General features: G+C 40.3%; 3 protein-coding genes across 15 annotated transcripts; 1 reads left to right on the top strand and 2 right to left on the bottom strand.

The window, feature by feature from the left end:
- Positions 1-54,999: 54,999 nt before the first annotated feature.
- On the top strand, positions 55,000-119,073 carry PHYHIPL (phytanoyl-CoA 2-hydroxylase interacting protein like). 4 transcript variants are annotated; one of them, XM_071811711.1, is made up of 5 exons: positions 55,000-55,150; positions 108,084-108,280; positions 113,221-113,395; positions 114,419-114,536; positions 117,822-119,073. In XM_071811711.1, exons 2-5 carry the CDS (start codon positions 108,116-108,118, stop codon positions 118,354-118,356), a joined length of 993 nt encoding a protein of 330 aa, XP_071667812.1. In that variant the 5' UTR covers positions 55,000-55,150; positions 108,084-108,115; the 3' UTR covers positions 118,357-119,073. The 4 variants fall into 4 exon arrangements, with proteins under 4 accessions (XP_071667812.1, XP_071667813.1, XP_065699640.1 ...); XM_071811712.1 differs by lacking the exon at positions 55,000-55,150 and adding an exon at positions 79,035-79,279 and having other exon boundaries at positions 117,781-118,267; XM_065843568.2 differs by lacking the exon at positions 55,000-55,150 and adding an exon at positions 79,038-79,279.
- FAM13C (family with sequence similarity 13 member C) lies at positions 118,865-246,250 on the bottom strand. 3 transcript variants are annotated; one of them, XM_071811708.1, is made up of 20 exons: positions 246,088-246,250; positions 244,192-244,375; positions 237,367-237,502; positions 213,731-213,777; positions 172,013-172,051; positions 167,121-167,177; positions 165,159-165,357; positions 156,963-157,084; positions 149,065-149,128; positions 142,284-142,434; positions 141,848-141,913; positions 136,427-136,637; positions 135,344-135,482; positions 133,875-133,956; positions 131,765-131,976; positions 126,770-126,853; positions 124,589-124,684; positions 123,174-123,373; positions 121,575-121,676; positions 118,865-120,873 (listed from the first exon to the last, which is right to left on the bottom strand). In XM_071811708.1, the coding sequence occupies exons 1-20, from the start codon at positions 246,164-246,166 to the stop codon at positions 120,750-120,752; spliced, it is 2,394 nt and encodes a 797-aa protein (XP_071667809.1). In that variant the 5' UTR covers positions 246,167-246,250; the 3' UTR covers positions 118,865-120,749. The 3 variants fall into 3 exon arrangements, with proteins under 3 accessions (XP_071667809.1, XP_071667810.1, XP_065699639.1); XM_071811709.1 differs by having other exon boundaries at positions 123,174-123,370; XM_065843567.2 differs by lacking the exons at positions 141,848-141,913; positions 213,731-213,777; positions 237,367-237,502; positions 244,192-244,375; positions 246,088-246,250 and having other exon boundaries at positions 123,174-123,370; positions 172,013-172,100.
- Positions 246,251-255,740: 9,490 nt separating this feature from the next.
- Positions 255,741-275,539, bottom strand: SLC16A9 (solute carrier family 16 member 9). Of its 8 annotated transcripts, none has more exons than XM_071811716.1 (8): positions 275,446-275,539; positions 270,561-270,620; positions 269,489-269,563; positions 268,687-268,915; positions 260,453-260,596; positions 259,494-259,589; positions 256,985-257,893; positions 255,741-256,647 (listed from the first exon to the last, which is right to left on the bottom strand). In XM_071811716.1, exons 4-8 carry the CDS (start codon positions 268,880-268,882, stop codon positions 256,469-256,471), a joined length of 1,524 nt encoding a protein of 507 aa, XP_071667817.1. In that variant the 5' UTR covers positions 268,883-268,915; positions 269,489-269,563; positions 270,561-270,620; positions 275,446-275,539; the 3' UTR covers positions 255,741-256,468. The 8 variants fall into 8 exon arrangements, with proteins under 8 accessions (XP_071667817.1, XP_065700055.1, XP_065700053.1 ...); XM_065843983.2 differs by lacking the exon at positions 275,446-275,539 and adding an exon at positions 274,845-274,989; XM_065843981.2 differs by lacking the exon at positions 275,446-275,539 and adding an exon at positions 274,597-274,730.
- Between the last annotated feature and the right edge of the window lie 12,819 nt (positions 275,540-288,358).

The raw sequence follows: 288,358 nt of genomic DNA, 5'->3' as shown, positions 1-288,358 counted from the left end.
AGCTGCTGCCTTCTTAGGAAAGAGTTGGTAAGGTCATTCTGGAAACTTGACTGAAAATGTTCACTCAGGGACACTAATGAACATATCTAATGAAGTTTTCCTCCCTGATGACAAACAAGTACAGTCTCTTTTTTTCAAATGAATAATCCTCCTCTTGCAATCATGTTAAGTAAATGAAGTTCATTATCTACCCCTTTCACTTCCCAATTTAATCCTCCGATATTGAAAGTGTGTGTGTGTGCATTCCTATTTTAAAACATGCTATCTTGTTCAGGTCCAGTCTAGTTTCCAGTGTAAAGTTTTTGCTCTGAATTATCTCAAAAGCTTTTGGTGTGTATTTTCTACTGTTCAGTTTGTTGTATCTTCTATTATTCTGTTTCTTAGTGTTAGAAACCTTCACTTCCTCTGCATCAGGGTTTTCTTAATTCAGTGGAGATCTAGCACCCGTTAGGATTTTTCTTTTTGCAGTTGAGGTGATTTGTAGTTTGCAAACCTGGTGATATTGTAGAATTTCTTGAAAGAATTTTTCTTTTTGTTTTATAGACATTAACTGTCTATAGTAGCCATTCACAGCTTCTTCCATTTGCTCAGTTTTCTCTTGGTATTTGTAAGTTTGGATGCAGTTTGAGACTTACACTGGAAACAGTTTTAAATAAGAACAGTAAACTGGTTTCATAAAAGTTTAATTTCTGAAGGATTAGGTCTTTATGAGCTTTCATTCAGAGGTTGACTGCATAGTGTTTAAAACAATCTTCTCTTAAATAATCAGAAAAGATCCTTCTGGTATGAAAGCCTCTCAATCTCCCTTGTGACTTTCACTGTTTATTTAATTTTTAAAAAATTAGTTTTTCAGCATTATAACATGAATGTGAATACTTAAATTATGTTTGAATTGCTGAGCAGAGCAGAAACTATTGCAAAAGAGTCTCTTACATTCACTGACTTGAGGATTTTACAGGAAACAAAGTAAAATATGGTAGATCTCCATCTTCCTTTTTTTCTGGATAATTACACACAGATCAAAATTCACTACCCCCACATTCAGGCTCACTTTTGCGAACCCAAACTGCTGGGTGGGTGAAATTTAATTCCTCAAGGAACTGCTTTTGGGATTTGTGCCCAAGAGCAACCGACCAGGTGCCTGAGAAGTCGGGCCCACCACAGTGCAGAGAGCACGAGGGGGAGTAGCTTGTTTGGTTTATGAAACTTAAGCAGTAAAATGAACTGTAAAACCATTTTTCATGATTGAAGGAAGGGTCTATCTACGTATAGAAGTAGTCACGTTCAAATTTATTTCATACAGAAACATTATACAACGTACAAACTTTTTATTCTTACTGCTGAGATACTCATTCAGCAGGTTTGTTTCCTGCAAACTTGTTCACTCTGAGCACATTGATGCATTTGCTGTGCTGTACTGAGCTGATCCACATTAAAAAACCCTCAGAGGGTTTTTCACTGGAGTTGCTTTTCATTAATATGTTGCTTATAATATATCCAGGAATATGGAAATAAATAAGTCATTATTTCATTTGAAGAAATTGCTTAGGATTAATAAGATTATTTTTTTTTTTCATGGAAAGTGTAATAGCTGACCTTTAAAAGAATAGGTTTATTGTTCTGATGAGATACTGAAGTCCATTTTTAATTAAAATACTTTTTATAAACTTCAGATTCTTAAATGAGGAAAAGCAAATTATTTCTTTGCTCATGGTTATTTATGCCACAGCATGGAAATCATAAAAAGGAATTAAATCAGGAGAAAGATTGGTGGCTGCTTCTCTGTTCCTCTCTTCTTCCCCAAATCTTCTCCAATTCTAGTACAACTAGGAATACAAGTTGTAAATAAGACATTCTAGAAATGAGTGTTGCTCGGTTGCATTTGAGATCAACCAAAGTTTTGAATCTAGAACACAAATACAGAATTAGCATTACGTGTTAGTTGCTAATTACTTGGACCCAAGCTGAAAAACAGTGGCAACTATCACAAATATTTTCTTTAATTTTTTTTAAATGAAATCTTTTAGAATGTATAAATACTACTGAGAATCACATTGGTTCAGCGGAATTACAGACAACTCCTCAGAAAGATAAGCTCTGTACCCTGCATCAATATGTTTTCCTTTAATTAAGTAACGTATTTCCCTATTTTATCATCCTCTGAAAATGTCTCAGGACTGTCCTCCATTAGGTGAGAGCTAATCTGAGCGGATACCCACTTTCTCTTTGCTCATCACCTAGATGGGATGATTAATGTAACACATTGCTTTCAAGTAGGAATCAATTCATAGGGTCTAAATTCTCCTGCTTGATCCTTATTTAAGACTTTCATGTAATCCAGTGCGCCTTCCTCCATCTGGAGTATGACCAAATATTGCCCCTTTTGCCTGCTGGGCCCAGAAAATGCAGCAAGGAAAGAAAACGCCTTTCCCTGCAAGTTTGTTGCACAAGCATCAGAGGTTTTTGTAGGTGGTGGGCCTGTAACCCTCTTGTGAAGATCCTTGTTTTCTCAAGCCCAGGGGAGGGACTTGCTTCCTCACCTTGGCTTGTGTTTCTCACCTTATTCTTGTCTGTGCTGGGTGCTGCCAGCTCCTGAATTGCAGTTCTTTAAAAGGAAGGAACATCAGTTTCTGCAAGGAGATGATGATTTACAATAAAGTTGTTCCTTGGAAAAAGCAGCAGGACATGACTGGAAATGGCTCCAGCATCAGAGGAAGCATCCTCCCAAAGCCTAAGATAAAGGAGAACAAATGCCTTAGATGAAATATAAAATTGTGTATAACAAATGCCACCCTCCTCACGCTCATGGAGGCCGTGATAGCCCTGTTTACCTCCCAGCTCTCTTTCTCCCTTCATGGCTTCAAGTTCTTGCAAAGAAGTTTTGAGTCTCACTGCAGCAGAGCTGCGGAGATCCCTAGAGACTGAAAGCTCCCCTTTCTCCTCCATTTTGCCCTACCCAAACTTTGGTGACTTCGTAGGAGCTATTTCTTATGTCCATTGGGGTAAATAAAGGGCTCAGCAACAAAAATGTTCACGTTAGCCTTCCAAATAATAGTTTATAATGAACTACTATGTACTTTTTCCTCTGGACTCAATTGATCTCCAGGAAGAGCAAAGATGAGCCTGGGGGTGGGTGGAGAAGCATCACAGAAACTATTTCCTGAATGCTCCGTCCCCCTGGTATTGATATAACATTGATCCTCCGCTATCCCTGTGGTCTGTGACTTCTGACTCCATGTTCTAAGCACACAGAAATCTTGCAAAGTAGGCACGTGGTGTCTCTGTGCCTGGGAAGTAACTAATGCCTCTGAGGCAGCAGGCTATCAAGTAAGAGTTTATCTGTCTGGAGACCCGCACAGCCTGTCTCAGTTCAGGCTCCTACTTAACCGATCCTTTTGTTTGTTTTACCTACTCGGAGAGGAGACCAACCCCACCATTTCTCTGGCACCACCCTTTCGAGTTGGCCGAACTGTGTATATTTTTTACTTATGTGTGTATATAAGTATGTATTAGTTTTGGGTAAGCTAATGCAATTGTGAGAACTTTTTTTTTATTGCCATTGGCAGAGTTTGAAACCATTTGAAATGCAGCCACATTGGCTTGTGCTCTGTAAGAAACAGGAGGAAGGAATCGGCGTCTGCCAAATGGAAAAGGATAAAACTGGTGTAATGATATGTTGCAATCGCACTGCAAAACCTACCACAGTAAATTACTGCTGTAACAACCTCCTTCCTGTTGCGAAAGGCTCCAGACCAGGCCTTCTTGTGTCTGTCTGCTTGACATTTCAGTTCTTGGGAGAAAGTTGCCTCTGCGACCCTTATCACTGAGTGACTGCTAAGATTCTTGGAGGACCAATTGACCAGCAAGGAAGGGGGGGGCAGGTGCCTGATTTTGGGCTGGGTGATGCTGCTGGAGGTGAGGACCATCAGGCTGTGGCGGCTGACCCACGGCATTGTGGGCAAAGCTTCTTCTGGCATGTTGGTCCTGCTGCGTCAAGTCTTTTTTCCCTTATTTACTTGCTGGTGGTTGGTATTGGTAGGTCACCTGAAGTTTTCACGGCATTGCCTGAACAACCCAACTACTGGATGCTCCAGCTGCCCTTTGGCTGGGCTGGGTGGTCCAGGGCGAGCATTGCCCTCTGAGGTGGCCTGTGGGAAATGAGCTCCAGCTCCTGCTTTTGTCCATCCCACATGCATCTCCTCTCCACAGATGTTGCACTGTGTTTGGCACACAGTCATGTTTTGTTAACACTGAATGAAGGAACAAAAAGGGAGAGAGCCAGAAAACTGAATTACTGTCTTGGTTTCAGAGTGATCCTCCTAAAGGGAGGGGAGAAGGTGACAACCTCAGCGTGGGAAAGTTTTCAGGCTGCTCTCAAAGTTGTTTACATTATGTGGAGAGAGTGGTTTGGGTCTCCTGAATCTGACTGCATGTTTGAGAAAGAATTATTCATCTGTTTAGGGGAAGGAGGAAGGAAAACCTCCTCTTCAAGGGGAAAGCAATGAGATCTTGGTGGTTTTAGAGGCGTAAGGTGGTGGCCTTTTGACAGCCCTTTCCAGAAAACCATGATGCAAAACTTCATCTGATAGTTAGCATTAAACCAGGAAAACACTTGGGAGGAGCTCAGAGCTGCCTTGTTCTTAAAATGTGCAAACCCCACCCAGTGTGATCCAGGACCCAGACTGTCCAACCAGTGACCAGGGAGGCGTCTCTTCCCAGGGGTTTCACCTCCTGCTGGTGAGAAGGACGATGAGTATTGAGGATGCCAGGAATTACACATAAGCAAAATCTGTGAGACCCTGAAAGCTGAGTGGAATGGAAACTCCCTTTTCTTAACGCGCTTTTCAGACGGGTGGACGATGGGGCTCCCAGTGCCCTGTGCCTGTGTGTGTGCTCAGCTGGGGGCTGCTTCAGCTGGTCCTGGGCTGCTGGGCTGTTTTCCCTGGATGTCGATGAACTCCCTCTAATTTCTCTTCTGTGGTGTTTATACAATTAAATTTACTTTTTCTTTTTTTTTTTTTTCCCCTTCTTCCTGTGCTTGAAGTTCACCACCACATCCTTGCGCTCCCCGAGTCCCCAGCCTCTGCTGCTTCCAATAATAATAATAAAACCTGAAAAGTCTTGTTTTGTCCTCTTTACAGCTATAACAAAATGTATGTAGATTTAGCTGTGCTTTTACCCTCAGATATCTGGCAGCATTCCCTTCTTCTCTCTCCAGGTCCTCCCTGTGAGGAATGAGCACAGCTGATCACAGGGATAAGGATCAGCTCAGGGGAGCATGTGCTGGCCAGGGAAATTTTTTCCCTTTGATGCCCATCGCTCCCCACCTCCGATGTCTCATGCGCGTTTCACATTCTCCAAACCTAGAGTCATCTGAAGTCACAGGCCAGAAGCAGCTTCTCCTCCCTGGCTGCACAGACCAGATCACCCCAAGGGGATTTTCTGTTGTTAAAGTCGCCAGCAAAATATTTTGCATGGCTTAAGTTGAGGTATCAAACTATTTCCCAGCTATGGCCGGTTTGAACCAAACGCTGTTATGAAGAAATGCTGTCTGTTACATCAATGTGAGTGGTCAAGAAAAGCCCCAAATAAAAACTCTGAATAGACAGAATCCAGTTGGCCAATTTCTTTTGTGCATTTAACTAGACTTTCTCTCTTAAAATGAAGTCTGATATTTATAGGAATATCTCATTCCCTATAAAGCTATGATTTTTTTTTTTTTTTTTTTTTTTTTTTGTGAACAGACCAAATGCTACATGTAAACTGCATGGAACAGATAAGTTGCAATATGTTTAAAAGAAGTGGATTTTTTTTTTAATATATATGACAGAAATGGGTGTACCTCATTCTTTCATGCACTCAATGCTCTCTATGGAAAAATCCATAAAACAAAACAGGAAATAAGAAACGATTTCTCTGCTGGTGATGTAAAACGACAAAGAGAAAGTTTCTAAATTGCAATGGATCAAGCACAAATTTACCTCCCTGACTACTCTTTCCAAAAGAAATCTGAAAAAGTCAGAAATCCTACATACCAATGGGATCTGTTTGGGCTGCTTGGTTCAGTTTTGCATCAAGGGAGTTTGGCTGTGTCACTTGTGATACTAAATACTCTTGGCCAAAACTTCCTTTAATCATGAACACCACAGAGTGCCCATTTCAAACCATGTCTGAGTAATTGCTCATAGTGGCAAACGAAGGGAACAGAGTGTGTTTTGGTGTTAGGGTGGTAAGGCAGGGCTTATCTCTGGCATGGGGTTTAGTTTCAGTGCTGTGAGGACCAGGCATCAAGGAAAGGAGAGCAGCAGGGGGCAAGCAGGAGCCTGAGCTGGGGTCTTGCTGCTCAGGGCTCTGCCATGAGGGGAGTATTTCTGCTTGTGCAGTAGTGCCAAAGTCAGCTTCTCACCTTTGTTGCCGCAAAGAGAATGTGTTGGGAAGCACAATGAGGGTGGCCACAACCACCTCACATCTTCATGGTGGTTAGAAAGCAAGGGAGGTGCCCGGGCACTGCTCCCCCCACACCACCTTGGATGGGGGCTGGTTTTGCTCCTGCTCTATCCTTCGCTCCTCGAAACCTCTGAGAAGTTCAGCTGGCACTGGAGGAGGAGAGAAAGGCCCAACACTGCTGTCCCATCACCCTGCACTGCTTTAATCCCATTGCAGAGAGGAGAATCATGGCAATGAATGGCCCATGGAATGTAATTCGCAGCAGCCGAAAGCTGCCTCACCAAAGGGATTTAGTTTATTATTTCTGTGTATTGCTCCAGTGACGCTGTCAGTCCTGTACTCAGTCAATGGGGATTTGAGCTCTGGGAAGCCGTTTTGTTGCTGTCACAGTTAATGGCTAGTGTTTCCAAGGTAATTCTGATATTTCAGGAAACCAATTTCTTTGTTATTTCAAAAGACACTGGGCTTAGCCCTGCATCAGCGTAACGAATAAACGTCTTTATACACTCTCTTCTTTGGAGCATGCAAAGCAACCTCGCCTGTTTAGTTGTCTGCTTTTCTAAAAGATTTGAGTATGTCTGCAACCTGCTATAGGGGTCATCTCTGTTCTTCCCCTGCTTGCTGCCCACTGCTGAGGTGGGCAGAGCTGTGGATGGATGAACACTCAGCTGGGAGATGTTCCTGTCAGATGTGACTCCCTCATCAGCTGCAGGAGAAAAAGCGGCATTTTTGCTTTCCTGGACCACTAGATGGGGAAATTGTACTTACACTTTTGGGTTGCAAAATGGATCCTGGCAGCTGGGCTGGAGCTCTTGAGAGTAATGAAGCATATCAAGCCTGTTATCTGCAAGAGATATGTGGTGATGACTCAGACTTTGTCCCCCTCTTTGCCAGCGACACTGCAGCTCCTCTGCAAGGAGGCTTTGCTGAGCCCTGCTGGGGCCCAACGTGTTTTTGGGGAGATACTCTGAAAAATTGGCTTTTACTACTGTCCCCTCCTTTGAGAGTTTTCTGTGGTATGGGGCAGCACAGGGATTTCTCTGTGGGGCCAGTGGGTGCTCACCCCACTGCCAGCCCCTGCACGCACCCCGCAGCTTCACATGGGAGATGGGAACAGGACATCAATATATCAAGAAATTTCTGAACCTCTGAGCTCCCATGACCAGCAATGGCTCTCTGGGCATGAGAGCTCACATCGGGCTCAAGGCAGAAACAAAAGGCAATGTGCGATCAGGGCCTTCTCTTGCTTTTCGTGTTTTGTTACTGCCAAGCCATTGGCTTTTTAATGATTAAAGTATTTCTGCACAGAGTGGCAGAAATAACAGCTGTATGGTGACACTAGGTCTGATGGGCCTGCAGATAGGAGACCAGTGGTTATGGGGCAGGGTAATTCATAGGACGACCCTGAGAAGATTTGGTAGGTACAAGGGTATTTCAAAGTTGAAGATCTTTGCCCCAACGTGGCGAGTATCGATTCCCAAACATTAGATCATTTTGATTTAAAGCAAACATTCTGGGAAACAGTGAACACTTTTTTCTTGCAAGAGAACAGTAAGACTGGTTGTAGTCCGTTTTGGATTACACAAAGCTGTAAGTCCACAAGGTGACCAGTGAATTGGCAACACTACCTAAAGATGTAGGGGTTGGTTGGTTGGTTTGTTTTAAAAAAAAGGCAGAGCACAGGTCATGGGGATTATTTTCTTTACTGCTGTGTGAGAAAGATGGGACTGCAGCCTGATGCAGTGTTTTTGATTCAATGTTTAATAACAACTTTCTCTATGTAGTGCTACTTACAGAGCAGATGTGGCTTCTGCTAAGATATGCAAAGTTTTTCAGACTTTATGCAGTAATGTAACTTTGTAAAAAAGATTTATTTCTCTAAAGGTATCACTCTAGTATTTTGGGGAGGGTATTTAAAGTGGTGCAACCATCACGACGTGATAGCAGCTATAAAACTGCACACCTCTACCTGTGGAGGCAGGGAAATGAGTCGTGCCATGAAAAGTTACCTTCATGGTACTGTGAGTGAGTTCATTCAGCTCTCTGTTCCCGGCTCTCCCTGCGTGGGGTGCAGGTTTTACACGAGGCCTGGGCTGCCCCTCACTGCGTCCCTGCTGCAGTCGTGATGGGTCTTGCCACAGGTGGTGGATGATATTGTGAAAACTCAGTTTCCCAAAATCAGTGTCAGCTCAGAAAGAAGCCACAAGATTGTGTTTAAATAAGCATATCTGCACCTTTGTGGCACTTGGAGCTATTGTAAATAACTTCACCAAAAATATGGGTGAATGTTTGTGTCCTTTCAGATATCACCACCAAGCAAGTAGAAAGCCAAAATGTTTTTGCAGCAGTTTTGTGTTTCTTCTGCATATGCTTCATTAGAGAAATAATGCCCTTACGTTGGAGTCCGGAAGCCAGTAACAAAAGAAGATACCTGTGAACAACAGTTACAATTGTCCTTTGGGGATTTCAATTAGCCATTAACGAAGACATCTTGCATTCAACCAGACTTGCCACTAGGACTTTACATGTGATTAACTGAGGAAATCATACAGGGTCCTTTACTTCTGTGCTTTTGGCTAGGAAAAGTCTCTGTTGTGTACCACAGTGTGCTTCGTGATAGATGATTTGTAGAAGTTTTCCCCTTTTGGTTTATAGAAATGCTTCCATAAGGGAAACTTTAAGCTGAAGCTCCTCAGGAATTGAGAAAGTCCTGGTACAGAGGCAGCAAATGTGGAGTGTGCTCAGGGGAGCTGAGGTACCTAGGTAGCTGCAAATCTTTCTTGTGCCATGGAAGAGGTAATCTTTCTATTTCATTAAGTCATCTGCTTTTGCATTTTTATCCACAGATCTTAAAATGATTCATACATCTTAAATATGGGGAAACAGAGAGTGCGTGTGCAAGTAGACTAGAACAGAGCCTCTCCCTCCCCATCCCAACCTGAAAGTCAACTTCAAATGGGATAGATGAATATTCCCAGGACACTTAAGTGAGAGGAGGAAAGATGTGTCTTTTCCAGGGTATCTGCCCTGATTTTACGATCAAAAAATCTTCCAGAATGCATTGTCTTCATCTCCTGACGTGGGATATTGTGGCATGGCAGATTGCACCTTTAAAACAAGTGGTGCTTTGACTGAAAGCTAGATGAAAGATTAATATCCCATGCTGTGACCTCTTAGTTTTTGGGTTTCCTCTATCATGCTGGCAGGGCAACTGTGGTGTGAGTGGAGGTTCTGGTGGTGGTGCAGGCAGCAGCGTGGGAGGGGGCTGCAGGGCTGGATCTCACAGGCTTTTACAGCAGACTGCAGAACTGGGGGCTGCTCTGTCACCCAGTGAGCCAGGCTGAGTTTCCAGTCACACCACAGTGATGGCACTGAAAAACATTTCCTTGCCTTCAAACTGACTTTCACACTGGGTGATGTGCATAAGGTGCTTTCTGCACTCTTGTTTTTCCAGATAAGCTAAGGTTACTCTGTGTTCTAAACCATAAAGAGGCCTTTTATGCACAGTTAGATGATGTCTGTCAGCTCCCCACCATGTCTGATGGAGCTGAGGTTCAAAGATACCACATCAAAGTTACATTTTTAAAATTCATCCATGAGCCAGCATAGGGAAATCTAGAAGTTGAGATGTAATCACAGTCCAGCTTTCCCTGGGCATTGAAATGTAATAGAAATGTCCTTGTTACAGTCTTAGCTTGTATTTCATGCCCTTAGTTGAGAACCTGTTTGTCTGCTATCTTGATGTATTTATGGTCACACTTTGGCCAATGCAGGAGCTACCACTGAGCTTTGCTGCTGCTTCTCACCATCCTTTTGCAACCGTTGGTTAAAGAAAGAAGCTACAGACCACACACTCTGTGTAAAGGAGCAGTACCTTGGCAGGATAGAGGTAGGGTGGGATTGCTTATCATTCTTGTTTGTGTATGGCTCACACGGGCTGGCTTTATAGATTGAATTCTGAAGAGAGGCGTAAATGCATGACTGACAGTTTCTTCAGTCCCTCAAGGGATTCCCAGAGCTTTCCATCTGAGATCTCATTTTTAATGGAAGACCATCTGCTGCAAACACGCAGGGCTGTTAGCAAATGCCTACCTAATGCTGTTCCAGGCAATACCCAAGGTAGATGAAACAAATTAAGAATATATACCACCTGCTTTTCTATTTGTTTAGTTCATTGCATTTCACAACACATTGTGTATAGTCAGTTTTACTGTTCCCCTGCATGGTCTGTCAGAATTTGATTTTGTGGGTTTTTTACACGTGTGTCATGAGAGATAACGGAGGAAACTATAAGGGTTATAAAATCTCAAAACAAATAGCTGGAATGCAGAAGTGCAGTGCCTGAAGCTGTCAGCAAACCAAAAATGGCTAGATGTATAGTAAAGAACAACATACCTTCAAAGCCCAAGTTATCTTCAGTCTGCAAGTGAAAATTTGGAGTTTCGTGCCATCTCCCTGTTGACTAGGCTGCAATTCCCAATGCAGTTAGGAGTGCTCCCCCTGTTGCTTTTGAGAGCCCTCTAATGACAACTAAAGTATAGATGTATCTCTTTTGATTTCTGGAATGACTTACCAAACTCACATCTTTGCTTTCAAACTTCTTGATGTCTAGACAGTTCATACAATTTGCATATTCAATTAAAAATTATTTGCTTCTTTGACCTTTGATACACAATGTAAGCTTCAGTTGGCTGCCTGCTCTTTCTAGCCAATGTTATTAGCAAAAGCTTTTTAATTACTGAGATGTGGTTGAATTCCTGTGAGCACCAAAATATTGTGATGCTGCACGTGACCATTCCTAAACTCTGAGACTCCACTACTCTCAAAATCTTTGTATACACAGGGCAAAAAACATGTGTTTTCATCTTGCCAAGCTCTGTCTTGTCAGTGTAACTACCAATGAAAGGTCAATATTTAGGCTGTGGGAATTGCTTGGGGTGCATCACTACCTGGCATTATGGATCTGACACCAAGCAGTCCTACAGAATAATTGTCCCCAAAATTAAGAGCAAGGGACCAAAGTGTAAATAGTCAGGTTCAGATGACTTAATTTCACCGTTAATTTTGGATGCAGGGTTTGTGATTATGACCCTTAGTGAGAAGCAAGAGAAAGAGATGCCCCTGCCCACCTGGGGCAGCCACCCAGGCAGGGAAAGAGGACAGAGGTAGGCAGGGGTGTCCCTGTCCCTTCCCTCCCACCAAGAGCAGAGAGCTGCGCCGCTTGGCCTTGGACAGCTTTGTACCAGCAGAGGTAACACCTGCAGTTTCCTTTTCAGAAATAGGCAGTTAGGGCTCTTTCCCTCCTCAATTTAGGAAAAATTACAGTTCAGCTAAAGAAGAGCAGCTCAAAGTCATGTACTTAATGGTACCCGCTGTCTGATGAAGGAATCCTGTTTTGCTCTCTCTCCCTAATTGAGTGGGCTGTCTCCGTGCAAAGCTGGTACAGCAAATGTCTAAGTGAGGATCCAGAAATCCCAACTGGGGGTTTGCATAAGCCTTTTGCTTTCTCTAGGCCCATAGCTTGGATAAATAATAAATGCATCTCTGCTGGTGTGTATTTGCAGACCTACCCCAGACAAATACCCGCTTGTTCTGATATAAAATGTCCCAAGTGTCATAGGCCAAAACTAAAATGTGTTGTTTTCTTTAACTCTTCCCCACCCCCCCCCCCGCCCCCTTTCTGGCTTGGCTTTCAATTACTTCAGTAATACACACAGCTGCAGGCTGAACAGGGATGCTCTATAATCTGGCTGATGTGACAGTGGTATTGCGTGGCACAACTCAGAGAAGCAGTCAGATTTTCATGTCTTCCAAAATCTGCTGCCACCTCATGACTTTCCACCTGCCAAGAGCCAGAGGGTGTGGAGTGATGCTCTTGGGAGGGAATGTGGCCTCCCCACTCTGAGTATCCCACAGGGACTCTTTACTTCCAATTTTTTTCCCTGCCCACATGCTGGACATCATGGATAACCTAAACTCTTGCAGATTGGCTCCTTTCAGGGTTTTCTGGCAAGTATTTTCTGTGTACTGTGATTTCTTTCCTTTTGTGATGAAAACACATACCCTTTGTGTACCTGGTTCCCCCACTGCACACCACATGTTGGTGGGTGTCAGCACAGGGCAGCTTGTGCAGGCAGCTGAGTCTACTGTGCTGTGTCTTAACCCTATTAAACTCAGAAAATTTCTTGGGTATTCAGTGTAAGGTGGTTTCAAACGAGAACTTGCTCCACTTGATTCTTGCAGTGGGAATACAAAGCTTTGGCAGTTTCTCTGCACGAAGGAGTGTATTAATTATCTCTACCAAGCATTACAGCATCATTAAAGTACTTGCACTGCTCAATTAATTTGTGCTGCATCCTCTGTGTAACTTTACTGAGCTGTGCTTGGAAAGAGCTGAAATTGCTCCAGGTGTACCAGGCTGAGCCCAGCATTTCCTAGACCACATTTCCACAATGCTGCAGCCACAGGCTGTGTGTCCTGCAACTGAGTTTGTGCTGTTTGGCTAAGCTTGGGCTCAAGTTAACTGTGCAGCCTCCAGCTACATGAGAAATGCCTGCTGTGCACACTTCGGGAAACAGAAAGGCTCAGAAAATGTGAGATGGGCAGCAGGAGGGAGCAAGGGCTGGGGCTGCTCACCAGGCATGCATGTGGGATGCAGCCTCCAAGAACATGAGCTCCTGATAAAGTGTGAGAGTCCAAGAGAAGCAGAACAGATCATAGGAGCTCATCACAAAATTGCAGGTAGTAACTGAACTGCCTATTTTTTTTAATGATGTGGTCTTTCTCCCTGTACTGTCTTTAAAGACCGTTTTGTAAAACCAATTGTAAAGAGCCTGTATGATTTACTGCCTAGTTGTCTACAAAAAACACACAATCCATTAAAAGAATTAAGGGATAATGTCATACTAAAAAGTGTACAGTCTGCAATGTAAAACAAATAGCTTGTAGGGATGGTTAAATGTCAGTACATCATGGGAACATTTAATAACCACAAAAACCACTTATTCCAGATATAAAAGACAACGTGAAGGAAAATCTTTTACTTTGGCTTGCGAGAATGTGAGAGGTCTGCACCACCAGCACTGATCTCTTAGGTTGTCTTTCAACATAGGCTGGAGGAACAGGGTGAGGAGGTGGCTGGCTGAGAGAAGGTCCAGGGAAGTTAGTAATTAATCTTGGCCTTCATTTATGGGGAAAAGGGCAGGTCAGTGTAAGCTGACGGGCTCAGGAAGCTGTGGCACTCCATGTCCTGTCTTCTGTTTATCTGGCTTATTTAGCACTGAGGGGAGCACAGCAGGAAATAGTGACTGCTCTGATGCATCATTTGAGATTATACCTTGTATGAAAAAGAAATGGAACAGGTAGGGAAGGAAAATGGGATTTTGGAGGGTAGAAGTCTCATGATATTTTAGGTAATGCCAGTGCTCCCAGGGAGTCAGTCTTGCGGCTTTTTAAAAATGCAGTGTCACACAGCAGCCAGATTCAGGGAACAGCAAATTCCCACAGATGCAGACACCCACCCATTTGGTTTTGTAGTCTGCTGCTGCTCTTTCCAATCTTCTGGTTTGTTTTCTTCTTCTTTTTTTTTTTTTTTTTCCCCTGTCTGTGCTTGAGCAGGGAGCCTTTCCTCTCCTCCCAGCTCACATGCAGCCCCAGCAGCTGCTGCCAGGAAGGACTGAGCAGTCCTTTGTCACCAAGTAATGCTATTGTTGATGTCACTAGCCATGCCCTGGCTCTGGATACATCACAATCACGGTTTCCATGGTATGTGTCAGTGTGGAGAGGAAGCAACTGAAGTGTTTCCCTCTGGGACAGGAAGGAGCTGGGACCGAGATGCTGCCACATCCCCACCCTGTGCCCCCCACAGCCAACAAATTCTAAGGTATGTTTCCTTTTAAGAGAGGGCAGCAAACCACAGGGACATCCTCAGGAGAAAACTCCATGTTCAGGGTGTGAAATTTCTCACATTCTCTAGCTGCCAGTGACACTTATTAACTGCAGCACTGATGTTATTAACCTGGCCTTGGCTCCTTCAAGGTAGAGCAGTCTGCTGCAAAGCAGTCCCTCTCCTTGGGGTCTGAGGAAAACAGATTCCCAGTCTGAAAGGAAAATATGAGCTGTTGGTTTGCAGTTCAGTCTTGTTTTCCAGTGAGTGTTGCACAGCTTCAGGACAGTGTGATGCAGAGCAGAAGCAAACATGAACAACTCTGGACATGATGGTGGCAACTGTACAAGGGTCACTAGGAAGTCACCATGGGGACAGCAATGGACGGGGAATACACATACTGCATACATATTCTTCAGGCTCCCTACCTCTTACACACGGGAAGGTGCAGCTCTGGCTGTGGGCCAGGATGGATCAAGAATATACTGAAAACTCAGTGCAGCTACATCAAGGATGTTCAGGCTCAACCTGCATATGCCTTCATCAGGAACAGATTCAAAACAGCAATTGAAATCCCTGCCAATACCTGCTGGCAGCAGCTTGGGCAGAAATACAAATGAAGAGTCTTGTGGTAAAAAGCAGCTTCTCTGCCCCGCCGATTAGGGACAGCAGGGCTGGTTCCCATTTGCAGAACTGTAAGGTGCTGGATGTGCTGCTCTGCTGCTGTCAACTAGCAGCTTTAGAATCTCCTCCCAGGGTCTCAAGAGCAAACCTCCCAGTTCCACTATTGCACAGAGTCATGAACCCAAAGGGACTCAAGAAATGGAGAATTTGGAAAACTCCTGAAATTTTCACCACTGAAGACAGGAGCATGTTCCCCTCAGTTATGTGGTCATTCAGTAATGGATTACATGACTGCATGCTGACAAGCCCACGGTTACTCCTTTAATCTATCATTAACATATGAAACATTTTAAAACCAAAACCAAACCCCTTCAGGACAAAGAAGCCTTTGCTGCTCCATGGGGCAGCGTGCAGTGACTGGTTGCGTTACCTAGAGGCTAGAAGTTTCTTGTGTCTCAGTCTGGGTTTTTCTGTCCGTAGATGGAAATAAATGTGAGGAGATACTAGAGAGGATAAAGCATTGGGAATAGACTGAATGGTTCAAGATGAAGATAGTACTAACTGCTCTACAGTACTGTACAAAACAAGGCATCTTTGTTTTCTGTAAATGAAGTGTGTTCAACTGCTCTCTCCATCTCTCATCTCTTCCTTTCCTTAGTAAGACTGGTATTTCTGTTATTATGATTAGCCTGCAGACAGTATCGAAATGAAAATGTAACCTTTCTTGGAAATGGCTCATTTAATCAAAGAGCTTTACACAGAAGTACTGGGATAAATATGCACCTTCTGAACTGAACACCAAAGAGACATAGATTTGAAATAAATCTGTGTATGCTCTCGAGTAAGTGATTCTAATTTTGGTGAGAAAATAGTGCTTAGCAGAAATCCTGCCTGCTACTAGGAAGCATAAACCATGCTCCATTTAAAAACACGCACACTCTCCCCCTAGCAGCAATATAGTTTATTGTTAATAACCACAAACTGGAAGTGAGTGTTAGTTGAGTTAAGCACAGATCCCCCTTTTTCTGTGTTTCACAGATCTTGCCAAATCGCACCCCATAGCATAGGAACGCAGACCATGGTAAATCCCAGTCAAGGAGAACCGTAGCTTCTAATTGTTTATTTAAAATTAAAAACAAACAAACAAACAAAAAACCCCAACCAACCAAAAAAAACCACAAAAAACAAACAAACAAACAAAAACAAACAAAAAAACCCCAGAAATCCTGGTGGTTTATAGGTGTTGATGGCAGAGACATGGCACCCATCAACGTCCTTGGGCACAGCTGAGTGTACTGGGATGGCCACAGTGTGTGTGCTCTGGGTCCTCTTTGGGTATGGGGGCAGCTCCTCAGGCCTCTCTGCAGCCCTATCAGTCCCAGGCCAGGGGACAGTCAGATTCAGTTCTTTGGTTTCCCTCTGTCGCTCTTGTGTCTGTGCTGTCTGTACCACAGACATCTTGTGCAATGGATTTGAAAGCAGTTTTCTGCATTCTTTCATGTGGATAAACCCAGGTTTGTGAGGCTGGCTTTGAAGATTTGTAAAGCTGCATCAATGGCAGCAACTGCAGCTCCTGGCTTAGGAGAAGGCTGTAGGGGGAGAAAGTTTGGGACACAGTGTGATGGCGTTGGAATGAAACAGTACTAATAACACCTTTCCTATCTATCTGGGAGGGTTTGTTGCCAGAAACACACAAATAAGAGCCTTTTCATGCAGAATTAATTTTGCTTTTCACAGCCTAGTGGGCACATCTTTTTAATGGAGTCAGAGACACACCTACACTGTTTACCTCTGTGTGTCTATATATGTTTTTTTAAAGCACTCTGCACTGAAGCAATGTTAACCACTGTAAGAAAGAATCAAAAAATGCCTTAAGTCTCCAGCTGAACTATATTTAGAAACCAGAAGGGGACTGCCATGATGGTGTTGGTTGTTTCTGCTGCCAGTGCAGGGCTTAGAGAACATCCTGTGCTAAGGTGCAGCTAAGGTTGTAAAGATTCCTTTGGTGCCCGGACTTGAAAGCATGGTGCACTCAAACTGTAATACCAGAAGTACCTCAGCCAGCTGAACTAGGATTAAATTTATGAAAATGAACAGCTTCTGATTTTTCAAAACCCAGATCTGACTTACCTTCAGCTCTAGGCTTTGCAAACTTATTCAGCTTTGTTCACTTGATGGAGGAAATATTCTGTGTAGTTTCTATTGATCTGATTGTTTTTACTGTATCCCTTCAACGTGTTTTTAGGATTTTATTTTGTCACCTGTGGCTATGGTATCTCCTATAATTCAGGTCACTCACAGCCTGTCCTCGCCTCTGTTTTTCCTGACCTTTGGAATACTCTGTTTCATTGCCTGCTCCCTGGGAGTTCACAAAATGTCCCCAGAGATCATAAATAATCTTTCTTAAGGCAGTACTTTATACAAGTGATGAATTATTGAAGAGATATGCATCTGGGATAAGCAACATGACATTTGCTTCCCTGAGATGGCCTGTGCTTCCCAACCAGGCAGTGTTTTGCTCCAGACAGTGACAAGGTTTGAAGCGAGTTGTTCCATGTGCGTGTGAGGCACTTTCTATCATGGGATGTTGTGTGATGTTTGAAATCCAGCCTAACCTAAGCACTCAGTCCTTCATGTCAAAACCCTGTGAGCACCTGACCTGCGGCAGAGGCTGTAGTGAGAGACTTTGATGTCACTAGGAATTTCTAAAAGTACAAGGAGGCTCCTCGGTGAGGGTGATGTGTGAGGCACCCGGAGAGCTGCCCTGGCAGAGGGGACATCTCTGTCCCCCAAATCCCTTTCACAGGGGGGTGCAGGGTAGAATGCCATACTTAGTACCTGGGTGTATTTCAACATAGCACTGGAGGTTTTATAAGCAATTACCATATCATGATATGTAGAAGAATACCAATATGCTAAATATACTTACTGTATGCATGGAATCGCCTGTTTTATATAAACACTTTTTGTGTCATCAGATTACAGGTACTTTAAATTGTGTGAAAGTTGCTGTGCTCAAGCTGAAATGAGCTACCTTTATAAGCCTGTACAAGACAAAAATGAAGACTAAATGATCTATTTGAAAAGCTAGGGGAATTTCAATTACTTATAAATCCATCCAGAACACTGTATATTGCTCTAGTTGCCCCTGCAGAAAATGCTAGAGGAGTTTTCTTGCTCATCAGTAGCTGGTGCTGGTGCTGTGCAAGTGCATCATGGTGAATCGTGGGCTCTGACTCAGCAATGCAGCGAGATGGTGAAGAGCCCCTGCCTCCACTCTGTGCAACAGCAGTGCATCCATCCTGATGCCATGGCCTTAGTTTTCCTGTGATACGTGTCTGTGATATGAGGTGTGATATTGCCAAATATTTTATGCAAAAAAAAAAAAATCAAGTTTCTTCCCCCGCTTCCATCCCATTTAGGTTCTTATCCCAACTTAATCAGCCTGAAATACAAGTGCCTCATGCTCTAAATGGCACAGCACTTATCTGTCACCCACGATGGTCCTCCCTTGCCTCAGGGAGGGAGAGTGCATGGGTTTTTTGTGAGAACAGATGTTCTGTGCCCAGGCAGGTGAGGAGGAACATGCCTGCAGGTGGGGAGGAATGGTTAGATCTGAGGTGGCTCTGGCTCTGCGGGTCTTAGAGGCCATTGCGTGCTTGACCAGGGGCAATGCTACCACTGTCTGCATCCAGGAGTTTGTGATGGTAACGGGATGTCACTGCCTAAATATTGACTCCGTTCAATGTTCTGCCAGTATCTGAGAATAATACAGTGTACTATTTTTACCTGATTCAATATATACAAAATATCATTGATGCGTATGTCTAAACTCTGAGTTCCTGGTTCATCCTATCAGCCATGAAGCATCCCAAAGCGGCTGTAAGAGTCCACGCGTGGCTTTGAGGATGAGCATTAGCCCGACCTGCGCGGTGCAGCTGCTGTCCAGCCTTGTGAGGGGCAAAATGCAGAGTGCCAGGAAAAAAACAAAACAATCTCCAACTACACAGTGCTGAAGAGCTGGGGTTAGGGAGCACGTCTCCAGTGCCTACTCTCTATTTTCACTAAAACAGATGAATTTTAGAGGAGGTGCTGACCTATATAATGTGGGAAGCCTTGTCTGCAACTGTTCCTGGGAGATTAGCTGGGTGTGGGTAATAGCACTTTTTACTTTATTTTTTTTCTTTTTAGTAGCTATTTAGAGTCCAGCCTCATTAAATCAATGCATTCCAATTCAGTGGCCTTTGAATGAATGGCTTAATTCAGTGTTATTTTATCGCTTTTCTCCTGCACCCTGCAGCTGTGCAGTCTAAAGTTATCTTGTTTTCTCATTTATAAGTGTTGTAAAGGAAGCTCCCTGGAGATGATGCAGTGTGCTGAACACAAAAGCCTCTGCTGAGCTCGATTGCTGCGAACAATCATAACAGTTCCACAAAGCTGCAGCCTGGACCACACTTCATGGGGGATGTATTAACTGTACATTTCTCCTTTTTGCTGTTTCACCTAGGGATCTTTGCAAAACACCTAGAAAGGTGCAGAGCATCAAGAGAGCAGTATTGATTTGTGAGGTTTGGGCTCATTTGTTTTGGTCTGGGATGACCGTGAATTACACCTTTCAGCAGACAGAATCAAAGCAGCTGCAGGTCCAGAAAAATGGTATGAAGTATTAGAATTTGTGCTCTTCATTGATTTTTATATTGGAAATGCTGGATTTTGGGTTCTCTGTAAACAGAATTCTCTCATGCTGAGCACAGCAGGCTTCAGAAAAAATATCTAGAATATCTCAGGTCACTGAATAGTGGCACTAGGAGTGCTGTGGTAATGTGCACTGCATTTCAACAAAAACCTCCCATCTACTTTGGCATAGAATTTGAAAAGTCTTTCTGGATTTCATATTTCCTGGTAGATAAAGAAAGTTTGATTTGATTTTTGGGATGGATAGTTGTTTAGACTGGAATCTGGCAATGCTGCCTGCCTTCAGCATGTCTATGAAGCATCCTTGACTTCTCTGGAGAGCAGACTAGGATGTAATAAATCTCACCCTTCAAAATGAGCCAGGGCTGTTCCTAGGGTGCAATCTTTTCTAGATACAAATTGTGCTGTAGGATCTTTTACCTCCCCAAGCTTTTTTTCTCCTGCAGGCATCATCTGCCACATCTCAGATTTTCTCTGTTTGTGTTTCAGATGAAGGGGGAGCACCCCAGGGCATCATAATGGGACAGGTTCCACCCAGTGCTGCATTTGCCCTTTGCAGGGCAAATGCAGGAGACAGAGGCTTTCCCCTGGCAACTGGGTGTTGGGTGCAGGTTAAGAAGATGAAATCTGCTTTGTGGTGTAGGCAGGGTGGCCATCAGTCGGAGAAAAGCTGCACTGAAGCCATTTTAGGATTTCAGAAGCTGAGCAGTAAATGCAACAGAAGCAGCGGAGCCCGTTCTGCCCAGTCACTGCACACTGCAAGCTCTGACCTCCTACAAGCTGATTACACCTTTTGCTTTATCCAGAAGTTTCCTTTTATTTTAGTTCAAACCTCTCCTCTGAAAAATCTGGGATAAGAACCCTCCCACTCAGCTTTTTTCTTCATGTAGTGTTTTAATATGAACGATTTCCTAGTTGGAGATTTAAAAACCTCTGTGCAAGATCCTCCATGAAACAAGTAGCCTGTCCACAGGCTGCAGAAACAGGGCAGCCAACTTGAGTAGAGAAATCCCTGTGGTTTGTTTCAAGGACACTGGAGGCAGGAGGCATCTTAGAGGTGATCGAGAGGGCTTGTTTTGGCTCTTGTCCAAGGGACCTTGGGGATACCTTGTCTCCTCTGAGAAGCGCACTGCAGGGTCACAGAGAGGCTGAGCTCTCTGCAGCCTCACTGCTGAGAAATGGGAACACTGTTGGTATTGTCAGCAGAGTGAGGATGAGCTGCCTTTCCTCCAAACCAACCCAGACTCCATCCTCTGCTGCCCAGTTGCTGGGCACGATGTGTATTTTTTTTAGGCTGGGTGTTCACATGTCCTCATTCATATTGCCTTGTAGGATTCAGTCCTCTGTCCTATGGCTGATATACCACTTTGCTCCCAAGAGGAAATCTGTTGTGCTCCTGTCTCAATCCAGATGTGTTTTTCTCCATTCTGTGTGTTTAATTTTCTGTTTGAAGTTGATGTTACATCAGGCAAAAGCTGACAGGTAAGGTAGTTAAAGAGTTCCCAAAGGCAAGGTACTTAGGCTGTAAAATTTCTTAGACTACTCTCTCCCTCTGCAGGTAATTAGTAAACTGCTCACTGAGATTATTTCCTATTAACAAATTTGAATAACTGTGTAGTCCTTATGCTGCTTGCAGTTTGGTACCTGATAGCCAGAATCCCACACGTAGGTAAATGTGGAAAATAAATTACTCACCAGTGCTCGTGGGCTCCAGGTCTGACTGTGTGTAGGCTGACTTAATGCCACTTTGAAGGTGAGCTGGATGATAGATCTGCGGGAGGGAATTTAACTTGATTTGTCCTATACCTGTCAATTGAATCAGGCTGAGGTGCTTGCAGGGAAGGTGTGTTCAGACAACATCAGGGCTTGGCTTGCACCTGTCCTGCCCTGGCTGAAAGCTGGAGCTGCATCTGTAAAAACCCAAAGGCAAGCGATGAATCATCATCATCCTTTGCAGCCGCTCCAGGGTGGGTGTCTGAGCAGCAGAGCTGCTCTTAGCCCGGTCCCCGCTCCGCTCTGCAGCCCCAGCACAGGGCCAGCCAAGGTGGCTGGGGCTCTCCCAGGACCCAGAAAAGCTGGCGGTGGGTCCCGCTTGCATGATGCTGTGTGTTCCCCAGGACACAGAGCTGTCAGCCCCTGTTTCTGGCTGTGCTGGCAGACTTGCTGTGTGCTAGTGCACTAACTCATGCAGAAGTCTTTCTTTCTCAGTGTGGAGAGAGCATCCATTCCTGCCAAAAGCATTCCTTCACAATTAGCTCCGAAGTGAAGGGCCCTTCATGCAGAGATGAAACACCAGTGGGATGAGCAAGATGTTTGCTCTTTTCCTCTGGAAGTCTTTTGTTTTCAAGAGGATGTGGCTGTCATTTCATAATTAAGTTCTGGAAAATTATCTGCATCTTTAGATGGAGGCTATAGTAAGGAGACAGGTTTTTGATCTTCAAATCTAAGAACATTTAAGCATGTTTGGGCCCTTTAGAAATTATTGTAGAACACAGATCTTTGGAAATAGGCTTAATGCAGCAATCACTAATACTAGTATTAGGTCAATGCACAAAAATCCATTCCTGTAGCAGTAGCTTTCCAGTTCAATTTTGGTGTTCTCTCTTACAATTATTTTTGTTTTATTTTTAACAAAAAGCACTAACCTCGATATTCACAGATGTCAGTAGTGTTACGTAGGACTGGGAGGGACCTCTGGATAGTGTCCAGTCTAACTCTGCTTCACCCTGAGAAATATTTGTGTAACCTCTTCTTAAAGCCTTCCACAAAGATTCCCCCAACCTCCAAGGAAAAAAATGGAGTGTCAGGCCCCAGACTGTACTCATTATTCTTACCAACACTGAAGGGAAAGGAATAATTGTCTGCCTTATTAGTGCAGCCCATTAAATCTGCCTCCTCTTCATCAGCATTGCTTTGCAAACTCCTGTTCAGTTCAAGATGACTCCTGACGCTTTTCTACATATTGCTGCCTGACTAGTTATCACAGACATTGTATTGTGTATTTGATTTTGCCTTCCTCAGTGTAGGCATTTGCATGTGATAAAACATTTTGAATCATGTCAGACAGGATAGATCTGTATCAGAAGCAAATGCAGCTTTGAAAGTCAATGTAGTTTCTGATGTACACTCAGTTATTCTGTGGTAACTGTTCCAATAACAGTGGAGAAATTTCATTTCCATTTGGTACGTGTTATGTATTTTGTTTCTAAGAAATATTAATAATGCCAGTAGATACTCATTTTCAGTTAACCAGGAAGATACTGATTTCCTCTTGTCCCCACTACACATCTGAAGCTGAATATATTTATATTCCAGACTATAGGAAATTTTGTACATTTATTGATATGGTAATTCTTGTGGCATATAGGAAAAGTCTGAGACAGGATATATGCTGATTAGCAGTGTCTTCTCATTGACTACAATAAGGTAGTTTTCTGTACCTGTTCTGACATAATCTTCCCTTAATAAAAAAACTTGAGCACGATGATAGGTACAGCTTTGTGATACCAACCTGGGGAAAGAAATTGCTCTCAGCATGTAGTACTATTTTAAACGTGGTTAAAAGAAATTTTCAATACTTGAAGAAGCTGTGTGAGATAGCTTAGGACTTGCTTGAATTTCTTGCATGGAGCTTTTGTTCTGTTTATGGGTGTAAAATCACCCTGGCTATGTGCAGATGGGGATGTTAACTTCAGCTTCAGACAGCTGCAGTGATTCTAAATAGGAATAACATGGCTCACAATCATTTGTCAACAGACTTGTTTTCAGTCTCCTGTTCCAGGCTGAAGAACCCCTTTGTGCAACAGTATAATAACCAGTGGGCAGATGACTTTGAGACTCTCACTCTGAGGGGCACGTGAATAAGACCTAATGAAAATTACAGGGAGACAGAGTCACAGCTACTTCATGCTACTAACACTCCATATCTGTAACAGTCCACATCTACAACACACTGAACAGGGCCAATAACTGTAAACAACATTATCAGAAGACAATGTGGGCTGTATGCATGTTTATTCCAGATAAATTAACACAGGCCTGTTCTTCACTGAAGCAGAGAAAATAAAGCAATTCTTTGTCACTCTGCAAAAATCTGATTTAAAAAGAGCAGTTTTAACCGAGAACATTTGGAAGGATAATGTTAGCGGTGATGAGAGACTGATCTTCCACTGTCTTATCTTTCATTGTCATCCTTGTCACCTAGAAAGAGGGACACTATCTAAATATGCTGCTCATGAGAAATGCAAAGGAATGTAGAGATATGTATGCCCAGTTCAAATTTTTAGTTATGGATGTCATCATTGCTTCTAACAGAGATGTTTAATTCCCTGAAAAGACCTTTGCTCTTTTGCTCAAAAAAATATTATCTTTTATTAGTGCTGAAAACCTGCACCCAACAGTAAGACAAATAGACTGAGCAAATCCCTGCCTCTACCAATATAAAACATCTTTAAAATGCCGTGTTTGGTTTCAGCAAAACTTCAGGCGAATGCACCAAAATAAATGGGATGTTTGCCTGATAAGTCTTGCTAGCTGCTAGTAGGACTGGACAGAAAACATCCAGTATAAATTAGAAAATGTAGGTACAAAAATAGTTCAGTTTTACAAAATAGAGCTGTGAGAGATGTGCAGTGCTATAGTAGCCTATGCAACATTAGCCTTAAAATCTTTACTGTATCATCATGAAAATAAATTCCCCACTTCCACAAGTCTTGTTTTTACTTTGCCTGTAGTTTTATCCCTGCACTTCCCAAACAAACAACGACATATAATTAGGAGACATATTGGGAAAAGATAAGTCTGGAGAAGGTAATGTTGAAGTTTGATGCTTTTACACCCCCTCCCAGCCTTGACCATCATGGTTGGGTACATTCCTCACAGCCACCACGTGATTCGCTTTAAAGTAAATCCTGAGACCTGCAGCTTTTGCTCCCGTGCACACCTACTCCCACCCACCCCACAGGTGGAAACAGTGAAAAGCATTACTTAAGGCATTTGGAAAGGTATGGCCCTAACAGTGTCCTTATCCAAATAACTTCAAAGAGTTATCCTGGAAGAATATGATACCCTCCTTGCTCATGTGCACAAGAGGATGTGAAACTGGATCAGGTGTGGAGGCTTGGAGACTATCATATGCGATAAGACCAGAAAAACTTCATTTAGTCAACCTAGTAAAGGGCAAGGAGATCTGTGATCACTCTCAATTAGATGAATCAGGGAAAGAAACTCTATGGAAAAGCTGTTTCAGTTTGAATAAAAAGCTGTGATGATGAAAAATAGGTATATCAGTCACAAATCTAAAATGGAAAAAATGAAGGGGGCTTGGCAAATAATGAGTTTTAAATGAAGTGTTTACCAGCTGTGGAACAAAGGGCATGATGGGATAAAACTCAATAGCTATTTTTCATTTAGGAAAACTTGATTTATTTTTTTTTTTTTCTTTTGAAGAATGGTAGGTACAGCAGTTCTTGTGTGATTTGAAAAGCATTCATTGCTTATAGAAAAACCTTTTATGCTCAAGGCACCAATCTACTTAATGTTAATAGATCTGTGGTGGTACAGCCTTCGGTTGTGTCGTGGTTCACCCTGCCATTCTTCGAAGTACACGGGAAAACTTCCACTGCCTCTACTTACAGTGGCCCTTTTCTGTGAATTAAGCAATAGAGCATCCATTCCTGTCGATTTTGCAGCCCCAGCTGCATTTCACAAAGCACTCAGAGCAGGCAAAGACCAAGGATTGCTACAACTCTGCCCACAACCTAGTGAACAATTCATAGTAAACAATTCAATAGGCTTTTTTTTTTCTGTGTTTATTATGAATTATCTGTGAACAGATGGTTATAATGAATTAGTTCAGCCTTTGGAATTACTTCATAAATGCTTTTAGAGCAAAAAATTCCTGTCTGAAGCATCTGCTTTGACTTTGTCTTGACTGTTCATCCCAATGAAATGAGCCCCCTCTGTGCCTCATGGTTAGGAATGCCAGAGGACTAGGAAGTGATGCTGCAATGGATAGCCCAAAGGTAGAAGAACTCAATGTCAAAAACATCATGGTCCCGATTTCCAGCTTCTTGGGAAAGAGAGTCCTATAGTAAGTTGGACTGAAGCATTGCCAAAGCCTCAGTGTAAAGCCCAGTTATGCATCAATTGAAAAGCAGTAATAGTTATGCTAAAATCAGGTGAAAAAATCAGCTTCACAAGCAAACTATGCTATAGTTATCATTTGATGTTGTTTTTAACACCACTGTAAGTTTTAACTTCATTTCATTCAATCAGTATATATTACTGTTGTTTCTAGCAAATGTTTCAAAACTGAACCTCATTTAATTTAATTTTAAGTTTGATTTTATTACTCTTACTTCAAGTTACATTTTAGTTGGAGTGTCTTTCCATAACAAAGAAAGGAAAACTATTTGGCTTGCTATCTTCTAGTCATCCCCTAGAAATTAAACAAGTGTGTTCTGAATGGATACTCTGGAAGCAAGTATTCAAAGTAAACCTCTCAAATACTTATTGTCAGGCTGCCAGGGACCATGCTGCTAATTACTTTTGGTTTGCTATCAAAGCTGTATCTGAAAATTGAGCAATGCATTTACAGATGGGTATTTCCCCCCCACTCTGTAACTAAAGGAAAATACGCCATAATTTGTGAAAGACTATTAGTGTGCAGGGAATCACCTTTCCCTGTGTTAGTACAGTGCTCAGAACAATTATGCACCTGAGCATTACTATAGCAGACATGAGGAGCAATGGTGTGATAAGTAGCCTATTAAAATGACAGTCGATGCTGTATGAATAATTTCCTTCTAATTTGTCACCGATCACTGCAGGATTGGAGGTGCAGGAACTTCTTTGTAAAGGCAGCTCCTCCAGCAAGCTCAAATGGGTGCAGGGCTCGGAGACCAGGTTTGGGCTGTGGCAAGCAGTCAGTGGTGGCTGCCCAGCAGCCCCAGCACCGCGGTGCAGCCAGACTCCTCTTGGGTGTTTTGGTGACACCAGAGCCTGTACCTGGGTAGTAATCTGAGTGGGATCTTGGGTCAGCCTGCTTCTGCCTCCACTTCCATGTTTGTCTGCTTGGCTTGCTGTGGGCATGCTCCTAAAAGCTGGGCTGGCGAAATGGCAATTACAACTCTGCATACAGTAAGATCTTCTGCTCATTTTGCTGTGTGAGTTGGGTCGTGCTTCTCACCAACATGGTTAGGTGGGCAAAGGTAGGGATGGGAGCAGGAACTTTCGAAGTGATGGGATTAAGAGATAGTCCCTCTGTGCTTGGCACAACAGTTGACTTGCATCTTATAACAGCCAGTGCAGTGTTAGGGGAGACCTACAAGCAAAAAAATGTGTTGTTGCACTGTTATGTTCCTGATTTGTACGAAAACTTCTGAGAGATAAGAGCCAGGCTTTAACGAGTGCCTGTCTCTCCCCAGGGGTTAGGTGAGTCTCAGAAGAAGTGGGAGACCTTGCTTCAGCTGCTGCTGGATATTTTAGCTTAGCAGGACATCTTGACATGCAGGGCTTAGCAGGAGCATGGCTGAACCTGCCCAGCCCCACACGCTGCCTCTGCTGAATAATGGGGCGTACTCTGCACTCACCCCAAAATACCAGAGCATGCACAGCAGGGGAGAGAGACTGAGGCCACGCACCCTGGGAAGCTTCTGGATTGCAGTTTAAATGAAATAGATAAATTTTAGTTCAGGGAACCGGCACTTATCTGTTGATTACAGCTCGCAAGCATGTATTTCCTTTGCCATAATGAAGCTACGGACGCATGCTGTTTGATTTAAAGTATGAGAAAAAGCAATTGGCTCTGAGACCTAAACCCATATTTCCTCAGAAATGAAGCACCTTTCCTGCCAGAGTTCTTCAAAAGGGCCTGATGGTATCATTTCCCCAGAGTTACACAACATTAACTTTGTGTGTTTTTTCCAGAAATGAGGGGAAATTATGCAAACATCTAATGCAATTAATTGATATAAATATGCCTTGTGGCAATAAAGAAAACCAAATAATGTTCTTCTTTAATGTAATGAATCAGTTAAGAAATTGTAAAGCGATAAATGTATCAGACTTTAACGGCACACACTGAAAAAAAAATGATGCTGTTAAAGCCACTGTTCTAGAAATGATGTATTTCTCTGAGATAGCAAAAGAGAAAACTATAAATAGAATAAACTGAATATCAATGTGTTTCATGCCTGATAATTAAGAAATCAATAACAATACTATATGAGATGCCAGGCTCAGGTGCTTTTGACATTTCTAGAACCTGAACCTCCAGACTTTTATGTGAACAGAGGATTTTATTCATATGAGCATTATCGTTGTTGTCAGGGAGACAGTCACTCCTCTACCATTGCTACACAGAGCATTTTAATCATCCCCTCTCCAGTCAGAATTCCTGCTTTTAAAGTCACAGACAAAGGTTCCTTTTCTCACTTGCTTTGCATCCAGATACAGCAGTTAGACAAGTCCTGCATCAGGTCATGTGCGATGAAGGGAAAAAGTCATTCTCAGAGAGAAAAGAGGTACCTATTATTAGTGCTCCCAAGACACACTGTTGTAAGACAAAAATATTGATTTTTTTTTTTTTCATTCTTAATGTGTTCTGTGCCAATACCTGCTATTTTTGCTGTTAGTTTTTCACACCTGCTTGACTGTTTTATTTGTTACTGTTCTGTTAAGGCAACAACCATCTCACACTAAAAATAAAAATAAAAAAAAAAAAAAAAATTTGTCTGTTAGGAAGACATTTTTAATCTCTTGTTGTTGAGCTCAAAAGAAACTGTCAAAGACCTTAATGCCACAGAATTGTGGGAAGCCTGACTGCTGCACATGTGTTTTTAGTATTACTGAATAATTTATATTTTGAGGGAAAGTGTGCAGGTTTTGTCACCTTTTATTTCTGTCTTCTCTATAAATTTAAGTATCTCAATGAGACAGTGTGGAAGTGCCATAAGCACAATAGGGATTGTGCAATGATTTCAACGCCTGTAATTTATAATTTGTGTCTGTCAATGCAGAATAATTGCTTCTCCACAGATTGCCATGATTCGCCTGCAAGATCAGCCTCTTAACCTGGTTGCTGGCTCCCAAAGGCACCTGGGCTGTGATGCAGGCTTTGTGTAATTTGGGGCTAAAATAAACAAACAAGAAAATATTCCAAAGTGGCTGGATTTGTGCATTAATGCTACGACCATGGTATATCATAAAACTGCACTGAGCCCTCAGGTGACATCTCACCCAGGTGTCTGTGCCTGGGGTGGACTGGCTGTGTCAGGGGCTGAGTGGGGATGTGACTGCCCTGCACGGGTCAGGATGAGGATGTCCCAGTGAGAAATGTGTCACCAAGAGACAGGCAGGAGATGGTCTCTGTGTATTGATTGTCCTACCTGGACTCCTGCTAACCCAGGAAAGAGACACAGATATTTTTGTAAGTCTAAATAAATAACTAATGGACTCCTAGTGAATGGCAAATTCAGAGTTTACGTTGATTTTTGCACCTTGTTTTCCTAGTGGCCCCTGGCAAGTCAGATAGATCCTGTCTCCTACCTCTGTCTGTAGAGATCATTTGTTTCTTATCTTGTGGGAATATTACAAGAGTTGTTTAGCCTAATACTTGTGAAATGCTTTGAATGGGAAATATGTTGGAGAAGAGATTATTTCTTTCTAAAATCTGCTTTCTGAGGTAATGATAAGCTGGTATTTGAGTGATTTGTTTCAGTTATTATACAATATGCAGGTAGTTTGTGAAGCAGCATTTTACTATGTGAGGATTTTTTTTTTTCTTTTCTGTCCCAAGTTATTTGAAGAATTTCTCCAGGGAGAGGGCAAAGCAGGGAGAATTGGGAGGCTCACAGGGAAATCTTAGCAAAACATTAAGAACACTGGGCTGAACCTCAGTTTAAATGTCAATTTTTGTTTTTACCATTGCATTGGAAAGGAGGAATTCCAGAAACAAACTATTAATCTGTGAGAAAATGGTTTACTGTCAGCAAAAACTGTGAATTGTATGATCTAAATTCATACATAAAGTTGCTCTGTGGACCAGAGACAGACTTGGCTGAAATATCAAGCTGGATGTTGGGGATTTTCTGGCTGCACTGTGGATTTTGCCCTCTGCAATGGGCAAGTTTGTGGAGATTAGTTCCCCGTATAAAAGAATCCCTTTTCCTTGTGTCTATTGTTTTTATCAGACTGTAAGATTTTTGTGATGGAGAATCTCGTTTTGCCTATTTGTGTTTTAACAAAATAAACCTCCTGCCCAATAGTCATGGCTTATCCCTGCTCGCCTACCTATGATGTGACGAACTGGTGCTACAACTAACACCTGGTCATCATTATAATCTGCAAAACTATATTTAAGTATTCATAGCAGATGAAACTATTTTTTTTTCCTAGACAGTAGATTTCCCTTAAAATTAGTGTCATTAAAAAAAAAAAGAACAAAAAAAAGTATAGCCAAGGCTGTGTCCATGTTTAGTCTGGATTTGATGAGCAGATTCTTTGGGAAAACATATGTAAATAGGGGTAGGGATTGAGACTATACAAATAAAATGAATTTTTATCAATTTGTTAGGGAAGCTCTTAAATGAAAGACAAGGACAGATCTGATAAGGAACGAAAAGTTAATGTTCCATTTCAAGTGGAACAAAACATTTCAAATTACCTGAGCAGGAATATATCAAAGCTGAAAGAGAAATTTTCACTCTGCTCTACTTCAGGTTCTTCCATGTCAGCTGCTTCTAGAAGTAAAATTTTCTTCCTGTGGCACTCTGGCATAACTTTTGCACAATATCCATTTTGATTAGCACCTCTGGGCAAATTCGTACCCAGGTTTCAGGAGTAATTTATTGTTTAAGTAACAAGAGAAACCCTGCACAGCTTTAGTTATCCTAAGTGTAATTCATCTTGTTGTAAGGCAAAACTTTCATGATACAGTTCTGAAACTAGTAATATATTTCAAAAAATGTATTCCCAAGTGCATGCAGTGGCATACGTCTTTGTATATTGAATATAAACTGCATCTACTTTCAGTAAAAAGCCACCAGAATTTTCCAAGCCAGTGGGGATGTGTGTATTGTGTAAAAGCATAGAAAGTCAATAAAACGTACTTGGTAGGACCATTAATTTCAACTCTAGTATAAAATCCAGTTTTGCTGATTATACGGGTCAGTAGGAATTCTAAAGTCTTCAAACAATTGTTTTGTTGTGGTGGTGGGGTTTTGGTTTTTTTGTTTGTTTTTGGTGTGTTTGTGGGTTTTTTTTGGGGGGAGGGGAGTGGGTGTGTTTGTTTTTAGTGGGTTTGTTTGGTTTTTGGGGGGTTTTTTGGCTGTTTGTTTAGAGTTGGTAACACTGGCAGACTAGGAGAGCAATGCTACCTGTAGCTCACGATGTAACCATATTTTACAGTGCAGCCTAAGCACTACATCTTAAAGTCAGGTTGTATCTTATCAGGCTAGATTCTCCTTCTAGTTACACTGGCATAAACAGTTGTAGCTTAATTCAATTCCATTGAACTCAATAATAGCTGTGAGAAGAAAGCATTTCTCGTTGAATTCACAGTGCAAATTAATGTTTTAAAAACAAACTGGGTACATTCAGAAGCTGTGCAAAGTGCTGAATGCTGTGAGCTTCTGTAGAAGTTCAAGAAAGTCACATTGCATTGGTGACAAATCCTCATTTGGTGCACATCAATAACCTTCTAATTCAACTGTGTGTTTTTGTGTGAAGTTTCATAAGCAATAGAAATCTATAGAGTTTAGAAATCAAATGAATTTGTTCATTTAGCAACAGAACCAAGCCCACTTAGTCCTTCTGAGAAGCACATTAGCCTGTGCACTGCTGCAAGGGCTTCTCTCAGGAGTGCTTAAGGCACAAAGCGCACAGCTGGGACCTGATCCTCCTTGTGAGCCAGCTTTCGGTTTGGACGAGTCCATTGCTTCAGGGAGACTTGGAGTAAAATACTTCTTAATGGAAGCCAACACAGCATGGTGACAGACACACAGCAAAAATGGTGCTCAAAAATTACATGGAAAAGGAGCAGCAGGCAAATCTGTCAGCTGCAGCTATAAACTTTCATTCAAAGTGCTTTAAAAATGCTAGTTCAGACTCAGCCTCCCTGAGGAGTGAAGAAATATGATCACGTCAGAAACAGTTGCTGCTTTTCCTGCTTTTTTAGGACCATACACTTAGTGGCACATTGGGAAAGCTAAAGATCTGGAAGGCCCAAGAACCTGAAGGTCTTGAGGATATTTCTCATAGAATAGCAGTTAGTCCTTATGAGTATTTGATTCTTGGTTATTATGAGAAATTTTGTCTTCCAGTTCAGTTTCTTAACTCGAGGAGTCATGTTAAAATAGAAATACTACAAAGAATTATTATGTGTGAAAATTATTAAGGGGGGGGAAGATTCCTTAACTGATATTTTACTAATCTGAAACAAAAAATCCAACACCATAGAGACATCTGAACGACTTTTTATTGTTCCCTTGAGGAGTCTTGAGGTGACTTTGAAAGGTGAATATGGCCTGACCAAGCTTTACCCTTAGTGAAGACTAATTAGTCCCTGCCTAATGGACTCATCTGAAACGCTAAGAAGTGCCACTGATGCTGGCTGGTGTGCTATCACAGCACACAGCTATTTCTGGATGCTCCCCTAACAAAAGCTTATCAATAGACAGTGTGTTCGCTTCTCAGCTGTTCTGCAGCGGCAGCAATGACCGGGACTCCTATCACGTGACCGTTGCAAATCCGTTCTTGGGCTATACATACTGTGCATGTAATCAACTGCCATTCAAGTTCACTCATGTGATGTTCCCTGTGGAAATAAACAGATAAATTATTTACTGTGCGGGCAGTATGATGCTGAATACTATGCCAGCTAAATATTGTAGTTACACTAAGTTCCCGTGAACAGAACATAACTTATTCATAGTCAAGAAATGCAAGAACTCTTTCACAAGCTAGATTTTTGTCAGTCATGATGATTTTCTATGTGTTCTGTACAACGGGAAGCCCTCTTTGAGAAGAGGACAGTAAATTATTTACCATGCAGGGAGGACGACACTAAATGGTACAGCAGATAAAACATGCAGTATATACAGGGTATTCGCATGAGCATGATGTGATATTCACAAACCATTTATTTAGCCTGGCTTCCATGCTAAGCTGGCGATCTCTGGCAGCCCACGTATGCTTTCCAGCTGTAAAACAGAGCTGTCATCTGGAGAGCAGGCACAGGTCAGCCCTTTGAAACCTGCAGCACCTTCACATCTGTCCAAGAAACAGATTATTCTTGCTGTAAATCTACAGGAGGTATCTCAGCCATTATGGTGACTCTGGGTAGTGCTCTGCCTTTTGAAATTGTTGTCATCTGGGGCCAGACCCTGCCTCTGGTGGGCAGAGACTTAATCATCTCTCTGCAAGGTGATATATGTGCTGCTGAGTGATGGCCGGAGGACTTGGTGCTCTCAAGGGTTGTTTTGAGGTGGAATTGCACCCTGCAGCTCATGTACAGCACACTGTGTACACGGTACAGTCTGCTGTAGACACTGATATAGTGTGACATATAGTTAGCCAGAATTCCTCTTTGAAAAGGGGGAGAGAAGAGAAAAATAGCAGCAAATAAAGCAGATGGCACCTTGAACACTGAAGTATGTGGACTCAAGTGCTCATCCACTGTAATGGCTGGATATTCATATTGAGGAGGGCTGGAAGGGCTTGTTGTCATCAAAAAAAAAAAAAAAAGATTCTCCTTGGTTTTATAGAGAAGCATTTTGAGGTGTCTGTGATGATTATTGTGGTTCCTGGTACCGGGAGCCCGGTTCAGGAAGGAATCCTTCCCTGCCACAGCTCCCAAGCCTGTGCTTTTGTCACTTAGTGGGGGAAGAGTAGGAAATATCCGTGGTCACAAAATTTTTAAGGAATGAAACAAGGAGGAAAATTCACTTTCTGCTTCCTCATGCCTATCCTTAGAGTTCCTCAGATGCTCTTATCTGTCATAAGGACTTTTGCATCTCCTGCCTCCAATGTGCAGAACAGATGTTGTACTGTTCTCTGGAGGGTGGGAGCTCTGGTCTCATGCACAGATGCAAGTGGTGACACAGTGAAGCTGAGTGACTTGCCTGTGACCATCTCTGGTGACTGGACAAAGCTCCACTCCTTCTGCAGTGCTGCTGAGGAAAAGGAGTTGCCATGCTCTTTATAATTTAACATAGATATAGCGGCACAAGAACTAGTGTGAATGCAAATTGGAGAACGTTTACCTGCAGAGAGTTAAAATCTGCTTGTCCCTTCCAATCCCTAACATTCTCTGATTCTGTGATTCATGTAAGCCTATATATAAATGTGTTTATTGAAGATAAATTAGCTGTCATAGCTAATTTATTCTGCATACTTTTTATTAGCTATGTTAATTCGCTTAACTCACCCACCACATTTCTCCTTTTTGCCTCAATTCTGTTTTGATCCTCTCAGTGCTGGTTTGAGTAAGTTTCACATCATTACTACTGTGTTAAAATACTTTCCAGAAACAGCCATATGCTTTCACTTGCTTGAGTAATGTTTCTCTCTTACAGCATCGAGGGGTTTTTCTGTTTGTTTGTTTGGTGGTGGTGGTTTTTGTTTCTTTGCTTCTTTGTTTACTGTGCAAATGCAGTGGGTTCTGGTTTTGCCTAATTGCACCTGATTTCTAGAAGCAGATGTATTTGCCCAGTCCTGTGTCCTTTCTGGGATGAAGACAGAAGACCTGTGTCTTGCTGAATACTTACAAGGGATGGTGCTATTTCAAGTAGAATAGAAGACTATGTAAAACAATGTTTGAAGTCATATAGTAAGAAGTGCTAGGAAAACACCCCACACCACACAGTACACTTGTGAAAATACTTTTCCTTTTCCTGCTTTGGAAGTCATACACTGATTTTGAAAATGCATTTGTTGCTCAGTTTCTGAATGAATGCCTTGTGCAAGGAGAGTTTCCCAGCGGATTTCTGAAGAACTATATGCTGCTCATTCACCTTTACATGCTTCTGAATCGCGGCTGTGGGATGCCACCCCAGGTTGAGTCCATGTGTGGTTTATTCAGTGACTCTGAACCTGACAGCTCTGTCTGCCTTCCCGTGGGACTGAAAACTCCATTTTGACTGTGAGGCTGCTCCTTGCCTCCTGTTTGTCAGGGAGCTCACGGAAGACTTGCAGTATGGAGTTGTTGGCTAAGTGCTATACTGTCAAAATCTAATTACTGTAACCAGTGAGAGCTAAACTGTGTCTCTCCTAGCAGACAACAGGCTGCTGGGGAGGAGGTCACCCAGGCAACATCACTTGCAGGTACTTGCTCCTGCTGAGGATGGCTGATGAGAGCTCATCAGGCAGCTCTTTCAGAGTAGCAATGGGTTTTTGCAAAAGCCACTGTGGTTTTTGCTCTCTCAAGCTATTTCCAGCAGCTCAGTGAGAAACCCAGAGAGTCAACAGAAATCCTACTTTCCTTAAGACTGTCAGACCCTTAGAGACTAGGAAAGGAGAATTAGTGATAAACCGTGCTTTTCCAAAGAGTGTTGCTTCTGTGATGACCTGTCACTTTATTCCTTCAGTAAAAGCTGTGGCATATTCAAAATGCCATGGAAAGTATTTTAGTTCATATTTATTACAAAATTTCTGCAGATTTAGCTGGAAACCAAACCCATCCTCCAGTGGGAAGAGGGTGTAAAAGGCCACTGGGAGTCCCAGCTGGGACAGAGCTGCTCCGGGACGCAGCAACCCAGCACCTCACAGCAGTCTGGGGAGTGGCCAACATGAAATACACAGGCAGTGACACCATAGCAGCATGTGCAAGTCCCCTGGGCTTTCTGTTCAATACCTGGACAGTCTGACCTTTCTGAACTGTAGTTCAGAATTTTTGTTTTGCTTTTCTTATTTTTTTTATAGCCATGTAGGTGTTTTTCTCGCATTTTTTCACAAGCAGAACATGAGATTTCTGATGTCCTCTGCGTGGGGAAAGAGAACTATTTCATAGTCATGAACCATGCAACAAACTGTTTCCCATTCAGGTAACTTTTTTCCTTTTGGTCAAAGTTTGAACTTACTGTAGTGCAAAGCTGCTAAACATGATCATGCCCTCAAGGGCATTAGACAGTCTTTCAGCAGGATGATCGCTGAGCTATTTCTCTAGAAACAGAGCCAAACCAGCTCAGACCCTCAGCATCAGGATGGGGTATCTGCAGAGCTGCTATTTCAAAAGCACCTTCAGCTTCAGAGCAGAGACCACAGATGGCCCTGTGGGACGCTCCAAGGAAAATCCTCGCTCCGGAGAGGAGCGCTTCTCCTCTTTCTGTATCAGGAATCTGCCACTCCTTCAAGTCTGATCTTAACATAAGACTGCAATTCGAAAAACCTGGTCAGGGTGTCAATTCATACTGGCAAAATATCCCCATTAAAAAAAAACTATCTGAAAAAAATGGTCATTCCTTTGCCTGTCAGGTGCATGTTCCATCTGTTGCCCAAGTGAGCAGGTCAGGTGAGGAGAACACAGGGCTGGGGGTAGATTTTTGCAGGTACAGTGTTGCCTGTGCTTAGCTGGCAGATGTAGGTGGGCATCTCTTGCTGTTTGCTCATTTTGAAAATGTCCCTCTGAGATCTAAAATCTCTCGCTGTGTTTAATTTACAAAACTCTCTGTTAATATTATCCCCAAAATGCTTCTAATGGAATGACTTAAGCTTCAGTTTCTCAGGTTGTTATGTCTTTAGAAATGCAGCTTGAGAGATAATTTTCCAACACTTGAGACAAAACCTACTGGCTTGATTCTAACGTACTTCAGAGCAAAATGAGTGGTACTAACTGTTCTGATACATTTAGTCCTTCATTTAAACACCCTCAGACATGAACTTGATACATAGATTATGAATGACAAGTGTCATACTTTAATGAGTTTGCAAGGTAGAAATAAGGAATGTTTGGGTACACTGGAAGTTATTGCATGCAAAAGAAAAAGCAAGATCAGATGAATCAAAAAGGATTTTTTTTTTTAATAAAATCAAAACCAATAGATGTCAGAGTCTTTCTGACTTGACTGAAGAAATACATTTTCATCAATTAGTGATTTGCCACAACTCTTCATAAAAGGCTAGGCTTTCATTTTGATCAGACCTGCAGGAGCAAAATGTTTGCCTCTGCACAGGAACATACTATTGATGATACCTTCATAGTTATTCCTCAGAAATTTTACAATAGTATGGCTTTCAGTAGTTGAATATTTATCTAGACAAGGGAGTGCAGAGAGCCCAGCAGAATAAGTACCTTCTGTCATTATAAAAAAGAAAATAAATCTGATATGTACTTTGATTCATGGGCAGAGTGGGAAAGTTCCAAAGCAGGCACAAAGAACTGCAAAAATTTAAATTGAGAGCATTGCTTGGCAGGCTCCAGTTTTCACAAACAACACAAGCTAGTGAGCTAGAGCAATTAGTAACTATGTGAGGATGTCCTCATCTTTAATGAATCTCTGACAACTCCTGCTTCTCCACTAGGCCTCATTAAAGCCTTGCAGATTTGGAGCTAGGAAGAGATTAGCTTTTTGGATTGGAATCTTTGTGAGTGCTTGCCAAATGACCAGCACTAAAACAAGTTGTCATTCGCAGACAGAACTAACAAAATAGAACTGGAGGGACCACCAAGATGCTGCAGAGAACTGCTAAAAGTGAGCATAAGAGGACAGAACAGTGATGTTTGGGCAGAAGACATTTACCAAAACGTTGCCAAGAGATGTACAAAAAGCATTTTCTTTCCCCTGTGGGTGCAGTAAAAATTTATCACTAGCAGAGTTTTGGGGTGGTTTTTTTTGTTTGTTTGGGGTTTTCATTTGTTTCTTTTGTTTGGTTGTTTTTTTGTTGTTGGGTTTTTTTTTGTGTGTTGGTTGGTTGCCTGGTTCTTTTTCACTCTAGTGTAACAAGAGGCCTTTGCAGAAAGTCCTTTTCTGCTGTCCATCAGGAATTAGCCTGCGAGCAGGAGTTTGTTCACGTTCCTTGCAATCACTGCTGGCTTGTCATGCCTCCAGCTCGTGAAAGGAAATCAGCCTTTTCTGGTCGTGGTAATTCTTCAGACAGCGTGAGGGCTGGAGGAGGTGGGGATTCGAGACACCCTGACTAAAGTTTGTCATGTCAGTTGAAAGTGTCCGGTTCAATTTGAAAAACCAAGGCTGAAAAATTTCTGCAGCAGCCAAAAATAACAACGGGCCTTGAAAATAACCCATGTAGCTTGTTGTTTCAGAGAGTGACTGTAGGCCATTGGGAAGAGAGATATTTCAACTAGTCACCAACTTCAAAAAGGAAATATACTTTGAGTAGAGCCAAACACAGCACAGAAATTTAATCTCAGCTTTTGATCAGAGCATACATTAAAAGAAAAAAAAATAACACATGTATTTCACCTTACATCTTTTCTCTGGCTAATGTCTGTCTGCTCCAGCACATGCATTTTGCTGAGCCTTTATTTCTCAGACCTTCCAATTTGTTACTTTGGCACGAGTGCTTCACATTTTTGTTCTACCTTTCTGTTCTGAATTGTGGTTTCCCAGCTAAACTACAGATAGCACAGCAGGGTGACAAATACACAAGAACCTCTTTGCTGCAGCTTTCTGTGATGTACACAAGTAGGAACCTTGATTTACTTGGCCAGGAATGCGGTTGTTTGTCGATGTCCTTTCCTTCTGATTCCTGGTGTCAGGCGAAGTGCTGATACAGTGTTTTCTGACCTAATGTCTAGCATGTTTCCTACAGTATTCCCATGGATTCGTTCTTGACCAATATACTTTGCTTATACATGTTTTAAATAATATAATTGTATTTCTTGCTTTCTTTGGCGGTGCTTGCTTCAAATCTTCTGCAGGCAGCATCATAAATCTTGCATAAGGTGCCTATACCTTTCTTGTCATGGCTTTTAATGAGTTCAGCAAGTCTGCAGTCACAGTCACTGGTCTTCTTGTGTTCGCTCACAGCTTTTTCTGCTTCAGTGCAGATGCTGGTTCCTGTTCATTGCTAGCTACAATAAAATTTCTTTATCTGTCTGCTATAATATTTTTGTTACATGCGTTCCACCCTTTCTTTGTCTTTTTTTTCCCATTTTATGCTTTCAATTTAATCACTGGTGATGATCCCATGGCTTGGCTTAATGTCTGCAAGCCTGATAGGAGCTCTCTGATCATATCAGATGTTCTGAAATAATTTCCCAGTTGATGCAATCTAGGGAAAAACAAGCACTGCATCGTGCAGTTTGCATGTGCCCCTTCTACCTGTCTCACTTGAAAAGGAGGTCATTTTCAGTGCGTATTTTTTCCTCTTACACATGAAGCTGAATTCAAACAGAGATGCACCCCCAATGCTTCACTTTACTCATCAGGCAGCAGTGTATTGAAGCACACACTGATTTTTCACTGAACAACTTTTGTCTCTCATGTTCAGTTCATTCCTGAGTTACTGGGCTAGGGTGCATTTGCAGGAAAGCTGGACTTTCGACAATAATTAACTAGCCATTTTATGCTGGCAACTGATAGGGTAACGAAGCTGAGAGTGCAGTACATTTAAATGCAAACCTGCTTTCTCCAGGATGTGAAATGATTTCCATTCTCCAGTGCTGACCTTGGGATTGCAGGCTGTTCCACTGGCCTCTTGCTGAAGCAGGGGAGGAGCTGGGTCCCGAAGTAGAGTTATGGAGTTGCGATCACAGTTCTCCTCCTGCATATGAATGGTGAGGCCCTGGCAACTGCCAGAGTGGTATCAGGAAAAGAATCAGAAAGCTGATTTTGGCAATCGCCTGGAATTGCCAAGGCTATTGTTTTTCATAGGGCTGTTACGTTTGCCAGGGCCTTGGCACTTAGGTAAATCTTGTATTCCCTCCCCTTCCCTCATGTTTATCAGATGTTTCCATACGCTTCGTGTCACTTGGTACTGAGAGTGAAAGAAGGGAATTTCAGGCAAAAATTACATACCTAGTCGATAGTAAAGCATATTGTCTCCTGATCTTGCCTTCAGGCAATAATCTAAGCTCTTCCTCGCTCTCTTCTTCCTCACTCTCCTCTTCTCCTCTATCACTGTATTATTCCTTGAGTCACCAGATTGATCTTGAAAACTCAGTTTTCTTGTGATGTACATAAAACTGTAGCAACACATTTATACAGTCTATCTGTTGAAACAAGGAATAAAAATAGAAATAGTCACGCGATGTATTAGTCATTGATAAAACAAACTATGCAGCTTTGCACCTAGGGATGGCGTAGTAAGAGAAGAACTCCCTGGACTGTGGAGGGTTCTGGCTCAGCATTTCTCTGGTTGCTCATCCCTTGTGAAAAAAGCGGTGAGCACAGGCGGGTGGGAGAGCTGCAGCAGCACAGGGGACGGGGCTGTGCTGGGGGATGTGGCAGCTGCCCTCCCAACTTCAGCTTGTGCAGTGAATTTTGTCTTTACCCCAACTGCATAAATAACCAGGAGACCTAATTCTAGGTGCTACAAATGACATACATGTGGATTTCCTCCAGAAGAAAAACAGTTAAGTTCTACTGTAATCTAATATGACTTTCAAACTCTCGTAAGCACCTTATTCTTTTTCTTCCATGACAGTGCTTCTAAGTCATATGGATTTTACAGATAGGAATTTAAGCTGCAAAGAAGGGAGCTGTCTGTACTAACGTAACTGGAATCATTTAATTTGCCAAGTTTATCAGAAGTCTTTAATCTGCACAGAATTCAGATAATATTTAGGCAAAATCAGGAATTTGGAAGCACATGGATTAGAATTAGTGATCGGACAGTGCATGTGTCTGTTAACTGGAATATTATAGAGACCTTTGCTGGAATTAATTAAATTGCTGAATCAGATTAGTTCTGATTCAAATGCATTATTGCTGTAAAGCCCGTCAGAAAATAGTGGTGGGGAACCTTTTGTGAGTCTCAAATAAAATGGGAGAACACAACACACAATTTCCTAAGTCCCTCTCTAAAATGTGGTGGAAAAATATCGGGGCTTATGGGAGGTCAGTTTGAGTCTTAAACTCACATGTTGAAGTTCTTAGGGACTCAAAGTGGATCATTATTAAAGTCCTTAATTGTAAAGCCAAATTTTCTATTTCAAAATTTCTTTCTCTTTATACAGAGTAGCTGCATTTTGAGCCCAATTTGTAAGGAGGAAGGGAGTTAGTTGATTGGCCAGAAATCAGTGTTTACACAGAAGCTGGTGATCATGGCCTGATTAATTCAACAATGGATAGAAAGAGGACTAGTCCGAACTGCTGTTGTCCATGGCAGCTGATTCCCAAGGTCTGCTTTGTCAGAGTTGCACAAAAATGACAAATGTGACATGTTTGTGTGCATATGTGCACACACACAGAAGAACAGTAAAGGTCTCTAAGATTTTTCTAGATTGCCAAAAATCCAGTATTGCCTAGCAATGTGAAAATACTGTTTTGGTTAAAATCATATCTTGCCTTAGGAGAAAACAAAGTAAGGAATTAGAAATAAAGAATGTAAAAAGTGGTGGGAAGTCAAACAACTTGCATTAGAAGTTTTGAAAAGCAAAAGAAGAGTAGAAAAGTTCAATAATATCACCATCGCTCTGCAATAGCAGGGAATTTTCTTAGTGACATTTCCAAAAATGGACTAGCTCTCATTTTGTAGAGCAGGGTAAGAAAAATCTTAGGAAAAAAATTCTGACAGAGAGAACTGAAGAATAAAAGTGTAATTAACATGGTCAGGAGAACCTGATTCCAGCCTCTGAAGTAAATTTACTTTTTGACTGAGATGTATGTTTTTATCATTTAGCGTTGCAACATCGAATCCATAAAGTGCACTTCAGTGAATGATGAACTGGCTAAATGGCCAGCGCAGCTTCTCAATAATCTGACGGCAAGCATTAAAAATGGGATAACACAGTGACTGGTAGAATATTAAATAACAGGATGAGCAGCATAGCAGAGACATCCAAGCCACTTGCTAAACTGATTAACTGATTCATTGGAAGAATACACCTTCAAGAACAAAGATTGCCAGCTACATGCAGCTGCTGTCCCTGCTGCTGAATATAGCTGGTAAGAAAGACAATATTCCATGTGCAACTCCCGATATGTATTCCGTATTGGGAAGAAAAACCAAACAAACAACAAAACAAACCACAGGTTGCTAAAAGAGGCATAATAAATAGGAAAAAATTGATGATACTGTTTTGAACACCTTTGGTGAAGTGCTAATATTATTTATAAAAAGCAGCAGCTAGGAAACAGCAGAGTGTGGCAAGGATTCCCAAACTGATTTAAAGGCTAGAGATAATTCCTTCCATGGAGTTTATCAGGAAGGGGCTTGAGGGGCAACTTGTCTACAACATGTAAATACTTTAATGGATTCTGAGGGGCTCTTGAGTCTCGTGGAGAAAGGCATGAGGAGGACCGTCAGCTGGAAGCTGCAGCCAGATCGGTGCAAGTAATGAGTAAGAAAGGAATGTTTAACAGTGACAGTGATTTACAATTGGAACAAAATATCAAAGAGAGGTATATTCTGCTGAAGTATCCAGTTCCTTGCTGACTGCCTTTCAGCATAATCTGTTTTAGTCTGACAAAAAGTCGTTGGATTCAGCTCTGGAGCCTTTAATAAGCAGGTCTGGCTACGAGATCCGCTTGTTTCTCTTTTGAATGTCTGTCTTTCTACAACAGATACATTTGTATATTGAGTAAAGAACACAGAAACTTCAGTTTTGGGGTATAATGATGAATTCCAGCACATTCTGTTACTGTGTAATAAGTGTAACTGGCTGAAATATTATTTTATTTTCTGGAAAAAAAAAAAATTTCTTTAGAAAAATTTCCAAAGCTTCCTTTAAATTTGCTTTTGATAGATTCCATCTTCCAGTCCTCAAAGTTCTGGTAAACATGGGGTGTCTTCTGACCATGTATGCGTAGATTTTTTTAAAAGTATTTAAAAGTAAGTACACTGAAGAGGATTTTGAGTGATGCATTGAAGAATCTCCAATAACTCCTGATACACACAGGCCATATGTCAAATGATATTTGTGGTGTATCAGTTTTCACATTTCAATTTTGGGATTTGTGTCTTCTGAAAGACCCTGCGCTTTCAAACGCAAAGCCAGGTTACCAAAGTCATGTGTGCTTTTGTAGAGAATCTGTACTGAATTAACAATATTATAGTTTTTCCAGTGTTTCAGTCCTGACCACAATTGCACTGAGACAATTTTTATAGCTCCAGAGCCATTCACTGACTACTGCAGAAACTGGCAAGGCAAGCAATATTTCATTATAATTGTGATAAATTTCTGTGTCACTATTTTAAAATAAGCAGTCTCCAACAATGTGCTGCATCTCACCCAAGCCACCCGTGGTGCATGTGGATGGGGAGCTCCACCTTGCTGCAGGCTGGGTGCTCGTTCCTGGTGCTTGCTGTCCCTCCCTTTTGTAAAGCAGATACGTATTAATTTTCCAACTGTTCGTCTCATCCAAATCTGAAAGCAAAATCTGTCCCCAGGTGTGAATATGCAAAGACTGTTACTGGATACATTGGTGTCAGAGATGCATGTGCTTAAAGGCTGGAATGTATTTTCTCTGAACAGTCTTGGGGTGGGCTCCTAACACTTGTTAGAATTTCATTGTGAGGTTCACTTTGATAGACGGGAGTTATCCTGTTTGTGAAGCATAGTGCTGAATTTACCAAGATTAACCAGGGTATTTAAATAAATGAGAATGAGAATACAACTTTATGGAGTTTGAACATCCCACAGAATCTTTCTGCTAATAAAATTAATTGAGAATCATTAGCATGTCCATGAAAATATAAGTTAGAGTAATTATAGGACAGTAAAGTAAATGTTTATAGAGGCTGCAGGAAAAATCTGACAATAATATCTTGCCCTGCAGAACTGAGATTCATGGCAAAACTGTGTAGCAAAGTGATCTATTTAATCTGGTTTATGAATACTTTCAATCAAACAAACTCTATGAATATGATTAGAATAAAAACAAATGCTAAAAGGGCAAATATTTATATGGGATTCAAGTCAGAATTTATGCTGTGATGAAGCCAAAATGAACACAATCCAAGAGCCAGAAGTCTCTGATTGTATTTAGAACAACAGTTTTAAATAAAATAATCTCATCAATTTACTGTATAAAAACCCACAGGGTATAGCAGTGCCAACATTTTATGCCGCAAGAGACAGCATACTTTCAAAGTACTAAATAATAGGGAGTTTTTAAAAAACATCCTAATAATAAATACGAAGACACAGAACTGTCGCTTTGCTGGCAGAGGCAGGAACTCTGCAGTATTTATGATGAATCGACCGCAGCTGAACCCGAGAAACAGAGCAGCTCCAGCTGTGTCTGTGAGTGCAGAAAACAGCTGCCTGTGTGCGCTGGGCACCTCTTGGATGCTATCAAGCCTCTGGATGGAAGATTTGGAGGATGAGGTGGAGTTCTTTGGTTCTTCCCATGCACAACCTTTGTTTTCATTGGACCACAACAGATGGCATGCTATGCAGACGAGTGACTGAGGTACAACTGCAGAAGCACAAATACTCAGAAGAAGAAAGCAGGAAAATCAATTTTGTGAGCAAAGCAAAGCAGCTAAATATTGCTTTGAACTTGATTGAACCTACAAAGCTTTTTGAACACCCCAGCGCTCATGCCGAGCAGTTATTCTTCTCCTTTTAATCTCCCTTAGGTTTTTATTGCTATAATGAGCAAAATACATCTTGGTAGAGCTAAGCTTTCAGGTTGGGCTGGTTAGAGTCCATCAGTTCTGGGACATCCCCCTAGGACATGAGCCAAAGCTCCTTCCTTGGTGAAGACTTGAAGTTTTGGGCTCTTTCACCTTCAAGTGCTGCCCTGACAGCGCATACAGCCTCCCCTGTCTCCCCAGCTGCAAATTAGCAGCTCTGGCCGAGCTCTGGCAGCTTTAAATACGTTTCTGATGTGTGTTTCTTTAAGCTTCTCTTTAAACACTGCAGCGTATCTTTCCCAGGTAATTTCTCAAGGGTTTTGCTATTTTTACTGTTGGAAACTTTTTTCTTTTTTATTCGTAAAGTGGTGGGGGAGAAAGCTGAAAGTGAGGGAAGTGGCTAAAGGCAGCTTCGGACATCATTTTCCTCTTAGTGTGTTTGCAGTTTATTTGGTATAAGAACACAGAGTAACATCCCAGGACTTGAGGGTCATCCTCAACAATCTCAGGTCAGCAACAAAGGCAGGTTTAGAGCAGAAATAAAGTCTGTCCTTGGCTCAGGTTTCCTGTTCTGTGTCTTGAACCATTACAAATTATAGTTCACATGCTCCTGATGCAAAAACACATCATAAACCACAAATAGCAACATGGAGGAGTTTTGTTACGGTTGGGGAAAAAAAAAATTCCACAGTGCCCTCCGTGGTTTCCAACTCTTTTCTTAGTTCTGCCTCATGATAAAGGCTTTGTACATTAAAACTGGCATGTACTCTGAGATAACTTTTCATCCACAGTTCTCTTCTTGTATACTATGGCAGTATTTTCAGGCTGAGAAGTGACTTCTTGCCAGAAAAGCAGCCAAAGGTAGGTTTAGGCTTTCAAGGCTTGTCTGATCCTATTTTCCACCAGTTTCTTGAGACTGAAATAAAACTACTGACCACACAACTTGAATATTTCTAGGACTTTTGTTCCTTTAAACAAACAACACTAAGAATGTTTTATGTAAACCAAAAAGTTTAGTAATTGGCTTTTTTTTTTTAACCACAATATATAAAACATTTTGACCTCAGAATGTATTCTACCAGCATCTGGTTTGATCATTCAAATTATCTCATATTATGTTGGGGGGAAAAAAAAAATCTTGAACAGACATTTTAAGCTCAGGGCTCAAAAGGCTGCAAATGCCCTACAGATCATTTCAGCTTCAAATAATTTCTTAGGGTCTGCACAAGCTCAGCAGGTTGTGCAGCCACTTCAGTAGCTTGCGCACAGTGTGGTGCTCCAGGATGCAGTTTCATGCAGTTCCTCTATAAACCATGTGCAGGGAGAAGCTCTTTAGAAAAGTCTGATGATCAGCTGGGTTTCAGTGTACCTTCGAGTGGGCAGATGCATCATATAACACCAAGGACATCATTGCCTGCTGGGTGATGTGGATTTGTGTGGTGCCCTCATCTTCTCCCCTCCTGGGTGCCTCCAGGAGCTGCAGAGCAGCGGAGCTGACATATGCCACACACGTGCTTTTTCCCCCAAGCAGTGAGGTGTGTGCAGGAGAAAGTGTCAAGGGTTTCTGTGTAAAATATCCTGGCAAATAAAATGCAAGGTGTTGAGGTTGCTTGGGTGCTCTCGGAGAAGCCAAGGCAAGCGCTGGGGGCAGAGCTGGGCTGTGTGTGCTGGGAGGACTCACTGTGAGGCTCTTTGCCTGCTGGAGCCATGTGCCTGCAGCTGTGGGCCAACCTGTCCCACCACAGAGGCTTTTGCAGGCAGAGGGGGTGAGTGTTGATGTGGTATGATAGAGAGGTTTGTATATACTGGTAGTTGAACGGTCCTGTTAACACCGCAGAGCATGGTAAATATCATTCAAAACCTTCAGAACTAGAGACGCCATAAAAATGTATTGGACTGGTGCATAAAAATTCTTATCTGTGCTTACTGTATGGGTTTAATTCTTCTCCCTCAGTGCCAGTGAGGTCTCTGACTCCAGCAGGAGCGGGGCAGGACACTTTATTTTTGAGGACGGTATTTGTGACCTATAGCACTTGTGGAACAACACTGCTTTGACCTGCACTTCTGTGAAAAAAGAATAATGCATTTTACCTTTATTCATTTGCTCTGAAAATAATCTTGGTTGGCCTTAGCAAGGCATGATAATCGAAATCTCCCAAGTACTCCTTTGTACTAATTTTTGCCCTGGACTTGGGTGTGGGTGACTTCCTTTGGACTCGCACACTGTGACTGTCCTCACACAGCAGCTGAGACTCTTTCAGCTATCAGCTTTTCTTTCCCCTCTCTGAGCTATGGGGTTTGTTTATCCTTTTGTCTCTATCCTGTCACAACAACAACACAGAGCTGAGGTCAGATTTTACATCTGAATGTGTTCCTCAAACAACTGGGTACTGTTTTCCCTCCTGATTCCACAAGTTTGGTACAAAAGATTTTATCAAGCACTATATAATGATTCCCTTTTAAATAGCAAAATGTTTTTTCTGGCTCCTGTTTGTGTTACTCCTGGTGACTGAAAGGTCTGTAAAGTCACTCCCCTGCATGGCTCGTTCTCGGTGGGGTGCTCCAGCAGCCCGCGGTTTGGATGCATGTGAACAGACATGTGCTGTTTTCCAAGGCAAGCACCCAGTTGTTAGTGTGAGCCACTCGCGCTCTCCTCTCCGCAGGAGCTTTTCCCTGTTGAACTTTTGAACCACTGAAGCAAATGGAATCGTGTAGATCTACAAAATGGAAACCGGCATTTGGGCTGCGTGAAGGGAGCGTTCCAGCTTCAGCTCAGTTCCCAGGGAAGCAAAGCCAACAGAGGAACACATTGTCCTGGATGACTAAAGAATAAGGGCCTGTTAAACGAGTTTTGTCTCTCAAGTTCGTACTATCTTATGTCATCTCTTAGGCATGATTGCATATGTAGGATGATAAACTTTTGCAAGACTTTTCCTGTTTGACTGTGATTGCTGAAATCCATGGAGTACCTGCTAATATGATTTCCAGGACTGGTGAGAGTGGGTAACGGTGCCAGAACTAAAAGCCCTACATTTATGAAGGCCGTATGTACCTTCAGTGTTATGACAAGGGAACACACCAGTTGTTACAACTGGGACTCCTTTAGACCTCTTGAGTGCTGCTGTGCTGGGCAAGGAGCTCCTCTGGATGCATCAGGCCGTGTAGAGGCACAGCCAGTAGCCACAGAGAGGAGAAGAGGGGCATCTCACAGCCAAAGGCTCAGTGTGCAGGGCATCTCTGGGCTCCCGGGATAGCTTCTCTCCTCTTCCAGGGGTGCAAGCAGCAGATGTGGCTGAGGAGAGGAGGACAGGAGCGGTGGCAGCGCACCCAGCCACCACAAGTCCAGCAGCAATGCTGGGCAGAGGTGGTGAGAGAGGATTCACATGAGTGTGCTTCAGCCCTGGCAGGTCGAGTTCAGTGAAAAATGGAAGAAGATGGAAAAAAAAAAAAAAAACAAAACAACAAAACCACTTTTCTTTAAGCCTGCAAATAATAATTGAAGAAACTGATTGAACTGTTATTATTGAAACAACTTCTTAAAAATATTGCCATGAAACTAACTGCCCTTTGGTGTACATTTCAGACCTACCACTTCCCTAAAATGAGTTTAGAATTACCACACCTGCACTGAGGAATGCTGCATAACTGGAGTCAAAGTTCAAAAAGAAATCCTGAGCAGAGGCAATTCCACAGCCAAGCTGAATTGTGTATGAGGGTAGAGAATATTTCCTAGCTGATCTTTGATGGATTTATTTTCTAGTAACATTTCAGCTCAAATCTTGTTGCATTTCAAGTCTGCCTTCCCCAGAACAGTGTCCTCAGGCTTGAGAGGACAGCACTGGTTCAAGTGGGCTCATCTAAAATGCCTTCATCTTTCATGCAAAGATGCTCTCAAACTTACACAACAGCAGTGAGTCATTCACATAGGACCATGGTTTTATTCACACAGCAGAAGTAAAGCTGGTATTCTCTGCCTCCAACTCCAGCAATGCTAAATGCAGGACACGTACAATGGATATGCCGTGGAAAAAAAAGTTACTAGCTGATGATGACACCTCCATAGTGGACAATGATACTGCCATTCATAAGTTTTAACTTATTTTTCATGTTCCTTTTGCTTGTTTCCAAGATAAATAAATTTGAGTGATGTTTCTGCTTTTCAACTGGGAGTAGGAAAGGTCAAAGGTGTTAAAAGCCCCTTTCGTTTGTTAGAGGCACTACAGCTGTAGGTTTGCTCTTTTTCCTTAATACTGTGTTAATTAATTCTGCTAAGGATGGCGTATGATTTATACAAGCTTTAACAAGTGAACATCCGTCCATCTTTTTGACTGAGGGCATGATTCAGCAAGTCCCTTCTGCGTTTGCCTGACCATAAGAATGAGCTAATCTCACGGAAATAAGCTGTAATGCATCACTGAAGCAAGGTATTAGGGCTGGGTCAGACCTGTGAAATTAAGCAAAGTTGATTTTAAGCAAAATCAACAGCTTTCACTGCAACTTGGATTCCTGTCCTCTACATTGGGCTTTATAAATGTCAAGTATGTAGCCAAGGTCAGCCATCCAGGTGGAGCTGGTCACTGGAGAGGATCCCAAGACAAGGATGGGGTAGAGCAAGGTGTTTGTCCTGCTGCATTGACCCCAGGGGGAGTCCAGAGAGTTGTTAAACTAGATCTCTAATGCACTAATGTCTATACATGGCCAATGTGCTAAATACTACCTAACTCCTGACTCTAGTGATCAGCTCATGTCAGGTGTATGACTGATAACATTGTTTAAAAGAAAAAAGAAAAAGAAAGGATATATGGCAGCACAGTATGTGGCCTTTGTTTTTTAACCAGCTCTTTGTTGGTTTCAACTAATTATCCACACCACAAGTTAAATTAGCTTTTAATTTGAAATTATTTTTAAATATCTAGAAATGGCACATCACATCTAAGTCTAGTAAGCAACCACATTGTAAAACCATTGAAAGCAAGGATATTCAGATTTAATGATTTTTGCAGGGCACTAAATTATTTCACTGTGTTCGAGTAGAAATCTGTACATACTACAAACTTGAACATAACATAAAATAAATGTGTCTTATGCCAATATGGTTTCTTAATCATCTTCCTGGAATTACTCTGGTTTTTGTTTTGTTGTGGTTTTTTCTGAATAACATTGGATGTACAGATCCACTGTGCATTATAGCAGATTGACTGCAGACAAAAGAGAAAATACATGTGCTAAAATTTGATATACAGATCAATAAATCATGTGTCCCTTTAAACACGATGAAAGTAAAGGCTCATATTGATCTACATCAACTCTGATTAGAGTTGCATGGTATTCTCTTTTGATAAAAGGCAGAATAGCTGCTGCTGAGTGAAATGCAGGTGTCAGATATTACATAGCTAGCTCCCACTGCAGTCAGAGGAGCCAAAACAGGTAGGGAGCCGTAGGACTATAACAACTTCTATAAAATGATGTCTGTTTTGAAGCTGGGGGTTTACAGTGTATTTTCTATAGCTCAAGCATTCATTGCACCTTCCATCAGTAAGAAAAAGAAAAAACTATAGAAAGGAAGCCCGTCTGTGAGCTGAAGAAATGTTGGCACACTTTGCAGTTTATTTCAGCTTTGTATTTTAGGGAAACTTGCTAAGCACACAATAACAGGGCCTGTGCTGCCAGCGTATTCTGAGGAGAGATAAAACTCTTCTCAAGATAAGATCCATCTTCACTTTCCTGTGACACTCAGTTTTTAAAATAAGGTATCTAAATGCTTTGCACACTTGCATGCTCTAACTTGCTGAAACGTGCTGCTGTGTTTGCCTGTGGATTCTGGCTGTGCCTGCCCTCTGCTTCCTTCAGCCTCCCCTGTGCAGCACAGACAGTGCAGGTGAGGCAGCTCAACAGAAATGTAGAAAGTTCAAAATCCTCCTTGGCCTCCTTTGCAGCTTGTTAATTCTAAGTTCATTTTAATTTGTGACTTTGGCTTGAACATGATATATATCCAGGTTGTCTGGATTAGGAACACTTCATCATCAAAACTTCTATTGGCATCGTGTTATTTTGCTCTTGACTGCAGGTTTCTATTTGCTTGTCTTCCCACGGCTTGTGCCAGTTGGTGTTTTCCAGACTGATGTTACAAAGAGGACTGTGGGACAGAGACAAGCCAATTGTCAGACCTGTAGGGCATGTAACATATCCCCTGTGTGAGAAGGGTCTCTGGAGCTGGGGATGCAGGGCACAGTGCAAACCCTCTCCATGGGCACAGTGCATACTTGCTAGGGAAATTCTGCAGTTTGCTGCATCCCAAAGAGTTTGCAAATGCCTCTGTGCATTTTCTCCTCAAAATGGCTATCTTGTATTTACAATAAGGATAGGAACTGCTTTCAAAGAATAAACAAAACCTGGTGAGAAAAATGGGGAAGACAATGGTTGAGTAACATTTTTCTTCCTCTTTATTTGCTCTTTTCTGTAAATAACAAACCTTGGGTATGGAAGTGAGTGCTGCTCTGTGCTTTATAAATATGCTGAGGTAGCAAGGTACAGCACGACATGCAGGACCATGACATAGATTCCAGGGGCATTGCCCCGGCTGTTTTACCATTGCCTGTTCATGTGATTACTAGCATTCCTCAAAAATGGAAGACTGTCTCTTCTTCTCCAAATTTTGTTTAAGACCTTATGCAAAGATTATGGAACAATTCTGTAAGACTGTGAGTAGAAATCAGGTGAATGGCTAAAAGTTCAGAAATGCCCACACTCTTTCCTTGGGGGAAAAAAAAAAAATGCTACCAGAACCAAGCGTCTTTCTTGAGCATATTACCTGACCCTGAAGAAGATTAAGTGTTGCTTTACCCTAGCACTGGATAATGGAAGTGGCTACGATAAACTTAGCCTCTCCCTACTTCACTTGCATGTTTTTCCTCAGGACTTTATCTCACCCTTTCTCTTGCTGTAAATTTAGAGAGACAGACAAATTACAGTCACATGTAGTAGCCTGACTGCTCAGCTGTGCCAAGGGCCTTGGACTCTCTCTTTGCCCTGGTCTGTCAGATAAATTCTTCCTGTGTTAATCATTAGGCAGCACCACAGCTCAGTGCAAAGCAGGTGCTGCTTTGGCTTATCTGTGGTGCCACTAGCGCATCTTATTCTTGTTGATTCCAGTGGAAGCTTTAATGTCATGTTACTTATTATCAAAGGATATCAGGTCATGCTTTACACACAAGCTTTTCACAAGTTAAATCTGTACATTCTTCAAAACAGGAGCAAAGGGCTCATTTCCATGCTCTGCCCCAGGAAAACTGCTTTCCTGACACGGTGCAGGACTACAGATAAGCATATATAAGGATGGAAATATACATTGCTGTGTTTTATTGGGTTATTTGGAGGTTGAAATGGAGGATCATGCATGAAAGTGGGACACCAGTGGTTAATTCTCTTGAGTGATATTTATACAGAAAAACACTTTGGGATTTACTTCAGGAACAGAGTGTGTGGGTAGGTCTCCTCTCTGTCCCTGAGAGTAGCTGAGGAATGCCATGCTGTTCATTCACCACATCTTCAGATTTTTTCTCATAATCCTCTAAAAATATGGGCAAACCAATTAATATAAGTTGCACTTTGGAAACAGAATATCTTGTTTCCTTTATCAGAGGGAATTCAGTGTGCCATACCTCCAAACATACTAGAAAATCCATGCTTTTTTAAGGTCACCTATTATTTGTGTTTGTTATTGAATTATTTTTTTATACTGATTAAGTAGTACTGGCTGCCCACAAAAGATTAAGAATCCACACAGATCACTTATCCAAGCTTAGATCTTGTATACAATTAAAATCCTCCTGCAATTTTAGCCACGCTTTGAAATTCAACTGTATTAAGATAAAAGCTCCTTAAGGAGATTGCAACTAGTTAGATGTTTTATTGTATGTAAATTCTACATACATGCTTACAGGCAGATATGCATAATGTGATAGTGTAGTTCGCTTTATCAGTGTCATAGGTGGATTTAGGAAAGTCCCCAGTTCCAAACTAGCAAAAAGTTACACAGGATCACTCCACGCACTGTAGATATGATCTGCATTTTGGCTTTGTTCTCGAAAAATCCCAGATACTCAGTGTTAATTTAAACTTATGTATGGCAGTTGTTTCATGTCTAATAGCCTTCAGAGCAGCACGTTGGAGTTAAGCAGTGAAATGCTGCTGAAATTCAACAGGAACTGAGCAGCTAGATCTTTCAGACCCTTTGGAAACTCTCTGTCTAAACACAGAGGAGTAAGACAGCTGCAAAACAGATTAAAAACTTACTTGGAATAACTTTTATGAACATCTGAATGTGAAGGATTTTTAAGGCTCTTGCTGTCCCAACTCTCCCCTTTCATTCAGAGCTAAATGCCTCCTCAGCTCTGTGGAACAAGATGCTGTGCTTTAGAAGCCATCATATTTTAATGTATTGAAAACCTTTTTTTTTTCTTGGCCCAGGCTTGAAACTAACTTCTCTTGGGCTTCGAGAAAGAATTAGTTTTCAAGAAAAGGTCTATATTTTAATGTAGACAGCAGACTGGAAATGCCAGCTGTCTGAGCCTGTTCAATGGTATAAAACTTCAGAATAAGTCCTGAGACAGAAAGGTTACTGGCCAGAGAGTAGAAAAGGTAATTAAAGGTGCATTTATCAAATAGCTCTGTGGTTTATCACATAGTTCTACAGTTTATCACAGGAATATCACTTCCAGGGATTCCTGGCTGTATATAAAATATGCAAGCTAGCCCTGGCTTTTTTCTGCTCAAATACAATGTTTCGTGGGAACTGCAAAATCTGTAGCAGTCGGAGATCAAAACTGAATGTTATTTCCAAAATACCAATAATACACAAAATGCTGTCATGGAAACCTTCCTTACAGAGCCCTTAGCACAATCAGCAGTCATCCCACATTATGCTACAGAAATATTCATCTGTCACCTCATCAGACTGTGTAGTCTATAAGTTGTAGTCACAATAAAAATACAGATTTTTGTCACACGATACTGCTTTTCATGGACAAATGGTGCAGCCTGCTTCTCATGCCTGAATATCTGTCTACACATTGCATAGCTATGTGGGATCAGAGGGACTTTGTTACTTTAATAAAACTGACATTTTCTCTTTCTTTTGAAACCCATGTTAATATCAAAAGCTACTATAGTTTCATGAACGCTTTTTAGATTGCTTCTGACTTGGGGTACAACTCCTGCTTAATCGTGTCCCATCAAAATCAGCATTTCATTGCTACTCACTAGTGGGTTGGTTCATCCTTCACAAAATCCTAGTGGGTCTTAGTTATGTTGCTTGAAGTCATTTTCCTTTTTTCCAGACCATAAACAGATACAGTGTACCAAATTTCCAGACAGTAAGTCAAGCAACAATTTCTTGTCTTTATCAAGTGCCAAGTGTAGGCAGATTAACTTGTAACATGACAGTGATATTTAGACTGTGAGAGCAGAAGTAGTAGAGTTTTTATATTTATATGAAAGATGAGATGAAGTTTGGCAATTACTTAACAAAAGGGTTTATATTGTGTCAGATTCATTTCCCAGCCACATGCCTCAGAGAAAATCAAAATTATTGAATATGAGACCACAAAGCTATTCAGATGAATAAGCTACAAGACTGCAAGTATCAGCTTCCTTTGGACTGGGTATATTTAGGTGAAGGGGACAAGATGGTCAGGCGTGTGTCACAGTATGGTTTTAGTTGCATCTTCAATTTCAAGTGGAATAAAAAGGCTGAATCGGGAAGGCTGAATCAGGACATTTGGAATTTATTACGGGGAGGAAAGAGGGAAATCATTGATCTTTTCTTGATTTGGCTTTAGATTGTTCCCAGTAGCTGGTTCTTACAGTACATAAGTGAAATTTTTTCTATGCCTTTCAGTGCAGGTGGTTCAGTGCCTAAAGGGCATCAATGAATATTTAAACAGATTGCACTAACCAGAATGTATGTTAAAAAACCAAAACAAAAACAGCAAAAAACCCCAAACAAACAAAAAACACAAACCCACGAAATGAACCAACCAACCCACAACAAACAAACAAACAAAACCACAAAACCAAACAACGAAGAACCTCACAATTTGCATGGTGGAAATATAGTGATTCATAAGCCTTAGTTATCATAAACATGATAAAAATAGAAAGTTACACTGTTCTGTATGCCCCTATTGGCGCTGATGTTAATCTCTGTTCCCTTTATAGGAATCCTGTCTTCTGAAACAGTCCCAGGAAATGCTAAAAGTCATTTTAACCTAAAACCTTAGTAAGATTGTCACTTTGTGTAGATCTATCCCTAAATAAAAAGCCAAGAGGATGCTCAATATTTCCTTTCTCATGCTACATGTTTGCAACCAAGTTTTAGAGATTAAGTCATATAAATTATACAGTTTGGTGTAGAAATCTCCTAGGTGTACTGCACAGTAAATAAAATTACAAGAAAATAATCAGATAGGCTACACAAAAATGACAGTCATATAAGATTACCAGCACAAATAAGGAGCTGCCAGAAATTAGTTTTCTGTGAGTGGAGGTCCAAAGAACAAAGAGCCAAGAGTAGGAGATGATAGGCTTGGACAATCTCACAGAAGTTAATGGTGCTTGTAGTCCTGTGTGGGATCAACTTTGCTCTGTGGCCTCTTAGAAAAGATTGTCACAATGCCACAGGAGGGAGAAGAATGGAGATGTGCATTGTGCAGTAGTGGAGAACACAACAAAGTCTACTTTTCACTTTGGTTTCTGGTCTGACAAAACATTTGTGACTCTGCCAGCTCTGTTTTTCAGGTGAGCGAATACTACTGAGTTTTATGTCAAAGATGTTAGGGTTAAGTTTCCCCCGTGTTTCTGTACAAGTTGGACTAAGTAAATCATGAGAAAAAGAAAACTTTTAATTTACTTTCAGGATGTATATTGGGAAAGAAAGTCTCTTTCTCAGATGTTTTTCACCCTAAAAGAGTGATTCCAAATAAGAGTTTCTGAGTTTCTATTTGATATTTAATTTGCTCGGAAGCCCCAGAAATTTTTGGAAGAGGTCTTCTGCCTTCTGCTTTCATTTCCTCCCTCTTAATAGGAAACTCTTTGTTCCTGTGTCCGAAAGTGAAGAAAAGTACACTTCATTAAGCCTGCAATTGTTTAGAACTCAGAAGTGTAGATTGATTAGCAAATAGTCTACAATAGCTCTTATAGTGGAGAGCTTTAAATAAATGGGTTTAAAACTATTCTTACAGCTTCTAGTGCTTTTTATACAGTCTAAACATGCTGTGTACGCTATTCTTTGACTCTGCTGTGTTCCTGGAGGGGAATGAATTGGAATATTCTGAATGCCTTATGTAACGTATTTAGTGAACTTTTTTGTTTGTATCTTTGTTTGAATTTCTTGGACGGAATTAATTAATGGCAAAGTATAAAGGCCAACTTTGAAATCCTAGCTGACTTATACACTAGAGCTCAATTTGTATTCTACATCAAGGAAATGTTTGGATTTGAGAGAAGGACACCATTATCGAAAAGATTTCTGTAGATGGCTCTGTTCTTCAGAGCACCATCTCTTTGCCACAGAAGTACAGTTTTAACATTTGGGTATTTCAAGAGGAGACTGATTTTTTGATCAGAGTATATATTTAATTCTTTATTAAAAATTACATGTAGAACAGGAAATAGTAACTGATTTGGGATAGGAAAGAAATTTTAAAGGTTGGATTTGTTGAAGACAATTTCAGAGGAAAGGTAGAGAGAATAAAGTCTGTAGCCTGTGCTTTTATGGTCCTGTAGAAACTTGATGTTTTTTGGAAAGAGAAATATCCTTTTTCTTTTCATATCCATATTTGCATTGCAATTTTGTACCTATATTCCTTTGTACAGTAGTACACTACTGCAGTAATAAGTAAGGATTAGTTTCTCAGTGGGTATAAATTTGTCTAGCTTCATTGAAGACAGTGGAATAAAGATAATTTACATCAGCTTCTAAAGAGTTTGATCAGCTGATCACTGCAGCAATGGGGAAGTCAGCAGGAGAATCCTGCCTTTTGTCTTCATGGAAAAGGGGCTATTCACAAGATGCCATGTTTTGTTGAACAGACAACTAAAGCACTGTCTTACAGTATGTGAGCATGTGTGCTTCACCCCTCTGCCTGTGGGATGGGCAGAGAAGCTGCTGGTTGTGCTTGCACACCAGTGCTTTCCTGGGTTTCAGGTTCTACATTCAGGAAGGGCTTTCCTTGTAGGCAAAGCACCCCAGCCTAAGTGATAACAGAGAAGAAAAAAAAAAATGTGCCCTAACACACACACCAGTTTCTGTTAAGGCTACTGGAGTTTTCACAGAGCACACTGTAGGAGCAACGTCAGTTCTTGGTCTGTATGTGGTGCCACCCAAGGGAAGTCTGACATCCAGTATTTGTAGAAGATTAGACTGGTACCTGTGTTACAGCAGATGGAGGCAGAAAGCTCAGCAAGGACGACCAGAAGGTTTCAAGTCTATACATTAATTTCAGGAAGTACAGGGGAAATTTTTCCAGTCTGGAGATCTCAAAGCTTGGAGAGGTCCAACCTTGCTGGATTTTTTTTCTGATCTATTTCTTGTGTTCTCATGCCTTGAAGTTTGTGTGGCCACTCAGGTCTGTGCAAAGTCAGCATAATGCTCTGGTATCTCATATATAGTGCCTAGCAGTAGGGTGTTAAGACTTCTAGATAGATGAAAGATCTTGTCTTTGTGCTTTCTGGGATCACCCTCCCTGTCAAAGAGAGATTAGACAGGAGGGAGTAGAGTGTTGATAACATCTTTTATGCTTTTGATATTCGTAGGGTAGAGAAGAAGATTGGTTGAGGTTGTCTTTTCTGGTTTTAAAATAATTTTTCTCCTCACACTAGCAACTCTTTTTTTTTTTTTTTCCTCAAACACTATGTATTTTCTGCCTCATTTATTTACCTCTGTGGCACCATGGCATGGTCCTGAGAAATGCTAAACACTGTCCAGTCTGTGTCTTTAGAAACAATGGAGACAATTTTGCAGCATTAGACTCCAAATGAGAATATTTATTGCAGTCCCACTGCATTCCCTTGTTCTATTTCTCCAATACCAGCTAACTCCCATGCTCTCACGAGAAAGAGGGAATTGGGATACGAGCAGTAGCTGGTGTACAGAAAGCAGCCCAGCCTCCCTGGCCTGTTTGACCCTGGGCAATCATGGATTTCCTCCAGAGCTGTCGAGAGGGCTGTGGACAAGCCCGTGTTTATGCTCCGGCAGTACAGCGTGAGCAGTGGCACAGAAAGGCTGCTGGGCTCCTGCCAGAGGGCCCCACAAAGGCGGCCAGATCATCTCCCTGCAATGCAAATAGGATGACAGAGGCAGCAGGGGGAAGCCTGGTTGTGCAGTCACCTCCTCTCCCCTGCTCACCCTCCCCTTCTGGTACCGGGAGAGCATCCGTATGGAGAGGGAGGTCACCAGGAGAGGTGACTGCGAAGAGATTTGGGGAGGCAGGCTGCCTTCAGAGCTCAACACTCACACCTGCATGACTTTGGAATGGGACTAGTAGCATCCCAGGTCACTTATTGACCCTTCACTTCAGGTGTCTTTGGTGTTTGGCTAGTGGCCAGAGTGGGCAGGACAGTTCCCGGTGTGAGGCCCCAACACAACTTCCAACAAAACCTCCCTTCTCTGTGTGCGAATGAGGGGACTGGCGGGAGCTGGGGGAGGAGCAGCAGGAGGGCGGTGCGGAGCCTTCTGCGAGGGGAAGGGCCCACGGAGAAGTGGGCATCTCCAGCGTGAGCATCTCCCCAAGCAAGGATCCCAGCTGCTCACCCTGTGCGTGAGGTATGACAGTCCTGGGGCAGAGGGAGACTGGGAAGAGAGAGGAAAGGGAACTAGAAAAGAGCCGAGCAACTGAGAGAGGAAGGTGGTGAAGAGGGCAGAGAAACCAGGATGTAGGAGCTTGGAAGAACATGACCACTGCCTGCAGGGAAAATGAGATTCAATGAGATGCTCAGATATGCTGAAAGTAGAGAACAGTGATGCTGTGGGGAGCAGGTGGAGAACTTATTGTAGAATTAATGGCTTCATACAATCCTAACTATGCAGTTACTGAGGAAAGTGAGTAGGAATACCCACGTTGTACAGATAAATTCGATGTGCATTTTTCTTTAAATTTTACTCTGCTGGCATTAACTATTTTTGTCTGGTTGCCACATCTCTCTAGAGTTTAACACCACAAAATTGTATTCTTCTATATTACTGGTCTCCTAAGGCATGAAGTTGGAAAACTGTCTAAAAACAACTTTCAAACCCAGGAGTTTTACTTCCTAAAATCAGCAAATAAGGAATTCACCGCATCTCGGTCCATTTGGTTTCCCATCTGTTCTGAAGGTTATAGCTGCCTCCATTAAATGAATATAATTTTTATTTCTTTCTTCATGGAGGAGGGGAGTACATGTATGTGATTCGCAAAGGAGATATAACAGATGGTGCCCTCTTCTGAATGCATGGTCAGAACTGCTCTTTAGCATGTGACAAAGCTCAGATGAGATTTGTTCTCTTGGACTTGAATGCCTTTGGGTCCCAGATGCTCAAGGATAAAGGTTTTCTTGTTTGTTTGTTTGCTTGTTGCTTGTTTTCTGAGTGGAGTTTTATTTATTTATATATGTGCAGAATGATCTGTTCTACTGGGTGTTACGTCAGATTCTTTATTTTGGCACCTTTATTGTGCATCTGAAGCGTTCTTGCTTCAAGTCCCCTTAGGACTGTAAAACCCATCGGAGTAGTGGTTCACTGCAAAATGAAGAGTGAACAGTGCTTGGCTTTATAAATTTCTTAACACTTTCCACACTCTATGTCAAATTCATGCATTCTGTTTTCATAAATCTCACATGGGTCAGCATGGTTGGCTTTACTGATTTTTTTTTTTCATTTAAGTTCTTATTGGAAGAGTAGTTATACAGGGTATCAACTTCCAGCTGTCCTTGTTTTGATACAAGATTGTTTACTACTTTATTAAAAAAAACTTGTCCAGAATAACACTGTATATGTCATGGCAGAGTACTTGCTATACAAAAGTCTATTTTACAGTATTACCCTACTGACGTTTCTCCTAAGACGTGTTTGGTACTTGGAAGGCATGCTGGAGATAGCTGGCCAGTACAGCTATGGCTTAAGTCTTATCCTGTCATTATCAAATGCACAAATCACACCATCATATACAGGATAGGATCTCTAGCCAAAGAGTAGCTACAAGCCAGACTTAACTCACCAGGTAGTATCTGCTCAAAAAGAGAAATCAGAGCTTGGAACAGCAAATATAGTGATACATCTCAGCCCTCGCTGAGCAATGTGTGTGTCCACATTGACACTGGTGGGGCCCTGCCATGTTCTTGGGACACTGAAAACACCCTGGGAGAGAACAAGTAGTAGATTCATCCCTTAGCTTTGCTGTCCAGTCAGGCTGGTGATGGCTGAATGAGGTTCTTCTTTCACCCCTTTGGTAAATACAAATGAGGCAGCTTACCGTGCAGCCCGGGTCTCCAGCTGGAAGAGGAGTGGTGACTTTGCGGGGCGATTGGGCTCTCCTGGGGCTGTCCCGTCCCCATGAGCTCTTCGCTCCCCATGCTGTGTGCTCACTGCACAATGATAGTAAAAAACTAGACCCACCTCTGCCATGGTCTTTCCTGGCTGCCTGCTGCTAAAATCAGTCTGCTGATATCTCACTTTCCAGAGCAACCTTTCAGGATCTTAATTTTTATTCATTATGTTAAATTCTGTCTTTTTTTTTTTTGGTATGAGGGAATGTTGCAGTTTGATATTTCTCTGCAGATAGAAATTTCAAGCTTTTAGGCTTAAGGGGTAAGATGGAGAAAGTATTTTCTTTTTTTATGCTAATGATGATAGTGGTCAATGTAAATAGCTACATTAATGAAGCTTATTGAAAATATTTGCTAGGGAATGTTCAAGTCGTTAACTTCTCAGCAAGAAGGTATAAATGGCCCTTCTTCTATTTGCATGTGAAAATACAAAAGTCAATTTCCAATGTGTATTAATAGCGTTTTTGTCCATGATAGTAGCAGAAACACTTTATTACGTCATTTTAGTTTGAAATAGTACCGTCATTTTTTCCTCCACCACTTTACATTCCCAAATTCTTTCATAAAAGACAGCATATGATTTTTGTGAATGTAAAAATAAAAACATGGGTGATGTTCTGTGGGTAAAATCCTCACGTGGAAGTTGGTTTGGAGAGTGGATAAGCACCATCACTATTGAATGGAAAATTCTATTTACCTGAGTAGACAGCTAGTTTTAATAGTGATAGGATAGGAGATTTTTTTGCTTTTATTTTAGGATTCCTCATGCTTATTCTGCAGTTCATTTCCATGCTAGCAACAAGATACTAGTGGACAATGAAGAAAGAAATAAAAATGAGGAATTGATTAACTTAGGCTATTTTCTGAGGTCCTAAAAATAAATAATGATTTATATCACCTTACTAAATCTAAAGGCAAGTTGTTATAGTGTGTATTTTGAGTTTGCTCCAGTTCTGAGTTTCTTGCTATTTGTGTCTGGAAATCAACCTTTTTGAAACTTCACAGACAAAATTTCTTGAAAATATCTGTGGTTTGGGGTCTTTAAAATGGTGATGTTTCAGTTGTTGACATCACGATTAATTTTTATTATAGAGAACATTTTTTCTGAGAGAACATACACAGCATAAATTACAGGGCATTGGGCTCTGGCAATTACTGAAAATCAGTAGCTGTGTAGGAATGATGCTCAGAAAAGGTAGCAGAGGTGGACCGAGGCACAGAAAGAAGGTCCTTTGAAGAAGGTGGAGAAAGAACTGTAGGCACACTCCTCACAGAGAGAAATGTCATGGCAATATGAAAACAGAATGACTAGAAGACAGAAACCTAACACCAGATATTTTTTTTTTCCTAATCGTAGAATGTAGTGATTCGTTGTGTAAGGGTTGTAAGAGATCCCCAGGAGGAAACCGCATGGCAAGAAATAGTTGTAGAAACATAACCCACTGAGGCTCTAGTGCCATTTTTATCTACAATATTGTCTTGGTTGTATAACTCCAATAGCTATGAAATGTATAAATTCATGTGAAACAGAAACTATTTCCGTAGTCCTAAAACAATAATTTTAATGTCTTTCCTATTTCTAACAGCAACAACAAAAAAAGTTGCAAATAACTTAAGTGCTTCCTTTTTATGGGTACACATACAGTTCAAAGCTGCACCAGGGGAGGTTTACACTGGACATTAGGAAGGATTTCTTCACTGAGAGGGTGGTCAGGCACTGGAATAGGCTTTCTGCAGAGGTGGTCGATGCCCCAAGCCTGTTAGCATTTGAGAAGTTCAGACAATGCTTAACAATAATCATGATGCTTAATAACATGCTTTAAGTTTTGGTCAGCCCTGAAGTGGTCAGGCAGTTGAACTAGATGATCATTGCAGGTCCCTTCTAACTGAAAATCAGCTATTCTATTCTACTCCATATAGCACATAGAGTCTCGTAGAAACAAAAATTGTCATGTAACAAAAATTGACAACAGCAAGCCTGTGTTTTTCCTTAAGACTTGGGTCAGCTGAAAAAAAAGTGCCATGTTGAGCATAACACTATTTTTCTCTGGATAATTGAATTTGTGAATTATTTCACTATTATTTCACTATTTACGTATACACAAGATTTCAAGAACGCAATTTTATTTATACAGTATTTAAGCATCCACAAAGGCCTGCTGACATTTGCTGGGATTACAAATGAGATCCTGCTGCAGGTGCAGAGAATACTCAGCTTTTTCCTCCAAAAGGCTAGTCGTATCTTCACATATGATGAGATATTTATTGAGTACAATGTTAACAGCTACCATATTGCTGTACTCCCACGTTGATGCAAATGTTGGCAAAAGCTACTGTGCCAGCTGCCCACTTACACACTCTAGCGGCACCTTTGCTGTTCCTCAAATCCACAAATTGCCATTCTCATCCAACTAATGCTCAAATACTGGTGGGTTTTTTCTGCCTCACACATTTAGCAGATTTTTGTCAGAAAATAAGAGCTGGAGAAGGATACACAGGAGCCTGTCAAACCAGACCAAACCCAGCAAAGTTAAGACTTTGGCAACACCAGAAAATACTCCAGAGTTGTCTGTGGAAATATTACGAAAGAGAACCAGGGATTAGTGCAGAGACTGAGGAGATTAGACCTTAATTAAAACGAGCGCTCGTATACAGTACATATGGCAGACAACTATTCTTGTAGCTGTAATGGAGCAGAAGTATTCCTGCAGTTACACAGGTCCTCCTTCTTATCCTACCCAAGGAGTGGGTTTCTGCAGCGGCTGCTGGAGTACATGTTGTTTAGGTCAGTATAGAAACATGCAAGGACAGAATATTCCCTGTGCTTCTCTGTAAAAAGATAGAGTGACTTCCGTAATCAGCATTTGTATCTAAACTGCATGTCTGGTTTTTCCCCTCTTGCTCATAGGCTGTGCTCCTCCATGGTGGTATGATCACTATCAAGCCAAAGCATGGGAGCTGCATTCCCCTCTTGAGTGCACAGAAGTGGAGGTCTTAGGGGACCTCATAAAAGATATTTTATCCTTATACTTTTCCTTACCCTCTATTCCTTACTTGGCAAATACATAGGTGTTACATATAAATAAAAAATTATTTCTATTACATATGCTATGTTACAAAGGCAACCTGGCAAAACAGGGTTGAGAGGAGGAGAAGGAAAATGATGGCTTCAGTGCAGAAGACAAAGCAACAATTTTGCAGAAGCAGAGGAAAACTGTTATTTCAGAATTGTAATAAGCAGTATTAATCACTTTTAAAATCATAATGTCTTCTGGGGCAGGTACAGAGGAGGACTAAGAAAGCCCACCTATCTGGTGAAGGCCAAATGATCCAGTTCTGCAGCCACTGCCTCCAACACAAATAGCTTGGCTATGCTTGAGTATCCTTACTGGAGGCAATCAATCACATATGGAACAGAGCAGTTATAAATAAGGTTTGTCCTTCATATACGTTGTTATTTTTGCAACTAAGCTATATTTGCATCCAAAATAAATATTTGAGTAACTGAATGTCTCCCTCCTAGAAGGAGTGGAAGAAAGAGTGCAAATTGTCAGCACAGGTCAAGACATAGTAGAAGTTCAGAATACAGTGCCTGGATCCATCTCATCTTCAGAACCAAAGCGTTGCAACCCCATAAAACCTTTCGAAAGACATTGACGCCTTAGGCTTAAGTACCTAATGTCACAGTGAATGAAGAGATCCAGACAGCAAACTTACTGCTCCTGATGGAAAACACAGCAAGTGGAAGAAGGAGCAGCACTGCAAGGACATTATAAAAATTGCAGAGAAAGTTTAAAGAAAATTGTTAATAGAAAAGATACATTTGAGCAGAAAGTTAGCTTCCTGAAATTCCCCGTGCCTCTGTTTCTTAGTGTGAAGATAGCAAATTACTTTAAAAACTCCGCCTTGTGGTTTTTTGTATCTGCTCCACAAAGAACACTTGATTTAAGAAATTTCAGTCGAGTATGTATCTGCACACCATGGGTTTCCACGTCTCCAGAACTGTCCAAGGAGTCTGCGTGAAGTATAATGAACTCGGTTGCATATAAAGCACCAGTGAGAGACACAAACAGATTCACTTGCTGGGCACAGGGCAGCACAGCAGAAAACTCCCAGCACTGGTGTGTGCAGCAGCAGGGCCAGAGAGTTCAGCCAGGCTGTAACATCATCAGCCGCTCTGGTAACACCTCTGCTCGCATTTAGTAATTAACTGAATCTAGTCAGATAAGCAATATGTCATTACTGTTTTCCCCCGTCAAACAAGAATAACCAGTACATCTTCCCCTATTTTGTATTTTTTTTTCTCCTTACTTTCCATCTTTTTGGACATTCTGTCTCATACTTCAGAGCTATTTGCAGAGTTTAAGAGAAGACAGGTGTGAGTATCATGTTTGGATTTGTTCTGCCTGTGATATTTCATTGTAAGTGGAGCTAGTGTTAGGAACTTTAACCCTTTTTTCCGTGAGTTTGTCCCTGGTCTTGCTGCAAAGGAAATGCACATCAACTAATGTTTTGCATTTTAAAGAAAAAAATGCAAACAGAAAAAAAAATTGATAAGTTTCTGATAAAATATGTATGTTTAATCTGTGTTTTCCACTTGAGAGGCTGACAAAGTCCAGTATGAAAGGCATTTCAATGTTAACTATTTTCAGAATTACAGCTTTTTGAATAGAGGGGTAAAAAGCCAACAACAAACAAACACAGACATGTGTGGTTTTGTTTATAACTACTGTAGTGACAAGGCAAACGAGAAATTTCCTTAGTTGCTTCTATCTTTAAGAATCCAGTCTTTACCAATGCATTATTCCAAATCCTTCACTGAACAATTTGCATGATGATTTCAGTTTCTGTCAGTCTCATCACCAGCAAATTCATTCATTAGAATGTATATGAAGGACAAACATAGAAAGAACTGAACACAGCTGAGCTAAATTAATAAAAAAGTTTGAGCAAATGCTGGTGGATTTTTTCCAGCATTTCTGAGCTCTCTTAAGAACTGATTTAAATCTCATCTGAAAGTAGTGAAAAATCTCCATCACTTAACTGAGTTTTGCAAATCTGTGACCCTTCTATACCTCATGCTCAGAAGGAAAGACAGGACAGACCTCCTGATTTTGACCTTTTTTCTGTATGTATGGAACTTGCTGAGGTATTCTCACAGTACTACAAACAGCCTCCACCCACGAACATTGTTAATATCTCTGGCATGTTCAGGTCTTGCATGTGTTGGCTTTTTGCCATTTTATCTGAGCACAATGTTCTTAAAGCTTACAGTATGACACATAATATAGCAATGGAAGATAACAAAAGGAACAGAACAGACAGTAATAAATATGAATGAAGAGGGCAAAAGAGTGTCTCCATATTTTCCATCTATTCTGCTACTCTTGCTTTGTTTCATTTATCTTTTATGTTCTCCTCTCCCTGCCATCAAGTTTTTAAACATTTTAAGTCATTCCCTCTGTCTTTCCCTACTACAAGCATGAGTTATGAGGAATGAGCAATAACGAATGAATGCACTCTTCCTTAGGAGCCACAAGCAATACACTTACAGCAGGAGCTGCTGACACAGCATATGGGGAGACTGCGAAGGGAGTAGCACAGCATGATTTTATAAATTGGTGTGAAACAATGTCAGACATCGTGTGTCACCACGTGACAGCTGGTTAGGAAGAACTTGTTTTTCTCCAACCTGAACCTGCCCCAGGAACAACCCATTTGCAATCTGTAAGCTCTAGGTTTTGGAGTTTTTCATTCAGTTTTGGTTTGGTTTTGCTTAGTATTAGAACTTACTTTCTTAGTTACCTCCCATTTCATTCCATGAACATCTTGTTAGCTAAATACCAGGGAGTGGATCACCACACAAGATTCTGTAGTAAGATACAACTCCCATTTAAGTTCCTTGTGTGTATCTAATGGGTGAGTTTTATTTCTTTTGGCTTTTCATTAGCTTTGGATACTCAGAAAAGACTTCAAAGATGGTAATACCTGTGTTGAGATGCAGATCCCCTGCTCATTTGCTGTTCAAATTCTGCTCATTACATGTTTTCTTTCTCAGTCCTTACATAAGGAAATTACATAAGAGAAGACAGTAATCTCCAAAATCATTTACAATATTAAACAGCAAATACCATCAATGGATCTTTATCAGCCGCCTGAAGCAGAAAGGAGACACGTGGCTGTACATTTGGAAACTGGTTGTTTACAGTACTCATCAATGCTTGCTGCCAGTCGTGGGCAGATGTCATCAACAGTCATTATGCAGCTCTGTAAATAGAATCTAACTTGACCTGGACAGGTCCTCAAAGAATTGATAACCTGCCTCTGAATGATGGAAATGTGCGGAGTCCGTTCTCCCTACCAGCCCCCTGCCACTCAGGGATCCTGCAGGCCCAGAGCTCAGGCAGCGTGGGGAGGGGTTGCTCAGGTGTGCTGTACATGTCAGATACTCAGTCAGGATGGACGTGTCATGTGGAAGCCTTTTCACTCCCAGGACTTGTGGTTTCTCTGTGTGTCCCTCATCTGTCCTCTTGGAGAGCAGCATGACCAGCACATGCCTGCTGACAGCTGCAACACTGCTGTGTCATATCGGGAAACGGCAAGTTAAATTTGCCCTTTGTTGTTCTTCCTTTTTCTCTTTTTCCGTGGAAGCCACTGGTAAGCAAGGAGAGTGAGCAGGAGAAATCACTTTGAGGAGAAGGGCAGAGAGGTTTTGAGAGCACCACTGCCCTGTGTGTGCTTCTTTGGCTGTCCCAGCCACTGTGCCCCAGGAAGGGAAGATGCAGCATCAGAGTGCAGATGGGTTCTTGTGCCTCCATCTTGGCCACTTTCCCAAACATGTGAAGTCAACATCAAGGGCTGGTGTTGTGGCTCTGACAGCACTCCTCCAATTGCTGTGTTGTGTGGAAGGGGACAACCTGCCATGGTCTTATGTTCATACGTTTTCCCAAATCTGGCTTCCTCTGCTTATCTCCCATGAGAGGGCGAAGAGTATGGAAAGTGGCTTCCTCTCCCTCTCCTTCCCCCACCCTCACACAAGGCTTGAGAGGAACCTGCCTCCTCCTCTTCTGTGAGAAGTGCTGCCGAGCACAGGCTGTCGCAGACCCTGCAGACGGTGCCTTGGCATCAGGAGTGCTCAGATGTTCTCGTGCTCCTATGTGCTTGTGGCAGAGGACTTGAGAGAGGGAAGCAATGTGATACTTCTGAAATGAGGCACAGCAAGCGTGGTGCGCCCGCAGCTCCAGCCCAGCCTGCTAGTGTTTGTCTGCTCTTTAGTTAGCAGGTAGAATATCACAAGTGCTCTTAGTTGCTTCCCTGCACAAACATCTCTGATCCCCTCAAGCCTGGAAGACATGATTTAAGGCTGTAAGAAATGTGTTGCTTAGCCTTTTTGGAAGCCAATATCTAGCGTTCATGTGGTTATTCTGCCTTTGAAATGTAAGAGTGCTTTTGTAAAGGCTACCGATACTGATAAACAAAATGATAAGAAAAAAAATTAAGATATGCCTCTGTCAGAACAGTATTCTGTTTGCCAGAAATAGCCAACAGTTCTCCCACAATGAAAGAGGGCTGGATGTCTCTTTGCTCTTTGTTTCTCCTCCTCCACAGTCTCTAGAAGGGTACATGCAGAGGGGCTTTTTATCTGCTTGTCTACTTTCCCAAAACAAGGAGGACACCACAGCAATAATCTTTTGGTGACAACAATGTTGGACTGAATCAAAGTTTTCTACGACCTATATAGTAGATTACACTGTTATGCTTTATCTGTGCATGGAGTGATCTCTTTATTTAACAGCAGTTGCAGCAACAGAAATGTTACTGGCTATAGTTTTCAGTTTTATACTTTTCTGAGCATTCTCCTCCTCCCGTTTGGTTGTTCTTGAAGTTGTGACATGAGATCAGGGAAGCTTAAGAGCTTAAGTGACTTCTTAGCGTACCACCATTTCAAGATGAATAAGTGTACATGAAGACAGCCTGCGGGAAGGGAATTGATGTACTAGTTGAATGCCCTGACTTTATAATTCATATAAAACTCTCTCGGCAGGAGTGTGCCCAGTGCTGAAAACTTTGCCTTAGGGTTCAGATGGATCAAGCACTAATAATACCCCATGGCTAGTTGAGGGGGAGTAAGAAGAGAAAACAATTTAAAAGCAGTGAAAGAAGATACCCACGATCATTGTTGTAGCAAAGCTTTTGCTCCCACAGGCTGTGGAGCTACCACATAATAGGCTGGAGAACTGACCCCACTCTCCGTTGCCTGTCTTGCAGCTGCACGAGGGATTGCAACCTCAGTTTGGGAACAACTGGCTGAAGGAGAGGCAGCTGGCTGCTCTGCTCAGTTCTAGTTTGAGATGAACAATTTTCTGTGGAGGTCACTGGGAGCTTGACAGTATAGAGAGTTCAGACCACCATGCCTAGAGAGGGTGGAGAGATCCAAAATGAGAGAATAGGGATAAGACCATACGTTCTCTCTAAAACTGGTTGCATGATCTATTTCAATCTGAATGTATTTGTCCACAATGTGTTTTTCCCAGTAAGATACAGGAAGGAGGTTTTTCTCCAAGATGAATTCACAGTTTGCATAAAGCTTGCATAATATTTCCATTTAGATAGTGCTGTCAGGCAGTCATTTTAACAAGCACTGAAAACCCTAAATCAACTGTAGTGTAATCCCACTGCTTGCTCCTGTGTCTGTATTGACACTCCTGGCATCTCCCAGGCATTTGCCTTCTGCAGCTAAACAGCAACACCTTAGGAGTGAGCACCTTTGTCCAAACTGTCTGCTATTTAATAATGCTTGCTGATAACAACTGTTCTCATAAGTTCTAGATGTTATGGTTTCAAATGCTGAAGCAGCGTGCACCAAAATAAAACCAAGACCCAGACAGCTTGGTTTTCTGCACATTAGCCATCATCTTCACTGCTTGTATTTTTAGTTGATTTTTTGCAAGTTTTCTTTAAGAAGCAAGTTTTCAAATACCTGGTGAGAGTAGTGGGGGAACCAACCTTTGCTTTCACAGCAGGGCTTCCCAACATGTGTCTCATTTGTCAGTAAGCATCAGTTATTGCTCCCAAGCATGGGAAGAAACCCTGAAAACATCTTGGAGCATCTTCCTGTGTTTTCTCCCTGAATTATTTGCTGTCACATTTTTATTAGACATCACCACTCTGTGCTGAAAGCAGGAAGGTTTGCTTGCAATTCAGACAGAGGCCAGTCGTGCATTTTTGGTGTTTGTGATAGCCCTGTTATTAACTCCTGAGGGCATAAGACTTAGTGGTCAGGCTATAGATAGCCTATGGGTCTGATAGCTGCTAATCTCATTAACTCTCAGTCTTAGCTTGATTTATACTTCATTTGCTCCCCCTAGTTTACAGTAACATATTACTCCACTCCAAGAAAGGAAAAAAAAACACAGAGTAGATGATGAAAAAGTGATCATGGAGCATTTTTGCTTTGGCCTCAAACTCTGTGCAGAGAATGGAGGATTTGGATATAATTTAGTGCCACTGGCACTCATTTCTATTGTACTATTAGGCAAATGTGAATAGTCCTTGGTCAGTGCTAAAGAATTTCAGTTTTCAATCTCTCCTCAACTTCACTCTGTGCCATATCTGCCTTTTCTGAATAACTTCACTTGAACAAATTTTATGAATGTAACCACACATGTAGTAATAATTTTCTAGAGTTTTTGCCATAAATGAACATTTGGCTCTCATCTAAAAATACACATGGGTTTCAGTACTTTCTTAATACCAGGGCTAATTCATTCCTGTCAGGAGCTGTTTAGTAGTACACAGAAATTAAGAGAGGTTTGTGCTCAGTTTTTGTATTGCTTTAGCTATATCACAGTAGACGTGGGTATAATTAGGCTGGTGCAACCTCTAAATTAATTTGATGGAGCTACAGCTATAAATTATGTTTAAAAGGCTAGTGACTGTTCTAAAAACGTAAGGAAATAAACTGTAGCAGTGTAGCTATTACCCATGTGGAATAGTAGGACTAATCTAGATGACTAACATTTAAAATACCAAAACTCTGTACAGCTCCACCTTATACCATTACTTTTGTTGCTCTGCTGGATCTACTATTCTGAAACTTTTATGTCACTTATATGCACAAATTCATATTTCCACAGCATGACAAGGAATACGTTATGAGACTGATAAAATCCATGAAGACAGCTTCCTTGTCTAGTCGCAGCTGCTGTAAATAGTAATGCTAAGGACAAGACACCAGAAAATTTAATTTCACTAAATAAAATCAACCACTTCAACATAGAAAGCAATTCTTTTGCTATTCTCTACCTGATTTCCCCTTCCCACCCCAGAAATGGCCAGGTGGATGTCATGTGGTCAAACCTAAAAGAGTACTGTCAGTGGCTAAATTGAATTTATATGGAGATACATCAGTCAGAATCTGGCATTGAGGCAGATGGGAGTGGGTAAGGTTAGACTAAAAATAGAGAAAAATAAGAACTAAGAGAATGAAGAAGAAATATACTGGTAATAAAAGAAAAAAAAAAAAGAGAAATAACTCTAGGAAATTTAATTCTTAAAAAAAGCTCAGGTAAGATATCAAGTTAGCAGTTAGCATGGAAGAAAAAGTGGAAATTGGAGAAAAATAATTTACAGATGATGGGCTTTTGGTGCGAGTTTGGCAGGTCGTAGGTAAGCAGCGATCAGACAAGGCTGAAAATAGACCTGTGTTCCATCACACGGGAGTCACTGTCAGACCCTGGTCATGAGGCACCAGCTGTGCTGGGTAAATGATGGCTTGTTCTGCCTGCCAGCCCTGTCCCTGTGAGCATGTGTAGATTAAACCCTCTGAACTTCGGACAAAGAGGTGAGGGGCTACTGTAAGCCTGGCTAGGAGAGAGACTTGTACTGGATTTGTTTGCTCTTCTCATTTCTCATTTGACAATTTATGTCAGATTATCAGAGACGGCTGTAGCAAAGATATAAGAACAATTCAGGAGGTCTTCACAGAGGATGCTTCTCAGGATGCTTTTCTCCCACAGCTTCCCATAGAATCAAAATAATGCATTTCCTCTGGGGCAGCTCAGAGCGCCTACAATGAGCTCCCATTGAGACTTTCTGCTGAGGATTTCACCACTCCCCACTGGGTGTGGAAAGATTCTAAGGCAAATAAGCTCCTTAGGCTAAAGGTGGCCTTTGCAAGTATCCTCCTGTGCAGCCTGGTTTAAGAACCAGGAGCAGGGAATCGGTCACCAGGAGATTTTGGGGTCAGGGCTGATTTTCAAGGCTCACAGAATGCCACAATCCCCCAATGAATTTAAACACTCCGTGGTACTGCATATGTACAGCAACTGGAAATCTATAAGGATTGCTATAATATCAATAAATAACATACTGCAGGGCTGTCATGTACTCAGAACACAAGTAACGGTGATGTGATATCTTTCAGAGCAGAACATGGTTTAAGTAAAATGCTTGTGGATGTTATTAACAAAACGGTGCTATAAACTAACCATCACTTTATTGTCTGTGTACTCTCTCTAATCTGCCTGTATGTGGGTGCTAAGTGGGCATGCATTCCTACCAAAAACATGTAAAATGCAGCTCTTAATTGCCATTTCTAATGTATTTCCTTGTTCAATTTTAATAGTGGATCACATATTTAAATAATCATAGATCTGAAAGACAGTATAAGAGCTTGTACTAAGTGACTATGAGTCAAGTTAGTGAAATTTAAGACTAGTATCACTACAAATCCAGGCTTTGAGCCAAGACGAGGGAATGTCTGGGTGTTCCTCCTCTCATTCATTTAACATAATTTTCTTTCTGTTTCCTTAGTAGTTAATTAGCTGTGTTCATGGTAGCAGAGGGGGGTAAGATAAGGGAGTCTTTCCTGTCTTGTCATGTCACCTCAGTCAGAGTAGATCTTGATGGTACAAAAGCTGACAGGCAGCAACATTAATCGGGAATGACTATCTTCTGTGCTTATGCAAAAAGCTTAAAGCTCTGTAGTTATAAGAAAACTAGATCATTAGATGACATTGAGGAACTAATCAGACTTTCTTTATTAACTTTACGGTTTACTGAGCTATACCTCTTTCTTGGCTGTCTTTGAAGAGTTCTGACATCATCCAATGAAATTATGTAGTATTATGAGGAAAATGTGATGCACAGAATTAGTTAAGAGAGTTTGTGGAAAGGGGAAGGGCAGTAGGAAAGACTCCAGAAGATACTGTAATGGGAAGCCAACAGAAATGTGTCTTGTTCCAATAAAAATGGGAAACACTGAGGAGAAAATGGGTCACTGTGGGCTACTTAAGCAAGTAAAAGTAAAACATGAACTGCATTGGAAACTGGAGGGCCACCAAAACAGGCTTTTATATTCCAAGTTTAGTGCACGTGAGAAAACAGGGACAGCATGAGGATACACTGAAACAGCTGCCAAGAACTTAAATGTAATATGAAGAGACTATGACTCCTGAAGGCACAGTAACACAAAATGACTTGACCAAGAAAATATTAATTGTAATTAATTTGTAATATGGAGATAAATTTTGAGACCAGTTCTTATTCCCACTAAAACTAATTGGACTTTTGCCATTAAGTTTATTGGGAAAGAGATTAAACTTTGAATAATGCCTTGGTTAAGAAATCGTTGATGTAATTGTGATCTGCAGGGAAAAAGTAACTAAGAAATACATAATGAATATCATCACTTGAACAAATGCATTGGAGGTGTCCCTTTGGGTATTTATGGAACTGATGGAACAATTGGTGGCTGAAAAAACCCATAGAGAATTGATGAAGTATCAGGAGACTAATGAAGTGTCAGCATGTCACAAGTCTTTAAAATTTGAATTAAGAGTAACTATGGAAACTATTGTCTTATGGGCATGGCACCAAATTGAAATAAATAGTATAAATACTAAAGCAGAAGGGGAAAATGTATTCATGCAGAAGCAAATAGAGACCCAGATATGACACAGGTGTATGACAGCAAACTAAGCTAGACAAATTAAAACATTTATCACTCTACTTCTTTTTAAGATGAAGCCAGAAGATTAGTAGAGTACAGAATAGCATCAAAACTTTACAAAGGCATTTGATGCTCTGTCGCATAATAACTTAAGGGACTTACCAAAACAAGTCAGCTTGGGCTAAAATTCACTAAAAGGTACCACAGGCTGGCCAGTGAACTGCAGACAGAAAGCAAATCTGAATAGCAGTCAGCATTGTCAAGGATAAGCAGCCAGCAGTATCCTTTAAAGGTCAAGATATGGTCCAATATCTGGAGGATAGATAAAGCACTAATTAAAGTGAAAATGATACTAAAGTAAGAAGAATGAGTTGTTCTCTGGGGATACTATGGATCTAATAAAGTGAGGCTAAACTTAAAAGAAAAGCAAATTAATACATGATAATGCTAAGTATTAACAGCACTTTGTGCTTATTAGGCAACAAATAAATTTTATGAAGCCACAAGTACATTATTTTTGCATGTGAAAGAATTTGTCTTTCTTAAATGCTTATTCAGGCTTTATAAAGCTGATCAAAAGATTGAAATTTGGAAAGCAGCAGCATAAACAGCATTAATGAAATGATAATTTGCTTGATATATTTCTGTTTATCTGAGAGGAACATTTCTTTTTAATTGTTTGCATTGCTCACAGTAGGTTGGGAGTTGCTCACCCAGATGGTACAGTTGGAGGGCTCCAGCCTCTGAAGCGTTTATGATGAATGAGGACAGCATGGTGGTGGGTGGCAAGGATGAAGGTTACATACCAGGGCATTTCCTTGACTGTGCTGGATCAGACTGAAGACCTGCCAGGCCCAGCATAGTCTCTTTAGCAGTGGCTGAAAATGGGTGTTTGCAGAAGATGAAGAGCAGGACAAGCACATGTAACAGTTCTCAGTAACTCTTCCCCAGGCTCTAGTATTGTTTTCAGATTGGGGACTCTGAATTAGTAGCTCTAGAGGATTTTTTTCGGTGAACTTTTCCAGCCTCTTCTTGAACCAATGCAAACTTTTAGCATTGACACTATCCTTTGGCCTTACAAGTCTAACACTGTTACTAATACTACCTCCTTCTGCTTATTTTGAAGCTGGTTGCTATTAACTGCATTTGACACGCTCTTGTACGAGGAGACTTACCAAACAGTCAGACTTTGGCTACCCTGTTTGTGCTACTCGTGCTTTAGTGAATTTCCATCACATATCCCCTTGATTGCCTTTTTCACAGATTAATTGTCAGTAGCAGCCTGGCTTTTCCCCATACAGAAGCCATTTTCACATCATACTATACAAAAACCTACAGATTCATGAGTAGGTCCCCTGGCATCAGAAGTCACAAGATTACCTCAGAATTGTATCTTTGATGTTTTAAAGTATGCTTTATGGCCAATTATATCTTTGATGTTTTAAAGTATGCTTTACAGCCTTGCAAGAAAAGCTTGAATGCATGAACTAAATGCAATTGCTGAAATGAATTCTTCTTAACAGGGAAGGAGAGACATTTTGAGATGTATGAACTACATACATCTCACCAGACAGTCTCTGAAAATAGTGAGGGCTTCCCAGCATCATGAGCTATGTCAAAGCAGAAAACAGCAGACAGACCCCTTCCCAAGAGAGCTGCGGCCTGGCTGCTGGTCTCAGTGCCAGGGTGCCTGGCTGCAGTTCTTACCTTTGCAGAGAGTGGGAGAAAGAGGGAGAAAGACTCACTCCAGAGGTAAGAGTAAGCACCGCTGCTCTTCCTCGGATGTTCCTGGGAAAAAAGAGGGGACCAGTGCCATCATCCTTCTTGTTTGAGCATTTGAGGAGGCTCTTGCTTTGCTATCTGAAAAACTAACAACATAAAAAAAAACCCACAAACAAGCAAAAAACCACAGAGGTTCCCACAGAGATCCTGTGCCTAGAGCTCTAAATTGTCACACAGCAATCAATCTCCGCATAGAAAACAAAGCTGTGTTGCACTGCACATTAACTGTACACAGTCACAGCCTTCACTTAGGATCCTAAATCTTATTTTTGTCTTTCTCTCACCAGTGTGTGAATTTTACTTCAGTCCTATGGCGTTTCAATAATATCTTGCACACAACCCTTTGCAAGTATGTGCCTTTGCATGCTTGCAGCACTGACATGTCCACTGAAGACAAAGAATGACTGTGAAATTGCAAAGCATTTTTTTCCATGAAACTTCGGGAGTTAGTTGCTAAGCTTAGTCAATGCTCCTTTTAGGACTGATCCAAAATGGTGGATTCTGATTTTGACCCTTTCGTTTATCTGTCCTTTCATATTTTTTTGTTGTCCTCAAAAGTGCCATGTTAGTAGAAAGAAAAAAAAAAAAAGCCATCTTTATTTCCTTGCTTGTTTTTCTTTCCTGAAAACTGTGTCTGTAGCCTTTCTGCCTTCTGCTTGCACAGTCCACTGAGCAATAACACAAGTCTATTTTATTCCCAAGTGGGAAGCAAGAGCTGGAACTTTGAGTCTTGTTTAAGTCTGAGAAAGGAGCTTTCTTTTATAACTTGCAAATAAAAACCTGCTAGTGTGAAATACAAAAGTGTTTTCAAATAGGAAGAATGGGGTTGCCTTACAGCTCTGTGCTGTATTCTGCTGCTGTGGAACAGTTTTCCCAAAATGAAGCACAGCACAGGTGGGGCAGAACTTTGTAATGGTGTGTGAGTTTGTTTGTGGGGAGGAGAGGAGCACCTTTTTCTCTCACTTTTATGGCTCGAATGAGGTTGTGGGTTTTAGGAAAGAAGCCACATGTGTCTCTGTCTGTCTGTGCCTGTTTGCTGTGAAGTGGCAGCCCTGCAGCAAGATCCTGGTGACCTGCCTGGGGGCTGTGAATGTCAGGCTAAGGCACTGTTGAACCTGGCCAGGAAATGACTGTGTGTCACAGCTCATGTCTCCTGGTACATGTATCGTGCTAGACAAACGCTCTTTCTCTCTCCTTCTGTGAGGTTATAATAATAATAGAACCACTCTTGTTGAACTACAGAAATTGGTAATACTCTATTTAACATTGAAAGTGCTAAAGGTTGCGGTTGTGGCAAATTCTTTGCAAGCTTTTGCAGTTCTAAACACATGATGCTGTCTTGTCTCTAATGTTGTGCTGCCATTGGCTGACTTCCCTTTACATAATGTTTACCCCTATTAGTGATATGTGACTTTTTTTGCTAAACACTGTCAGAGATAATCCATCACGGAATAAACTTTCCGAGTATATGCTGATACTCTGTCATCCTTTGGCACAAAAGTAACTTCTGCCTCAGACATGCTATTCCTTGTTAAGATAAGCAGAGTACAGTTCTTTCGGGTAAGAAAAACACCAAGAGGGTATGGTGTGCTTTGAAACTGAAATACCTAGGACTAAATTCACCGCAGAATGATTGCGTGATGGAATCGCATCTGGGAGTAATTTGAGCTTTAAAAAATGTTGAGACTCAGCCCAGGTGATGGGAGTAGCGATTGGCTGAGGGAAGCATGAAGTGTGACTCTGCAAAATGCTGTCTCAGGCAGGTCCAGCTTGTTTCATGCTTCAGAAAAGTAGAGCTATGGAAAAAGGTTTCTCTGCTCTACTCTTTCACTGAAGTCTGCCAGTATTTGTAGAATAACCAGTCTTTTCTTAAAAAAAAAAAAAAAAAGTGTAATGGTGTGGGGAGATAAATAGATAGAGCTCAGCCTGGGGTTATTGCTAAAAGGCAGCTGAGAAATGAGAGGTCTTGGAAGAACTGGAACACCCCCAAAGCTGTCTGCCTTCAAAGAGCTATGCAAAATCCACCTGTTCTATAAAATCTGATTTAGGTTGCATAGAACAAAATGTAGAGAAGAGAAAGGTGTATAAAATAGAGGCAGAAAAAATGGGAATTCTCTCAGCATTCAAGAACAAGGTCTGTTTCAAATGGACTTTATATAATGTTGTAGCAAAGAAGTAGCAAGATTGTGTGAGCTTCTGAGGCATCTGCCGCATTGTGGAAAGGAATGAATGTGGAACATGAGGCTGTGAGACTAAATACACCGGCTTCAGAGACAGACATTTTCCAGTCTTACGTAGGAGGTGACTGTGTGCTACGAACAGTTGCAATACCAAGGAGAAAGGTTTTGCTTCTGTGCAAGAAATGAATGCTTGTCAGAGCCAAAATTAAAACCTGATGAATGCAGTCTCATCCTCTTTCATTTCTTCCCTCTCAGACTCTACATTTGTCCTCATTCTGTCTGCACATTCATTCATATATTCCTCTGCCTTCCCACCTCCCCATTGACTCACACTCTCCCTCCCGGTTTGTTATCACTTCCTTTTAATTTTCTTTTCCTTTAGGTTTCCTTCCCACTCATTCAATTTCTCCTCTGCCTGACCCCTCTGCACACATTTTCCTTTAGTGGTGGAAAAACGACGGAAAGACAAAGAGGGGGGAAAGAGAAGATGAGCAAGGAAGGGAGGAGGTGAAGAGGAGATGATGCAGGAAGGGTTGTCAGCATTGCAGTTTCTCCCCATGCTGCACTACAGATCCTTGAAGGTGCTGTCAGAGTCAAGGCTCCTAAAATCTGTTTGTTTCTCCCAGGCAGCAGCACTTGACAGTGGCTTTGTGAAAGGTAATGCCAGAGCTCAGTTCCTCAGATTAGTGTCCTTAGAAACCATCACAGAGAACAGAATAATCCCAAAATCCAGCAGGCAGCCCATCCCTGAGTGACAAACATCTGGCTATGTGTGGAGCTTGCTGCCGCGCCAGCTCAGTGAGGACGTGGTGGGAAACTGTGTGGCTCTTGGGACTCCAAAATGGGAAATGGGAGCTTTAGGAGCGCTCTGGACTTGCTGCCATATAATACTGGCCAAGAAACACTGCCTCAAGCTTTGTCAGGGATCACTGTGCAATGAACCCGTGTTTCTCAAAGCAGCTAGTGCTGATGTCTCAAAATGGATGGCCAAATGTTGCCAATTTTGGTTTAGTGAACCAACAAAGGTACCATCAACGCTTATTGTGATTTGCGGCAGGAAACGAGCTGACACCACTTTGTCTGTAGCCAAGCATGATGAGCTTGATCCCCATGTCATTCTGTAAAGTGGAGCAAGTGCAGCACTTCCACAGCCCCAAGGCTGCTCCTCCATCAGCCCCCAGAGCTGAGGTGGCAGCTGAGCTGTCGCACCCACCAGCCCTGCAGTGCTGCACAAGTGTTAGGTTATTCTCCTGTTGCTCTTTATTGACATTTTCTGGCCCCGTTCTTGCTCCTGAAACAGTTAACTGAGATGGAATTGTTTCTCTCTGTTTATATATTTTTTTTTTTTAATTTTTTTTTTTTTTCACAGAAGACTGGTAGGAATAGCATTGTTACACTGCAGGTTCTTTCTCATTTCCATGAAAAGAGCAGGAGGGAAGTGTGCAGGGCAGGTAGCCAGGAGCAACTCATTCCTGTGCCCTGTCCTGCCACCCTTAACCTTCTGCCAGCTTTTCTTCTTTTCTGGATTTAACAACAGATAATATTTCTTCAAATTCCTGCGTAATTGAAGGAGCAAAGTTGAATGCACGCAGCCCTTACAGTTCAGTGCGATTTGTGTTTGTGGTGCACTGTGTGCTGGGGAAGATCAACAACCGGTGGGGTATTGGGGTTTTTGTGTTGATGCGGCTCCCCTCAGGTCGCAAGAACACCTCGAAATAAAGCGTGCAGGCCGATTGTTTGCAGGGACGGTTCCCAGCGCCGCCACAGCCGGTGGATTTTAAACCCCCGGGACCTCCGGTGCGCCCGGTGCCGGCCCGGCGGGGCTGTGCGTGCCCGGGAGGTGCCGGTGCTCACCGGGGAGACTCGCACCGGCCGCTACTAACGGTCGCCGCGTCCTCGGGGGCCTGCGGGCTGTGAGGGGTAGGGCCGGGCGAGGCGGCTGGCGGGGCCGGGGAAAAGGGAGGTCAGGCGGCTGGCGAGGCTGCCGGTGGCGGGCAGGAGCCGCTCGTCGCCGCCGCGGTTACATAAGGAGGGGTGGGGGAGGGGAGCCGTCCGAGCCTCCGTTTTGACGCGGCGGCGGCGGCCCCTTTAAACGCGGAGCCTGGGGTGCGATGAGCGCGCGCCTCTCTGCTGCCCCCTCCCCGCCTCACTGCGGTGACAAATCCGCTCCCGCCTCCGCCGAGCCCAGCCGAGCCGAGCCCAGCCGAGCCGGGCGGCGCCGGGAAGCGCTGCCGCGCGGCTCTGCACCGCCCGCCCGCCGCGGAGCCCGGCCAGCCCCAGCCCCAGAGCCCCCGGCGGCGCCACAGCAGGGAGCGGCGAGGGGCGCGATGGAGGCTCCGCGCCTAGCACACACCATGAGCAGCCCCACGAGCCCCTGCGAGGAGGTGATCAAGAACCTGAGCCTGGAGGCGATTCAGCTCTGCGATAGGGACGGTAAGTCCGGGCTCGGCAGGGCTAATCCCTGCAGACGCAAGATGCTGTTGCCCTCATGGATGCTAATGCAAATTAATCCCCGCGGCGTATGGTCCTTTGTTATCCCCCCTGTATTTGTAGGTGCAAGTGTTCCCCACCCCTCCCGCCGCCGCCACATTCCTGCCATTGAGAACAAAAGAAAAAAAAAGAGAAGCTTGCACCTTGCTGGAGGGAAGGGAGGGAAACCCGCCGCTCCCTAAGCCATGCTTTGCGTTGCAGTGCGTTTACCCCTGGGCGAGTCTGCTGCACAACCCTGCTCCTGCCAGGAATGGACGCCGGGGTTGATTCTGGGAGAGGCGATGAGGAGAACTAGAGCAGGCGCCGCAGAGAGTCCGAATCTAGGGACAGAGTAGTGGCCCTGGTGTGTTTTGTTGTTTGGTTTTTTTTTTGTTATCCGTGATCTCCAAACTCCTTTGTATTGTAGGGCAGTTCCTATGCTTAAAATACAGAGACAAATCTGCTGGCTGGCGCGGGCTAACGGCGAAACTTGGTGTCGGTGGTTCATACGAGCGATAAGGCGGGGAGTGGACCGAGCCCGTGGGTCGGGGGGAGGTGGCGGGGCCGGCGGGCCCCGCGGTTCAGCACCGCGGACAGCACCGCCCCGGCGGCGGGCTCGGGCGCGCCGTGGAGGGGGCAGCAGTGACCTCGGGGGGCAGTGACCTGGAGGGGGGCAGCCCTTCCCCGGGAGGGCACAGCCAGAGTCTCCAGCTGCTGGAGTTTGGTGTGGAGATGGAGGATCACCTGGGTGGAAGCAACCAGATAAACGGAAGGTGGTGATGAGGGGCAGCCGAAACAAATTTACGTTCTTAAAACAGCACTGAAAGATGACTGTAGTAGGAGAGGGTGATACCATTTATGCACAGCTATGAGTAACGATACTAAACAGACAAAACTGATAGACAATGAAAAAATATTTTCTGGTGGAGTGGCACGTAATATGTGCTCGTCCACTGGCTTATTCTCATCTTCTCATTTGATATAGTATTATCAAAAATAACTTCTCATTTTTGGATGCAAAATGCGCTTTGGTTGTGGAATGTATTTTACCTGGTAAATATACTGTTGAGGGGAGATATTGTGTTAGTGGATGGTAAAGCTGAATTAATGAAACAATTTCCTTGTTGTGAGTGTATTTTTGGAGCATAACTGTTATAGGTGATGGTCAGTCTGGCTTTATCAGTTTTTTTTACGAATTAGTTGTGACCTGGGCAGACTCGGTGTTTGAAATGCTGGATTTTTGTAAGCACTTTATTTTTCTTAAAATATACAAGAAATTGACAAGACATTGAAAAGTCTTTTCAGTAGTTATTTTTTAACACTTCATTGAAAATGCTTTAATTTTTTTTTTTTAGTTCAAATTAAGATACAATATTCATGTCTGCCCACTCATGTCTAACTCACTGCCTAGAGAACTTGGACTATGTTTGTAGTAGTGAAGGCTAGACTGTTCTTTTGTTATGGCAATTTTCATGCATATTTCTTTTTATTAACAGTAGAGATAAATGAAAATAGATAAGTCATGCAATCCTTCATATTATTCTACTCTGAGTAATTATAGTGAAGTACTCCACGTTAATCATTGCAGACTCTACTTGGCTCAACACACTAGTTAAGGAGTGCTCAGTTTCTGTGGAATAGTGTCATACAGACAAGCAAATGGGAGAATGTAGTATATGGTTCGCTGGAAGACAACAACTTTCTTGTAGATCTGGTTTTACAAACTAATCTCATCAAGTAAGCCACTATCATATAGCGTCATCCCTTCCTACAATAGATGGTTGAATTTCTGAAGGAGGCACCTACATTTGTCATGTACCAATAAGCAACTCAGTGCCTAATTTGGCACAAGACCACACTTGAGCGTACTTCAGTATTTCCTACAGATGGCACTTATGTATCAAAAAGCCTGTTTTTAAGGGGAACAAAAAACCAAGTGAGCAAAGGTTAGGGCATTAATCCTTCTAGGCAGGCATGCCAATGTACATGCAACATGTTTAGATCCCAAATAGCATGCATGGGAATAGTTAGTGCATTTATATTATCAATACTTACAATTTATTTTAGAATATCTTTGTTGTAAAGGATATAGTTGTTAAGGTGATATGTTGGCATTACTGAAGTTAATCAAAGTTTTGTGGTAAATACCAATATATAAGCAATAGTGAATTAAAAATATGTTAGATTTTCACATTTTGGAAGTGTCCTTGATCTCTAAGCTGTTGTAGCTGTAAAGGCAACCGATAGAATTATAACATCATATATCCAACTATGGTAAATTCTGCAGCACACTTCGTTTGGAATTGCAGTCAATGCTGCAGTATAAACATAAGCAATAATAGAATGTTTATACAGATACCAAATAATTTTTCTCATTTTCTAAGAAAAGGGAATTAATATTGATACATTTAGTAGTCAGAAAACTGGGTTATTTCTCCTGTGGAGGTATATGTGGGAGCCAGAAATCCCAAAACTGGAGTGAGCAATTAATAATATAATAACAGTTCATACCTTTTTAGATTTTTTTCTGTGTTTTTAATTTTTCTTTTCAATGTTGTTTTGCAAACATCTTCATCTCTTTTAATGAATCAGGACCATTAAGAAAACTTACAAATATCAAATGAAAACAAATGATACATTTTGGAGATTTTTTTTTCAATAAAAACGTCTGGTAAGATTATTTTAAAATGAATGCAACATTATAGAGCCAATTATCAACTCTTATTTTTAGCCCTCTCTGTTATTTACAAATCTATCTTGCATTATTTTTTCTCATCATTTTGGGTGGGTCTACTAGCACAGCTCAGTATTATTCTGTTGCACAGTCTAAGATGTAGTTCCTTAGAGCTCTGCTGAACTCACTTTGTGTATAGGAAAAAGGGCATATTTCCTTTGCCATATTTCAACATTGTAGCCATTTTACTCTAAACTTAGATCAGGAAAGAATGTTTAATCTGTCCTAAAAATGCTGGTGACCTTTCCATAAAATTTGTGTTAGCCCTACCTAGGGATTAAACCTTTAGCAGATGGATGCCCTTTTTGTCCTGAGCAGGCCAATTCTATTAAAGTATATCTAAGTTCAGAAAATCACAAGCCTTTGAAAAAACTGTACTTTTCACAGACTTGCTGCAACTCTCTTGGATTTTAGCAGCTCTGTTTCCTGGAGCTACACACTGTGGAGGGGCAGCGCTCCCCCTACAGAAGCTGCACTTGTGCTGCTGGGTCCTGCCAGTGTGAGAGCAGTGATGCTGGCATCTGCTTCCCCTGCTCTTGGGGTTGGCATGGACAACTGGGTGGCAGAAGACACCTGTCAAAATGCAGAAAGGAGAAAAGCAGAGCAACAAACCTTCAGTGAGGATATTGGAACTTGAGAGACATGGGCTGGGGAGAGGGGCAAGAAAACTGGCCCAGAAGGCATGTGGGCTTGGTGGTAATAGAGACTGAGGCAGTAGGGAAAGACTTAGAAGCTGGGGATGATTGTGAGGATTAGATTGAATGGGAAGACAGAAGTGGGCAAAATGACCCTGGATAAGAATAGGAGAAAAAGATGGAGGAGCAAGAGACGTAATTCAAGTTCAGGCAGGATGCCTAGGGAAGTAAAACTGTGAAAAAAGATGAGGAGGCGTTCACCCAGATGAGATGAATTGTATGAATGAGGACAGAATAAAGACTGGGAAACTATTAAGAGTAAACCTGGAGGCATGCCTGCAGAGACAGAAAGTACAAGAATGTGCAAGGTGGAACTGGACAGTTTTGACCACAGAGGTTAGGAGTAAAGGAATGGAACTAGGACTTGCTGGGCAAAAAGACTGGGACTGAAAAGACAACCTGAGGAATGAAGAACAGCACTTCTGAAGTGTGACTGGGAAGTAGAAGCAGTGCAGGGCAGAAGTGGCTGTGTTTTGGTGTGGCAGTTGGAGAAAGGTTAGTGAGTATCAGCATGTGGCATCTTTTAAAGCCACACATGAGAACCATGATACCAAATTCTCCTTGTTCATTTGCCAGCAAAGAGGTCTAAAATCCACCGACAAAGTGTGACATCCATTTTCAGTGCTGATTTGTGTGAAGTTTGGCAGTCTGGTACGGCTGATGGTTGGCCTCTTAGCTCAAATGGTAGCACCTGTGCCTCTTGCTATGCACCTACATGTTCCAGCACAGTAGGTTACCCATCTGAGAACTGATATGGAGCCACATGTAGATTATTTTTCTTTTTTTTTAGTTGTCATTTTGTAAAACCCAATGAATTTCAGACATATAATAGGCTGTTAAGATTACGAAGTTAAGCACTCAAAGCTAGGAAACAGTGAAAGTTTGATCCTCTGTGCAGAACCGGCATGGTGTTGGGATGTTTATGTTGTGTGGTGAATACGGGGGAAGTTGAAAGATATATTGTAAGCAAGGTGGGGGAAGAAATAAAGGAGAGATAAATTTAGTTCTATCCTGGAGTCTATTCCAGACTTTCTGTATGGAACTGAGCAAGAGCTACCTGCTTTTCAAAGGGGTTTGTTACTTGTGTTTCTCCTTTTCTGTATTATTGCCTGTTCTCCTAGAGATATTTTCAAAATAAACTAATGAATGTTTGTTAAGCAGCCAGGCACTGTAGTAGCCTTGAAAACCCTTGAGGTACATGGAAAATTCCATGAGGAAATTCATAATTTTGTCTTCAGAGAAGAATATGAATAATGTGTAGCAAATAAGTTCTGGGACTACACACTGAACAATAGCGAATTGCTGTTACAAGAAAAATAGTTCATTATGTACGCACTATTCATTATGTATGCTGAATGAGTCAGAATTTATGTGGAAAAAATAGTATGTAATCATGTAGTTAAAGACTATAACATAATCTGAACAAACAAAGGAGCCAATTTAAGGTTATTCAAGTGTGCTTCATTCTGATGTTTTCTAACTATTGATGACTTAAACTATACAGTCTCACTAAAGTGCTTTTAAAGCTTTTTTTGTGTGTGTGTGTGCTCACTTCATGTATTTGAAGACAGTATTTGGGTATCAGGATCAGAACCAGAATTAGCGTCTTGGCCGGTTTCAGTTGAATGAGTCAATTTCATCACCTTCCAAATGCTTGACACCATCAAAATTGTTTAGTCTAACAAGCTTGTATAAAAGCATTACATCAAACAAGCTAAGGTGTCATTTCTGTCTTATGTAAACAGCTTGAATCTGTGGCTTTCCATGTTATTTGAGCATGTCTCATGTTTTCTTATTTATTTTACAGTTTATTATTATGCTGGATTTGCTGGAGCATTCTGAAAGATATTTCTTGAGTTTATAACTGGGAGTTTTCATGCTTTTATCATGTACACATTTTCCTTTCAAACAGAAGGGATAAAGTGGCATCGTGCAGTCTCTGCATGCATTCTTCAAACCCCTTTTTTGGTATTGTGGAGCAGTATCACTGCTATTTTTGAAATTTTATCCTGCAAGTCTCAGAAATGGGGAAAAATTGAATTTCTAGGTGGAATCCTGCACGAAGGTCAACTGAGAGATCCAATTTTCACAGTAATTCTTACGTGTCCTGAATGGTTGGACTTGCATAGTTGGTTTGGATGTTTGTTTTGGTTTGGTTTAATGTGGGGGTTTTTTGTGGGTTTTTTGGTTGTTGTTGGTAGTGTTTGGTTTTGTTTGTTTTTTTTTTTTTAACAAACAAATGAACGAAACTGAGAGTTCTGAGCATAGGAATAAACAAATCGTATTTTTGTACCCAGCATAACAGAGAGGTGCTTGTAACTGTGATCGAGGCATGTTTATTGTTTTTATTCCTCTCATGTTTATTGTTGTTTTTCTTCCTTTCTCCAACTGCAAGTTTGGAGGTTTAAATTCAGTCTCTTCAAAATGCAAACTTTTCTAGGGCTTGAATGATGGAATGGCCAACTAAGAAATGTATTTCTTCCATAACATTTCATCTAACGTGACTGAACTTAAAAACAGTGATTTTTTTTGTTTGTTTGTTTGGTGATAAGGAATAATGCTGCTTCAGGTAAGAGCTAAAATCTAGTACATGGCTCCAGAAGCTCTCTTGTTGCAAAGAAAAATACTTGCTACTGTTTTAGCTCTATATTCATGCCAGAGACGAAGATTCTCACATGTTATATTCCTTACTGTTAGGACACAGATAAATACTAAATGGAGCCAAGCAACTATTTTGAAGTATTCATAAATGATCTTTAAACTGTGGAAGAGAAGAACACTAGTGATTTGGTTGTCTTTCACTTCAGCTCATGGTTGCAAGTGTTTTATCCTGTCTTGTTTTGTATCTTAAGCAATGACAACACTAATAACTAGGGAGGCTTTGCTAAAAACTGACTCTTCAAAATCCCTGTGTCAAGAAATGTAGTCATCTCCATTCCTCCTTTATATTATTTGATTCTGAGAGTTATTTTCCTTCTTTCTTCATCCCTCCTTGTCTTCTTTAGAGCTTTATGTCTCAAATCTGTTTAATTGTTTATTAACTAATTTAACTGGCAATGACCAAGTTATATATTATTAGTGATTTAAATCTTGCCTGGTATTCTGTTTGTGCCCCTATTGATTCAATTATTCTTCACTGATTCTTCCTGGTGCTATACACTGATATTACTAGGTTGAAACTCAAATATAGAATGTGGGCTTTGTAGTTGATTTCTACTAATTGTTATAATTAAGGCTTTTAAACATTACTGTCTCCCGTGCATGTCCCTTCTTCTTTGTGTTTGTTGCAGGTTATAGTTCCCAGACACATTCTTTTATTTATTCTGTAACAGAATCCATTTTATCATTTTCTGCCTTTGTTTATAAGCCATCTCACGCTTGCAGCTCCTTCTGTTTTAATGTTGTCTGCAATACAGAAATGTGATCTTTCTTTCCAGATCATTCATAAAGATCCTTATTTAGCTTGGAACTAGCCACAGGCTCTATGGTAGCCCAAGAGACACCTGAACTTCTTATGCTGTTTTTCTGTGTAGCAATCTCATTTCTGTCAGCCAGTGTTCAGCCCTGCAGATCAGGAGTTCTTAATAAGTATAATGGCAGGAGGAATCATTTAAGGAAGAGAAATTTTATTCCCTACAGCATTTGAGAGGCAGGAATGCCAAGCCAGCTCCTCACTTAAAATTTCATATATCTTCTGCAAATCTCAAAGACAAACCCTGTTTTTCTTGAGTAAGAGATAAGCCATTAGTATCCTTTCCGTCTGTTTCATCTTCCATCTTGAGATAGATGGAGCAGTTTTCTTCTCAGACTACTAATCTGATGGCTCTAACACCTCTGGTAAACTGTGTTCTGAGTTTGCTTCTCCCAATATGCTATTTGCCCTGCAGTTATGCCTGTATAATCTAATCAGGGTCTGCCCTACAGGCCACTCCAGCTTTTACAGCAGCTCTCCAGTGAGGTCCCTACTCCCAGAGTCGTGTCTTCTAGAACAAGCAGAATATTCCTTCTGTCACACAAGGCTGGGGGAGGAGAGACTATATCACATTCTTATTTAGAGTTCTCTAGTATTCCATCATTCATTTTTGAATGGGTGTTCAATTGTCTCCAAAGACTTGCTGAAGCTAATCTTCCTGACCTTGGATTTTCCTTCTGGGACTTCTCTGCCTCATTAATTTTCCATTTTTTTTCCCTCCAAAATCTAGAAAGATCTCATCCTTTACCAATTCCTTGTAATTTCCTCCACCTTTTATTATTCGTGGTGTCTATATAGCAGGTTTGGAGGCCGTGGCTTTTCTGAATAAGGTAGTTTTCGATTCCCTTTGTGCTGCTAAAGTAGAGCCAGCATATTTAACCACAACTGAGAAGGTAATCTTTAAAAGTCCTTGCAGCCTGGGTTTGTTTTTCTTAGTCCGTTTGGTACAGTAGGTACCTCTGCTGTGCTGCCAGCATGCATGGCCTTTTGTGCTATATGTGACCTAGAAGGCTATATTTAATCCTGGCTGAACACAGCCCAGAATCATCCACTATGTTTTTTCTCTTCTGATAGAAGTTTTAAGCATTTTACTTGCAGACTACTTGCTTCAAAAATTTATAAACCTGTCTGAAAAAGTAGTACTAAAATTGCCAATACGTGATACTGTGGTGGGCTGACCCAGGTGCCCACCAAAGCTGCTCTGTCACTCCCCTCCTCAGCTGGACAGGGGAGAGAAAATATAATGAAAGGCTCATGGGTTGAGGTAAGGACAGAGAGAAATTGTTCACTGATTCCTGTCATGGGCAAAATAGACCCAGCTTGGGAAAATTAGTTTATTATCAATCACATCAGAGTAGTGTAAAATAAAAACTAAATCTTTACACACCTGCTTTACACCCCTTTCTTCTGCCCGGGTTCAACTTTACTCCCAATTTTGTCTACCTCCTTCCTGCAGTCCGTTCATCACACACTGGCTCTGCTGCCCCTTCCTTCTCATAGGAGGACTCCTCACACTCTTCCCCTCTCACAGGAAACAGTGTTCCACAAACTTCTCCAATTGAGTCCTTCCCACGGGCTGCAGTCCTTCAGGAACTGACTGCTCCAGTGTGGGTCCCCCATGGTGTCATAAGTCCTGCCAGCAAACCTGGTCCTGGACTCCTCTCTCCACAGTCCATAAGTCCTGCCAGGAGCCTGCTCCAGTGTGGGTTCTCCATGGGGTCATAGCCCCCTTCAAATATCCACCTGCTCTGGCATGGGGTCCTCCCTGGGCTGCAGGTAGAGATCTTCTTCACCGTGGACCTCTCTATGGGCTGCAGCGGGACATCCAGCCTCACCATGGTCTGCACCACGGGTGCTCAGGTACCTGGAGCATCTCCTCCCCCTCCTTCTTTAATGATCTTGATGTGTACAGAGTTGTTTCTCTCACGTGTTCTCATTCCTACCTCCCCTTCTTAAATATGTTATCCCAAAGGCACTACCACCATTGCTGATGGGGTTGGCCTTGACTAGTGGTGGGTCTGTCTTGAAGTCAGTGGTATTGACTCTGTGAGACATGTGGGAAGCTTCTAGCAGCTTCTCGGAGAAGCCACCCTTGTAGCCCCCCCGCTAGCAAAATCTTGCCATGCAAACCCAATACAGATACATGGATAAAATATGTCACTGTGTTAGGAAAACATGAACAAATGCAAGATTTACAATGTTGCAACTAAAGAAAGCTCTGCTCCAGGATCGTGTCCTGTGGTTTCAACACTAGGTTTTGTTACACGGTAGAGCATCCTTTATTTGACCTTGAAAATGTTGCCTTCAGCACAGAAGGTTTGCTTAGAATTTGTTGTAGTGTTTGTAGTTGGATCAGTTTCCGTAGTAGTGTTTGTAGTTGAATCATTAATCAGTTTTATTTTATTGTTTTCCCAGTGTTCTTGTTTTATTTATGCTTGAATGAACAAGCTGTTTTGCATGACTCTTTTTAAAAACAATTATTACCTATACTGTTTTTGTAACCTAACAATGTTTCTCTGAGCCTTGACAGTTCTAGCTGCTGCCAAAAAGAGGAAACCTTAAAACCAGTTTGGTGTTACTCTTTCATTCCTGCACAATGGCAGAAAGTATTATCAGACTCACACTCTTTCTTAGTTCCAAGTATAGAGTGGCATCTAGAGTTTATTTCTTCAATACTGTTAAGTCAGACACAGCTGGCAGCTCTAGAAGCATAGTTTGGGAAAATCCCATGTTAAGCTTTGTATATCAATGCACTCTCATTAGGAGAATTCTGCAGTTTGCAATTGTCAGACACATCCCATAAATTTATTCCCTGAGCTGTTCTATTGGCTTCAATAAGACTTCGTGTAAAAACAAATTTGCGTTCGCAACATTGCATGATTTAGATCTTACGACAACTGTATTTTCCTGTATCTTATTTCATACAGATAGGCATCTAATTTGGAATTTCTCTCTTTAAGTTGCAATTTGTTTGGATTTTGTCTACCTTTAGTTTTGGGGAAGAAATAACATTTCTAAAGTATTATTCTGTTGGGATTTTTTGCAGTTGGGGTTTTCTGCAGTTCACTTCTATGTGTAGTCATAGTTGAGCACATATGGCCTTAAAAATCAGCAGGATAAAAAGATGTTAAAAGGCTCTTTCAATCTTGACCAGCTATAAGTACTGGTATACAAATATCAGTGGAGTGATTCATGCTGTGTCCTTGGTCATTTTAATCCAACTTAGATAAAGGGAAATTATACATAAGGGATAAAATCAAGAACAGAGTGTGCAGCAGATTGTATTTTAATACCACTAAGGTGCATCTGATGACATAAAGTAAATATTATGTACTTACACTTTTATGATGGAATTATGCTGGTAATTTAATATGAATGTTCAGCAGTAAAAGTGGCTTTCAGAGCACTGATGTTTCTGATGAAGTTCTAGCCTTTACACTTTCAGTGGAATTTCAAGGTATATCTCTAATCACAGGAAGTGAAAATCCTCAAACCTATCTGATCACTGAATTCATTGTATCATGGAGAATACGGGAATTTTAGCCAGCGTTGCCTGTTCTCTGATGACACAGCTACCACCTTACCCTTCATGAAAGGACAGGTTTGAGCAGTAAGACTTCATATGCAATTTATTTGGATTGTCTCACCTCTGCCAATGTGTAGAGGTTGCTTTCTCTTCTCGCCGAGATGGAGGCACCTGAAACTCCAGGTACATTTCTTTGTTTCCTCCGTCAACTGCTCTGTACCATGCTGTCGAACCCTGATCCACGGAATATATTGCTTCTGTACTTCACTTTGTCACTCTGTTTAGGTAGCATGGAGTTCTTAAATCACACTTGATTTACAGTATAGCAGCCTTTCTAGAGCATGAATGTTAAATTTCAAGTTTTGTGACATGTCAGGTAGCCAGGTGCTCCAGCATAACCTGTGTAATAGGAACATGTCTGGTGCTCTGTGCTTTCTCATAACTGTACAAATACAGGGAAGACAGAATCAGCTCCCACATGTGAAAAATAAAATACTGATTCTCCTCCTCCTTTTTTTGTATATTCTGTAATGTTCAGCTGGTTTATGGGTTGTTTCCTTGAGCAAACCATTAGCAAACTACCAAGGCTGTCTGGCGAGGCTATCAGCCCTAATGCAGTTGTGTAGCACTTGAGATGGAAGCCATAGAGTGAAACAAAATTCTTCAGTATATCTTGTTATGCTTGTTATATTTAGCCCTTATAGTAGGGAGTGTGAGTTGGAAAGAGTTACTTGGGATGCTTTTGAATGCTGTAAATCTAAAAGATGAAAAAATGAATCTAAATATGAACTATTTTAAAGTAACATAACTCTATAGGTAATCATTCAGTTTTGTGTTAGCATGATCATGATTGATAACTTGTTATGATCCAATGGCTGTTTGATAGCCTGAAATATAAGACTACAGAAGTCTTTGTAATGGAAAGTATTTAAAGTATTCAATTGAGCTGTTCTTTTTAAAAAAATATTTCTGGAACTATTGAAGACCATGGCATCTCAAACTTCTTCTCAGTAAGGGTAACAGACACTGGACCAGGCTGCCCAGGGGGGTTGTGGAGTCTCCTACTTTGGAGACATTCAAAACGTGCCTGGACACACTCCTGTGTAACCTCATGTAGAGGTTCCTGCTCTGGCAGGGGAATTGAATTAGATGATCTTTCGAGGTCCCTTCCAATCCCTAACATTCTGTGATATATTGATTATCTCCATCCAGAATGAAAATAATGCTTCCCTTCTGAAAGCACCCAGAGGGATGGATGGCATATTGTACTTCTGCAGTTGAAAGCTCTTCTTCAAGCAGAAATAAATCCAGATTCACTGGAGTACATGGATGTGTAAGTCTCTACATCTAGCAAGGTGACTCAATTTCAGCCCTTGTTCCAAGGCTGTTTAATGTATCATCATCACTGCCAATAACCCTCTTCTGTATTGTAGAAGAAAATACAAATGCTGTTCACTTTCTAAATCTGATGGTTCAGAATTGTAATAGGTTTCTTTTAACTTCAGTTTGAGTTTTCTCTTCTTCATTAGACAATCTTCTTTAGAGAATCTACATAAGACACCTGTTACAAATGCCTTCAGGACAAGAAAATGATGACCCCAAATCAAGACTTTTAATAAACCCATACAGTCTATATGCTATCCAATGTCTGAGTGAGGGGTGAATTCTAACATGGCAAAAACTCTGCTTAAAGATTTCTTCTGACTACAGTGTTCATAGCTGTGTCAGTTTTGTACTCTGGTATCTGTGAAAAGCTTGAACTCATGGTAGCCTTCCTCTTGATAGGCAGGATCCTCTCTCATTTCTGCATGCTTGCCTGCTTTAATGGAACTGGCAGCAACCTGAATTATATATGAGCTCTCTACACTTGTCAGAGGTTCAAAAGTTAGTAGCAGTTAACCAGTGGCAGACTCACATCCAAAGACCTTGACTATGTTTCGTTGCCCTAGGAAACCACCTAAAACTGAAGCAAAACAGAACAACTTCAGCTCCTGCCAAAAAAAATCTCTCAAAACCCCTTTATCCTTCATTTGTCAGGGTCTGATAGAAAGTCTGAAACCTGCATAAAAATTAAATAAAAAAAAAAATTAGTACAAGTTACAGAGTAGAATTTCCTAAGCTATTGTAAATTTATAATACATTTCAAATCACAGTTAAGAAGCACAAAGTGGTGTAAAACAGAGCCAAATCCTATTCCTTACCAGAGATCTGTATGAAGAGCACACAGCAATTACCAGTGCGCTGAAGCAGAGAAATGCTCATTCATGCTGCAGACTGGCAGGAGGGTATTCTGTGAATTTCAGAAGCCTATTCATGCTGAGCACCCTACTTTCTCAAGAAAAAAATGCTTAGTAAAAGTGTATACCCCAGCCCTGAGTTCTCCCTGCTGCCCTTCAAGTGATGAGTTTTGCCTTTCTCTCTGGGCTTCCCTTTGCTTGAAAGAAAACTGGGTTTTAAATGAAAATCCTTGTGTGATCAAGGCAGACAAGCTGTTAGGTCAAATAAAAGCTCATGTGAATACAAGGTTGCTGCTCTTTGCTAGATTTGAACTCAGACGACTTAACTTGAAGTAGAGAACACATTTTTGGTTTTCATTAAGACACAGCTATGATAAATGGCACAAGCTGTTGCCAGCCAAATAAGAATGAAGTAAACAAGTATGAGCGTGAGGTTCACAGCAATAAACTGAAAGGACAGTGTTTGTTTGACTCTCTTTTGTTTAGTGACATGTGAAAACACAAATTATGAAAGGCCACTCACTTCTCTGCTATACAGTTAATATAAAAAGCAGTAAAAGATTAAGACCCTCAGTTACACTGTGTTAGATGAAGAGCATTGGAGCAATTAGGCCAGTGACCCAGAGCTGCATAACTTGAATTGGAATCTGGCCCCAAGCAACTTGTCCAGGGTCATACAGTCAGTGCCTTCATCTATGAGGTCTGTTTTCTGTTGTTATTAGTCTTGGAGACATAGGCAGTTCCACCATCTCAGAGGCTGCTGTACTTGTTTATTCATCGGAGGAGCAAAACCTCATGCCATAAGAATCCCCAGATCCCTTCCTGCTCTAAAATCTGCCCCTTTAGTAATCAGCAAGGTGGGAGTCTGCTGAAAAATGTCACTGTTTTCTAGCAAAACAGTACTGAGAGAGCATCCTCCCGAAAATACACTACGAAATGGTTCTGAGTGCAGTGACAAGTATGGTCAGGATTTCATAAGGATGCATAGATACCTGACAATGCAGTCTTCTCGTGCTAAATGAATCAAGTACATGTGACAGATTGATCTGCTTTTATAGTAGTGTTTCTGATGTAGTTACTTGCTTTCAAAAATCTGGAATTCCATATAATTGAAGGTATGCATTATATGCAAATTCTAGTATATGTGTCTGTAAAGTTCATTTTAATTTTTAAATGACATTTAAATTAAGCTAGAAGATGTTTTAGAGCTTTTTACATCCGTTATTACCTTCTTTCCTTTTCAGCAGCTGAGAAATGCTCATTTTAATTAAAATTTGGTTTTGAAATGCATCTTGTAGTCAACACATGCTGAGAAGAACCACTTACCACCCATGTACTGTAAGCTTCCTGTGCTGAACAAAATGGGAGTATTATTTTAATTAGTAGTAAATAATGTGATGGCCTAGTGTTTGCAGTCTACTATAATATCTTGTTTGATTTCAAGACGGTGGAATTGCACCAACACTAGCTCTGACGGTCAGGGGCATGAAAGCCAATGGTGTGCCAACTGTAGCTGATTTTGCCACACTGCAACTCTCATTCTGTAGAGGGTTGTGGAGAAGATTGTTTAGCTTCAATATGACAAGGTATAAGGTATAATTCCATTTTAGTAGTCTGTGTATCAGAAAGTTTAGTTTTTTGGCTGCTCTTGACATTCTGAAAATGTGGTTTAGTTTTGAATGAGTGAAGTACAAATACTAAATACTTTCAACTCACCGGAACACTCAATAATAATTTAATCTCAGTGAAAGAATGAGATCAACCTTGCTATATTAACCATTGCACAAAGTTTTGCTGACCAGATTTTTGGTCATGTTTTGTTTTATACGCTGGGTTTGTGTAACTTGTGTGCCTCCACAATTCACTTTCAGCCATAGCTATGCGTTTTTAAATATTTGCAGTCAAGTTTTCAGAAGCCCTCAAGTAACTCAGCTTAGATCCCATTGATTTCAGTAAGACCTTTCCAAATTATTTAGGTACTTCTGAAGATGTTACCAAATGTTACTTAAATTTTTGCTTCAAGTCAGGATGGGTCAAAAATCAAAAGATTAATTGGTACTGAATTGGAACAATTGGCTGATAACAAAGAGGAGAATTCACAGTTGTATATCTGATAATGATAATTGCAAGAGAGGAAACAATTATTTTGAGAAATTGGTTTAATTATGCAATTGAATGCATTATTTATTTTATTTAAAATTAATTGAATTACAGTTATTAAATAACTTAGCTGTAATTTCAGTTAGCAAGATATAAATTCATTCACTTTCAAGTCTAAATGGTCCTGAGATGTCTGATCCTGTTAATACTTTCCAGAAAAAAATTGTGAGCATAAATGAAAAATTCTGAAGTATGTGACACAGAAATTCAGAGAAATTATTCTTGAAAAGTTTATTCCTTTTAAGATATCACTCCAGAGGATATTTCTGAGTCAGTGTGATGTAGATTTCTTTGCTATGGCACTTTAGAATTGGCTGCAGTGTAATATTTACCTTTTTTTCCCCTATGTTCTTTTTCTTATTTGTCTTTGGCGGGGATCTTGCAAATTATTAGAGGTTGCTTTTGCATCATGAGGATCATGAGACTAGTTGAATGTAATTTAGGAAATAATTACAAAATGTGACTTCAGCTAGCTCTTAACTTCTGTGACCTCCCTCTCTGGTCTCCGGAAAGAATTGGACTCCTCCAGGGCAAAGTTAAATGTGAGAGCTAAATGTAGATACTCAGATTATCCACTTCAGGAAACTGCATTTCTGCACTGAACAGAAGGTGAGCCTGTGGAGACCAACTTCCCAAGGCTGATGTTGGTCTTTTTTAGTATTTTCTTCTTTCTCAGGGTAGTAGTGGTTTCCACAGTAGCACATCGTATCGGTATTGCACGTGAACATTGTTGCAAGTCATATGTATAAAATCTTTTGGACAGTAGCCTTTCTTTTAAATTAGAGGATGCATCTTTTGTATAAAATTTATTTCTGTAACACTGAAGGAGTGCATCTGGCCCAACAAATCTACTCTGGAGAATTTTATATCTCAGCCAAAATTTATATTCCACAGAAACGTTGTAATGGCACTATTTGATTTCTGCTAATTCTGGTAACCTCCTCTGTACAGATACACAACTAAGCAACTAAGCACCTCCCAGCCGCTTGCTAACTCCACCCCTGATGGGGTGGGGGAGAGAATCAGAAGAGTAAAAGTAAGAAAACCCCTGGGTTGAGATAAAGACAATTTATTAAGTAAAACAAAATTGTGCACATGAGCAAAGCAGAACAAGGGTTTCATTCACCACTTTCCATGGGCAGGCAGGTGTTCAACCATCTCCAGGAAAGCCAGGCTCCAGCACATATAACGGTTGCTTGGGAAGAAAAACACCATTACTTCAAACATCCACCCCCACTTCCTCCTTTTTCCTCCAGCTTTTTATAGTGAGCATCATGTCATATGATGTGGAATATCCCTTTGGTCAGTTGGGATCAGCTGCCCAGCTGTGTCCCCTCCCAACTGTTTGTGCAGCCCCAGCCCGCTCACTGAGTGGGGGGCTGTGAAGAGCAAAAAGGCGCTGGCTCTGTGCAAGTGCTGCTCAGCAGTAACTAAAACATCCCTGTGTTATCAACAGTGTTGCCAGCACAAACCCAAAACACAGCCCCATCTAGTTACTATTAAGAAAATTTAACTTTGTCCCAGCTAAAACCAGCACACCTATTTAACCTAATATAGCATTCGGTGTTCACTAGGAGAATGCTTGAGCTGTAAGCCAAATCCCTGAAGTTCTGATGGCATAACAGTATTCCAAACTATACCAGGGTAAGGCTTCATTTGCTGCTACTAGCTGTCAGGTTTGCCAGACTTAATTGTGTATTCCCATTTATGTTAGTGAAAAACATAGACATATGAGGAAATAAAGCCTCTTAAGTCCTATGTGTACAAGACCTCAAAATACGCGATAGTCAAATGCTTTTGCTAAGGGTAAATGAGCATCTCAGTTGAGTTGTATTCAAGGGACGAGCAAAGCATCAATTTGGTGCTGAATGCACTTCTTTCATTATATATTGTCTTTCAGCTGCTGTACTACACCTCCTGTCAGGTAGCAATGAAGTCTCCGAGCCGTCTTTGTGCAACAAGAGGCTGCTTGCAGAACAAGGTTTCAGTCCTGTAGCTGACAGCAGACGGTGAGAAACAAGGCTTGGGAGAGAGCGGGGAACTGCTCAGTGGGAACTAAGAGCCTGGACATTTGCTGCTGCCAGTGGCAGGATTGAGATATTGGTCTGCTGATTTGAATCATGGGACCACTTGTAGAGTAGATTTGTTCTCCGTGTGAGATGGAGGAAGAATTGAGTCTTTTGTAAGAGGCTGAGAGAAATTCTTTAGTACAGAAACTAGATAAACTGGAGATTGCTCGGTGCTTTATGTAGGCACAGTTTTGGGGGACCCTCTCTGTTGAAGAAGACAGCTGTACTAAAGGCACAATTATGCTCTCAAAGTCTAGTTTTGTTCTCTTTGTTTTGCAATGTGGAATATTCCTGCTGAAGTCAATGGTGTAGATTAGGAAGAAACAGATAAATTATACCTTGAGTTAAAACCAAGTAACAACAGAATCTGAATATATATGAACATTGTAAAAACACTCAGTAATTATAGATATACATACTATAGTTTTAAATAATGCTTTATTTTCAAAACTGTTTGTTTTTTGTTGTGGTTTTGTTTGTTTGTTTGATTTTCAAAAGGGTGCACATTATCTTACCAAAACATGCACAACAGTAGCATCAGACATGGGGAGGAAATGACAAGAAGATTCAAAGGGATTTATCCCTCAAACAGGATTTATAGATCCAAGCATTCTCTCTTTAACTAATGTAGGAATTGGTTTTACAAGAATACTGTGAAATAGAATAGACATACATGCCCTAACAAATAACAACCTTGATTTGCTAATTTTGTAAATGTTGTTGTATTTTTATTTCCTCTGAGTGATTTGTCTCTCTTGAGCAAGGTGTTGCAGCAAACATTGAAATTCTTGATATTCAGGTTGATTATTTGCTTGGTAGGGACATATTGTCCTGGTCTGGTAAAACAATTTTACACAGCTAGCAGTTGGATGGGGACCCATTCATTCCAGAGCTCAGGAGAAAAACATCATATTGTGCTTTTTCTTAGTTAAATTTCAAGTACGCAGCTAATATATAATTTCCTGGCACTTTCCTGTCATTTCTGATGGTTATAGAGAAAGAAAAATTCTCCCTCCTATTGAATTTTTGAATAAATAAAATACCTCCATGGTAAGTTGGATAATTCATTCTGACTTATAGTGCTCAAATAATGTCAGTCTATATCAATTTTCTAGAATTACAGACTTAATATTTTACCTGTATAGAGCTGATAAATAACCAATCAACTGAATTATCAAGATAAGAAAAGGTAGAATTCTTTCTCTTTCAGAAGGCATAGGGATGCCACTGTTCATTTTATTGGAGTTACTGTTTCTGAATGAATTATTTTCAGTTGTTAGTATCTAGTAAGAGGATTTCTTATGTCATGATATGTACCTAGTTGTTTTTTATGAAGTCAATCGCCTCTCATTAAACATTTTTTATTTCAAAAGGTCATAGCTAATGTCTCTCATTGTATTGAAAATGTTAACTTGAGAACAAACAGTTCCCCAAGGGATATATTTCAAGATCTGAAAATGTGACAGTTTTTTAAAAAAGTGATTTGAATGGTAAGATTTTGTTTGGGTACTGCTGTGTTTATTACATGTGCTGTTGGTATCTGTGTATAATGTAAATCTGTTCTTTTGAGGTCTCAAAATTTGCTTTACCTTATAGTTTATTACTCTGTGCCTCTCATCCTCATCTATATATCTTTTGATTTTAAGACATCTTCCCAAAATGTATTAAGGATCCAGCATTAACTTTTAATTCTGTGCTATGTGGGTAAAGTCTCAGCCTTGCTTATTTTCTGACTCACAAACCTTAGTCGCATTTCCTCTATCCAATTTCTAGGTTTTCATGTATCTGACACTTCACAGAAGTAACTGCAGACATGAGTATCTTGAGTGTCTTTCTAAAGACAATAGAGTACAGCACTTAGTGCATTATCTTCTGCATGAGAGCAACCCAGATAAACCCCAAACTATGTGAACCACAGCAGTGAAATAACATCAGTGCAGGAAAATATTGTGATGATGTAGAAGTGCCATGACAACTGTTCCACTGGCTTTCCTCCCAGTTGCTGGTTAGGGAATGTCATTGGGGCTTCCTTGTGCTTTTGGCATTCCAAGTTAATTTAGTAAATTCTAGGTGTCTTCCCTGCCACAAAAAAATTGGGCAGTTTGGATGAATGGAACAACTACCACTGAATCTAGGCTTGCTTGCTTTCTTTCAATCTTGGGTGACTGGTCAGTATTGGCTGTGGAGGTATTTCAGTCACTTGCCATGTTACATAAGCTTAGTTTTCTTTATAGTCTGCATAACCCCCTAAAATAGGTGGTTTATATCGCCTATTTTTCCATCATTTTCCATAATTTTTTTCCTCCCCTCAGAAAGGCATTATTCATCGTACAAATGTCAAAAGTTCTCATTTTTGGGAAGTGCCTTGAACTGTTTTCTTCTTTGTTGCTGCTAGAGATAAAGGCAGAGGAGAGCCAGTCTTCAGACAGAATTTGAGTAGGACCTGTTATTTACTTTACCATTTCTCTACAGTTTTAATTGAGCTTTAAATGAGTGTCTTGACTTTAAGAAGTAGTGACATTTCAGTATTTTCAGTTAAATTCTTTGAGAATTATTAGATTCCATGACTTTTAACACTAAGTTTATTTGAAATCTCTCCATATATGCATGTATTTTGGAAAATTAACTGAGGTTTTAAACAGGTGTTGTTTGCAAATCATTGTGAAATCAAAGTTTAAGAAACTGCTGTTCCCAAGTCACCTCCTCAGCTGAGAATGTGGTGACCAGACTAGTGAGCTCTTAGGATGTTTCAGTGTAACTTACAGCCAAAAAAGACAGGACTATAACTGGAAATAGCCATCACTAACAAACTTGTGTTGTGTTGTGTTTTAAATCTAGACCACATTAAATGCAAAGAGCTTCCTCCTCAGATAAAGAGACATTTTAATAGCAACCGTTTCAGATGCAAGGACAAGCATGAGATTTAAAAAGTAAAAATTGACAGGCCAGAATGTCTTAATGCTTTTTTTAATGAATCCTTTTGGAACATATTTTCAAAGATCTATGGCAATGGTGTTGGCAGCTTAGGAGAGGCATAATAGTCATTTTTTAATGTCTACTCCAAAAGCATCAGAAGTCCATGCTTCCCATAACATGACTCTGAGGACACTGAAGATTTATCCCTGAGTACAAAGAAACTTAGATGATTTGGTTTTGTCCATAAAACTGGAGATTTTCCAAGGTGATGCCAAAAGAGGCAAATCTATTTATATAATACATATTGAGGAGGGTTCATAATGGGTTTAAATGAAAATGTAGGTTACACTTCTTCAAGCTGTAATTTGCATCTTGAGGGACAGAAGGACAAAGCCTTAGCAGGAAACACAGTCAACAAGAGATGTCAAAGTCATGCAAGGAAAAGCCATTTTATTGCTTTCTTCTCTTTTCTGTTGGTTGTTCTCCTGACATGTCTGGGCTCTGTGATATAAAGAACATTTACATCACTTCAGGGATGTGTAACTTTCCAGCACTGCTTAGGACAGCTCTGAATTTGTTCAAGTGATGGCTCAAACAGACCCCCTCTCTATTCCAAATTCTGTTGAGATATTAACATTTTTTCCATATATAAAATGAATAAATAATTTTTCCCAAGTATTGGATATCTGAATTGGTTGAATCTAAACCCCATGAAGGGTAAATAGTGATCTGAAAAGCATTCTTATGTTATTTTGATGGTCATTCCTCTAGCATCTAAATCTAAATTGCAGATAAATAGTAGTATTCTATAGTTATATTTTGTCATTCAGTGTTACTGAAAGGATACTCTCACAGCTCCAGCAGGGAAAAGAATTTTACCTGGCCCTACCTTCTTTTAATTTCTCCAGATTTAATAGATGATATTTCAGTTGAATTAATATTTCACAAGTTTACTTCACACTGAGTACAGGCAATCACACTCATTATGACTGTAATACTTTTAGGTTTTTCCTTGTTGATGGATGGCTATTATGTCATTGAATTCAGTTATTTGCAGGTTCTGTTTTCCGTGAATTTGTTTCTTGACTGCTGGATAATTTTTCATGGTTGCATAGTGCAGCAAGCTGCACAGCTAATGCTGTGCGAGGTGGCATATTAGTGTTATAGATGGAGTTATGGGAAAGAGGATGTGATTTGATTGCTTAATACAAATCGCGTGAGTTCTGAATACTTAGGAGTTCTACTGCAGCGTGGCTGGTGTACAGCCTCTGAGCATGAATCTGTCTTTGATGTTTCCAAATGATGGATAACATTCAAACTATGGGAAATACAGATGTATGTGTAGGGATTCTATATGTTTATTAAATGTGTATCATGCTGCTTCAGTTAATTTTTTTCCATTGTTAATGCTTAATAGCAGGAATGTATTTGCCAAGATAAAGTCAGTCAAAACATCTATAAGCAAGGCCATAAGAACCCAGAAATATCTTATTGATCTAGTTTCATAAAACTCAGTTCTGTGAGCTGTAAGTATGCTTAGAGCATGGATTACGAATTAGTCTTTTCAGGGTTTCTTTTATGGATAACACAAACACTTTGTCTGTGAAATGAAAACTCAGTAGGCACATACTCCCTTGCTGTGCTATGAAGTTCTACATTTTTAGAACTAAGGAAAAAGAATCTTCTCCACCATCCTTCCACTGCTGCAGATGTAATGGTTCAGCTTGTTTTGAGTGACAAAGCAAATTCAAAAAAACCCATCCTTTTCCAAATCATTTCAGTGTAGGCTTATCAATTTCTGAGTCCCATAAGTTGTCTCCAGTAGTGACAGATGAAAACCACAAATGTTCAATGGGAATTTTCTGCCTTTTTTTTTTTCATTCAGAGATAATTTACGTAAGTGGAAGATATAACAAGGATACTAAATTAAGTGTGTCTATGTGTATATAAATAAAACTGGTTTGTTACTCATTTGCCAGCATTTTGGCTCAGCTGCAGCAGCAAGTATCATAACCATTTTAAAACTGATTAGACAATTTAACTTGAAATTTAACTCTGGATATGGCAGAGAGAGATAAGCCTATGAATAGGAGCATAAAACATTAATCTTGCAGTTCTCCAGCTGATCTCAGTAAAGCTGGCGTGTTATATTTATTCTTTGGCTTTGAAGAAATTTAAAGTCTTATGCTTCCAGCGTGACCTACGCACACATGAGTGGTCTTTGACTTCTTATTACGCAGGTCAAGAACCACCGGGCCCCTTTGCTTGTTCTAGAAGTGAACTGGGTTTGGTTAAAACAGAGGTGTTTCTGCAGCACGCGGGGTGACAAGCCTGGTTTTTTTTGGCAGAGGAGATTAGGCTTGTTTCACTACTATGAGTTACTGCCCAAAAGAGACTTGAAAGCAGCGCTTCCCTCCAGTCCTGCAGTGGCTTCCGGGGTTGAAGCAACATGAATGTGCAAAATGAAGTAACAATTTTAGTTGGGAGCTGATCTATTTTAATTCAACATTAAGCAGTTCAGAGCAACGTTTCCTATGCTACTTTGATTTTTCAGCTTTTGTCTGTATTGTGATGCTTCAAAGAAAGATCAGCTTAGCTTCAGTGAAGCAGCAAAACAACAAATGTGCAAGCAGCCAGTTCTAAGGCTTTCTCCACCTATTTTCACATCCATAATAGTAGTAACTTTCTTTCAGCTGGAGTTTTGAAGTGCTTTAGGGCAACTATATGCAGGATTTCAGTAAGTTCAGCTGCTATTTCTGCTTTTACTAGACATCATATTTATTGATGCTGATCTGTTCTTTACATTGATTTTGATATAAAGAAGAAGTGGCTTGAAGTGGACTTGCTTTCTAGTATGAAAAGCAATTAAAAATATTCACCAAAGCCTAGGTGAAAGAAAGGCAAGGTACAAGTGTGTTACCTTTTTAGTCAGTTATGTCTGCCAGGTTTTCTTATCTCCATGACACCTGTGTTTCACTTATCACACACATGAAGTCCCTAGTTTTTCCTAGTGGATAGGCTTCTAAGCAGTTTTTTGTAGCAGCCAGCATTTTAAAGTACTTTGGTTGGCAATATTATCAGACCCTTGTTGAACCCCCACTTTAAAAGTAGATAGTATTTTTGTAAACACCTGACTTCTAAGTTTAGTTTGAAGTTACCATTCCGCTATAGAAAATTCTGTCCATTCCTTCTATTTTGTCTTTTAAGTATGTAACTATATATTATGGTAGTTGTAATGCTATTCTAATATTGATAAACTCTAATGGAGATATTCCACATTATGCAGTTATTACATATTACCAGACTGGTTAGGATATTCTAACTGTCCTTCTTCTTCATTTATTTGTAGTTAATTACAGTGCAGTGATGTTCAGCAATGTATCTCACATTTATATGTCACATTCCAGTACGTCTCAGGACAGAATGCTGTTCCTAACACTGAAAAGCACTAGTTTCTGCAGGATCCAGATTCTGAGTTAGAACTCATGTTTTACAAGAGAATGCTGTTTCAAAATTTCTTGTTGGTCTGCATGCTGGGGTGTCTGCTGCGCAGGCAAAGCTGGTCTAATACTTGCATGTCTGGTTCCTTGGATCAGTCAAATCTCAAAAAACAAGAGCACGCTTTTCATGCTCTATCCTTTTTCTCCTCGTTCCCATGCAATGCTACATTTGTTATTCAAAAATCACCATTTACCAATGCTCAGTGAATCAACATCCTCTGTATTAATAATATATATCACTATCAGGTTCCTATTACTGCCTGTCAATGGATTTTGGCATTCAGGACTACACAAATATGTATGAAAATATAAGTACACATTACAAATATCACAGACATTACATATTCTAAATAGAAGGAAAAGTGGAGTATTGCTTGTTCGTGAATATTATGAGGTATTTTACTATCTTATTTCATATTCTGTTCATACTCTGTATTTCAAAATCTGTATTTTTTTTTCCTCTTTCAAAAAGCTTAAAAGATTTTGGAGAAGTGTTTATTTTGGATTATGTTCCATCAGGAGGAAAAGATAGCTTAACACTCAGTAATGCAAATGGTTTCTTTTCCTGACATATTAAAAATGTTGCTAAAAATTACCTGGAGATTTTCTGCTAGACATTTACTTAAACTATTTATTCAGTTCTTAAACAAAGAAAGTAAAAGGATCAGGAGTGCAGACATCTGAAGATGTATGTCAGACATTATTTCCAATAATGGAAACAAGGCATGGTGGTGGAGTTGTTCTTTACGTGAGAGAGCAACTACAATGTATTGAGTATTGTCCAGGCATGGATGAGGGACAAGCTGAGAGTCCATGGGTGAAAATTAAGGGGTGGGCTGGCAGGAGTGATACTGTTGTGGGTGTCTATGATAGGCTACCAGATCAGGCTGAGGAAGTTGATGAGGCCTTCTACAGACAGCTGAGAGCAGCCTCACAGTCACAGGCCTTGGTTGTTGTGGGGGATTCTAACTTCCCTGATGTTTGCTGGAAGGATAACTTGGCCAGCCAACCACAGTCTAGGAGGTTCCTCCAGTCCATTGACAATAACTTTCTGATGCAAAGGGTGGAGGAGCCGACTAGGAGAGGTGCACTGCTGGACCTCATCCACACTAACAAGGAGGGTCTGGTTGAAGCGGTAAAGTTTGAGGGCTGCAGCGACCATGAAATGGTGGAGATCAGGATCTCCTGTAGCAGGAACAGAATTGCTAGCAGAACTGCAACCCTGGACTTCAGTAGGGCAAACTTTGGCCTTTTCAAGCAATTGCTAGGGGAAATCCCATGGGCAAGACTGCTTGAAGGTAAAGGGGCCCAAGATAGTTGGTTAGTGTTCAGGGACCGTTTCTACCAGGCACATGATCGGAGCATCCCAATGCGTAGGAAGTCAAGGAAGGAGCCAGGAGACCTGCGTGGTTAAACAGGGAACTGCTGGGTAAGCTCAAGTGAAAGAGGAGAGTTTATAGATCATGGAAGGGAGGGGCTGGCCACTTGGGGAGAATATAAGGCTGTTGTCAGAGGGTGTAGGGAGGCAACTAGGAAAGCTAAGGCCTCCTTAGAATTAAACCTGGTGAGAGGGGTCAAGGACAACAGGAAGAGCTTTTTCAAATACATGGCAGATAAAACTAACGCCAGAGGCAATGTAGGCCCACTGATGAACGAGGTGAGTGCCCTGGTGACAGAAGATACAGAGAAGGCAGAGCTACTGAATGCCTTCTTTGTCTCTGTCTACTCTGCTGGAGGCTGTCCTGGGGAGCCCCGCACCGCTAAGGCCCCAGAGGAAGTCAGGACAATGGAGGAGTCCACCTCAGTTGATGAGGACTGGGTTAGGGAGCAGTTAGGCAATCTGGACATCCATAAATCCATGGGTCCGGATGGGGTGCACCCGCGGGTGCTGAGGGAGCTGGCTGAGGTCATTGCTGGACCACTTTCCATCATCTTTGCCAAGTCTTGGGAAATGGGAGAGGTGCCTGAGGACTGGAGGAAAGCAAAAAGGGCAGGAAGGAGGACCCAGGTAACTACAGACTGGTCAGCCTCACCTCCATCCCTGGGAAACTGATGGAATGACTTATCCTTGGTACCATCTCAAGGCGTATCAAGGATAAGAGGGTCATTAGGGGCAGTCAACATGGCTTTACCAAGGGGAAGTCGTGCTTGACCAACCGCATAGCCTTTTATGAGGACATAATGAGGTGGATAGATGATGGCAAAGCAGTGGATGTGGTGTACCTTAACTTCAGTAAGACATTTGACACAGTTTCCCACAGCATCCTTGTAGCTGAACTGAGGGAGTGTGGTCTGGATGATCGGGTAGTGAGGTGGACTGCGGACTGGCTGAAGGAGAGAAGCCAGGGAGTTGTAGTCAATGGGGCGGAGTCTAGTTTGAGGCCAGTATCTAGTGCAGTGCCTCAGGGGTCGGTACTGGGACCTGTATTATTCAATATATTCATCAATGACTTGGATGAGGGAATAGAGTGTACTATCAGCAAGTTTGCTGATGAAACAAAGCTGGGAGGAGTGGCTGACACGCCAGAAGGCTGTGCTGCCATCCAGTGAGACCTGGACAGTCTGGAGAGTTGGGCAGGGAATAACCTGATGAAGTTTAACAAGGGAAAGTGTACAGTCTTGCATTTGGGCAGGAACAACCCCAGGTTCTAGTATAAGGTGGGGAATGACCTGTTAGAGAGCAGTGTAGGGGAAAGGGACCTGGGGGTCCTGGTGGACAACAGGATGACCATGAGCCAGCACTGTGCCCTTGTGGCCAGGAAGGCCAATGGCATCCTGGGATGTATTAGAAGGGAGATGGTTAGTAGGTGGAGAGAGGTTCTCCTGCCCCTCTACTCTGCCCTGGTGAGACCCCATCTGGAATATTGCGTCCAGTTCTGGGCCCCTCAGTTCCAGAAGGACAGGGAACTGCTGGGGAGAGTCCAGTGCAGGGCAACAAAGGTGATTGAGGGAGTGGAGCATCTCCCTTATGAGGAAAGGCTGAGAGAGCTGGGTCTATTTATCTTGGAGAAGAAGAGGGGGCGACCTTATTAATGTTTACAAATATATAAAGGGTGAGTGTCAGGAGGATGGAGCCAGACTCTTCTCAGTGACAACCAACAGTAGGACAAGGGGTAATGGGTTCAAACTGGAACACAAGAGGTTCCACTTAAATTTGAGAAGAAACTTCTTCTCAGTGAGGGTAACAGAACACTGGAACAGGCTGCCCAGGGGGGTTGTGGAATCTCTTACTCTGGAGATATTCAAAACCCGCCTGGACGCCTTCCTGTGTAAACTCACCTAAATGTCCCTGCTCCGGCAGGGGGATTGGACTGGATGATCTTTTGAGGTCCCTTCCGATCCCTGACATTCTGTGATTCTGTGAATTACAGAAAACAGTACCCATCTACAGAAGCACTTTTGCCCTTTAACTGTCATCAGTGTACTCCAAAATCTTTTTCCATCTCTGTTACTTTCTGTCAGTGGTCATTACTGCTTTGCCTGTCTCCTGAAGCTTAAATTATTTTGGCTGTTTGTAACACAGCTTGGGCCCATAGTTATGGAGTAGAGAAGCAAAGAAATTGCACATTAATTTATTGTAGATATATATGGTTTGGCTTTCCAGACTGCATGTCTATTCAGGTCTTTATTTAGTTATTCAGTGTGCTAGGATCCAAGTCCATCCTGCTCTCCAGGAGGTCAGAGAACCTCAGCAGCTTCGCTCCATCTTCTGCTTAAACACAGCTCCTTGCTCCTGGAAGAGCAATAACATGTAGCTTTTTCAGTGTCCTTGATAGAGCTTTCAGACATTTTTAAAATAAAATACGCTTACAAAAGAAGGCAAAGCCATTTTCTCCCTGCTGGCTTCTTGAAATCTCCTGTTGGAAAAAGCACTTACCATGTATTTTGTATGAACAGAAAGTTTTCAGTAATGACTGGTATTTCTGGGTCTGTTGCAGCCAGTGCAGCTGTTGAAAATGTCACTGTGGATGGTACAAACATGATACAATTCTGAGCAAGACAATGCAGCATCTCACTTTGATATTGGTTGAAAAGGAAAAAAAGAGCAATAGGATACTTAAAAAACAGACAAGTTGTTGGATGTTCTTGAAGTCATCAATAAATTAATTTATTCAGAATACTAGCTGCATATCTGTGGATTTTGCAGGCTCTGTGACTCAATTTCACATATCCATGAGAATTTTGAGCAAGCAGGCCAGCATTAATATTCCTGCATTGAGTGTTGATATAATTCTTTGACAATGTATGTCAATAGGTGTAAATGTTTGTAATGCTTTCCAAGTCAAACTATTATTATTATTAATGACTAGACTCACGTTCTGCGTTCAGTACTTTAGAAGTTATGATAGAAGTATATAAATGCTATCTTTCTCTGTAATTAGACGTGGCTAAAATGATTCTGACAATGTGTTCCCTGACATCTCTGCATGGGCTTCCAGTCTTCCTCACCTGGACAGAATTTGGGAGTTTTCCTCTCTTTCTTACACAGACACAAGGCTTAATTTTCTCCATAGTTTCTTTCTATTCTTATCTATGTTTGATTTCTTTTTTTAATGCCCTGTTTCTTTCCTTCTTCTCTTGCACCATCTTCTCTATTTTTTCGCTTTTATCCACTCATTTTCTTGTCTTTCTGCTTTTTCTTTTTATTGTTTGTTTGCTTTTGACTTGTGTCTTGTAGTGCAAGATCACCTAACTTTTCTGAGTTTTAGTGTTCACAGAATGCTTTACTACAAGATTGCCTTGGGAACTAAGGGAAGACCTAATCTTAGAACCTGTGATGCTTTTTGGGGTCATGGTGATTTGTTCATCTACCATATGCACTTAGAGAAATTAGAAAAAACTCCCCAGAAAACAGCAGGGTGTCAACTGGGCAAATAGAATAGAGAGAATAAGAACCAGAAAATGAAATTGGCGCGTATATCCCTTTTACTGTGGCTCAACAAATGATCATTGTGAAGGAGAGTGTTTCATATATGTGTATACATTTGTTTTATATACATGCACTATCTATAAACTTTGGAGAGACTGGTTTTACTTTGTGCTTGAAAAACAATTTTAGGTTGAATATGGTTTCTGTTTTTATTTATTTCACTGACAGGTATGCATAGAGCCATTATATGAACTGTGGATGTTGCTGGCATCTTAACTAAAAGCTGTAGCACCAGATAGCTTCAGATATTTCTTTTTCTCAAACTGCAGCTGCACACAGTTGTGATCCTAGCCAGTATGTGCAGCCTGCTGACATGTTAGTGCTGCTTATTCACATGAGGACTTTCAACCCCTTCCAATATTTCCCATCACTGAAATTGAGACTTGCGTAATTGTACCTCATAGCTGCTTCTGAGTGCCACCTATGAGACTTTGTGATAGGTTGTTCAGAGATGTCAGTGTATTGGAGAAGAGAAAACAGATATCTAATAGGTCTTTAAGCAAATGAATCATGTTTATTTTTTATGCAGGGAATAAATCACAAGACAGTGGGATCGCAGAGATGGAGGAACTTCCAGTCCCACACAACATCAAAATAAGTAACATCACATGTGATTCCTTCAAGATTTCTTGGGAGATGGATTCTAAATCCAAGGACCGCATTACTCATTACTTCATTGATCTCAACAAGAAAGAAAACAAGAACTCCAACAAATTTAAACACAAGGTAATTTTCATTTAAAAATCAAGGTAGAAACAGTTGATTTTAAATAGATGAATCTCAGTGTTTTATTAGCCTTTCAAAGTCTGACCATGGGAAACAGGTATTGGACAGCCAGCAGAGATGGGCTTTTGATTAATCTGATTGACAATTTTCTACTTGGAATACCTTCTCCATCTCTAGCCTATGTATGTGTACACACAAATACATTTGTCTAATAGAGAACTGAACATTACCTTTTCTTATTTCATTTGAAACTAAAACAATTCTGGAACCTGTACAATTTATTGCATGACAGGCTTTTTTTTATTCCTGACTGCATCTTAGTAATTATTTAAACAATTTACGTATTCTATGCCTGTCCTTGTTCAGTGACAGACTCATGAAAGCAACACATGTCATTTCAACAGAAGAGTCACAAATTCTAATGCACTTCTAGGAAGGCTTCCAGCAATTTCAGTTTGCAGCATTCAGCACTGTGACCTGAATATTCATCTGGCCTCTTTCCTCAAGCCACTGATGCAGGGACATACTGAATGCATTGCAGAATCTGTAGCTATTAAATCCAGCAAAATTTGCTTTGATCTTAGAATAGCTGAAATACTGGGATGTCTAGAGAAATATGGAATGAGATAAAAGATTTAAAAACACAATCATCTGCAAATTTAAAAAATAATGATGCTGGCAATATCTCTAAAATATAAGGTTTGCCAAGGCACAAATAACTATGCAGGCAAATATAAAAGCTCTAATTCTACCAACACCTAAATTACTCTTGGTTTATAAACCAGTGGGATAACTAGGAAATATTTCCACTGATTTCTCTGAGTCATTTTATTGTGAGAATATTTTTCCTGTGACTGCTGTTAAAGGCATATGTATGATTTTCACCTTTCCTCATTTGACTTTTTTTGCTTTTGATCTGGTTGGAAGCGCTGTATTCATTAAGTGTAAGGAAAAATCACTTACTGCTGCTTTAAATCAAGAATTTTACACATTTGGCCATGACGTTGCAGTTGCTAGGAACCAGCATGCAGAATGCTACTGAATTTAATGCTGTAATAGCCATTTATTATGACACGTTTTTAATTGCTGTAGCAAATAAAATAAGGTATGCGTGTGTTTTTTCTTATTCCTATTACTTTTGGACTGGCAGCCTTTGAATTGCTATTTTATGCCGCAAGAATAAATATACCTTCTAATATAAATGCTTACTTGGATGGACTATTTTTAATTTCTTTCATTTTATTAATCTACTTGTTTGGGTTTTTTTCATTTGTGTGCAAACTGATCTAAAGTTGTAAAATTTGTTTTTGTAAAAGATAGAGCTACCATAGCAGATTGAACACTATATTCACTTCAAAATTTGCATCACAGTGATTATGTGTGTTAAAATGGAGAGGAAAACAAGGATATTGGTAGTGTAATAAAGATAAGGCATTAGATTTATTTTGGTTTTAATTTTGTTTTGTTTTTTTCCTCAGCAATTCTCTAGCTTTTTTACTGTGATGAAGGTTTTAGTCAAAGGAGAGAGGTAATTAGTTTTGTAAGAACAGGAGACTAAAGTCTTTCAATTAAAATGGTGAATAAGTTGGATGTCTTGTCAGAATTAACTTAAAATTTCTTGTGTTAGTGGCTCTAGTAAAGCTTTTTTGGTTTTTGTTTTGTTTTGTTTCCACTTCCCCCAGCCAGAATGATGAAAATCCAGACAGCAGAGTGGGTGAGAGGCAGTTCTGTTCACAATTATCTGTGCCAGAACACGTATGTGTTTGTGTCTTTAGTGCTAAGTAATTCTTAACACACTTTCTAGAATAAGCTTTTGTTGAGAAATTAAAAATTGCTCAAATTCAAAATGTGCCATAACAAGGATCCTTCATCTCTGCAGTATTAATTACAGGAGTTTCATAGCTGAACTCAGCGGTAGACTCACTGGGTAGGGAGCAGATGCAGCACCAGGGACTAAACGCTCCCAGAATCTGGAGGGAACTGAATCAGTCCCCACCCATCCATTGCCTTCATAACAAAGCTACTGTGTGAAGGAAATCACTGCCCCTTCTCCTAGCTGAGCTTTTTCGAAAGAAAAGAGTGAGCCCCACCATTTAGCTAAAAGAGGAGCATTGGCACTTACTCTCAGGAGTCATCCAGCAGTCAGGCTGTGGAAGGAGACGGGCATTTTCAGGGAAAAAGATAATCTTTACTTAGCGTACGGGTAAGGTAAATCACTGTCTGCAAGTGCCCATCTCTCCCATGGGTGATAAGCCCAGATGACCAACCTAAACTGTTTTCTAACTTGTAGAGAGTTAAAGTCTCAGTTTTCTCACATGGCTGTGAGCAAGTGACTGTGGATACAGACGGAGCCTGATAGATGCTGTGCTTCAGGAAAGGGGGTTGTTTCTTGCCTCGCGTACCCAGGAGAGCACATGTGAATGATTCATCCTTTTGATACTTTTTCTATTGTCTAATATATAAAATATATTCAAAATATTTAGGGTACATACAGTTTTATTATTTATGGCTATTGCCATAATATCTGTGAAGAAGGAGTTTTGTATCTGTAGTAGGATGTAAAGACTAGAATTCTAATAAGACTGTCTTTTTCTCAGTGTGATTTGCACACACCTATCTGCTTTTTTAAGATATGGAAGTATGATTTTTCCCATGCAATAGGAAATGAGGCTCAGATATTTAGCAAAACTAGGATGTGCTGAGTTCCCACAGTGCAGACGTGGGAAAGGGAAGGATAAGATGAAATGGGAGAAAGCTGAAAATTGAAAGCTGCTACTTTGTCAGTGAAAAGGTATTGCAAAGTAGGTAGCTCTTCCCAAAACAGAGAGAGGGAGTGTGACCAGTATACCTTGCTGCTTAGTTTTTCAGTGCTTCCAGGTCTTTCTTGGAAATTATGGCCGTCTAGTTACCTTTAGAGTTGCCTGTTGGCTGCCGGTGGTGGGGCAGCCATCTGCCATTGCAGAATCCCGGCTGGCATACAACCTCCTTTGCACTGCTTTGGGGGCTCAGCCAGGAATAAGCTGAGGAGAATAGAGGTGAAAGAAATGTAGAATCCCCAATGAAATTTCTACTTGGATATTTGAACATTTTTTACTGAGGTCAATGCTGCAACCTTAAAAAAAACCCCACAAGTGTTTGCTTAGAAAAGGAACAACAGAGTTATGAAAAGCATCATATCTGCCCCTCCTCCCAAGCTGTGCAGGAGATAAACACCTGTAGTTAATGTGGTTTCAGGTAGTCTGTTACTTTTTGGTACAGTTAGAAGAATTTCCTGATCCACAGCTGGAAGGTAAGGTTTGATGCATGTGGGCAATGAGGCTTTTAGTGATACATAAAACCTGACAACATTAATGAGGGCAAAAACCACCACCGGGTTGTGGGCACAGAGACCTGGCCCGGGTGGAGGCAATTTTTACCACAGCCAAAGAAAAGATGACAGGAAGAGTAATGACTGTAAGTGTAGCAGCTGCTGACTGCTTTAGCACTGGCAGATTCAGTCCACTGGGATGCCTTTGCAATATAGCTCCAGAGTGGCAGCTTTAAATGTCATTTGAGGTTTCTTTTCTTTTTCCTTGTAATTTTTCTCTGTCTTTTATATATTATTTATTTCGGACTGCACAACTGAGCCCCTTACAGGCCCTGTTATTTGGTTTAAATGAGAACTGGCAAAAAAGAAATCATGGCAACAAAATCTTACCCCTGATTATCACTCAGTCACATTTACTGTAATATCACAAGCTGCTAATTTTACAGTTTCTTAATGCAGAAACCGAACAATATTTTTTTGCTGACAGAAAACAATAAGCTATTTTTCCCCAGTAGAAGACAAGCAGAAAAATACAAAAATCTTTCAGTTCTTGCTTACAGATCTTGTACAGAAAATATCTCTTTCTTGTTTCTTTTTTCCTTAAGGGACTACTGTGTTAGTATTTATAGGTCAATGACTATGGATTGGTATTTAGATGTGGACAGCTATGGATGTTATCTTGGATGTTATCTAAAATGCCCACTTTTCAAATGACAGCCATCTTATAGTTCTATAATTACTGATAAATATTCAAGAATAAATACCTCTCTCAGTCTATCACAATTCCTCAAGTATACCATGCAGAGAATAATTCAACTCCACTCTTTCACACACAGTTCTAGCATAAACTGTCCAGTTCTTCATTTTTTTCTTCCCCTTAGTGGTCTCTGCTGCAGTCTTTGGCACTAAAGAAATCTGGTATTTCAACAACAAGAAGCAGCTGTTCTTCTTTGCTGCACTATAGTGCTATATGTGTGAGGAGTAAAACAGAGTATCTGAAATGGTGGTGGGATGGGAAGTTCAAGTTGCAATGACAAACACAAGCCATCTAGCTGTATGCTTGGCTCGTTCTGGCCTTTCCTGTGCATAAGGTTATTATTTTGATATATGTAAAACACTCAAAGTTATTTTTCAATGCATTTTTTTTCTCTTTTGAAGTTTGGTTTGGAAGATACTAACAGCAATATAGGTGGGCTGACTGATGGCAGCAGGAATTTTGTTTGGTTACACTGACTGAAAGACAACAACGGAAATGAGAGCACAAGAAGCTTTTAAATTAAGATATCCTTGTGCTCCTTAGTGTGTGCTTCTCTGCATACTAAAGTGCAGATGGCCCTAGTCTGAAGCATATATTTGAGCTATGTATAATAGTAGCTATCTACAGTCCCTTGGAACCAATAATATGCTCATACATGCAAGTTATCACTGTAGCTATCAGAGCAGCCCTTAGACCATTGCCCTTGGCCACTCTGTTACCTTTGCCGCACCAGTGGACTGTGAAAATTAACTGAGGTTTGCAGAGAAAAGCCAGGGACTGGGGATTACATTGCAAAAACGAGGAAGGAAGGGGTGGTGGATTGGGTTTGGTTGCACTGCTGACTTGTGTGTGGTTTTGTCTTTTTGTTTCCATCAGGATGTACCCACTAAATTGGTGGCCAAAGCTGTTCCTTTGCCTATGACAGTCCGCGGGCACTGGTTCTTGAGCCCAAGAACGGAATACACAGTAGCGGTGCAGACAGCGTCAAAGCAAGTTGATGGCGATTATGTTGTTTCTGAGTGGAGTGAAATCATCGAGTTTTGCACAGCAGGTAATATTGCTGAGGAAACATGCACCATAGGATGCACGCAATTAACGGTAGCTTTGCTGCATGAGTGGGTTTCCCGTCTACCAGTGCCAGCTAGGCTGGTAGGGTTACAGAAGTCACACCTGGAAATGGGAATTCTTACTTTAGGCTTCATATGTGCTCAGGTTTGGTGCATTAACGGGGGCGGGGGAAAGAGAGAGGCGGGCAGGCAGGCAGCTGCAGTGCCCCTGTGTTCCGCGATAGCTTGGCTGCCCCAAAGACCTGCGCCTGGCACCATTGCTTGTCCCAGGCTAGGAAAGGAGACTGGTGAACCAGAGTGGAGCAGGGCCACTTGGGTGCCTGCTGCTGGCTACTAGTACCTGTGGAGAAAAAACAGAATGGCAGCTCCATAGCAGACAGTTTTCATAAGACATTCTGCTGCCCTCCCTTCTCTGCATGCTGCAAAGGCTGAACATCACCAACACCCTGTCCTGGGGATCAGTTTAGCCCGTCACTGATTTATAAATCTCTTCCTTTGGATGTTCTTCACCTGGTGCCAATGTACTCGCCTGTGTGAAAGTTGAGAGCTGAAGCGATCTCTCTATGAATCCTGTGTTGGTTGAGATACCATTTAGGCTGGGTCCTAAGCGAGCTTTTTTAGTTATGTGAATTGCTATTGGCTCACAACCAAGGACATTGTAGCAGACAGTTTATCAAATAACAGAAGTCAGAGAGGGCAGTTCTCAGCTCTTCTGCAGTCCCAAATACAAGGAAACCAGCTCTAACACGTGAAATCCAGAGCTTGCAGAGCATCCGTGGAGAAAGGAGCGAGGAGACTCAAAGGCGCATCTTCCTGCCATTTGTTTTTTGCCACTGTTAGAAACTCGTCCTGGTCTATATAGTTTCCGTATAGCTGCTGCATGATGTCATGTATGTTACTAAAGCTCTGATCCCAATTATAAGTAAGTCAGTCTGCATATCTGTGTAGCTTTTGGACAGTATTGTTTTTCCTGCCCCTCATACTAGCAGATTGTCTTTTCTTTCCAGATTATTCAAAAGTTCACCTAACACAGCTATTGGAAAAAGCTGAAGTGATTGCTGGCCGTATGCTTAAACTGTCTGTTTTTTATCGGAATCAGCACAAAGAATACTTTGATTATATCAGGTAAGAAAGTAAACAGATGCAAAATTTTTGGCAAGTCAAGGGAGTAAGGAAAATAAGGAAATGGAGGCAGCTGTGCTAAAGCTAGAGCAGAATGTCTGTATACTTTATCGCCATTTCAGAAGAAGGGCAAAAAGAAATTATAACTAACTTCTTCCACCTTGTTTAACTTAGCACTTCTGTTCAGTAATAAGTTTGTGTTTTGAAGGAGAAACTGAAGTATTTACAGAATCTCCAGCCTGACTGAAGTTTCTGTTATCAGAACAATGTGTTTAGTAGCCAAATACTTCTATTGTACTAAGAAATTCAAAGTGAGATGTCTAATAGTAGAAGGGCATAACTGCGTGCACAGGAACTGGGGTTCTTCAGTCTGAATATTAATTCGCAGATCACGTGGGGAGGGAGAGGGGGTGATGTTTATATAATTATACAACGCTGTGCTTCAGCTGAAATGAATAAATGAGATAGCTGTAGGTAGGTTCCTTATGCATGTTGGAGACCCAGTGTGCCTTTGCACATGGAACCAGAAGCACCATTACAATAGAAAAGAAGACTTTTCAGTAAGAGTCAGAGCTCATGTACTGAGCAGCAGCAGCCAGCACGCAGAGGTAACCTTCCACATCAGAAGGACATGGATGAGAGGTAAGCAGTGTGTGTACACCTGTTGCAGCACTGTGGCAGAAGGGTGGCAGCACTGACTGTGCTTTTTTTAATATCTGTCGAGCAATGGGGCTGCTGCTGTGCCACATAATTCCAGTTTTGTGCACATGTCACACTAGTACCTATCTAGAACTAAAAGTTTTTTAAAACTGGTGAAGAAAAAAAAAATACTAGAGGGAATCTGACTCCAAAGAGCACACTTCCTCACCCTTGGAAACATTCCCACATTGCAGTCATAAGTATCTGCTTGATTCCAGGCATGTCTTGTATATTCCAAAGCAAGGAGTTTGCTCTTTGTTTTAGAAGAATTTTATTACACCTAGTGACAAAGCTGCAAAAGTGAATGAAGGCAGAGAATTAATTGCAGTTGTTGAGGCTCCTGGAGAACCTCGTAAATCTCTGCTGCCATCCTGGACTGGATACCACAAAAGACTTATGCCTGTGGTGGTTCTGAGTCTCATATTGCTTTGTTTTCAGCTATGTAATCATAGTGCACCTGCCTTTGTGTTCATAGATCTTTGAAAATTGCCACTGTGATGCATTTATAGCTTTGGATTGGGCCTAGTTCTGCCAAAAATGACTCTAATTGACTGCAGCATAACTTTTCACCTCCCTCCTGTTATGTTCTTTCTTGGTTTGATACAAAGACTAGTTTGTTTTCCCTTCTCTTAGTGAGTTACAGAGACAAAAAAGCTGTGTTTTGGCAGGTCAGTATGAAGCTAGAATATCTATAACTGTCTGATGGTTGCTTTTTCTTCTCAGAAATACACTCATAGGGGCTAGTCCTTCCACAGTACACCTTTCTGAACGTTATGTTAAAAACCCTAACCACGTACTTCCTTTCAGGAAAAAATCCTTGTCATGCCATGCCTGCAAATGGCCTCTGTGGTGTCATAACTAGTAAAGAAGCTCAGAAAAGCACATAGGGTAGCTTTGGTAGCACCAGTGAATAAGGAACTGTCACGGTGCTAAAGCAGCAACCCCTAAATGTAAATGGTGTTCATGTCACTCTGCCACTTACCTCGGCTGGGAGAGCCATAAAGCAGGGCAGATCCTTGGGAAGGGTGATGTATAATTAGCCTAATTGGCCACTGGATGTCAGTATCTTGCCACAGAAATTGAACTGCAAGGCATCTGGCTGTTCAGGTTGCAGAGACAGTGGTGATTCAAGCTAATTATTTGTTTCTACCTAGTAATCGCTTCAGTCATAATATAGCAGATGTATCCCCGCACCCCAAGCAATGTCTTGTGAAACAGGGCTTGAGACAATCACTATGTAGCATTTGAATGGCCCAGGAAACCCTTGAAATTTATCTTAGAGTCAGCTTAAGATGTGCTGCTGAGGAGATTAGAAACCATGTAAAGATGACAGAGATATTACTGAGTTGATTAGAGCTGCTTTGTACGTAATACATTGAACTGGTTTGCTTTGACTGTTCCTTCCCTCTCTAACCAAGTAAAACCTTCTCCCAGCCAGCACCATTTTACCTGGAGCTGTTAAAAGTTAAAAACAGAAAGGGAAGAGTTTTCCTAAAGCAAGAGGGGTGGTGTAAGCCTCTCCAGCCCCACAGCCTCATGCATTTTTAATAATCTGTCAATGTGTACAAAGACACTTTCTAAGGGTGCCTAGTAAATCTGGTGTTTTGCAGGACTGACTGACTTACAAAAAGGGATGTTTCCCTTTCTGGTATCCCATGGTTGCAGCTGCAGAGAGAGCCAAAGCTGTCACTACAGCACTTTCAGAGAGATGTGAGGCACAAGTTCTGGAGAAGGTCCTGCTAGACATAAACTCTCACGTGCTGAGGAGGATTAGATGGGTTGTTTTGGACTGTTCTCCTAAATTTAACAAACAGCCTCATGTTGCTGAATGCAGTTTGGGATTTAGGGTTTTAAAAATTCACTTGTTATATTGAATGTTTCTTTTCACTGGAAAAAAGGCTTGTACATTTTTTTCCCTTTAGGACTAGTGACTGCAGAAGCTGGATCCCAACCAAAGTGGAAACTAACCAAATTACTCAGTACTCTCTGCCCAGCTCTGCTATGGTTGAACTCAGCAGTAGACAAATTAGACCTGAAATTATCATTTTGGGGAAAAAAAACCTGGCACACAGTACATTCCTTCCTATAAATTGTCTGAAAAACATTGTTCAGAAATAACTTTCACTGGCAGTTTTCTACATTAAATATACACTGCCTCTGCTAAAAATCCACATTAACAAAGAGTATATTCAGCATATTGAGACTGGTTTGCAATTTTCGAAATGTGATTAAATTAAATTGTGCTTATTGTCAGAATTGTAGTGTAAGGCTGAACAAATCAGCTAATTAAAGATATGGGTGGTTTGGGGGCTTTTGTTTGTTTGTGCTATTCTTTGCCTGCATTTAATACCCAAACAGCTCACAGCTGACAGAGAAGCCAGACTGGAAAAGCAGATTTTCCCCTTGAGCAGGCGAGTTATTCTACCTCTTTCTGACTCTGGCATCACTTGATTTACTTGACACTAACCAGTTTTAACAGTTTTCCTTTGTGTTCCTTCAGTACTGTTACCAAACATCACGATGTCCTAACTTTCCACTTTCTCTTTAGCATGCGTTACAAAATAAACAATACCAGTCATTCATTTGTAGAGAGCACCATGGGAATGCTATGCAGCCCTCTGTTAAGGATAACAGTGGCAGCCATGGCTCTCCGATCAGCGGGAAGCTGGAAGGCATCTTCTTCAGCTGCAACACTGAGTTCAACACCGGGAAGCCACCGCAAGATTCACCTTACGGAAGATACAGGTTTGAGATTGCAGCTGAAAAACTCTTCAACCCAAATACTAACTTGTACTTTGGAGACTTCTACTGCATGTACACAGCCTACCACTATGTCATTCTCGTCATCGCCCCCGTTGGATCACCAGGAGACGAATTCTGTAAGCAGCGCCTTCCTCAGCTAAACATAAAAGATAATAAATTTCTGACCTGCGATGAAGAAGACGGCGTCATGGTTTACCATCATGCCCAGGATGTTATTTTGGAAGTCATTTACACTGATCCTGTGGATCTCTCCCTCGGCACAGTTGCAGAAATTACTGGTCACCAACTAATGAGCTTGTCTACTGCCAATGCAAAGAAAGATCCCAGCTGCAAGACCTGCAATATCAGTGTTGGACGTTAAGACCTCCCCTGTTACTTAGGAGCCTTCAAACCTCTGTTGCCCATTTCCATAGTCAGCCGTTTTTGTCAGAAGCATGCACATGCCGCTCTCACCAAAAGCAAACATGAGTCTTCAAAATCTCCGATAGCGTTTTTAGTATTTCTTCTCTCCCTCCTGTTCCCCCGATGCTTTAAATGATTAGAAGTCCTGGATTTCTTTCTGGCAACCATTTATACCTAGATGCTGCAACAATTGTTTTCTGTTTCTTGCCAAACATAACAAAATCCTATATAAACTGCTTTAGCAAAAAGAACAAATAATGGCTTATAAATGGTGTTTAAATATGCGTTCATTTTAACTACTGAACAAGTACTGGGATAACTCCAAACAGCATGAAGGTTGTAACTGCAGCATGAGTTAAATTTCAAAGCCTAGAAATGTCAGCACTTCCAACGTGTTGTTTGACAGTGTTATTTATGTTATTTATATTAGCTAACTGAAAACAGAAACTGTGTCTCGACATAATAAATATAATAGAAAAATATTTTATTTGTACTGTTGTATAAAATATTATACAATCATATAGAATATATAGATTACATTTTAATATCAATTGTATACATATGTCATGAAATCATTTTCCCTTATCAAAGATGTAGTTTGTAAACTTCAAATAGCTCTGTATCTATCTGTTCCTGTTGCTCTAGATGACTTTAATTAAAACAGATTTACAAAGGACACCATTTCTGATTCATCAAAGTTACAAATTATTAAGTAGTCGGTACACTGAAACAACAAATCTCTGAGAAATAAAAAACTCCTTTTTTAGTGGTCATACTTTTTCCTCCAAACTACTTGAAAATGTGCACATCTTCAAAATCATGCCAAGCCATTACACACAATATAAATACAAATATGTTTGATACATAATAGGCTCTATAAAATGAAATCTTCTTAACAAGATAGAAAACAGGTTGCTTATACTATGTGATCAATACAAAAATGACAGTTAAAGCAAAACACTAACCATGATTCAAGTGCCTTTTTTTTTTAGATTCATTTCTATTACAAAAAAACACTCGTAACCCTTCTGTTAATAGTCCACTTTTCACACAAATGGTCTATCACAAATAGTGAAAAAAATCTTAATATTACAAAGTGTGGTGCTCTGACAGTTAAGAAAGATGCATAATTCCAATGGAAAAATAACTTTTTTTAAATAATCTTTTTTTCTTTTAATAAACAAGAAGTCTAAAGTTCCTCATCAGATAACTGTGACACTCAATTATATATCATGTACTTTATCTATCCAAAATATCTTAGCTTAATGCAATAATCTAGTCTTGTTTTTATATATATGTATGTGGCAATTTATTACACAAGAAATACTTACTTAGACATTTTACAAAGTGCATGCGTCTAAACAAGCTTTGGTAGTTAGAAAAGTAAATGTTATAGCATCAGGCAAAATAAAGTGCAAAGTTTAATACAGAGATAAAAAAACTAGCACGTAATTGATTTACTGAATTTTAAGTACCGCAAGCCAGGTCCTGTGAACCATTGTGAAAAGGACAGCAGCCAGTATGTTTGTTTACTTCTTCTCAGTAAACTGTAATTGTTACATTTTGCCACTTTCTCTTATTTCTTGAAAAAACAAACAAAAAAACCCAAACAAAACCACAAAAAACAACAACAACAAAACCAAAACCAAAAACAAAACAAAACAAACCAAAACAAAAAAAACCAAACCAGCACAATTTCTCAACTTGGCAGTCATGTTCTGCCCTTCTCTTTTGCATAGGCAGCTTCACTTTGCTCTGCCCTTTTACACCAAATCCTGCCACTGGTTCTTTGTATCTTTCTTTGAAGTTATTGGAATTGAATGGCAACTCCATCTTGAAAGACAGAGTATGCTCAGGAGTTTTTCCTTCATTTGCTTTCAGCTCATGTTTCTTTTATTCTCGTGAATCAGCACATTAAGAACCAACATTAATAGTTAATTATAGAAAAAAAATAAGTGGTACCTTGTCATGTACTAAGATGTGCTAAAAACCTGGAGAGCATCTCCTCACACTTTTTAAAACTAAGAGCAGGTCAAACTGAGAATCTACAATACTTCTTCAATGTCCTTTTAATTTCTAACATTCTCACAGTGCACTTCAAGGCTTTTTCAGAAGGAAAATATATATACTATAGTCCACTCACCCATGCTTAATATTCTTGCATATTGCTGTCCTCTCTCATCCCAGCTCGTATAATTGGTAAAGTGCATAAAAAATCTCAGTGTGTCAAACAGTTGTGCAACAGACCAAGACCTGTAAAATTACTTTATCTTTTTTTTTTCATTATCTATTTGTTGGCTTTTTTTTTTTTTTTTTTTTGCTAGAGATCAATACCATGCTACTGCATTCGTTTCAAATAGTTTTGGAAATATCATGCTTACTGATGAGAACCTCCAAGAGCCTGATTTTGGCTTTTGTGTGCTTGTATTCAGAGTATTCCTCAGCCATTGGCACCCGATCTTCTTTTTGAGGACTCCTACGGAAAGCAAATAAAAGTGCCATCACTTTTATGAGAAAGAGGATAAATAGACTTTAAAATTAATTCTGCAACAACTAATGAGGATTGGGTTGGATTATTTTTTCCCTAACTGTAGGTGACTAAAGATAATTTGACAGGACCAAAAAGCTCTAGTAGGCAGAAACTAAATATAATAGTATTTAAAATACTGAGGAGTTTTCATTTCATATTCCAGGTAGCTTTCTTTCTTGTCAGCTATGCAAGCATAACTACACCATTCTAAAATAAGCAGAGAAGTTATTACACAGTGCTTTGAAAACTGTTGCCAGAATACTACATGTCCATATCTTTGGTGGTTTTCACCAAACAAGTTTGCTAAATGGAGGAGGATAAACAAAGAGTGAAAAGTAGCCACCATTTATCTTTGTGGTGAAACAAACAGCGGCTTCTGGTTTTTAAATCTGGTCTTTTAAAAAAGGCCCAACTGCTGAGTGTGATTCCTGTCCATTTACATCCTTGGAAAGACTCTCTAGCAGCCACATCCTGGAGGAACTAAGCAAGGAGACCAGACACCTCTGTGGAATCTTCCAGCCCTCCAGTTGTTGCTTCTTTGTCCTGCTCACCTAAGCGTACCTACCCCACACCACCTGGTATCACACGTCCGCACAGGAGCTTGACAAGGAGGAGGAGAAGGGGTTTTTGTTGAGCTGGTTATTTACCTTCCTGTCTGTTTATAGAATTGTTCCTCAAACTCTCTCAGAGCTTTGCGAAGCCTTTTCTTATCTGCTCTTGTTTCTCTGAGATGTTCAAGCAGAACAGGCCTGTAAAACACAGAGAAGAACAGGAAGCCCCCATGTGCTTAGAAGTGTCGTAAAAGTTGTGGCTTTGGGTGCTAAGCAGCCTGATGCTATGGGCATGGCAGGCAGTGATCTCAGTGCCACGACACAGTCCAGCACACCCCTCCAACTATGCATCTAACTGGCTCTACCATCACACATGCTAAACAGTTGTGCTTCTTCCCTTTTACTTGTGTTCTCACCCTTTAATAAAGGCAGAGCCTCCATGGACAACATGGGAGGAAAAGCTTTCAGGATTGAGTCTTGCTAGTAGTCTTAATTCTGTGCTGAATTCATGGAGCATCTCATAGGAAATGCTCTGCATCTCTGCAACTGAATTAATAAAGTCAACATCCAAGTGCTACTCCCAAAAGCAGTTGTTACCAAGCATTACTGTGATTCAGTGGAAATGCTAGTGGCACCCAGAATCAACATTTGTTTGGAGGGCATGTTCCAGCTGATATTTGGAGAGTAAGGTTTTTAAGCAGATAAAGAATTCTGTTATGACATATGCAGCTGATTTTTTTTTCCCCATTATAACAAAATGCACATAAATATCTTCATAGAATTTGTGAGCAAACTATCACATACATTGTTGACTACATAGAAAGTGAAGACAGTTTTACTTAGTCTCAATTTTGGTAGAGCCCAATCAACTTCATTTATGCATCTACGAGCTTTCAAACAAAGCACAAGGAAAAGATACCATCCCATAAGCTATGAGAACACATATGCTCTTGGAAGGCATATTCTTCAACAGGTTTCAGGACTGAGGGATAAAAGCCCATATGTGTCTTGAGATCTGTTGTCTCATACAACTCTTAACTACAAGTCAGGAGGAGGCCTTTTTTCGGTTTAGAATGGAGCATAGGATGGTGGTGGTAAGTTTTCTGGGCATCCAGACACTAGTAACTGCTTCTATGCAAGGAAGAAACTGATTTTACACACGTGCAGTGGCCTCCCGTGTAACCATGTATAGCACAGCCCTTCACTCAGCTCACCTGTTGCTGTTTGTGTGCCTCATGTCTCTGGCATTTTTACATCACTCATGCAGTCAGTCCCAGTACACACACACAAGAGCAGACTATCCTGCTTGGTCAAACTGTACTTTCTTTTATGGCTGCTATGTAGGAACATAAGTATTAAGATATATAAAAATTCTGCAACCATTATAGGTAGGTCAGCATATCTTTACTAAGCTATTATGTAGTATCTATCACTCTGGAGTTATTTACCTTATCTGCTTTTACTCCTTCACCTTTCTTTTCATGGACGTGGCACCAAGTTGTTTGAATAAATACCTCAAACCACAGGTTTGCTGCCCAAATAAATCCCTTGCTTCTTTTCTCCTTCAAGAAAGCACTGATTCATTTCTTTGTTATAGAATATTCCCATGGAATAAGTATGGATCATTTTTCATTTACAAAGTCTACATAAAACATTTTAAAACGGGGGGGGAAAAAAAAAAAAGACTGAACTTACATCGTTGCCTCATGTAAATTGGACATGGACAAGGCTGTTTGCCTGAAAACTTTCTTTTCATCCAGAGGTGAAACATATGCAGGCTCATTCTCCTCCTGAGAGTAACACAGGTGCTCGTCAACAGGGAGGCAAGATATTGGACCGGATGATAACTCATGGCTGCTTTGAGAATGGTCTTCATCTGAGTCTTCCTCCTCCTGCTTGTAAAGTGTAAAGCATTATTAAATTAGTTGTATACATTCCAATAATAACAATTAATAGGATGACAACATAAAGAATTAGGATCTAACCTCCTGAGTGTATTCATTGAAACAGATTACACATATTGAAAACTGTACCCAGGTCTGCCCGAGATAGTTTGTGAGAGGTCTTGTGGGACTCACTGAGCTGCTGTGTGTTGTCCACCACAACTAAATAGCACAGAAGTTGGCCATGCTTCTGAGTATCTCCAGCCAGTAATTTATTTCTATTTACTCAAAAGCCCTTACAAGTAGCAACAATTTAAAGAACATTCTGTATTTACGTAAGCACTGCAGTCTTGCAGTCTTTTACTCCTCTTAGATACCATCTATTATGTATTATGTCTAGAAATTCTTTCTGTAACATGAGTTAGAGGTAGAGATTCCACAGTTTTATAGCTACAAACGTTAACTACTAAAACAGAGTCGTGTCACTATCTTCCTCACCTTCCTTCATCCTCAGAAGAAATGTTGACCTTTTGAAACTAGGTAGGGCTTAAGCATAAAAACTGTGGAACAAACCTCCTAAGAAGTAACACAAGGGAACTTCAGTTACATTTTTAAAGAACATATCCATGTGCATGTGTACAAGGATTTACATTCTGATTTTTCAAAGAAATTTGAAGCTCTACTGTCATCTAACAAGATAGTTCATAATTTTTAAAATCAACCCAGCCCCAATTACTATTAGATTAGCATTTTTGATAGAGACATGCTAATTAACTTCCAAATAGCCAGATTCCACTGCTGCTGCTTACAGTGAGACTAGTACTGCTACATTACATTGATACATAACTAGTTAAAGTACTACAAATTATATTTATGTGCTATATTATTGATAAAAGCAGTGTCAACAAAATATAGCAGAAATACTAACACTATGGTTCTTCATGGAAAGAGATCGGTGTCATTCTGTGCTGCATATGTTACCCATAATGGAAAACTCATGCCAGCCTTTGCTCTCTTAGCCAGCCATTTGAACTGATTGCCTCAGAAACTGCTGCCCTATGTTACAGCCTCTGGCATGCTTTGAAGCTGAATTTTACAAAGCATTTTCTCTGTTATCAGTATCAAATATCAGTACTTCTACTGCTGCCAAATGGACACACAGGTACAAATCAAACATAGCCGATAGTATGTTTTCTTGACAATGGCTATGAATTCTTTCCAACTTACAATTGTTGTGATCAAAGATGGAGTTGCAAGAAGTTTCTTGATAATTCTGTATCTGTCGTAAAGAGGTTTCATGAGGCTCTTTTCTTGCTTAGCTACCTAAGGAGAAATCATAACAAGATATACTCCTCCAAAATTAGAAATAATAAATAAATACATTTCTCATTTGCTCCTGTAAAGCTGAGAAAGGTATTAGAATTGTATGATCTGATGTGTATTTTGCTTCCATAGATATTTCATGGGAACTGTAGTTTAATCTGTACAATTTCTAAAAAGGAAAATGACCATCTATTTTCTAATGGAAAATACCCAGCACTGCCCAGGCAGAGGGTAAACTATTCTCTGTCCTTTCTGAAGATGCTAATAGAGTTGTAAGAGTTAAGATGGGTTTCTACTGTGCCTTGCATTGAAATCTCACTTACTTAACAGCAATAATGACGGCAGCAGGCCAGCTACAGTGATGTGACAGCCTGCCTGGACCAATAGGCTCAGCAGCCTGGTGGGATGGAGAGCACTGAGAGCATGGCTGTCCAGCCTCGGTGAGCAAGCTGGCTCTGGGCAAATTGCTCACTGGAACTGCCTGCCACAGTCAGGAGCAGCCATCTGGTCACTGAGTTTGTGTTTGCTCTTTCATGAGCTTGAAGAGCACCGATTTGGAGGAGAACAGTATTTTAGATCAGGTGTTGAGAGCCTGATCCAGCCACAAATATTTGCAAATACAAAGATAAAACCTTATGGAAACTAGCTGTGCAGTATAGCGACTGTGTTAAGGAAAAAAAAAGAGTAAATCTCACAGGAAAAAAAAAAAGAAGAAAGGCAAACAAAACAAACGAACCAAAACAAATAAACAAACAAAAACTCAAAACAAAACAACAAAACCACAAGAAAACTAAAAAGTTAAATTAAAAAAAAAAAAACAAACAAACAAACAAAAAACAAACACACCACACACCACTACTGGAAAATCATGCTTCTCAGTGACTGAATGTCAAATTAGAGTAATTTGCAAACTAGTCCACCATCAGCCTCTGCTCCTCACCTTGCCCGCTTACTGCCTACCCACACTCGCTGGGTGCAATTTCACTGTCTCTTGACGCTGCAACTGCGCTGCCGCAGTGAAGCCCAGATACACGCGCTGAAGTCAGAGCTGTTTGGCAGACCCAGGATTCCCTCATGGCTGCTTAGTATTGCTGATTACTTCTTTCCTGATGCAGTTAGCATCCCCTTTCTTAGCTGGTTATAGGGCTGCTTGAACCTTGAGAAGAAACACCCTCCCTGAACCCCACGCTACAAAGCATGCCCTGTTACTCTCTTTTCTATCTTTCAATCTTCAAGTCTATAGATCACTATCTCAATATCGTTTTTGTTCTTAGGAAATAACATTTCTTCATACCCTTCCTGTATCCTCTCTCCATTCCTCAGCTCTAATTCCAAGCCTAAAGAAGACTGACAAAAATTATTTTATCCAAGATGTAGAGAGATTAGATTAAAATCATAGTAATTTTAAGAGCTGGCATATTTTTTGACACATGCTGGTGCCACTCCCCTTGTACTCCACTGCAACATTTATTAGTCAAAAACAGAGACAGTCATAAGAATGCAGACATAGACATCAAACAGGAATTCCCCAGTTTTGTATAGACAAATTTATGCATCATCATCTCAGCAATGGAAGCATTTTCTAGTTTTGTACCTACAGTCTACAGCAAAGTCCTGGAAAGGATTTTAATTAACAGATTTAAGTGCTGCTGTGAAGTAGAGGAAAACACAGATGACAGGTAAGGTTATTTTTGTATTTCATTTCTCAGATGGTGCCCTATAAACTTTTCACAGCTGTTGAGCATTCTAACCTTTCATACGTCCTAACACAGCTACAGTATGCAGGAGCCAAAGTCTGCTGTGGATGTGTAAACCTCCACCTTTAGCATCAAAACCTGCAACTTCCAATCATGAAGAGAGATGCAGGGCCACTAGAAAAGTGCCTTTTTATTTTCTTTTTAAAAGTATAAACCAAATTAATCAGTATCAGGCAATAACATCTATACCTGAAGATTGATTTGAAATAACTAAAATTATGTTAATCATGTAAAATTCATCCAAATCTATTTTATATAGGACTCCAAAAATATCTGTTAGACAAGTTAGATAATTTTTAATTTACCTATCTTTCCATGATATACTTACAGGTCGTCCATGAATACTCTCAAAATATAGTAGACATTTCTGAAGATTGATTTTTTCCAAAGCCATTTGCTTTTTTGTCATATCCTATTTGAAAAAGTTATTTATAAGATTATGAGTCAGGATTTCATGACAAGGGTACAGGTAGGTATCTGTTTAATAATCTAGTCTCCCCAGATAAACATTAATAATGAATTCTGTTTCTGTCCACACTGAGGTCAATGGGGACTTGGCATTGACTGAGCAAGAAGAGTCCACATGTACATGACTGAAGTTTTAAATGAATCAAAGTACACGTCACACTCTCAAGGCCTAATGCAAAGCCGATGAGAGCTAGGAGATACTTCTACTGATTAACATAGGTGTTAGATCTAATACTTGCCTGCCTTGATTTCTTTTGAAATTACTGTTTTTATGAAAGCAATTTAACAAGCTCAGAGTCAGGAAGCAGTATTAGGCTATTGACAGAACACTGCATCCTTCTCTAGAAAGTTTCCAAGGTACAATTACGGTCTTAGTCAATAAGGCAAGAATCTTTGTGTGTTGTTCAATCAGAGCCTGCACCTGAAAAACTTTTCTGGAGTGCTGGTTGACAGAAAGTCTAAACAAGCAGAGGTTTTTGCCTTGAATATCATAGCTAAATTGCATGGACGTGGGGCACACCTCATGGGTTGGGTTTTGGGAAGGTGGGTTCACAAAAGACAACTGCAGCAGCTGACTAGAAGTTTTTGGCATTGAGGTCCCACACATATCAGTGCAGCACTTTCCTAGAATGTTTTGCAATGTTTAGGTAACTGAAAAACTAAATAAATATTTTTCTCAGCCATCCTAGGGAGAAATTAATGAGATCTGCATGTTGCTAACCTCTATTTGCCAGATCAGTTCATAAACCATAGATAGCATTCCTCATTATGTATTAAATATGATTTAGTTGTAACAAATGAGAACAACAAACATTATCGACAAAACACTCAAAAACCTGCAAAAATGCAGAGAGGGCATTCCTCAATTTTTAATTATTCATCAAGAAAAATAGATTTGCCTTGGCTGGTAAGCGATGAAGAACAGAAAGCTTTAGCTATGCAAACACAACACATTTATGGAGTGGAGTGACAGATTCACAATTAAATCCCTAAATGTCCAGTCATTGTGATATCGTGGTTAACACCCCATAAATGCTGAGCACACTTTCTGCAGAAAGTCGATGGCTAGGGTTCTTTTATTGGCAACTTGAGGAAGCTTTTTTAATAATTAGCCTCTACTTTTTAGAAATGTATCAAGCCCTGAAGAAGTAATGCTCTTCTAATACTAACAGAGTGCCTCACTGTTCACTTCAGCAGGAGCAAAACCTTTTTTTTTTTTGCTGTTCAAATGCAAAAAACAGTGCAGAACCACTAATCACATTTTGCCTTAAAGGTCTGCTTTAGTTAATCACTCCAAATTTATCTGTCACTCATGTTAAGAGAAGAGCTGCTAACTAGAATGTAGGAGTATTAAAAAGTAGTTAATTGGTTTACTTATTACTAGTTCTGCAATTAATACAAGGTTAATTCTTTCAAAAAGTATTAAGCCTGAAGCAGCTGAGTGGTTAGGAGGAAACAGAGAGTGATCATTAATATTGATTTTACACATGAGAAACAATCTCAAGAGGGTTCAGCACTTGGGTCTATTTCATTAGCTCATTTTATTAGCAATCTCAAGACAGGTTTGAATTCAGCTAGTTCGAAATGACTGATATAATTTCAAAATCAGAGAAGGCAGGTACACTCAGAAATTACAGAATTGTCTGAGACATCTTAGGACTGTAGGCTGCATAGAGCAACATGAAATTCAATGCTAATTAAATAAAAACATTGCTTCATAGCCAAGGAAAAGATGAACTGAAGCAGGTCAATAATGAGAGGACAGATACATAAAGGTAGCCAGTCTAAAAAAAAAGCCTTGGGGGACAGACTGCAAATCTTAAAACTGAAAACAAGGCAAAAGTTGTTTGTTGCATATAAAGAAAGAAGAAGAAGGCTACATATAAAGCTAAGGTAGTCGTTTGTTTTTTCATAACTTGGAATGAAGGCACACAAGATCCTCACTAGTCGGTTCCCTGAATGCTTCTAGCTTGTAAGCTTGCTGTTGTTTTTCCAGATAGAAGACACAAACTGTGAGGACAGACAGAAGACAGCACAGATGGGGTCTGGCCAAGGCCTTTTGCTCTCAGAGGCAGCGCTTTGTTTCCATGCAGGCAACGACCCTGGGTTCCCAGCACCCGCTAAGTCTGCCCCTTGGGGATGTGCAGTGGCTCACTACAAAGCGGTATTTAACACAAAAAAAGTAAGAAAAACGTTAAAGGCAGGCAACAAGGCACAGGACACATCCACAGAATGGTACCAGTTGACTTCAGCTGAGGGTCAGGTCAAGTCTGACTGCAGCCCCAGCTGAGCAGCACAGGGCTGCTCCTCCTGTGACCAGGGCAGCAATTTCGTCCCCAGCCATTAAACATCCGGATTGGCTTAAAAATTGGGAGTTGTTATTTGAATTTGGGTTTCAGGGATTTGGTGTTTGTTCTGAGTAATTATAAATTATGTTTCTTTGGCTCCTGAATTCCTACATTCATGATCTTAATTTTTTTTTTTTCGTTTTCTTCCTGAAGCCTTGTACCTAAAAAGAGGTAAATTGTTAAATAAGTCACCAGCTCCCAGCACCAGGAGCAAATAAACAAATAGAAACATGTGACCATCCCTATATGGGTTGCTGAATCCCAATTTTCTCTATGTCTTTTTTGCAGGAGGGGTGTTTTGTTCTGAAAACCACATTCTGCTATTTCATATTCAGATCTTGTGGCTTGTCCTCTTTAGACATACTGGGTGGTTCAGGGTTTTACTCTGCACCTCTTAGGGACACTCGGTCTCTCATTGGTATTTCAGCAGGGCCATAGAGGCTTTCCACAGTTTATTTTCAGGGAAGAACTGAGCAGGCTTGTATGGAAAGACTATCCTTGCCCAAAATAACAGCATTGAAAAAAGAAACCTTCAACTGCCACTAGTTTACTAATAATCTAGCTCAGACTCTGGTACAGGATCTAAATATTATATACAAAATAGGATATTGAACATAAAACAAATATCTACAGTAACACCGAAGTTGCATGTAGCTGAGATGAAGCCTTTGATCTTTACTGTAACCAGCAGATATGCTTGATTCATTTTACATCATCAGTGCTATAAACCTTATTCTTCCCCAAAAGTCCAGGATGGCACATAATAAAAAACCAGTCATTTTAATGTTATACTTAAGGATCTCCTAAAATACTTCTTTTTGAAAAAGATCAATTTGACTTCATATTATTCCTTTTCAAGCCTCTGTTCCATGATGTTTTATATAACTATTATCAAACACTTTTGCTAACAAATGAATAGTTCTTTCAACACAGGTTCTCTCTACAAGAATACAAGAAGAAAATAAATAAGATCTTTAAAAAATATCTTTGAAAATACTAACTTGTGCAAATATTTTATTCACACTACAGAATTCTGTATGAGAATATTTCAAGTCAGCACTGGCACTGCACAGATTTAGGGGTCCTCTTTTGGAAAATCAGGAGAAGTCCAATTAATTGAAAAATGCATGGGAGAGAGACCCACACTCAATCTTATAAGAGAGTTTTCTGGGCAAGATTTCCTCACTGACATCTGTTTTGGTGTCATCTGATCTCACTTCTTCCATATATATATATATATATATAAAAGAACTAAAAGTACTATCGTACAGTCTGTACTGTTGGGATTTTAGGACTATATACAGAACAGCATGGTTTTGTTGTCATCTTTTGTTTTCTTGCAAGGGAGTTCTGGTTGTGAAACATGTTTCCATTGCAGATTTTTCAAAATGTTTATAAAAAGAAACAATTAAAAAGTCAGTCATGTATGCAGAGCTCCAGATCTCAGAAGCACAGCATCATCATGCAGAGTTTAAGTTTTTATACACTAACCAGTTGTTGAAGAACCAAGAATAGAAACAAAATAAAAGAAAAAAATAAAAATTATCTCTGCTGGGTACTTTCTGCTACTGAAATCCACCCAGAATAATTTCTTAGTTCTTGTATAATTTAGCATTTGGGTTTTTTTCACACCTTCTTGTCCTCCTCACCCCTTCCCCTTTTTTGTTTATCAGCCAGAGTCTGAATGTTACTGTCAACATTTAGATTTTAGGTACCTTTGAGGACAGGATTTACTGCCTTGCCTGGCTGTATGGCATCACAAATAGGACAGCAAAAATAGCCAAAACAGAAGTACTTTTATGGACAACATGTATCACAGAACAGCAGACTCAGACAGACCCTGTAATGTACCAGTAGTGTCAAAGTACAGCAGAAGTTTAAAATAGGTACTGATTTAAGAACAAAAATAGATTGCCCAGACAAGCAAGCATGTTTCATGGAATATTGGTCCTACATTTAGAACAGTAATTGAAAAAGTGGAAGAGCAGAGGCAGCACAGGAGCAGAAGGGCAAAGCAGATGGTTGTGCTATCCATGTGAGCTTAGTGCAGAGTGACTGAATGAGCAGAGGCTTTCAGCATTTCTCAGGTGAGAGAGGTACCTTCAGTGTCAAAATAACTTTGGAACGGTTTTAGTCACACAGTTTCTGTGGACTCAAGACGGGATTGCTTTTGCTGTCACCACCTTCAACACACTGGACTACTCACTTCCTCAGGTAGGCAGGTTTCAGCAGTGCCTGGCAAACAGTTTTATACGTGCATCTCTGAGCAAAAAGCGTTTAGCGTGATTTGAAAAACCTTCTGCGCCTCTTTTTCTTTGCAACACTTCACAGAAAAGTCGATACAGAAATCGGCACTAGAGCTCCTATCTTGTTAGAGATAGAATGCACTACAGTGCCAGAAGACACAGGATGCACATCCACCAGCGTACCCTGAGACAGCTACACACGAACTAATATCTACATCAAATTATAAAGTTCTGAAAGAAACAGCCATACTTGTTAAATACCTTAATAGTCTCAGGAAGGTTGAAGTGTTGTCTTTTCTCCTTTAGTCGTCTCAATACACTATCCATGGTGTCTTCTACAGAGGGAGATGGTTCCACGATTGTGGTCTCCTGTGTCCCAGCCCCTTTAGCGTTCCCAGTGCTTTCGTGATGATCACATCTTTGGGGTGCTCTCAAGGTACAGTTTTGCTCTTCTGAAATTCTGAGTTTCAACTCTGAAAGGCAAATTACTTGGCAAGTAAATAGATTAGAAATATTTGCAAAGAAGTTTCCTCTGACACTACATAAACAAACACATCCCTACTTAATAATATAATTATTATCATACCACAGTTTCATAGGAAAGTAGCACTGCTGCACTTCAACATGTAATATCTTTTGCTTGGTTAAAGTGAAATCCAATGGTAAAGGGATGAGTTGTATCCAGACCAATGAAACTTATAGCACAGATGTACTTATCTTTTTCCTCCAAGCTCATCTTTGACATAAAAGGTGTTACCATGGGTGAGGACTAGTGAGGCAGTGGGTTAAAGAGTGGGCGCTGGGTAGGAATCCTGAGTTGGTCCTCACAAGGAGAATCAGACACTTTGCTTAAATTACTTCCCTTGGCAGAGGAGCACCTGAGCAACCCCGCAAGAAGACATATAGGTTGTGTCCTAGCTTCCCAGGAAGCAATAAAGTATGTAAGTATATAAGCTTGACATCAAGCCAAAGACCCTGGAGCTCTAGGGACCTGCACAGAGAAACAAGGAAATTGAATTAAGGTCTGATTTAGCTCCTGTAAAACCAGGCTTTGTTCATAGCATATGTTTGGCTGGTGAAGGACCTTGGGCAAGGCTGAGATTGATGGCTCCAAACGTGTTAAATTTATTGAAATCTGTGCAGAAACAGTAACATATATTTTAAGCTGTGACAGTCTGAGGATACAGGCCAGGTTTGTTGAGAAAAATAGTAATTTTTATTAAACTCACAAAGATAGGAATGATCGACAAGCCTTACCAACTTGAAGGAGGACCTACAAGCACCTGCATGTTTTTCCATTTCAGCTGTACCTGTCTCATGAACCTCATGAGTCTTACTTCACTTAAAAGCAGTGTCATTATTCAGGATAATAAAATCAGGGTTGTTTACAGGATCGAGGTGTTTTGGGTGTGCAGGTCAGGCTGATCTATGAAAGCTAGACCCCTGCCCAGCTGAAGCAATGGTTGAGTCAGAGAGATATTTTTCAGAAAGTTAACTTCGCAGTTTGGCCATTTCCTCTCATTTGTCCTCCCTGGATTTGTAACACAAAGTTCAAGAGGAAAAAAAATAATACAGTAATTGTAAAGCCTAGTATCAAAGGGAGAACTTTCCAGAAGATATTTACTGAAAGTTGAGTTTCTAATTCTTTATTTACCACAGTCACGCCTTCTATATCTATATCCTTAACTATACTCAAAACAGAGATGAAACATAATACTACAATTTAATTAGTAGTGAGAATCCATTTATAATGGGGAAAAAAGATTTAGATAAATTATAAATAGCCTTCAAAAAAAAAAAAGAATCAATTAGTCTGGCTACATCTTCCCTGAGGGCAAGCATGTGATACACCCACAGACGTTAATGGAGTGGTATGCAGACAGTCAAGGACAAAGCTAGACCCCCAAGAGTGAATCTGATATCAGGGAAAGAACTATTTTTATGATCAAACAAATAAGAGCTTTAGAGTTGTGTAATCTCATTCCTAAAGCAACATTTTGCACCTACATTTGTACTATTACAAGGACAGTTTAAATTTTGTAGTTCTGTATTTCAGACACATAAAACTATTCAGAGTAACATTGCCTTTTGCATGAATGTTTAAAGTGGTGAGGGAGAGACGATGTCTTTTTCCCTTTCCCCTTTTTAGCTTTGTGATGAGGGGGGAATGGGCTTATTTTAATCCCTGCTTTTAGGAATGAAGACAAGTCATATCACCTAATATCTTTGTTGTCATTGGGAAAATTATCGCCACGCACTAGTGAAAAATGAGTAGAGCACTGAGGTTAAAAAAGGAACACTAAAGTATTCCAGGTATTTTCACACTTCCAAAAGCTTCAACAATAAAGTGGAACTACATGCTATTATGTACCTTTGAGCTGCTTACGACCCTTGGCCAAATCATTCATCCATTTCAGAACTTCAGGATTGGAAGTCTTGTCACCATGTGAAGGCTAAATGTAAAGAAAATGGGAAGAATAAAAAAAGAAGGAAATGATGGTTATACAATCAAACAGATAAAAACTTAACCATGCACAATGTGCTAAAAAATGTCCGGAGTTTCAACTGCACTATATCACAGTGTCATGCGGAGGATTTGGCTTCATCATGGTACTGACCTATCATGCCTTATCTGTCCCCATTGTGTCACAGTGTTACATGAACCTGAATATTTTGGCTCTGATCCTAAAGAAAACATTAAGTCCTTGACTAATTGGAGTAATCTCAGTGACTTCAAAAGGAATGAACAAATACCTAATGGTAGTCAAGTTCTTAAGTGATTTCCAGGATGGCAACCAAAGCATTTTGTCCCTTGCAGGGATGAGCCCTTAACTGCTTTCAGGCAGGGATTCTCTTGGGAAACAGCATTTTAAACATTTCAACTGAACTGGTTAACTAATCAAATGAAAAAATCCTGTCCAACAGAGTGATTTCAAAAGCAACAAACAATAAAAGCTTTGTACATCAGTTCTTTTTTTGCATTTAGAAATTGCCTCCAAATTAAAATCAATTCACACGGGATCTTCAAAAATCAGATATCTAAAATAGTAAAACAGCTTTGTAAAATTAAACCTCTGCGATAATTTCTTTTCTGGTCAGAGCGTGATGACTGTTTAAGTATGAAATATTACTCGTAGGAGAATATGATGACTATAGAGCAGTGCAATGTACAAATGTACACTGAAGTTTGCAGTAATTGACGAGATTACAAGGTAACATCAAATTAGCTGAACTTTCCTTTTGATGTAGTCATAAAATATCACAAACTTCCCTGTTTCACATTGTACACCTCTGTAGCATCACGGATGTTTTGGGATGTTTCTACTGCACAATTCACGTTACACAAACCAGCTCGATATGAGCAATGATCTTGTGCACACAGCACAGAGGACACCATCGGCCTCAAACAACCCCCCAGAAACACACCACAACTTTTATTTCTCCAATTTCTGCCCTTACCTTCTATTGAGCCCTGTGCTTTGGAGGTTTACAGGAGTCTGCCTGTGTGAATGGATCTGCACAGCAGAGCAACTGTTTCCAAGCAAATGACTTCTACAAAGTCAATAAGTAGCTTTCCATCTTCTGAATCAATTTGGTTCCTAAGCCTATCAGCTATGGATATTTTGCAACTAAGGTAATCCTAATAGAATGCAAATCAGAGTCTAAGAACTACTGCATGCACTGAAATCTGATAAAAAGGTATCCCATCACTGATGATTTTCCTATTTCATCTTACCAAAAATACAATTTTTTCATATTGTTTTGCAGAATTTTTAAAACACTGGGATTCGCGATTGCCTCTTGTTGTATTTCCCTTTATCTTTTCAATTGTTATCTTACCAGGTATTTTTTTTCTTGCTCAAACTTTTCTTCATACTTCCTAATCTTTCTCTTGAGACTCTGAAGATGCTTGGTGAGTTGTGCTACTGTTTGTGGTTCTTTGCACTCTTCACAGTTACATCTAGAAGAACTTCTTGGCCTGCAAAAGCCAAAGCATAGTAGCTGCATCAAAGAATTGGCTCTAATGGACCGTGCTGTGTTTCACCTAATGCTTTCCCAGCACTTCAGAATTAGCAGCTGAATTCTTTCACAGAACTAAGATAGTTTAGTTTTACAAAGCAGGCATAGAATAATTGCTTTTGCTTGTACCCCTAGTGTACACTGATGGGTTCACCATCTGTCTTTCACTCTCTCTTTTTTTTTTTTTTAATTAATTGTGGGATTTCTGAATATTTTTCAAAATTTTAATCTAGTAGATCACAACCTGGTTCAGTTTTTGCATTTAACACCCACATCTTACTTCACAAATCTTCCAGCTGTAAAAGGAGATTGTAAGGACATGATTTGTAAAAGTAAGTTCAGGGTGTTCTTTATTACTGCCAATAAATATTGTCATTTTCAAGGTAGTTTAGTTTCTGATTTCTTGCAATTGCAAATCAGTAGATCTGATTCTTATTCATATGCAGTTGACAGCTATGTGTATAAGCTTCAAAGAAAGTTTGGTTTCTGTCTGAAACTCACAGCTTGGTTTCTGGAGATCACATATATGGACTGTTCATATACTCTATGACATTCCCATAATTAGTGAATGACTCAAGCTATAGCTCTATTACAGCTAAAATTTTTTGTATTGTACCTTGATAAGCCTCTCTATCACTCATCAGACTAATTATTAACTAACATTTAAAGCTGTTCTTGCTAACTATAATTAACAAAGACTTTAACTAATACTGCTCTGTGTTATGACTGAATAAATGCTAGATCCTGTTTCTGGTATTGCAAATTAACCACGTGAAAACATGCTACGACATGACAATTTCTTCTTTATGATGTAACAATAACTGAAAAAACAGGAAGAGCCAAAGATTACGGATTATACAAAAACTATTTAAAATATATCAGAATTAAAATACATTGTCTTACATCATGAAAGGCTGAGCACTTGGTGGAGAAGGGGCAGACTCCGTGTCTAGATTAAATCTCTGGCTTTGGCTAAAGATAGAGCAGCGTGGTGACAAAAGGGGATTGTCTCCATCCGTGATGTGATACAGCAGTTGGCTGGTCCCTATGGAGTGATGTTCCTGTGGGCTGCTGTCCATGTCATTCTGCCACTCTCTGTGGGCCGGTACAGGCTCTAGAAAGAAACATGAACAATATGGACTGAGGGTCACTCACAAGATATTTGGCTACCTAGATAAATACAAATCTATACTTAGAGAATTATTCAAAGCATTAACTATTCAAAGTAAACAGCATATAGTTCAGCAAAGTATCACATGCAGATGAAAATAATACTGAGGATGAGAAAAACAGAAAGGACAATTACTGGCTTAACAAAAAGAATTTTTGAGTTCCCCAGGGGAAGGTGGTGAGCATGTTTGTAAACTATGAAGGGTAATATAAAAAAATGGAGAGTTTCCCAGAATAGATGCATTAATTATATTTCCATAGATCTGTTTGCTTTTGAAAGCCATATTCCTACAGAACACAATGAATGTACAAAACAAGTTTCATTTTGTGATATAGCTTTTAGTCCTTCAGTCAAGCGAAAGGCACATCAAAAATATAATATGTCCTGATGCTAAGAAACTCCAGTGTTCCTTGCAGTATCCTGCAGAATTGCGTTAAGGTTTGAAGTAACGTACATGGGTCTGAACAACATAAGATATGAAAATAACAACAACCGGTACCATTAAAGGTAGTGTGCAGTGACTGCTACTTGGAGGAGTCACACTTATGATACCAGGTTAATGTCTTTTACTATAAATGGAAACCTCATCTCCGGTGCCTCGAAAGGTAAAATCTGTGTTATAGAAATGGTCAAGTTACAAGACAGAATGATTTATTCTGGACTGAAAAAGTAGGAATTGGTGAACCTCATCACACTGATTCTGTTAATGGGTAACATGGAAAATAACAGGCACTTTCCAGAGCCTGCCTCCTGGGAATGCCAAGACTTCATTTTCACTTTGTTGTACCTGGGTACATTAACAAGAAGGGACATTGAATCTTCTTCCTTACCTTCCATGGGTGAACTGGGTGAGGATGATCTAAGTCCAGCTGATACTTTTGCTATCAGATAATTGTACTTTATAACAGATTATATTTTTAGGGAGAAGTTCTGTGCTTTCATAAAAGCTCTCCCCAGAAGAAACAGTGTAAATATGTATCGTCTGTCTCAGGTTCCTCTACATCAGTTTCTGTAGTACATAATATTTTACACCAGCTACATTATTTTTTTTTTTCTTCTCTAAAACCATGTATATATAAATAGCCCTTGAATTCATATCATTTATTTTATATTTCCAGACAGCATGCATGTTATTTCTGATCACTATTTTATTTGCAATATAGCATTCATTCTAATACATTTCACAGTTTTTTGGCTTCAATGAAAGTCTAAAACTGCACAGCAAAACAAGTCTACATGAATTTACTCATGGAAGAGCAGGCATGTTTTAAAAGGTCTTTCACCTTCACTTTCTTTCAGTTTTCTCCTTTATACATAGGACAGGACGTTCTCATGGTGGGTGGATATTTCTTTCAGGATTTTAATGGAACCCTTATATTAAATTTCACTTGACCTCTGTCTTAACAGGTACTGAAGCTACAAATCCCTGTTGCTGCACTGGAAGAGTGGGGACAAACCAGCTCTGGCACCCTTCATAGAAAGCACCTACTGATTTCAAAAATAGTAGTTACGGTGGCCTAAAATATCATTTGAAAAGGAACTATGCAACTGGTTTTGCTTTATAGACAATAAAAGATCCCATTTTATATTGTATAATCACAATTTAGTCTGTCATGCAGAAGTTACATGTGACTTCTTTAAGTTAATCTACTCTAACAGTACCATCAACTACAATCACATTAAGCATTTTCACAATGAGGCAATGTAGTTGATTATCAACTCCAACCTAGCATCTTTCCTCTTAAGTATTTCATACTCTGTAGGTCAAATTCAACTCTCCCAGATACCAGAGCAACATCCTAAACTTCTAAATCATGTATGAGATTCAGATCCTCCCATAGGGAGGTTAGACCATTGACCAGTCACAGCAAATTACCTGCACAGACAACATACAGTGATACAGGCTGAGAGAAATGTTGTTCTGCAAACAAAAGTGTCATCTTTTTCTGGCAAGTAATCTTGCCTTACCCTGTAAGACTTGAAAAATTGATGGTTTTGGTTCAGTGGGGTGTTGGTTGGTTCGGGTTTTTTTGTTTGTTTGTTTTCAACTTCTGAGAAACATAATATTGTCAATGAGAGGAAACTGACTTCCTTATATTTCACCATCTTTGAACTTGAAAAACACATAATCACTGTGAAGTACATTCACTAAGAACACTTTCACTATTTCTCATGCTCTGTTCTTAATAGGAGTATATTTTTTAAGTCATAGTAATTAGCACTGTCCTCACTGTGAAAGGAAAATGATGTTATATAAAAAAAACCAGCCAGTCTGTGTGTGATAGGTGAAGGAAAAAAGTTTCCAACAGTCGAGGTCTTGCAGGAGGCAGGCTGTACTGCTGATCAATCATATGGTGAAAGACATCTGCTGATTTTCATATTTATGACCAGGAAGTTTTAAGAGGCTCAACCCAGCCTCAGAACTGGAAGAAAAATACACATCCAAGACTAAACACTCCTGGAACATAAATGCAAAGGATAAGTAATGGCTGCAGCAGCCCCAGTGTAAAACCAAACAAACAGCTGCATAGAGTTCAAGGAGGTTTTCCTATTCAACTAGCACATGAAAGGGAGACAACCTGCATGGCAGGTGAATTTGGAAGCATTTCCTAAATGCCAGAGCTCTTCCATTTCCCTGGCGCCAGGGTTTCCTGCCAGCATTGCTCCACTAAAGCCTGCAAACTGGTGCAACTTTGATATGGCCCTAGGAAAGGCTTTAGTCCCAGCCCTACCACAGATACATTAAATTACTACCTCTTGTCCAGACGTTCTCAGCAAGTCATCCAAACTGATTCATTCCATGGTCTGGTTACTATACTAGAAAAACATATCAGGATGGTGACAAGTTATAACCAAGCCCATATTTAATTACAACTTATGGCCATCATCCTGATTCTAGTTCTGCATAGATCCTAAATGGGACACTAAGCATTATGCTGAGTGTAGCCCATGAACTGACCAAACATCTACCTGTGTTCATGTGTCTGATCTAGCCTCTGTTTTTGCCAAAAATGGGAATTAAAGCCACCACTAGTGAAGGCAGTAAGTTGCCCCTTTGACTGCACCTATTCCATCTCATCTACTCAGTCCAGCTTATCACTGACAAGAGCTCACCACAGCACTTAAAGACAAGATCTGATATCCTATAGCAGGTGGTGTGTTTCATAATGTGTACAAGTCATATGGTACAAGTCTGTATTCTTGCATGAGACATTCCTTACTTTAAGTAAAAAATAATACACTGAAACCTGCGGTATATAAAAAGATTATGGAGATGTAATGTGTTCATCCCTCAAAACATGGTGTCCATGAATGCCAGCATTAAGTTTTCTAATTTTAAAGACATTTAGAATATCTTGCAGTTAAGTTCAGCTGCTCATGCTTCAAGTCATATATTTGGTGCATACTCATATCTAAAAGCTATAAAAATTACACTCCACTTTTCTTTATTTCCCCTTAAGAAAAATGGCTTAATACCCCCTTGCAATTCTTTATGATCTCATTTTGCCAGCTCTAATTCAAGTTTTTTCGTATTCAAGAGTAAACTGGAAGTTGCTGACTTTGCTCAGAGAGAAGAGATACTGTTCACGCCTTACACTTTGCATCCTGAAATACCCTGTCATTTTACTAGACTGTTCTAGCTTCACTCACCATACATATAATGTACTTTTTTCTATTTATTTTTGCCTGGGATGTGAATCAAAATAAATTCAATAGACTACACACTCATGTTTATCTAAAAAAATAATATATTTTTATATTGTTAATATAAAAATTTGTATTGCCAGAGGCACTGAGCAAAAGCTAATAACTAGAGACATAGTATGTATGGCACATCCTCTAAAAACTCTGTTCCTAGCCTGGTACAAATCTCTGAACTTCCATCCAGGTTCCAGCTGAAATTGCCAATAGTCCCATGTGAAAACTGTACCTAAACCGAATGTATCAAAAAATTTCAGTAGTAATTTAAGAGACATAATTAGGACTAGCCCTATCTATGTAAAATGTCAAGTTTTAATAAAATACAAGCCACGAAGCAGATGTTGGTAGGACTAAGCATACATTAAAATCCATTAAATAGGTAAGCTTTAATTAAAGCACAAGTCTGAAGTGCTAGAGTGCCAGAGCATGCTCTGAACTGTGTGAGGGAAATTGCTACATCATCCGGTATTTGCCTGTGTAGTAGGACACAGGCTAATAGGAGCTAGAGAGGGTAGGGGAAGTAGGGGTCACTAACAGTATGAATTAAAACAAAATCTAATCAAACCAGTAAAAATAAGCAAAGGAAACAATTATGAACCATCATAACAATGAATTATGAAACTACCAGAACAAAACAATGCAGTAGACTACTGGAAAAGGAGGAAAAATCGACCCTGACATAAAGGAAGAGACTATGTACAGATTTTGGGTGGGCTTCAAAATGCCTGTGCAGCAGAGAGATGAGATCTGTCCCTGCCTCAGACACTCGCCAAGGGACCAGAACCCGTGCAAGTTCCATACCTGTATCCAGAGTGTTTAACCTATTTGCCTAGCTGAGCTAAAGCATTCATGGGTTTTAGTTAAAATCCAGAATATTTAGTATTTTTTATGTTCCTTTACCTTTATAATAGTTTAGATTCCACATACAATTTTCCTTAATTGTGAAATACAAACCGTAAACTTTAGGATTTCCCAAGTAGAACAATATTATTTGTGGTTTTTCTTCTGTAAATAATTTACTTTTATTTCTTCCCGAAAATTCTGAGCAAACAGCTCTTGAAATAAGTTTTTCTGAACTCAGTCTTCATTCTGCCATAAAACATCAATTGTAATGGGGTTACTGACCTATCTGCCTTAATTTGTACCATACATGGTGAGCAATTTTAGTATTTGTGTATTCATGTCACTTGTCTGTGAGATGTATTAGTCATCTTGCCTTTGACCTATTTTTGAGGAACAGTGATTCCTCTTCTACTGAGCATCACGACTCTGCCAGCCCTGTGACTACACGCTATGAATTGACAAAAATAGTGTCGAGTCTTAGGGCTATTTATTTGCAAGGACTAGTTTCAATATTGAGGAAAGGGGGAGAGATAACACACCACAGTTTTCCCAGATGGGTAATAACAGAGGTTCATGAATGATTAAAATCCACATGCTGTAAAACTCACCTTCGCTATCTCTCTGCTGATGCATTAAATTAAAATCAATAATAGGAGAAATGAAGTGATATTTCTCTGACAAAAAGAACGACAAAAATAGAATTACATGATATGGCAGGTGATCTCACACAATACAGACATAGGAGGCAAAGAGCATAAATTTACTTAAAAAAATATTAAAACTGAAAATAAGAGAGTCAGGATTCTGAAAACCTGTCTGAAAAGCAAGACTCCCTCTCAGAAAAACAAAAGGTTACAGTCATTAATTTCCGTTCTTTTACCAGGTATCACCCCTCTTTACATTACACAGCATTTGCATCAGGAAATTGCACTTCGCATTAGCTCTGCACTGTTTCCCAGAGGACTGCAAATCTGATGTTAAAGTGCGAGTCACAAGGCTTTTTTATAATTGCAAATGAGAACACATCATGACATGGTTGCTTACCTCCACAACTGGCCCCATCAGCTTGCACACTGGTTTGGACTGACGAAGGGGCTGGGTCCCTGGGTGCCGGCAGCTGGGGAGTTTCCTCCTGGGTTGGCAGAAATGCAGAGCACAGATCGGTTTCAAGGGCTTGTAGCTTCAACAAAGAATTCTGCAGACAAAAGCAGAACATTGGGCTAGACAGAGAACAACAGGATTCAGCAATCGCTCTTCAACTCCCTGAGCCCATCAGCAGTGCCTGCAAAGGGGTGTTGTTCCACTGGCAGCTCTGCGACGACGTGCGAGAGAACAAATGTGCACTATTGCACGAGTTTCTTGACTTCTGGTTATTTAAGTCCCAATTTGAATGGATTATTCATGACACGTGGGACAGATGAATTCGTCAGCAAAAGATGCTTTATTCTAGGAAGCCAAATTGAGATGGTGTCCCTTTTCTTGGTCCTGAAGCAATACATTAAGCAAGTATTTCATTCATTGGGCTGACATCACAATCTGATGACATTATGTCCCTCCCCATTTACCATTCATAAAAAAACAAATCTCCCTCTCCAGCCTATTGTGCAGTAGGTAGCAGCAAACAAAGAGTTACTGAGAACATGCTCCCTCATGGAATTCTTGCAAGAGATATTTTTTAATTGGCTGGTTTAGAGATACTTCTTTATGTAGACATAGCTTTTATGTAGGCTGCTACTGCTTCTACAGGGCAACCAGCTCATTTCCTATCTGCTGCAAAGGCAAAATTAACAGATCATTGTCACTGGCTGCAGACAAATCGATGAGGACAAGGCTTGATATCTATAACATCACTTCCAGCTACTGTGTCATGCTTGGTCCATTTCTCATTTGAATCTTTCCTGCTGCATGCAATATTCAGCTGTACAATCTTGCTGTGATGTAAATACTGTGAAAGCCCTAATCACCATCTGACTGAGTAAAATGAGTCACTACCGATACCCTGCACATTCAGTTCCCCTTTCTCAAGGGAAATGCAGCTTGTAATATAAAACAAAATGACACAAAGCCGTCTTAATAATTACACAGCTGGCACACACAGAGTTATACGTCAAGTGTTAAGTTGTACAAATGGTACATATTTGTGAAAAGCAACTTCTGAAATAAAAAAAATCTGACTAAAAACAGGGAAAAAATTCATCAAGTATATACCCTGAAAAGCTCCTTTCCCCACTCTGTCAAAGACACCACACCCAGTTCCATAAAACAAATTATGTTACATTTAAGCACTTGAACTTTGGCCTCAGCATAGTTCAAAAAGGAAACTCAGGAACAGGTTCCTTCTCCTGATCCCAGAGTGAGCAAGAGCTCTGGCCATTCCTGTCAGAAGCAGCTTGATATTAGAGATGAATGAACACAGAAATGGTTTGTGCTAGACATTTATTTAAGAATTAAGTTCCTCTCATCTGTTGTCAAGATACATTTTGACATCTCATTCTATAATAAGAGGAAAGAAGTGACTGCAAGATCAAGCACTGATTCATAATCAAATGCCTAAAGTTAATACTATTATTTAAAAATACGGCATGATAAAGATCTGTTTTCTACGATCCAAGGCACAGGAGAGTGTTCCCAGGTACAGGTTGCATTAACAACCTGCCATCCTCTGGCCCAGCTGCCATTTGTAAGGATAATTTACCCATCTTGACCAACAGCGCCCCATCTTCACACCTCAGTTTCTCCAGACTCTCGAATGACTGGCATCTCCTCCTTGTCACTTACTGACACTGTTTGGTCCAATATTTTACATATATTACTTGAAACTGATCCCATTTTACATGTCAGCCAGCATGCAGTCCCAGAGATACCCTACCTGACTTCCTGCTTTTGATGTATCCTAGATATCTTTTCTACCATTAATTCAAGTATCTTTTATGAGGCACTTAAAAATCTTCTTCAATCCTTTACAGGACTTTCTTGAATTAGAGAAAGAATGATGGTAACCATCTCGCCTTCAACAGCTTTCAAGTGACAGCAATTTTTTCTTGTCAAGGGAAGGGTGCTGATTTGAATCCTACCCATGGCACCGTTTTGGGAAGAGTTTTCATGACATGACTGGCCTCATTTTCCACTGCTTCTCACTCCAGCTAGGCCCAAATGAAGTAGCTATGGAATTATCACAGCAGACAGGCAGTATTTTACAGTCATTAACGTCATCTAGCAAAAGATGTCTACATCAGTTATAGACCAGTGAGGACTCTGATCCCAGTGCTGACCTCATGAGAAATGGCAAGTAAGGAAAGCACAGACAAACACACCAGAACACAACAATGAGGTGAACATAGGCAAATAACTGACAAACATACTTAACCTTCACAGACTATCACTTCGAGCATTTGACCAAAAAATAATCCCATATCAAGAAAATACGTTCATGTTGCATCATTATTTCTTATGATACACTAATATTTATGGTAAGTTCCATGTGAAAACTACACAGACTACATTGTTAAACACTGTATTTTGGCAATGCTGATGCTGCAATTCACCAGCTGGTTTGTATTCAGTTGTTCCTTATGATATTATTCACCCATCTGTGGAAGGTGGGTGGATGGCAAATTTTCAGTCACTGCCAAACACTAAAAAAATTCATACAATAACAGAAATTCCTGATATGATTTCATGAATGTGCCCTTGACAGGGATTTTATGTAGGGTGAAAAGGAGTAAGCAGCTTTGATCATTTTGATGTTATCAGGGAGATGATGAATCTGGGGTATGCCATCAGCCTCATCTTACTCCTAAAACACAGCTGAGTACTATGGTACTGCCACAGCGCACCACACATGAAAAGCCAACACGTATTTTAGGGAATACACATAAGGAGATACAGTTTTAAGCAAAGGTCAAGCACAAAGCTGCCCAGGGTCACCAACTCATGGCCACCAGGAGCATCCCAGTAAATGGTGGGATGACCTTGCTGCCTCCCCTGCTGCATGTCCTGTCCTGCCCTTCTCAGAGGGATGCCTGAAATACCAGCAATGCCAGAGCAGCCAGGCTGGACTCTGCCAGCCTCAGACCTACCAGCTAACCAACTGCTCCCAAAAGGAAGGCAACAAGAGCCTTGTCTTAATCTTCTCAAGCCTCCCAAGTTAATTTGAAATCTTACTGACCACCTCCAACTTCCCTCTAATTCTCCAATACTTTCCAGTACCTGTACAGCCCTGATGCGACTGCAGGCATCCTGCCACAGGGGTGGGGATGGGTGCTCTTCTGCACTGTACACACTCAGCAATATATTTAATCTGGACATGAACCAGCCTGTGCACAGGCTGGTTGAAACTGTCTCATGGTCCAGACCTGCCTCTGGGTCCCGGTTGGGCCACCCCTGCTCTTGGTCATTTAAAAGAAGTTGCAAAACATGTTAGATGTGAAGACAGACAACTAAAATACATATGAGAAGGAAATGCTAGGTTATGGTGGGCACCATCACAAATTTTAGTAAGCTCTTACATGGAAAACCAATACCACTGAAGTAATTTAAAATATGGGATATTATATCAGCTGACGATCTCAGTTCAAATACTTCAGACGTGATGCTAATTCCAGCTTTACTCTCATGCCTTAACATCAGTGTTTCTGAAGCACTAATTCCTGATCCATGATAACACAATTGAAAGGATATTTTAATACTTAAAATTAATCCTTAAGCTTATTTGGAAAAACAACCATATTGTTGCCCCTTAAGAACAGCATTTTGCAACTTTGAAAAAGCAGCAACTATAATTGGACAAAACTTTCTTATATCTTCTTATATTCTCTTAGAGTAACTGACAATTTGAAGAACTTGAGCTATGTCAGTACCATTAGAAGATGAGAAAACATCCTCCATTATCCCAGATCAAAGATAATGGAAAAAATAAAGACATTCACAGGAAGCTAGAGGAAAATAGAATGATAGTGTGATATTTCTCTCCTGTTTGTAGTTTTTACTAATGCTTTGAGAAAACATAGTCACGAAAGTATCATACTCCTGCGTGGTAGAGAAAACACAGCACTAAAGGATTGTAGATGGTCAGCCTGTACTAAAGAATCCATCTTTGCAAACAAGCAATCCTGTAGACTGTGCACCACTGATCATCTCTTTTTCCAGCCAATGATTATTGAAAATCAAGAGCTGAGGTCTTAGGAGAAGGAATTACTGAGATGATAGATAACCTCTTACATCTAGAGATAAATACTACACACCTACACTCACGCTGCTTAATCCCTCTGTAGAACGAGACACTGAATGAACAAATACTCCCAGTTTTTCACCAAAATGCTGTAGCAATGAGTTCCCTGAAATACGTTACAGACCTTTTCTCAGTAGGTGCCATTGGTAACTCCCTCTCCAGCTGGAGGTCCCTGCATGGGGCCCTGCAGGATCAGCAGGGTGAGACATGTTGGTCAGCACGTCCAGGGGGCTGTAGCCCGATGGGAGACAATGTGTCAAATGGAGTCTCACAGCCCCACACTCTCCCCTATCGCACCAAGAGCTACAGCTCTGCCAGACCTGCTGCTCAGTCCGTGCTCACTGCATTCACAGAGAGCAGATAGTTAATCACGGCCAAAAGAGCCACCGCTGTCACAAATGGCCCTCCCTGAAAAAGTATTACTATTATCAGCATCCTTTGTTTCATCTTTGTGGACATCCTAAGGTCTGGTATATTTAAGACCTGTGGGAAGAGGGAAAGTGAATGAATCTGTTTTCCCCGTGGGCCCTGCATGGGCTCTGCCTGGAGGACAACAGGGAGAGGGAAGGAAAAGCAAAGCCCAGACTTGGTGCTTTCCACATAAACTGAAACCACCCTGCCTCGCACACGGTGTTTCTGAATATTAAGAATGTCTGAACCCTGCCCCTGGACCTGCTCCTGCCCCTCCAGGGTAGGAAGGCAGTTTTTCTATTATATCCAGTTTATTGATGGATTTATGAAATCAGCTGGGGCAGAGGAGGAGAATAATCCAAGCTTTCATTATCTAATCGTCTTTGAAGTGGTTCGTATAGAAAAGAAACTGAGCAAATATCAACCTGCTCAATTTCTTCACTCTAAGGAAATTAATGCTTTTATATGTCACATTAGAAGAGGGGTGTATAAAAGCATCTCTCTTGCTTTTTAATCTGAGAGTTCAGGTTAAAAAAAGATAAGCATATTTTATGTGAATGTAACTAAATCTCTGTGGTATCTGCTACAGCAATATTTGTGTCTTGAGGCATGTGACATTTTCAATTCAGAGCTTCCTTTATGGGAAACAAACAAGCAACAATAAGATAGAACAAGAAATGCCCTGGGTCTGTATAAAACCATGGATGAGCAGTGAGAACATCACTTTCTCTAATCTAAGAAGGGAATTTCTTTTCTTATGACACATGCCTATTTGGGTTGACCGTAGACCTGAGACACAATACCATCTAAGATTTTACAAAAGAAAGCACCAGAATTTAACCTTTTCTCGTTCCCCATAGATTATTAGCAATTTCTTTTATTTTATTTTAAGATCTCATTATCTGTTTGAATATCTTACACTGATTTTCTTTTATCTTGACCTTTAAGGAATCCTTTGCAAGAATTTTAAATGTAAGCTTTTAAGTGGAAGCTTTGGTGATTATTTGCAATGAGGCTTCTCAAAAGAAACAATAACTTAATGTTTTCTTCAGGGCCTTAATTGGGTAGACAGAGGCTGAGTATACTCGCTTATGTTGGTCATGGAATGTGCCTTACCAGTCAGCATGGAGACTTTCAATAGTGAGCTGCACAACAATGACACAAATGCACAAGAAATAATTCATTGTAAGGAGAAGCTAAGCCTGAATTTCTTTAAAAGGACACATCGTGGTTTTCCCCTAATGAAAGTCAGGTCTCTATTAATAGACATAGATGTTCTCTGGCTCATTATGGAAACAAAGCTGTCTTTTCCATGGTTTGACAGAAATGGGTTCCCTTCCCCCGACTCTTTTTTCCCCTCTGCTTCTGTTGTTGTGGTGTCTTGGACTACACTTAAAAATGTTGTCTGCTCCTTATTTAAGTCCAGTGCTGCTCATTGCCCTTGTAGTGTGTAAGTGTACCCCGTGCTAGTATGTGGACACCCTTGTTTGTGAGAGACACTTCATTAGGTTTCTGACTTTGAATAACTGCAAAGCTTGGTTTTGGCCTCAAGTATATTGCCGATTGTGAGAACCTAGCCCAGGCTCATCCATTGTCTGACATGATCACACAGACAGGTTCTTTGTGCTCTTCTCTCACATCATCCTCCTGGCATAATCCCTGTGAAAAGAGCTCTTGTTTCAAGTGTCACAGGTGTTATTTGGATTTCCTTGCTGCTTCTCTTCATTCCAACCCGTCTCCTCCTCCCATCTTACAAGAATACCTTTTAGACTACATTGCACTGCAGGATGTAGCAACCTTGAGAACTCCTTATTTTTAAACAAAATGTAATAGATAGCTGAAGACATTTGAGCTGTAATACAAGGAAAAAGTCAAGTGTTCTTGAAAGATGGCATTTCACTCAGTCAATATTGAATGTTCAATTCCTTTCTGAGCATGAACAGAAAACAGCACAAATTGGCTTCAAATTTCTTTTAAATCTCTTGCTTCTGGCTTTTAAATTATTATAGCAGTCTCATATCCCATTTTTAAGCTTTTCTCCAAAAACATGACTACAATGATCTGTTAAAAAGCTAATGTAAGATTCTCAAGTGATTACATTATTCCAGGACCTTAGAATTAATGAAAAACAGACATCTAATTTAAAATTTGTAACATCATATTTCATTTTTTGGTTAAGCTTACCTCATTGAAGCTGTTAACCTGCTCGGTTGCTTCTCTTGGTGAAACACATGTGTTCTGATCTATTCTACAAAACAAAATAAGAATTTTCACTCAATAGATGATTGCTTATTTGTACTGCAAATATTTCAGACTTTTCATCATGTCTGTACATAAGTTACAAGTTATGGGATAAAATTGTTTTATAAAAAAAAAAAAAAACTATGAAAGTTACAACTGTATTTTATATCTCATTCCAAACAACTGTGATTTTAGTGAAATCCTAAATAATATATTTAAACTATGAGTGAGGTCCTGGAAACTATGACATCAAAATCTGGGTTCACTCTGTCACACAGAAACAGTTTACAGAAGAATGATCAGCTCTCAGTATCTTCGTGATTTTGGGTAAAGCCAAGAAAAAGCTAAAACATATGTTTAAATCTAAGCATGATTTGTCCTACATGCTTTAAATGAGGAACAAGAGTTTTCCTGTCTCAGAGCCATGAAGAATAAATCTTTCCATATTTAAATTTGATGGTATTTCAGGCTCCCAATCTTCAGCTTTCTGCCTCAGTTCTGTTTTGCAAATTCCACTAAGACCAAAGGGACTCTCATGAGGAGCCAGAAACCCTTTGAGTAGAAAGATGTCCACATTTTCTAATGAGTGTCACTTTGCAGCCATCAGAGATGTCCATACCTTTGGTTTTCCCTCAGTGTATCACTGCTTCTCCACATGGAAATAGGCAAGGAAGGTCCCGGACCAGCAGGGTGAAAATCACTTCCCTCTGACTATGGCTTATGAGACAACTGTGCCCCATCTAGGCAATGTGATCCAGGCCTAAGGCTTCACACACCTACCAGCTTCAGGATTAGTTACAAATTCACTCTACCAAGGAATGAAACTGAAGCACAAAAACAAAAACAAAATAATCTTCCCATGGATTAGGTGAGCAACCTGAATAGCCTCACACCACAGCTCTGTCTTTCCCCACAGCAAACAGCGGCTTTCCACACTCAGTTGCACAGCCCAACACGGGTGTAACACAAGCTGACTCAGCTGAAGCAAGAAAACTTATTACTGTCTCAGAAAATGAGGTTTCTCACTGCTGAAAAGGTGGAAAACGTTTCCTGGCCCGTGTGAGACTCACTCACAGACACAATCAAAACTAACACAAAACCCAGATTCCTTTGGACAAAATAATATTTTTCATCCTATTGTGCTCAGAGTCAACCCAGCAAAACTGAATAGTTTTAGAAGTCTCTAGAGACCTCAGACCCAGTGCAGACAGGTGCACATACCCTTGTTGCAGTTTCTCATAGATTTATGAGGCATTTAAAGGCTGAAATGATGGATGTGCCACTTTCCTCACCAAAACAGACACATTCAATAGCTACACCAGGGTGAACAACCGCTTGCCTCCAAACAGGATCCAAGGTGTGCAATTCACATAGGAACAAAAATGAGTCATTTTGGCGGAGGTACATCTCACACCTCACCGGCCAGCCAGCCTGCACCTTCCTCAAGAGACACAGGTACGTGATCAGGGTCATTTCTGAAGATGCTTAAGCAGCAAGGTGCCTTGCCTGACTGTTGTACAAGCACCTATCTACATCTCTGTGCAGCTCTCCACATACACATTATTTATGCTGTCTCACCTGAAAACGAATAGCAAATGTCTCCATAATGTGAAGAGGACAGAAGGGAAATGGAATTACAGATCAAAAAGTTTATTGCCGAACAACCAATCTGTAGCTTTTTTGCAGCAGAAAGGACAGAATGAGGCAGCAAAAGAGAGTTAAAAAAACCTGAGAAAAAGCAAGGGGAGAGCAAAAGGACTAGATTAATAGGAAAGAGTGAAATATTTATAGTTTGTTTAATAATGTGTAAAGAAGGTAGCGTATGGCTAAATACAGCTGAAGAATTAATTCACTAATGAATAAAAAACACATTTAGAGTGATTTATTACACTGAGCTGAAGCTAGACATAGAGAAAAGGAAGGAGAAGATACTTATCACACTTGTACAGTTCTGGGGTTCATTTGGGTGACAGCTTTCAGGGTGCATTAAACACCAAAAACAGAATCAATCCCAAAACCGCAACCCCTAAACTCTAGCAGCAGTTCTTACGGTTGCTACGTGAAGTTCTATTCACTCTGGAGAGTAAAAAGTTTGCAGCACCCCTGCAGCACCACCTCTCTCTTGTTCAGGATGATGTTCTTGTCTGCTGCTTTAGGGATATGGAAATCTTGCATTTCACTGTTTCTTTTTCACTAAAAATACTGAAGTAAGATGCTCTTAGTTTTACATTCTTAGGATTCTGGAGACACTGAAATCTTTAATGTGAGTAGCCATTTTCGTGTGAAGGCAATTTGCATTACCAGTCATTTATATATGCTGAACTGATCTTACTCTGTACACTGAGTTTTGGCATGTGCTTTTTTGTCTTCACCAAGATTAACTGCTCTGCTAGACAAATGCAGGTTATCTGATTGTCACCAGGCAACAAAAAGCTTACAATTTAATAACTATGGGTTGGATCCTGGTCTCATTAAAGGTCAACCACAAAATATCCATTAACTTCAAAAGCAGCAGGAACAAACCCTGGCTTTCCATCTGTGCTGAATACATCAAAATTATTTTAAGCCTTAGCTGAAATTTTGAATAATTGCAGGCAACCCTTATTTTGTATAATGTACATCACGTAAACTAATGAAAATGGAATTCTCTCTGTGGTTACTACTCAAATATACGTTATATCATTCTTTATAAAATATGAAGGGCCTTATCTCCCACCCTCTCTGTAGACTGGCAACTCTGACTTCGGCAGAATTGTCCCGTTCTGCATGGCACAGATGACAAAGATGAAACCCGGTAACATGTACATTTGAAGCTTGTGGACATAACAACAACAGCAAAAAATCTAAATACTGATTTTCATAACAGAGCTCCTACTAGACTTCAAGGGGAAGATCAATTTGCATGAGCAGTGAGCTGTTTAAAAAACAGACCAGAACATGTGAGTTATTGAATTATGCATATCACTTTCAAGTCGCATAAAATTCAAATAAAATCACATCGTTTTAAAAAACAGGAAAAAGGTTTAAAGATAGCCTAAGCAAATTCACTTCTTATTTCCCAGACTAAACCCAGAAAGGAGCATTGCATCCTGTGATTTGCAAGTCTCAATCCAGTCCAGCTCTGCATTACACTAACCCCATCTTCAGGAGGCTTAGGTGTTTATGCACCACAAAGCCACAAGTGTCTTGAGCCAATTAATGCATTAGCAATGCCAGGATAAATCCTGGCAAGCAAACCACATACTGTGCTGTGGGATGAAACCCCTTTTCCAGATTCACTTTCAGTCTGTCCTGGCCCAATACTCCTTCCCTGGCTCCATTCCAGCAATCAGCTTTCCCCTTCCTGCTGTGAGGGTGGCCTACTAGGCTAACAGGTCCTTTCCAAGACCTTCAAAATGGCAAAAAGCATTATGAAATTCAAATATAGTCGCTACCATAGGCACAGGGCTGCAGGTGAATGCTTCAAAAGCATGCCTTTGACTCCTTAAAAAGCAACACGGAACTGCACCAGGCTTTTTGATGAACACAGGGTGCACAATTGCAATGAAAGAAACATCACCGAGGGCCTAAGGCTGTTTGGATGCATCCTGGGCTAGTCCTTGGGCAGCCCCTGAATGCTGGAGCAAGCAGCCAGACAGAGAGCCAGCACAGCAGTGCCTGTCCCATCAATCACAGTCGTTATGTAAAGGCTGGCTGTGGACAGCCACACTTGTTTTTCTCATTATGGGTGCCTCTCATACTCACCAGGCACAGTCCTTACATGGGCTACAGTAACATGCTATTTTTTCCCACCTCCCTATCCCTCCTCTTTATTTTTTTTTTTTTTAAGTGTATAGCAACCCAAGAGCTTGCTCAGGGATTTTTCATGTCTTGATACAAGAAGTGCCACTGGAACCACAAACACCAATATTTTGTATATAAGACTCCTGAAGAAACTGTTCTTAGTAACCGGTCAGTCATTTCCCGGCAAAGAAACGTTTCACCAGCAAATCCTGATTTGCTGATGCAGAGCTATTTGCAAACTCATACAGGTCATGATGAATTTTTGCCAGATCTGCGGCAGGACTCGGAGGGAATCTGGCCAAGTTTTCTCCCTTCTCGCCTGGCCACCTGTGCAGGAATGCAGCCTCACCTGCGCAGGTTTGCTGTATGGTGCAGGGACATCAGCACCTCTGCAGCTTCCCTGTTCCCTCCCACGCATCGCTGAGTTGTAGCTGCTCAGTTGAAAGCATGGAAACTACATGACCCCCCACCTTAACTACACTCTTTAAAGCTACTTGCCTTGAAAACTTCAATGCTGAAAGCTTCACTAGAGCCTGATCTCCCGCAGGGCTCCCAACATTTCCAGTTTTCCTGGAGAGCAGTCATAGGTCTGACAACAACTGCCACCCTACAGCACCTACAGAAATTAGGGACCAAACCCGGGATCATCCGAGTCCTACTAAATGGAACCACTCCATTCCTGTTTTATCTGGGGAATGGGGTAAAGGGGAACTTTCAGGAATTTTTCTTTGGCAGTAAACTTAACCCCAAAAAGTAGCTCACACATTGACTCTGAATGCAACCTTCTCTGAAACCCTGACATTCCCACCGCCCAGGAGTCCCACGTTTCATCCCTCCTCTATTGTAAAGGGCATCTGAAGAAAACACCATCCTCCATTCTGGTAACTGCGTACACAGCTCTACAATCCATATCAGTTTTGCTGATTGCCTTAGAAGAGGCAATCGGTAAGAGCAGTTTTTTGTAATCATATGTATTGTATCACACTGGCTTTCCTATTCTCTGATTTAAAAAAAAAAAAAAAAAACAATTCTCCCTATTGTAACATTTGTTTCTGGGCTCTGCATATAACTTTTTTCTCCCTAAAGAGCAATTATATTCCACTCTTATCCAAAGCCAGCTACACACGATGACTAGACCAGTATTCAATATAATCACTAGCAATAATATTAGAAATTCCTGTTCTTAATAAAATGCAAAGGTTTCCTTCCATGCAGATGGCATTTAATATTCTAAATTGACAGTGATGTTCATAAATCGTACATGATGAAGACCCCTTGAAATTAAAATCCTTGAATCACAGTCAGATGTAGCTTAGCCAAGAAGACGACAGTATTCCGTCATTCTTCTGACTGTAAACCTCTTCACCAAGTCTGCTCTTCCATTTCCCTCAATTCCCTCAAATCTCATTAAAATGTTTCCTTCACTGTTTCAGTGGTTATCATAAAACAAGAGTACTTCCCCCCCCCACCCCCCCCCCGAAACAATAAACATATATGCTTATGGGTTGTATTTCTCTAGATTGTTTCTTTTATATTGCCTTCTTCACTGTCACATATGTGTTTATGAACATCCCTTGTTAGGTTACCCTGAATTTAGATTCTTCTGCTTAATAGGGACTGTACTGAAAAGTTTTTCATATATCAGTGGTTTTTAATCCATATTTAGACAAATTAAAACTATCCTGATTTTAGCTGCCTCATACATTTTTTCAAAACTCTGTACAGTTGAGAGGCATTTAGGCCTTGAAACTCAAATAAAACTAATAGCAGAGCTATAGCATTCTGAAGAAACTGAATTAAAGCAGAAGTAACAACATGCAGCACTAGAAGTAATCAACCCTGCTTCTTAATATGAGACAGGAATAAATCCCTTCTTCTCCTCCCCTCCCCACACACATCTGATAGACAGAGGAGCCTGCACAGTGGTACCCCTCCAGCAGTGTGGCCATGTCCTCTTCTCCCAAATACCAGAAAGCTGTTAGTCTATGAGCTGGGGATCCTAGGCTTGTGCAGTGTTCCAATGCATTACTAATTTTACCAGTAACCTAGCAAAACCAGGGTGGAAGTTAGTGAAACTCAAGATTTGTGGGGCTAATAGATGTGTTCTGTCAAAATCCAGCTCTGACTGTTGCCTGCTGCCAAGACTGAACACTTAACCTTTGCCATGTCCCAGAGTGGAGATGGCAGAAAACAAGGCAAGACATCAGATGCTGGCAGCTGCATTTCACAGCCTGTTGCACAAGCCAGTTCTGTGATCCTGATGCAGCAGCCAGTGATCTGCACGAGCTGAGACATGGGCACGTAATTGCTCTGGCCCTATCAATGCTGATTGACAGTGGAGGGATGGGGCAAGCTGCTGGTGACCCTTAAGAAGAGTCACCAGACACAGTGACCCTCAAACTGGAAGTGTTAACTTCAGCATACCTAATTCAAAGTCCCCTGCCCCAGCTTGGGGGTGGGAATGTTTTTTCCAAGGACAGTTAAGACAGTTAAAGTAAACAAAGTGTGTGTGAGGCAAGAGACAATGTGTTAATGCTTGTTTACTCCATGTTTGAAGTTTCTTATTTGAGAGAAAAGTTGCCTTTGTTTTGTTGTAGTGTAATCAAACTAAGACATGGCCCGAGTTGACATTTGATTGTTATGCTTTCACAGCTCTTAGCATGATAAATCAAGGTTCCATTATTTAATAGGTTCAGCACTTGTGGATAGCAGGCTCCCTAAGGAGCTAACCTGGCATTAAACAGGAGTAAATAGAATAGTGAACAATTCTTTAATACCAGGCAAACTAAAAAGGCCAAACTGTTGAAGTGGACAGGGGAACTTTGCTATGGTTGCTGTTTTATCCATGCACACTCTACTCTGGTTCTTATCTTTAAAGTCCATGTTTCTTTCATCACATTCCTTTTATCCATCAAAATTAACCAATGCTATTTCATTATCTACCAATACACAGACTTCCTACTAGCAGAGCCACTAGGTAGGTCTAACTCTCCCATCCAAAACTCACTATTGCCCTCTTTACAAGAAATCCATATGATTTTTTCCTAGCAGAAAGAATGCCATAACAGGAGAAGGCAGGCTTTCTAGGATGGGACTAATGAGAAACACTCTCTGAGATGCAGGACTTTGCAATGTCTCAGACACTGCAATGCATACAGAAGCATTGGAAGGTGAAAGCAGTTTTTTGTGAAAGCTAATTAAACACATGGCTGTTCTGCTAAAGCTTCCTTTGAGAGCACAAATTAATAGCATTTACAATGTCGTCTACTAAAAGCTGTGGTGAAAGCAGCCAGTTCATTTCACATTAAAGCACCAAACTGTCCTTGGACGGCGACGTGTCAAAGCAGCACCTGAGCATGGATAATTTGTAAAGTAGTGCCCCAAAAACTGATGACTGTGAAGAGAATGATCTTATTTACACAGTCCATGCCTGTCAGCAAGAGCTAAATCTTATCCATAGGACACACCTTCAATGGTGGATTAGGTCATTTGGACAAGTTGAACCCACATTTCTAGCCTTTCACACAGTCGTGAAGGATCAGAGGAACCATGACTTCCAGTAGTTACCAGAGCCGACTTACTCCATGATCAGCTGAGTTACCTGTCATCAAGACTTGGCTCATGCCTCACCTGAACACACTGTACCCTTCAAAGCATTGGAATGAGCACAGGTACTACAGCATACCGTGCTAAAATCAGGTATGTGGCTTCCCAATTTTTAGTGAGGATACAACTCTGAGAAAGAGTGAGACAAGTCAGCACTTGGGGTAAAAGAAAAGAAGTACAAGATATTTTTGAAACTTGGCACAGAGGAATTGAAGTTTCTGAAATGAGGATGTTCCTCCTACTTGAAACGTAAGGGTTTTAAAGAATGGTGAAATTTGCATTCTTATCTTCATCCCTTTCACTTTCCTCAAACAGTTCTAAGCATATAAATACAGAATACAACTGCCAACGGGAGCCAGGGGTCTGAATATTTTATGCAAATGATAGCAAATGAATTAGCCTTTCCTATGGTTAATCAGAAGTTAAATGCACAGTCTTCTCCCAAGGCTTACTTTGGTTGAAATCTCATGAATGCTTCCTGGCATCTGAAAGCCACGTTCTGTGCAGAGTCATTAGCTGGGGATCCAGCCTTCCCCTGCCACTCTGAGAAGCCTGGCAATGCGATTTCCAGCTCCTGCACAAAACAGACAAAAAACAAATGTTGAATGTCCTGTCAGTATCAATCAGGCTTAGCTGAATATTTTTCTTTAAGAACAACAGAGCTCAATGAGACTGGATGCTGATTGTGGTTCTTTGTTATTTTTTGGTAATAAACTGGAAACAATTGAAAAACACAGACTGGAAAAGGTTCTAAACAAGGTAGTATCTCCTTTCACTGTAAAAGATTTTTTGAAACCAGAGTAGACTGTAGCCCATTTTCTGGCTATTAGTTAGATAACAGATGTCAGCGTCTGAGCCAAGAGGTGCTATATACAGAGTTCAATATTTTTTGCTTCTATATACATACACATCTCATTATTTACTCACATGTCAGTAGTAATTTATTACTTGAGCACCATCAGAAAAATTTTGGCTGACAAAAGCAAACGCGGTTCACTTAAATAAGGTTTGTAAGGTTTAACCACTTTCCTGTTTCCTTTTGTGCTTTCCCTTCCCTGGCATATGCATGGTCTTATGAACAGTGTTACCGCAGGAGGAGCGCAGGGTAGTGAGGAAACAAAAGTCACCTCAGCCAACCTGCCACACAAAAAAATTAAAAAGCCACTTTAGTCCAACAAATTGAGAAAGGGAGTAGAAATTAGAAACATGTGCATTTTACTCCAAGCTTTCAAAACAAGTTGTAGGGTTGTGACAAGATGTGTTCGGCACATTTTAGCTTCCTTACCTATAAAATGAGTTATATTAATAATACTTCCCTTGCATTGCAGAGGAGTAAGTTAATGAAGTTATTTGAAAATTTGATAATCCAAGTGGGGATTTTTCTTCCTTCTAGATTAGCTTTTATGGTCCAAAATTTTATTCCAATAGTTTCCAAAATACAACATGCTTTGCAAAACAATAGTGTTCACTTCTCCTGGTAAAACAATATATCTGGTTTTGTTCCAGTTTCAAAGCTTAGTTGAAAGTGTGGGAGTTGGAAGTTTGGATAGAACTGTTTGGAAGGGAACGTGTATGACTGAGATCATTCTACATTTACAAAAACAGTGGCTGCTTTTACTTCCTTCTTAGTCTGTTCTATTGTTATAGACTCTGAATGAAATTTGTTTAGCGATACGTTGTATTTGAGCAAAATTAAAATACATTTCTCTAAAATTCTTAACATTGTAAAAAGTTACAAATTCAAGAAAGTAACCCAAATGGTATCCTCCCAGGAGAAACATTCAGTGCCCACCTCTCAAAATTTATGAAGAACTAAGGGATCTTGTAAAAGCAAAACAAACAAAACCAAACCAACAACCACCATTACACAATAAAATAAAAATAAACAACAAAAATAATAATAAAAACCAAACAAAACCACAAACAAAAAATCACTAACAACAACTGGTAAAAATGTATAAAAAGTCCGATCAAAGACATTTTACTTCTTCTACATTATGACATTTTAACTATAGGAAATTTGTTGGGTAAGTGAAGATTAGTTCCTCTTACTAATTCTATGAGATGAGTATAAAAAGAGTGTTGAAATCCACCTCTAGGAAGAGGCAGCTGTCATCACCACAGACGGTACCCAGGAGGACGCAGTCATGTCCTAACTTCAACACACACAACTGCCCATGGGCCATGTCCACAGTACGTTAATGAAGTGTAGACCTGCCCTGGGGCTGAAAGTTCCTTGACCTGCCTCTTGAAGAGACCTGTGCTAACATTCAATTAGTTTGCTTTGGTATCAGCCACTGCAGTAGAACTGACCCAGCAGAGGCTAACCGAGCTTTCCAAATAACAAGGGGTAAAGTTCCAAAACAGAGCTCCAAACCAGAGGCTGCCCTTTTTTCAGACTGGATGTGGTGAAGCACTGGTGATGTCAGGGCAAAAGGAGTGAAAACTTCACTCAATTGACTTGCATTACTCTTGCTTTTGTTACTGTCTTCTTTAGAGCCTTCTAGGACATATGTCTGCCTCTCTCCCTGTGCCTATCTAATACAGTTTAGCATTGAATGAATATTTTATCCAAAAACGGTAATAGCAATTTGGGTTACAAATGGAAAGCAGTTTTTTGCAGCTGTTCTAGTTTTCCCATTACTATCTTAACATTATTTTCCCCATGTCATATAAAAATGATTATATGCTCTTGGGGACTATACAGGTCAATGCAACATTTTTTATTAAAGTTTGAGGTAGAAGTGGATAGAACCAGTTCAGCTGCTTTTGTTTGCCCAGAAATCTTCAGTGGTTTTATGATCTCCAGGCAGAACAGGCATTTTCCTCATTTGTGCTTAGAATCTCTCATAAGGACTGGGTTACCTTTTGCTAGCTATTGGATGTGACAGAAAATAGAAATAATAATACTGTTCTCTAAAAAGTGTAACTTCTATATTGGCAACAGCAGAGCTGGAAGAAAGAATTCTGCATCATCACTGTGATGCATACTGAAAAATATTCTTTCTCACAGAGATTTAGTAACAGAGACACATAGGAAGTCTACAGATCAAACCTCAGAAAAACCTCTGGAATCGAAACTGGGAACTTGTATTATTTCTAAATCTGAAAAATGTAGACTGGAGGGACAGAGGGCAGAGGTCAGGACACTGGAGTTCAGGAGATTACTTTCTTACAACTGTAGTAGCATATTTTAAACAGATTTCTAGTCAGAACTTGAATCTTAGATTTTTAAGCCATTATATGACAATATGGACTTTCAGGGTACAATAAAATACAGAAAGAGGCAACAGGCATTGATTTATACCAATTGAAGACCTTGTCTGGAGTTCTTGTAAGAGCCTCAACATTTATGGTTAGATGTGCTTAGCTTCAGAAGTTGACCACAAAAGCTGTTAAATACAGGTAAAAAGAAAACTTTGGGTGCTATTTAAATAAGTGAAACAAGTGCATTTCAAGACAAGGAAGTGTATATTATGGCTGAAGCCTTCTCAGTGGTATAATACGGTTACAGACTGGAACACAGGAGGTTCCACTTAAATATGAGAAGAAACTTCTTCACAGTGAGGGTGACAGACACTGGAACAGGCTGCCCAGGGAGGACACCTGGACACCTTCCTGCGTAACCTCACCTGGGTGTTCCTGCTCTGGCAGGGGGATTGGACTGGATGATGTTTCGAGGTCCCTTCCAATCCCTAACATTCTGTGATTTTGTGGTAATCTTTAAGGCGATCAGTCCAAGAAAGTCAGTCCCGTTAAGATGCAAAACCAAACCTGTGTTGAAGTGGTAAACTTGCTTCAGCAGAAGCCTCTTCTGAAACAAATACCCCTCTCCAATATCAGCAGAGAGAACATGGCAATTCAAGATGCTTTTTGCTAGGTGAATGGGAAAGCTGAGGATGAGACTATATGCTGGTAATAAGTGCTCACTTGCAGGCTTGATATTTGAGGACTTGGGTGTTTTTTGGTTGTTTCTTTTTTTAAATTTATTTTATTTTGGTGGGTTTTGTTCATAACTTATGTCATTAGGATGTTAAAGAGTAACCCTAGGGAAATACCTTACATTCTGTTTCTTAAGAGCAATGAAATCCATTCCCGATGTGCCGAAGGCATCCAATACTATAGTGCTGTCTTCTGTTGTATTTCATTTCTGCTTCGCTACAGAGAGTGAAGCTTGTACAGTGAGGCTGCATCTGGTGAGCAGTCTGTGAGGAGGGAAATCTCCAGGCATTGCTGAGAAGACTCAGTGCTGCATAATCACTACCATGATATTTGCTTTGTACACAAAATAATATGTGGGTTTGGAAACAGCCAAAAATTACCATCATGGATACACATGTTGAGATAAATCAGCTTCTGTTTCAAAATCTAAATTTTTTAAAAATCTATTTTTCTCAAAAAAATCACAGCATGTCATAACCCGTCTCTATCAAGGTATCTGAATTACAGTACAGGAATGCAAACCTTTGCTGGGCTTACACAGAAGCTTAGTCTGCTCTTGAATTCCAGAAAGCGCCTTGCATTCTTCATATGTTTCATCCAACACACAAACACTTCTGTCTCTCTTCAGGTGTAAGCACCATGCAAATATTGTACTAGCATTTGGGATGACAGCCCTATCGTACGTCATGGTGCTGCATCAATATAGAAGATAGTCAAGACAGAAGTCCTGAGCAAGAAATGCCTCCTACCCCTCCTGAAAATGCCAGTCCATACAAGAAAATCAGCTGGTATATTGAATGGGCAGTGAATTTAACACATTTAATACATGATGGGAAGTATGTTTTAAACATAGAGCATACCTAAAAACTGAAGTGGAACTTGCCGACTGCCTGACACACTCTTGTGTTTGTGTAGCTAATGTGTTAACATGGGCTCTGTTTTTATGATTCCTGTGCATTTAAACAATTTTAATGTCAAAGAACTGGAAGTTCTTCAGAATCCATGCAATTTTCCCACTTCATGTATACTCAAAATACCGAATTTCATGCAGCAGTTTTCAGTGTTCTCATCTCTAGGCACTGGATGTCAAGCCACCATTTCAGTATTATAGTCATTTATTCTGACAATACCACTTTAAAACTGAACTTTTGCTGTATCTACCTATTAGCTAGCATGTTTAGTGTCATTTAATAAGTATGCCTCATTATCAATAAGGAATTTGAGGATGGCTCATTTAATAAACTGTATTCATGACTGTGCATCAAAGGTGAGTGACAGGAGAAAGGATTAGGCAAGGAAAGCAGACTCTCCATTCTTCACCATCTGTTCTCACACTGACTCCCCTGAGCATATGCTTCCTCACCTCTTGAAGTCAAATAATACTTAAGTAATTTAATTTTCTACAGATTAATATAGCATAATTGCTAAAGAATCTCATGAAGCCATAGGACAGATGAAAGCAAGTAGCTGGAGTACAGCAGTGCAATGACAATGACATTCTAGCAGCCTGCTTCTCTTCCCATACTTTGGGAAGGTTACAGCTGCCCCAATACCCAGCTCCTGCCCCCAAAGAAATAACTGCATGCAATATCCAGTGTAGAGCTTTACTGTAGTGACATTTTATCAACTGACAAGTGGTAAAGTGAAGTCACTTGGTACAGTACTTGGTTCTGTTAATCATCACTGTAAATATAATAACCTTTTCTTCTTCAAGACCAGGAGTACATGACCACAATACTACGCTTGTGTCAAAACATCAGAGGCACAAGAATCACACTTCAGCAGACTGAGAGCCTTGTGAAGCTCAAAATCTTTCCTCTACTTGAACACAGAGGTCTGGTCCCTCTCAGTGGCCTTTCTACAGTGGAAATCCCCTGGATTCTCACTAACAGAAAGGCACACAAAATTGGTTCCCATCCAAACAGAATTTAATCCTTCCAACACATGCACCAAACGTATTTATCTGCCTATTCTGATTTTAAAGGGATAGTTTTCTTAAAAAGCAATTCATGGGCTTATAACGCATAGGAGTAGCAAACACTTCCTTGGCTTATCAGAGCAACACCTTTAAAATAGATCCTGTCACTGCAATATTGTTATTGTCTCCTTCTGATGCCACAGAGAAGTCAGGTTGGAGAAGTGAGAAGACTAATGAAAAAGTACTCTATCAATAAACTCAGAAAAATGAGAATGAACAGTTTAATCAGCATGTGCTGTGCATCATGCTTTTCTTTCATAAATGCATGTACTCTGATACTGCTGCTGTTTGTCAGCTCGACAACAGCTGCTTGTACATCATTTATCTCATTGAGTGGCTTGGCGGCAAATTGTTTCACAAAACGAAGGTATATGCAGTTGCACAGTGTTTTGAAGCCTCAGTCTGACCCACTTTTCCCAATAATAACAACCTTCCATATGCATATAAACAACAGCTATTAGAAACAACACAGCAGCACTTTGCTTTCAGTTTCAAAATGGGGAGAAGCAATTTCTACAAGTCTATTAGCACAGACAGTTGCAATAGGATTTGGGAGGTCATAACTCACCAAGGATCCCAAAGAGAACCCACATATAGAAACAAACCCTTCACACAGTTCCTCCCAAGCAGAGCCTTGTTTTCCATAGACACCTTTAACAAAGCCAGGAGCCGGATATTTGCTTCTTTAAGAAGAAAATCCTTTGAGGTAGCTGAATATGCAGCAAGGTAAGCACTCAGAGTCAAGCAGCCTGCACATCCTTACTAATGAGAATGAAGCCTATGCAGAATGAATAGGTAAATGCTTTCTCCAAAACAGCTTCTTTTTGCAAACTGTTCTAAGTGGCAAACTCTTTACAGGAAACACTACTGAACACAGTGTAGATATACGATATCCATTGAAAAGCCTTTCATGGGACTAGGATACAATTCCCTCCATGAAATAACATGGGGTGCCTCTTATGGAGGGATGTTTGCTTTGTGTTTATGTTTTATATTATACTCAAGGCTCTACATTAGCTCTCGTCCCTCAAGTACTCTCATCAAATCAAAGACGAAATAAAATAGTGCCTACACATCCTACCTGTTCCAGTATGCCAGAGATGGGAGCAATGGGTAGTGTGGGGTCCCAGAACAAATTTTGTCTTTCCTAATTCAAGACCTTGGGCCATGTGACAATTATCTGCCTGAATGTTTTTCCTTCCAGAGGCTGCATATCTAAGCTGCACTGCTATTTTATGGCAGTCTAATTATATACTCCAAAAGTTTCCCATGAAAGAACATCAACATTTTCAGTTAACCACTTCGGGCCATGTAAAATACCATAGAACAGCAAATCTGTGCTGTGTTAGCTTTCATTGGGTGAGAGATACAGCCATGACACACAAAGGGAGCGGACAGGAGACTCAGAAGTCACTGAAAGAGATGTTGCCCTGGTTTTGACTTCTTCATGACTCCTCTACCTGATGTGCCTCCAATTGCTCTTCATAGGGCAAAATTTCCTATCGTTTTTTTTCATCTGCTGATAAACATGCACACCTCATCTCCCTGCAGCCTAAGTAACATTTCCTAGTAATGCAACACAGCTACAAAAATTCAGCAGTTATTACCATTCATCTCAGAGGTGAACTCCAGCAAAAACATGCAAGAAGATTGGGGCAAGGGTTGACATTGATATGCTGCAAGTGACTGTGGTAATACTATTAGGATGCCATTTGCTTTTACTTTTTCTTCTGAGATTCAAAAGGGTATTTATTCCTCACTCAGAAAGTAAGACGTTCCATCCAAAATTATGCATTCCCCTTCTAAATTTGAAAAAAATTAAACAAAATAATTCCCAGTCTACGATGGGTTCAAAGCACTTCGGAATGCAGTTTCTATCCACAAACAAGAACAGAGGAGAGACAGAACATACTAGATACATTATACATCAAAGAAGAGATGTAAATACAACATGTCTCAGACCTTGTGCCTGCTACAGGCCAACAATGTATCAACTTTAAGGTCAACTGTCTTGGTTATGAGAATATTTCTAGCTGAGGGGTTATGCCTGGTCCAGAGCTCTATCCCTTGCACTACACATGAGACATGACTTGGGAAGCACCCAGGGAGAGCAGAGTGACTTCCAGCAGCTGCTGGGGGTGGTAACTCCGGAATCTGCATAGCAATGTACCTCCACAGACAGCAGCAGAAGCATCTTCCTTCCTAGTCTTCTTTTATAACCTTTAGAAAAGTTACAGTTCTGCTTCGCTCAGCTCAACTCAAGGAAGCCTGTGGGCATGAGCTCTGCTATCAGAATCTGCACTGGAGTAAATAAGATGGAAAGTACTAAATCTTCCCATTGACAGCCAAAATACCAGTGCAAGAGATCCTCAGTCAAATAAACAAAATGGAAAAAGTCTAATCAAGTGCTGCAACTAACAAGATGTTCCTATTTGGTGCAAGCAGTCACAGGAAATCTAAAGAGAGATAATTGCACATATTCAGCTCTGCTCCCCGCTCACTTCTTACAGCAGTGGCAACACACCCCTCTCTGCAATTCCCTGGCTGGAAGAAATTGCCTGTTGTTACAGGAGGGTTCCAGGATTCCATGTCCTTGAAAATCAGGGTAGATTATTGAAGGGGCTCAGTCACATCATGGATTACCAGGCAGTCCCACTTTGCAATTCAAAAGATATATCTGCTCAGACACTGTGCCATAAACCCATCTTTGGTAAGTCTCATTCTTTACCTGACTTTCCTCATGGCTTTTTCCAGTTTCTACCTTTGCAATGGGCTTAGGTTTTCTTAGCTTTAAGTTTCCCATTTCAGGCTTTAGAGTGTAGACAGTTAAAGCTTGTTGCTTGTGCTGCTGAGTATCTCGCAAAGGCAGCTGCCTTTCCTCTAAGACAGCAGTGTTGTCTGGATAATTTTCTTTGTTATCATCATCTCTATAAGAAAATAAAATTGAAATGCATCAGGCAGGACTGCAGACACCTGTCAAAACAATGTGAAGGAAGAACAACAACAAGTTCTCAGCTATTCATGGCATTTTAATTTTACCAAGTTGAGTAGTCTACACACCAGACACTGTATATGTTAGCAAAATCAATCTGAGAGGCTACTGTTTATTGCCAAATCACAAGCTAAAGTACTGTTATTACATTATTACACATTCAACTGTGGAGTCATTTTTAGAGGTACTCCTTGGCTTCAACCCTATAGTTCATATTTCCCAAATAAAATCTGAAACTGTCTTTTTTTTTTTGTGTGTGTGTGTAGAAGATCTTTCCCCATCCAATGATTCCAACTGTTTATAATCTCACAAAAATGTTGTCGCATACAATAATTCCCCCTTGTAGCTGCACTTCCCTTCTGACAGTCTCTGGTTTTGAGGGTTTTTGGACAAAGTGAGGGAGGTAAAGCACACAAAGTAGGGATTGAACTGTCAGAGATGTGTTTGGGTGGAAGGAAGAAGTACCATGTGCTTCCAGTTTGGAGAACAGGTCTTCCTGTACAATCTGGTGAATTTGCATCTGGTGGTTTAAACAGATGCTCATGGATGCCCAGGTAACCACTGAATCTGGGAAAGGTATTTTCAGTCTCCACCTGGCCTACAAAGTGCAACCTGTCCTATGAAGACCTTGATAGTTTTATCCACACTCAGTCAGTGCAACCATGGAATGGTCTAACACCTTCCACTGGAAGCATCTCCCCAGCACCGTTAAGAAAGCTACTGCAATGCAGAATACGAGGCTGCCTGCGCTCATTTGGCAGGATGAGCAGATTGGCATTACTGCTCCAAAATCCCTGGTTGTGGCTTAGTTTGCAGGGGGAATTTCAGATGTTAGCTTCAGCTGCTAAAATCCTAATGGTTAGCTGAGAGATGACCTCTCTCCTGGTGTGAAATGTTCACAACTGAAGGAGTCAAGGACTATTGAATTAAACCACCCTAAGATTTTTTTAGATAGCATAATGTGCTAATTTTACATTTTCTCCTAAGGATTCTGAGCTGCCAAACTCACTTTCCATCTGTGGCCCATGAGCATCCAGATGGATGCTTGCAGGGTGCCTATGGAGTTAAACGCCATTGCTGCCCAAGCCTTCTGCAAGTGTGCTCCAAGCAGTTGTTATAGTTACAGAGTGGGGTGCTTTATATCCTATGGGTGTTTCAAAAATGTGCAGAAGTGTTGCTAATTTTAAGGTATAATCTGATTTTTAAATCCTTCTGAAGGTTAAGTTGCATCTTCTGACAATCAACATACACTAACATAGCCATAAGACACGTCCTACAAGAATACTTCAGTTAAATTACAGTTTGAAGGATTTTTTTTTCACAGAGACACTCATCAATGAGTATATCCTCGCACAGTTGTAAACTTCTGCTTACTACTACTTTGTACCAGCTGCTGTACAGTAAAATTCAATGTATTAGCATCAGAGATGCATCTGAATGAAGGTAATACGATGTGAAGTTCAGAACACAGACCACAGTATATTTACACATATAATAACAACAGTAATTAATCTTGTTTACATGAAAATATACAAGAAAAATACACATTTCCCAGAAATACTAGTAGCCTTAGCAGGTAATACCCAGAAATTCTGCATTCCCATGAGAATAAAGGTTTCTTTCTAATGGTTTAACAGAAGCATTCTGACAGCTTTAGCTGTTACCAATGAATTTCAGACAAAATTTGCTGTACAATACCTGGGGCTGGAACCGGCTGCTTGATCTTCATGTGCAGAGTCTGAATCTCCATCACACCTTGAAAATGGATACAAAACAATTGCTGATTTTCTGTCAGCTGCATAAATTTAGCTTTTAATAACATGCCAGCACAGCTTAAAGTATAAACACATTTCTCCTTCTCACACCTTAGCTGGAGACATTTAATGCCCTATCTGTGCCATGATAATCTAAACCCCGGAGGAAGAAGAGGATTTGAGATGTTATTTGTACACAATGTGGTATATCATTTTCAACCAGATGGAAATAATGATGATAAAGAACTCAGATGTTACCATAAGAATTATAGGAAAACTACAGGAAATTTTGTATTTTAATTGCTTATAGTATACTTCACATAAAAAAGAAGAAATCAGAAACCATAAGCTAAGGGTGTTTTGCTGCTAGACTCAGAAAAATATTAACTATAGCAGAGCAGGTACTCTTTGTGCAGCAAGAAGAGAATCCCCAAATATAATATAAAGTGATCGTTAGTCTTAAAACATGAACTAGCAGTACTTTTTAACATACCTGAAGAATCATAATCAATTGCACCCCCTTAAGTTACAAACAAAAGAATTGTCATACTCAAAGAGAAGTCTGGATAAATATGCTAATCACTCAGCATTGAACACTATATTGTGCAGCACAGCTGAATTTTGTGGAATGATATAACTGCAAAATCTATGGGTATTTTTTCTTTGCATAAACACACATATATATGCACACGCTCCTCACAAATATGCATATACACTTTCCAGATATCACGTCTGGGGAAAACTCAGGCCCCTCTCCTCACCCTCTGTTCATACTCACAGGGCACAGACACTAAGCAGGCCTGGATCACTTGAGGTTTGCTGGCAGAGGAATCTCTTCATTACGGGGGAAGCAGCCTGTACTTCCGCTGACTTGTTAAATTTTCAGAAGAGCTGCTGTGCTTAGGACAGAGCACATTAAGTGATAAATGCATAGCTCTGCCTCGCAGTTTGATGGCAAGGTTTTTAATGTATTCTTCTTTCCCTCCAGTCTTCTGCTGGTGTCTTTATCAAAAGCCAGACTGCAGCAGCAAATGTTTAAAGGGACACTCAAGTGTTTACACTTCCTAATATATCAGCATATGGATGAAAGAATTTGCTGCTCGCAACTGGAACATATAACTACAGTTGCAGATCCCTCCTCATCACACACTTTGCTGCCACAGGTGCAGTTCTCACCACAAGGCAAGGAGAGATGGCAGGTGGAAGACAGGGACTAATGTACAAAATGGACAAATTCACTGTTGAAATCCAGCTGCCTTTGTGTCGATGCCAGTCACACCTTCTGCTGTGCTGTGTCACTTAATTACCTTACATGTCTCTGACACCAGCAAGGTGTGAGGACGGGACATACTGGCCGTATGAAGAAGGAAGCCCAGTACAAAAGGAACCAGAAACTCAAATAGAAAACATGATGGTAAATCTCAGAGGGAGAAAAATATAGGAAGGAAATTCACTGTGAGGAGACAGTGCCAAGGTCAGAGCAGGGTAAGATGCCACCAGGTGTGCTGCACACCGTGGGCCGAGCCACAGTCAACAAAGGCCAGGGACCCTCTAAAGTGACAAACTCTCCCTCCTGCGTGTGCCACAGGAAGAGGAGATGGGAGGAAGCAGCTCTGTTACCATCTTCATCCACGGCCTCTTCTTGCCAATTACCACACTTGGCAACCTTCAGTCCTGAAAGACCATGTTGGCTACTGGGAACAGTGTCTGGGGAGACAATGGATGACTGAGCACAGGTTCACCAGCCAATTGTATGTGCGCATACCTGTGTGCACACTCCAAAATTTGGGAAGTACCCCAAGCGTTGTTTTCCCTGTGCTGGCCGTAACAAGGTGATCTTGAGAAGTACACATCCTAAAATAACATTTAGAAACTGCTAAAAGTCATAAAACAAGACAGAACTTACAAACAACATAAGTGAACATGACAAAATATATTTGAATAACCAGACAGTAGTAGATAGGAAAGATAAACAATAATGAATCAGAGAAGACCATGTCCATCATGTCATAAAAAGACTGTGAGGAATTTCAGAAACAACACACTCTGAAATTGTTACTAGAAATTTTTCTCTTTGTAACAATGAATATTAATCAAGGAGGCTCACTCACACAAGACAGTGCTTGAAGCTAAGACCATAACAAGACCTTTAAAAAGATGAATTCATGATGCAATGCAAATACTCATCATTAAAGCACAGAGTGCTTTTACCTGAGCTTAAGAATTACAGCTTATGTGTTCACGTCACTTGTCTGCACATATCAACAGACACGCACGTGCTCCTCTCACCAGAACCTGTAAATCTTGTTGTTCAACTTTGGCTATATTTGACAGATATAGGGATATTCAAGCGTTTTCTACATTTTGTGAAAGCTTGTGGCCACATAGTAGAGAGAGTTCACAGCAACCCAAAAACTGTAGCAATATGTCACTCATCCCTAAAACATCAGAGAATATACCAGAACAGCTTCAAGTCCTAAATCTACATGGGCTGAAGCTTACATTGGGCAGGAATTATGTCTTTGGACAAAACCAGTGATGTGAATCCCTTTTCTTCAGTGCTCAGTCTAACTACTGACTGATGGGTATGTCTCTAAAAAGTACACCCACTACTGATCTTACGGTACAGGCCAGAGTTGTGTCAGAGATGGAATCCCAGTCTAGATGAAGTGCTCCTCTGACTCTTTATAGAGCTGCCTCTTTATGTTTTGTCCAAGGATCTCTGGTTTAATGGGATTAGCTTTTTTAACTTTCTCCCATTTTCACTGTTTCATAGCAGCCATTTCAGTACCACTTGAAAGCTGCTCCCTTTTGCTGACTTGACCTTTAAGATGTTCACATGAACAACTTCTAAACCAGGCTGCACGCATGGCTTGCTGGAAGCTTAGCAGCCCCAGGCACTTGCCTTGTCTGAAGAAATATTCCTGGAAGTATTGTATCACTGATTTTATACCATTCAGGAAGCCCTAATTTTGCCTTTGCCACAAGTGAAGAGAGAAAATGTCAAATGGGGATGTCTAAAGTTGCATGGCAAGCTCTTTCTTTATTCTGTTAAATAAAAGTGACCTGTTTTCCGATATGGCCAGCACAAACAACTAATGCTGAAATCAGTAAGAATCATGCATCCCCAGCAGTTCTCAAAGAGAGGCTTTGTGGGGAGGACCTAAACAGGCTTTAGGGAAATCAACTCTGGAAACCAAGTCCGTTCATTTGGTCAGTGCTTTTCAGATGTCATTGTTTGCTTGGTTTTCTAACAGTATGGTTTTACTTCTATGTTTGGGAAGACGAGATTAAAAGGTAAAGTCCCTGAAACAAAACCAACAACAGCTTAAACGAGGCAGATTCCCCTTTCAGGCAGTGCCTGGCTCAGCCCCAGTTCTGCACCTCTGGCTTCCCCAGGCAGGGCAGCGCTGGCAGGAGGCACCAGCTCCTGGCACCAGCCTGGTCCCTGCCCTCACGGGCACACGAAGCACCACAGTGACCGGTCAGGACCTTCCAGTCCCAGAAACCTCAAGGGTGAAGCAGACACCAGGTCACTCCAGGGGAATCTCTATGGGAAGCAATGGATGTACTCAGGGACAGAGAACAGGGAAGGAGAAAAAAAAAAAAGAAAAATATGAAAAATGTACTGTCTGTAATCTGGTTATTCTTCTGTGGGCATCCCAGAATTTTACAGAACATAATTCATCACTTAACTAATACGGACATAGGAAAATAATGAAAAAAATTACTTAATGATTTATTCACTTCTGTTAAATCTTTCCATATTTGTCACAATTACATGAAAAGCACAACTAAATTAAAATATTAAATAAAGCAAATGTAAGCAAATAAAGCAAAGCAATGTATGAGAGGGAATTTATTTAGATCTCTGTGAAATGTTACTTTTCCTGTAGTGTTTTTGACAACACTTAGGGATGGCTCAGGTGATTACGACTTCACCTGCTTTCAGAACGTGTCCTGTCCCCACAGCACTTGGGCAAACAGCTCACTGTCCATCTAAGACTTTTTAAAATTATGTGCATTTTAGCAGTGCAAAACTTGCCTAACACACAAACAAATCTATAAATCATTCCTTCCTGAGAAACTGCTTGGCACATTACTGCTGAAGAATCTTCCCTAAAAGCTTTTGAAATAATCCAAAGCATGCAAAATAATAACGTAGAGCACACCAAAACTGGAGTGGTTTAGACTGAAATAAAAGAAAGACCATGTCATTTGTAACAGTTCATAAAGCCTTTGCCTTTCTAACTTTCTAATGTTCTCTCTTCTCTGTAAAATAACAACAAAAAAGCCCAAAATATCCTCACGATCATGATGTATATGAGAGGCCTTTTAATGAGTTTATGGAATTGATTTCAAAGAAATGATGTATATGGTACTTGGCCTGTTTAAATAACATATAGCTATTTTTTTCAAAACACTTGCAAAGAATTTTTTTTTCTAGTAATGCTTAGAGGAAGTTTAGACCATGTGTTCTTAGAAAACTGACATATTTGTGTTTGTCAAGATCATCAGTATCAGAAATGAGCAATATTTTCACAGGAGATTTATCCTACACTTAAAATCATGCATTAAAACATGTGTGGTGTGCATCAAACGTATATTCTTACAGAAAAGTATTTCAGCGCCAAATGGTCCCAGAGCATGTACAGGCAGCTGTTTCATGCAATCCTTCCCATACAGTCAATATTGTATTTAGAATACAGAAAACTGAATCAAAATATATGACAGAAAGCACAGGACTCCTCTCATACTACTTAAATTTTTTCCCTACAGTAACTAAACTCATCATTCTTATCTAAAAATAAGAATATCTTTAAAGTGTTCACTTACTCTGCTAAAGTTGTCGTGTTGAAGGAATTATCCTGAATGCTGAAACAGAAACAAGAAAACATCAGATAAGCCAGCAAGGCAGGCAGGGTCCCTGTATCCTCCTTGGTTGTAGGAACACATGCACAGACATGGCATTGCAAGGCAAGTCTCTGTGTGTTAGCTCTACATGCACGACCGTACCTTCAGCTGCTCTGCACATGCTCATAATCAAGGAACCAGAGGGATTAGTCCTACAACACTCACAAAGCACATCCAGCAGCATTTGGAATGAATACAGGGATGCAGGTAGCCTGTGAGGCTCAGAGAGGGATCATTTTCTAACTGTAACAATGCTGCTAGTAAAGGCTTAGGTTTACAAACAAGTATTTGGCATTCTGTCCTTTAAACATTTGCTCTATGTAACTGGCTCCTCAAACACAGCTGTTTTTATTTCTTAAATACGGTTGCTCAGCTAAGGTCTCCAGAGGTTTTTCTCTTCTAGTTTAGTGGTCTCTTACACCCTCAGCTCATGGTCAAACCTCAGGGGAAGTGAGGAAAAAAATAATCGGGCAGAAAGGACAGTTCAAGTAGCAAAAGGTTATTAAGCTAACAGCAAGCAATAGATGAAACCATTTCTATGAAAGGAATAGGCTGCTGTGCTCCCGCAACAAAATGTTTCAGACCTGATGCAATACATGGATTAGGGGTCAGCTGAGGATACTGTGAACTGCTGGTTTTGAGGCAGCAGTGGAATTCCCCCTCGAACGACACCTCTCAAATCCAGTAAATACACTCTTGGATCATCCTGAAATCTTATAGTAGCAGGAAAAAAAAAAAAAATCTCACTGCTACACACCACAGCTGGGATTTTTTTGTTGTTTGGGTGGGGGAGGAGAGGCAATGCAGACAACAGCACGGTACAAGCACTCCTGTTTGTGACAATGGCACCTCAAAGACGACAGCCCCAGCAGAGCAGGGATGAAGAGGCGCAATGTCCTCCTCCTGTGCTGCTGCGTGATGCTGACACACATTCCCCAGGCAGCAGCAGCACCCGAGAGCCACAGCCGTGACCATTTCCCTTCTCTCACCAACAGCACTAACAATGTAAATTATCCGCACCCCTTCTCAGCCTTTCTACCTGCTTGCACACACTATTTTACTATTTTCTTTCCCATATTTGTGTATATATACACATATATATACATATGTCGATTTATATAATGGCACAAATTACATGGGGATCAGAATACCACACCCAGTCTTCGATTTATATAATGGCACAAATTACATGGGGATCAGAATACCACACCCAGTCTATAGGGACTTCTGCCCTACAGATTCACAGGTTTTGTGAGAGAAGGGTGAACAGAAAAGCTGATTTTAATGGTTAGCATTTAAATCTTGCCTTAGACATAAATTTCCAATTTTTTCTCCTCCTTTTTCCGGTTTCTTGGGTCTGACCGTACAAATATAAATTTCTTTATTGCTCTTCTGTTTGCAGGAGAGCACCTAACAGAAGGTATGCTTCTAGCTGTTGTGACAATAAAAAACTCAATTTATATGCTCAAAAAGTAGAGGGTCATTAAAAAAAAAATCTGATACCATTTTAAATAAATGTATTTCAGAACACTTAGGAGCTTGGCTCTTGATTTTGAATAGTCAGGCTAGGTTCACAATTTTTTGTCACAAAATCACATTGATAAGCATCACAGCTTGGCTGATGTAGAGCTTAAAGAAAGACGGAGTATTTATCCACACTCCTCTACAGACACCCACATGAGAAGGGGAACAAACACAGAATGCTCTTGTAAACATAACTTCTCCATTTCTACATGCAAAAGTTCACTGCTAATTCATGCCCTGTGCAAAAATACTGCAGAGCTTTGTTGCTATTACTCCTAACAGAATATGGTTGAAGATCAGTTTGCTTTGGACTGAGATCAAGTTTGAAATGTCATAGGTTTTCTGTTGTTTGTCTGAACCTCAGTGCTATATAGCTGTCATTTTATCTCTTCTAGCAAAGCGTTTTACATTTCTTCCAGGTCACTCACAAACTTCCATTTGTTTTAAAGGTGTTGCTTGGATAGTCTCTTCTTGCAAGGTTTTGAAATCATTCAATAAAAAACAAATTTCATGTAAAACAGAATAATGTTATTAAATACATGAAAATAAAGGACAACTAAACCTAGCATTCTGTTTCAGAGCTAATGTCCCGATCATATAGATGAAGCCATCCTGCTCCTGGTGGAACAACTATAGTAGGCTGACAATTACTTCTTTTCTTTTCCTCCCAGAAGGATTTAATTTCTCTTTAGCAGCAAAACTTTATTTCACCAACGATGCTGGCTTGGGCCTGTCTGCTGAGCCCATTGCCCTTCACCTGCTTCCTATCTATGTGCGCTGGGTGAGACCAGAGCCGGCAAAGAGCCCCCGGCCTTCCCCTGCTTTACGAGGGAGAACCAAAGATGGTTGAACTGGCACCTCTGGTTCTCATAAGTCCCAGATGCAAGGAAAACATAACACTGGTGTTACCTCCCCATTTTCAATAATGACACTAAAGCCAATTAAGTATGTAATGCCATAAAACATCACTCATCAGCATACCGAAATTCTCAGTGCCAAATGTATTTCAACACCAAATTCAGATGAAGTGCCAGGTCTCTTATCATCCTGAACTCCCGATGAAAATGATGCTACACCTGTCCGTGAAGTAAACTTTGCATATTTTTAAGGACTGTATATTTTGAAGTCATTAAAATACATATTTCTGAAATTCTGAAAATAAGGCTTTTGAATCAGTATTTCCTTATTTATGCTGAACATTTAAAGTGTTTCATATTTTTGCAATATCATATCTATGGAAAGACACTTTTCTCTGTTAAAAAGCTTCCCATTTCATACCGAGTTTTGTTCTTACCCTCTTTTGCCAAATGTTGATCTAGCCAACACAAATATCACATGCCATCTCTCAGCTGACAAGAAAAATGTCAGACAACTCTGAAGCAAACGTCTACATATATTTTGGAGATACCAGGATTCAAAAAATTTGTTGCTATTCACTTCTAAAAATTTGACAAATATATTGCTTATTCATGGCTGACAAATAGGCATTCTTTATTTGGTTTGTATCATCAAAAGAATTACTGCTAGGTCAGGAGAAAGACCGATATGTGAATCACTCAGCTCAGTTTTGTATGTAATAGACAACTGCTCAATATAAATAATACCTTCATAATCTCAGAACAGCAGTAGTTGGCACTTTAAACACATATCAGGTAGTGAATTCTTTACAAAGACAGTATGGTCTTGTTGCAGAAGACTGCAAAAGACGAGAAGGGTAGTGAGACAAAAGTAGGCAGAAGTAGTTCTGGCTTCAGGAGAACAGAAGAGTTGGCAACAATAAATATCAAAAGGCCAGAAAAAAAAGAAAGGAGGAATAGCGAAGCTGGCTGAGCTGCAGTTGTGTAAATAGTCACAAACACACAGGCACCCACACACCCCCCTGCAAACTTCGTTGCAGCTTGGTTTCACCTGCAGAACAAAACCTTCACCTCAATTTCCAGAATTTGGTCATCTCAGTAAATGACTGTGCTCTCTTAAGGGCATTTCTGACTCAGGTGAATGATGAGGCCTTTCAGCCTTAACTACACAATAATGAAGAATTTGTATTGGGAAATAAAGTATATGTTGAGAGGGAGAATTACCTATTTACAAAGAACTCTCGACTCTCTGAGGTTCTGGGAAAGTTAGTATTTCTGCATTTAATATCTACTATTTAATGACAAATTCAGTGCAATCCTATGGGGTGTGATTAACATTTATCATAAGACTATTTTCTTCATTATTATCTGGTACTCCACAGAGTCCAAAGCACTTGTGCTGAAATTGCTGCATCTGAAGCAATTATATTTTGCACTATGACTAGGCCTTCCAAGGGAGCTTCACCAGACGCTATAGAGGGACATGACAGACGTGGCATGAAGTGCTGTGCATGACAAGGAGACCAAGGCGACTCCCTCCAGCTCTAGGAAGAAGTTGTTCATGTTCTACTATCCAAATAAAAGCAAAGTTGGAGTGATGTCCCCCCTTACGGCCTCTCTGGATGAAGTCAAGTCATCCCTGCCAGAACCAGCTGAGCTCAGAGAATCATAAAAATATTGAGCAAATTTGTTTGCCTTGGAGTATGTGTGTTGCTGCCAAGTAGCAATATCCTGAAGTGTTCCAACAGTCCTTCATCTCCCTCTCAAATCATACCAGCAAGGAGACACTTTCGCTCCCACCTGTATGCATACACAGCATATGCTCACATGGGCAAAATACATTCAAGTCCACCAAGGAGCAGATGAAATATGCTTGCTTGTCAGGTCACACTGCTATTTCTGAGGTCGCACTTGTGATAAAACATTTTTATTCAGGCAGAAAACAGAGAGACCACAGAAACTCATCTCTGCCTTCAGCAAGTCTGTTCTCTTCCAACATACAGGAATTTCTTATGGGATAAGAGCAGGGATCATTCTGCAGTGAAATGTTAACACGGTGAATTGTTCCAGTGCCTTGTTATTTCTTAAAAAGTGATCCTGCAGGATACTTTTGCTATTTTCCAATCAGTAAGGCACTAACCAAGGAGCTGCCATGTGAGAGAGAAGTCACACGCCTCCTTCCTGTAGTGATAAATACTGAATGCTACACTCTGAGGCTCAAAATATTCATGTGTTCACTGACTTGCTTTCTTGACATGCAGTCTGCCTTTTGATGGGTAACGTTCTTAGAGACATCAGAAAACATCTTAAGACAAATTCAACTAAAATACAGCAATTAAATCTAGGAGCCAGTTGGGGAGCACTCAATCCAGTTTCTGTATCTTTGATTTTTTCAGTGACCTAATTAGGACATCATCTGAGTGAGTGAACCTGGGGGGAAAAAGCATTCAGCTGATCTTGCTGTGTGTCTTAAAATGCACAGACAAGTCCATGCAGACAAAGGCTTGAGCTGAGTGTAAGCGCAGGCATAGTTATCATAACCCAAACCAGGGCACTTCCATAAGGCATATATATGTTGGGTTGAATAAAGCTTTGTGCAACTGCAGAGACCTTCAGGGTTGTATTTTCTAAAGATATTTCAGTGAGCAAACTGCATATACTTCCTTACTTGAGCTTTCTAAGCAGCAGGCCTCTGAATCCCATACACACTCCCATAGTACACCCAAGTCTGCACTAGGAAAGGTTCATCTACCCTGGAGCTCAAAAGGCACAGCCATACATCAGTCAAATCCCTGCTCTTTTAAAGGGAAAAATATCACAGAAATGCACAATTTTGTGCAGACTGGAAATTCTGATTTGTGAACCATTTCAGCCCCATCAGTTGGGTTACATTTCTGTAGCTCAGGTGCACACAGCTGATGAAGCTCTAAGCCTGCCAAGGGGGAAACCTCCCAAGAACAGGGGTACGCCCTGGGTCAGGGTGCCCACACTGAGCTCCTTGCTGGAAGGCTACATGGCTACTGGTGCCCTGGTCAATTAACACAAGCCTATCTCATACAGGTCTGCTGACTTGTGTAAGTGTGCTACACTGGAAATACAGAAATGTGCCTCTAATTTTGTTGTTAAAGAACTAGCTGCTTTTTGAAGTCCCATCAGCTCTGTTGAAAATGTCTGTAGAGACGCCCAAGAACCATCATCCAAAATGCACTAGGCTGCACGATAAACTCAACTGTACCAGTCAAATTCATGCTGATGGCTGAGCTATTATAGGCACTAAAACTTGTTTGACTGTAGTCATTCACTGCAGATAATGTAATCCTGCCATAGATGACAAAACTATTTCCAGCAGGTTTACACACGTCAGGCTAGACTCAACACAGCACTGATTCAAAACCAGTTTTTCCTCCAAGCATTGCAAGATGGCAAAAAATGCATGCACACATTTACATTCACTCCTAATTCTACTGGGGTACCCAGAACGCTTCAGCAGATCACTGAAGTGTAGTTCTTCTTTAAGAAGCCTTGATCTTTACCACTACGGAAGAAAAGATGTAGGTTGCAAGAATGACCTCTCCGGATTAATTTATCTGCCTGATGTGTCTGCAAGCTCATGATGTTCCTTTTGTTTGTCACAGTAGGAAGAGACACAAATAAAGTCAAATACATTGTAAAAAATTATACTTCTCTGGATGTGTGGAGAATGTGTTTAGATAAAGGCAGCAATAGGGGATTTTTGTTTTGTATTGGTGGTGATAGGTTTCTAAAACAGTGTTCCCTCTTTTTTTTCTGAGCTATCTAACAGTGCAGAAATGCTGCAGGGTCACATTCCTCCTCTACACTCCCAGACTGATTATTTTAGAGGCCTACTAAAACCAATGGAAAACTTTAACAGCATTGATTAGTATTATATATAGTAAAGTTATTAAGAGGAATTAGCGTCTTGTGAACACCAAAATTAAGGAAAGCCAAAATTAAGGAAAGCCCAAATTAAGGAGTTCCATGCTTTGTGTTTCTTCTGAAGAACTGCAGAGAGCTAGGCAGTCAGCCAGGAACAGATTGCACTGTCAAACATTCAAGAATTTCCTTTCCTTTTCTTTATGAGAGTGCAGGATCTTGCTGAACAATGTGAACATGACCATGTAGGTAGAGGCCAAACTGTAATTTATGAGTAAGAATGCCAAAATAAGGCTTAAATGTATAGCTTTCCTAGCATTTTCAAACACAAAATTAAATGGAAAAGTGAACTTAAGCTAAAGCACATTCTCAAAAATGTGAATATTTGAAAGCAAAGGGAAAAGCAAGCAAAGAGCTGCTCACACATTCTAAAAAGTGGAGTCACATAATTTGGGTTTTGTTAAGCCCAGACATGAGAAAGACATATGCAAGATATATATGAAGGTATCCTCATGATTCTTGGCTGTTTTTTTTGGGAGATGACTGTTGACATCTAAAGCAATGCTGATTGTGCTGGGTAATCTAACTATTTTCTGAAAGCAAAAACTAAACAAGAAAGTATATAGGGTTTTTTTCCCAGTTTTCTCCCTTTTCAGAGCTCTTCCTCGCCACCTTGGAATCTAATCACATAACCTGTGTGCATATACACACACAAACACGCATGCATATGCATATAAACACATTTATGTTTCTTCCAAACATCTATTCACAGAACCATAAACCTGAGAAACGTCAGTATTTGTCTTTTGCCACATCTATCTGTAGTAGTATACTTACTCATGAGGTACTTTGCAAACCTTACTCTCTATCCTCCATGTTACTATCAGAGTAGTACATACTACTTTGCTTCGCCTGTAGTTTCGTCTTCCCAGCAGCACATAAGCCAGAATAATATAAAACAGATCTATACCAATGCAGAAATCATATAACAAAACCAACTTATGGCAGTTGCTGCCTAAAGTCAGAGCTTATTCTCGGTGACATATAGGCAACACCCCTTTAATTAGCATTAGCAAAGACTTCCATTTTCAGGAATTATGTGTTCTCAAAGAGCACCTGGCCTTTTACCCAAGCATATACTATGCACTGCACAACAACCACTTATTAGTCCTATTGATATCTGAGTAACACTTCACGTAACACGAAAAACATTCACAGTGGATCCCCTCTAAGCGTCTGTCTAGTTTACAAAACGTGTTTGTGTATTTCTGTGCTCTGACTACAAGGAGGAAACACCAACAGGCTGCTCTCAGAGGGCTGGGCAGCTGCACCACGGGTCCGTGCAAAGCTACACTGGCTCACACCACCTGAGGACGTTGGCCGCAGTATTGACAGCCCAGCAGGACTGATCCCTTGGATCCGATGTGCCTGAATACTTTTTTGGGTATAAAGCCAGACAGATCCCCTAAGTCCTTGAATATTTATTTTTCATAGCTTGCTTCTTACTTTCTATTTTTTGTTGCACTGCAGGAAAATCTAACCAGTACAGTCAGATTATGAAGTATTAATGTATAAACTAATCAGAGATATGAAAGGTAAAACTACACCATTATATGCCACTTAACTTCAACACAAACTACTTTCTATTTATGAATTTAGATCATATTCAGAGAATTCTGAATAACCACTACTGTTTGTGTGACACTTAGAGTGATTACTAAAATTCGGAAAGAGAATAGCAACAAATGCAGTTACAGTAATATAAACTATAACTTAAGACTCTTGTACCATCATAAACAACCTGAATTCCTCTTCATTTGGAAACAAAACAGAATGTGGGCAGTTACACACAGATGTTTAGGAGTGGACTTAGCTTTGCACTACATTACTCTGCACATTTGGAATGTCTAAAAAACTAAAGATCACATTGCTTCTTACATCTGAAAAAAAAAAAAACACCACAAAAAACCCACAAACAAAAACAAACAAACAAAAAACCAAAACCAAAACCAAAAAAAAACCACAAACAAAAAAAAAAGGAATCTCTGTCTGTACACACCAGATGATACAACTGTACAAGACACGGGATCCACAGAGAGCTTTGTAACCCCATTCACTGCAGTCAGTATCTTTATACACACGAATCCTGTCACTCCTTTGCTGAGTGTTTATTGATTTCAGGGGCTAGTAAAGCCAGAAGAGCAGCTGATGTCATTAAGTGAAAATTGATATAATGTGTTCATTTACATGTCCTTTTCTGAACTTGCTGCATTCATCACATAACTATAAAATCCAGACAGATCCAACTTCTCACAGACCCCTCTGGAGCCCCCCAAGCCATGGTAAAAGCCTAACAAGAACTGTACTTAGTTAACTGATTTGCTGACTGACTGTCAGTTCAACATAATATTTCTTTCCAGCTATCTGAACTCTCATAGAGAGAAAAAGCTGTCCACATATCAAGCAATTTTAGACAAGTAGAAAAGACAGAAAAGAATGTGGTTAGCAAATAAATGAAACTGATATAGGAGGACATAATAGGAAGGCAAGAAAAAACTCCAGAATAAATACAGCAAATAACATTAGCAAACAATCACAATGTAAAAGACAGTAGTGATGGGCAGCTGGGGGAGGTCCCTTTACTTCTGGGCATAAGCTTTTCTATTTTTGTGGGAGTTAACGAAGCTCCAGTGGCCAGTTCTCATTTCCATCAAAAAAAATGCATGGTAATGAATCCTATCTTTTTCTTTTCCAAGTTGTTTTTCTGAATTTCTATTCAATATAATGTATAGTCAATGACATTTGAAAACCACTGATTCAGATCATTACCTTTTCCAATGTCATGATCCACTGACATCAGAAAAGTCTTATCGCTTATGGCATATTCCCCTGCACTTTTATTTCACAGAAATGTCATGAATAAGACAGTATTAACAGCCACAGTCAGTGGTCAACTCCTTCTCAGCTTCTCCCTTGCTGTTTTAATTTCTTCTCATAGCAAGTAGTCTCCTCTATTTGGCTTCTATTTCTACCCAGGCTCATGATCTGTACTAGTGTCCTACCACCTGCTATTTTAACTTACCAAAAGGACAATGCATCACTCCTCAGCACAGATAAAAGTTTGTTCTTCCAAAGTTTGAGAAAATGATTAACTCACAACAAATTTTGTTTCATTTTGCCTTTCCCAGTAAGCAAAATATTTTTATTTTTTCTTTTAGATTGAGGGAAAAATAGAGGAAATTCTATTTCACCCAAACGTACATTCTTAGCAGACTATGTTATGGCATTCAACACAGTAAAACAGCCAGGATAGTACACAACACTCTGCAGAAATTAAATCATACAGTTCCATTACATAATATTCAGTTTTGTGGCATAAAACCAGAACCCTAAGGAAAATATAAGTAAATGGCAAAGAGATGTCTTATACACACGTTCAAATGTACCTTCTCACTACTTAAAAGCATTTTATTTTGTATAATGGTTGTTTGGGGAAGAGATAGACCTGTAGCAAGCACTGCAACACAGGGAACACAGGACGTGATTTCTTTACAAAGCCAAGGAAATATCCACATAACCACACACCATCTGTACTCTTGGCTTTTTATTCTCCTGCCGCACTGCGTACTGCTTGTGTGCGCCCTTTTATCTTGTGAGCTGGCTCGGTTCCCTTGCTGTGCAAGAAATATCCTGAGATAGCACCAAGCTAAAGCATGTCTGCAGATATGCCCTGTACCATGGCCACTGGGACATCTCCATTTCTTAAGTAATGGACTTTCTGGTCCTAAATACCAAGATCTGAGTTCTAACATAGCCAGATCCCAGGTGATCTACCGTCTATGGCACTGCAGAAAGGTCCTTACAACAGCCCATGAGTATCATGAGGCCAAGCTTTGCAGCTCTTTCTAACTCCTAACAGGAGGTCCTCTTCCAAGGAGCAAGACAAATCTCACTTAATGAGACTTTGCAAGAGAGCTGTCTTTTCATTCTAAGCTAGAATGTCTCACAAAGATCTCCAAAATCAGTTCAGTAAGCTGCTATAGAACACAGAGAGGACAGCAGTCAGCCCTTCAGTTAAAAAATGCATTTCATGTTTTTTCATTTGGTTATTTGTTTCAGTGTGTTCTCATCCCAGATTAGCAACAGCATTTAAGGCTCAAAAAGGATTTGAAAGCAAGAATTTTCTCTGGGTTGACCTTGCACAATTTTACAACAGCTGATGACACTGAACAAATGACCTCTTTTCACATAAGTTTGGTCCCAATAAGAACTATTTGTGACTCAAGTATTTCCTGTATAGATCTGCTGAAAGGAAGCAGAAGCATATGGGAAAGACAATTATGCGGGAAGCAGCTTTACCACTTTGCTATCTATTGCAATAGTTTTGTTACAAAAAGGCAGTGAAAATTACTTTTCCCTTTTGAGGCATTTAAATCCTTTGTTATAAAGCACATTGAGTGCTCTTCATGACATCATCACATTTTCTAACTCAAATTGTTTGTCCCCTGACCTCTGTGATAAAATAGAGAAAATTGGGTTTGGTTTTACATTATTCAGCAGAGAAGTAGAAATAAGAAAGACATTTTCATTCTAATTTTAATATTTTTTCATCTAGCAGTCATGCAGCCCCAGTCAGCAGGGTACCAGTCATGTAAGAGAGTTTTATTTCTAGGTGAGCGATCCATTTTTGGAGAGGATCGGTCTTTAGAAAAATACTCCGAAGCAGAGCCAGTGAAAAATAATAAATAATCCTTAAAATCGTGACTGTAATATCCACTTATTTTTCTGTAAAGATTACAAAATGACATCTTGCCTTTATATTAACAAAAATTCTGACAGTACTTATTAAAAAAAGAGCACTGAATATTGCAGTCTAAATGTAGGCATATTCAGGAATATTCAGAGCTACAGTGTCTTCCCTCTCTTTGCTGATGCTTGAGAACTACAGCCCACATTTTCTAACCCAAATCCAGGCTCCCAAACCCACATTTAAGCACCTACACAGTTTCAGACTAATTTTAGGTAGCCACTAAGCTGAAAACATTTGGCCAATATATATTATGCTAATTTTGTGTCTAGAATGATGGTTGTAAAGGCTCTGGAATTATGCCTAACACTACAGCTGTGTTGATGCACGCTCACTACAAATATAGAAGGAAAAAAAAGCCAACACATCCAAACCCAGCTTCAACAGTTATTGAAGCATCCACCCAGCTACGATCTCAGGACATATTTCGCCTCCCATCCTCCCCAACACACACACACTCTTTTTGGTCTGTTCCCCACAGATCATCTCCATTATGCATAACTACACCAAAGCTCCTGTGTCTGCCACAGTAGGTGGCAAAAGAGCTAATGTAAACCAGGATGACTATTAATATCTCCCACTAACCCTCACAAAATGGTGCAAATCATGGATTGACAGTGAGGTCCCTTATTTGCTTGTCTATACTCAACACTAGGCACATATTTCATTGCTTGTCTTACACAACCAGACGCTCAAGGGTTTTGAAAGAAGCGGCCAAATAATGGCATTGTAAACTGCCCAATACAAAAATTAATTCAGACAGGGCATCTCACAGAGTAGGGAAAAGCCATTCTCCAAAGCAGTAATAATTCTCAATACAGCATTACTCATAGCTGCATGGAGAAACAGGAAAAACATAATCTATAGCTACCAAGAAGTAAGCGTGACTCAATTCAAGTGAGTCATGGTTGTGAGTAACGTGTTTAATAGCTCTCTTTTTAAAAAGTCAGCCTTTAAATCACTTCTGTGTGTTCTCTCAATTGCCTTGCATTCTATAATTTAAAAATGAATACCAAAGCACAATCACAGTGTAGATCTAAGCAAATCACAATGATATATAAATGTATCTTAAAGCTTTAAGTGAAACATACAGTAAGTGTTAGGAAACTGCATTTGTCTAGAATCTAGCAAATTATTTCTTAGTCAAACATAAGGCAAATACAACTGAATGCCAGAGTGGGGGGATGGAGAGTTGAGTCATCCTGCTATCAGGTGCCTGCACCCTGCCTGCGGGTGCTCTACAGCTCATTGCTCAATCACATTATAGTTTTGCGCAGTGAATTTCAAGCAGAATAAAAAAGTAGCTGAGTCCTCTCAAAAACAAATGCAGCTGATGTCAGGAACAGCAATGCTTTTACTGAGAGCTTGAGGAACAGTCATCCTCTAGCAAAAAGCATTTTGCATTTTTAAATCAACAGGGATATTAAATCTATATAAGAGAGGAAAGTTTAGAGTTCATTCATTATTAACCTGCTCTTCAATACAGGGTAAGCATTTCTCCTCATACATCATTAAAATGAATCGCCACTGTTTTAACAAGTTTGTAAAACCATAACTAATGTGTGCACCTGTGATGGAGAGCAGGCAAATAAATTTCTTACTATTTCATTTTTACAAAGAGTCATATGCCAAAGTTAAAAAGCAAGAAGAAAAGAGTAAAGGAACCGAATGCCACAAAGTCTTCTGCCACCCTTTGCAGCAAATGATGTTCATATCCACCCAACACAGCCAGCACTAACTGAAGAGGCTGTGAAATCAGCCAAAGAGATATACTGAAATTGCCCATTATATGGTGCTGTAATTCATCTGCTATTCTACTCTATCATTTGGTGAATCTATAGAGGTACCACATTTCAAAATTACAGTTACATCTAAAACTACACACACAATAAATCATCCACGTAACGTTTCTCAAGAGTCTCTAAGCAGGTTTTTCTGACATTGTCACTAATGGAAAAGAAGATTAATAGATTTTTTTATTATTTATTACCCTCCCTTTGATTGTAGAAATTTCACTTGTTTTCCCCAAGTTGTTGCTAAAGGCCTTGATCTGCATCCCTACTTACAGCCTTAGGTTGGAGAAGCATGAGAAAGGGAACAAAAGGTTTGTGCTGTCACTTGGGGTATCAGGCAGTAACCAAGGACACACTAAATTTAATCCATACTGTAGGGAGCATTTGACTGACTGATTAATTGATTGATCAATTGATTAACAACTTTTGTAGACCAGTCAAGCATCTCTCTCTGAAATCTGGGAGAAAATTTCCAGTCAGAAAATATTTACTTATGTGTGCTGATGAACTCCTGAGTTTCCACTCTTCTCAGCATCCTCCATTCTTTGCTTGTGCAGTCTACATTTTTCAATAAATCTGATCTGTTTCATACTGAAAAGTATGATAAACTGATTACAGTTAATGCAGCAGTCATTGTGATAAACCATGTCATATACCTTCAGGAGTTTCATCTGATGCATCAAAGCTGCAGAGGCTCTGTAAATAATAAATATGCCAATGCAAACATATTCAATCTCTCACCAAAAAAAATACCTTTTGGCTCACAGCAAAATCAGACTATAACGCATTTCCCCAGTATATTTTTTAGGAGGTGATCATTTCATTTTCTGGGAAAAATTACATTATGCAAAAGCTATATTATGCAACCCTATATTTCATTAATATTTCATTTGTTGGCAGAAGCTTGTTCCAATTTTCAAAATCCATTATGAATGTAGGGAATGATGCCCGTGAAAAGGGTGAGTCACAACACTGCTGCCACTTGAAACGAATAATCAACAACTTTTTTCATGATGTCCTCTGATGTGTGTAAAAAATAACTTTCTGCTTTAAGATGAAAACTTTGAGAAAGAGTAAAACTGGAAATGTGTCTCAGATTTAGTCTCCAAAAAGAGTGACGTTTTCCTATATTGTTTAAAAGCAATCTGTTCACACAGCAACAGGAAGTACACAACTAGAATAACGTCAGGATGCAATCCTTCCCACATCAATGAAGTTACATACAAAACATTACACGCATATGAAAGAATTGGTAAGAATTTCAGAGACATATTGAGGAATTCCTGCAGATCTCAGTCAGCTATCTGGACAGGCTTTTCTACTTGGCTGTACTGTAAGAGTCTGAAAAACCTGCAAACAAAATTCACAGTAGCTGCCCTTGAGCTTATTTCTCAATCTCTCAGGTAATGAGTGACATGGGACTTCATCAACAACAGCGCCATTCTCCTGCTCCAGAACCACGGGCCTGAGATATGCACATACCAGCCAAAGTGTGCAGCAAACCTCATATATCTGTCTTCCTGGAAAGCTGGCAAGTTGTTAACATGTTAGATGGGAGATTCCTCACCATGGAGCTCCTTGGAGATTTGCCGCTGGATTAGCCCTATGCAACAGAAAGTTCTGCTTTGCTGTACAAATACCCTAAAATTACCTTGCTATCTCCTACATTTTTGTTGCATTCTCTTCACCTGCTTCATCTCCTACTTACGAAGCTGCTGGCCTCCTCAGGGTCTCAGGAGGACAAATCTTAGAAGTTATTACTTAAGTTGTTTCTTCAGCAATTAAAGATTTTAAGGAAATAACCTCAAAACTTCTCATATATAAGCAGACCACCTGGCTTATCCATAAGGCATAAGAAGGCAAGTCTCCTTACAACTTGGGACCTTTGCCACCATTTTAAAGTGTCATTATAGCATTGATATACACAGCACAATTCATTTCTTTGTGCAGCGCAGCCATCTGAGTCATGAAATATTTTAAAAATCGTAAGAATCACATAGTTCCTATAACTCAAAGCATCATCCAGTCACCTGTGTTTCTATATATGTTTCCACAGTGCACAGTTTTCAGAATATAATTTTTGCTATTGCTTAGGTCAACAAGACATATTCCTTAGCAGGAAGAAGCGGCCCAATGGTAAGATTAAAAACAACCACACAACTTTGAGAATCTGAAAACCTGTCATTAATCTAGTAAAACAGTCTTGTAAATGCATTTCAGACACAGACACAGGCGACATCTGCATAATAAAGTACCTTCCTACTATCACTCACACAAACACAAATTAGAAATATATCAGCACTATTTGAATGGAACTTCATATTATTTACTTTGAACTGTTTTTAAACAACTTTGCTAAATCCCTGGACATTGACCATGAGCTTGAATACTCTTTTCTAATTGCTGTTCAAAGAGAGATCAAAACTGAAAATGTCTGAAAACACCATAAACAAAGAGATGAAAAAAAAGTAGTGTTGTTTCCTTAATAATCATTCTAAGAGAACTGAAGGGGAGAAAAAAAATAGTGCCTAGCAGGGATCTGCTGATGCTCTTGGATTTACTGACACTAAGACACCTGCTAAAGTCCCTTGTTCCACCCAGTGTCTGTGCAAAAACAGCCTTTTGACTTGTGGGATCATAACCAGAATCAGGACAAGGCAAAAAAGGGAGAAATGACACTGCTCCTACACCTGGAAAAAATTAAAAGTTTGGGGTGAGGAGAAATAAAACGTGTTAAAATATTGAAAAGGTTATGGGTATTTCAGTTCTTAGCTGTCAAGAAGGCTGACAAAACCTGAATTGATCTAGTGGGATGGGAAGATGTACTGAAATAAAAAAAACAAACAAATGAGGAGAGGGGAACCAGTCTCATGTTGAACTTGAGAAAGAGAAGACAGAGAGTTGGAAAGACTGAATCTTGAAAAGTTTCCTGTAAGCACAAAATTAATTATGATAACAGAAATATTAGGCCAGAAGTAAAAGCATTGGTAAGAGACAAGGTAATTTATCTTTCCACAGATTTTTTTAGTTTGTTTTTTTTGTTGTTTTTTGTTTGTTTGTTTGGGTTTTTTTGTTTGGTTTTTTTTTTGGCAAAACCTTTAACAAAGACCCTGAAAACCAAAGTGTTTAGATGAGTGACCTATTCTTACTGTTTATTGTAAAGACACTCTCATGCTTGGCATTGTTTCCAGCTGTATCCAAAATTAGGCTGTAGGATCTCTGAAAATTTGCAAACCTAATTAATCCAGGGCAGAGGTTTGGGTTGGTAACTGCTTGCTTTATTTTGCATTTCATTAAAAAAATGCAGATGTTACATTATAATTTTTATTGAATTAATGCTCAGAAATATGCATGACCATAAAAAGCCATCTGGTAATTCTAGCTGTGGAATCAATCCCAATGATTGCTCTTTAACCTAAGCACCCCAGGTAATTAGGATTCAATGGTTATGAAATACATATATAAGCAGTAACAGTTGCAAACAGGAAAACACAATATGCATTTCTGCTCTATGTATTCATTAAACTTGATTTCTGCATGTGCAAATGATCAGTTGGTTGCCTAAGTATGTGTGCAATACTTTTTTGCATTAAATAATGATAAAACTTATTCAAATTATATGGAAAACCTCTTTTTCCTATGTGCTTATTTTGATCTTCTGGCAGTTTGTTAATACTTCAGGGTTTAGAATATTCTATGGAGTACAGTTTATAACTTAATCTTTGTGAGTCTGGAACAATTAGAAATAATTACAGAACTGACTGATAAGAACTTGGATTAAAATTAAAATTAGAATTACCGTAAAACTAAAAAGAAATATTTTTGTATTCATTTTCCTTTCTGGATGTGATAAAAGCTAGTTTGACTTTAAAAAAAAGGTTTTCATTTATTAATAGAATTGTATGAACCTTTTTTCATATACAACTACCTCAGATGAGTATGAGATTTATGCTTTGATTTATATTTATATCAGCCACAGCCAGATTTACATTTTAATTCATTCTCTCCTGCTGCCAGCTTTAATTTGCTGATGTTTTGCACACAGGCTTTCACTCCAAAAAAGAGGCAGAAATTCTTGCATGTTCAATGTTTGGAAGACAGTCGTATCTGCAATTACAGAGGCTAAACAGCAGAGATGGGCAGATGAGACTGTGGGACAGAAATAAATCAGGACTCAATGTTACTAATTTGTTTGGAAGCTGGTATGTTTTCAACATTTGCTCTAGTTAGAATACATCTGTCCAGCTAGATGCAAACAGTTCAGTAATACTTCTTAATGGATAGCATTGCTTTCTTTAAAGATGTTCAATTTTTGTGAAATGCTAATGCATGAAATCAGAATGTGCCTAGCTAATATAATGCCAGGCCTAAGAGCAATCCATGTACGGCTTTGAATAACTAAACTAAAACCACACTTGTTCAGACTATCATCAATTAGTAGTCATCAGTGACAAACTGACAAAAAAAAAAGAAGTGAAAAGCATCAACACAGTACCTATTTTTATCCAAAATAAAATATTTCCATTGGCAGACATGTTTAAAGAAAAAAAAATAGTCTCATACAGTGATTTAAAAAGAAAAAGTAAGCAAAGAGATTCTTACCTTCTCCCTGTCCTTTTCAGTCTCTCAACATCCTACTGTTCCCATAATTTGTGCACAAATGGTACCGGGAATCGCAGTTCAAACTGTCTGTACCGGAGCATGAATACGGACATTGGCTGTTCATGTCCAGACAGTTTGCCCCAAACTGCCAGTACAGAGAACTAATCTCTCCTGACCTCTCCTGTTAAACTGTTCCAGTTTGTACCATAACCCAACACAAGGGAGGATTAGGACTCTGGATGAATCTCTTCGTTTAGTGACCCCCAATTGAATCCCATTCCTCAAACTTAAACATTATAGAAACGTTTCACAGTATCACAGTATGTTTGGGATGGGAAGGGACCTCAAAAGATCATCTAGTCCAATCCCCCTGCTGGAGCAGGAACGCCTAGGTGAGGTCGCACAGGAGTGTGTCCAGGCGGGCTTTGAATGTCTCCAGGGAAGGAGACTCCACAACCTCCCTGGGCAGCCTGTTCCAGTGCTCTGTCACCCTCACTGAGAAGAAGTTCTTTCTCAAATTTAAGTGGAACCTCTTGTGTTCCAGCTTGATCCCATTGCCCCTTGTCCTATCATTGTTTGCCACTGAGAAGAGCCTGACTCCATCCTCATGGCACTCACCCTTTATATATTTATAAACATTAATAAGGTCACCCCTCAGTCTCCTCTTCTCCAAACTAAAGAGACCCAGCTCCCGCAGCCTTTCTTCATAAGGGAGGTGCTCCACTCCCTCAATCATCTTTGTTGCCCTACACTGGACCCTCTCCAGCAGTTCCCTGTCCTTCTTGAACTGAGGGGCCCAGAACTGGACACAATATTCCAGATGGGGTCTCACCAGGGTGGAGTAGAGGGGAAGGAGGACCTCTCTCGATCTACTGACCACCCCCCTTGTAATACACCCAACGATGCCATTGGCCTTCCTGGCCACAAGGGCACAGTGCTGGCTCATGGTCATCCTGTTGTCCACCAGGACCCCCAGGTCCCTTTCCCCTACACTGCTCTCTAATAGGTAATTCCCCAACCTATGTTTCAATGAACTTAGAAAAGAAAAATTACTTGGGAAGTTAGGGACTAAAATGTGATCTGCATAAAATGTTTTAGTCAGTATATTATTCTAAATTAATAGAGATACGACAAAGCACCCAATGCCATCCTTCAGCAGGCTACTAAACTGACTTTTACACATTATTTGGCAGGGAAATCCTAGATAACAGTTTGTCATCTGAGCTAACTAAAAGGCTTTTATTTAGAGTAGCATCACACAGAAACAAGTACTAAATCCAGTTTACCAGTGCAATTGCATTGCTTCCAGTCAGTTAATTGCAGGGGTAAATAAAGGACTGTCTTAAAAATAAGTATGGATACAGATGCATCCACTTTTAGTTTCTAATATTTACCACTGAAGCCATCAGAGACCTAAAATTGTCACTAGAACTCAGATATTTCAGTGGCACCAAGTTTAATATTCTTAGCACTTGCAATAACTTTCAGGACCAACATCATTTTACCAGTAATGGTATTCATTAGAATACTAATGGCGCACAGTCACATCAAACAGAAAAGCATTCACAAAGCTGTTTTAAGATCAAATCCAGCACGCATTCACGAGCCATAAAGAGAGAACCAACTCAAGATGGAGGTTTAGTTTTGACGGACACAAATTAGAACTTTTGGGTAATGAATTATTCCCAGTGAAATAAATAAATTAGATGTTCTTCCTGTCTGGTGTACAGTAGGCATTTCACTTAATATTTTACATCAGATGGATGAACCACATGTGTCCTGATCTTCCTTCATGAAAAACCTTGGCTCATATTCCCAACCACTACTAAAACGCTTTGCATAACACTCTTATAAGCAACAAGCACTAAGAAACAATAAATAATTATTTGCTTATCAACAGATATAAATTTTTTAAACTGAATATTTGTTTAAAAAGACAACATGCTCTGAAGCCATTTAATGTTACAGCAAGCTGTGCTTGACACACCACCCTGGTGGGACTTGACAAGGGTAACATGATCTGTTGCTGAGTCCTGCATGGCTTCGCATCACCTGCAGACCAGCTGTCCCTGCGTGCAGGTACCCAAAGCCATGCAGGTGTCCAACAGTCGCATCCCATGTAACCAGAGCAGAACTGCTGCCGTGGCCCTGGGCTCTGATGTGCCCAGCATACTCCAAGCTACCAGATGCTGCAATGCAGACTTGTTTTGCTTGTCTATATGTTCTCTGGGAAACTGATTCAGCTAATTTAAGGCCACTACACTGTTGTAGAATCATAAACTACCTTCTCAAGTCCTAGTGATGGGTTCCATTAATTTTATTGAAATGCAAATTTCACATTAGATTTTTGATCTGTTATTTTGACAAAGCCGCTAATGCTTGGAAATATAATTTTCATCAAGCATACATTATTTTCTGCTAGAATACAGTATATATTCTATTCCAAATTACAGAAAGCCTCTATGCAAACTAGTGATATATTATTGCCTGCAATACCTTTATGTACAATATACAGTCCCAGAGTCCCTAAATTATTCAGCATGATATGCTTCAGAAGCAGAATTTGCTCATAGTTCCACAGGTGAAATGAAAACATTACAGGACCAAACAGCATGGAAGCCAAGTGGTTCTGTTTAACCCATTCCCCAGTCAAACAGAGCTCATTTGGTTAACTTTAAGCAAAAGAAATGTATGCTTTCTTTTGGTCTTTACTTGCATATTTTAAACTAAACCAAGAGGTCTGGATTACCCTATTTTACCTTCAGTTCAAGCCTCACAAATAGACATATCACAAAAGCTAAGGAACTATGACAGGTGACAAAAAGCACTGTGTGTATCTGAAGAAGAGAGACACAAATTATTTAAGTGCTGGAGTAAATCATCCAGGGATGTTGCTTGGTCTCCACCTCTGGTGGAAAGATCAGGTTAGACAAATGTCTGTAAGAAATATTTTAGTGGAATTTACCTTGCCTTCAGGCAAAAGTATGGATTAGATGACCTCCTGAGGCTTCTTTCAGATCTGTGAGTCTACGAATATTGCATTAATCACTGTCTGTCTTCAGAGTAGCCTTCATGGCCATTGTAACTCTCAGGATGACACTCAAGAAGAACTACAGCTACTATAGCAACGTCACAGAACCACTTCACCTTCTTCTACAGGGCAAAACAATGACAATCAGTAATAGTTCTGAAACTTGCTATAGCATGTGCATTTTTTTTTCTTCAGCTGACTGTACCTTACCCGATAGTACAAACTGTTTTAAAGGATTTCAGGTAACAGACTTTCTAGCTGGCTGGGAAAACCTTTATAAACCACCTGGCAAGAAGTAAAAAGCAGTGTACACCCAGGGTTCAAGGAAGGGTGAGCTTGAGAAATGCTTGAAGGGAATGAGGACTAGGGAAAGGCCTTCTGCACCTTGTAGGTTCCTGGCACTGTCCCAAGAACATCTGTGCAAAAAACCTGTGGGAAGGAGAGCTTTATTCATTCAATATATTCAATGTTTTTTCTGTTCTGATGTGCTTCTGTTCTTCTCAAAAGCCTGTCACCATTCAAAACAGCTCCTACAAAGTAAAATAATGCTTTCCTTTTTAAAGTTTCCTTGGTAGGAGTTGAAGGATGGTAATAACAGCATGAAAGCCAGGCATCCATTTTTATCACCTCCTCACTGCCCAACATCATCAGGTCAGAAACAGGTTTGCAGTTTATTTTTCGGTATCCACAGCAGACCTGTTTCAGTTCTGTGTGAGCACAAAATTCAGAAATATGGGCAGCACCTTTGTGGAGCAGGTAGACAGAAACAGATACTGCAATCTGCGTGCATTTTGGGAAAAAAAAAGAAAAAAAAGGGGGAAATTTTTTAACCAAAGTGATTATTTCTTACCCTGAAACTATTTGATCAGTTGTACCTAAAGTATGGCTCAAAGTGTAATAGGCAAACTGCAGGAAAAAGCTTTTCCAGAGTTCAGTTTTTCTTCTTTCACCATACACCTTAAGGTAAATGACAGCTGATCTAACAGAAAAATAACCAGACGTACTGAGAGAAGTAAACAGGGAGCAATTCATAGAGAAGAAAACGAGACTCTACTTGCATTTTATTATTTTGGCTTTAAAGTGACCACCTGGCTGAAACATTATGAACTGTCATAACAGAACAGTAGCTTATATTTCCTTTGCATTATTAGATTTTTGTTTCTGTTTGTAACATCTGATTAGTCACAGATGTTGAAGGAAGAGAGCAGCATACATTGCATTAAGGAAAGTTTTGCCATGCTTCAGAGGGGGCAATACAAGTCGAAGCAGTGGCTGCTTTGTCAAAGTAACAAATGCAAAATCTATTGTGAATGTTTTGTCTCATTAACATGAATATTATAAATGTTTAGCTAGTTTACACACAGTCAATACTCAAGTGAATTGATTCAAATTGATTTCAAAAACTTCTTGAAAAAAAGTAATTTTTTTTTTTTTACAATAAATTTGGTTGCAAGATTGAAATTGCTGTGATCTGTGATCAGTATCACATCTGGACAGTCACTCTAAGTGCAATAAAAGGCAAAAATGCTTTTGAGGGTACTTTTTGCCTTTTTTACTGTCAAAACTTTATTACTATGAAGAACACCAATTACATTCCTCCACTTGCGTTTTAAAGGCACTGATTAAAAGTAAAATAATTTATTATGTGGCAAATAATTTATTAACAAGGTCAATCAAACTATCGTTCTTCCAAAATCTGGTAAACTCTCAGGAATATTTTGTTGTTGACAGTGCAAAGCTTGGTTTTCAGCAATATTTTAGGTACATCACATCTGAGAAAATATATACAATGTAGAATACACACTTATGAAAAGGTACAAAGATGACATTCAAGAAGACACTAAGATAAATCAAGTCTTTCAATAACATGAAATGAAATAGCTAAAAGCATAATGCCAAATGAAGAACAAGGTAAGTTCCTCAGAATCTGCAAGAAAATGACAATTACTATTCTGGGACTTCATCACAGTATCTTTGGCAGCTATTTGAATGGACAAAAATAATTTCTTTATACATACACACACATACACAGAGATACATTTATATGTTTCTTATATATGTTCTCCTTGCTTTTTGATGTTTCTATTTGTAACCTCACTGGTGAAGTGGAAGTTCTGCTCTGCCTAGTTATTCCTAACTTTTCATTAAAACCTATCATGATCACTAGTAGGGCCTACACTGCATCATTGCAGTTGTGATAAAACATTTCTTATTGAGTTTTGCATTGCTGGAGGATATAAATGACTTTAGGACAGAAAATGATGCAAGTGACAAGTACCTTTAGGATCAAACAGCTTCATCGCAGCTCGGTATAAAATTTTAGTACAAGTGAGCTAAGTGTTCAGAACTACTGATCTACCATTGATATTTTGGCTCTTGAATATCTATCTATGTCATCTTTTACAATAGTGCTTTGGAAATTGTTGAAAGAAATCACTTTCTGGAATCTGCCATCATGCACACCAGAACCTTAACTCATCCCAAGAGCAAACACCCATATCACCAGCACCAAATCTCTGTATTGCAGACCAAATGACAGCACTGCCAGTATTCCCTCTGGAAGGGTGAAGGGCTCAGTGTTTCAATGGTGTCACTGCCCAGCCCGCCTCAAGAAGGGTTCAAAGCAAGTCATCTCCCCTCTGAAGAATGACAAAACTTTCCTTAATGTAGCACGTGCTGCTCTCTTCGTCTTTCAGCATCTGGGACTAAAGAGCTCTTACAAGCAGAAAAAAAAAAAAAAAAAAAGAACACAATGGAAACATACCCGCCAATTCTACATTTTCACATTCTACATTCTATTCTACAATTGACAACATCTGGCAGGTCATCACATTCTCAATAAAAGAGGATAATTTTAATGGACTTCATGGATGCTGAAGCAAAAAATATCTCAGAAGATCACCAGTGCCTTTTTGGTACGTCAGAACTTGGAAAGACCTTCAGGCACAAGGCAACGTCCTTCTAACTGTATAACATTTGCGAAAGCATTGTGCTGCTGATCAGTGGAGATAAACCATATAGGGCTAATAGCAGGGTCATCTCTGTGGCACATCAACACCCATGATGAATGGCAAACAAATCTCAGATTTTCTAAATAATACGGACAAATACCAAGTGATGAAGGACATCATGTTGTCACAAAGCTCAGATACTAATGCCAACCTTAACAACAAAGTAAAACTAATACTGGAACTCCCAGAGTATCACAAATGTCTAAGTGTACATCCAGAACGATGCAGATGGTTGCTTGCCACATTTTTGAGTGTTATCACAACGCCTTTCCTTCTAAACAGACAAACAAAAGTATTTTAACTGCATCAGTATTGTTTTTTATGGTTTGGTGTTCTGTTTGTTGTTTTATTTTTCCTGTTTTCATTGTTTAAAAAAAGAATAAATATTGACACCTTGAGACCTTTGCAGTTGTCCTGGAGTCATTAATCTCTCTAACTGACCTAATACAATCAAGTTTTACTTATTTTTCACTAATACCTAGTGATAGTCTTACACGTATCCCTGATGCAAGAGCTTGGAAGTTTACATCTTCTGAATTTGACCTTTACACAATCACATTCTGGGCCTTAATTTCATTTTTATGTAAACATAGACATGTTGGTGAATATATGCAACATGTTTATACCAATTATAGAAACATTTTTTGGTAAACAGTTTGTTTTCCGTGTGTTCTTTTTGCAAAAGTACCACCTACGGGTATAACTTCATCCAGCAGTTAGATCTCACTGTCTCCATGGAAAAGACTCTCCCATCCCATCACTGCCACCCTTTCAATTTTTCCATTAGTCCTGTATTTATGTGGGAAATACACTTAACAAGACACTGAAAGCTTCAAAAAGCAACAGAAAAGGATCACAAAATGACAAAGGAAACTATCCCAAGATGAATTATTTATTGTTCAGTTCCAGCACTTGTGTTTCTCAGGATCATCCATCCATGCCTTGATGGTATTTTAGAACAAAGTTTTACCAAAATTGATAAATCAATGTATTGTCTGAGGACAAGCCAAGACAACATACATACAGGTATATGTTTTTCCTTATCTTATAATTATTACATACATATTTTAAAGTCCTCACATAAATTGTTACGTTGTTTTTTGTTTGTTTTTTTTTTTCTTGCATCCCAAATTTATAGCTCATTAATTTTATGGTTTGGTAACTGTTATTCAGCCAACTTGAATCTGTCTCAGCCCAAGAGTGAGGTTTACTTGGCATACAAAAAAACCCCACCAATAACCCACGGCAGTACTGAGAAACAGAAAATAGGGATATCATGAACCATAAGACTATTTGCCTCGTTTTCAGATCAAGAAAATAATCAAAAAAAGTAATCAAAGAGGAGCAACCATTAAAAAAAAAAAAAATACTACACATACACACAATATTCTATACTGTAAAGTTACTAGACAATACTATCTCAAGGATCTTTTTCCCCATCTCAACGATTTGGCAAACACTTTTATCTGGACTTTCTAAGAAAGAGTTCAACCTGAGCTTGCTCACTACAAGAATCTCTGTGCAAAGGGTTTGCCAGCAGTGACTATTGGACTCCTTCCTGAAAGGTTGGCTCTTCCAAAAACACAGGTTTTCCTTGGAAAACTTGAGAAAAAATAAATCTTTATGATCTCAGCTGGTGTCCAGCTTGTTACTCAAAAATGTAAGATGAAATTATAATATTGCTAAATTAATTACAGAATTCTTCCTGGGATCCAGTGTGGAGGCACCTCATTGTCAATGACAGCGCGTGGTCGGTGTCCTTGCTTAGCACTGATTTTTCAGTTGCAGAGGCAAAAATATGGTAACAGATTTTTTTGGCAATTCTAGGTATGACAGAATTCAGGTCTGTAAGTTGAGGGGCTTTTTATTTATTTATTATACCTACAGCTGTTAATTTATTTTAGCTTAATTCTTTGTCATTAATCTGCTTATTACATTCCACACAAAACACTGATATATACTACAATATTTTAATGCATTCTGATTTTGCTTTTTGAAAAATATAAAAATTTACCTTCTCGTGCTTGTTTCTTTTGACAATTACCACATTTAATATTATGGAAAAAATAAACAAATACTTTTACATGACAATGTTTAACCCTGTAATCTTCAAAGAAAGGAATCCCACAAATATTCCATCTTGGTTTTATGGAATAGCTAATGATAAGTACCCTTCATTTTATATTTCTGTGAAAAGCTTAAAATTTTCAATAGTTTGTTATCAAACTATTTCTCATAGTTTGTCCAAGGGAGCTGAAGGTTGAAAGTTTTTAATACTATGCCTGTCACATTAATAAGGGTATAATCTCCAACAAAAATTCAGTTCACAGTGAAAGGGCAAGTAATCTAGAATATTACAATGGAGAAAAAAATGGAAAAACTGTATTAAAAAAAATAAAACCAAACACCCAATAAACCAGCACAAACTGCCATTTCATTTTGCCCAGGGATCAGATTTCTGAGGCAGGAATCCTTTTATTCTAGCCCTGTCCTTTAATTTGTTAATCTTATTAACATAATGGTTTTGAGCTGAACAAATAAGTTTCTGCGAACCGTTTAATACTACTTTCAGAAATCAGGTGAAGCTCTTCTGTTATGTCTTTCCGGCCACTGGAGAACTGCAACATAGTCTAACACAGACTATGTTATCCTCCCTCAAACAACATTACAAAATTCACTAAGGCACTTAGCATTCTTTATAAAAAGCATTAGATGAACACTCACCCCATTGTGGAAAAGATTAATTGCATTAAATGTGACAAGAATTAACCTTTTAAAGCCAGGCAGACTGCAGGGCTAACTCAAATCACTGTTTCAGGGGCCCTGACCCAGGGGAGATGTACACACAGGCGTTTAGCCCAGCTGGGCAGATGTTGAGAGTGATGGGCACTGGCAGCTCTGACCCCAGCCAGTGAAGCTGACACCTCGACACTCCTGCAAAGCAGCCTGTAACTAACCCTGGGCTTATGGATCCCTTCACACAGGCTCAGCTGAAAGTGTTGACACCTTCAGTGCCATCCACCTCCTGTTATATTTACTTATTTGCAAGCTAGGATATAATTTTCATTGCTTGTCTAGGGCAATCTATGGGCTGAATTAAGTTTGCATCTGCATTTCCTTTCTAAGATAGAAATATAATAATTTATAGCAAATACTAAACATTTCTTGCAATTGCATTGGGAGAAATTCAGAGAATACTGTGCATGGGTAAATCATCACCACTCGTCAGCCAGTCTCAGTGAGATGCACTTATTCTCTGGGTGTGTGGTCAGATACTAAGATGATTCTTGTTAATTTAGTGACTTCGGGGAGATCTGTGTGGCATCTTTTGGTATGAAGTGTGATTTAACAGCCTACAATTGACATGAGCATGTCTGAAGACATATGTATCAGACATTCTTGCCCAACTGTGACATCTATTTTTTAATGAGAACCTCTTTTGTTGCCTTAGTTTTCAATACCACATTAAAAACTTCAGTAGGTTATAAACTCCTTGCGTTTGTAACAGTTCAAAAAGACTCTTTGCTGGGGGAGAACCATGTCATGGTGAGATTATTTTTAGTTCTTGAGAAAACTAGACAAAACATTACATCAATCTGGATAGGAAATTGCCTAAAAATAGTCATATTCATAATTTTTTTTCCTTTTGTCCCTTATGTTTCTCATACTAGTGACTGTTTCCCAGCAGAAACACACATCAAATGGAGCTCAGTCTCTGGGAACCAGGAAACACAACCCCTCAAAGCCTTGTCTCTGAAATTTGTATTTCCTGCATTTTCCAACTGGTTCAAAATAAAACCAACAGAAGAAGCAAACCATCCTTCCTCCCCCCACATCACCTCGATCCTCCCTGATAGGCAATGGTCAGGCAGAATAAGACATTGATCCCAGTAGTGAAATATATACACTGTTTGCCTCTTAATACCTTCTTATGTGGTCCATTAGTATTACTGGCATTTATGCATGATTTAACAGGAAAATTACCCACTAATGGGTCTCATTCTGCACCATTTTCTGTATTCTCTGAAGGTAACGGAAAAAGAGACAAAGTTGCACAGTTTTTGGCTGTCAAGATTATGCTTAAGGTAGAAATTTATATACTGATCTCTTGAGTTGTTAAAACAGTGCCTGAGGAATGAACTTGCAGTTGTTCTTAATGGAATTTGAACTTCAGCTAACCACAATAATGTTAACTGTATTAGAAATGATGTTACAGTAAAATATGGTTTGAGCAACTGAACAAGTACTTAAGGCTTCACTGAGAGCTGAAACATTATCTTCACTTCAACATGCAGAAGAAAAAGCTGGAAGTACATTGAAGTTACCGATATACGTCTAAATACCAAAATTTACCATAAGGAACACTAGTATAACAAATGCCAGAACTGATCAATGTTCAGAAATGTCATCTCAAATTATGCAAAAACAACAAGGGACTCATCTCAACCCTTAACGGAATAATTCCTTCCTTATTAGCAGGTACGTGTGAAAGATTCTCTATGCCAAGAAAGTTTTGTCCCAACCAACAAGATTTAACAACATAATGCGCAGAACAAGAAGCTGAAGACAGACATACATGGATAAATCTCTTTATGCTCTATGTCACAATATGAAAGGGAGATTGTAGAAGGAGCCCAAAGCGCGCTCTCACAGTCAAAAACAGCTAGTGGAATTTTGGATCATCTCATTATTGAGTAGCAAAAAAAAAAAAAAAAGCCATCTTCTCATGAGAAATTAAAGCTTTCCTGAACATCCTTATTTGAAGTAGAGAGGGAGAAGAGCCCCAAGCAACAGCCAGTGACCAGCTGAGGTGCTTGTGCGAACCATGGAGGTAAAGCTGGACCTAAGGGGTGTTGCTGTAGCATTCTAGATGACAGAAAATAGCACAGGTACTGAACACAGTCTCAAATGTCTATCCTAATATTAAGCAAAAATGGCATCCTTCTCATTAAAATTTACTTATATAGCTATGGATATTGTATAACTAGAGGTATTCACTTTAAGATAAAAGCACAAATATCTCAGTCTGATGAACAAGTAATAAAGAAGTTAATAATCATTTGACCAATTTAAAATTGAACTGGGAGAGATTTCTGCTAATAAACCACATAAAAGTAATTAGCTTACTCCAAAAGAAACTTTGCCACTCTGTCAAGTGTTATCAGGGTGCTGCTTTCAAATTTAATACTAACTTTGTGAAGCAGAGTAAATTACGTTACTGGTACATGTTTGGTTTTTCACTCTATATGAAAATATTTGTAGTCTGACACAAAAAGTCAATTTATACAGAAAAGTACCAAAAGACAATTTATACAGAAACATACATGCTGTGGTCACTGCAGCACCTGTAGTATAGCACATAGATAAAGCCAAGTTATTTTTAAGTCAGCTATCTCAAATCCAGGCACTTCTTTCTTTGCCATAGTGATGCCAGAGCTCAGCATTGGTTCCTTTCAGTTTTTAACCAGCTCCTAACTTCTTTATATCTTATATGGGTCTCCACAGCCACACTGATGTGAGTTCATGTAACATGAATTAGCTAATCCAAAACTGTCCTTTTGCCTATGTTATACAGCAATTTTAGCTACCAGACTGCAGTAGACAAGTACATAAATAGAACAGAAATCTTTAGAATGGAAATCCCATGTAAATCAAGCCAGTGATGCCCTCCATAAATATGTAATAAAATAAATGCATTGCTGCTTTTAAAGTGTATTTGAAAATAAAGCTTTTTTTGGCATCAATCTGAGCAAACACGTTCAAAAAAGAAAAAAAAATGGAAATTTCAAAAAGAGATAACAAAGTGGGATGTTTATATACCATTTGCAAGAAACCCATATTTTCTTGGTGACCACTTCATAATATTTTCATTAACCTGCCTCACACCTTTCAGCTCCACTGAAGGGAGACTAAACAAGCTGTCCATCACATAATAAATTGCAGGACAAGGGTGCCTCCTCCCATCCTGGAGCTTGCATGCTCAAAGTCCATCCACTTGCTCCACCTCTGGCTCATGCAGCCCTTCCTAGACTTCATCCCAGCCTTGGCAAGAGCCTGGTGGACATTTACCTCCTACCTGCAGCCCAAAGCATCACTGCAAAACTGCACTGTATTTTCTCTAGGGTTTTGTGACACCTGAGACTGTCTGCTTTACATGGGTATTATCCAAGAGTCCACCCACACTGTACTTGCACCATCTGTTTTCCCAGCATAGCCATATTACACTTTTACAAGTCTCATAAAATCTTCTATGGTCTTTCTAGGTGCTCAGACGAGACCAGGCTGTGGGCTGAAAATATTCTCAAACAATAACCTTCCAGAAAATTTTCCGATTTACCATTTAAATTATACACAGCTTATTTAAAACCCTGTTACCACCTTTTAGGGCAGTCCTTGCTCTTCTGAACAGATCTCTTAAAATAAAACACACAAGAAAAACAAGAAACCATGATGCAAACAATTCCCATGAGATGCTTTGGATTGTGCAGGGATACAGTTGTTTGAATAGATGCGAAAATTTAAGTACTTTTTTATAGAGAATTGTGATTAAAAACAGAACAATCAACCAACAATAGACAAACCTCTATCAGTTGCTTCTCTTCAGGGCAGATGGTGAAGGAGTCGCTGATTTTATTTTCTTAAGTGGGCAGTGTGGAAAAAAATACAGTACTTTGGCACATTGAGGATTTTACTGGAAATATATTTATCCATGAGAAGACATCTGCAGCATGCAGCTTTAATGAGATTTTGTATCTGTGTTCACTAAACTATACCTTAATCTGCAAATGGTAAAGGATGAAAGCTGACAGTTGTAAGGGTTTAGCTACAAGTTTATCCTACATTCTTTTGCTGAAGGAAGAATTCATAGTCACAATACAGCACAAATAAAACTATGGTCTGAATTTCAGTCAGGATGTTGTTTTTCCTGCTGGCAGTTTTGTATAGTCTCTAGACCAAGCTGGAAATGTAAGCAGCAGACTTCTCAGAGCTTCCTCTGAAAGACATCTAGCTTTTTTGTGTCGAATCTAAAACCCAGCAAGATTGTATAATGTATATAACACATATATAACACATGTATAATATATATAATACATTTGTACATTTGTGCTCACATTAAAAGAGTAAATGATCCACACATATCAGCCTTCTCAAAGGTATAAAAATATTTCTCAAAATCATCACACAAGTCAAACAATTAAGATACTGTACCTGATTTAAAAACAACATTGCAGCAGTGTGATTAGAAGCTTGCTTTCAATGTAATCAGCCATCTTTTCCTTTAACTATTTTAAGTCTTCCACCTGCAGACTATTAGTTATAGTGCTTTGCAGACAAAGAGTCAAAAGAACTGATAAACAGAAAATACCAGCCATTTTTGCCAGCCAACAGAAACATCAGAGGTGACATGCAAAGTTAGCCAACATGAAGTAGCTCAGCATGAATTTCCATTAACTCAGGAATATGCTATTTCTATGGAAAACCACTGAACTTCAAATCTAGGAAGAAAAATGCTGCTGCTGACATATCCATTTCAACATATTGCAATGAAATCAAAACAAATTCTGAAAGTTTACTTTTATGAAGTTTATAGTGCAAAGTAGTAGGAATAATACTGGTTTGGTGTGGGTTTTTTTGGTTGGTTTGTTTTTCAGAAAAAAAAAGGGGAGGGGAGGGGAGGGGAGTATTCCTTTTGAAATCATGGTTATATTACATGGAAAACTATCATTGTTTTTGAGAGAGAGTCTAAATTCACTATATCCCCATATTACTTAGAAAAAATTTAGATGCAACATATATGAAGCAAAAATGCCAAAGCTTTGGAAATCCTTGAATGAAAATGGAAAATACTTTGGAAAACTAGATGGCAAAAGAGTGTCAACGTTTCACACAAAAACCATCAATATTAGAGAAAATCATAAGCAGTCACTGAAAACTATCACAACCTTAACTACTAAATTGTAGACTGACCAAGATAATTTACCCACATCTTCACACACAAATCTGCCTGAGCCAGGTGTAACAACTGAGGAGTTATACTGCCCACTGCAATAGTAACACAAAATTAGCAATCCCCTACTAAGTCAGTGTATCACCTGGAAAAAAAGGCCGAAAGTGGCATTCACTATTGACACATTGCACATGGTCTGAGGAAATAACATGGTTACCTTTGTAAGGATGACAACAAAATAGCCAACACATGCATTGATGTGAAGTCAAAACCTTATTTCAGATTGAAAACGGCCTTAATAAAATGCCCAGGGTGCTGCCGTAGTTGTCCAGCCTGTGCAGTACTACTGCCCATGGGTGCAGGAGTGTGCAGGCAGACATAGGCAGGCAGCTTAGGAGGCCAAATGCAAGCCCCAAAACACTGCTAAGAGTTAGACCAAACCCCAGCTCCAGACATTAGGGAAAATATTTAAAATCACAAGGTGAGGTCCCTGCATACTGTTGGCTTTTGGTGCTGACCGCCATGGTGCTACCCAGCACAGTGTGTGCCAGAGCTCAGCTACAAGCTCAGAGCATCTCCCATCCTGATCACAAGGCCTGAGCTAATTTCAGATTCAGGAGCCCAAATAACACTATCCACATATCCAGTATCTTCATTAGCCGTGGCTAGATTGCATGAGATTTTTCTGACCTTGCTCAACAAGAAAAGCACATATGCTACTTTTGAGGTCTGCAGTCCATGAAAGCAGAAGACTGTAACATCCAGATTTTCCATTCCTTCCACAAAACTGTAACAAGCATTGCACCAGAAACTAGGGAAGATCTATTTTATTTTCCTTTCTTCCCCCAGCAGTGGAGGTTCCCTCTAAACAACTGCATACAAACCCAGACCAGGCTTTCCTTTCTCAGTAATAATGTGGCTTAAGAAAAGATCCATGAGTGAAAACATCTACCATTGCAACAGAATCCAAGCAGTGCACAAAAAGGCACTTCCAAAATAAAAATAAATCTTTTTCCTGTTGCAAACAGCCTCATGCTGCAAAGGATATGTATGTGTATATTAGTTCCTCACTGCAGGTCTATGCTGGTGTAACTTTGTATAATAAGAAGCTCTAATTGGAATAACACTGGCATGACTCGGGTATTAGATGGTATCTAACTATACAATTACTGTTGAATTTCTGACATTGGCCATACACAAGATCATAAAACATCAGCTGTAGTACTTGCAAAACCCTTGTCCTCTAGCAAAGAGCTAGCGAGAAGCTTTTTTATTTTAAACTCAATGAAGTGTTGCCAAAACACCCCATACCATCAGAAAAGGAACACTTTGTACAGAGATATGAGTCTCAAGAAAATTTTTTATCAAGAAATCTTTTTGGATTAAGAACTCCAGTATAATGTGGCAAGCAAATGACCCAGAGTGATCTGGAAATAAAAAATTCTGCCGTGAAACAGAGTACAAAACAGTCTCTCATGAATAAGTCAAGCTCTTAGAGAACTAAACATTAACTACAAGGCCATGAAGCAATTTCTGTCTTGAGAAGGAATGTTGAAACCCAACAGAGGAAAAAAATTGTTGTATTTTTTAAATCTAAAGTATAATCACAGAAACAGAGCTCAAATCAGAGAGCAGAAGGGGAGGAGGGAATAGGAAGAAGCATCATTTGCTGAGGACTGCTGCCTGCTAGACCTGCTGGTCATATTGAAAGAAGCTGACTGCAAATGCCAGATGGAACAGTCTCTGGTCCAAATAAGAAGCTGTGTCTTTGGGAAAAAGGATGAGAGGAACAATCTTAGGCTTCTTTTGCCTGTCAGAGGTTCAAGTAGCTTCTGGAAGATGCTCTTAGTCATATGATTTAATTTCAGGTAGTCTAGCAAGGAGTTAGAGTCAATGATCCTTATGGGTCCCTTCTAACTTGTGATATTCTGATCAGAGAACTGGGATACAACATAGAGGAAGTTTTTTACCACTAGTGCTGCCTAAAGAAAAAAAATACCCCTTAAAAAATCATTGCAACCTTCTTCAGCTTTTCCTTTTGACACCATACATTCCTGAGCAATGAATACATTTCGGAGTTTCCCTAGGGCACCTGGAAAGGTTGGATGTGCAGCACTGGTACAGAGTACAGAGGACCAGAGCCATGGGGTACTTAGGAGGAGCATTGGAAATTCAAGCAAATTACAGACAACCTAAAGGGACCAAAACCAGAATCCACTACACACTCAAGAACCTGGTGTGGGGCAAGGAGACCCAGGGAAGAAGCTTGCGTGCTACACATAGTGGTGCATGGAGCATTAATCCTATACTCAACAACAAAAGAAGATTCAAATGCATATCTCAACCCAAGCCCTCTTCTGTTGCCCACAGCTGTGGCATCTGCCCAGAAGTCCTACGGCATGGATCATGCATTGCGCACAGCATGTATTGAAAGAGGCCCCTTTGCCTCACACCAGGAGGCTGGACTTTTACTAATGCTTTCCCTTATTCCTTCCAGGCAAAAGCCTGTGGCACACCACAAGACAGTATTGGGATATTTACTCAGTAACAAAATTATCTGAGCCTTCTCTTCAGAATAAAAAACATTCCCTTTTGTTCCCTTTTGGTCATATCAAAACATTATAGACTTTATCCTTTTAATTACCCCAGAAATACTTTATCACAAGTCTTCAGGACTGTGTAGTGAAAAGCAACACTAACTAATATTTTTGTTAGCCACCAAAATAATTTCACTATTTCATAAAGAGCCAAAAAATTAATGTAGTTACTTCATTGAAATTAAGCATAATTGAATCTTCAGATCACAAGAAAGCCAAAGTAAAACAGGTAGCATTTCAACCCAATAAGCTAGTGATGCAGGGAAGCTGAAATATTAGAGCAAATTAATAATTGTTTAGGGAATTATAATGTAAAATCAGAGACTTCGTATATTCCTAGTGGTTTATAAGTGCCTTCAAACTCTAGGTTCAGAATATTTCATTAAACTTGACAACTAATTATTAGTGAGTCTAATGACTCCCTTCTTGGCAATCTGGGAGAAATTAACGCGAGCAACTTTTCTGGCCAAGCCCATCCTCTCTGGAAAATGTTTTGCAATGTGTTGCAATAAATAACTAGTATTCCCACTCTCTTCTGCAAAGAGGGCTTTTTCAGGTTTTTGTGTCATTACTTTCATTTACTAAATTACTCCAAAATAATTAAATAGGATTAAACAGCTAGATGGCTTATGGTATCAAAAAAAAAGCATCAAGGAGCATCAGGGAACTTCTTTCCCAACCCACTGAATTTGTGTTCTCAGTAATAAAGCAAGATCTGATCCAGAGTTACATCATGGACCAGTAGTCATGGAAAATAATGTTACCACTGTTTTTATGATGATTCATATAATCTAATATTTAAATTCTCTTGACAGTCCTGCTGTGCCACAAACAGCATTAATGTCACACTAGAAGAAAACCACAGATCTTAAGCGCAGTTTCTGAGAAAGGAGTTCATAAAATTCATAATCTGTTATTTTCCAGGCTGAGCCATTGTGAAATATATATCTCCAGGACAGTAACAAAGTCAATGTACAATACAGGTCTTCAATATTTTTCAAAATACAGACCACATAAAATGCAAAACATATTTAACCATAAAAATAAAATCTAAAATATTCCCTATTGACAGTGCTCATTTTATGAAAAAAATATTTGCATATCACCTTTCCCATGCAGTCTGAGTCATGAAAAACGTAAGATGTTGAGGCTAGGGTAGGAAACTAAGATAAATTCAATTAATTGCAGAATTCTGCTCTTTAACTTTGTTTCAGCAGCAAATAAAATCAGCTCTGAGACACTTTCTTTCATACCCTTCCTGCATGAAGAGAGATTTACTCATTAACTCCTTCCAAAGCTGAGGAACTGCTTCAAAAGCAGCACCCAGTACCAGGCTGCATTACCAGAGCTGCTTACACTAGCAGGAATGGTGCATGAAGAACCAGGCACTCAGCCTTCCTGCTCCCCATTAATGCCAGAATGACCCTACCCCTGAACCCAAGAGCTGATCCACAGATAGGAATAGTACGTGCAAAAAGAGTCGGCTATTTATATATTTTTGCATATGCTTTAATTACACTATCACTGCAGCACACAACAGCAACACGCTTTATAAAGCACTGACAAATTTTATGGTAATTAGAAAGCCCAATTAGCAATTCTCACACCATGGGCAGATTTCATTTGATTCAGCAACAGTTGAAGAGAGAAAAATTTAGACGAAAAAAAAAAAAGGCTTAAACGTATTTGAAGTTACAGACAGAAGAATCAAAGACTATAAAGTATATTTAACATATGTTTGAAATCTGTTCTTCTCAACAAGGGCTCTGACTCAGGAATATGCTTCTTGACTCAGTTCTCCATTGACATAACTGGCTTATAGTTTCTCTGGAAAATAATTTTATCCCATAAGAACTACCAAGAGCTAAGAGCAAATGCTACTTTAGCTTAGCATTTCTGAATAGAAATACGATCAGCAGTTGTGCAGGTGACACTAAAAGAAAAGACAGTTACCAATTACCTCAAGTTAGGAAATAAGCTGGTTTTATACTACAAAATGGTTCCCTGAGGTCGTTTATAAACCTTTCACTCTTAAAGTACCTACTGCTCAAAGAGATCGTATTCAGTTCCCAGTCAAGATATGTCACCAGCTGGATTAGAAGTGCAACCCTGTTATTCCAGAGCAGTTTAGAAAGGCGCCTGGGTATGCCAGCATTGAAACACTGCTGTTTGATATGAGACATGGACTATGTAAATTGGAAGTAAAGCAAACCCAGCCATAGACTTGGGAGGAATTCTGAATTTTGTAGCTCAGTACTGTCCCTAGTGTAAACCAGACTGGCTTCTCTTTTTACATAGACTACCCAAAGCTCTTTAGTTAAATGAATTCAGCTTTCATAAGAAATCAATAGGGAAACAGTTCATGTAATTCTATTTCTTCAGGTCCACCCACGCAGCTGATATGACTCATAATCCTCAAAGTTGTTTCAGCTTTCAGGGATATTAGTACTTGCCTCATTCAATTTACTGTAGCACTAGTTATACTGAGATACAGACACCTGCTTTACAGCTGTGAGAAAAATAAGCTACTTGACAGCAATTAAGTTGAAACTTTGCTTTGGCATAAATTGTGGAAAACTGCTATTTCCTCAGTCTGTCATGCTCCCTGAAGAAAGGGTGAAATGCTAGGAAATTTTAATGACTGCTATTAAGGGGAAGTGAGGGAAATTCAGAGAATTATACTTGCAGATTAAAATATGGTGACCTAAAACTTCTGTTGAGTTCTACTGTCAAACCCCCAAAGCTGAAAATGAACCTACTGAACTACAATTACAATGATTGCCAACAACATTTACGAAGTCTTTCGTACACATCAGCTGTTACTGGATTTAATTTTACCAGAGACTGGATTTAAAAAAACTATTTCAATTGGAAAATACTGAAAAGTTATCTCCTTTTTTTTTTTTAGCAGTGGAAGTTAAAAATGAAAGCTTGACATTTGGCGCAATACCTACGCAGAAAGAGTAGCCCCATAATTTATGTCTACATCCTCATTAAAACCACCTGAAACATTCCCTGCTGCACACCCTATATCAATTTACAGGATGCATGGATGGATACAGCAGAACCGAGCTGACACTGGTAAGTGGATCACGTTAGCTATAACCATTCATGATGATCTATGAGAGAAGACGTGCCTGCATCTGCTTAGTCTGGATCCATCCCTAAGTGTCTACAAACAAGGCCTAAAATGAATAGACTTGCTTTCTCTTGACCAGCCAGCTTGTGTAAGCAGAAAAAAAATAGTGTAAAAAATACTACTGTAAGACAAAAATATATATATATATTAGTGTAAACAGTGAAGTAGCAATAACATCACTGAAAACTGGACTCTAAATGGATATGAGGGAGCTGAAACAGTGGTAGCATATCTCATTACACAGTACTCTGGAGTAAGGCTGCACATGCACATTATGGGGAAGCAATATTAAGCTGATTTAGTCAAGTATTGCCCCTTAACCAGATTTATTTTGGTTTAATTTTTATAAAGCAGAAAAATGTCTATGGAAAAAATAGACCTAGTCTCAAAATGAGACGAAAAAATCATCATGTAGAATTTTACGTTACTTTAGCTAACAACAAAGTAAGCCTGAGTACATGAGTATGCATGTGGACAGATGTGCAAAACAGTGGATTTCTTTAAAACTTTCATGTAGAGGATGTAAAAATGGTATTTGGGAGACTAAAGCAAAGCCAACAGCATTGCTGATTCATACATCATCATCATTGACCTCAATATCAAGAAAATATCAAAACAAATCTTTTTGTTCCTATATTTTGTACAAGGAGAAAAAAAAATAAACACCAAAAACATACACACCAAAAAGTAATTCCAGTGCACCAAAAGAGGCACAGGTATCTCAAGCCTCCTGCATAGCCACAGATTTCCAAACCCCAGTCCAATATTCTGTATCAAAGACCAAAAAAAAAAAAAAAAAATCAATCAAAAATCAAGTGTGATCAGAAAAAAATCTTATCAGAGAAAAAGTACTCTGGAAAGTTTTGTTATATATTTGCCTCTGCTCATCAATTTTGCTGTCTTTGATCTTCATTATAAATTGCCATTGAATTTGCATATTTTATGAAAAGCATGTTAGGGCAGTGAAAGAGAGAAGTGAAACATCAGCCTTGTGATCCCTTCTTTCAGAACATACTTCATCCATTTCAAACTTTTCTTTGTGGATTTGCTAGTTTGATAATCCCTAGACAGTTTCTGACAAAACTTCAATGGTGGTTGGGACAAGGTGTGTCAGTTTACATTTCTAACATTTTATACTCTAAGCACTCTGGTTAATTTGCACATCTTTTTTTGAAAAAGGTAACAGAGGTGTATAGTGGAGTCAGGCAGGACAAAAGGCCAGTTTCCCATGGTAATGACAATGCTATTTGTGCCTACTAGATTCAACGGTATTTAGCATCATGTACATTCAGACTGGTGACACTACCCTGGTTATAGTGTGGTGCCATGGGGTGTTCCTGCACCTATCCTTGAATTTAGCCAGCAGAGCTAGTAAAACTAATTATATTTAACAATTTGTTTTTACATGAAAAGAAATCAAACCAAACAAAGCTCACCAGGATGATTCTACCATAATTAATTGTTCCTAAAGCCAAAATATCCTGCAGCATTTCTAGACTTCTATACATGCTGGTGGTCTTCCCCCAAGACAGATACTTTTATTTGCCCTTAAAAGCAAAATTAATTTAAAGGGATTAATGCCTGGCTAAGCATACTGATAGACATCTATCAAACACATTTCTGTATATTAGATTCCCAAACTGACAGTTTTGTGTATGCAATCAAGTTAAACCTCTACAAAACAACACAGAAAATCAGTTAATAGGTATCTTGTGGTAGCATACTGATTTGCTTTAAAAGGGCATAACACAAAACCAGATAAATGAAAGACAACTCCTGTTACACAAAAATCAAGTAACAGAAATCTGTAACTTGTCAATCAAAAGTGTGAGTCATCCTCAGTTTTCTATTATAAAAGGAGTTTGATACAAGTTAAATTACCCAAACAAGTTTTAGTTCCAGAATATAAGAGCACAGGACAGAGAAAAGGCAGTAAATAACTGAAAAAGGGAAGCATCATCCTGCTTTATCTGAGAATGCTTATATTATAAGAAAGTAGCAACACCGTATAGACATACCAAACAACAAATAACATATTTAACATCAGTGATGTGAAGGCAGGTGCATGGTAATTAGTCTTGCTCTCAGTTTAGAGCTAGCCATACATTTTGGAAAGCTAGAGTACATTTACTGCCCTTTCCCAGTCACGTACTCTTGTTAACGCCTTTCTGTACTGATATATTTCCTGAGAAACTGAGTAGCACTTAATGGCACTCACACTTAACAGAAAGGTGATTTTGTGGTGACCAAATACCAGTACTCTGGTTCTGAATCAGCAAGCTTCACAGTACATCCAGCAGGTTTCTTAATTACAATACTTATTCTCATCACAGCAGACTGAGGCTACGACTATCTCTTCAGCATATTTCATGAGTATTTGTCTTTATGCAGCACACATCTTTTGGGTGGCAGACTGCCACATCTAACACCTGGTTTCAAAAGCAACCTTCTTGCAGCATTGGATAATTATTTTAAACCAACAATGTCGCTCTATGCAACTAGTTCCTCTCCTTGCTGAAGCTGGGGTCACTTCATTCAGATTCTCCAGTCTCTGTTCAGACAAACATGCCACACTAGCTCAAACTAAATGGTCAAATGGTTAGTTCATCTTCTTTTGCCAGAAAAAATTACTATGCATTTTCACACCGACAGTGTGGCAGTAACAACAGCTGGGGTTACAGCTTTGGAACTGGGCCTGTTGACTGACCTGAGGGATTGCAAAGTGAATGTTTACCAACAGCATTTGCTTAGTTTTGTTTAACCAAAAACAAACAAGTGATCAAGTTCACAATTGGCCCACTTGCTAGTACATCTTAAAAAATAATAAACACTGCTTCCAAGACAGGCATATTCAAATTAATTTCCTAAAAAATTTGCCTTTTGCTGATCTTCATCAGATCTTGGTTGTAAAAGAATGAATACCAGTCAATGCTAAGTTCGCTGAGAAATGTGAATCTGCCTGTCTCAATGATACATAAACTAGGTTTGTATTTTCTGCAGAATTTCAGTTAGCAAGACAAAATCATGGCTGATGGATTCACAAAAAAAAAAAAATATTTGAGGATGAGATGATTTTTTTTTTCAATCCAAAATGAATGGCACAAACTCAAGGTAGAAAACTTGGTTTTAATTCTACTCTGTGCCCAAGAGATTTGAACTTAAATGCCTGAGAAGAATGCCCTAATTTCAGTAGAGTGGAAGCTGAGTGTGTCCACTGTCTCTATTGATATGCCCCAGTGCTTATAAAACACATTCACACACACATCCTTTTTTACTCTTTTTCATTGCAGACACTGAAATTCAGCTGTTTTATAACACGGATGAACATCCATTACTTAGCAATTCAGTGTGATCAGGCAAAAACAATTGATAGTTATTCCATTATGATCAAAAACAAAACAAAACAAAACATCAGAATTCCTATTATCTGCTGAACCTGGTATTGTATCTCAAACTCAGAAATCAGAACTACATGCAAATCCTCCACCAGACCTAAACAATCAGTATGAATTAGAAGATACCCTCTCACAGAACAGATTATCATTTCAACAGTGCTTGGTAATTTCCAGGGTGATAAGGGTTCAACATGAGAAGGTACTGTCTGCTGGCAAAGAGAGTATCTTTTGAAATCTTCTCCCTTGACTTTTGTCTCACAAATAATGTATTATACTGTTTTATAGCTCCACTAACATTTGCTTAGCTTTTGGGAAATGCCAGCTTGTCTCTACTTCAATAGCTTTGCCCAAAACATTGAATTATCTTTCCTAGTTCTCTCAGGAAATTATTTCCTAATGAATATGGTTTATTAAGCTGCTGCACTTCTGGCAAAGTAAGCAGAATATGAAGTGAGATACTTCAGCAGCATATAGCATTACAAAATATCTAGGAAATACTTGAAGTTGCTGTGAACCATAACATCCTTTCCTCAGCTTTTTCACTGCAGAGCACAATAAACGTGGCCTCTACTATGGTGCTTATGGAATCTCAGAACAAAACTCACAAAATCCAAAAGACTGGAATATGCACCATGATTTTCCAGTGACTATCAGCTTAGTCCATGTATTTCTACTCCAAAATGCAAATAGAGATAGGAACACATTGCTGTATTCTAAGTCTAATGGGTAAAAACATTCTCTTAAGAAATATTTTGGCCAAGCTGTGGTCAGACAAGTCGAATGCTGGAGAAATGATGCAAGGAAATCTAGTCATGGGGCATAACATAACACTGTTTGCTTACATGAATGCAAGGCTCATAAAGGTAAAATCTTTCTGACAGAAACAGTGAAGGATTTCAGCTTTACAGGTTTACACATCAGTTTTTCGCTCTTCATAAAGTTTAGCTGCAAGTCTGGTAATGACTGGTAATGAGATACAGACTGGTAATGGGATATCAAAACTTTCCATGAAGCAGTTAAACAACAGGTGCTTTAATCCTACCTTAATAACATGAGTCTGTCTCTTTCTTTATCTTCTGTGTTGTTCTCCTGTGTAGAGAAAAGAAACAAAATGTACAAGGCTGGATTTCAATTCAGGACCAGCTTGGTCCACCTTTCAGTTTTGTTGTTCTTATCTATTTTCAGGAGGATAAATACTTCTTGTCCATTTAAGTGTTTATAATTTTCATGTCATAGTCAAGATTGCACCCTCTATTTTCCTAGCTTGAAGCCCACGTGAGGAAGTAGGAAGGTCATTAACATAATCCTAATAGAAACAGCTGTAAAAAAAAAAAAATCATTTCAAAAATGTTAAAATATGATTTTTAATGACCACAGATTTAGTGGCACCTTTCTACATATGATAAAGCAGTAACTCAGTAAAAACACTAACAAAGCACAGCATCTCTTTTGAAAGGGGTGGAGGGGGGAAGCCTGGACAATAGAAAGTGGGTTTTATTTTCTGTTTACTACTATACAATGGTAATAAATCCAAATTAACAGGGAGACCTCAGCTTGGAATCAGAAGAATGCTTTCACAAGCCCGAACTTTCTGATAGTGCTGTAGCCAGATTGCAGTCATCTCTCCTCCCTGGAAAAAACTGCCTCTGCGGCTTTTGATATCGATGTCACGTATTCTGTATGTCAAATTCCCTTCAGGGTATCTGCAATTTTACACAATTTAAGAGCTACGGTAGCCCTATAATTGGTAAAAACTTTGGCAAACAGGAGATACAAATAAATTAAAAAAATATATAATTAGAAAGAAAACAAAACAACAAACAAAAAAACAAAACACAAACAAAACTCTTACTTGAATGTGGGAGGCATCTATGACAAACACCAAAGCAGCCAAGCGGGAAGCAGTTTATAAGATGCTCCTCAAACCAGCTGGAACTTTTGCCATTTAAGACTGAACTAAGTTTCAGTTTTGAAAGACTTCAATGGTGTTATTTTAGTTTAAGAGATAACAGAGTTTGGATCAGATGTTGTGTTATCTGCACCCCAGAGAGTTAGCAATGTAATTGGAAACAGGAAAAGTTAGCTTGGTTTTGATACCCTTTTCACTTTTCATCCTTCCACCCCTTGCGATTTTTCCTGCCTCAGTGCTATGGCCTAATCTAGAAAATTAGGACACAATAAATATTTACCATTTTGTAGCATGGACAGAAAAGTGTTTTTGTGACTACATCTGTCATGTGTTTATCCTGTAGTAACAAACCAGCCACTACATACCTCAACAGGTACCTCCAGCCTCAAAAAACTTTACATTCATAGACCATACATTATCATAAAAATTTAAAACTTTTTCTTTAGGTCTCAAGTCAGGCATGTACTTAACTTTAAGAACTTAAATATGCTAAGCACTTTCTAAGCAGGCTGGCAAGCACTGAACTTCCTTGTTAATTAAGGCAAGACCTAAATCTTGCACACATACACAGAGCAGTCAGTGCCTGCCAAGAGGAATTTCATGCATAGCACTGAACTACACAATTTTCATTTATTTACCTTACTAATAGTAATAATGCTCAGGTGAAAAGCAAGATGATGAGGTGAACAGCTCTTAGATACGCATCTTCAATATGTGAGAATGCCAACCCCAAGTCTTTTCACTTTCTTTCTTTGACCTCCTCCTGTAATACATGCATATAGTTTCCAGTTTTACTATACATTTCCCTGACTCTAAATAAGGAATTGCAGTTTTGTAATCTTGATCCCCAAATGTAGTGGTTCTCACTTTTCAGCACTGCAGGGTGCTGGATTTACCAACCAATATACCTGTCTGAACACCGCAGACACTCTGGGACAAGGGAAACTACTGCTGGGCAGATGTTTGGGACCATCCGAGGTCTCTTCTACCCCAGGTTATTCTACAATCATAAAGCAGTCAGTCCCTGTAGCTCTGTGGGTGCAGTACTCGCTCAGGATGGGAAAGTTAGATTCAATTCCCTTGTCTCCCCAGGAGTGTACCCCAAACCCTGCAAACTCCAGCAGGTGAGTGTGTTTCATCCAACCCGATGCAGCTGCCTTATTTATTCTGGCCTTGGGCCAATATTTTGTTAAACATTTGAGCACTAAACATAGGCCTCCCTCTTCATCTGTAGTGACCACAGTTCCTCTAGGTTAAACAGTCAGCATTAATTTTGTTCAAACTCCCTCTAGGATGATCAGATTTTAATTATTGCATGGTCTTCACTGGAACCTTTTCAACAAGGCGTACTGACTCTTTTCTTCCTGAACTTTACATTTTAGACAAAGAAAATAAACTCTCTTTAGAAGTGTCACAGCTATGAACAATACATAGCACACACAGCTTCGTTGTTTACTTCACTGTACCTTAAACATACATAATTGGTTTTTAATTGCACATGGATTTCTGCATAAGAACAAGGATTTCTCCAGGGATCTTTTGCAGTTAGTTAGTGTAAGAAATTGCCCTAATTAACAACTCTTTCAGCAACTCTTTTCAGCAACTTAAAAATGCATCTCTTGCAGCCAATGAGTCTGGAGCCAAATGAGTCTGGCTGCAAAATAAATAACATTGTGTATCTGACAGGACAAATAAAAACACTGAATTATTTTCTTTCCATTACAAAGTTAGGCTTCGGTTCTAGATTTTTGGACTTCTTCCATTAACAGTTAAAACAATGCAGGATGGTTCACAAAGCTATTGCATATTGCAGTTTACCAAGTTGGCGTTTGAGTGGAGAGCAAAATATGCCAAAGAGGAGTCATTTGTCTGACAGTACCTTAGGCCATTTTAAGGAAAAAACTGCAGTGCAAAAGGTTAAATTCAATCAATACACTGAGGCACTACATAATAAATATTTCACACTTTCTACAACCACAGGTTTTCTAATACAAGTGAAATTTCCAAGCTCCTTTAAAAATGCAAGTCATAAAATAAGTACTAAGGGGCGATTTTTGATCTGAAGGTTGTATACTAATGACTTTACCTACTCCTGTCCAAACACAAAGAAAGAAATATTAAAGGATACCAGGAGTTTTAATTTTTTTGAGAGGTTCAGTGGAGTCTACTGTAAATTCAAGTGTCTCTCCAACAGTTCTGCACGCTACCTGCCACTGGCCCTATGTAAAAATGTTCTTCATCCACGCACCTTTCCCCAAGAATGATTTCCCTTTTCTAATAATGCAGCAGACGGCCAGCAAAGAACATGCTATTCCTTTGAATGTTGCTATTGAGGACACATTTCTACAGAATCTACTAACACAAAAAAAACCCAAAAGGTAGCCCCAAACTCATGTTGTCCAGTGGCAGGAATATTTAAAGATAAGGCAATACTTTTCTAAAATGCATGCTGTTATAAGCCATCGTCTTCCTCATGGTGTTTGGACGTAAAGCCTTGAATTTGTTCTGCTAAACTTTGCTATGACAAATGTTTTTTCCGGCTTCCTGTTAAAAGAAGGTTATCATAAGAGCACTGGGAGAAAAGATGTGAAGTCTCAAAGAAAGGTTGCACCCATCACTGAATACAGTATCTCAAAATTCACAGCAGAATGAGCTGTGGTGAGCAAACCCATGTGATAAGTTATTGAAACATAACTTCAGAGAGATCACCTGCTAGAGGGAGAAATCAAAGTGGGTTCTTATAGGTGCATTAACCTGAGTGTTACTTGGTTCAGCCACTCTCCAGCTATCTCGACACTTCCAAGAACAAGAAGCTAGAACTTGAATTCAAAATATAAACAGAGCTCAACAATATATGTATTAATTTACATATTTTTAAATATGTGCATCTTCTCCAAGTATGTAATATACAAGAATCACTATAAACTTCAGTTTCCTTTTTCTGTTATTGAAATTATCCTGTAACACCCAGTAACACTGTTACAGACATCTAGTTTTAGTACTCTCTTTCAAAGCTATTTTGTTATTATGTTTGATAGTCATTTAATAATTTGAGGTTATAAAACCTAAAGAATGTACTAAATTATGGTAATAATTCCTGCTTCACTAACAAGATTTTTTTTTGAGCGTAATTATTTTAGTATGAAAGTGAGGTATATCTTACAACTGTAACCTACATAATTACTGCAAAATTGCAATAGTCTATTTGCATTTTATTCAGAATGTAGTATTAGTGTGCCATTTGCTATTGAGAATTCATCTTTTTTAACAGGATCTAGGGGATTTTGAGCAGAGATAGCCGTGATTTTACCCAGAAGGAATAAAATTAATCTTGAAAAATAGAATTCTATACAAATAAAACTCTGAAAGAAACAGATTAGTATAAATTCTCTTGACACTCAAGATATTTAAGTATTCACTATCCCAATTAGTTAAATCTTCAACTCTAGTCTCAAATTTTGTTAATGGATCTTCTGTACAGAATACTAGAAGTTAGTAAGGGTAGAGATTTTAGGGTTTTAGTGTATTTTCTCTTTCATTCTAAAGCCAGAACAGATAAGTCTAACTTTTCTGGAATTATAATGGAATACCAATTTGCTGCAGTCTAAGTTTATCTCAGTTGATAAAAATTGAATGGCATATTGTAATTTTTAATTAGGTGGGAGGTTTGTGATAACACACATGCCAAAATTTTAAAATGTGTATTCATTTAAAAGCAACAGTCATTTTCACTTTTAAAAACCTCACTCAGAGAATCGATAAAAACCAGACATCATGCACATCAGGTAACTTTTGAAACTGATCTAACTGTGAATTCAGCATTTCTCTAAACTGATACACACAACCAGAATACACTCTGAACTCTTAAAAAGGCTTTGTAATTACCCTGATTAAAGGTGTCTATAATAATTTCTCCATTTTTTCTTGTTTTATTTGATGCACATATTAATAAAACCTCAATTTATGTCTATGTTACCTTACTACACTGGCCTTGTTTCCCTCTCTCTGCCCAAACCCAGACCTGCAATATGAAACACTGCAATGCTACTCCGTTGTAGTGCTCAGAAAGCATCTTTTGTGGGTTTACTTTCCCCAATAAGATTCTTTGTATCATCCCAGCACCCCTAGCTCTTCATACCCTTCTAATGAGCCTGCTGCACAACAGATTTATAACACAACCTGTACAGGGAGAAACGTTTGTCCTGTTCAGTTACTGTTCAAGCTGGCCTGCAAGCCAGTTTACCACCTACCTCAAATTTTAGCTGACACTTTGCCTCACGGAGAACAATTGTTTTGACACACTGTGTGCAAGATAGACAAATATTTTGAAGATGCAGGAGTTTTAGCACTTCCCTTAAAAGTTCTTGCTAATACCTCACCTATAAACTTCAGAACTGATTTGTCTTATTGTGCTCATTAGCACAATGTAACTGACTTTTTGGGGGCAAGGAGCAGAAACAGGATGCACTTCACTTCTAGTCTGGTTTTTGTGAATCAGTAATGTGGGCAACAGCATTAGTGTGGGGGCTGATTTGGTTTTGAACACCATAAACCAAACTCTAATTTGGGAAGCCTGTGACTAAATGAAACATTAAGCCTGTCAGCAATGATCTCGTGCAGCCTAGTTTGAGAAAGAGACATAGAAATGCTTTGGAAACAAATTTCATCGCTTCCTTAAAAATAAATAAATAAATAGATTGATAAAGATTAAAAAAAAAAACCACCACCACAAAACAGTCAATCAACCTGTCCACAACACCAGTATTTGGGAGTGGACACGACATACAGAAAAGACCATGCTCCAGCCCCACAGATTTTGCAAGGCACTGCAGTGTCTGTCAACATTTTCACCTTTGAGAAAGTCTTAAAGTACTTCTGGAAAAAAAATCCAAGAAAAGTTCTCTTTGCTCTCCTTCATATGCTACAGTTTATTACCAAAACGCCACGGGAGCCTGTTGGTTCTTCCCATGCAGCTTGGCACTGCTACCAAAGTTCAATTTTAACCTGCTGGGTATTTTATATGCTACCTTCTTCACTAGATTTCAACTGTGTGGCTGCATTTACATCTCCCTCCCCACCTCCTATTTCCTCCCATTATTTCCAGAGTCAAGCAGCACATCCCAGAGAGCTTGGGCAATGTGGTGGCTGTTGTGAGTGTGGTACCAGAACAGAGCAAGTTGTCTCTGCAGATTGACACTCAACAGGGATATCGATACGTCCCAGCACACTTGACCTGCTTGGTGGTGGAAAATGGGAGTAAAAAGGGCAGATGGCTTAAGTCATCTCCCAAGAAGCATATAAATTCAAATTTTGCAGTAACTCTCATAGATTCTTTCAACAGTTCAGCAGATAAGAGAAAATTAGAACTACGTTCACAGCTCTTCGTTACTATTTCAGTTAAATAATTGAGAGGGCAGAAAAGAGTCCATCCCAGATGGTGGCATGTAGGGAAAACCATAACGCTACATTAAAGATGTGCTTTTAATTAACTTCTATCTGAACGATTATAATTAAAGACCTTACCACAGGTGTTCTTAGAATAATTACCTTCTATTTCCTTTCACAGTGCACATTCCAAGGAAATGAGAATTGAGACTATTTCTTCATTCAAATACTTTCTCAATTATTTTAAAACGTATTGGTTTTAAACTGTTCTGTTATTGAGATTTTCTTTGTGGATTTTGGCCCTTTTCTGATTCCTACAGGCTTTTCCAAGACCTCAGAAATGTCTTTTAGGTGACCAGGTGCAATTCTGAGCAGTTAACAAAATATGAGTTGCATTTTATTATGTTTGGATCCAGAAAAACAAGTTCATACAGAGACTTATAAACTGACTTCTGGATTTTGGAATGAATTGCTCATTTTTGTCACTGGTGCTGTACAAATGGTACTAATTGCCTTGAGTTTTGTTTTGGAGATTGCTATTTCTTTTATTGTTGCGTTTGAATACCGGTCTTAGCAGATGACCTTGTTGCACATCAAATGTTGCAAAGTGTACTGAATACAAAACACTGAGAAGATATCTTGAATTAATTGAAGACTAATTGTGCAGGTCAATGCACTAAGTAGTGATTCTTTGGTTTCCTATTAACATTTCTGCTGATAATATTAAAATATATTGTGAACTGGCAATTAGAAAACATAGGCCAAGAGAAACAGGCTCCCTCTTCATCTGTGCTATAAAGATACATTGGGTCACGTTTTTCCCCATGAGTTTGAGATTCATAGTTCATCATTTTATTAAAACAGAAAGATGGAAAAGGCTGAACATAGGATTTAATGAAGGAAGGAGAAGAATAATGCACAAAGGAGAATGATTTAAGGCAGAGCTCTGCCCTTTCTTGCATTAGTTCCTGACAGATCTGCAGCACTTTTCAGTATGCAAGATTATGTTCTGAAATTCTTCTTAACTACATCATCCAGTCTAGGGAAAACAAAAATAACTCAAGAATAAACAGGATCATTCCTCTTTTCCTTATGTTTGTGTCTGATTATGTTATCTTTATACTAAAATAATATTCAACCAGCAGCAGTCTTAAGAAAATGAAGAGACCTTTGAAGCAGCATCCTGAGACAAAACAAAAGCATCAAACGGCATATATGCTGGTTTTAGTTTAGTGGGCAGAAACTAAGGTGCCAATATCCTCTTCACTGAATTATCAGTGTTGACTCCAGCTAAGAAGCCGTTGGGGAAAAGAACTCCCCCCTTTCCTCCATTGGTGTACCTCAGGGAAGCACTAGATAGATGGAGGCATGAGGGTGTAAGCTTCCCTGCACATGACACAGCACTGGAGATATTGACCTTCCAGCCACAAGTTCTCGTTTAATATACTCATTCAATATAAACCTGCAAGAAAAATTTTAAAGTGCATTATAAAAGTTAAGACACTGTACATCTAATGCCTCCATTGTAGCCTTCTGCAACAATCTCAAAAAAAGGTAGTCTATATATGACCATATATGAAAAATCAGCTGCTCCTATGGCTATTTTAATAAAAAATTGATAGTAATTGACTCTAGAAGTCCAATTATTGCTGAGTAAGTCACTTCAATCACCTCATGCCTTGGAGTTTATCTTCTTATTTTGAGGAAATTAACAGACAAAAAATTCAGCAAAAAAAAAAAATATTTCCATTCTGTCAGTATTTGGAAGTAAATAAAGAGAATTTTCCATAAGTCCTCACTTGGGACTCAGACTCCTCTTTTCTTTCATTAAACCCCCTCCCCAAAATTGAGTATCTGGCTGTAGCTAGATAAAACTTTAGCCCTCTTTGAAATAAACTTTTGGATTTCTGTATGTCAGCTTTCAAAGACAGGCAGAAATGTTTAGTGTCTATCTATTTAAACTCCTGTCTAGAATAAGACCTTGTTACTGTTGGCTCTTACCAAGCAAGCCTGGAGCATAAAGCAGCTTTTGCCAAGAAACACTGAGATTCTTCCTTGTAGAGTAATTCCCAAGCTTCTGACTGTCTTGTTCCCACAGTGCTTCACTAGTTGAAGAACTTAATAAAATTGATTCTGTTTATGTAAGAATATTAATAGAGTCCATGCTCATTTCCATTGCATGCTGTGCAAGTACATACAAAACAGACCATTTAGTTAACACATGCATTAAATCCTTCTGTTAGGTGCTCACTGAGGTGAGTAGGGTTAGGACAGAAAACAGACATTTCACTAGGGATTGATTCTGGAGGCAAAAGTCAGGGGTAAAGAGATGGAAATCACATTAAAAGTAATTATTAGGACTGTGTTTCAAGAATTTTAAAAGCTTAGCCCCACAGAGCCTACATTCCACCCCCAAATTATGAGCGTTTTCTTCCATCTTGCTCAGTGTGTGCTATAGGAAAGCTGTATTTAGTGAAAAATAAAAAAAAAAAAAAAAAAAAAGTGATACAAAATGCAAGAGCCTATCTGCTGAATGGCTGGTCCCTACCTGTGTCCTTCGCTTTTAGTATTCCTCCTTATTTCAGTAGGGATTTGCCTAAGACATGTATGAACTATTTCAATAGTACCCCTGTTTATCCAAAACTCTCTTTATGGTCAGGTTTCACTCCACCTCTTCTTTGCTTATACTGAGAAATAAGTGAAGGAGAAGAAATCAAAGATTAAAGTCAATTACAAGGATTAATCTTTCCACTGTCTTCTAAGCAACCTGGCTCATATGTCTCCGACTTCTGCCAGCAGCTTGCATGGTTAACCTCCCCTGCTCCCAGAAACAGCAAGGTTTGCATCACAAACATAAGAAGCAGCATCCCGACATTTTGCCCACCTCTAAGTAGTGTACAAGAGCTGGTTGTGAGTCAGTTTTATCCCAGAGGATGGAGAAGGGAAGGAAGGATGAATGACAAGTACCCGAAAAGAGGAGACAGGTTTTAGCGAAGCATAACGAGCAAAGTGCAATGGTAAGTGCCTCTTTGCAACCAAGTGCTGCATTCACTAACCAGAACTGTGTGAGCTAATGTGGCTTCAGAGACACCCAGACACCTCTACTCTAAAGGTGCCATGTGCCTATAGGAACAGCCTCCCATCAGCATATCATCAGCTACCTTGCTTCCTCAAAAATAAGACAGGGCCTTATATAAATTTTTTCTCCAAAAGATGTGTTCAGGCCTATTTTCAGGGGATGTCTTATTTTCCCATGAAAAATGATCTACATTTATTCTTAAAAAAAAAAAAAAAAAAAAGGCAACATTTATTCAAATATGCTTATGTCATCACATTCTGGAGCTTCATTATAACTCTCCAAATTCTGAATTCCATCATCAATTTCTTGTGACTCTATTTCTTTTAGAACCATTGGCCCCAATTTCTCATGTCTAGCAATAGCACTTTCCTTAAATGAGCACCTCTTGTCCACGTAGCCTGCCTGTAGCACACTGGCAAGGCAACTGTCTGTTGTCTGTCAGGTGTCTGCTTCTCTTGGTGAAGGGTCTATCTGTCCCACTGCATTCAATCACCAATTAATTTACTTTTTTAGAAGTACAGTTGCCTGGACACTATTTAGATTTACTTTTTTTTTTTTAATGAACTGTGACTAGGGCTTATTTTTGGAGTGGGGTTTATATTTTGAGCATCCTCAAAAATCCTGAAAAATTATGCTAGGGCTTATTTTCAGGGTAGGTCTTATTTTTGGGGAAACAGGGTATAAGAACAGCCTACAAACACTGTAGACTACAGAAACCATAAGAAATTATGGCTTTTGAAAAAAATATTTTGCAATACATTCTACAGTAGAGTAGAACAACCTGCTACCGGCATATCTCAGGCTTCTCTCTTTACTAAGATTACAAGCAACTGTATCTGAGTGTTGTCAAGTCCTCCACATGCTCATACATTGGGCTGTCCAGCTGATGGGCAAGGTTTTTGTTCTGAACGCCTACGGAGATGTTGCAAGCAGCGCTTTCTGTAAATGAAGTGCTGTCACTGCCTGGAAAATAGCTCATCCAGGCAGACAGCTTGGAGTCACAGCAACTATTTGGCTTCTCAAGAATGACAAGGAACCAACGAAAAATATTTTATATTCAAATCCAAATGAAACCCGTCTTGAAGCATGTATTTTTGGAATGTTTGAGGAAGGTGTCCAGCACACACAGATTTTTAGAATATATGTTGATGTTCTGTAGGGCAATCCACAAAAAGTATGTTGAGACAGAGCTGGCAGGAGAATCCAGCTCTCTTTAATTGCAAGCTTGCAGAGCAGCTACAAAGGAAAGCTGAGATGTTGTGGAAGAGATTTAAGTTCTGAGATGGGAAATGCACTGTGCTGTGGCAAGAAGCATAAAATGGGCAGCTAATGAAAAAGGACACGAGGAAAAAAGAAAGAGGGTGAAAATGAATGCTACAAAACTGTTCACACTCTTTCAGGTTAATCCTGGCAAGACTGTCGTAATTTCTTCCTTTCTTAATCGATCTTTTCTTGTTGAAAGAGATAAAAAAGAACAAAAGAGATATTAGCAGTAAGGATGAGGCCAGAAAAGCTACCTTGGCTTAACTTGACTTAATTACAACGATTTTTATAGGGGACCATCAATACATAATTCAAGCAATGCTGTACATAGGCAGAACTACTAAAAAGGGAAAAAAATGTGAATGACATGAAAAACTTTAGCACAAAGAGTCAGATTGTAAGTGATATTTGAAAAGTATCAATGTTGCAATGGGTGTATTTAAGATGTCTTCAGATGTTCAGTATCTAAAAGCATGACTTAATGTGCATGAACATTTTCAAGTGACATGTTGGTAGAATTCTCACTTTGCCTTGTTTCTCATCATCAGTCTGACTTTGCTCATTCACCAGTTGTGGGGTGTCTCTAATGCCTCTAATAAGGACAGAAATCAACCTTCAGGCCAGCATTAACAGAAATGTGGAAACATCCCAAGCCTGCGTGCAACAGAGCACAGAGAATGTTTGTCCTGTTCCTCATCTCTTACCCAATAAGCACCAGCAAAGCAGAGCTGAGACAGAGGGCTTAAGAGGAGATGGAAATACATACACTGCTTGATCCCTGCTTTCTGTTGTGATGCATTTTCTCTTTTCTTTTTGCATAAGAAGAGAATAGTGGGGATTGCCTTTTTTTTATTACAAAGTTCTGAACTTGCATCCACGGGACAAGGAAAGTGATGTTAATCATCGGTTCCTGATATCAATTCACACTGAAAGCAGAACAGCATCAGTAAGAACAGTGTGTTTGTACTGACAGCATCATATGCTGAGACCTGAGTGAGAAAGGAAATCTCTGAGATTTGGTTGTGCTAGTTGAATGAGACACATCCTCAGTCCAGTTTTGATGAGCAATTCCATCAAGCATAAAATTAAAAAAAAAAAGAAAAGCCTTATTGAACCTTGCATACCGCCATACTCCATTTCTACCTTGATGGATTGATATTTCCCACATAAAACAGGTCTGGCTGAAAAACTGTCTATCTTTGACCCACAAAGAAAACTGAGTTAGCACAAGCTTACCAGAGCCATTGAGACAGCAGGTGTGCACTTCCATATCTCTCTTCATAGAAGTGAAGGAGAAATCTCAGAAAAACTTCAGCAGAGCTAAAGTAGTTCATGAGTAATTTGACTTCTCTAAGAAAAAATGAAAGTCCCTATGCTTAATGATTCTTCCAGCTACTCTGATGGCATGAAAGACTGGAAAACATCAAATGAAGTGGCAGCAAACAGAGAGACTCCATCCCTGCAGTATCACTCGTATGTTACGGAAGAGTTTAACCAGCTAGTAAAGGAAAATTTGAAAAGGGATATGGAAACATAACGTTAAAGAAATGCATACATCGTATTGAACCATTAATTCAACTCATTCTGCAATGTGCTTGTGTTTGCCAGTGCTGTGATTAATAGAGGGCGTATGAAATTCAGAATGCAATTAAGTCTTGGAGGAAGCACTGTTGGAGGATGTGGCTGTTTCTATAGCAACCTGAAAGGCTCAAGACTAGTAACAGGAGATTAACTTAAAGGCAAGATAAGTACGTACATATAGCTCTCATTTACCATTTTTCTGCTTCTGAATGGACCACACATTTTTGATTTAAACAATACAAAAATGCAGTCAGATACCCTACTTGTTATTAACTAGGACAAAAATAACCTTCAAAAACATCCTGTTAAAAAAAATCCGACAATTTCATAATCATGGAATCATCCTGACTTTGCTAATTAATTCAATCAAAATGGAAAGCACTGAACTTGAATGCTGCCAGAAGATTAGAATGAGGCTCCAACATAAGGAACATTACAGTCATAATAGGAGTTTGCTGATGTCAACTGTATACTTATGAACAAATCCTCTGGATGCATTCTTCTGGATTACACTTCGTATCGGGTTTTAAGTCTTCAAAACAGCAAGGACAAGATGAAGAATTTTTGTAAGCACTACAGACCTTCTTTCTTTCCTTATTTTTTAATACCCTCTTCAGGAAGAAAGACAACATTGAAAAAACCTCATCCAATATATTTCCTAGCACTGAAGAGCTTTTATTCAGAGGCTCAGTCAAGACCCTTTTGAAACTCCTATCCACATCCATAGTGGACCCAGTAAACTTGGTTTACTGCATCACTGAAAAACAAGTGATACATGCATAAGACATCCAGGAACATATATCCAGATAACAAACACATTCTTGCCTTATCTCCTGTATTCTCTCGAACTGTGGGCATGACAACACTATCACAGGTACCGAAAGCAGTTACGTCAGCTAAATAGCTAATCCAAACTAATTTATCCAGCCAGCTAAATAATGTAGAGGTAGCATCAGGACCGCTGCACAGGGTTGTCTTGCACAGTATCTGTTAGCTTCAGACTGATGAAAGAAAAATAGCACTACCCCTACTTCACTACCAATTAGTGAATTAACCAAGTGTAATCACTGTGTGTTCCAAAGATCACTGTGCAATATTTGCCTCAGATAACACAGCCCTCTTGGGCTGACACAACCATGACTTCAAACTCTCACATGGTTTCAGTTGCATGGTGAGCTTCTTTTGGTTGGAATTTGTTGACTTGTTGTGTATTTGAGGACAAATGCAGACACCCTGTGAAAATTTCAAGAAGTCACTGTTATGTAATTTAAAGTGTTTGTTCCGCTTCACTGAAGCTGTTCCAACCTCCCACGATAATATCCAAGCACCACCTAGAGTAATGACACTGGCATAGCATTATTCACAACAGAACAAGTTCTCTGCTTCTGCTATAGTGGGAGGTTGCCATTGTGTGTGTGAAAACAGTGAACTGGTATTTTTTGTCAGGAGCATACTACATTCTCTGCCATAAGTAAAATATTTCATCTTGTAAAACTCCTTGAAAGTACTCTGGTTCAGGAATAGTACTTTCTTCTCCACAGATCATTCCAGTCACAAGTGTCTTTAACCAGGGAGCTCCACCACCTCATCTACAAAAATCAGAGTAGAGGTGATACAGGAATAAGCTTTTTAGCTGGGCACTGATGCATTGCAGGCTTCAAAACGTTGGACTAAGACCTTCAATCTCTACCCAAAGCAACTGACAGCAAACATTTTCCCTTCCTAGGAGAAAAACCCCGTTGCAATAAGAGCTGCAGAACCAGGCTGAGATGCACTGAGGTAGGGAAGAAACCTTGCCATTCCTCTCTATGAGGAGTGATTCACACCACCTCAATCAGTACAATACCTAATTTATAGACTGGTGACTTTTCCTTGCTTTAGTATCATATTGGACAAAGAGACAAGAGTTTAACAGGTATGAAGTGTGTTGCAGCAGTGAAAATTAATTTAACAAGGAAAAATAAATAAAAAGAAATAAAATCCCTAATGCCAAGTGTTTGTTCTAATTTGTAACAGTTTCAAAGTAATATATAACACTTTCAAGAAAAAAATTTGGTGGGGAAAGGGGAAAAATGATATACCTAAAGACCTTGTAGCAGTTCCAGAATTAACATTTTGTTCTGAGCGGAAGAGCTGCAACAGGGTGAGATGAGGACACCACTCTCAACTCTTCATTGAAGTGATTCGTAAGTTGATACCAAAGAATTAATTTATTATTCTATTTTCCACTACTAGGTTTTTTTTCTCCCTTTCAACCAATTGAAACGCCACAACTGAAGATCATACAGGGACAGCAGCAGCCCTTGAACTTTGAAGTTAGTTTTGATCAAAAAAAGAAATCTCATGCTATATAAAAATTTCAAAGAAGGGAACATTACATACTGTAAAATCTATTAAGTGGGAAGAAGTTGAAGAGATCCATCATTCCCCTCAGTATTCTTCGGAGCTGACCTGTCCTTTAATTGAAGTTACCATATCTGACTTTGAAGAGTTTCTTTTCCTTTTCTAGAGTGACGGTGGCAGTGTCAAGCTTCTCAAGAGAGACAGCTTAATAAGAATATAAAAAAATGCTGACACCCTCTTCTACACAGAAAGGTTTTTCATATTTTTTCTTTGATTTTTGACTCAATATGAACTTCTCTCTTTTAAAGAAATGAAGGAAGCTTCACTGGAGTAAAATGCAGCAACAGAGGTTTTTTTGTTTGGCTTTGGTTTTTGTTCGGTGTTGGTTTTGTTTGTGGGCATTTTTGTTTGGTTTTCTGTTTGTGTAGGGTGGTGTGGTTTGCCTGTGGGTTGTATGTTTTCTTATTTTCCATTGTGTTTTAGGAGATCCCTAAGCACACTTTTCCAAAACAGCATATCTGTGAATTTCAAGCATACAATGAATTAATCTGTTTCCTGTTTTGCTATAGACTTTAGAAATAAACAGACTTCACAAATAATGACAATTACATGGATGTAGATTTGCTATAGACATTAGAAACACAGACTTTATAAGGAATAACATTGTCACAGATCTGGATTTAGGTTGCATCTACTTACACTGTTTCTGGTCAGACAGCACAATAACTGTTTCTGTGTGAGTACAGGGGATAAGGAACATTGGAAAAGAAGTCAACGCTGTTTGCTGCTGCTAATAACTAACTCATGCTTCAGGCAGATCCAGAAGACTTTGTTTTAGCTGACATGCCTCCTAGAAGTACCTTTTTTTCTACAACTTGCAAGAAGAAAAGACTATTTTCTTTGTAACACACAAGTTAGTAAGGGCAGGTGAAAAGGCATGCACAGCTCACCCATTATCTAGAATACAGCAGCTTGCTGCTCTGACAACAGCTGTTTTCACAAGTTGCTTAAGCTTCTAACATGAACTGTGCTTATTGGTTGCAAAATGTAATTAGATAGATACAGCTCTTTACCGTTCCACAGACCCTTGAATATTAATTTCGAACACAGCTTATCATCCTTTTCTCCCACTGTCCGCCCAACCCAACCAGCATTTTGTTTAAGCATGTAAAGAATTACGGAATATAAATGATTAGCAAAATGGCTAGGAATTTGGTTAGACTAAACATTAAGACATGAAAGAAAGAGTTGGATAAGTAAAGCTGCAGACAAGATATTGAATCAAGGAAATGTTCTGTTCCTCATTCCTCGCAATTAAGAGGTAGACTGCCTGCTATACTTCCCTAGTGAAAATATGCAAAAGACAAACATTTTTAGAAGTATTGTATGGTTTTTGTGTTATAGTATGCTGGATATATCCAGATTCAACTCATTGTTTATTGTTGTTGCATAGTCCTATTTATAGGCCAATGAAAAAGATCAAAGCTCAAAGCTATCCATGTAATTCCCAAAGATCTTGAAAATAAAATTAGAGAGTAAAGAACTAAAATAGTATAAGTTAAATGAGTTCTAAACCATATTTTCTTCACTTGATCTCCACAGCAACTCTACAAAAATACTAAAGCCATCATACAAATACACTGGTAAAGAAAAAAGTTAGTTTGTTTGAGGGTTTTTTTTGTTTGTTGTTGTTTTGTTGTTAGGTTTTGTTTTCTTTTGTTTTTAAGTAACATTTTTTCTTCTAATGTAGTCCCATTCAGCTTAATCAGGTTTTTTTGGGGGGAAGGGGGGAAGAATATAGATTAAATACACAAAAATCCTAAAGCTAGAGAGCTTAGGATCTATAAATAACTCCCTACGTCATCTCCTGCTCTCCTCTACTTACAGTCATGTCCTTACCTTGTGTAGCTTCACCATTCCCCTGCCTGCAGGGTTTACACAGGGAACAGTCTTTCCCTGATCCACTGCCCAAGCCCCTCTCCTGCCTATGCCAGGCAGAGATCCCAGCTGCCCTCATCTTGGTGAACCTCTGCATCTTTCAGCCACTCCATGGTCAAGATGGAGGGGGCAGAATCCATTTTAATCTGTGCATTTGGCTCCCCACTCTGCCCTGCTCCCCACCCATGGATGCTGGCATGAGGAGCCTCCTGAAGTAATGGAAAGCTGAGCTCCTACTGCTGCTCTTGTGTGCAGCCCAGCAACACCAGCAACTCCCAGGCAAAGTTTCAGTCATGTACTGGAAGCAACACTGGATCAAACAGTAGCAGCCCCTCAAGTACTTCCTTGTCCTCCTAACAGCTTATGGAAAAATTCAGTCCTGAGCAGCATCCTTTAACATGATCGTCTCCAGGCACAGCTGACAACCCCACCGCTTGGCAGAACCAGCCTAAGGCCCACTCCAGCATTTCTGCACTAGACAGAATCCCTGTGTGCTCATCCGCAGTCCTCTGGGAACAGGGCAATGTCTAATTAAAGCAGACGGTCAGTGAAAATTCTAAGCTCAGAATTAAAGTTGTTGACAGAACCTCAGCCTCAAGTGTGCATGTAAATTACCAGCCACATAAGCCAACCTGTGTGTGCAAAGCCAAACTGAAATATTTGTTTAAATTAAAAATGGTCTTTGAACTGGATAGAAATGCATTTTTAAAAAGGCACATATGGAGGTGTTGTGTTTATTTGCTCTTATCAAAACTTTCTGAAGTATGTTTTTTCCATAATACCCTTACAGGTTTTTTTCCACTTATTCCTCCCCAATTTTCCTACAAATCCCTCTTTTATTTTTTGAGGAGTAAAATTTTGTATCAGTAAATCAAGACAACTTGGACTAAACTTTTCTAACCATGAGTCCTGGGGAACAGGTGCAGCACTCAACCTCACCCTAGATTTCAATTGTTTCTTATGTTTTTGGCTCACTAGCATTTGTGGTTTTATTACAGGCATATTTCAACCCTTTCTTTTTCATAGCAAAATAACAAGGTACCCAGTGTTTGGTTTCATAGTTCTGGAAACTATTTAGCAGAAATGCTGACTCATGAGCATGCATTTCCTTTTTTACTTGAAGAAAAGAAATTAAATACTGCAGACTCTGTTCTATAGCAAAACCCCAAATAAACCAGGAGAGGGTAAAACTGCATTATGCTACAACATACTAATATGCTTTCAAGATTCAGCCAAGCCTTTCTATACGCAATTACAATAAGTGCTAGCCCTATTCTCTCCTATATTCTTGTTTTAAGTACTCCAGCACATTTGCATCTTTGCTACAATAGGTGAAATAATGTAATTAAAGAGGAACAAAGCAGTCTAGAAATTGCTAGGGGCCAGGAGAGACAGCTTGAGGGGAATCTGTACGTTCAGAATATGTCTATCCACTGTTACACAGCTCTGCAACTAACTACAATTAAATGAAGTATAATTAACTGCAGTTAGATGAAGAATGGGATTTTCTTATTTTGATATTTCTTCTGACAGTGGATTTTTTTTTCCTCAGGTTTGTATTTTATTCTATATTTCTTGCCTACTTTTCTGAAAACATTTCCTGTTCCCATCCCTAATCTTGCACAAAATGATAAGCCACTAAGCATTTAAGATAATGTCTTCCCCCCCACTCCCTGCCCCACCGTGAAAGCCAATGACAAGTAAAAAGGCTGAAATATTTTAACGCTTCCGTATCACAAGCCTCTCAGTAAAAATACTTTTAACTTCCCAAAGGATGATTTTCCCAGCAAAGACTTCATTTCTGACATTGTTTTTTTAAAAAAAGCCCTGGTCATCTACAAACAAACCACATTGTTCATGTACATCAAAGAAAAGGAATACAAAAGTGGTAAGAGATTTTACTGGTAGTCCTACTGAGGTAAGGAAGGTGACACGAGCACAAAATAAAGGCAGTTTGTGTTTGATAGTGTTATGGAGCTGAATTCATACCCTTGCTTCATGCCTCTCTGATATCAGTAATTAGCTGATGAAGGAACAGGCTGATGTTCTTATACGTTACAAAAATAGAAATGTAATAAATAATTTTAAGATGGGTACTCAGAACATGTTAAATACTTATGTTCAAAGCAAAAACAGCTGAGGAGAGAGAGAGAACAATGCTGACCCCAAGTGGAAGAAAACACTGCTGGCTCCATCCTCTATTGCAACCTTGAGACGCCTGAAAATCTCAGTCACAAGTCTGAGCTTTAGATGGTGTGGTAATTATTTTTAACATCAGAGGAAGACCACACAGATTCTCTGAAAGCAGAAATCTGTGTTATCCTAATGTGTACACTAACTGATTAATTATAATCCTCTTCCTTGTAGTGTAGCTGATCTTAGTAAGCAAAGCAACCAGCTGCCTCTCTGAACACATCAGGTATTACTCTCCCTCACACACTGCAGATAAGACTTCTTAATCTGTAATCTACATACATTCTGTGAGCATGACTATGGTCGGAGCCTTTGAGATGCTCTGTTGACAGCCAAACTGAAACCGGGCATGCACAGACAAAGAAATAGCAAAAACAAGTGTCCACCAAGTTGTTTTTTGTACAGCATACCGCATTCAAAACACATTTTTCAAGCCAGGAAAGACCTGTATTAGTAACCAGTTTTAAAAAGACCTTCCCCTCTCACACACTTTCTATTATTATTGCATGACAGACAGTGATCAGTGTAATCAGCTGGTGTGATTGCCTGAGCTCTGTCCTTGTGTCATTGATTGCAGTAAGGAACCACAGGATTTCAGTTTGGCCAGTTCACCTCTTCTGTGCTCAGGCTGCTTATTACAGCAAAGCAGAGCTGACAGTGCTTCATGTGACAAAACTGGTTGCTGGCAAATCCACTAAGTCATAGAAAGGGGTTGAAGATTGACAGCAGTGTCCCAGGGCGCTTGTACAGCAAGTCCACAGAAACCCCCAGTGACGCCGAAGCAGACATTAAATCAGTGACATTCCCTCCACACCCTGCAGTTCCCTGAGAATGGAGAGCAGGCGTGCTTGGCGTTTCCAAGTTACAGATCTCTGGTACAAAGGAGAGTCTGCTGCAGATCACAAGCACAGCACAGAAAAACCACCTTGCTCTCTCCATATCCTATTCCCTCCACAGACAGGAAGAAAGGCTATGGCACTGAAGACCTTGGAGTAAAGAATACTCCAGCCAGATCCACTTGGGCTGTTTTGTCAGGCTTGCCTAAGGCTACAGGGGTTTTTATCAAATCCTTATGCCTACAGTTCGTAAAATACTTTGCACTGTTTATCCAGAAGAAATATATGCATCCTTAAAAACTTAGCCACATTTTTTATAGAGATCTAGGTCCTACTTTGGGTCTCAATGTATGGCATTTTTATCCAGTCTTCTGGCTTGGGCAGTACTCAAATACAAAATCAAAACATCATGTTTAATGAGGCCATGTTTTGCTAAATTTACAACAGTTAGGGAAAATAATTTTTCTGTGGAATGGGAAATAACATGAAGAATTCTTTCTATAATGTAACAGCAATCCCTACAGAAACATTGACAAATCTCCGGGCCATTCACATGATACACACAAAATTTGCTATGGTCACATCTAAACCAAACTAAAAGTTATCACTGTTAAGCTAAGCAAAAAATTAAAATGAAAGTTATCAAGATCTATACCAGGTTAAATTTCGGAAAAAATGTTAAGAGCCACAAATAGGAACTAGAACTATATTCCTCTGTTGAAGAAAAAACGTTTTGACAATTTAATCTAACCTGGAAATTCCAGTTTACTAAATCATGAGGTGACATCTGTTTGATTGCTTGTTTGTTCTGAAAGGTTCCAGCTAATTCCATGAGCATTGTCATGGGACTACTAAAGGAAAACAAATTATTGCTATCCTCCAAATTGAGGAGAGTCCATTTCGAAGACCACAATTCTTTTTTACAACAACTTCAGATGAGAGTGAGCACCGCATTTTTTCACAGAACAAGGTTAATGCGAAAACATCCATTTTGTGTTTGAAAAAGGTTAAAAACCAGAGACTGACAAAACTCTACAGACCACAAAAGCCTTCCCAACAAAGCCATAATTTGAGTAGATGAATTCTCCATTAAATATTTAGTTGCACTGTTCTGATCAATTCCAACCACACTGCAATTTCAGAAATTCTCTCTGAGTTATCTGTGGTCAACCTGCAGGTTCAGCTCCACTTTCCCAGCCCCTGGATCCCTGCAATCCCTTTATAATGGGCTTCCACAATTGTAGAGAGTAGCTAAGTGAGACCAAATCAATAGGCAGACCCTTCAGCCTTGCTACACATAGTATAGCTACACATAGTGTAGACTGCATAGACAGACAAAGGAAGAAAACAAGAAATGAGACTCATTTCCTCAGGGTGTAGGCTTTTTTCCTAATGAACCCCATGCTTTAATGGAGATACATGCAGTGGCTTGTACGCACCCACAAAGTCATGCTTCTGTTTGTTTGCAAGACAATGGTAGCGTTCATAATTCAGGAACGATTTATCTATGACTACTGTACAAAAAGAAATTATGAAAAAGCACTCTTGGAGTTGATGTAAAAAAATTTCCATATTCAACTTTTATCTAGAATGTGAGATTCAGAAACGATGAGGGTAAATAATGTGACAAATTGCTATCAGCAAGGTTTGGCTCATAATCTAATTACACTATAGAAGTTAAGCTAATCTTGTACATCTCAAACACAGCTAGTAAGACACTTCAGGTTAAACACAATTATCCAGAGAGGCCTCAGGTCAAAACAAACAGCAAAATGTCTAACATCTCTTCTTAAAGAATGGGTTAAGCCAAAAAGGAAAATCAGTTTAGTGCCAGCACAGTTTGTGAGCTAGGACAGAAGGTTACAGGACAGCCTTAAATGCGAATGGACTCGCACAATAAAGGTGAATTAAAAAAAATAGAAGGGGCAAACTTATTGTCAGGACTTTATAGCATTACTACCCTGTTTTAAGAAAAAAAAAACATACTTATGCAACGGTCAGGAAAAAAAAAGGACAAGTTGGAATACATAGCTTGGATGTATCTCTTGGATAGATCTTTTGAACAACTATCTTCAGATAGAATAGGTGGTTGTGAACAGTCTACTATCCATCCCAAGGTAATACAGTGTGTTTCAAAAAGACAGACCCAATTGCAGAGATATAGTGTTTCCAAACTGGGTCCATCTCTTATAAACGTCCTGTAGTTCTGAACTATTAGACCAGGTTCTTTCAAAAATCTTGTAAATTCTTCTCCCAGTCTGAATCAGCCTGCAGACGCAGAGTAAGTAGGATGACTCCTGGCACTTCGAGATACTAAGAGCTCTGCTCAGGAACAATCAGTCTTGCCTATCAGCCCACAAACAACACAACTGAAGGTTAAGCCGCTGTCAGCTGTATGGCCTGCCTGCCAGATCGGTATGACTTCGATTTGTTAAAGCTCAATTAATTAGGATAACATATAATGTTGAAATGGGAAAAAAAAAAAAAAAAAAGGCACTCCAACAACAACAAAAATCACTGGAATTAAGTTGTCCAAAGGCAAGTATCTGTATAAATGCTTTAAGTTATTTCATAAGAAACAGCCAATAAAAGCAAATTTCATTTCCAGGAAGCAACAAGGGATTGGAGCCAGGTTTGCCATTTCACTTTTTGCTTGCTTTGCTGGAACTAGAACATGCGCTTTTAATATGTTTAGTTTGTAAACCTAACTTTGATGTTTCCAGTTTAGTGGACTTTGAACAATTGCTATATTATGAAAGATGAAGGGTACCTATTCAATGTGCTGGGTTTCCTGCCAGAAATTACAAAAACAAGATCAGCCACAGAATACTGAATTCCCTTCTCACCCACAGATGGGAATTCTTTCACAAGCTTACCTCAGAGCAGGAGAGCGCCTCATGGCTGTGCCTCGTCTGAGGTTTTATTGAAGAACTTGAAAGGATCTTTTCAGCAGAATTCTTTCCCACATCACCACAATCCCAGACAGACTGTGACATTTTGCAGAATTACAGGGAGTGAAGTTGCTTCTAAAACAAAAGCACTGCAATAGAAAGCCAGGTTTCCTGGCTTCTCTAATACCTTTCCAATTTCCTTTAGCTGCTGACTCTTCTTCTAGTTTTACAAGCAGAAGCAGACATAGTAGAATAACTAATATTTTGATCTCATGCATGCACATTTGAGTACAGGTTGCAGGAATTCTAAATTGTGGTAGCAACATGGGACAACTTCAGAGAGTAAGAAAACTTGGAGGTGTGGGCTCCAACACTGTCATTTTGTGAAACAATCAAAGTCTTAGATTTGGGGCCCTGTCCTGTGACATATCAAGGTATTCTGCTCTCTGTACCTTTTTATTAGAAGTCTGCTGGTTTTCCTTAACAGACACACTCAGAGAAAGAAGCCAGGAAATGAAGGAGTCACAGATCTACAGTTACATGAAATGCAAATCCCTTTTGTAATACTTCACCTGATCTGGCACAGTTATCAGTCTAGTCATGAACTGCAAGGATGTGTGGCAACTGCATGGTGCAGTATTAAACTGTAGATTTTGCTACAACATTTCCTCCATGTCTTTTTCTAAAAATCAGTTTCAAGTTAAGCAGCAGTGATACATCACATGATAAACTGAAAACAAGACTTAGATTGACCCTCTCCCTTAAGCCGCATGTGTCTATCATGTTTCTTCCACCAGGAGGTTTTTGACAAAACGGGCAAAGTATTAATACTAACAATGTTTTAGAAAATAATATGCCCAAGAAGAGGATGAAACATACATAGTGCGTTCTGGAAAGGTGAAAGAGTTTCACCCTTCTGGTTTTGCTTTCCTGCATCACCAATGTGTAGTCAAACACAGAAATGCTTCAGCAGAGGAAAAGTCCAATGGCTTTGATCTAACTAAGCTCAGCATTAAGACATTTCAAGTGGAAGAACTTGGAATTTTATTCTTGACCTTTTGCTTTGCACTTGCCTTTTTTTCAAAGCCAGAATTTTAAACACTAATGTTCCTCTCTAGCTTAGACATATGATTAATATCTAAATTGCCGACAACAAACTATAGCCATTAATTACACTATGTATTAGCACATATGCTTCCATTTCCAACCTAATGCATCACTTTTGATTACTTGCTGAATCAGTCAACATAACTTTCTTACCTGAAGGCCACTTGCTTGTCTCTGTGAGAAACAAGGGTTCTGGTCAACAAAAAGCATCTCATGGTGCTGAAGCAAATACAGCAGGAAGCCATTGTAAAGCCTTTGCTCTTCACAAGCCAAGGGACCAACAGGGACCCTAAGGGAAGAGGAGATGGATTAAGTTTAGAAGCTCTCAGATTAAAGGTTGGTGATAAGCCACACATGGAGGCCCTCAGTACCCAAGATAATTCACCAAAGCAACCAGTTGGGCAATTGGATAAAACAGAGTTCCAGCTTCATTTCCAACAAGCAATCATTGGGACAGGGACAAATTTAACTTGGTGGTTTCACAGCACTGGGAGCCTCACAGTGGCAGAGCCCCAGTTTGCTGCAACAGTTCACAACACAATGAATCTTGGAGGCAGCACAGCAAAATACCTAGAACCTGGCAGTAACTCAGACACGAACTTCATAATATCAAGGATGAAGGGGACAAAAAAAGCCTCAGAAATCTGCCATCACTCACTGGTATTGGGGCTGGAAGAGAGTAGTTTTGTTCTCGCTTAGTTTGTGAAGGTTAAATTTTATGGCTAGAATATCTTTTCACCAGAACTACCTGGAAAAACAACAGCAAAAACACACACACCCTCAACAATAAAAAGAAGAAGAAAACACCATACACCTCAGATACATAATGCAGTGTAACTTCTGGGTGCTTCCATTAAGAGGTTGGGTTTGGTTGGCTTTTTCTTTCTGTCCTGTTTTTTTTTTTTCTTCTAAATAAATATCCGTTGAACTTGTACTATCAACACAAGTAGACTAAGATGGAATAATTTAATTAAAGTCAATGAATTCTTTGTATGGAATTCTAACCTTATTCCCTGAAGGAACGGTGTATTCCACCTGTGAACTATTTGAAGCTTGGAGAACATTTATATAAATGACATTGCCTTAATCCAGCTCCTCCAGCCATGCTGCACCAAGTCAGTTCCACCCAGCACAGTATTAATATTTTAACAAGAAATTCATAAACTCTGTGGAGACATACACACACCAGTCTTCTGTTCGCCAAATCACTACATTCATCATTCAGTTGTGACTGTAAAGTACAAATATACACACTGGGCACAGTCCAGTTGTTTTCATTCACATTCTTTTGTAAACTTACTGTTGTTTCTTTGAAAATTTGAGTTTGAGCTCCTTTCAAAAGAAGATGCTTTGAGCAGAGTTATAGCCAAGGTACAACGGACAGAATTAGAGGATAAACTATTGTATCCTCATTTACTTCTTTAAGGTTGACTAAAATTTCTCCTTCTTAGATTCCTATTCATCTCAGGACAGGCTCAGTTTCTCCACAAAAAACAAGCCTGCTTGTAAAACCTGGTTGACCGACCAACAGCCTTTTCTGCATACAACAATCCTAAGAGATTATTCATTGTGTACCCAAACATTAACACCCTCAACTCACAAGCCATTCATGCAATCCTTTTAGTCCCTTGCCTTCTTTGACGTATATTCCCAAATCCATCTGTACCAGCTGTTAACTCCTTGCTAGCAAAGGACACTCTACAAGTTGTTCACAAAGATAAACATCTCTCACCCTACTTACGAGGTCCAACCTTCCTTTACTACCAGCCTATGTTTTGGGTGCCCAGCTCTAATTTCATCTTAAATCTTATCTGTACTCTGCGATGTGACCCTGCAGCTGACTCCAAATATCAATGTCTGCTCATCTGCAGATATTCACAGGTGGCAACAGAGGTGCACTCCACATACAGAAAATACATTTTCAGTTTTCTCTGCAGGCACCTTTCACAATTATTTCAATTCATTTTCTAAAATAATCACTTCCTGCCTCTTCAGATACTTCTGCTGCTAGTGGAAACTTTATTATTGGGCTGATAATAGGGAAACCACACTGCTAAATCCAGGAATGTTTCTAGGAAGAGCACAGCTGCTGAACTGTACTTTCCACTTCATCATAAAAGCTCTGTAATCAGTTGTAGTGCAAATAAAACACAGGAAAACTCTCACTGCAGATAAGAAACTATTAAAACTTGATCATAAGGAATAAGCTACTGGTTCCCCGAGCTCAAGCCTTTCAAAGTTGCTTTGTCACAAAGTGCAAGCTAGAAAATCCATAGAGTTCCTTGCTTTGGCTTTGTTCGGGACGTCTGCCAAGGTTCCCTGCCAGCAGAGGCTTGCTGCAAATTTACAGAAAGAATGAGTCAAAGGGAGTAGAAGCAAACAGCTGGCTGGCCAGCATCCTTGTGCACTCACATAAGAATCACTTGTGAAGGGTGGTGGCAGAAATTTCTTCACCAAGATGAGGCATAAAAAAGCACCCATAGAAATTAAAGTAACATCAGTGGAGTCGCCAATAAAAGTGAAGCAGCACATTATCCTCCACATTCACAGAGACAAGAAGGACATGAAACAGCTCAGAAGAAGAAGGATGAATGGCAGAAAAAAGATAAATACTTCAGAGGATGAGTAGAAACAAAAAAAAAAAAATCAAATCAACATTACAAGTTGAGAGAGGAGTGGAGCTTAGCAAAGAAAGTCTAGAGAGTAGCCAGCCTGATACTTTACCTACAAGTTATGCTTATAGTTCCCTTAGCTACAAGGAGGTGAGGACACAAAAGCTGCATCATGCAGACTGAAGTCTCAAAAGATAAGAAACAGATGTCAGGGTCAAAAATCTAAAAGAAAAGCAAAGTGAAAGGTGTTGGTGGAGCAACTTATTATTAGTGAAGATAGCTGTGGCAGAATGCAAACCCCCCTTTCTCCCCTTCCCTCCTTCATCATGGAAGGAGTAGGCACATCCCCCTCTCTCTCTAGGTGAGGCTAACAGTTTCTTCTGTTTGGCCCCAGAGCACCCTGGCCAGGGCCATTAGGAGAAGGGATTGCCGAGGCGCCAGTGAGCCGCTGGGCACCTGTGACCAGTGTGAGGGATGTTTGGAGGCTTCAGGGGCACCCCACACACGGTGTGGGGGTGCAGAGAAGCTTCTAGAATGCCTACAGTCAGGTCTGATCAGCCAGTATAAAAACGGGACTCTCTCGTCGAGACTGGGCCCATTGTCGCCGGTCTCTTTGAGCACGAGGAAGATGCTGCTGCCGAGAGCCTCCCTCCCCGGGATGGAGACTCCGCTTGCCTTGCCGCCACGGTTGTGAGTAAAACTACTTGCAGGATTGCGAGTATATTTATCCTTTCCGTGCACATATGCACGTGTAACTTCCCGTGCTTAATACCAGCACGTATAAAATTATTTCCTCGCACAATCGCGAGTGTATTTTCCTCCCGTGCTTCCATATAAGCACGTGTAGTATTCTGTGCATATTTGCACGTGTAAGTAAATTAACCCTCGCAGGATTGCGAGTGTATTATAAATTTACCCTCGCACAATCGCGAGCGTACACTTTTCGTACTCACTACAAGTACCTATATCTCTAAGAATAATCCCACACCATGTTCAGGCAAGCGTGTACTCCTCTGGGACTCAGGGGCGGTTCCGGCATTGTTTTGGGTGAAGCCACGTGCATGCACACTGTGGACCTCCTGTTGTACTAGTTGCTGCCCCTTAATAATTTTCCTCAACTGATACCCAAACCTATATTTAAGTCACTTTTGGAGTGCTAAAACCCTGTTTCTCACCGGTTTAATAAAAGTTGTTTTGGACCCTGTTGTCCCTTGAACTAGCCTCGGGGTGCCTCCGTGACAATAGCTTAACATAGTCTCATGGGGAAAAAAAAAAGCATGAAGGAGGAAGGTCAGCAGAAAAATAAGAGGTGGTTTGCAAAGGATGCTATGGTAAAATTAAAACATTTACTCAGTTCTGCCTTTTCTGAAACATACCTTTTTTTATTTACGCTTTTGGCCCCACCACCTGAACAGGAAGCATATATACTAAAAATATAATAGAATTCTTCCAATATTAAGATGGTTTTAGTCAAATATTCAATATAAACAGCATTAAAGACACTGCAACAGATTAAAAACAGAGAAGAGACAGATTCTTTAAATTCAGTTTTTACACAAACAGTGATATTAGTTTCCTAGCATTTAAATTTGATTATAGTAGGAGTTTTCTGGGACCTTGTAACTAGAGTTCCAATATGATACCTGTGCTAGGGTTCATATTTTTTGTGTTGCAATTACCATAGTTACTAATTGTGAAGTATATGCAGTTTAGGCTGCCAAGGTATAATGAGCAGCAAAACTTATACTCTAATTTTGTGTCCCCAAGGCCCATATGTGTTCCATGTTCCAACTACTGAATATTCCAACTCAGACACTTCAGTGAAACCATAAGTATGTCAGGTCTCCACAAATAAAAGTGTCAACAGATTGAAGCAGGTGGTGATCATAGACAGAATTTATACTTGAATATAAATAGTTCAAAAATTTAAAGTAAAAAAAAGCTTGCAAACAACCTAGTTTACTTGTTTAATGCCAAAGAAGAAAGAAGTAATTGCACAAAAACGCAGATTGGCAGAACAGTTTTAACACCTGCAATGATTTAGTGCCACAAGTGGAGCTGACATTACATCCAGAAGCTATTTCCACCAATCACATGGGGTATACACTTCTGCAGATTAGATCTAGACTTGTTTTTCTCCATGACCTTCACATTCTGACTGAAAATCTATAGGAAGTACTACCCAACATGTCTCACTTTCCAATGAATCTACACTGCCTGTCAAATGTTTCATAATGTGGCAGCTAATTGCACTAATGCTTGCTCTGAAAGACATAAAGGATATTTATGACTTTATTCCCTCTGTCAGCATGTATGGTTTGCCACATTAGACTACGTATAATTTTGCTGCTGTACAGGACAATACAGATGGCTTATTCTGAAACGTTTGAGGCCTCAGGTCACTCAGCAGGAAATGGCACAGCAATCCCAATGAGAGAAAACACCAGTTGTCAGGCTCTCCTCTCTGCTCAACTATCAAAAAGCTGAGTTTTCATAATCCTGGAATGTAACCCTCTAAGGACAGCATTAGCGATACACTTTACCAAAAAGTGAGCTCCAGACTTACTGGTTTCTCTCTTGGAGCTGGTGAGATCAGAATGACTGTAAGAAGCTGGAGTTAATGTTCATAGAGCAGATATACTTCTATTTATGTCAGCTGTGTTGGCTTGACAAGCAACCGTCAGGGAAACCCGACGCTCATCGTTTTCAAGGCTCTGCAGGCAGGTCATTGCCACAAGCATTTAGTTTAGCACTGAGTGTACTTTAAAACCCAGACAGAGGGGCATGTTCAGAAGCAGCTGGAACATCTCCCAAAACAGAGAGGAATGCTTAAAAACTGAAAGAGCTCATCAATAAGGCAGCCTACTGGATTCTTCTGTGCAGATACAGAAATCAGTGGGCACGCATTCAGACAATTTGAGAACAGAGATAAAGGAATAAAATGAAATATTCTTGTGGCAGGTAAGAAAATATTCTGATGGCAGAAGAGCGACAGTCAGTGCAGTCCTTGTTGAGTTAGTGTGGAGGTCAAGGGATAGATTCTTAATCAAGGTCTTTTAGTATCAGCCTTTTACAGATTTATAAGTATCACCACATGACTAATCCAGACACTGTCAAGTATACCTCAGCTGTCTATACTAATTTACTAATTTTAGCATGCAAATATTAAGGAACTTTGCGTTTGGATGCAGAACTGTTTTGTTCCATCACTGAGTATCCCCCATGGTGAAGCCTGTTCTCACAGGAGTGAGCAGCATAGCACCTACCACACTGCATGCTGTTAGATTCTTTCCCCTGGCTGTACTTTTGCTGAATTAAGAGCCCATTTACTTATATCTTCTCCAAGAGTTACATGTTGGTACATCTGGTGATAAGCCCACAGAGCAGGTAAACAGACACAAACAGATCTATGGAAACGGCAGCAGGGGTTAAGAATGCAGTTACCCGAAACAAAGACTATAATTGATTTTTAATATGATTGGTACTAATTTTGCTGAATATATATTTTTAATAACCTACTTGGCTCATTATACATAAAAGTTAAGAATAATAATGCTTTTCTTACTACATATGAATTGTTAACATATACATTTTGTACAGTGGCATTGGCTTATAGTTCACATTAAACTGAAATAGCTACGTTCCACTAAAAAGTTTACAATTTGTAAGACAGGTATAAATATTCTAACATCCTCTAGTGTCAACATGCAGGAGAGCACAAAGAACTAAATCCCTCCAGCTTCACTGGAAAATCCTTCATTATCAAACCACTCTATGCTGTTCCTTCTCAACACCTTGACTTGCATGACACGGGCCCTCCCACCTTTTATTTTTTGGCATTCAGCTACGCATCCACTCACCATCATCCTCAACATCTCTAGGTTCAGCCAAGCACTTACTGCTTACAAGTTCAGCTGGCCTCTGCTTGGTTGCCAACTTGCATTTTAGTGGTAAGGGCAGATGAGTTATTTCTCTTTCCTGAGAGAGGAGATTCCTTTCTCTGATGTCCAACATTAGAGTCATCCTTAGCTTTTCAGAATCAAGGCTAACAACCAAGTAGCCTCCACAGTCAGCACTAGCTTGGCTAAGAAAAGAGGAGTAGTTCTCATTAAACAGCTCTGCCTCCCTCGTGCCTTTTCTCTACAGATCGTTTCTTACTTCACGCTGGTCCTATAGAGTCAGTGCCTAGAAGAATGAAGGTGGTCAACCAGTTCAAAATCTGTCACACTGGCCCATAATATACTATACGAACATTTAACTTTCAAAATGCTGCAATTATTATTGGACATACAGATATGACAGAAAGCCTTATTGTGAAGCGCAATCTAGTAGTACTATTTAAGGCAGCTAAATAGAGAGTACTCACCTGAACAGAGCAGGTCCAAACACAATGGCTAGGTTTTCCAGAGTCATGAAATTAACTGCGCTGTATGTTGCTATCTTTAACAGGAAAGCAGACAGGAACTGAAGAAGGTTTTGATGGGCTTTGGGCAGCCCACTGAGCAACTGTCTCAGGGTCTCTATGCATTCTGTTGTGTGGATTTTGTGCTCTGGGGAGGGGAAAAAAAAATTAACAGTTATTCCTAGTAATAACATAATTCCATAATAAACATTATTATAGATCTGAGAAAGAAGAAAGGTGTTAAAATATATTAGAATAAAGAATAAATACGTCCTAAACAAATAAGTTGTACACTGAATTTTGACAGTGTTCACATATTAATATTTAAATACCATGGATTTTCCAGATATTAAATTTTATATACACTGTTTCTGCTATTATTCTTGTTATGACAGAATCATCTAGCACTTGCTGCTTTTTAATGGAATTGCAGGCAGCAGTCACATACCTGTATCCTTAAAGCTGCCTTTAAAGATGATACAAGACTGTCAGCCTTGACTCTCCCCAGAGATCTTACACATGTTGTATGATTCTCCTTAAGAGGAATAAGAAATTGTACCCTTTTGGTCCACATCATCTTTATTTCCTGACTAATTTGTACCTCTCAGTCTCTAAACAGTTTTGCTCTATAAATATGCAAGTGTAGTTACACAGAGATGCTTAAAAAATCTAAATTGGGTATACTTAGTATTTTCTCGGTTCTCATTCGTCAAAGAAGAGCTACAAGGCAGAAAAAGGGTTCACAAACAACTCAATTTAATCACCAGTTCAGAATTAGTAAAATAAAGTCTCCTGGTCATTAGAACTGAGGTGACAGTACTGCTCAATTACTGATAGCTGGTGCTCAAGTTCTCCATAGATCACAAGGACACATCTGTGTAGCTTTGACATTGTGAATAGCAAATCCTGCCCTAAAGGATTTTAGCCCTAAAAAATGCATTTCATAAAGGCCAAGGCCTATGGTGCTCAACCTATTAATGACAGACATGGAAAAGGGGCTCGGGGGGCAGGAGGAAAGAACAGCAAGACTGTTCAAGGTAGTCAAAACAAAGTACCTGCAAAAAAGCTGTAGATCTTTCAGCATAGACTTTCATAGTTCACAAAAGGGATTTTTTTTTTTCTGGTAAGCACATACATAACAGCACTTAGCAGATGAAGCTTGAACAAAAGCAACTTACAATCTAACCCACAAACCCCACCTATTTGTATGCAAACACCTGAATTAGTTATTGCTGAAAATCACTGGTCAGAATAGTCTGAACACATTAGCTCAGCCACTACAGACATGAATCAGGCATTAGACAGACTGTTGCTCTACATGTTCATCTTGGCTTTGCATCTTGAATGCTTCATGCTGCTCTACACGCTGCTGTCCAAGAAGACTATAAGAAAACTAGCAAAAAGTACTAAATGGGAACCAGGATGTACAAAAAGACTCCTGTATAAGGGAAAGTTAAATACAGAAAGAGGCTTCACCTTAGAAAAGAGAGAATTGAGACAGTGGTTATATAAATGCAGAAACAGCATTATGATGGTGATTAGATTAAAAATAAAAATGTTAACTAAGTAATGAGTAAGGTATCCAATTCAAAAAGAAAGCATGTTGATGATGTACTTTCTCAAAGAATACAGGATTGGATTGCAGAATGCCTTGCCACGGGATGTTGGGGAGTCCAAAAGCCTTCACGAATTCAAAAAAATACTGTAGACAAGATAGACTAGTCCATCAAAAGCAATTAAACATCAGTCTTTGGTTAAGAAAACTTAAATCCTTGCTTACAGAAAAGTGCAATGAACACATACATAATCTACTAATGTTAGAGAAGCTTGACAGAAGCTTAGAAGGTGCTGGTTCTGTACCTTGGAAAGCTTTTAGCAAGCCAGAACAGATGTCATCTGGAAAAACAGCCACTGGCAGTTCTTTCAGAAAGAGTTTCATGAGACTGGCCACAGAATCAACATCTCCATCATTAATAAGGTCTACTTTTTCTCCTTGGTTGTATTTCTGCTTCAATTCCTTGATTTTATTTACTGAGCCACTGACTCGAAATATACCAACGTGCTCCAGACCTGTGTAAGAAGAAATACCAAACAGTAAGCAATGGTTGCATTACTATACCCATGTGATGAGAATTGGTTCTCAGAAACAAAAAAATCCTCTAAGAAAGCAAAGTAATTGTAAAAACAGACTTTTCAGCAGTTAGAGCTGAAAAGTACAGCTTAAAGAAAGAATAACCGTTTTCAGAGACCAAACACAGAAAACACCAACTTACCAAACTCTTCTAGGTATTCTGCCATCTGTGTCACAACAAAAGGAACTCCACATTCTGTTGCATCCTGTACGAGGGTTTCCAGAGGAACACCAAATGTGCTTCTTTCTCTGCTTAACTGTAGATCTGGTGAGACTTTATTTATTGTGTGCCTGACTTGAACAGAAGATAATGATTTCTGGGGAATAAAAACAGGCAAGTGATAAGCAGAAACTGGTTGTATGGGGATATAGCGGAAGATTTGGCGAGGAGGTTAGTTAAATGTAAATACGCTCAAGTGACTTGCACCTGTCTGTAGAACAAGCACACACATCACACTAATTGTCTTACAGACCTTGTGTGCTTGATGAGTAGAAGCTCTGTGTTAGATAACACAGGCCTGGGAGAAACTCTGGGCACCTTATCACTGTGTCTGAGATTCCTGCTTTGTTGTGAGAAAGAGCGGGAGGCTGCGCCTGCCTGAAGCCTTGAAATACAGGCGAGCTCAGCAGGCCCAGCGATCTTCCAGCAGGGCTGAACTGACCAGCGCCTGCGTCCCCGTTTGTGTCACCTCTGCCTGGGAGCTCAGGTGTGGCTTCGGAGATCCCCCAGTAGAGAGGTAACTAAAATAAAACTTGCTCTTTGCAAATGCATCCGTGGCCTCTGGCTCTTCTTGCGATGTGCCTGCGTATGTGCACACACTGGTCTTCACTATTTTAAGATCCAAGGGTCTACATCTCAGGTAAAAATTACTGTCCTGTACAGATTTTACTCCTACTGCATGTTCTTTAAAGTACCAGTATCACTCCTGTAGGGTTGAAAGAAGACCTGTGACGGGGTAAATCCTAATAAAACCCATTCACATCCACAGAGAAAATGGACGCCAGGTGAAGGCAGGTGCCATGTTTAGGGCAGGGAGGGATCCCTAATCTCCGGCCTTAAGAAAAGCCCAACAGTCAGAAAAAGGCTGAGCAAGCGCAGGGGCACAGCCTTCCAGCCCTATGAAATTTGCTATTTTCTACCCAATTCACAAAGACACAATTGAAAGGTTCATGGAGGAGCCAGAACAACAATTTAAGCGACACCACGAGCCTGGTAAAGGGTTCACCGCTGCTCGCCCGGTTATTCCAGATTTTTTGCCCCGAAAAACAATGCAAAAACATACGTACAAAATCACAACCTGCACTCGAGAGCTCCTTTTTCATCTTTTTGGGACAGAGAGGCTGCCCAGGACATGCACATGGGACACGGCCGGGGCTGAGGGGTCTCTGTGCAGGTAGCAGGGGCTGCCTGGGTAAGTGGGGGCTGGTTCCCACCAATTCCAGAAGGTTCTGCAGTCACCCCTCAGTGCAGCCACCCGTGGTGCCTCAGGGGGAATTCTTTAAGAAAGCAGGAAATGCTTCCTGGCCATGAGGAGTCCTTGCTCCCTTATCCCCTTTCCCTCCTCTTTTACCCCGATTTGCCCTGTAAACAGGTGACAGAACCCACTGTGCTCCATTTTGTCCTCTTTTTCCAACTGGGCAGCTACACTCAGTCACGAAGGACTGGACTCATTTCCACTACATAATGAGACCAAAAGCCCACACCTGAATTGCCCAGATTTACCAATTCAGAATCAGGAATATTTAAATATTATCTCCATTTCATTTTAAAGGGGGATTTTAATTTTTTTGTACCATCATCCAAACACATTCTAAAACCAGCTTCTTCTTAAATGTTTTTGTTACTATATTTTCAGAAGAAAAAAGGAACGGCTTTCCTATAGGTTTGTAGCTGAACTGCTACAGAAAAACTGTTTTTCAGCTCGTAAATTCCACGCTTTCGGTAAAGCTGCAAGCCGGAGCCTGAGGAGGCCACGTCCAGCCGCGCTGCCATGGCAAACACACACAAACATGCTCAGACACCCGAACCTCGCTTTGCTCTTTCAGCACATGAGCAAGCTTAGACCATGATGTTAATGCTAAAGCACTGATAATTACCCAAAAGTAACCAATATCAGCATGTACGAAATATATTTTGCATCATTTTTATATATAAGCCACAAGGTGTTTAAAAAAAAAAAGCCTCTAAAGTCTCTGTGATACATTACTGTAAATACCTCCTCCTTGCCCCTTCAGATGCAGCAGTTGTGTGGGGGGAAGAAGCACAGCCTTCTCAGAAAGAAGAAAGGGTGGGAGAAAGGACTTGCGAAGCCAGATTTAATTTCACTTACACAAGTTGAAAGGGAGGCGCCTGCTCCCATATTTCGGCTGTGCTGCTCTGAAGACACCATCACCTTTCTTCCCCTCACAAATCCACACAGACCGACGTAAGCTAACCACAGCTATTGGGCTGCTCCTGCACAATTAATTTATCATAGCATAATTGCTAGGCATCATCTTAATCAGTAGTTTCACTCCGGATTTTGCTGAACGTAGACATTAACTGCTGGTAGGAGCAGATCACTTGTAGCCAACAGCTGCTTGCAGAGTCACATTGCACAAACTGAGGGTTTGTTACCATCAGGAGATGTTTCCATGGCACCTAACGCACACACAATGGCACGGTTTCCTAGAGCACAATGATCGTGTGCTTGATATTTACTTTTCAGGGGTTTTTTTCAATGCAGGTTTACAGGCACTCATATTACCTGCTGGTCATTCTGCCTGCCAGCAGCAGTAAGCAAAATATTTTGAGATGGCCCTCAGTGTATACAAGTTATAGATACACATTTATATAACACCTGCACAATCATTTTGGTAAACATACAAGCAAGATTCCATCCAGCCTTTGAAATACAGAAGATATAGATGCTGTTAAGCCCAATACCCTCTATTAAAATTCTTTCAGATGCAAAGCCTCCTAGGAAATAAGCCACAAAGAAGCAAGTAATGTTGCAGTTAAATCTGGGAGATTCTTAACATAAATTTGGTAGGTACATACAAAGCAAAACCAAAATGCACACGGAAAAAAATTACAGGCATTGACTCAGAGCCCCTTGGTGGACTACTAGAAAAGGAGGAGTTACCCTGTAAACACACCAGACTGCTGGTTCAGCACAGATGGCAGAGGTGATTCTCTCTTCCTCTGCAGAAGGAATACTGCTTAAAAATTGTGCAGAACTTTATCCCACTTACCTCTCCAGAAGATCCCACAATGAGATCTGGAAATGTTCTGGTTCAAGGCTTTGCTGCCCATCTGGTGTGAGAGGAGACTTTTGTGACAGAGCACTGGAACAGGCTGCCTAGAGAGGTGGTGGAGTCTCCTTCTCTGGACACATTCCTGTGCGACCTGCTCTGTGTGACCCTGCTTTAGCAGGTGGGTTAGACTAGATGATCTCCAGAGGTCCCTTCTAACCCCTAACATTCTGTGATTCTATGACCTCACAGAGGTGATGACTTTGCTTTCTCATTAGGGCATGCCAGCCCCCACCACCCACGTGCAGTCAGGACACAGCCAAATCCACAGTGAGTGGGGCCATATCTAGACAAAAACTCACTGCTGCCTCCACTTGTTCCAGCCCTCAGAAAACTATGCATTTTCCCTGCTGCACACCAGAACTGGCTGACTGACTTAGCTGGCTCAACTAGCATTTAATCCCTTTGTGCATGGGCCATTCCCACAGCATGACTGGCTCTCCCAAAGCCCATTTTGGCCAGTGGCATACAAGGCTCAGCCCTTTCCTCAACACCATCCATCCCCACAGCCCCCTCACCTGCTCAGCCCATGGGCTGAACTGGGGGTAGATACCACCTTGCCCAGCAGCTCAGCACCCTCCACAAGACAAAAAGAGAGGAGCTCCCCTACCCCACGGCTACCTGGTGGTGCCAGCCCTGCACCCTCCCTACCAGCCCAGGCAGGGGCAGCCTGGCCTCATCTCTGCAGATGAGCTCCACTTGGGCCCATCAGCTGTAGCTGATTGTGGAGCCCCACCCTGACCCCTCCAGTGCCACCACCCTACCCCATCACCCACTTCACAGCTGAGCCTCCTCAAAGCTGTTGGGACTACAGGTGGTGTGAAAGCTGATGGTGCCACCCCCCCCCCCCCCCCCCGCCCCTTCCTTAACATTACTTCACACAAAAACGACTGCTAAAAAAGAGAAAATGTGCTGGTTCTCCCACACTGCATGGTGTTATTGCCCTGTCACAGCAATATGGTGTCCAGTGCATGACATTCCCTCCCTGCTGTATTGGAATCCTCTGCCCCACCACTGCCATTCAGTCACCATAAACAGTGCTTTGCCGTCCTCCACATCCTCACAGACTTTACCATTGTGTTTACAATGCAGCTGGAGCAGGAGCAGCTCCCCCACCTTCCCTGGGTCCCTTTGGGACAGACAAAAGTACAAGGCTCTCGGAGCCACCAGCGACCCAGCTCACCATGCTCGTGAACAGGCAGCAATTTGCCCTCTGCAGAGAAATATCTCACAAAAAGACCTGTGCAAACCAAAACAAACAAAAAACCCCCACAAAAATTATAAAATAAAAAAAAATCAACAGCTCTCTAAATTTTTTGCTCCCCACCCCACAGTACATTTCCACCCTCCATCTTACTAAATGTCATAAGAATCATCCTGCTGACATGTCACTCTCCCCTGCTGCAGCAAAACAAGTAAATTCTAGCCAAATACATTTAAAAGCAACAAATTCCCTTCCTGAGTAGCGAGCACAAGCGTTTCCTACTGGATAATCACAGCACAAACGAAGCAGCAGCGACTGCAATCAGCTGCTTGGTCTTTACTGCTCCTCTAATTAAAATTATTGAAGAATTTTTTTTCAAGACCTGCCTGTTGGGTCCAAAAGCAAAATTCTGCGAGACTTGCAAAAAGTGAAGCCATCTCGGTTTCCCAGAAAGTCTGTAACAGCTAGAGGGCACACGAGGCTTGCCAGAGTGGGACCTGCGGACATCCAGACACAGCAAGGAGACCCAAGCCCTGGACGGGATTTTCTTTTTGTACCAAGTAACGAGGTTCCGAGGGGTGATTTCTCTTTGCGTTGATGTTGTACAAAGAGCAGAAGGCTGCAGGCAGCACAAATCAAACATATAACTGCTCATACTGAGTAGCTGCGATTCACACCCTTCCTTCACAGCCTTTGGATCAAAGCCAGTCCCTGCAGGACTTCAGATACAAGAATAGGATGTGTGGTGCTTTGAGCAGCCACCCTGAATTCAAGGGCCACATCTAAATTAAAACCAACATTTTTGGTCTCCCAGCACCCTGCCGCCCAGGGGAAGGCTTGTGAGGGAAGGCAGAGCCTGGCCTGGGTGGTGTGAGGGGCTGGGGAGCGCGGGGGCTGCTTTTGTACTCCCTTCCCTGGGGGCACAGCCTCCAGCTACTGAAAGGGCTGCTTTGGAGGGTTGCTGGTGTCTCAGGAAAGAATAAACACGAAAGGAAAACAGAAAAGTTTGGTTTTCTTCCTCAGAAAACATGTTTTTTTTACAGAAACATTAGGAACATCAGGAACTCTGTGAGAGAGGGCAGAGGTAAATCCACTATCAGCAGCAGTAAAAAACAGCAGCAAGAAAAATGATTAACCGAGGCTTTACAGTTCATTAATGAGTTTTCCTTCGAAACTGCAAGCAGTCTGTTCTGCTAACCTAATGAGCTGTGTCTCGGCTTCAGGAGCCTCCGAGCATCCAGCCAAACAGGAAAGCAAACCCTTTGTGGTGGGCAAGAGCGCAGCAGCCGGAGTGTGCTCCCGGCAGTGAGGCCGTGGTGGGGATGCGGCGTGGGCAGCCCTGCCACGCTGCTTCCCCTGCCAGGCTCAGGTCCAGCTGGAGAGGCTGCGGTGGCTCTGGGTTAGAAGCAAACACTGGGGAAAGCAGCCCCACTGATCCCAGCTGAAGAGTAGCTGGCAAAATGCAGGCTTTGAGCATCAGGTGCTCGGGATCAGAGCAGACCCACGGGGTTCATAAATAAGCACATAAAGCTTGACCTGGAGCAAAGAAATTCAATCCATTTGCAGCTGCTAGCCAGCTCCCCATGACGTGATCCTCATTATTCGGAAACCACTTCAAAAGCAACTATTCAAGGATATGTGGGCACACAATGCTGATTAAAAAATCAATACTACATGTTATTCATTAAAAGCATTGTCCACACATAAGTGCTGTGTTTCAGTCATACTCCTTGCCTACTGGTATCTAATGTTATCCCAAAACAGATTTCATGATACCTTGACTTTAATTGGGTCACATTTGGAGTGTTTAGTTCTTTTTTTTTGCTGTTTTTTCAAGTTGGTAACTGTAGAAAAGAAAAACCCTTCCAGTGTGTCAGAAGGTCAGAGAACACCATAAATACAAATTAATCAGCTCATGAAAACATCACTGTTTGTCTCATCTGTAGTAAACATTCCAGACCCTTTGTGACTGCTCTGCTGGAGTTGCTAAATTATGCTGTTGCTACAAGAAGATTATGCACTGACTTCTTGTATCCAGAACACCGGACATCACAAATTCATGTAATCAACCTCTAGGTCATTTCAGCTGCATTAAAAGCCTTTTCTTCCAACATATCAAAATAAATGCCAGCCCAATGGAGGAGAAGGCCAAGGGTCAGCACCCCCCAGGACCTCTCAGCTGATGGTGTTGCTTTTTGCAGCTTCTCAACAGGCAAATCAGCATCCCCCAGCTGCAAGACCCATGATGTAGTATGCATCTCCTGCTCATCCTAACACCAGGGCCAGACCGACCCTGTGGGAGCTGAGGGAGGAGAAGGTCCTGTGAGATGAGAGAGCTTAAGAAGATGATGTTGTACCAGGGATATAGAACTCCAGCACACTGTCAAGAACTGTTTTGAAAATCAGGGTTTGTTTTGGGTGGGGTGCTCAGACAAAAGTCACTGGCATAAACAGGAACACTATTGCTCTGACTTTGAAATTGATATGACTTTTTAAAAACAGGATAAAACACTAAAACAAGTCCACAAACCCATCCCCAGAGTGGTGCTGGGGATAACATCGGGACACACCCGGGACCTCATCATCCCCAGGTTTGATGCCGGGATCAACGCCAGGACCCCCCCAGGAGAGGGCCGGCATGACCCCGGTGTCAGGCCTGGACACCCCTGGTGTGATGCCTGGCATGACCCTAGGTCCTGGTAGTGACCCCAGAATTACACCAGGGAGTCTGGGCATTGACCCCAGCATCTACCACACTGTCAACGCTGTTGACTTACTTTTCAAGCAAATGAGGCACTGATAATTGCGTTGTACCTCTCCTGCTACCCTCCAAAAACCTCTCTAACCTTTGGGCTGATTTGAATGAGGTGTGTCAGGATAGAAGAAGGAATGGTTCTCAGATAATACTCAGGTTGCAGCATCTCTGGAAATGAATCCTGCAAAACTATAGAAGTAAAAAGCAAAAAATGAAACATGAAATCTTAGGTCTCGTTTATCAATTGAAGTCAAAATTAGTAGTCACAGTGCTCAACTAACTGGCTAGGAGTCACAGCACATACTGCCTGCAGTGGCAATATATGGGGTGTTTCAGTAAGATGGACCTGCTTCCAAATTGTATGCGATTTCAAATTGTGTCCATCTTTTTGAAATACCCTCTAAAATTCTTCGACAGCCACGGCTCTTTCCTCACTGATGGGTAGGGTTACAGCAGGAAACTATCGCAGATCACTAGTCATACTTCCATGCATATCAAGCTGCCTAATACTAGACTTCATTTCCATTGCAAAAGTGTTACATATTGCCCAGTCATTAACATTAATTCCAGATGAATGTTTTCAAACAGACTGACAACTAATTTAACTCCAGTTTAATATTTAAAGTACTCAGAATGTATTGTCATCAGGAAGCGAGAGACTTTAAAGTATATTAACCTGAAGGCACACATACCCAGATTATATCCAGTATGCCACTGCAGTATTTGTAAGGTGTGTAAGACACAGTACTACTGTCATATGCATGCAGTGAAATCTGTCTACAGCTGCCATGCAGCACATCAAACAGGTGCAAATCCACATCAGATTACCATGGTTCCAACTTGGAACTGGAGTTGCATTTATGCCTATATTAACTACTCAATATTTTTTCGACAGGCATGGAATAAGCAATCTGGGGGAAAAAAAAACCCACGGTAGTTACATCCAGCTGACAAATGGAGGGAAAAAACCAAGATGCTAACTGCATCTTTGTTTTTGTCAAGTTTTAATACAAACATAAGCGAATCCCAGAAGGTCAGCAAAAAATGCCTGAAGCCAAGCTAGAGTTTCCTACATTGGACAAGAAGAAGGAACATTACTTGTACTTATGTCTGCCCCACTTAGAGCTTACATCGCTCCTGTTTAATGAGGTACACAAACACAGTAACTCTGTGCATAGCTCTTTGACAATAAATATTGCTCATTACGTGCCTGGTTGGGCTTTTTTTTTGTCTTAAGGATTATTTTTAGCCAGAGTCCCAGCAGACGTTCAAGGCGCATAGCACTGCTGAGAACTATCTGGGCATTTGCAGGCAACCATACAGGATGGAACTCGGGACTGAGAACTTTGACCTACCTCACCCAAGGCTTCCCAACATGCTCCACTAAACTTTAAGCCTACAGCAAGAAGCCAAAAAGCATGACACGTTGGTAGGAGACTTCTGTGACTGCTACGCAAAAGCAACCAGGTGCATCTTTGGCACAGGATCAGCTCCTGCAGCAAAAGCCATTGCCCAGGGCACCCAGGGCAGTGCAGAGCCAGCCCAGCCATCCCACGTTCGCTGCAGCACCCACCTGGCTCAGGAGCAACTCCAACCTTACAGTGTTTCCCCAGTCACGCCAGCCTTGGGCCCTGGGTTGGACAGATGCAGAAAGCCAACACACCTCCAGAGCGAGCCTGCAGCTAGAGAGCACCCAGGCAGTGGTTTCGGGGGCTCTCTTTTCACTGGCCTGTTGGGTGTTCAAGTGTTGCCATTCTTTCCACTTTGGCTTGCCCCGCACCTCTTCAGTTATCCCCCCCCCACCATGCTCTCTCTTGCTCCCTGTTCCTAACTTTTCTCCTTGCTATGTCCATGACAGCACAAAAACAACAACCTCATAGTGAAGAATTTCTTCCTTAGGCCTAATCTAAATCTATCCTCTTCCAGTTTAAAGCCATTACCTTGTTGAAAGCTCTACTACTGAAGTTTACGTAGCAGGTTCAACCTACCAAACTGTAGCTGCACATACAGAGATGCCCCAGTCCTGCCAGACTGGAGGTGACCTGCCTAGAAACACTCACCTGTGGGCTTCTGCGAGCACATCTCCAGCTCCAATCTACAGATTATGAGCTTGCATAACCAAGTCAGCATTTCTTTTCATTATTTTGACAATCACATTTATTCCTTGGTTTAAAAGGTTTTGGTTCAACAGTTTTATGAAGAGGCTTCACAAAATGTGAAATATTTATAAACAGTTCTCAGTCGCAGTGGTAGTAAGAATCCTTACGTTCATCATGAAGTTTACTTCAGTTATGCAACACAAGGTTGCTTTTGTTCCCCCTCTTCTCCCTCCCCCAATTGGCACTTCATTGTAAATCAGAGAAACTTTAAAAAGACAAAAAGTTAATCTAAGCATGATGTTACAAGCACCTTGCCACAGTATTACATTCTAATAAGGCAATTTTTTCTTTTTTAAAGTCTGATTGTGCAACTCGGAGACCTATAAAAGGTGACAGAAATGCCAATCTTCTCCTATAAGGAACAGGCCTTCATTTTTGCTTCAAAGTTTTCACCCCTCCACATCATTCCCCTTAAAAAAAACCCACAAAAGTACAGCTGATAATACAGCAGAATAGACCCCTTACAGGGTGAAAGGAAATTACAGTAGATAAAGGCTGAAAACACAGTGCATAGTAAACAAAATAAGACTGTTCTTAAAAATAAACAACAAATAAAAGAAAAAAAAGGAACTGACCAACAAGCAACAATGGAATTTTTCTAGTGGAAGAGGATTTTTGGGCTTCAGAAATAAGTGGAAAATTACTAAAACATTTTGCTATGTAATATAAAAAAGCGCAGTGTGTTTTCCAGTTGTCACCTAAGCGCTAGATGCAACTTTGTAGGAGTAAGTATTTGGAGGCAGCTTTGAGCTCTGACTGGTACAGGCGTTCCAGCAGGGTAAGGCTGCCAACAGCAGAAGAAATCCACCCAGTAAGACACAAAAGCCACTGAAATAGAATGCAGTGTCATACTCCTGCGTCCAGTCGTAAAACCAACCTGAGGGTGAAAATAAGAGAGAAGAAGTGCATCAGTGTGGAGTTAAATGTAACATGGCGCTGTAAGTCAGAAAAACTTCATGAAAGGAAAAAAAAAAAAAAGGCCAAATGTAAAATGCAGCTTGACCACTTAGACATGAAATGTGCTTTTCATCAAAGCTAAAACCAGAACACAATCAGCTTGGCCAGCTCAAGGGAAACAGGCTTTACTTTTTTGGGAGGTTTTGATTTAGTCTTTCCATTGTTATTAGGACTAACAAGAACTAGTTGCATGCAAATTAATTCTGTCTGTTCCTGACAAGCTCATGTTCATTTTACAGTATCTGCTTTGACCTTACCTACAATTGGTGGTCCGAGGCTATTTCCAAGTCCAGCAAAGAACATAAGTATCCCATATGCATGAGTCAGTTTCTCAATTCCCACAGTCTTTGTTGTTACGTATGGAAAAATCGACCAGTTCCCAGTCAGAAAACCCAAGATCCCAGAAAGCATCGCTAACGTAAGGTAACTTTTGGCAAATGGAATTGCAAACAAGGCCACTCCCATCATTAGTAAGGTAGTTACGTATAGATATAAAGTGTTAATCCATTTAAAATCTGCCAGTATTCCTAAAATAAGTTTGCCAACAGCTGTCATTATGCCTATAATGGAAATAAGGGGCACAGGATAATCATCTTCATTAATGTTCGCACTTCTTGCTACATCTTCCATGAGCAGAGAAGGAGGAAATCCACCAATATCAAAGAGCAAGATGGCAACAAAGAGAGCTGAAAATACTTTGTTCTTAAAAAGAACCGCGGTTTCCTCCCAGTAGTTCAAATAGAGCTGCCACTTCCTTTTGGCGAGTTGCTTGCAGAAGTTTGTCTGTTCTACAACTTTCTTTTTATATGTGTCTTTCTCGTTTATGTTTAGTGAGCTTAATACATTCTTATTTAAAATGCTATCCTGTTTGTAATCAGACATATTGTTTGCACATTTTTCATCAACGTAGCCCTTGTCAAGGATGCTTATATTTTCTTCAACAGTCTTTTCTTTTTCGTGGTAAACAAAATATTGATCTGGAACTTTGTCAACACATGATTTTTCTGGTGGAGGGGAATCAGATGACTCCAACGGTCTCATTAGGCTGCCACATGCTAGTATATTTAGAGACAGAGCACCAACTATTAGTAGACAACCATCCAGTCCATACAGATCGATAAGCTCTCTTTGCAATGCTGCATATATAAAGAGTCCAACACTTGAGCCTGTAAAAGGAAAATAAGCTCAATTTAAACTCAAGAACTTGAGAACATTCTTCAACACTAACAAACTTTTATGTTTCAGCAGCTACAAATGGGATGCTAAGTCATCTGTGCTTCTCCCTCCCCAGTCTAGCAGACTGGTAAGTTATCATCCCTCTTGAAGTTGCAGTTTCTGTATTGAATATGTACAAAATAAAAAGCTTTTCAAAATATCTGAACAATTTATGATGATTTAGAAACAAGTAGGATCAATACTGTAACTGGTCAAAACCACCGAAGAACTTTTAAGCCATCCTTCTGCCATGCCCTCACATACACGTATTCCTGTAGGTACCATTTTGAGTCAGCACAGTCAGGATTTCACACACCAACATTCTCCCCTCTCTCCTCCTCACTGCCACCTTCCTCCTCTAAGGCAGGAATAGACCTGGGGTCCACCAGGAACCCTCCGAGAAACAGCCCTTGACTTCTTGCTGTTTAAGAAGGGGGGCTCACACAGTACGAGTTTACTCCAAAGGCCTTTCTGAAGTTCTGCAGGGCCTAACATGCATTTGAGAAATTTGGCTATTCAGAAGAAAACACCGAAGAGTAAGCAATTACTATGAACACAAGCATTTTATGCAATCCCACCAATGTAAAGAAAAAGCTCTCAGTTGAAGTAAGCATAAATTCATTGTAATCAACGGATGTTCACGCACAAATACAGAGCAGTTTTTTCAGTTCGATTTAAAGACAAACTTTAAATTAAAATGATTTGGTGAAGGCTATCTCTAGGTTATATTAAAGCCATTTATATACTTCAGTGCTAAAAAAAGGAAAAAACTACAAAATTCAGACTTGTTTTGTCTGCCAGGTACTAAAATTAAGATCAGGCCTTAAGGCAAACTACCTGGAATCCCAACAAAAGTCACTGAAAATGATTCCAAGGAACATTTCTGCAGAAGTTCCCCTTTATTCCACCAGTGTGGATCTGGCAGTAACATCTCACAACACCCTGTACTGACCAGGCCTCTTCTCACTAACAGCTACCTGAGAATTTTCCTTTTATTATCAAAGGCTTGTTTTTTCTAGGATCCCTTTAACATACGTGGACAAAAAGCTGGGATGAGTTTTTGGCAGATTTCAGAATTTAGTCTCCTTTTAGACTGGAAGTGAAAAAAATATTAAAAACGTAAGCCCGAACTTCCACTTCTCCTTTAAAGATACAGCGAATGTGAGGTTATGGTGATCCAGCATTTATACCCCGCATCTCCAATCTCTTTCTCACCTCGGATCTTGTGTAAGAAAGAAGAGGGAGGAGAGAGTCCTACAGAAAGTTTACCCCCTTATTACCCATGGCATAAAGCCCAAGTTACTCATGAGTCTGCCTTTATTTTAGCAAATCTCCTTTTTTCCTCTATATGGATAAGCCATACCATACACCTGCAGTGTAGTTACTATTTTATCTGAAGCCTGATTTTATCTGTTCATTGCTACTGATGTTTTGACTTAAGTACCTCAGGAAGTAACTGAGAAAAATATAATCTCCTGGATTTTATTGCTAGGGCAATGGTAGCTGTATCACAGTTCAAAAGATAGAGAGAACGACAATTAAAAGTCATACCTGTTGAAATCAGACCAAGCGCAAGACCTCTGCGTTTGTCAAAATAGTGGCAAGTGATGGTAACTGTTGCAGTGTACAAAAGGCCACATCCAAGCCCTTGGGAAAAAGAGTTGGAAATACGTAACGTACTCGGGGAAAAAAACGCCCCACTTTTTCTTACCCAGATAATACAGTAGTGTACCCTGGGCACAGAGGTACCTTTTAACTCTGGCTCAGCACCAGCCAGACCATCCTCATGCCAACAGGGCCTTTGGGCTGCCCCCAGCATTCCTGGCTGCAGAACCTGCCTTTGCAGGCTGGGTTTGAGGCGTTCGCCAGCCCAGGCTCGGTTCTATGTGGAAGAGTTACCTGGCTGTCAGCCCACAGAGCTGCACTGCAGGGCTCAGTGCCCTGGCCAGCACGCTGCTGGGTGCCTGCTGGCCAGAAACTGCCCCAATTCCCGGCACTCTTTATTCGATAAACCACCCACAGCAGAGGGGCAGGTCATCACCTGCCACAGAACAGGACCTTCATGCCTTTAGCACAGCTTTTCAGGTGCAATTCAGTTATGTGGAGAACAACAGTGCTCCCTAATGACCTCTAATTTATCAAATTAGAATGAGTACATGACAAAATTCCTGAAGAGAAGTTATTACTTTGAGACTGGCACTTTATGCCTGCAGAAGACCTGCTTGATTCCACCTCTTTAGTAAAACCTCAGCTTCTCCATCTCTAACAATCGCATCACAGGACAAACTGTTTTCAAACCCTGGAGAACAAGCGCATTGCCTTTATCTTTCACTACATAATAACAGCCTGCCTGTGCGACACCCCTCCCCACCCCAAAATAAAGTATTCCTTGATAATACAAGTCCCAGATTATCGCTGCCTCTGTGAATCAGTTTCCCCTTTCAGATTCATAAACCAAGACTCAAAATAATAAAGATTAAGTCTCTATATGAAGGGGAAGTGTTTCTTACCAACAACAATCCCATATGAAACATACAGAAAGTATATGTTAGGTGCAAAACTGCTCATCATGAGCCCCCCGGCCACCATAAAGCCACTGAAAATTGCTACTGGTCTTGCTCCAAAGGATGATACGCATATGCTGCAGACAGGACCTAGAGGAAAAGCAGGAGAAACGTTCTTAGTAAATACCAGAAAAAAATTCAGTCTATGGAAATGTTTCTTGCAATAGTTATTTAAATATATAATTATATTAAACAACAATTGAGAGTACTCATTTCTATAGGATTTTTTAAAGACAGTTATAAAAACATACAAGATCAGGATTGCAAGATTTTTATTCAAGAATAAAATGATATCAAGACCATGAAACAGTACCAAGGCTGGGAGGGAGACAGTAAGCAAAACATTCTTTAAACACAGGATGACACATACAGACTAGACTGTAACACTGTCACTGCACACCTAAGGACTTGTACAAAGGTTCTGAAGAGAATCTCCCTCTTTAGCTACCAAAAGAAGTTAGACCATCAATCAAGCTTTAACCAAGTGCATATTTTTTGACAGAGGCCAAAACCTGTGTTTCAAAAAAGGCAGTGTCTGTATTTATCTTTATATGAGATTTATAAAACTGAAATGGAAAATATTAACTCCTGATCATAACCATGGTAAGAATGCCACCTGGTGCTTAGAGGAAATATCTGCTGCGATACCAGATAAAGGCAAACAGTATTTTGCCCCTGATTTTCTAGGCAATTAAATACCTGCTAGTTCCTATTCTACTGAATAACTGCTTATTAACTATCTTGGATTCTACTGTAAAACTACAGAAACTAAAAGGTATTTATTGAGAAGGTCCAGACCAATGTTTATGAAGTTGGGAAGAGGTTCTTCCCTCTCTTTGCCCCCACGATATTTCTTGGTTGGTTAGCTTTTCAAAACAAGAACAAAGTGCAGGCAACATTCGTACTTCTGCCTGTAGTCAGCCAGTTCTCCTCTCACAGAAGTTGTAGAACAAGCACTTATTTTCAGTTGTGTGACCTGGAATACACCTTTTAGTCTGGAGTAGCATGCAAGCTCAGTACCCTGCATAAATAAGCAACCAGCAAGGGACCTGGCTTGCAAAAGACAATCTCTCATCTGAAAACCTGCAGTTCCACACATTCATAGACTTGAATATTAGCCCCAAGATCCTAAACTCAGCAACTTTGATGAGAAGTTAGATAAACAGATGAATGACATTATTCAAAAAATTACAACAACAAAACCCTCACCACCTTTGTATCTAATTCACAGTACAGAGACACCCCATGGTCCATTCAACCTGCAAAAGCAGTAACTTTGGACTCTGTAAAGGTTGGTCCTCCCTGACTCAGATGTAACCGAGATTGCCCGCAGATGGGAGGTGAGCCCAGAGAGGTGATCCGAGGTGAACAGCAGTTGGAGCTGGGGATGGTGCTTGCTGAGGTTTGCAGACAGGAGGTAGCAGCTGGGAATGCAGGCAAGGTTTTCCTGTGGTTACCGGCCACGGGACAAGCATTTCTGGCAAGCAGGAGCACAGATTCGTCAGCAGGTGAAACAATCCTCAAAGGCGAGGCAGGTCAGAACTTTTGCCCTACATAAGAGCTATCTGCCTAGGGAATGTAAAAGGAAAGGAGTCTGAATTTAGGCTTATCCAGGCAAAGAGTCAGAGTTAAAGAAGAATCGAGAAAAATGTGGGGAAGTGGGGCTTACTCAGATTCTGGAAACGATGAAAAAGGAAGATGTAAGCGCTTGCTGCTTCTCCAGAGCCAGCACGCTGTGGGAATGAAAGCCAGCCAGAATAACTTGGGCAGAGCAACTTGCCAAGAACAAAAGCTGAGAGTGTTAAATTGTTGCTGATTCTTAGAATTAATTACTAGAACTGGCAAATTAAGACTGGTATGTTTCCTAAAACTACAGGATTTAAAAAATAAACAAAGGATTGAATCTGTAATTCCTTAAAAGTTCTTCCGCACTAAAAGAACATTAGGTAGTGATAACATAATTCAATTAAGCAGAGGAATTTGCACTCTTTCTGCTCTTCAGTTCTCACCCACTAACTTGCTAGAACAAACAGCATTTCCCTTCTACCTGCTCTCTGTATTTCAATGCAGCTTCTTTCAGAAGGTGTCTGTCCAGGCTGGAGTGGTGGTACAGACTGCACTGATCACCACTAGAGGATCCAAGGTGAAGCCGGACCCTGTGACCTCAAGTTAGAACAAGGGAGACACAGATATGAAGAACGTGTCTTCATAATCTGACAAGGACACTCTCCTCTGGAACACCATCAAAAGCATCTCTGACAGGGTCCAAGGAGATGCTCTTCCAGCTTCTCCCGCCCACAAAAAATAATCCCAAAGGAGAACAGAAAGTACAGAGATCTTTTTGCTCGGACGTGGAAAATAACCTGCACAAAACTGAAGAACCTGCTCCAATAAATTCAGTGTCAATGTGGCATCTCGCACAGCAAGAGATCTGGCAGCTCAGCAATGGCCCTGTTTATAAGAAAGAATGCCAGCATAAGTATTAAAATAGTCATTATAGGCCTCTGGGATGAGAAGAAAAACAGCTTCATCTTCCCCTTCACACCACGTCTTACTTTCACACTCCCCTCATCCTACTGCTAGCAAATAAAACTCACAAAAGAAAACCTCCATGACGGCCAGCCTCTTTGTTCTTTTCCCTCCTCACCACATTCCCTCTCTTTCTCTGTTTCCCAAAGTGTTGGCATTTTTTTCCACCAGGCACAGTTCCTTTGGTTATTACCATGGTACTTGCACAGGAGCTCACTGTACACAAACATGTCATTCTCTACAAGTAATTCAAGAACAATGGGTTCAAGGCAGTTAATTCTGGTCAAACATTCAGCTTTCCCAGAGTGAGACTGAGACTTGCTCTGTGAACTCCTGCCCTGTGGATTTTGTTCAAAGTGGACGTTCCGAAGAATGTAAGAGTCTATCTACAGTCACACAGGAAATGTTCTTCAGGCAGTATAAGTGTTTTCATTAGTTGACTCTTGTTCAGAAAGATCCTTCCACTGAAAATGTATTTCTCACTCTAACATGAACAACATAAAATTAAAATCCCAGTGGCAATCCTCAACAGTAAGCATGGAAAATGGCCTTTAAGACCATATTTTGTTCAGTTTGTCAAACAGCTCCAGGGGTTAGTACTGGTATTAGAATAATATTTGGAGAAATTGATAAATATTTACCTCTTCTACAAATAAAATCCCTGGAGCTTTTTTCCTTCCAAATGATGTATCTTAAAACTAGACCAAAAAAACAGATGCCAGCTCAGCTCATAAGAATGACAGCTAACTCTAGGAAGAAAACTGTATTGTTCAGAAAGACCTAGAAGCCAGCATGGGTACAGCCACTGCTCTTCAGCACATAACCCATCAAGGCTCAGCAGCCAGTAATACAATGATCAGGCAATGCAGAGGAGGAGTCAAGAAGATCCCCACAGAAAACAGGAAGAAGTAGCAGAAAAAAGATGGGCTCTCACAGTAGATCTTCATGTAGAGAGATCAAAGAAGAACTCCTAGCAGCAATCACTTGTATATTGATATTTTCATTAATTTTTCTTTGAATAAAAGACTTTACCTTCAGTGAGATCCGGACATGGCAGTGAGTTCTGCCCGAGATGTGAGAACAAGCCATCTGCTGCCCACACAGGGACTTTGTAACTACCACGATCTTCTGACCTTCAGACAAGTACAAATTTGTTTTGTTTCACAGACATCAAGAGCTAGCACTCTCTTCCTCAGGCTTCTTGCATAAAGAGAAAAATTCTGCAAATCAGCTCTCCTCCACTTGCTCATCTCAAGGGTCCTCCCCACTTCACCTCATACACACACAAAACCTTTTGCTAAACAAACAATACTGGACAACTGAGTTAATTTTCCTATCGCCTGCATACATCTGAACCACCCTACTTGTTGGTATCTGTTTGAGCATGTCAAAACCATAAAGTAGAAGCAACACTCATGGAATGCCCATAAAATCCATTGGACAGAACACAAGAGTATTTTTTTGCCTGTTAAATGCACTGCTAAGGCCTGATCATAATAAATATAATATTCTCCAAGCGTTTGTCCTTTGGATAAGAATATAGATCAGCAAAAGCATTTTTGCATGGGACAGCAACTCACTCCCAACTGGTTGAAAGGCCTGCTCCTTCCTGATAAAGTTATTAAATAAACTGGGGTCCTCTTTAGGGGAACCTTTGGGACATCTTCTCTGCTCCCCACAAACTATGTATAACTTCCATAATTTATGGTGGTGGCTACCTACGTGTGAGGCTTTTGTCCAAAAACATGTAGATTCTGTGAAGGTTTTTTTAAAGTTGTAAAAATATTGCTTGAAAACACAAAATTAAGCTTTTTCAACATTTAACACTGAATGCTTCAGGCCAGCAGAAACACCCCATTAATATATCAAGACATGCCCTTGAAGGAAGAATCTTCCCTTTGTTCTTTCTCCATTAATAAATGGGAGTGGGAATAGGAGACTGATGCTCGTGCTTCCTGCTATGCCAAGTACTGTGAAGTCAATTCTTACTATAAACAGCTGTGGTGCCAATTACAAATACCAAAGTCTTTGTCTGTTTTGCTTTCAACAAGTGTAACATGAATCAAATTTAATTTCAGGCTCCAAATGGATGTGAAATTAAGAACACTTGGTGCAGGAGAAACGTGCCATCTTCAACAGCATAATAAATATCCTTCTCTGGCGTGTTTTAGCAGGGGAAATATGCTAAGCTCCTTCAAATTCTTCCTAAGCAAAAAGCCCTACATCATCCATGGAGCCATGTGCTGCATCTACTACATGGCCTGACCAGAGTTATGACACCCAGTATTGTAGAGGAGGTCTCACCACTGCCCTGTGCAATAACACTGATGCTTTTCTCTCACTGTTTTAGGCACATTTCGTCCCATACACCGTAAGGTTGCATCACAGAAAGTTGTAACTCAAGTCATCCTGCAAGGAAGAGATCAACCATGTTCCCGTCCCATTCCCTTTTCCAGATGATGAGCTGAACAGCCCAGCTCCGGGCTGGACTCTGGCCCGAGTGACGCTGTCTGTGCTGCAAGCAGGACAGAAATCCAACACCAGGCGGCTGGGAAATTCATCTCCATAAACAAGGTGCTGTCCTGCATTTCGATGTCTCGAGTCTAAGTTTAGCTCTCACACAAGCAAGAGGTAAACACTGTAGAAAGGATACAACAAATGTGAACAGACTCACCAGCATCAGATAGAAAATTTTTATGACTATGTGTAGAGAGGGAAGGGGAAAAGACACACAGAACCTTTTCCTGTGCCAGCTGGCATACACATAAGGACATTTTCTTCTTTTTGGTGAGATTACAGTACTACTATAGCAAAGCCACTGGACCTACCTTCCACTGTTAGAGAAGCTAGATAATGTGATTTCCAGTGCTATCAATGAGAAAAGTCTGCCTTAACAAAATGGACTCTAACTTATTTCCTGGATGTAGCTGCAAATCTGCCACAACTGCCATTCTTTTTCCAGTCTGTCATCTACAGCTTCAGAAAAGTGATGTTAATTGGAGAGGGTTCACAGAAGAGTCTTAATTAAAAGAGCGGAAGTCTCCTGTATCAATGGCAAAAAGACTGGATCAAGATACAGGCTTAAAATAAAATTCAGAAGTAATTTGATTGCAGGCTCTAGACACACACCACACTCATTCAGAGACGCTTCAAAATATGCCACTTCAAGATAACGTCATTAGTCATCTGAAAATGAAAACTAAGCAACTTGTATCATAAGATTACTTACTTTTAAGGAGGGAACGAACAACTCAGAAAAGCCATAAGAGACAGAGAACACATAAAACAAATGTGCTCTAAATCAAATGAGAATTACAGTATTTTCTGCATGCAACATGGGTTGCTTTAAGAGTATCAATACTTGAAAATATGTCTTTGGATAACTAGATCAGAGACTGGAAACCAAAATAAAGGAGGAGAAGAAAAAGAACACCAAAATCTAGAAGAGTCAAGTTAGGAACAGAAAAAGGCAAGAGAACTACAGAAAGGCTTTGAGGTGAAGCTGTCCTGTTACTGGCATCCATACATGCAATATTGCTTCTGAAATCAGCTTGCCTGGGGAGGTTGTTATTAAGTTACAGATAGTATCTCTTCACGTACATGAAAACATGTTAATTTAGAAACAGTCATCTAGCCCGATCATCTAGTTAACACAGGCTACAACACATAGTGGTCCCACCTGGCCTATAATACTTGAACTTGCAAGAGCAGAAATAAGAACAGAAGCAAGTTCTCTTTTCCTATATTGCTGAAAAGGGCCCAATTTCGCAATGTGTTATATCAATGGTTTCATGCTGAAAACACACACATTCCTTACTCTAGTGACTAGGTCTCGAAAAGGACTGCTATGAAAATTGCATGAAAAATTGTGACTTGTTGAGAGCATTCAAGTTTTAAGTAGAGCTTATCACACTTACAGTGTCCCTCCAACAAGTTTACTTGAAGTAAAGTTATCATTAAGGTCAGATCCCAGCTTGATAAGACACTGAAATCTTCCATTTCGGGTAAAGCAGGGAACATATATTTTGTTTTCAGTCAACTCTGATATATCAATGCAATTAAAAGGCACTCACTGTACTTTTCTTTGAAGGCACTAAAAGTAGGAATGATTTATTAAGCTTCCAAATCCCAAACTGAAAGAACAAAAGTACAGTGACAGACAACGTTCCTCCTAAGCCATCAAAATTTCAAGTAATTTAAGCATTCCATGCCAAAATCAAACACAACGGTATCTTCTATTTCTATTATTCATTCACAGACATTTGTATTTGCTATAAAGCAACTACTGACAATTGCTCACAGTGGCAAGACAGAGAGTATTAAGAAATCTGGAAACCAGCATAGTGCTGACATAAAAGGAACAGGGTTGAGACTCGTGTCAGCAGAGCGAGCCAGAGACTTCTGGTCTCCAGGGAGCGAGTTGTTTTCACTCTGTCTCTTGCAATCCCTTTCTGCCTAGTTTTTCTTCAGTAACTATCTTGTTGAGCCTTCCCCCACTTCATTCTCTGACTCAGGTTTCTTTAGGTCTTGATCCATTAATAAAAGGAGTTAATGCCCTCAAAACAGGAAGATAAAAAAGTATGATGAAGAGCGGCGTACAGTCCTTTGCCCACTTACACCCTGGGACTGAAAAGTCTTCTTGTGGTTGATGACACACCTGCCTTTGCCCATTTCCATCCTGCCTAGTGATATAAAACCCCAACACAAGCGTGATGCCACTATTTGGCCCGTTGTAGTGTCACACAAAGCAGTGGTCTTTATTCAGGTCTGTATAGCTATTTGAATATCAACTTTCTTTTAAGGAGAGATTTCTCCAGAATCCTGAGTGCATTTTGTCCATTAAGCTACATAATTGTTTTTGCCCATAGCAATTTCTCTACTGACATGCAATTTTTTTCCAGATTCAGCAAAAACATAATAGTTCCCATGGTGAATCTTCAAAAAGCAGAAGTTAGTGATATTACCCAGTACAATACTCAAGCTTGATATTAAAATAACAATAAAAAAATGGACATATGGACTTGAAAAGTCGTGGTTTATTTCCCTAAAACCCTGCTGTTACTCTCAAAGTGACAATGTCTTACTAAAGAAAACCTTCCAGTAAAGTTGTTTTATTCAATGCCACTGTTATCCACAACTTTCCAGGCTTCAAATGGAGATTTTTGTTAAACAAACACTGAAAAAGAACCCTCACCCACCCTAACTGGTGGATTTGCTTCTAGAGCTGAAAAATGCATAACTGGTTTATTGATTGACCCTGTTTTTTTCCTAAAGCACTTGAACCATTTCATTCTAAACAGTTTTCTCTGATTTTAAAGACAGTAATGCAAATGTGAGTCTTCAAGACTCATTATTTTTTTTTTTAAATCCCATCAACAAAATTACCACTTAGTTTCCCAGACAGTTTGGTTTTTCCTGTTTACTCAAATACAATAATTTTGAATTTTCTAAGGGTAATACTTTTATTGTGCTTATTGTTTTCATTTAAGTATAGTGGAACTACAGATGTAATTTTCTTACCTGTCTTGACCTAAAACAAAAATGCAGCATCCTCATTCTATCACTTGAAGCTGTTTCTAATTTAATTCCAAAAGCACAAACAGACGGAAGCATCTATTAGAAAGAAACGTTTTGATTTAAGACACACTTACTGGCAAGCAATCCGATTCCATTTGCTAGCGATCCAACCCAAGCAGTCTTGCCTTTCCCTTCTCCAAAAGCATCCAGCCATTCTACATACAAGACTCCCACCGCCAGCGGCGATCCGTAACACAGGAACTGAGTGAAGAAGGAAACTACAACAATCACCCAGCCCCAGCCACCATCGGGTGGTTTCCGAAATACCATCTTGCCAGATGAGTGCAGATGTGCAGGCAGAACCTGTGTAAACAGAAAAAGACCCAAACAAACAGAAACAAGCATTAGAAGAGTGACTGATCTAGGTTTGCTAAAGCAATTGAGCTGTACAGAGAAGTACACATTCAAACAGAGGTTTGTTTCAACCAGCCTTCGAGAAATATATTCAACACAGCACACAGACAATGGAAACTAGTTACCATTTGGTACTTCTGCCTCTTCTGGATAACACAGGAACAGTACACAAAGCATTAAGAAGTCATACATACATCAGCACTGTGTTACAGAAAGGGGGAACATTTCATTTTCTGAGTGTTAAACAGCCTTTGTGAAGACCTCAGGCATTAACATCTGACACAGTTCAATGAGAAAACCACATGGCCACCAGCTGTTAAGCCCTCGGATATCATGAGTGAAGCATATAGGCTTGAAGGGCAAGAAAAGCTACAAGTATAAAACAATCCCAACAAATAATTTAGGGTTTTAAAAAAAAAAACCACAACAAAACAAACAACAACAAAAAAACACATATAAAAATATTAGTTCAAGGTCCAGAAAATAAAAATCTCTACTTATTCGTAGTCTCAGCATAATTACCTTGCAGTTTAGCAAGGTGTCTGCCACCAGGTAAGTGTAATCTGGGAGGAACAGGCCAAGAGTAAGACTGACATCCTGGAAATAGTAACAGTTCAGTACTTTGTTCTGTCAGCGAGGTGATGTGTAGAGGAGTGATACATCCAAAAATCACTTTGTACATATTAGTAAGTGAAGTGAGTTCTAAAACTGTATATAGGTGTTGGCTTATATGCCAAGACATGACAGTATTAAGCATGCACACCAAAATCTCCCATAACCTGTTACAGTGTCCCCCCTCTGCACTTTACGCACATCACCCTTCCTCAGACCGGCACCCACTTCTTGAACTCCATAAATATTCCGTTAGTCCTCTGCATGGCAAGGTACATCACTTATGCATCTATGGCTGTCCTCACACCTTCTCAAGATTAGTTTGTGAAAGTAGGGACCAATGCCTCTAACCTCTGGTGAAGAATGTAGAAGTTTCCAGGCCAAAGTGCTTTGGAGTTTGGACAACTCCAATGATATGCAAGTCCCTGTGCACACAACTAACCTGCCCTCCCTCTCTGCAGGGACAAATCTGCTGCAGTGATGACCACAAAACCCATGTTGTGTTCCTGGTTCTGTCACTAATTGGACGTGTGATTCTCAACAATTTTAATTTGTTTACCCTGTAAGATACAGAGAGATAAGATCTTACCCTGTTTTCTTCTTGCAATACCCTCAAAGACCATCTTCACACTACAGCTTATGCATTAAGGCTGCTGCAATAACAGTTCTGCTCTGGGAGACACCCATGAGATAAGGCAGAAAAACAAACAAGTCACACTGCCTTTTTGACTTGCAACCCAGCAGAGATGGAAAAAAAATTACTGCTGTATGAAAGCAATGGTGTAAACAAGTAGACAGTAACAGAACTTTCATTCAAGCTCCCCAACCTCTTTGCTCTGGTAACTTTTAAGAATTTGCATTGAAACCTTACAATAAAAAGCTACAGTACAAATTTTTGAGGAATAATTACTACAGAGACTTGAAAAAGGCCAGCTGTAGTTTACAGATGCACTAGTATGTTACTTTGAGGGTAGGTACTTACAGATGATGACAAAAAAGTCCTTCAGCTTCCTACAGATGTGCCTTCATGTGGTGACTCTACCTGCAGAACAAGAGCAGCAAACCAAGTGTTCAGCTGAAGTATCACTGCAACAGGGAACACAACTCTGAAAAACTCATGTCTTCATGTTAACTTTCTTCTTTTTAATATGTTTTCAGAGGAACTTCAGAAGTAACCAAGTTATCTTAGTGGAGAAGTACTGATTCCCCCTCAATTCATTAGCAGCTGACAGCATCCTTGAGCTCCAAAATAACAAAAACATTGTCTACTAATGTGAAATAAGCTTTGATGTTCAAGGTCCTTTAGGCGTGATTTACAGTTTTAACATACTGACAGTCCTTCAAGATACAGTATTTCCACTTACAAATGTTACAAAGTTACAGGTTTCAGCTATAAATGTAAACTCTGATTTGTTTCCTCAAATGCCTGGTAACTGTCCCTTGATTACATCAGATGCAAGGGTGACAGCTGAGATGGACAGAAATCATGCCATACCATATGCTATCGAAGTATTCAAAAGCCACTTATTATTTTCCTGCTACAATAACCTTTATACAAAAGGGGATCCCCACATTTCTACACAAAATATTTAAGCTATATACATGCAGTCACCAAAAGAGCTGACATATGCATCTCTTAGTGTATTAAATAAGTCTCACTTGGCTTGTTTTGTCCCTGACCGGAGTAAAAATGGTGGAAATGAGTAACAGCTTCAAGAAAAAGCACTTCCACTGAGACAAAGCAAGGAAATTTTCAGAAAACCATAAAATAATGGGAATAGAGAGTAAGTAATCCCAACTCATATTTGTTTAAACAGTAACCTTCAGAAAACAAACACATTTTCGCTGTTATATTGATTTCCACTATATTGACGTCCTAAAATTTGGCACAGAGACAACTCTGAGTTCAGTTCTGCTATTCTAAACACTTGATGGGGAAGAGGGGAGGGCAGGGCAGGAGAGGAAAGACATTTTCATAGTCTTAGGTCACGTAGTCTTTTCTAACAGAAAGACAAAAAACGCTGGATCAGTTCCTCATCTGCTGCAAGTCTGAACAGCTTTATTGACTTTAACCAACTGCTCCTGACTTACACAGCAAGAGCTGACCTCCCACATCCTGGTGACTCCTTATTTTGCACCACAGATGTCTTTTGCATCTCTTAGCACAATAACAAACAGAACTTCTCCAGGTTGCTCCTTCACCTCACACCCCTATGTGCCCCTCAACTAAAATAAGGTGTATTTTCTATCTTCCCTGGAGGCACAAAGTCTGAAAGCCCTGTGCAAGGAGCCCATTCCCAAAGCCCTCTGCTATGATACATGGTTGAAGATGTTCCAGTCAATCAAGCTGCTACTGGGACTGCGGATATTAATATACCATATACCATTATTTAATGCTTCCCTGAAAATGTCAAGTTGTAGTGTAAAAGCTTGGTAGCACAGACAAGAGCTGACAGTAGGAGCTAAACCTTCACTGCTCCCAACACGGGCATCAAATCTGTGCGGTGACTTGGGAGGGATCCAAAGTGTCTTTTACTATTTTCTACTTGCGTGGAAGGAAGACACAGGCTGCACAGATATGTGCAATCATCTAAAATAAAGAAGCAGAAACGCATACAGAAACGAGCACTTAACAGTTCTGTTTTCCTTTGGAACCAGCCAGGAAGACTTGCGTGATCCTGGAAAGAGACAAACAACCAGGGGTTTAAGATTCAGGTCGGAATCACTTCACAAACCTTACTGTTCACAAAACCTAAGGATGTTGTTTCAGGCTCCAGAAAACCTAGTCACATCAAAAAATGTTGAAATGGAGGGATGAAGCATAAAGAATTAAACTGTAACATGAAGTTTGGTCAGAAAAAGCTTTTCAGTGAGTTGTACTCACTGTGAATAAGAATCAGAGGAAGGGAGCTGCTTGATGAAAGCCTTTACCATCAACAACAACAAGAAACTAGAGAACAAACTGAAAAACAAATTTTAATCTGGAAAGAGAGAAGTGTGTGGCTGCAACTATTTTCTTTTATCTAAGCAGCTTTATCACGATATTGCGCTCTTTTCCTATAAAACTTAAAATTGGGGTTAAAAGATGGCAGAGGAGCACAAAAAAATAATTGGTCTAAAGAACACGAGCACAACTGAAACATTAGCCTTCAGCATAGAAATCAATCTGTGGCAAAGGGAATCTTGAGAAAGACAGCAGCAATACAGTTGTTTGCAGTTTGTTATTTGTGCAAGCGGAGTCTGGTTAAGTACGCTGCTTTCTGTGAGCAGCACATGGCTGCAAAGAAAGCCGGTGTCAGCAGAACCACTGTGTGGTTGACACTCAGTTATTCCAGTTTTGCAAGGCGCTGGTACACATTAAGATGGTACCAGCCAGAAGAGTATTAATAACATCCCTCATTTTAAGCTGAATTAGATTGCATGGAAATTTCTATTTATTTTTCAGACAATATTCTTGGAACTATCATCTGAAGTTTCTGCTGCCCTTGGCTTGCAAATAACACTTAGACCATTAAAGTGGCAGTGATACATTACAATTGTTTTTAACATATTCATCATATCCAAACACCTGCACATGTATTGACATGGCAATATAAGCATTGTATTAAATGCACTGAAAAAGACGAATCTGTACTTTGATGACATCAGATTTTGACTGACGCTCTAACTGCACTAGCTCTCCTTGTTTAAATATTTGTCTTTAAGTTCTTTCACACTGAATGTAGCTATTTCCCTCTTGGCATTCAGGTTTACCTATTTCTTGTGCTCCTCCACTTTCCCATTTGTAAGTTATGCAGGAGGCTCATCAACATAGATTCTTTCATTTCTGTCCAATGAGGGAAGAAGCATGGGGCTTAAAACAAAACAAAATACCAAAACTAAACTTACTGACGACATAATAACATTTTCCCATTGTGCAAAATAAGTTCACATAAAGAAGCATCAACCAGGACAGCACATAAACCAGTCAGCTTTGTACAAATCTGTCAGCTCAGGACAACCAGTCCTACCTGTTTCCAGAGCTTCAGAGGGCTGGAACGCCCCCCCCGCCAAGTATGACTACCTGTTAGAGGCCAGCACACATCCATGCAGGCAGACACAATCCGGCACTGCTATCAGCCACCAGCAAACTTCATTTACGAGAGAAGAGCTCCTCTGCAGAACACGAGCATGGTGTGCACCTCCTTACGCATCACAACCTACGAGGGGTCCCCATGGCATCTGCTGTCCTAACTGGTCCGTGCCCCTTGCCCAGGTCCTCCGTGGGGATAGACAGGCTCTTATAGCCCCCGGTTCGCCTCGCCTCTCCCCACACCCCCAGGGCCAGCCCACACTCCCGCTCCAGAGGGATGCATTACACATTGACGCCTTCCACCCCCAGACCTGTTTCAACGGGAAGCGCTCATCCGCACACCCTCATGACTGAAAGGTTGCCCTTGGCAGCCCGATGCCACGCACACTGCAAGTCACGGCCACGCCGTGCTGCCCTGTTCCCCAGCAGCTGCGGCCTCCGAATCGCTGACAGGTGCCCACGTGCCCACTGTCGTGTGCCATAGTGGGCACTGGCACCGCGACATCACTGGGTGCCCACTGGGTGTCACCAAGCACGCACAAGGAACACCAGGAGGTACCCGCGGGGTGCTCACAGAGGGCACCGGGGGGCGGACGTCGATGGGAACCGCAAGGGACTCGGCCGCCCCAGCGGGCACCCAGGAGCGACGGCAGATCCTAAGCCAGCTTCTTTTTTCTAACCCTGGGCGGCGTGGACGTCCTTGCAGAGCCCCCTTAGGGCCACCGACCTGGCCCAGCCGCCCCACGCACCGACACGCGGGGCCGGGACAGCCCCGCGAGGCCTCCCGCCGGACAGCCGGGCCGGGAGGCGGCAGCGGTCCCGCCAGGGGAGGCGCACGGCGCCCGCCGCGGCTCCGGACGGCCCGGCCCCTCGCTCCGCACACCCCCGCGGCTCCCCAAGGCCCGGCCGAAGCCCGGGTCTCCCCGAGCCGCGGCGTCCCCATTACCTGCGCCCCGCGCCGGCAGCAGCGGACGGCCCGTAGGGCGGCGGGCAGGAGCCGCCCCGGCGAGCCGGGGCAACCCCGCATCCCCGGCACGGTAAGGCGAGGCGCGGCCGCGGCCGGTGCCGGCACGAACCGGTTGTAACTCGGGCGAGGGAGGAGCCGCCGGGGGCCACCACCCCCTCCTCGCCCCGGCCGCCGGGCTGGCCCCCGCCCCTCCGGCCAGGCGTGGGGCCGCTCGCCCCTCGGCTCACCTTCGTGGCGGACCCCCGCCCTACTGCTGCTCGGCGGGCAGACCCCGGACCCGCCGCCTCCCTGTGCCCCGCTCTCGCCGGGGAGAGGCGGACACCGCTTTCCCGGCCGCGAGTCGCTCCCAGCCTGGGGCCAGGCGGCCGCAGCGGAGCCGGGGCAGGAGCCGCTCACCGTGGTGTCACGCCTCTCCCCCCGCCCGGCCACAGCGCCAGCCTGGCCCCAAGGCAGATCAAAGCCCCCTCCCACCATACGCTGATGCTTTCATTCGCATGCCCATGCTGACGCCCGGGAGGCAAGAGCAGGAACGCGGCTCTTCCAGGTATAACCGCAGCGGCCTCGAACCTGCTCGGGTACCAGGGGCTGCAGGGCGGCGGTGGGCGCTGGCGCCCCTTTCCCCAAAGGCCGCGAACTTGCGCTGCAAACAGCAACGCAGGCAGCGCACACACAGCACTGCTACCCTAGCCTGCCAGCTCAGTAAGAGACAACTCACTTTCGGATCAGAGGCAGCTTTATCAGAGCTCTAGCCCAGATCAGTGTGCAGGGCACGCACAGCACTGCTACACGTATGACAAAGTAGTTGTCAACTCACACAAGTTCAGCTACCTGCAACTTGCGCTCTCCAGACTGCAAAATCTGTTGTAGAAGCTGGCTGAATACGCAGGAATATCAGGCTCTACCCATGGGTGTGTGTTCAGCATGGCAGCTCTGCTGCTCTTTGTACCCAATTAGGTTAGCTCAAGTACCCACACAAGCTGCAGGTGGAAACACAAACATTCCCAGAGTTGGGTGAAAGTCTGAGAGCTGAAATATTCCTAGAGCTGAAATTCTGAAGCGATGTAAGACGTTTAGAACCTGTTCAGTTACTACTTACATAGCATAGCTCCCCTTTCAAATCCACAGTCCAGTTCTACTCCTCTGTGCAATATTTACAAAGGTTCATGAACTTCAAGTATCTTTAAAAGTGCCCAGATCCACCTAACAGTGTTCAAGCAAATATTAAAATTAATACTTGCTACTGGAAGGACTGACAGAATGATACTAACTCAAGACTCACTTCTGAGACATCTCTGAGGTGGGAAGGACTCTGCTGGCATATGGTTCAACTTTGAGTATCTCACGTCAAAAAGGGCAGCCAACAGAAAGAAAAAAAAAATGATAACACGAATTATCAGAGCCTAGAAAACTGACCCAAGCAGGAGAACTGAAATAAATGGCATTTCACCTAGAAAGAAGGTAGATAACATTCTTCAAGAATTATAAAAAGTTATTGCATAGACAAAGGAACAAATTGTTCTGCACACGCATTAGACAACTAGAAGAGGCAAGTAAGCTTAAACTCCATCAACTAGTGCTTTAAATATCAGGAAAAGCAAGGCTAGCTTGATACTGGCAGAGATTTCTTTGGGAGAGCATAGAATGTCAGGAACACACATGCACTAAGTTGCTGAAACAAGAAATGACTGAAGACAGCTGCCCAGATAGTAAACAGCCGCTGTTTACTTTGATAATAATTTCTTGGGCTTCAGGACACGGGCTGAAATCGAAAAGCTAGCTGAAATCTTTCCATAGCCACACAAGAGACAGCTGGAAAATAACAATTCTGAAACAATCCTTCAAGATATACTGTTTCCTACCTTTCAACAGAAAAACTAATAAATACAGCACATATAAAGCTCCAGTTCCCATTACTGTGCTTGATGTGTTTTGCTTTTTGAGCTCTACAAAAGCTTAAAAAACAATGTTGTGGGCTAAAATTAAGTGGCCATTTCACTCTAGCAAAATCGGTTACGACTATCTAAAAAGTAGTGAAGAAGAATACTCCTGTATTCACAGGTAGTTATCAGACTACTGAATACAAGAAGCCTTGAGTTCATAATGAATTATCTACACAGGAACATTCCCAAGAGTTAAGGCACATCAGTTACAGCCTACACTGGATCTTTGTGCAGAGAAATCTGTCCTAGTCAGATGCAAACTGACTTTAGATCACAGGCAGCTTTGGACCTGAAAGAGAAACCCCACTTGAGAATTAAAATGCACTTTAAATGAATACATATTGATCCTAATTGCTTTGCTTTCACTTCTCTGGATGCCCTCCTGATGACAAGTCCTCCACTTTTAATTAACTTTCCTTTCATATCAACGTGTCAGTCAAAAGCATACCATAATTTTGAGAGGGCAACCTTGCTGGCAAAAGACCAACCTGTGAAATTAAGGCACAGAACCAAAAGGCTAAGGCAAAGAGACCCTCCTCCATGTGTTTTTGTCCTTGGTTTCATAACAAGCAACTCATCTCCCTCCAAGTCTAGGTTTCTGCTCACTCATCTTACATTATTTTGGCAACTACCTTTTGGCTTGGATTTCAAATTGCTGATTAATCTTCTCATTTCTTCACTTGAGAAACTCTACAGGGCCTCCAAAGGCAAGTGAATTGTAACAGTGCCATAGCCGCACCTTTTGTAACCACACATTTGCCCCACACATCACTAGAAGAATTCTTAAACCTTCTCTTTAAAATAGGAAATGAAGGGAAACATTGAATAATGCCTGCAAACCCCTCCCTCCCGAGATTCTGAGATTTAAGAATCCAAAGGATAAAGACACTCACACAGCCAGGCCAGGGCTGAGAGCAACTCCTAGTTAAAAGGTTACCTTATTTTTGGTGAGCCATGGGTGCAAGATGTGCAATCCTAGGTCACTAGCAGCTATATTGGGCATAGAGATCATCTGGGAACATTCTCCACTCTGCAGGCAGTGCAGCAGCTCCTGAAGGTACAGAGAGGAAATTTAGGAAGCATTCATGCAGCCATCCTGGAAGGGGTCCTTCCCAGCAAGGAACGCAGCTGGAATGCTGAACATCCCAAAACTGACCAAAAAGGAATTATCAACCCAGGTAGAAGTGGGGATGTCTGGGGTTGGTTTTTGTTTTGAGGTTTTTGTTTGTTTTTGTTTGGATGTTTGGTTGTAGTTTTGGTGGGGTTGGTTTGTTTCTTTTTAAAGAGAAGGTACATGATCTGCAATGGAGGAAAATCTCAAAACATAAACCAATTCTAAATATTTGATCAACTACTGTCCTGTAACCTGTGGTCCAGATTGAGAAGCATTCTTTTGCACGTTTGCAGTCTTTACACAATCTGAGTAGGAGGAGAGACTCTGGAATGAAAGGACCAAGCTAATACACCTAAAGTTCATTGTCTTCTTTGGTGGTTTGTTAACTTGCTTGTGAAAAATGTCCGTTAATGATTGAAGGAGAAAAAAGGTGAGGAAAGCAATCAGTAGTTTGACTACAGTTTAATTTAAGCAGATATATTAAATGTCTGTGCAGTTACAGAGTCTAAAGGACACTCATTTGTCTTCAGCAGCCTTAAAAGGCAATACTTCTGTAGTTATAATATAACCCTTCATGTGAGAGGCAGGGTGACACTTGACCACACAAACAGGGTAATTATACCTTCTCTCAGGTTTGTGTGAAAGGGAATAATAAGATTGCAGAAGCTGCAAAGAGCACAGATTTCCCCTGAGATGCCAATGAAGTACTACAAATCCCCCTGCTGTCATCATGGCTATGCTGACAGGGAACTTATGTTGTTTGAGGAGATGCAGATCTAGCGGCAGAACCACCTCCCTCCACCCAGTCTACCTATCACTGCAAACACACCATGTGATGTGTCTACAGCTGTGTCTTCTGAAGAGGTCCCATAATGGTCAAGACCTGAAGCAGGTCTTCTGATGAACTGTACCACCAGTGTAACCACTGTCTAATAGACTGTTCAGCTGCCTACTTCCAAATGCTGATTTGTAAATGGGTTTTCTATTTATTTAGGATATTAATTATGTACCTTTCTAGCGTTCCATCATGCTATCCTACTTAGAGAAGGCTCCAGGAAGACCTTATTGCAGCCTTTCAGTACTTAAAAGGAGCCTATAAGAAAGATGGGGACTGACTTTTTAGAAGGGTGTGTTACAACATGGCAAGGGGCAATGGTTTTAAACTAGAGAAGGGAAGATCTAAGTTAGACATGAGGAAGAAATTTTTTACAATGAGGGTGGAAAAGTACTGGCCCCGGTTGCCCAGAGAGGTGTTGATGCCCCATCCCTGGAGACACCCCAGGCCAGGCTGGACAGGGCTCTGAGCAACCTGAGCTGGTGAAGATGTCCCTGCTCATGGCAGGGGTGGCACTGGATGAGCTTGGAAGGTCCCTTCCAACCTAAACCATTCTATGATGTATATGCAAAATAAACATCACGTGCAAGCCTTCTGCAAAACTTGTAGCAAAAGAAATGTAGCAGTCATTTAGGTTGAAAAATTATGATCTATAACTGCTTTTTCGCTTTTACAAGACTGAAAGGTGAGTTTGTATTTTGTTTTCACTTTACACTACCCATATAAGTAATGAAGACATGGAAAGATTACAGGACAAAGTTATCTAAGAAACGTAATTTTATCTCGCTGCTCACTTAAATACACTAGCTATGCAACACAAGCAACTAATGTAGTTGCAAGGAATGCTTTTTGAAGATTTCAGAAGTAGAGTTCCTTAGTATAAGTTTGTTGTAGCAAACTAGGAAATGATGACAATTTTTTACATAATGTAATCTTCTTAATCTGCTGCATGTATTTGCATTATCTAAACTGATAAAGGTGCTATTTGGGTGTGTTAAATAATGATGTTTTATGCATTAGAACATCAAGGATAAATCACAATAATTTAAGGCTATTTTTAAAATCACATATAGAATGATAGAATGGTTTGGTTGGAGGGGACCTTACAGATCATTTAATTCCAGCCCCCCTGCCATGGGCAGGGACACCTTCCACTAGACCAGGTTGCTCAAAGCCCCATCCAGCCTGGCCTTGAACACTGCCAGGGATGGGGCATCCACAGGTCCTCTGGGCAGCCTGTGCCAGGGCCTCACCACCCTCATGGGGAGGAATTTCTTCCTTAGATATATATATATATATATACTTCAACTAAAATACAATGGTGCGTGTGGAATGACAAATAAGTGTTGGCAGCAGGAAGTGCATTTGCTAAGAGTGTAAAATGGGAATAAAATTAGTGCTGCATCTCCAAGCAAATAAATATATCAGTTCCATTTTTCTAGAGCATCCACCTTCAGGGAATACAAAGTAGTACATTTCCATTTTGACACAGGTCTCTCATGACCTCTAGGTTTGCCATAAATTCACCAAGATCAATGGCAGTACAGACCACAATTGCTATTTATACCAAGATACACATTTTATGTTGTTCAATCCCCATCTCCCAGTGTGGTGTTGATCTTGTTAAGTGTCCCTCCCAGTAAAGCTAAAATCCAGTTAAGATGGTGCATGTTGTACTGGGATAGCTCAGAATGCACTCATTGTTTCAGGGAAAGGATTTGATTTTCTTTACAGATTTAAAGAAGATTCCTTATGGAAGAAAATGAGGGTCAGAGCTACCTCATATAGGAGCAAATCTTGTACATACAACTATGTGTGGTTACATTGGAGAACCAGATGTCAGTGAAAATACCGGCACATTAAAAAAAAAATCACAATACATAATCAAATAATTTTTTGCAGAAAATAACTTAATAGCTTGATAAAAGATCTTTTCCCTTTCTAGATGTCACACCTCTTTCTGAGTTATGGTATATAGGGTGCATACAATGTGTGCTTAACTATAGGAAGGCAGACTGGTTTATGCAACCTCTTTTTTTTTTGTTTTTAATCAGGAATATCGGATATATTTTCTAAGTTTTATTTTTTTATTAGCTTCATTCTTTAAAATGCTAGCATAACAATCTCTATTAAAGAATATGATGCAAATTAGTTAAGCACATTTTTACTTGCAGAAGAGGATGGACAGAAAATAGAGAACTAGATCCTTAGTGTTGCTGAAAAGCAGCGTGAACTAGAACAAAACAAGTACCAGAATGCAACAAACTCCTGGGTGACGGCTGCAGTAACCGGAGCTTTGGCAAAGGGCATGATGAGGTGGCAAAAATGCATTAAAGAATGTCCTTTAAGAAAATAATTACTCATTTGTTACACAGAACTTTCTCCAGCTTCTGCCTGTTGAGCACATGACATGGAGAAGGGCTGTTACCAACCTCATCACACGCCTGCTGATTTCCCAGCAGGACTTGGATGGTACAGCGCTCTAGAAACCCTCAGTTTCCCTCTGATGGACAGCTTTTAGTCTTTGTAAAGACTCTGTGAAATAGCCTTTGCAAACACAGGCTGACTTCACCTCCAGAGCATAAAGATGACAACCTCAGCCTACCAAAGGCAAGTATTTTTGTTGAGGGAGCCACCAGGTAGAGCTGGATACTGGAGCTGGCTCCTCAGAAGTGTTTGCTCATTCCCCACTGACAATCTATCTACTGACTGAAGTTTCATGGCACACATTTATCAGGGCAGGAAGCAGCACAATGCATTCCTGTGAGACTCTGCAGAATGCAGGCATACCCTTTTCATCCTGCTTGAGTATTACGTTCATTTAATAGAGTTGAGTTAGCTTTTCCCCTCACTTATTTAACTATATTAAAATACTGAGGAAGCCATTTATTTTCTGTTAATGAAACGGAGAGGCTAATAGTAGCAGCATGAAACTGCCAGCGACCTAAATTCATCTCAGTGCAATCTCATTTCAATGCAAATGTTATCTTTTTTTTCTGTATAATGCAGTTCTGCCAGTTAAGATGTAGCCTTCTTTCCAGTACTACCCTTCACTTCCTCTTGGGTCTTCACAGGCTGAGACCAGGATTCCAAATTACACTGCATTTTCTGTAGTTACACTGATGCATTGATTTGTTGGCAACATAGCACATGCTAAAACAGTGCACCATTTGTCTCCAAACGTCTGTCAAGTGTCCCAAAAAGTCTACGTATTTTAATTTTGTACTCCAAGATAAACTCAGTGGAGGCACAAAAGGGAAAGGAAGATTCCACAATGGAAGAGGTTTATTTTAAGCCCATGTTAAGCTGCCACCAGGGCTTGTCTAAATATAGATTTGTCCACAGTAAACACCTTTAGTCTGCATTTAGTGCAGACACACACAGCGTTACTCAGCAATGACAAGCAGGCTTTACATCCACACCCAGGCCCACCATAACTCTCACAACCAGTTCCTGAGGAAATAGTTTGTAAGTGTGTTTTTGCATCCAAAGAGAAACGGTAACCAAGATAAGCTTACTTCCCTCCTCCTGTTGGTGTCTCGCCTCTGCCATCTAAGCTTCAGGAACCTTTGTAAGCGATCTCAAAATGAGAAGCAAGCTCACCAAGGGGCTGTAGCTTTCAGGTCCAGCTCTTCCACTCCACACAGTTTGCAAAGGGCAGGCCGGCAGGGACTTACAGGGACGTTCCTTGAGCTTCTGCAGCAGCTCACATGCAATGAGGCAGGAAACAGCCTGTGCTGGGCAGGTGAGGGTCGTTGTTCCACCACTCAGAAATCCTGGCATCTGTACCATGGTTTCCTCCTAACTCCTGTCCTACACTTGTTAATGCTTGCTCTGCTCCTGAATCACCAGTCCTTGTATTCTGCAGCGTGAACAGTACGCTATACTGAAACCATCTATCTCAAGTGTTGGTAATCTCACACCACCTACAAAGAGTTTGGACAATTTACCATCAATAAATTAGCTTAAAATTTATTTGTCTGACAACTACCATGTAAACATATCCAGTGTGTTCTACCACTACAATGTGATACTCTCTCCAAGTTTATATGATTTATACCCCAGTGACTGTAAAGATAATTGGAAAACACTGTCTGTTTACTGATAATTTGAGCTTCCTTACCAAAAAAAGTCCAATTACCAAATAAGTATATCCTCACTGAAACAACTTGGGGACTTCTCTGGAACTTCTCTATAAACCAGACACAAATGCAAAACTGCACTTCTGTTAAACTCTATTTGGCTTTTGGGCTTTGCTACTTAAAGAGTATATAGCAAAGACTGATGGATGAAAGGGTCGGGACGCTGTATTTCAGCAGCCCAAGATCTGCCAGTGTTGTGCTCTTGTGCTGAGCCAGAGTCAGAGTTGTGCAGGGTCAGCATTTAGAATGGTTCTAAACCTCAGCATAATAGCTGAACCTAGAGGGTCTTTCACCTCTGAGGTGCATCATCTACCAACTCAATAATGTGACAAGATCTATCTTTGAAACTTTTGCGATCTCCTTTGAGGTGGAGTATTCCAACTTGTCCAGTAATCATTACAGCAAAAAGTGGAACAACTAGAAAAATTCGAAAAACAAAGGGTCAGTAGAATATTCAGTAGCATATATGCATTACATACCCAAATCTGTCCTGAAAACTGGCTGAGAAAGGTTTCTTCTTCTCAGTGCTGCAAACGACACTTTCAATGCAACACATCCACACAGCAAGTCCTGTCCAAAGCCCTACGGTACTCCTTTACCATTTTGTGAGCAATTTCCATTGCCATTGTCTGTGGCTTTTTCCCACTTGAGGAAGACTCCAGACACCTGTCACAAATAACCCTCCTTACACAGCATGGCCAGGCTGGGGCACCTCAACAGTCTCAAGGAGCACCTGCTGCCCATTACAAATCAGATGTCAGGTGTTTAATGTTAGCAGCAGCTGGAGCCACGTGGGAGTGATATAACTGTTCCGACTATCAGCTCTCCATAAGTGCTGTCAATGTTTGGAAAAATCCATTCATTTTTAAACAAGGCAGAAAGTTTTGTCACAGTACCTGAGTTTTGGACAGCTGGAGTTATCCTTATTTCACAAAAGATGTTTGTAAGACTTCTTGGTATGATAGGCCAGAAAGATACATATGAATGAGGCACAAGAGAACATCCCCTCTAAGGATATAAAGCACAGAGAGCATCTACTGTGCTTTGGTTTCCTTCAGCCTACAGAATTTCTGGGCTCAGAAACAGTGGATTGAACAGTCCGTGCACCACACATACGAGCAAGGCATCAAATGGCAAATTGTCTCCCAGGGTGTTCCAGACTAGGAAATGCCAAAGCAGCTTCCCACCTCAGCAGAGATCTGGTGAGAAGCTGTTACACACACGAACAGAGCTCCAAGCGATGGATTTAGATGGCATTCAGACCATGCTGCTGAAAAGCACTGAAGTACACTCTAGCAGGCATTAACAGATCTGCCTTGGAGATCTTGTAGCATGTTCGCGTCCAGTCTAAATTCATCTGGAGAGTTTCTGGCTAGAGATTGCTTTGATCCTCTTGTCCCTTACAATAGCTATTAAAATGTGAAAAGCTTTTGCCTGAACAATCAGAAATTAGACCACATCTCACATCTAAGATACAGAGTGAAGCCTCTACCTTGAATTCACAAAGCTTTGGAGAAGACTTTGTTTCTCCCCCTGTCCCCCCACCCCCAGAGCAAACTCATGACAACAAAGAACGACCCCTTTCAGCAGGAATCTAGAATGCTTCCAGAAAGAGGGAAGCAGTCCTACCGCGAACGGGGGGCTGCACAAGGCAGACCCATGACTATGACATGAGACTGAGGGCCAAGCCAAGGTTCTGGACTGGGGTGCAGTTTAGGCAGGGGTAGGCTGGGCTTGGAGTGGGCTTGTTGGATTCTTTTCTACTGCTAGTGATGAGTCTTGCCTCAGAGAAAGGTTATTTCTCCACTGATTCATGTGGCCTACTTTTTAGTAATGAGAGGTCCCTCAGAACAGGCATAACGTCTGCAAGGATATTTAAAGGATTTGAGAGTCAAAGAAAAAAATGTTCATTTGACAAACAACAAAAAAAGCTCTCCTTATTTGGCTATACTAATTCCTATATTTTCGAAATAGTTGAGACACTGGAGAAAGTTTATTTTAAATATCTCTACACAGGCTTGGAATTTATTTATAACACACAAAGCATTCCTAGACAATTAATAGGTCTGCAAATTGACACATGAATTTCCTGTTCCATTTTACTCCTCATGGCTGTTTCCTCCCTTCTTATAGTCATTAAAAGAAGTCTACATAATTTGCCTAAAAAGCCAATTGCCACAGGCTTCATACACAACTACACAGCATCTTGAATACAGGGCCAGGGTCTCAATTAAAAATGCCATTGCTTCAACTTGCAGACTTATTCTTTTTTTTTTTTAATATTATTTTAGATACCCATCACCAAGGAAAATAATCTTAGAACAGATTTACCCCAGCTAAAAGAGTTGAAGTAAAACAGGTAAGAAAAGATTAAATTTGACTTGGTCAACACTGAAGTAAAGCTACATTTGCAGAAAATTAATTCTTTTCCTTAGAGGGAAGTTTTCTGCTCAGGGTAGGCTGACAAACCACCTTAAGTTTCTCCAGTCCAGCAATAGAAAACATCCTTCACGGCTTCCGTGAAGCCATCTTTGAAGTTCTGCAGCAATTGTGTAACTGCTCTGGAAACAGGAGAGGCACAGCCAGGAACCCTTGGGAGGGGAAATCAAACAAAAAAGTCTTTGCTGAATCCTTGTTCTTCGCTGAGACCTCCCCCCACCTCAGCCTCAGGCCAACTTGGATGGGAAAGCTGTAGAAGTGTCAGGCTTTTATTGACTGCTCTATTCGGGGGGATTTGCTGCAGAGGAAGAAAATTAAGCCTGAGCATCATGTGGGCAATGTTAGTGTCAGGGCATAAATGCCAAGAGAACAGAGCCCTGGCTCCTTTTGCCCCTGCAGAACGCTGCTGTGCCTTTCATTGAACTCTGAGATCTGAGGTTTGGAGGACGCGTTCAGTTTAGAAACCACTGTAAAATTTTCAGGAAGGTGCAGAAGACGTCAAAGCTAATTTCAAAGGCCACTCATCCATTTGGAATTTGCAACCCACCTCAGTTCTCATTTCTGCTTGTCCAAAATAACCTCACTTTAGTTATTTCATCAGTGTGAACAAGAACCACAGCTGATCCATAATATCTAGGTAAGTCCCAATTTCAGCCCTCAAGATATCATAGAATCACAGAATGTCCTTGGTTGGAAGGGACCCACATGGATCATCGAGTCCAACTCCTGTCCCTGCATATGACAACCCCACAGTTCACACCATGTGTCTGAGGGCACTGTCCAGTCTCTTCTTGAACACTGTCAGGCTTGGGGCTGTGACACCTCCCTGGGGAGCCTGTTCCAGTGCTCCACCACCCTCTGGGTGAAGAACCTTTTCCTAATGCCCAACCTGAACCTCCCCTGGCACATCTTCCTGCCATTCCCTCAGGTTCTGTCACTGGTCACCAGAGAGAAGAGGTCAGCGCCTGTCCTTCCTCCTGCCCTTGTGAGGAAGCTGTAACCACAATGATGTGTCCCCTCAGTCTCCTCCAGGCTGAACAAACCAAGTGACTTCAGTCACTCCTCATACGGCTTCCTCTCCAAACCCTTCATCAACTTCGTAGCCTCTTCTGGACACTTTCCAATCCAAGTATTTTGGGGAACTAAGCAAAGCTACATTGATGTTTGCTGAATTACATTTTAAATTAGATCAGGTGGCAATTCATACATGCAAGTGGCAGTGTTGTAAAAAGAAGAGCAAACAATTACAAACTCTTCTTTCCAGAACAGTTTTAAAGACACGAATTTGGAAGATAGGGAATAACCGAAAAGCATGGGAGAATGTGGAGGTTGTAATGTTAGCAGCAGAGACCCCTATGGCATGACAGCTAAGCTTGGCAGGTTCATTATCATCTGTAAGTTACAGGACATTTGTATCATTAAAGAAAAAACATTAAAATATAGTTCTGCACTGGTAAAAGAAAGCTGCCCCAGCAGCAAGAATTGCAAGAGGAGCAAGTAGCAGGCAAATAAACCTGGCAGCATGTTAACCAAAAGAAAACAAACCAAACCAAACCTCAAAACACTCAAACCAAATAATGAAGGCAAGGGGTTTAAGTATACTTTCATTATACTGTGCGCACACACACACACACAAGTATCAGGCTACAATTCTGACTGCTTGTGCCAGTACAAATCATTCAAGATGTGAATTTTGTAGCCTGAAGGACTGCCTCACAATCAGTTCTAACAGTGTACAGTTTATTCAACATTTAACGGCTTAATCTAGTAAATCTTTAGTAAATCTTGAGCAGATTTTATTACTATCAGGAGGCATCCTGTCTCTGATCAAGTAAATATTAGTTCTCTTTGGAAATGAAACTAGCTTATTTTTAATTTTTTCTTCAAAGAGGTAACCCAGGAAAATGGAGAAACTTCCTTGACAGAAACCTGAAACTGAGAAAAAGTTTCAGAATCAGAATATTCCAAATATTCCAAAAGACCAGAGATCTGTAAAGACTAAGTGAAAGTATTTGGGAAAAAACCAAGCTATTTAACTGTAGCAAAAGTATCAAAATCTGCTCCATTTCCCTCTCCGTTATTAGGCAATGCAAAGGCAAGTATTCTGTTCACATGGTGCCCTCTTCACCCTTGTTATTCCCCTGGCACATCCATTCTGTTTTCATGCTTTGCTCATAATGATTTGTTGCATGATGCAAATGAACATTCTGTAAAATGGAGGGTAAAATAAAAGACAAAGATTTATCATGCAATCTTGACTTTCACAAATTGTTCTTGCAATACATCATTCCTTAAATCAAGGAGACTGCTGGAGCAAGGACACAGCAATCCCAGAGCATGTCTGGGAAGCTCTTGGGGTATTTCAGCTAAAATTCCTCTTAATTCAGATATTAATTTCACTTACACACAGTCAATCTATACACACTTAATAGCAGGAGAAGCTTCAGTCTACACAGAAGGGGTTTTTTTAAAGAAACTTAATGACTTTTCACAATATGACACAGTTAACTTGAAAACCCTTAATTATGTTCAGGAACTAACAGCATTAAAATCATCCTTAATTAAACAGTCAAGACAACAGCCAGACTAATCCTAGAGTTCCTTAATAGTGTGAGGAATGCAGTAAGTTTTAACAGGTTTAATTCCTTAGTATGTTGCCATGGTTAACACTTATTTTGGAAAAAAAACCCGGAAAATAAATTTAAATAAAACTTATGACATTTGCAGTTCACTAAATCTGGTGCAAAAATCTCCGTGCAGGAAAAGTGAACAGAGGATTTAAAAATTATAGAGAAATACGTCCAGACAATCAAAAGCAACACAAGAGCCCATTAAGTTTAAAAGCCTTAATCATTTTAATCACCCATCCACAGAAACTCATTTCTAGCTGCAGTTTCTGTGAAAATTAAGGTTTTGCCAATAGGTAACAGCACAGCCGTGGATTTGATCATATTTAGGAACTGCAATTTCTCTATCACCAAGGCTGTGCAATAATTTTTACTTAAATTGGGGCCAAGATAAGGTAGATCTAGATCTCCAAGACATGTAACAGCAGGAGAGTAACCCCCAAACTCACCATCAATCTTTTCTTCCCCCATTTGCTCAAGTATATACCAAAACATAAATTATAGCCTATTTCAGGTAAAGAGGGGTGCTTCATTGCCATGGGTCATTTAACGTCTTAGAAACAATGCCCTGGTTCCTGTACCATCACTTCCAGCAGCTTTCGGTCCCTTGGGGTAACCAACCATCCCAGCGATACCCCTGGGGC

The sequence above is a fragment of the Patagioenas fasciata genome, chromosome 8 (genome assembly GCF_037038585.1).
Source record: "Patagioenas fasciata isolate bPatFas1 chromosome 8, bPatFas1.hap1, whole genome shotgun sequence".
Taxonomy (NCBI): Eukaryota; Metazoa; Chordata; class Aves; order Columbiformes; family Columbidae; genus Patagioenas; species Patagioenas fasciata.
Note: the sequence above shows the minus strand (reverse complement) of the source record. Positions and strands in the feature narration are given on the sequence as shown.

Excerpts from the sequence above, each read along its gene's own strand:
- PHYHIPL (XM_065843568.2), top strand. The coding sequence starts at position 79,174 with ATGGAGGCTCCGCGCCTAGCACACACCATGAGCAGCCCCACGAGCCCC. Across the intron at positions 79,280-108,083 it reads TCAGCTCTGCGATAGGGACG|GGAATAAATCACAAGACAGT; the intron begins GTAAGTCCGGGC and ends TTTTTTATGCAG. Across the intron at positions 113,396-114,418 it reads CATCGAGTTTTGCACAGCAG|ATTATTCAAAAGTTCACCTA; the intron begins GTAATATTGCTG and ends TTTTCTTTCCAG.
- FAM13C (XM_071811708.1), bottom strand. The coding sequence starts at position 246,166 with ATGAAACTCTTTCTGAAAGAACTGCCAGTGGCTGTTTTTCCAGATGAC. Across the intron at positions 172,052-213,730 it reads GACAGACTCATGTTATTAAG|CATTCAGGATAATTCCTTCA; the intron begins GTAGGATTAAAG and ends TTTCTGTTTCAG. Across the intron at positions 124,685-126,769 it reads AGAGTATTCATGGACGACCT|GTAGCTAAGCAAGAAAAGAG; the intron begins GTAAGTATATCA and ends ATTTCTCCTTAG.
- SLC16A9 (XM_071811716.1), bottom strand. The coding sequence starts at position 268,882 with ATGGTATTTCGGAAACCACCCGATGGTGGCTGGGGCTGGGTGATTGTT. Across the intron at positions 260,597-268,686 it reads TGGAATCGGATTGCTTGCCA|GTCCTGTCTGCAGCATATGC; the intron begins GTAAGTGTGTCT and ends CTTTTCCTCTAG. Across the intron at positions 257,894-259,493 it reads GCTTGGTCTGATTTCAACAG|GCTCAAGTGTTGGACTCTTT; the intron begins GTATGACTTTTA and ends TTCCTTTTACAG.